This window comes from Ceratotherium simum, chromosome X (genome assembly GCF_057802395.1).
Source record: "Ceratotherium simum simum isolate JZ-2026a chromosome X, ASM5780239v1, whole genome shotgun sequence".
Taxonomy (NCBI): domain Eukaryota; kingdom Metazoa; phylum Chordata; class Mammalia; order Perissodactyla; family Rhinocerotidae; genus Ceratotherium; species Ceratotherium simum.
Genome location: NC_141940.1, coordinates 107,532,745 through 107,821,102, shown reverse-complemented (window position 1 = coordinate 107,821,102; position 288,358 = coordinate 107,532,745).

Sequence of the window (288,358 nt, the reverse complement as noted above, 5' to 3'; positions counted from 1 at the left end):
TCTTTTTCTGCTAATTCCATTTCTGCATCTCTTTGTATTGATTATTTTTTGCCTAATTATAGGTCACAAATTTCTTTTTCTTTTCCTGACCTAGAATATTCTAAGCTACACATGTACAGCTTAGTATTCAGCAAAAGATTCAAGCAGATTCCTATGCAGATTTTTGGAGTTCATTCTCTTTGCAAAGTTTTCTTTTTTGATACCCTGCCCCACAAATCCCAGCTGCTTCATTAGCTCTGAAGTATAATCTCAGTCTCCCCAACTCGACAAGAGATCTTTATGCCCTATTTGGGCTCCAGCCCTGTGCCATGATCTGGAAAGTGTTTCCAGACGTAAACCCACTCACTTTGTTTGCCTTCTCTCAGGTATATCAATCCTGCCCTGTTTATCATCCAATGTCTGTAAACAGCTGTTTCATATACTTTGTCCAGTTGTATAGTTTTTTATGTTGGAAGGGCTATTCCTGTACCAATTATTCCACCAGGCCTGGATGCAGAATCTGTTATCTTTTGTTCAGTTTTTAAATCAATCCATTAGTTCATTATCTCCCCGAACAGATATTTATAAACAGTAGATGCTAACAGTAGTCCACACTGATTAATGAGATACTGTCCCTGCCTTGAAGGAGCTTTCAGTTTATTGGAGCAGAGACAAATAAAATAATTTCAATGCAATATGGTAAGTATAGATAGGGAAGATTTAAAAGTACGTGCTATGGAATAAAAGCTAATGTGTTTATTATGCATTTTATCAGGCCAAAGTCAAGTTTCGTCGTGCTAAGATCAGGGATCTCAACTGTGAATGCAACATTGGAAGCCGCTGGGAAGCTCTAAAAAGTACCGATGCCTGGGCCCTACCCTAAATGTATTGATTTAGTTGGTCTAGGCTGTGGCCTAAGCTTTGGACTTTTTAAGATCTCCTCTTAATATTTGCTTTGAAGCCAAAGTTGGGAATGTTAAACTATGGTATTTTTTATCAGATAGATCTTATGAATAAATATGTGGATTGGTAAAAACTATAAATACTGTTCTACTAGCAAAAATGTTTAGTCTGTATTTTCTGTTGCCAAAGTCTCAAAACAGTTGTTTTGTATATTTTTCCAGTATTTCCAGTATTTCACCGTTTTGATTAAATAAGTTGGCAATGTATCCATTCATCTAACAAATATTTATTATGTCATCTGTTTATATTCACTGTGCTAAGTGCCATAGCTTTAACATTGTGGTAAGTTGAACATAGCACAGGGTGATATGCTACTTGACTTTAGCTTGGCAGTGAAGTTTTCTCATAAGACTGATGTTTCAGAAGTCTGCTGGTCCACGTACATGCGCATTCTTGTAGGTGCAAATACTTATTTGAATGTACAACAATATTTATGACCAGATTGCCCATTCTGAAAATCACAAGGATTAACCTTGTTTTCTAGTTTTTGAGGACATCTCTCCCAGAGAAAAAACAGCACAAATATACTTAATTCATAAATTGTAAAAGGTCATCAGGGAGGGAATTTGGGAAAGTTGTAAATAAAGTAATCTAAACCTATAATATCTGCTTAAATTTTTAAAGAGCTATGCTGATAACATCACGGAAATAACACAAGATTTGAAAAATTAATCCATACATTTATATTATAAACATTATAAATATTCATTCTTAAAGTGGGGGATATGTGTGTGGCAGGGTCAAATTTGATAGCTAAGTGCATGTTTTGCCATATTAAAAGAGAGCATGTAATCTAATTAAATTTGGAACTCTCTCAGCATCTAAAATGCAGTGACAAGAACAATGATGAGTCTTTTTCCACCCAAAGGAGAACAAACTAATAGAACATAAGAGAACAAACACAAATAACATGCAATTAAGAATGCTAAATATCTTATCTCATCCAGCTAGTTGGTCACTTCTACACTGTCCAGGTAGAAGAAAACCTGCCTCTGAACACAGTCAATTTTGGAAAGTGGAACAGATCACATCTAATTTGAATTGTCACACAGAGTTAGAGATTTTCAGTCTGCTTAGTTTTTCTACAGCAGGTTTCAACCTTCTGCATCTTCCTTGTTATTTTCATGGCATAGCCATCCACTATCAGCAACCAGATTGTTATCTTGATAATTATTTTATATTGAGGTGTCTATATGACATTTGGCATCTTGAGATTGAAATTCTTAACTGTGTACTTTACTGCCAACAATTCCTTGGCATGTCACACTTTCTAAAGCAAATTCTGATTCTCAACATGTGTTAACTATTGACCACTGAGCTATTCAGTATGTCAGTGGTAAATCTTTCTAATCTTGAGGCTCTTAGACCTTTCAGTATGATGACTGGAGAAAATCTGTGAGATAATATCGTTCTCTATTTCTCTACAGGCCTAAAATCACTTTCTCAAGAATACTTGTAAAAGAAAACAGAGAGTAAAACATCAATTAGCTCTATCTTTTTCCTATGTTGAATGTCCATCTTCTGACATGCTTAAGTAATTTAAACTGAAAAAATTATATCTGTTGAGTTTAACACTTAAATCACTTAGCAGGCTTTTATTCAATCTTAGTAAAAATATAATGATGCTGAAAGGCTTAATTTTTATACCAATGTATCTGAATCCAAAGTCCAACCCTGACAAATGTCACGTATTAGATTGAGAACAATTTAAAATTAATGTATGTTCTCAATTTCATATTTAGAGATCTAACAACCAGATTTTCTCAAGGAGCACTTTAATACCATTAAAGTAATGAAAACCAAGTCATTTTTTATGGCATTTGAAATTAAAACTACTTTTTAAAATTGAGATATAATTGAAAATAACATATTATTTTCAGGTGTACAACACAATGATTCAATATATGTATCTATTGCAAAATGATCACCACAACAGGCCTAGTTAACATCCATCCAATTTTTTGATGATAAAAAGGAGAAGAGATAGAACTGGAAAAAAAATGGGTCATTTTACATGGATTCTTTTGAAAGATAACACAAAGATGACCCCACCAGAAAAATATCTTACTCAGAGTCACTGGCAATTAGTAGGTTTCAGAGGATGATATTTACCACAATATCTTACTTCAAGGTTTGACTTACCCTCCCCAATCAGAGTGTAAGATGACAGTTAGTGTGTTTCATAGAAAAACATAACACTGTTTTACCCCAAGAACTATCTTGTTCTCTTCAACTAGACTCTAAGCTTCGTGAGGACAAAGTCTATGTCTGCTATGCTTGCTAGTGTATCTCCAGAGCTGGGGGCTGGCAGAACTGAGTTTGCATGAATTATAAAGTATGGGAAAAAGGATTCTTACTGGAGAGTCAAGATATTCCACTGTCTAAACCTAGAGTAGTCCCCTAACAACATCGGACTTCAGTATGAGAAGAAAATGAGAGTTCAATTAGATATTTTTTAAAAGTTCTCAGCTCTAACATCTATAACCCTAAACCAAAGAATGCCACAAAATCCTAACTTGTAAATTGTGATTCTACTAGTGAGCTTCATCAACAAACTGCTGCAGGTAATGTAGTGTAGTGGGAATAGCAGGGCATTTGGAGTTAACATCTTCTTAGCAGTATGGTCTTAGGGATGGCATCAACCTTCTCTGTCCTGCAGTTTCTGTTCTCATACAATAAAACTAAAAACAACCTCCAATTTATTATGATTAAATTAATGATATCCTACACAGAAACATAGTAGTTACTCAATAAACTGTAGCTATTATAACTTTAAAGTATTTTTTTTAATAGTAATATAGGCTTCATGGAGACTGGGGCCATGTCTACCCCATTTCCCAAATATCCCCAGTGCTTGGCCCACTGCATTACATATAATGGTCATTAATTAAATATACATTGAAAAAAAATTAATGCTACTATTAATTATAGAGGAATTGGACTGAAGCCCAAACTCTTATCTTGACATTATAATTCCCTAGCAATCTAGATTTCAATCAACATTATATCCAGCTATTTTCCCTATAGTCTACATATTTTCGAATCATCATGTTTAAATTGTTTTACCTAGATTATTTTCTCCTCTTCCATCTCTTCTTTCACCTGAATGAAGGAGCCAAGGCTTCTTTCTGAGTTTCATTGCAGCTTCCCCTTTCTCTGTCCTGGCATTTGCATGGAACACTTAATGCCTGACTTCTGGGGTAGACTTTGTCCTTTACATTTTTGAAACCCAGTGCCTATTTCTGCCACATGGTAAAACCTCAATATAGATTTTTTATATTGAGTTAGATTTTGAGTGAATGAAGTGTGCAGACTGAATGAGATACATATTAATTACATTTTAAGGTGCAAGTTTAGGACAAGAAATACAACTATTTGCTCTTTTGTCTTTATAAATGGAAACAAGAGGGTGAATTACTCATTGAAAATCCATTTGTCATGTAATAAAATAGACTGCAAAATGTTTTTCCCCCCACCAGCCCCGCTCACTCCCAGAGGTCCGTTTTCAGAGGGATCACACTGCTCATTATTGTCTTATCTAAAAATAATTAAAACAACATTTTATGATTTTTCTGCTTAATTGACATAATTATAAAAGAAGGCCAAGCGGAGGTTGGTAGAGGTTGGTTTAGAGGATCAGAATAGAGTTAATATATCTTTATCAAACAATGGGGTCAAAATTTAAATTATCTAGAGACCTGGACTTAAGTTTTGCACCAAACCATGCAGTTATGCTTTCTTTGGAATTGGTTTTTGAAGTCACTATTTATTGCTCCAATTTCGCGTGAATGTAACAACATGTGAAGGACAGGAAAGTGGAAAAATCTTTCTACTTTTCACATTCGTTTGGCTTCCAATGCTGTAGAAAAGAAGGCAAATACTAATTATCTTGTTTACAATCATCTAATTATTGGCAGGAGAGGGATTAAGAACCTCCCCCAGCAATGTCTCTCTAGATGCAAAATAAACACCGCAATTAAGAAAAAAGGTAGCGTCTAGATGGAAAAAAGTTTTCCTAATTTGACCATTCCAGATGCTTAAAATTGTCTTCCAGAATGCACTAGTACTTTAATTAATAGTCCAAATCAAACAAGAAAATTTACTGAGAATGCCATCTAATTCCTAATATCTAGAGGGAGCAGATAATGCAAGCTCTCTTGTCATTTACTAAGCCTTACATTAAAAAAATGCTGCTAGTAGAGGCTATTTAACAATTTTAGTCTCTTTTTCGCCTTCAGCAACAAATAGTTCATGTAACATAAGTATATATGAAGCAGAAGTCTTTTAGACATATTAATGCAACATTGAAATAATGTTATAGAGAGATGTCAATAATAATGGCTGACAGCTATTCCACACTTGCCATATGCCAAGCACTGTTTGAAGTGTTGTACATACATTATCTCAGTTAATTCTTGGAAATTCAAAACAAAACATGAGGCGAGTGCTATTATTTTCCCCTTTTATAGATAATAGTAATTAAGTTTGAGGCTTTGTGAGTTTATGAACCGAACCTTGACCAGTGTCACATAACATTTACTTCAACACAAGCCCAAGCAATCTAACTCTAGAACCCACGTTTTTTAACCATTGATCTCACCACTACAGTCACTGGGGGAATAGAGAAACCCTGTCACAAGAAGAGATGGTGAGAGAAAGCAAAACACCATATCACTTAATTGAAATAAGAAGAAAAAGTGTTTCTACTTTTTTTTCAACTCAAGCATGAAAGTAAGTAAAGTGTCCCACTTCCTCCATTGCCTCATAGAAATGACACCTGCATAATTGTTTAATTTTCTAACTTCAAATGCTGTCTCTCAAGTGGCTAATTTAGTATTCCAAAAATGTGGTTTATTTCCTCAAGTAATGGAATTTAGTTGTCAATATATTGTGTGAAAAAACACCATGCAGATTTCTCCTTTAGCCAGCTTCTACTTCCCTAACCAAAATGTGAATAAGATTTTGCTTGTATTGTTTTGGCTGACTTGTTTTGTCTTGAGTTTTTTGTTTGTTTTTTTAATTTTGTTTTATTTTTCACAGGAGAACATAGATCTTGCACTATGTGACCCAAGAACCACAGATACACACATACACACATATTCACTCTTTGGGGGCTCCTATATACCTTTTTAGCACAAGGTAGGGGATGTTCATTGTAGAATCCTATTAAGAATTTATCTAAAAAAAAGAAAAAAAAACTAATCTGGAGGGGCTCTAAAGAAGACTAGCAATAATGGTTACTTCTTGGTGTCGTGAACGATTTCCTTGGCTCCATTTTACACACATGCAACAAAAGTTTTCCTATTACCAAGAGAAAGAAGAGAATTTGGGTTGTGTCCAGAGCAAGTAAATCTGTTTTGTTCTACATATAGCAGTTAAAAATGGGGTAAAATAGAATAGTCACCAAACTGTTAAAAGTCTGAAACAAAACAAAATAAAACTCTTGCCCAAAATGAGACTTGCCCCAAATAATGCCTTTTCACCTATCTTTTGGGCCCAATTGCCTTATGGTTAACAAATCTACTTGGAATCTACTCTCACAGTCCAAAATTGGAGTATATTGTATTTTAAAGGTAGAATTGAACAAGATGTATGTTATAATAATAGAAGAAATCAATTCTGGCATAAAACATTCGTATAGCTCAGATGTCATTACTAACCATATCCTACTCACAGTAATGTACAAATGTAGAGCCTTTTGAAGAACAGCTGAAGGCAAAATTAAAATAATTAAGACTGTGCTACACACAGTGATCCCTAGCAGGTTTAACAGTGACAGTATTGTTATATAGCATGCTGTGCCATACTTCCTTTGAACCCTGAGTCAATATTGGATCTCCCTCATGGGATGGAGATAACTCCTGGTCTCCTTGACAAATGGATATTAAAATGGAAAAACAGGGGCCAGCCCACTGGCGTAGTGGTTAAGTTCACGCACGTGCTCTGCTTCAGTGGCCCGGGGTTCGCGGGTTTGAATCCCGGGTACGGACCGACTCACCACTTATGAAGCCATGCTGTGGTGGCATCCCATATAAAGTAGAGGAAGATGGGCACAGATGTTAGCACAGGGCTAATCTTCCTCACAAAAAATAAAAAAATAAATAAAAGGAAAAAACAGTGGAATGTATTATGTATGCAATTAGAAAAATATTTTTAAAAGAAAATTGAAACTGGATTAGACAGAAGGACAATATTCAAGGAATCAAATGAAAGTTTAAGATACATATTGTTAAAGAAAAGGAATGACTTCTTTGTTTATTCATTCAAGTGAAAAAAAATACTAAGCAATCTATATACACACAAAAAAATTTTAAGTTGATTGTGTATATTCTTTCTAATTAGAGAAGTAAAATAAATTTGGGGCCACTTAAATATGAATTTGAAAGTTTTACCTAAGTTTTAATGCTCATCTGAATAATATTTTTAAAACAATTAAAAATAAAAGTGTGCCTTGAGAGTAAGAATAAATGTCTCTCATCTGTGCAAAATTAGTTTTCAAAATACATTTCAAGAAGATGGTAGAATCTTATATTGTGAAAGTCAGCCGTCGTTTCCTCTACATGGGACAAAAATATACATATCTTCTTGTCGTCCAAATTTTGCAGATGTTCTCAATCCTAAGTAATTTATTTACAGTGCTCTGTTCTTGTTTTGTTCCTCTTTAAACTTCAGCACACAAAAAGAAGCCCAGAACACAGAATCTGGAGAAGACATTAACTACTTTATTTTCTGATGAACAACAACAGAAAGCTAATCCTGGCACCTGTGAAGAGAAAATGAAAGTTTCTTTAAAACAAATCTTGGGTTTTATTTTTTCCCCCAGATGTCAGACCCATGATACAAACTCACAGATTGGAATCTGCTACTTGAAAGAAGCAGTTGGCTGTGGAGAGAGCCAAAGATGCAATTTTATAACCAGCAAAGGTTTGAATTATTCACAAGGGAAATACTTTTTTTTTATTTTTAGAGATAAATCAGTCACCAAACTGCTGAAGAGAATTAAACTAAACTGGTCAACAAAAATAAGGACAATAAAGACTCCAAAGAATAAACATAGCAAAATACCCTGGACTCAGCACTTTGTTGGAGTGGGAAGGGAAGGTGAAGAATCTTGTATAAAATCTTTATTTTAAAAAGATGATATGAATGTTTGGGTTTGAAGTTTCTTTGCAGCAGTATTACTTGTGAATATTACCTTTTAATGTGTGCTCCCTAAATATTGCCAAGTGAGATTTCCCATTCCTAAAACAAATGCTAACAAAACATCATCTTCAGTGGGTGAGCCCATTTATGTTTTGAATGCAGTGTGGGAGATCAAAATTTGGCCACCTCAAAATATATCTCTTTACCTTGATTATTTTCTCTGACAGACATTTGACCTCCCCCACTAACTGCCTAAAGGAATTTAACTCTGGGTATAGACAGACTGGCAGGGTCCTCGCTAAGCCCATTCTTTTCAGAGTTCCGTTTACCAAATATTTACATTTGTAAGGATATCTCCCTCTCTGTATTGGGAAGGGGGGGATGGCCTTATCTGTGAAAACTCTTATCAGGACAGAAGAAGAAGACTTAAATCTACATACTCTTGATTACTGTGATTTCTGTCTCTCTGGCCACATTCTCTATAGGTGACCCTGCAAAGAATTGTCTGACAAACATTAACATTTCCCTCTCCGTGTGAATTGTGTTCTTCCCCTCTGAAGCCTCAACCCCCCCCCACCCCCAACATCCTCCTTTGTCTTTAGCAGAAGATGGTATTTAAGATTAGAATCTCTACCATTCTGTTGAGAAACTCAGTTTCCCTGGTTTCTCCCATGTATACATGTTATTAAACTTGGTATTCTTTTCCCCTGCTAACCTGTCTTTTAATTATTTGGCCAGCCATAAGAACTTTAAGGGAAAGGGCAGAGGGGGATTCTCCCTCTTCCCCGACAGCAGCAATATCTCACATCATTCGGATGTGTTGATAAAACCCTAGCTACTTGTCTGTGAAGGTTAGAAGAAGTACAATAAATATTTATGATTCCCTGACAACTTGGCTTTGGAACAACATTTTGATAGAATGTCTGATAATTGGGAAGGTTTTCAAAGTCTATTTTCACAAATCTTTTAATGCCTTCATTTTTTAAACCAGAGCAATCAGATACCCATCTGTAAACATGAAATAATCTCTAAGATCTCATTGGTATTATTTGTTATACAAAAGACCTATAAACGTCTCAAAATACGTAACAATACATGTGGGTATACATGCATAAATTTTGAATAACAGTTCATCTCAACATTTCCTTCCTCATATATCTGTCTAAAATACACAAGCATATAAACTCCTTGTTTGTGAAAAAACAGTGGAAATACTTTACCTGGTTCATTGCTCCTCTATGAATATTTATATTAATCTGAAATGCTCTCAACAAATGTTGCATTTTCAACTAAGTCTGCTCTATTGAGTAATCTTAGTCTGGAAAGAGCAAGGCCAGTAAAGAGAATAAATATTGATGAGGAAGATGATAAAATAGACTTGTGGGGAAGGCAGTCTAGACTGAAGATTGAGGCTTTGGCAAAAGACCTAGAGTAATGGAATGTTAGGGAAAAATGAAATGTGACCAATATTATTGCCAAATAAAGGGACAAGGAAAGAGCACTTCTGGAGTTGTGCCTATATGTGAGTCTATCTGAAGCTGATAATTAGAAGGTTGTAAGGGTTGTGTGATTGATTAATATGGAGCAGTGAAATGCCAATCTCTTTTTCAGAACATTAAACTGATGTAGGGGTTAAAGTTCAATGGTATTATTGGTGGCTCAACCAATCAGTAAGATTTGCAGGGACTCTGTTATCTACTTAATACAATAATTATTGTTTTACCTAGGGTTGCTGTCAGAAAGTAACTCAACACTTCCCACAGAAATAAACAAACAAGCATGATTGATATGACCCTATTCTCCATTAGAGTAAATCTCGTGAAGACAGATGAGTGGCCAGGTTAATTTCTTTGGACTTGATCCTGGATGCCTGATGGGTGGGAGGAAGTGATACTTTGTAAATAGAGCTCGCCTCTGCTCCTGGTAAGCTGAATAAGAGTTCAAGTGAATCTATGTTGGTATTCTTCTGTCTCTACTTTTTCGTACAATTTGGGTGGTTCCTTCTCAGGACCTTTAAGGTACAGTCAGAAGAGATGGCCAGGCTGAACCAGCTAGCTGCAAATTAACTTAGAGAGTGCCCGACAATTGGAATTCTATGCAGTATTAATCCCACCACAACCCCAGCTCAGCTTTGTACCTTCTTGCTACACATTGGGGTGGCAGACAGGCCTTTTGGTCTTTATTTGGCACAGTGTGAACTTTCCAGGTGGCTTTCCAACAAACACTTGAAGGACACTACAGTAGATTTCAGCATTTCCTCTTGAAAGTGTCTGAACTTAGATAGCTAGGGAACTTGGCTCCACCATACATGCATTTCTATAATATATCTCCTCACAGAGTTCAGAGTACATACACCAACCAGATTTCCAAAGCAGCTAATTTATGACTCTTAGGCAAATATGCTCTAATGACGAGAAGACTAGATTTGAATAAAGAAGTGCTGACCCCTAGTAAGTTATATATTTGGATATGCCCATCCAATAAAGCCTATCCAGTCTCTGGTTGTGGAAAGCTCTAAGGATATAGATAATCTGAACCTGGACCTTATTTTCTAGAAATTATAGTCTCGTGGTTTTGTCTGGCACCTGGTAGGCTTGAAGCTATTATTGTTGCATAAACCAATTTAAATGAAAATCTTCTCACCTGACATCATAACCTGTATTTGCCCTTTTAAAGTATGCCTCTTGGTCAATACTTAGCCATTTAAACCATTGCCATATAATTCTTAAGTCTGACTACAAAGAAACCAAGTTAGATATAAGTAATTGTCTGCTCACCTCCTCACTCAATTAATTCATCAAATATTTATTAAGCACTAGCCATATATCAGGCACTATTGTGGGCGTTTGTAACACATAAGTAAACAAAGGAGAGCCATTTCTCTCACAATATTCTATATATTTTTCAAATAGTCTGAAAGTAAATGCGTCATCAGCAAATGGCTCCAATTCACATTTCACAGCTGATCCTATTTTAACCATGTTTTAACTAGGTAAAATTCCATACCTCACGGTAGCTAAGTTGTTTTGTATATTTCTATGTGAATAATAAAAGTAGAACCACAGGATAAGTACATAATGTATTTGCATTAGGTAGGTTACATTAAAGTTTACAGCCAGAGCTTGACTTTGACAAGTTAGAAGTCACTTGAATTGCCTCAAGAAGAGAAAAATTATTAAGTGAAGCAGAATTGTTACACTGATTTTATTTCAACTTTCTATTTGATAAGTGCTCTGAATACAGATTAATAAGTATACTTTGTTCACTGTTTACTGTTCCGCCTGACTTGATGAGGGAACTACATTGTTAAATGTATTAAAATTTGAAAGTAATGTAAAAATAATTTTATTTTTGGGTGCTCTAAGTACTGCTATGTCGCTTTTCTGAACCCTGAAAAATAGCTGATTTAGTACAATTTAATGATTTCCAAACATATTTTTCCACGATTTTCTATACATGTGTCTTATAAACATGACCTTGTTTTTATAGATGCAAACTTTTTAGTAATAACTTTCATTAATCCTGGCTTTTTACCCCCATTTTTTGAAACATCACATATTGAATTGATCTCTGGCTGTGTTTTGCAGATAAAAATAAGCACGTTAACACACATAACGAGACTTCCGAAATAAAATTTTTTAAATGGCATTTGCAGAAGATGCCTTTTTATATTTTATATAAAAATATAATATTTTTATATTTCAATACTTTATTGACTAGATTTTAATTAGTGTTCTGAGAGCTCATAAGAAATGTCTACTAATAATTTTTTCTGGCTAGATGAACTTATATTGCTCGTGTCTGCTGAAAGCCAGTATAATATTATTTGCCTATTTGAAAAACCACTTTGATTCATTCAACACTTTAGTTCACGTATTTAAGAGAAGCAATGTGTTAATAAATGGTCTACTGAGTCAAAGTTTTAAGTAGTTTGGTATCTTTAAATGTCAGATCTGTGAATGTTTCAATATCTTGACTGAAATAAACTGCCATTTTTTTAGTTAATCTAAGATATGTAGTTTGGCAGCTCATTTGTTTATCTTAATTGATTTTGGAAACAACTTTTCTTTTTCTAAAAAAACTTTTTTTCACATTAGTGTAATTGTCCATTTTCTTAAAATTTCTTTTCATAAGTTAACTTTTCTCGATCAAGTTAAGTTTTATTGTTCATCATTGTTGCAATGCTCTTTTCCATGTCATCTACATGAGAAGACTAAATATTTTAAATCAATAATATGCTGTAAATGAAAGAAATTCGAATTCTGGCCAATGTTCCCTTTTTCAAGCTTATAAATTGATTGCCAAGAATTAGCTGTGAAGCTTCATAAAAAACTCTGCCAAAATCAAAACAACTAAGTTCCTCAGGAATGATCAAATATAGTGAACTAATGAGAACTTCCAAACTATAGTAATATTATAGAGGAAACAAATAAAATTGTAATATGATTGTAAATTTGTATATAATCTTGGCCAATGAAAATTAGAACCCAGGGGTTAATGTGACCAAAATCAAGGTCTCTGTTCAACAAAGTCCAAAACACATAAATAATTATTCTCTTTCTTGTGGAGACATAGAATCTTGAACCAGAAAAGGTAATTCAAGGATGTAGGTTACATGTCTCAGAGGAAATTGGGGGCATATATGAATTTCTTCAGTACAACTTTTTGCCAGAAATGATTTATGCAAATATTCAACTATTCAGCAACTATTTATTGATATCTATTAAGTGTTCGGTGTGGCCCTAAAGAACTTCACAGTCTAATGGAGGAAGTAAGGGATAGAAAGACACAAAAAATTATTTTAATCTATAATAATTACTGTTGTAGGGAATATACTCAATGTATAATGGTAGCTTAGAGGACACCTGGTTGGGGAAATCCAGATAGGCTGTGGAGTGAAGATGATACTTGCGCCATGAAGTGCTCCAGGTAGAATAAGCTCAAGTGAATATTTCAAATAGAAAGAAGACCATATGCAAAAGAATGAAGACAATATATTGCACGTGTGTATGCGTGTGCACGTGTGTATGTGTGTGTGTGGAGCATAAGTTGTATGCAGGTGAAACAGGACAAATATGCAGAAGGAGATCATTAAAAACTTCATGAAGACTAAGAGTTTTGATTTTAATTTGCTAGACCAATAATGTTCATTGAAGGGTTTTAACATGGAAGCAACGTGACTGAATTTGTGTTTTCAAAAGATTATTCTCTTGGTTTAGTGGTCTCCAGAGAGTTACTGCATAATGAATCACCCCAAAATATAGCAACTTGGTGAACCAATAGGGGTTTATCATCTCTCATAGTTTCTGTAGTTTGAGAATCCCAGAGCAGCTTGACCCAGTGGTTCTGACTCAGGGTCCCCATATGGTTGCAGTCAGGATTTTAGTTGGTGCTGAATTTATCTGAAGGCTTGACTGGGGCTACAAGATACACTTTCAAGGGGCTCTCACATGACTGGCAAGTTCTTTCTGGCTGTTGGCCAGGGGCCTCAGTTTCTTTCTAGGTACCTCTCTCTGTGGGGCTGTGTGGGTGTCCTCCCAGCCTGATGGCTACAGACCAAGTGACCAAGGAGGAAGCTGCAGTGCCTATCAGAAGTCACACACTATCATTTCCACCATATTCTAACAGTCAGAAAAAAAACCCAAAACTGATTCAGTGTCTTAGTAGCCTCCACAATAGCATGCATATAAGAGATGACGATCATCAAGGGTAATCTTAGATACTAGCTACTAAAGAAAAAGTCCAAGTATCAAGGCGACTAAACCAGATATACGGTAATTGTGAGATTCAAAACAAAAAATAATGACCACCTAGAGTTACGATCATAACAGAGGGGATAAAGAGGGCCCTATTTAAGACATTTAGAAAACAGAATTCACAAACATGGTGATTGATTGAATACGGAAGGTATGGACGCAGAAAGAGCCCCAGATGACTTCCAAGTTTTAGGTTTGGGTGATTAAAAAAGAGGTGGGGCCAGAAACCATGATAACTGAGAAGGAACAGGTTTAAGTAAGATGGGAAAGGTGATACTTTATTTTCTAAGTTGGCATTCAATTTCTTGTGGGACATCCATGTGGATATAAAATCATAATCATAGATGGATTCATTGAGCAATTTTTATGGGCAGGTACTCTTCTAAGTTCTTTACCTATTTGTGTATTAACTCTTTTAATCTTCATAACATATGTTTGTGGTAGGAAATATTGTTATTCCCATATTACCAGTGAAGCAAAGAGAGATCAAGTAATTAGTCCAAAATTGCACACCAAGTGTGTTTATTCACATTAGAGCTAAGGATCAAACCCACCTTTAGTTCTGCCTCACTCTCCTAATTTCTATGACCCTTCATCCCCATGCTAACCATAAATATGATCTCTTCTGTCTGAACAATCTGATAAAATCACTCTTATTAATTTATTTAAGCCCTAACATGCTATATTTATTGGAAATTTAGCAATATGAATTAGGGAGAAAGCTTAATTTCAATAAATCAGTCTGCATGGTAGAATTTCAGTTACTGGGGAGAAAAAGCATTGGACTGAGTGTGTTACAGGATACTGTATCAAATTATACTGTAATATATCTAGTTCACCTATACTTAAGGTAAGATTATAAACATAGATTAAGAAAGAATAATTGTAAATTTGTGAAAGGAAATTTTATTAGCATTTCTACTGTCATGTTTTCTCATATATTTATATTATACAAGGTATGATATCTTTTGGAAAGGCCATTCGATTTCATAAGCGAATGAAGTGTGTCTGAATTCCCAAAGCACATAATGTCAGGCATGCCACATATTAGAGCAGTCAAAACATTATCAATAATTCAGGCAAAGGATAAGATTCACTTATATTCAAAAATGCTTACCCTTTTCATAATGATTTGAAAATTCATAGTAGATTTGTGTAACAATCATTCTTTTTTTCTTTGTGAGATTTTATTATGATATTTATAATTTAATCTTTATCTTGACTATATCTACCTTTGGTTCTCCCCTAAAGAGTTATAAAGTAGGAATTATGATTCCTGCTTTACAGGTGCAGAATTTACAGCTCAACAGAAATGAGCAAGTTGTCCAAAGTTACATATTCGAATCAGTGGAACAAAAGTTTAAAAGCAGGTCTACTAGAATCTGAAATTCTGTGATGCTTCTCTGAATTAACACGGGACTACTACTTTTGTTTTATTGTCATGGAACCTCAAGAATGGAAGAAGCAAGGAATGTCAAAACATTTTTGGCTTCACTGAAGAAATAAACATTGGTCAAGTTATGTAAAAGATAAAATAATTTAATTTTCTTAGGCTCAAGTGTTTCAAATTAGAATATAAGGAATGTGTGAATTCATTTAACAAGCTATGTGTAACAAAGTCCCAAGGAAAAACTTGGAAGGCATCTTGATAACCAGTAATCATCATGGGTGAGAGTTTAAGCTAACAGAAACTCTCTCTGTTAACCATCTACGTTATAGGTCTACTTATCCCAGCCTATAAACATGATGCCCTGTTCTTCACCTCCTCAGACAGATTTATTCCTTTCTTCGCTTTGTTTACTATTTGCTGTATTTGATTTTTTGAAGTATGTCAGTAGTCCTAGTTGTAATTCTTCCTCTAGCATTCATTCTTTTAACTGCAACCTGACCCCAATTAATCCTCCATATCGGCTCAGCAAAAAGGACCTGAGCATGTTTTTTTCTCTTGAGAAGATATGTAATAGTCACCAAACTTGAAGCAAAAGAAAGATGGAAGATGTAGCATTAATCTTTTATTGGCCCAAGCCTTTACAGATGATGACTAATAGTTGTTGCTAAAAAGAAAATAAAGATGTCATGTACCTAATATTTAATATTCTGCTCATGGGAGACTTGTTATGATAGAGTTCATTTACAAACAAAAATGAGAGGTGGAAAAGAAAAAAAGGTGATGAAATAATGAGGAATCCAGGGCTGCCATGAACAGTTATGCAAGATGTGCCCTGACCAAAAGTATTTGGCATTGGGTCAAGCGAGGCTGAAATCCAGTTAGAACTCGTCTTTAGAGCCTATGCTTCCCCCTGAGAAGATGCGCATTTTTCTAAATCTCACGAAGATGCCATAACGGTTAAGTCTTCGTCTGTAGAGGGAGATTGTTTTTTCAGAGCAATAAATGCACTAAACCATTTTAACACTCCCTCCCATTATTTAGAATGTTTTTTCCTCCTTTCCCTTACCTCTCTCTTTTCTCTTTTTTTTTTTTCTTTTTTAATCTCTTTGACTCTTAACTTCTTATGAGTTACTGAGAGTTGCAAGTTAATGAACAAACAAACAATGACTTGTGGGCCAAGTTCAGCTCTCATCCTTGTTTGTATGCCCTGCAAGCTAAAAAAGTTTTTTACATTTATAAATGATTTAAAAATTAAATATTTTATGACATGTGGCAATTACATGAAATTCATATTTCAGCGTGTGTAAACACAGTTTTATGTAGCACAGCCAAGCCTACACACTCACGTTTTGTCTATGGATCCATTTAAGTTAGTGTTGAGTAGTTGCGATGAAGACAGTATGGCCCATTAAACTGAAAATATTCGGTAGCTGGACTTTTACATGAAAATTTTGCCTGCCCATGAGCTAGTAGGTTCACATTAATTCACGTGTCATAACATTTTATTGTGTATATACATACTTCCACTGAGAACTTAACCCAGAAGTACAAAACTCTGAACTCATCACATGAGCAATTAGAGAACTCTTCAGAATCTGGTTCCAGACAGTCCTCCAGGTCTCCATTCAGCCCTAAGCACTATCTTCAAAGATCCCACACTCCAATCGCTCTTAACATCCTAAGCTTTGTGGCCATATATTCTTCTGCACCTCAAAGAATTTGCAGGTGTTCTGCATTCAGGCCAGAGCTCAAGTCCCTCCTCTGCCACTTGGAAGTTGAATGGCTTTAGACAATTACTTATCCATTTCGATTCATGGATTTTTTTTAATTTTTAAAAGAGGATTGCTAATAATTTCCTCAGAGGGTGGTTGTGATAAATAAATTACAGAATACAAATTACCTAGAAATTGCCTGATACATAGTTACTTTTCCTTTTTTTTTGCTTTTCTTCAACTTGTTTTTACTCTGGAAATTCAATTCAAATTATGAGGCAATTCAGATATCACCTCCTCTAGGCAACCACCTTGGATTCTTTCAGGCAGAGCTAGGCACTTTTCCAACAAATCTGGTTGCTGCCATATGCTCCCACTGCCCTCTCAAAAGGGGATTTGGAACATTACAATAGAAACACTTGACTTAGGTTGTCATAGAGACTAAATGGTCTTAGTTATGAAAATGTCGTGTCAAAGAGTAAGCTCTTCATAAATGGTCGCAGTTGATACATTAGTCCTAATAATAAATATCTGCTCCAGTTACTCACCTAGCACATAACATGAGGTAAGAAGTTAGAAATATTTGGTGGGGGCCAGCCCGTGGCTTAGCGGTTAAGTGCGTGTGCTCCACTGCTGGTGGCCCAGGTTCGGATCCCGGGCACGCACCGATGCACCGCTTCTCAGGCCATGCTGAGGCCACGTCCCATGTACAGCAACTAGAAGGATGTGCAGCTATGACATACAACTATCTACTGGGGCTTTGGGGGAAAAATAAATAAATAAAATATTAAAAAAAAAAGAAATATTTGATGGATGAATGAATAAATGAATGAATTAATGGGTTAGTACAGTGATTCTCAAACTTTAGCTTACATCAGAATTACCCAGAGGGCTTGTGAAAACTCAGGTTACTGAGCCCCAATCCCAGAGTTTTTGATTAGGTAGGTCTAGGATGTGGCTCAATAATTTGCATTCCTAACAAACTCCTGAATGATAGCAACAATGCTGGTCTGGAGACTGCAATTTGAGAACCAGTAGGTTAGATAATAAACCAAAGTAGCTCTCAATACAAACTTTCTGTCACTTACCCGACTATCTGGCTTTCTCTTTTGGTTTTGTTTTGTACATTTAGCTGCCCCATATCTGAAGCCTATCCTTTTAACTCCAGAATGTTCTACACTCTTATTTATCTACCTTTTTACTGAAATGATAGCTGGAAGATACAGTCAAGCTTACATGGTTAAATTAGAAAATATTTTATGAAGTGGGGATTCCAATCTTATCTGTAAATAGTACTTTGTCACTTAAAGAAAAACAGACATCAGTAAGAGGTAAAATGAAACCCACAATACAATATCATTAGTTGATATTTCAACTGTAGGGGAGGAAGAACTATTCCTCTACCCTCTAGGTTCTTCTGGCTGGTCTAAAAATTAATTAACATGATACAGAATAACAGGAGAAAATCAAACAAAGTTTAATAACATGTATACATAGGAGAAACCCAGGAAAACTGAGTAACTCACCAAAATGGCCAAAGCCACTGCCTTAAATACCATCTTCAGCTAAAGACAAAGGAGGATGTTGGAGGTAGTGGTTTGGGACTTCAAAAGGGAAGAAGGCAATTCACATGGAGATAGAAAAGCAAATATTTGATAAACGAATGTTTGCCATACCTTGCAAAAACAATGGGACATGGGGAGGACTCTGATTAAATAGGCCTTGCTAGGTTCTTCTCTGTATACTGCACCTAGTTTATATTACACTATAGTAATTTTATTGTATTAGCTCCTTCCTGGAACAGGTCTTCTATGTTAAATTCTTTTAGGCAGTTAGGGGGAAAGTCAAAGGTTCTTTTTGAGTCTTTTGTTCTTAAAAATAATCAAGCCAAAGAAACACATTTTGGGGTGGCAAATTCTGATCCCCTACACAATAAATGAAATGTTTTAATAAAATGAAATGTTTAGGGCCAGCCCCGTGGCTTGGTGGTTAAGTGAGCGCGCTCCACTGCTGGCGACCCGGGTTCGGATCCCGGGCTCGCACCGACGCGCTGCTTCTCCGGCCATGCTGAGGCCGCGTCCCACATGCAGCAACTAGAAGGATGTGCAGCTATGACACACAACTATCTACTGGGGCTTTGGGGGGAAAAAATAAATAAATAAAATCTTAAAAAAAAAAAAATGAAATGTTTAGAACATAACAGATATAAAACTAGAAAATAAAAAATCACTGATAAAGGTGACTTTTTAAAAAGAGATTATTATAAGTTAAGAGGTGGGATTTTACTGGCACTAGTGCATTTTTTCCATTGAAACTTAGAAAGACCTACAATTCAATGCTATTTTTAAATTCATTGTGCTTGTTTCTTTATGTTACTCTCTACAAAGATTATGTTTTTACTATGAAAAATGATTATCAACAATATTCTATAATGGTTTATTTCATATGTTTTTATTGGTGAATGAATTTTACAAAAATATCTGCCAATAAAATTTTTATAGATTGAGAAACATTTAGGGCCTTAAATTGACTATAAAGTATTCATTACACATTGGAGATTGACACTTCATTATGATAGGATAATTCAGATCTCAAGTCGCTGTGATTTTACTTTGCTTGATGATGAAGGGGAGGAAAAATAATTTTCCCTCTACTCTTCTAGGTTCTTGGCTGAGACCCCCCATAATAAAAGACAGATTAACAGGAGAAAAACAAACAGAAGTTTAATAACATGTATACCTCTTATACATATGGGAGAGACCCAGGAAAACTGAGTAACTCCCCAAAATGGCCCAAGCTACCACCTTAAATACCATCTCCAGCTAAAGACAAAGAATGCTGGGTGGGTGGGTGGGTAGCGGGCAGTTATGGCAGGTGACCAGGAGAAGCACAGTAAACAAGGATATGGTTGTTATGCAGATTTAAGTCAAGTCCCGTCTTTTCCATTGGTAAGAGTTTCTAAAGGTTTACTCATCTCCCTCTTCCTGGTACAGAGAGGGAGACATCCTTACAAATGGAGATTTCCCTTATAAATATAAATCTCCTACAAAAGGGTAACTTCTACTCAGTTTTCAGAGCTTCTCCTGTGCCTCCTGTTTCTTAAAAATAACCAGCTCAAAATAATCTTAACGCCAAAGAGACATATTTTGGGGTGGCAAATTCTGCTCCCCTTCAATGAATATGTTGCTTATGGCAGCAAGTGAAATACCTTTTTTCCATTTCATTTTTCCTTCTAAACTGCACGTTAGAGGTCAAAGTGGATGCAAATTCATATCATGGGCTGATTCCACTGTATAATCAGGAGTACAGTAAGCTATCTAAAACCACTTTTCTGTTTTAATGAAGAAACTGAATAAATCTAGTGCAAAGATAATCTATGCACAGTGATGTGGACAATTCACTGCAAGTGAGAAATTCTGAGTTGCACCTCCAACCCTTTGAAGTGGACAGATGATAAGAAATGTCTTGCATCTTATGAATGTTTGATTCCTTTAAATCTCAAAACCTGGCATGTTTTATTTTCTTCTGAAGTGTCTAACAGTCCTTTATGCTATTCTGGACTAGTCGATGTTTATTTTTGGCGTAAGAATATTTAGCATCAAAGGACAAAAATGAAAACGATGTTCTCCTTTTTGATTCCAAACTGTGCATGTTTGTGGATTTCTAACCTCATCTGGCCTTTACAAGGCTGCTTCTGTTATCAGCAATAACCAGACATGGGGCAGTTAGTTATGTAATCTCCCTGAGCAGCCTTAGAGGAAACATTCTGAGGAAGAAAAGTTACATGTCATTCCTCTTGCAGGGAATTTTTGTTTTGCACCCAAATCAATAGCAGCACAAAAATACCAGTAGGATGAATGGCAGAGAAACAGATGGGTACTCGCATATCTCTAGTTTATCTCAAAGTAATGACCCGGTATTTCTCCTGGAGAGATACTTTCACAGATTGGTCAAGTGCATGGGCTCTGCAATCAGATCTGCCCTTAATTCTCAACTCAACCACTTCTTATTCATATGAACTTGAGCAAGTTTCTTCAACTTTCTGGAACTTTGTACTCTAATCTGCTTAGTGGGCACAATAACACAGACTTAGGTTTTTTAGGGGAGACTAGAGCTAATGTGTAACTGTTACCACACCAGGTCCGTTTTTGCCCACTGCCCAGAATGCCAATCACGGAGACCATGAGATTGCAGAGAGAGAGAGGGTTTATTAATCACTAGGCAGCCAAATGTGGAAATGGGAGAATGAATCGCAAATCCACTTTCCTGAAAATAGAGACTCAGGGGTATTTATGGGGTAGGGGGCAAGGTGGTCTGAAATGATTGGAGGTGAGGAGAGATGATGTAATTGATGATCTGCGCAAGCGTAGTCAGCCTTCATGCCTCTTTGTAGGACACACACTCACAGAATGGCAGCATTAGCATGCTCTGGGGGTGGAGTTCTAACCTCTTGACGTCAGAAGGTTGCTTATTGGACATATGTTTGTGTGGGCCCCGTTGATGGGTTGGTGGTCTCAACTGGCCTGAAGTGGACAAGGAGTTCAATTCCTGAAAAAACTAGCTCAAATGCCCATTACCATGGTGACCCCAGCTCCAGAGGGATGTTACCTATAGGAACATAGTGGGAGTCAGAGGGCATATTGCCCAAACAGCACAGTTATCAATGAGTAAGTTTATCATGCAGATTAAGTCCTCACCTTCCATTCTGATAAGTTTCTAGGTAAGGCCATCCCCCCTTCTTCCTGGTACAGGGAAGAAGATACCTTTACAAATGGAGATTTTCTTTACAAATGTAAATGTCTCCTATAAAGGGTAACCAGAACTAAGAATGGGTTTAGCATGACCAACCCAGGTACCTGGAGCTGTCTATGGTGATGGCCTTTTCTGGGGGCAGGCCTCCCATCCCAAATTCCTTTGGTCAGTTAGTGGGAGTGGGGGTCAAAATGTCCTTCAAGCAGAGACATATTTTGAGTTGGCAAATTCCAATCCCCCATAGTTACTAGCTGCTTAATCATAAACGGCTGTTTGCTGGTTTCAGTAGATTTATTAATTATTCTAAATTCCATACAGGTATAATGATGGGAAATAAGGGTATGCATTATTTGCACAAGCTGATCAGGAAATCTTAACTGAGACAATGTGAGGCAAGGGAGAATTCCCCCTCCCCCACCACTTTCTGGTTCTTATGGCAGTCGAATAATTAAAATGACATAAGGCATGTTAGCAAGAAAAATTTAAACAAAGTTTAATACGTGTGCATGAGGAATTCACATAAGCATGAAGAATTCCAAAGACAGTCAGGTAAAATGAGGTATACATGTCTTTGTTGGGGGAAGAGGGAGAATCTCCCTCTGCCCTTTTCCTTAAGGTTCTTATGGCTGGCCAAATAATTAACAAGACAGGTTAGCAGGAGAAAAATAATACCAAGTTTAATAACATGTATACATGGGAGAAACTCAGAAATGAGCAACTCGTCCCTCTGTCTAAGCTGCTTGCTTAAGTATTGCAGCTAAAGGCGAGGAGTGTGTTGGGGGCGGGTAGTGGCCTGGGACTTCAGAGGGCAGGAAGATAATTCTTTTCAGGGTCATCTATAGATAACGTGGTCAGGGAGACACAGAGTTTTTGATAAAAGGGGCTTGGTGCCTGTCCTATTGTAACCTCTATCCTACGTTATCTTTACAGCCATCATGATAGAAGATCTGTTCCAGGAAGGAGCCACCATGTCAAATTCTTTAGGCAGTTAGTGGGGGAGGTCAAATGTCCCTCAGAGAAAACAATCAAGGTAAAGAGATATATTTCAGGGTGGCCAAATCTTGATCTCCCACATCTTTCTGGACCAGAGAAAGAGATAGAGGTCTGAGACTTCAAAGTAGGATAAGGTAATTTACAGGAAGAGGAAAATAGCTAATATTTGGTAAACAAATGTTTGCTGGGCCATCTATAGACAATGGAACCTGAAAAAGAACTTTTGGTAAAATGGGCCTTGCTAGGTGCCTTCCTGTCTATCACACCTAGAGTTATCTATGGTGATAGCTCCTTCCAGGGACAAGCCTTCTATCTTAAATTCTTGTGGGCAGTTTGGGGGAAGGGCACATGTTCTTCTTGACTCTTCTGAGCCTTGTCTTCAGCTTGAAATAATCTGCATACCAGAGTGGCACATCCTAGGGCAGCCTGCCCTGAACTGCATCAGCAGTTAAGCTGAGACAGAGACAGCCACACAACAAGGGAGAGGAAGAATGTTCAAGGCAGAAGAAACAACATGAAGAAAGGCCCTGACAGTGGACGATAACATGACAGAGTTCATTATTAGCCATATTATTAGGATAAATTGAGTAGATTTCACCACACATGCCTCTATTCCATTATTTAGACATGTGCTTTTGGGGAAAAAGTAGACACAATTCTGATTTGATTTGAGAAAACACCAGGGGGAGTCTGAAATTTTTATGCACACTGGCCATTTGTTCAACACTGTTAAAGAAACAATTATTCTGACACTCATTAAAACAATAAGGAAGACTATTCAGGACTATTGTGATAGGTGTCAAGACTATGGCAATAGGGGAAAGAGATGGGGCTCAACTTTGAATACAGTAAAGATAGCTGGGGATATATAGCCAAGGAGCTTGTATGTAGGGGGAGGGGATCAGTGGATGGAAAATTACTAGGAGGAGACATCAAAGGTAGGGGGATTCGTGCTAAATCTACTTACTAGGATCCTTGCTGAAGGCAGGCCAGAGTGATAAGATATCAAGGGTGGGGAGATTCTCACTAAACTAACCTAGCAGGATTCTTGCTACAACTCAAAAGAGGGTTCAGAGAAGCCTGTCTAAAGTTTGGTCAAGAGAGAGGCTTTTGTCAACACAATGACCCTGTCACTAATTCTTGTGTTAGTCTTATCAGATTTGCCATATTTGACTAGACTTCTATTTAAAACATTTTGATTTATAAATCAAATAAAAGAGCCCACAGAACTGCCAATCACAATCTTTTATTGCCACACATCCACTGACATCTTCCTTCCTTTTGATGCTAATGTAGGGAAAAAAGATGATGAATCATGAAAATGACGTTATGTTCCTGCTTTACAAAGCAATCGCAAATAAAGGCTGAGAGAAAGAAAACTTTTTCCATCTGTCTCACTGTCTTTTTAAGCCTGCATTATAAACATCTACAAAATGAGGCAAAGAGAGAGAAGACTATGGAATACTAAACCATTGTGGCTCCTTGGAGCTAAATTTTAGGTTTTCATCAGATTCAGAGGATGTGGGTCCCAGAGATAGGGAATGTTGTAGAGGGATTCAGCAGGACTAATTGGAGGAAATTAGGACCATAATTACCCAGAATGAAGCCTAGAGCTAATACCAGGTAAATCTGCTTTATCATGGTATTTCAGACTAGATCTTCCTTTGTAAGGTCATATGAACTCAATGGGGAGGCATTTGCAGTTACTACATGTACTGATCTGGTGAGAAACTAAATTTCCAAAAAGTAAAAGGCCATCAGACTGCAAGTTCCTTAAGGGCAGACATCACATCTTATTCTGTAGGATCCTTGGAGTTAGGGACATTGTTTTCTTTCATTAATTCACATTCACTTACATAACGTTATTGCAAATGAACACAAATTTCAGGCTTTGGGTCATGGATACAGACATGAAGTACACAAATGTTTGTCTCTGAGGAGTTCACAGGCTACTTGAAGTGAAAGATAATAGAATATCTACAATACAATGCCGCACAGTTTTATGTTAAGGACATATAAAGTAAATTACTAGAAAACAAGCAAGGACTATATGGAGATCAAGAAAGAGAGAGAAGGGTGTTGGAAGAAGTCACCTGATCTGACAGTAGGAGTTAACTAGAAAATAAAGTACATTTTCAGCAGTTGCTGCTAAGGGGTGGAGGTTCATTTTTAAAAGAAGATTCGAATGTGCACAGTCATAGACTGTGTATCACCTGGCAAATTCAGGAAACAGAAAGTATCATGACATGGATGAACCATAAACTGAATGTGGGATGGAGGGGAAAAAAAGTGAGCACTGATTCTGGGAAGATGAGCAAGGAGGCCATGGTTAAAGAGACTGAATTTTATTCTGAGAACATTTAAAAGATTTTAAACAGGGTAAAACTAAAAGGAAGACCAATGAAGAGATTCCATCAATAATTTATATAAGTAATTATGGTGAGAGCCTAAACTAGAGCATTGGCAGGAAAAGTCAAGACGAGGGGAAAGGCATAAGAGATAAGATTCATAAGTATGAAGGGGTAAGGAATAAGAATAGGGAATAGGAATAAGATTCATAAGTATGAAGATCATTTGATATGGGGACAGAAGGAGAGGACAGTATACAGGATGGAGGCCAGGTTTCTGGCTTTGTCAACTTACATCTTCCCAATACCTTGCCAAGGATTAGTACACAATAGGTGCCAAGGAAATGTTTGTTTAGAATATGCGTAAACTAATTATAAAACACTGTTGATTTGCTGAGACATTTTTCCTAGTACCTCTTTTGAGTTCAACTCAAGCCACTGTAGACAGTTTCTATACAAATGATCAGATTCTCATCTCTAGTGTTTATCTCTTTGCTTCCCTGAGGGCTTTCTCTGGGGGTAGCTGACTCACCCAGCCCACATTCAGGGGAGCTAAAAAATGCCAGGGATTAAGCACCACTATGGATATCCCTCGACCAGTGATGATCAGGAGTGGTAAATAAATGTGGCAGCTTCCCCATTCCTCAGTGGGACACTTTTGAGTTCTGTTCTGCACAGTACCTGAGAGTTTCCCCAGTGGGATTAACCTCCAGTTGCCCACAGCAGTAATCCCTTCCTAACTCACCCTTGACTTTCTCCCTTTCCTTTCTCAGTTTCCCCACCTCCTTTCTTGTACTTCCTGGGTTCACGTCTCAAATAATCCATCTGCACCACAATGTCTTGCCAGAGTTCTGCCTCTAGGGAATCAAATCTAATACAGGAGGGATGTGATTAAGTAGATTTTTGAAAGAAAATCGGAATCCTCCTTTCATAAGAAAAAAAATACTAACACAATAAAATCAATTCCAACAGATCCTTAAAAGGATGGGTTTGCATTTTTCAGAAAGGCTAAGGCAAAGAAAAATCAATCCACTTGAGAGTTGCCACATGACATAGAATAATCTTTCTCAAATAATAAACAGAGAACAGAAATTATATTTTTACCGTCCACTGAAGGACTATTGAAAATAATTTCACTCTCCTAATCCATTACCCTCAACTATCTCAGGCCTGTCTCTCCTGTGATCCAAGTGATCTCCTGGCAGCCTTGCTCCAGGTGGAGTGCTTAAGCCCAAAGTCAGGGCACAAAGGAGAAATCCAGAGTCTGTTGCTTTTGCTTAGCAGCTCAGGGATTTTCTCTCCTAGTCCAGTTTTCATCTTTCTGAAGAGCAAGTGAATTTCACTTTTGACCAATTGGTAGCCAGATAATAAATTTGACTTCAATAAAATCTTAGGTATTTTCAACAAAAAGCAGATTCACAGCTCTCTTCAAGGTCAAAGAAATCAGGCCCTCAGAAAATTAATCACAATGATTAAACACATACTATATTTCTCAACTGTTGTACTCGGTTTTTTGTTAGAAACCATAAGGAGTGATAGATGAAGAAGATGCAAATCTAATATACAGCATGGTGATTATAGTTAATAATACTGTATTGTATATTTGATATTTGCTAAGAGAGTGGATCTTAAGTGTTCTCATCACACAAAAAAATGGTAACTATGTGAGGTGATGGGTGTGTTAATTAGTTTGATTGTGGTAATCATTTCACAGTGTATATGTAAGTTAAATTGTCACATTGTACACCTTAAAAAATTCACATTGCACAGTCTAATTATATACAATTTTTATTTGTCAATCATACCTCAATAAAACTGGAAAAATATTTTAAATTAAAAAAATAAAATAATTAGAGGACCTGGCCCCAATCAAGACTTCAACACTGATCTAGAATCTCTAAGACATAGTTTCCTAATTTTTCACACACAACTCAAAGTTGGTGTAAAGATAAATGATTAAAATACATAGAAGCTCTTTATAAATTATATATCACAATATAGATGAAAAAAATTGTACTGTCTGGAGGTTCTTGAATTCCAGACTTAGGTTTTTGGATGAATTCTATTTGCAGTGAAGTTCTAGTAAGATGTTTAAGCATGGTAGAAACAAGATTAAATCAGCATTTTTTAGGGAGATAAAGCAGGCAGCAGGGGCTCATAAAATGAACAGATCTTCAAACAGAGAGATTAGAGATAGCAGCAAATGATGTTTGGCAGTCCTTCAGGTGTTAGGTAAGAAAGCCCTCAACTAAGATCCTAGCAGTAGGCATGAGAGAGAAGAGAAATATCTAAAGGCTCTTTGAGAGGAAAGAATGAAATGACTTCAGGATTATTTAGCTGAAGAAGATGAAGGAAAAGGGAAATTGAAAACAGCTCTGTGCTTGGAAAGTGGCTGAATAATGCCTTTGATAGAAATAGGGAGTTGGGATAGGAAAGATTTTGGAGGAGAAATTATTAATTTAGCTTTACAAATCCTGAATTATTTGAATTAAATGGTCACATTTATCTTTTTTTTTTATGGCCTCCATTGTTTTATTTATTTATTTATTTATTTTTATTTTTTTTTAATTTTTTGTTTATTGCAGTAACATTATAAGACCTGAAACTGTGAAACTTCTAGAAGAAAACATAGGCAGTACGCTCTTCGACATCGGTCTTAGCAACATCTTTTCAAACACCACATCTGACCGGGCAAGAGAAACAATAGAAAAAATAAACAAATGGGACTACATCAAACTAAAAAGCTTCTGCACAGCAAAGGAAACCATCAACAAAACGAAAAGACAACCTAACAATTGGGAGAAGATATTTGCAAACCATACATCTGATAAGGGCTTAATCTCCAAAATATATAAAGAACTCATGCATCTCAACAACAAAAAAACTACCAATCCAATTGAAAAATGGGCAAAAGACCTGAACAGACATTTCTCCAAAGAAGATATACAGATGGCCAACAGACACATGAAAAGATGTTCAAAATCATTAACTATCAGGGAAATGCAAATCAAAACTACAATGAGAAATCACATTTATCTTATTTATTTATTTTTTTTGTGAGGAAGATCAGCCCTGAGCTAACATCCATGCTAATCTTCCTCTTTTTGCTGAGGAAGACCAGCTCTGAGCTAACAACTATCACAAATCCTCACCCATTTTTTCCCCCCCAAAGCCCCAGTAGATAGTTGTACGTCATAGTTGCACATCCTTCTAGTGACTGTATGTGGGACGCGGCCTCAGCATGGCCAGAGAAGCGGTGGATCGTTGTGCGCCTGGGATCTGAACCCGGGCTGCCGGTAGCAGAGCACGCGCGCTTAACCGCTAAGCCACGGGGCCGGCCCTAAATGGTCACATTTATTTTTTTTATTTTTTATTTATTTATTTATTTATTTATTTTTTTTTTGTTTATTGCAGTAACATTGGTTTATAACATTGTAAAAGTTTCAGGTGTACATCATTGTACTTCTATTTCTGCATAGATTACATCATGTTCACCACCAAAATACTAATTACAACCCATCACCACACACACCTACCGAATTATCCCTTTCACCCTCCTCCCTCTCCCTTCCCTCTGGTAACCACCAATCCAATCTCTGTCCCTATGTGTTTGTTTATTGTTGTTATTATCTACTACTTAATGAAGGAAATCATACGGTATTTGACCTTCTCCCTCTGACTTATTTCACTTTGCATTATACCCTCAATGTCCATCCATGTTGTCACAAATCGCTGGATTTCATCGTTTCTTATGGCTGAGTAGTATTCCATTGTGTATATATACCACAGCTTCTTTATCCATTCATCCCTTGATGGGCACTTAGGTTGCTTCCACGTCTTGGCTATTGTGAATAACGCTGCAATGAACACAGGGGTGCATGTACCTTTGCAAATTGGTGTTTTCAAGTTCTTTGGATAAACACCCAACAGTGGAATAGCTGGATCATATGGTAGTTCTATCGTTGATTTTTTGAGGAATCTCCATACTATTTTCCATAGTGGCTGAACCAGTTTGCACTCCCACCAGCAGTGTATGAGAGTTCCCTTCTCTCCACATCCTCTCCAACACATGTTGTTTCCTGTCTTGTTAATTATAGCCATTCTGACGGGTGTCAGGTGATATCTCATTGTAGTTTTGATTTGCATTTCCCTGATAGTTAGTGATTTTGAACATCTTTTCATGTGTCTGTTGGCCATCTGTATATCTTCTTTGGAGAAATGTCTGTTCAGGTCTTTTGCCCATTTTTTAATTGGGTTGGTAGTTTTTTTGTTGTTGAGATGCATGAGTTCTTTATATATTTTGGAGATTAAGCCCTTATCAGATGTATGGTTTGCAAATATCTTCTCCCAATTGTTAGGTTGTCTTTTCGTTTTGTTGATGGTTTCCTTTGCTGTGCAGGAGCTTTTTAGTTTGATGTAGTCCCATTTGTTTATTTTTTCTATTGTTTCTCTTGCCCGGTCAGATGTGGTGTTTGAAAAGATGTTGCTAAGACTGATGTCGAAGAGCGTACTGCCTATGTTTTCTTCTAGAAGTTTCATAGTTTCAGGTCTTACATTCAAGTCTTTAATCCATTTGGAGTTAATTTTTGTGTATGGTGTAAGGTAAGGGTCTACTTTCATTTTTTTGCATGTGGCTATCCAGTTTTCCCAACACCATTTGTTGAAGAGACTTTCTTTTCCCCATTGTATGTTCTTGGCTTTTTTGTCAAAGATTAGCTGTCCATAGACGTGTGGGTTTATTTCTGGGCTTTCGATTCTATTCCATTGATCTGTGTGTCTGTTTTTGTGCCAGTACCATGCTGTTTTGGTTACTATAGCTTTGTAGTATATTTTGAAATCAGGAGTGTGATACCTCCAGCTTTGTTCTTTTTCTCAGGATTCCTTTAGCTATTCGGGTCTTTTGTTGTTCCATATAAATTTTAGGATTCTTTGTTCTATTTCTGTGAAAAATGTTGTTGGAACTTTGATAGGGATTGCACTGAATCTATAGATGGCTTTAGGAAGTATGGACATCTTAACTATGTTAATTCTTCCAATCCAAGAGCACGGAATATCTTTCCATTTCATTGTGTCTTCTTCAATTTCTTTCAGAAATGTTTTATAGTTTTCAGTGTACAGATCTTTCACCTCTTTGGTTAAGTTTATTCCTAGGTATTTTATTCTTTTTGTTGCAATTGTAAATGGGATGGTATTCTTAATTTCTCTTTCTGCTACTTCTTTGTTAGTGTACAGAAATGCAACTGATTTTTGTATGTTGATTTTGTATCCTGCAACTTTACCATATTCGTTTATTACTTCTAAAAGTTTTCTGGTGGATTCTTTAGGGTTTTCTATATATAAAATCATGTCATCTGCAAATAGTGACAGTTTCACTTCTTCCTTTCCAATTTGGATCCCTTTTATTTCTTTCTCTTGCCTGATTGCTCTGGCTAGGACTTCCAATACTATGTTAAATAGGAGTGGTGACAGTGGGCATCCTTGTCTGGTTCCTGTTCTTAGAGGGATAGCTTTCAGTTTTTCACCATTGAGGATGATATTAGCTGTGGGTTTCTCATATATGGTCTTTATTATGTTGAGGTACTTTCCTTCTATACCCATTTTATTCAGAGTTTTTATCATAAATGGATGCTGTATCTTGTCAAACGCTTTCTCTGCATCTATTGAGATGATCATGTGATTTTTGTTCTTCATTTTATTAATATGGTGTATTACGTTGATTGATTTGCGAATGTTAAACCATCCCTGCATACCTGGAATAAATCCCACTTGATCATGGTGTATAATCTTTTTAACGTATTGTTGTATGCGATTTGCTAGTATTTTGTTGAGGATTTTCGCATCGATGTTCATCAGTGATATTGGCCTGTAATTTTCTTTTTTGTGTTGTCTTTGTCTGGTTTTGGTATCAGGGTAATGTCAGCTTCGTAGAATGAGTTAGGGAGCTTCCCCCCCTCCTCAATTTTTTGGAAGAGTTTGAGAAGGATAGGTATTAAGTCTTCTTTGAATGTTTGGTAGAATTCCCCAGGGAAGCCGTCTGGTCCTGGACTTTTATTTTTGGGGAGGTTTGTGATTACTGTTTCGATCTCCTTACTGGTGATTGGTCTATTCAAATTCTCCACTTCTTCTTGATCCAGTTTTGGAAGGTTGTATGATTCTAAGAATTTATCCATTTCTTCCAGATTGTCGAATTTGTTGGCATATAGCTTTTCATAGTATTCTCTTATAATCTTTTGTATTTCTGAGGTGTCTGTTGTAACCTCTCCTCTTTCATTTCTGATTTTACTTATTTGTGCCTTCTCTCTTTTTTTCTTGGTGAGTCTAGCTAAAGGTTTGTCAATTTTGTTGATCTTTTCAAAGAACCAGCTCTTGGCTTTATTAATTTTTTCTATTGTTTTTTTGGTCTCTATTTCATTTATTTGTGCTCTGATTTATATTATTTCCCTTCTTCTACTGATTTTGGGCTTTGTTTGTTCTTCTTTTTCCAGTTCCTTTAGGTGCATTGTTAGATTGTTTATTTGAGATTTTTCTTGTTTGTTGAGATAGGCCTGTATCGCTATAAACTTCCCTCTTAGAACCGCTTTTGCTGTATCCCATAAATTCTGGCATGTCGTATTTTCATTTTCATTTGTCTCCAGGTATTTTTTGATTTCTTCTTTGATTTCTTCGTTAACCCAGTCGTTGTTCAGTAGCGTTTTGTTTAATCTCCACGTATTTGTGGCTTTTCTGATTTTCTTCCTATAGTTGATTTCTAGTTTCATACCGTTGTGGCCAGAAAAGATGCTTGGTATTATTTCAATCTTCTTAAATTTATGGAGACTTGTTTTGTGGCCTAATATGTGATCAATCCTGGAGAATGTTCCATGTGCATTTGAAAAGAACGTGTATTCTTCGGTTTTTGCATGGAATGCTCTGTATATATCTACTAGGTCCATCTGTTCTAGTGTGTCGTTTAAGGCCAATGTTTCCTTATTGATCTTCTGTTTGGATGATCTATCCGTTGGTGTAAGTGGAGTGTTAAAGTCCCCTACTATTATTGTGTTACTGTCTATTTCTCTTTTTATGTCTGTTAATAATTGCTTTATATATTTGGGTGCACCTACATTGGGTGCGTAGATATTCACAAGTGTTACATCCTCTTGTTGGATTGTTCCCTTGATCATTATGTAATGCCCTTCTTTGTCTCTTTTTACAGTTTTTGTTTTAAAGTCTATTTTGTCTGATATGAGTACTGCTACCCCAGCTTTCTTTTCATTGCCATTGGCGTGGAGTATCTTTTTCCATCCCTTCACTTTCAGTTTGTGAGTGTCTTTAGGTCTGAAGTGTGTCTCTTGTATGCAGCATATATATGGGTCTTGTTTTTTTATCCAGTCAGCCACCCTATGCCTTTTAATTGGAGCATTTAGTCCATTGACGTTTAAAGTAGCTATTGATAAGTATGTACTTACTGTAAATGGTCACATTTAAATACGATGTCCTAAAATAATTTGTACTTAAAGAAAAGGAAATTAGGTATAAAGTTTTAGATTTATAAATGGGCCATTAGAGGAGTGAAAGCAGTAATGCATTTTTCTATGAACAAAGTAAGAGGAAAGTTTACATAAATATGTCATTATATACTAGGACAACAACCATAGCAAACAAGTAGAAGAAAGAAGAGGAACAAGAGGATCTTATAGAAAGACAGAAGGAGGAGGAAAAGATAAAAGAACAGAGATCTTCAAGAAGGATAGAGAGCTCACAAATGTTAAATTCGGCAAAAATATCAGAAAAATATCATTGGGCTGATCTTCACAAAATGAGAAATTGAGAGGGAGAGGGCCAAAAATTAACCTTGAAATTGAGCTCTTATTTCTTTGTTTTGGTTAGCTGATTCCACTACATATGAACCAAATTGTGATTCCAAACTCTGCAGTATGTCAGCTGAAATGCAACCAAGGATTTAGTATTATGACCCTATTTTAAGTTTCTTTTCAACTCACTTCCCTTTGTAAGCTACTAATGTAAGCTACTAGATTCTTTTCTGTATTTTGAAATAGTTTGTATATTTCTTCAATGTTATTCAATAACAAAAATAGTCAAAAATTTATTATTAATATATATGAAATAAATAATTAGTATTATCAACTCAATATGAAGCTCTTGTCAATATGTTCCATACAAAACATATGTGAGGTGTTTGACATTAAGATTTTTAAGGCTCTTTAGTCTTGATCTTATTTATTTATGATTATCGCACCTCACATTCTGTTTTGCCATCAGAATATTAGAACATTTAATTTTAAACAGCTGGGGAAGAAATTAGTGGTTTTAATTGAAATTTACTAATTGATTCCCAGTGATCATGATTGAGGACTATAGCTTATCCATCTAGTACCTTTATCTCAGTGGTTCTCAAATTTTAGTGTGCATCAGAATCCCTGGAGGACTTGCTGGGGCCTACCCCCAGAGGGTCTGGTCCAATAGATCTGGAGTAGGGCTAGAATTTGCATTTATAACAAGTTCCCAAGTGATGCCGATGCTGCTAGTCAAGGGACCACACTTCCAGAACCATTGCTTTTAGTTAGGGCAAGCAGGATTCATCTTCTAAACAAATATTTACTAAGTGATGGTTTTAAATGCTAGCAATCAAAGCTCAAAAATACTAAGTCCCAAGTAGAGTGAGACAAATTTGTATTGTGTTATAATGGGATTTATATCGTATGTTGGAAGCACAAAAGATATGATGCTTAGTTCTACCTGAGGGGGGAAGTTGACCATTTAAGATAATTTGCTAACAGACTTTTTAATTTTTTTTTTCGGTGAGGAAGATTAGCCCTGAGCTAACATCTGTTGCCAATCCACCTCTTTTTCCTGAGGAAGATTGGCCCTGAGCTAATATCTGTGCCCATCTTCCTCTACTTTATATGTGGGAGGCCTGCCACAGCATGGCTTGATAAGCAGCACGTGGGTCTGTGCCCAGGATCTGAACCTGCAAACCCCAGGTCGCCAAAGCTGAGCCTGAGAACTTAACCACTATGCCACTGGGCTGGCCCCCAGAGTTTTATTTTTTCTAAGCAATTATTTCAAAGTAGGTCAAGTCAACTTTGTTATGTTATAATAGATCCAAAAATCATCTGGAATCATGTTTGCCAACCACCTAATCATACTAGGTTTATTTCAGCAGACTGCACGGGTTAGTTTTTTTTAAAATAACTTAAAAATGGTTGAAAACAAAGACAGAAATAACAAGGAAAAGAATGGAATATCCGACTATATATTTTTTTAGAAAAGAAAAGATAACCTTTAGAATAGCAAAATAATATAATGAACAAAAAAAAAAGACTAATGGCTAAGTAGAGAAAATATTTAAAATGTATATGGGAGATAAAAGCTAATCCGTGTAGTATTAGAGAAACAGTTCTAAAAGTTATTTTTTTAAGTCTAGCATCACAATAGAAAAATGAATCAATGTTATAAATAATTTACAGATATACAACTGTCCAATAAACATAAACATAAAAAATATGTTAAATCTCTAAAATATTCAACTCATTTCAAGTTGGAAGTCTTTGTGGGTTCCTAAAACTAGTACCCCTCTTCCCACTAGCCTCAGCTCTGAACCAATTGATAAAAAAGACTAGTAGATCATGTGTATTACAAACTATCTTTTTTATTACAAATGAAACCAATAGTCAGATCACAGCTTATAACTACATACTACTTACTACTGACTTAAATCTGAACCCTTGACTTAGGCTGAATTCCCCACTCAGTCAGGCAGGTGGGAAACTGAAGAGGCCTTACCCACAAGGTTAGAATGTACCCCTGGGCGGAGAAAGAGAAGAACTGGGCTCCCTGACCCATGAGCAAGTTCTCCTTCCACATTCACCAATCAGAAAAGGCACTTCATCTTCACCAGGGCAGCGTGAATGAGAGGCAGGGAGAAGCCTGGAGAATTGGGCTAAAGGAGTTCCTTCCACAAGGAAAGAAACATTAACAATAGGCAAGAATTTCCACCTTCTAAGGACAAAACGTTTTCCTCCTAATATTGCATATTGAAACATCCATGTGCCACCGTTTTTTCTCATAAATTTGGAAAAGGTAGAAGCAATAACATTGCAACATGGATAATGCCTAGTGTTGGCTAAGTATAGGTAAATAGTCCTCAGTTATGCTGGGAGTGGTCACAATCAAGATCATTAAAATTTTCCTGAAATTCAATTTGGCAGTATTCTTAGACTATTCCTTTACCTTCTAGGTCCTTCTGGCTGGTCTAAGAATTAAATTGATACAAGAGAATAACAGGAGAAAGTCAAAGTTTAACAACATGTATACATGGGAGAAACCCAGGAAAACTGAGTAACTCGCCAAAATGGTGGAAGCCACTATGTTAAATACCATCCATCTTCAGCTACGGAAAGAGGGGGATGTTAGGAGTAGTGGTTTAGGACTTCAAAGGGGAGGAAGGCAATTCACATGGAGATGGGACAGCAAATATTTGGTAAACAAAGAAAGAGAGAGAGAGACTGAGAGAGAACTTGATAAAAACCGGCCTAGCAAGGTGTCCATGTCCCGTGTCGTGTCGTGTCGTGTCATGTCGTGTCGTCCACTCCCCTCCCCGGCCGTCTACCACACCTAGAGTTATCTTATGGTACTAGCTCCTTTCTGGGACAGGCTTTCTATCTTAAATTCTTTTGGGCAGTTAGAGGAAAGGACAGAGTTTATTTATTTATTTATTTTTTTGTGAGTAAGATCAGCCCTGAGCTAACATCCATGCCAATCCTCCTCTTTTTGCCGAGGAAGACCAGCCCTGAGCTAACATCTATTGCCAATCCTCCTCCTTTTTCTTTTTTTTTTTACCCTTTTTCTCCCCAAGGCCCCAGTAGATAGTTGTATGTCATAGTTACACATTCTGCTAGTTGCTATATGTGGGACGCCGCCTCAGCATGGCTGGACAAGCGGTGCGTCAGTGCATCCCCAGGCCACCAGTAGCAGAGCTCGTGCACTTAACCGCTAAGCCACGGGACCAGCCCCCAAAGTTTCTTTTTGAGTCTTTTGTTTTTTTAAAATAGTCAAGGTCCGGCCCCGTGGCTTAGCGGTTAAGTGCGTGCGCTCCGCTACTTGCGGCCCGGGGTCAGATCCTGGGGGTGCACCGACGCACCGCTTCTCCAGCCACGCTGAGGCTGCATCCCACATACAGCAACTAGAAGGATGTGCAACTATGACGTACGACTATCTACTGGGGCTTTAGGGAAAAAAAAAGGAGCAGGATTAGCATGGATGTTAGCTCAGGGCATATCCCCCACAAAAAAATAAATAAATAAAATAAAATAAAATAATCAAGCCAAAGAGACACATTTTAGGGTGGAAAATTCTGACCCCCCACAGGATATTCAAAGTAGCACTGTTGCACTGTTTAAAACAAAGACAAAAACAAAACCAAGAAAGGGATGTAATATATGGAAATGTTTAAAACACTTCTGCAACATTTATACAATATAATACCATGCATATATTAAAAAATATATATGTGAATATAGTTAATGGCACCAAAAGATATTTGTGATATGATGTTAAGCTAAAAAAAAAAGTAGATTTAAGAAAAGTATATATAGTGTTATTGTACAGCTAGATATCTTTACTATGCAGATTTAGCCAAAAAAAAGAAAAGATTGGGAAGATTAAAAAATTTTAACAGTGGTTATGACTGAGGTGTTAATTTTTAATTTATACTATGTGCTTACTTTTATTTGGGCTCATACTTATTTTATTCATTTTCTATCATGAACATACTTATCTTTAATAACAATTTTAAAAGTGTTAAACTGGCAAAGCAATTACATTCCTCTAACATTAGTTTTGTATTTAAAGACGTATTTCAGGTAGAGGGATGCATTCGTCTCTTTTAAGCTTTTTTCCTCCTGGTAAAGTTTTTCTTTTCTCTGTGGTTCCGAGTGTTAAAGTTTTTAGCTTTGGTAGACAGAAAATAGCTGATTATCCTATAAAATTACATGATTTACAGATTCTTTCTTTATTCAGGAAATCATATATATAATCCCTCCAAAATTAAAACCTCTTCATGGTCACTATTTCTAATACAGTAACTGGTGATGCATTATATATACATATATATATATACCTGTTATGAAGAACTTTTTGCAATTTCAGATTTACAAACATCATTTTTCTATATAATATCCCTATGAAATAAATAGATTTGTAAAAAAAACTTTTGTTGAAGTCAGAGTCATAATTCCAACCGAAAAAAAAAAAAAAGCCTATGCATTGATACTACATATTATATATTTAAAAATGTATTTGGAAACTAAACTTTTTTTCTATCATTACATTGACCATGTTCTTTTTCATTATCTTGAATACATAAGCCAGTTTTCTAATTCTGATAGAGACAATAGTATAGTTGTATTAATACTTTAAAATTTGGAACAAAATATTAAAGATTAGTTTTCACTATCCTTCATCAATTCAGTGAAGCATGAAACTTGCCAATTATTCCATCTCATTTCCCTAATACAAAAATTTCACAATTCTATCCCTGGGAATATATAAGTAGGCCTTACTAAAATTAAATCACTCAGCAATTGATAGAATTTGATTTAAGGGGCCAGCCCTGTGGCGTAGCAGTTAAGTGGGCGTGCTCCATTGCTGGCGGCCCGAGTTAGGATCCTGGGCACGCACCAAGGCACTGCTCGTCAGGCCATGCTGTGGAGGCATCCCATATAAAGTGGAGGAAGATGGGCACGGATGTTAGCCCAGGGCCAGTCTTCCTCAGCAAAAAAAAAAAAGAGGAGGATTGGCAGATGTTAGCTCAGGGCTGATCTTCCTCACAAAAAAAAACAAACAGAAAAAGAATTTGATTTAAAAAAAAGTTCATTTAATGTTCCTTTGAAATATTTGACTTCTTAGGACATTAAAAACTATCCATGTATAGTTAATCCAAAAATAACAAATTAATAATTTTATTGAATTTTTGATGATTGAATATACATATATGCATATGTAATGGTATTGGATCATCTCCACTATTACAAACATTGAAGAGAGGTCAAAATTTTGAACCGAATCTTCTTAATGGAATTTTATTTATATGGGTAATAAATTATAACTAAAATATTCAGTTAAATACAGCTATTGCTATCTTTTTAGTAACATCTAATTAATTGGCAACAACTCTGTAAATGACTATATTTCCCAGCGCTCCTCATCATGTTCAGCATTGAAGAGACAAGTCATATATCTATTAGATTTATTTCGTTACATACCAGTTCAAGGAAGGTTGGGAAGCATAATGTAAACAATTAGAAAACATGCAAGAGTAAGTTTGATATTTCATGAAAGTAGCAGATTCCTCCAGAAGTTTTCACTTAGCACCTTGATTCAAAATGATATACTAATAGTATACACCACTGTAAAATAATACAAGGAGACCTTTCATAAGAAATTCTTAAGTGAATTAAATATGTTTTATATAGTGCCACAGTTTCTAAGCCCAATAATTTGTTGTTTTAAAAAAAGCATCTATTTAAAAACTAACACTCTTGTCTTTGATCCACTACCAAGTGTAAATAGCCTGAATGTTAAGTGCCAATGTACCAGAGGAATGAGAGAGAAAGAACTGACTGTAGAAAAATAGATTAATAATGGAATTATCGGGCCGGCCCTGTGGCTTAGCGGTTAAGTGCGCGCGCTCCGCTACTGGCGGCCCGGGTTCAGATCCCGGGCGCGCACCGATGCACCGCTTCTCCGGCCATGCTGAGGCCGCGTCCCACATACAGCAACTAGAAGGATGTGCAGCTATGACATACAACTATCTACTGGAGCTTTGGGGGGAAAAAATAAAAATAAATAAAATCTTTAAATAAAAAAATGGAATTATCAGGTAAAAATAAATGGTCTCTACCGATGTCATCACACAAGTGTAAACTGTGGGTGATCATCACAAACTAAACTGCGATGAGTCATTCAAATATGTTGAAAAATTTAGGCCTGCTGTTAAATTCTATATAGTAATTTCAAACACAACAGAAAGAGTACATTGGTTTAGAAGCTACTTCCTAGATCATTTTTTAGATTGTTCTTCCAAAATAGTTTCATTAAAATTATTTACTGATTAAATTATTTGATGATGCAAACAGGGCAAGAATTTGTTAGTTCTACTTCAACATTTAGCTCAAGTGAAATAAGCCCAGTTTAAGAGTTGCCTTCAATTCTCAACCTCATAAACAATATATCCATTACTAAAAGTAGCACTACCATTACATGTTCAAAATCATTCAAGATCCTTGGAATTGCATCTATTCAAAATTAAGCTTCTATTTTTAATGGTCTATGATTATTTTTGTCCTAAAATTAGCAAAGACAGTATATTATCCAAAAATGGACCATAGATCTGAGATTATTTTGACTTTGTTTTATGTCTCCTAATTTGATCTCCAATCTGTATTATGTTTAATCATTAAGGCATTTTTACTTGAACCCAGAAAAATCAATGGGAAATTTAATATTTGCTGTAGTTTGCTCTGAAGAGTGAAGGTAATTCATTATTTTTTCCATTGTATAATGATATATTCCTTCTATAACATTTCTTATTTTAGGTGTGAATTCACAAGTAATGTTCCCTGGGCAATAATGTAGAAACAAATAAATATATTCAACAAAGATTATAATGATGAAACCAACTGTAGTGAGTTAAATAGTGTCCCTCCAAAATTCTTGTCCACCCAGAAACTCAGAATGTGACCTTTTTGAGCAATAGGATCTTAGCAGATGTAATTAATTAAGGATCTCAAGATGAAATCATTCTGGATTTAGAGTGGGCCCTAAATCCACCGACTGCTGGTATCATAAGAAAAAGAATAGGGAGACTTGGACATAGAAAGACACACAGACCCAGAGGGAACAGACACACAGAGAGAAGGCAGCAATGTGAAGTTGGAAGCAGAGATTGGAGTTATGCTTCCATAAAGCCAAGGAACACCAAGAGCCACCATAGGTTGAAAGAGGCAAGGAAGGATTCTTCCCTAGAGCCTTTGAAGTGAATGTGGCCCTGCTGACATATGGATTTCAGACTTCTAGACTCCATAATGTGAGAGAATAAATTTCTGTTGTTTTAAGCCACATGGTTTGGTACTTTGTTACAGCAGCCCTAGGAAACTAATACAAGTGTAATGGTAATTTGCAGTTATAAGAAATCTAGTTGCCAGTGAATAGACTTAATCAGCTAAACTATTTGCTTCCAAATTGTTTCTTGATTATACATTTTTTAAAAATTTCTTTTGTTATTAATAATAAAATGATTGACAATAGTTGCCAGTTAGATTGTCAGAATTAATGTCAAAATATAAAGTTGGGAATGTTTTAATACCGCTTTACTGGTTATGAGAATCTTTGTTTAAGAGTCAGATTTAAAGATCATTTATTCTATGAATTTTCCAAAGACACATGATATCTTTTCTTTTTTTCTTTAAAGTCTATAGGTAAATCAACTCTTTGATTATAACTCCCCAATAATGAGACTTGAAAAACACAATAAATAAATATATCAATGCCATGGTCAGATGTGTCTACATTCTAAGCTAGTTCCTAGTAAGACAAACATACTTGAGATAGAAATTAAAGAATAGGGTATAAGTGAGGATAGAAGAAAATGTAGTTAAAGCTTATGTCAGTCATAAAAACGGAGAGATCAGAAATCTTAATTTCTGGTCCTTTTATTATTTTTGCAGGAAATCCATTTAACCTCTTTGGGTCTTATTTTCTTGCCTATTAAAAGAAGATCTCGAATAAACAATCTAACTTTATACCTTAAGGAACTATAAAAGAAGAACAAACTAAGCTCAAAGTCAGCAGAGAAAGAAAATAATAAAGTTTAGAGCAGAAATAAACAAAATAGAAAATAGAAAAACGGTAGAAAAAAATCAACAGAAGAGCTGCCTTTTGCAAAGATAAACAAAATTGATAAACTGTTAGCTGACTAGCTAAGAAAAAAAGAAGACTCAGATAAATAAAATCAGAAATGAAAGAGGAGATATTACAACTGAGCACAGAAACACAAATGATCATGAGACTACTATCAACAATTATACATCAACATTTGGATAACCTAGAAGAAATGGATTAGTTCCTAGAAGCATACAATTTACCAAGACAGAATTATGAAGAAATTGAAAATCTGAACAGACCAATGATGTTTAAGGAGATTTAATCAGTAATCAAAGACCTCCCAACAGAGAAAATTCCAGGACCAGATGTCTTCACAGGTAAATTACACCAAACATTTAAAGAAGAATTAATACCAATCCTTAAACTCTTCTAAAAAAATTGAAGAAGGAATATTTCCAAACTCATTTTATTAGGCTAGCATATTACCTTGATACCAAAGCCAGATAAAAACACTACAAGAAAAGAAAACTACAAGCCAATATCCCTGTTGAACATAGATGCAAAAATCCTCTACAAAATACTAGCAAGACAAATTCGACAGCACATAAAAAGAAAATACACCATGACCAAATGGAATTTAGCCCTAGGATGCAAGGAGAGTTCAAGGTATACAAATCAATAAATGTGTTCCCCACGTTAACAGAATAAAGGGAAAAATCGCATAATCATCTCAATAGATACCAAAAAAGCATTTAACAAAATTCAACACCGTTTCATGATAAAAAGTCTCAACAAAGTAGGTGTAGAGGGTATTTACCTCAACATAGTAAAGGCCTTACATGACAAGGCCACAGCTAACATCATACTCAATGGGGAAAAACTGAAAACTTTCCTCTAAGATCAAGAATAAGACTAGGATGCCCACTCTAGCCATAGGAATTCAGCATAGTACTGGAAGTCCCAGCCAGAGCAATTAGGCAAGAAAAAGATATAAAAGGCCCCCAAATTGGAAAAAAAAAAAAGAAGTAAATTATCTCCGTTTGAAGATGACTTGATTTTATATGTAGAAAAGCTTAAAGACTCCAGAAAAAAAAAAAAAAAACGCACACACGCACACACACAAGTTAGAACTAATAAATGAATCCAGTAAAGTGGCAGGATACAAAATCAATTTACAAAAATCAGTTGTGTTTCTATACACTGACAACAAGCTATCCCCAAAGGAAGTTATTAAAAATTCCCATTTACTATAGCATGAAAAAGAATAAAATACTCAGCAGTAAACTTAACCAAGGAGGTGAAAGACTTGTATACTGAAAACTACAAAACATTGCTGAAAGAAATTAAAGACACAAATAAATGGGAAGACATCTGAGTTCGTGAATTGGAAGATGTAATATTCTTAAAATGTCTATACTACCCAAAGTGACCTATAGATTCAATGCACTCCCTATCAAAATCCCACGGTATTTTTTTGCTGAAAAAGAAAAAGCAATCCCAAATCTCATATGGAATCACAGAAGACCCAAATAACCAAAGAAATCTTGAGAAAGAACAAAACTGGAGGCATCACACTTCCTGATTTCGAAATATACTATAAAGCATCAGTAATTAAAACAGTATGTTACTGCTATAAAAACAGACATATAGACCAATGTAATAGAACAGAGAGTTCAGAAAAAAACTCCACACACATATGGTAAACTGATCTTTGACAAGGACACCAAGAATGCACAATGAAGAAAGGATAATATCTTCAACAAATGGTGCTGGAAAAACTAGTATCTACATGCTAAAGAATGAAATCGGACCCTTATCTTTCACTTTTCACAAAAATCAACTAAAAATGGAGTAATGATTTAAATGTAAGACTTCAAACTATAAACTCCTAAAAGAATACTTAGGAGAAAAGATTTATGACATTGGTCTTGTCAACGATTTTTTGGATCTGACACCAAAAGCAAAAGCAACAAAAGCAAAAATAGACGTGTGTGATTACATCAAACTAAAAAGCTTTTGCATAGCAAAGGAAATAATCAAAGTAAAAAGGCAACCTATGGAATGGGAGAATATATTTGCAAACCATATCTTCAATAAGAGGTTAATATCCAAAATATATGAGTAACTTCTACAACTCAACAGCAAATAATAATAATAATAATAATAATAATAACCCAGTTAAAAAATGGCTAAAGTGCTTGAACAGATATTTCTCCAAAGAAGACATACAAATGGCTATCAGGTATATGAAAAAATGTTCAACATCACTAATCATCGGGGAAACGCAAATCAAAATCAGAATGAGATATCACTTCACACACCTGTTAGGATGGCTTTTATCAGAAAAACAAAAGATAATGGTTGGTGATGATGTGGAGAAATTGGAATCCTTTTGTAATCCTTTTATCCTTATAATCCTTTATAACAACATAAATGTTGTAGCCACTATGAAAAACAGTGTGGAGTTTCCTTAAAAAATTAAAAGTTGAACTACCATATGATCTAGCAATTCCATTTCTGGGTATATATCCGAAAGTATTGAAATCTGGATCTCAAAGAGATATCTGCACTCCCAGGTACATAGCAGCGTTATTCACAATAGCCAAGAGGTAGAAACAACCTAAATGTCCATTGATGGATGAGTAGATAAAGAAAATGTGGTATGTACGTAAATGGAATATTATTCACCCTTAAAAAAAAGGAAATTCCACCACGTGCAGCAACATAGATGAACTTGGAAAACATTACGCTAAATGAAATAAATCAGTCACAGAAGGACAAATACTGAGTGATTCCACTTATATGAGTTATCTAAAAATAGTCAAATTCATAGAAACAGAGAGTAGGATGGTGGTTGCCAGGGGTTGGAGGGAGGGGGAATTGGGAGTTGCTGTTCAGTGGATATAAAGTTTGTTATACAAGATGAATAAACTCTAGAGATCTACTGTACAACATTGTGCATATAGTTAACAATACTCTATTATGCACTTAAAATTTATTATGAGGGTAGTTCTCTTTTTAGTGTTCTTACCGCAATAAAAACAACTAAAAATTAAAAGGCTTGAAAAAAATCACACATCAATATTGGTTCATTTGTTGTGACAAATATAACACAGTAATATATCAACAAAGAGAGAAACTTGGTTAGGGATATTTGGGAACTCTGTACCATCTTTGGAACTTTTCTGTAAATAAAAAAGCATTATAAAATTAAAAGTTTGTTTAAAAAAACAAAACTCCCCAAGTATAAATAATTGTAATGTTATGATTGAAGGATTTTTTATAATATTTTAACATTCCACTATATAAAAATTGAAAACATTTTTAAAAATCCCAAATACAAGATTTTGGCTAACAAAATGACTATTTTATTTTTAACATAGAGAATAGGTATGTCTTTTCTCAATCAAAACAAAGTCAAGCAGAATACCTAAGAGACTTCTGTCTTTAAGTACTGAGGTCAATGGAAGTTTAATTATAATATCCCAAAAAGTGCATAATAGGATATTGCTGCTCTTATATAAGGAGTATGTGGATACATTTTAGTAAAATAAACAAATAAGCGAAGAATTGTATTTCTATGTAATTGAAAACTAAATGGAAATTTTTAAAAAATAGAAATGGAGAAAAATCCCAAAACTCAGTCACCTAAACCAACAGTGCCATCTAATATCCACTTTTGAAATCTAAGACATGTTCAGTTCTTAGCAAAGAAGCTAATCTACTGATTAACGGTTAGGTGACTCTGGATCTACATTATCCATCTTATTTAAACAAGAAAGCCACAGGACTTACTTCACTTTGTCCTGTAGAATCAATATACTTAAAACTTAACATTTTAATATAGGATTTAAAAGTCTTGAACAACCTCAGTATACAAAAGTGACATATGACTGAAGAATGGGGGCATGCTGAAGTTCTAAATAACTTAACTCTAAATATTAACAGCTATATTTTAAATGTCTCTCATTTTCAGCATCGACATCACAGCAGTCTTAGGAGGCTGAATTAGCTGGTCCTACCCTCTACTGCCAGCTCTGCCACTCGCTAGCTGGGAGCTGGGAGACTGAATCACCTGTCCAAAATTCCCCAGCTACCGGCGGCTGAGTTAGTTAATTAAGGGTCACATCCTCTAGGTCTTAATCCAGAGGATTTTTCACTGTAACATTTACTTTGGTCGTGGGGGACGACCCTCTGAAAAATCTATGGAAAAAATTTGCTCTAGCTGATATAAAAGAGCCTAATAATATTTTTGAGCATAAATTAAGATTTTGATTGTATTTAGGTGGGCTTAAAAATATGTTTCAATTGAAAATATGTTTTGTTGTTTTAGCACAGAAGACGAAGAAACCAACAAAATAATAACAGCTTTCAAAAATCAAGACAAAACATGTTTTATGACACCTTTTATGAACTAAAATTGATGTTTCCATTTGCTCCCATGACCCTCAATTACTGATGTAAAAAGTGTATATTAGTAATACCAGTAACCACTCATACGTACTGAGCATTTATATATTTTCAAGAATTTAAGTTTCATCATAACTCTTTGTAGAAGGCTCAAATAGTTTCCCATCATACAGATGAGGAAACTGAAGAAGGCACAGATCATTCAAATAACTTTCCTAAGATTACAGCTGACAAATGTCACTCTCTATATTCAAATACAGTGTGACTGTAGATGTCTCCTGGGCTTTGGTGCTATATGAAACCCCAAAACTCTGACATAGGGTGTATAATTTATAGTGAAAGACTTGCACAATTCTTTCATTCATTAATACACTCATTGATTCCATTTTTATATAATACTAGGGAGAAAAAGATGAATAAGGAAAAGTTTATCATTGCAAAGTAGTCTGTAAGGGTAAAATCACAACTTTTAATATTTATTTAATAGAACAGGCAATTTTTCCAGTCATTTTTAAGGAAGAAAACATTTTAGATGTGTTTCTTTGTAACTATTGTAGCAAATCACTATAGTTACTACAATTAATTGTGATTCTACAATTAATTGTGATTATTTTGAATATTACCTCATTAAAATAAGAATAAATGATGGAACTACCATATCATAAATAAAAATGAAATAAAATAAAGATCCAATTTTGAAAAATATATATGACTTTTGACTTTGAGAAGACACTTCATTCATATTTATGGAACACTCCTAAGGGTTTGTCAAAGAGCTGTAAACTTCTGGGAAATAATACAGAAACATTTATGTGCAGGAATACAGCTGTGGAATTTGTACATAGTTAGCATAAATAATTTTTACATGAACCTTAATGAAGTCTTAAGCGCATATTCTGGAAGCCTCTCCAATTTTCAAAAAGCTCTATTTGGCTTCCTTTGTTTGATTTAGGTCTGCAGGATGGCTGTGCTCCAAGTCAGTAACATAACAACACAAAGGAGCTCAGTCATGTATTGTGCAAACCAGGTGCGTAATTAAGTCTGTGCCTTGGTTCAGTTGTTTTGATCTTTCCTCACTGTCTTGTATGGACCCTGCAAGACTCTGTGCACCAATATCTGCCAATTAGGCCATGAAATCTGTCCTGCCATTGGATGAACCTTCTCATCTTCTTAGTGTTGCCTCTGTATTTGACTAAAACATTCCTGATACCTAAGTAAACATCATCTTATTCTGAACAACCACTATCCCTTCCACTCACAAATACGCTGACACCCACATATAATGGAACTAAAAAATGTTTGAGGGTTTTTTCAGGCCAAAAGTTCTAACAATCTCCTCCTAATTTGGTGTATGAGGAAATTTTGCAAAAAGAAAAGTTTCTTTGAAAGTACCCCATATAAGCCCATCCAAAAACCAACTGGCATTCACAAACGAAGAAGCTCACTATCAATTTCTCAGGAATAATGGTTGCAGCTGATTATGTTGATTATACTTAAAGGATAATTGAAACAGAGTTTGATATGCGTGGAAGTTGATTTAGAGAAGACCTGCTCTTTGTCCTTGTGTTCAGAAGGAGAAAAGAGTTGCAGTTTAATTAAAATGAACAGGTCTTCAGCTAGAGATAAGTAACAGAGAGGCTCACATTAAAATGAATTGAAGGTATCAAATCTATATCAAGCAAAAAAGTATTAAAATGTTCATCCCAATGACCATAGCATGCTACTAACACATCCAAACTATATATCTTGAACAAACTCTTTCATTGTTGTACTGTATTTTGGCAAGAGCTGCATTTAGACTCAAGATAGTAATGCTTTATTAATTTATCAAAATGTATGAAATATACAGTACATTGTGTCCCTGTTTCCATCACTGTATTTGATGTGCATAGTCAAAATACTTTAATGACTTAAATTTATTTTAATTTTAAAGTAGTCTACCTAATATCATACAGCCAAGTAATGAATCATCAATAAATATTGACTGACTAAAGAGGTCAATTGTTATGAAAGATGGGTGTCCTCTGTTCACAGACTCACAGCCACTATTACACACACAAACACACACACAATATGATACAATTAAAAAGAAAAATAAAGCAGCACAAAAAATGCTAAAGCGCATCTTCAAGATCACCAACAACAATAAAACCAGACTTGTTTTTGCTTTCCTGTAAGGAGAAGATTGAGGCAAAGAGTAGAAAGAAAAAAAAAGAACCTACGGTAGCCAAGACTCAATTCATAAGGGTTTTATAAACCAAAGCCAACAACATGAATTGTTCCTGGAAGCAAATGTACAATCATAGCCAGTCTTGGAGCATGGATATCACATTCAACATATGGCAGATTTGTTCAAGCATATGGTACACCAATTTACACTTGTGGAAACGTCTTCCTTTCCCCTCCATCCTTTCCTATGGGAGAGTGTGTTTCTGGGGTTAACAGAGCAATGGAAATCTGTCATAGACTATAAGAGACTTGTATGTTCAAACCAAACTAGCAAGTATAGGCTCAGACATGGTTCTTACAGGAAAGATCAAGTGGCTATAGTGTTTGGATGCTAAAGCATTATAGATTCAAGAAAATCCTAATATTTCACCTTTAGTAAATAGCATTCATTATGTTCCTATTGGATTTTCAGGATCCTAGGAGTAGCTTCCCTTTAAACCAGTAATTCATCTGGGATCTATAGAAGTACAAGGAGTCTGCAGATACAATTCAGGGGATCCCTAAACTTGGATGGAAAAAAATATGTTCACTAGGTTTAACTGAAATTGATCTTTTTCTTTTAGTAGTAGTACTAGCAGTAACTATGATTTTGTAACCAATAAAGTCACAGATATTATTATATCCCATTATACTTGTCAAGGATCTCTTAAAATATCTTTTATGATTATAACGAATTCAAAATTGCTATAATTATTAGACCTGCCAATAGATATTGTTATTAAAAGCATTAGGAAAAAAATGTACATACCCTTACATCACAAATTTAATATTTTGATGACTGTATTTTAAATGGTTCCATTGTAATCCTATGCATTTAATAATGTTATTCTGAGATACCATACACACATACCACCAGGGGTCCAAAGAGGTTGTGACTTTTAAAAGGTTAAGGACCCCAACTTTAAATACCTCAAAAAACTCTAAGGGTTCCAAAAGGGTTGTGGACAATCATATCTGACAACAGGCTAGATATGGCCCTTAATGCAAGATTTTGCTTAGTTTGAAATGCAAAATTTGACATTGATTTTAAATAATAATACTGTTGATGTATCAGAGATCCAAGCTTTAGTTACTTTGTCACTATCTTTGGATTTATATGTTTCCAGGCATGTCCCAGAATTGGAAAGTGTTCCCAAGCAGCAGTCTAATTGTGTAAGGGACTAGAGAAAGGGGTAAAGTTACAGGTGGTGCTCTAAAAATTGAAACTGGGAACATTTTTATAAAAGTGTCAGCACACACCTAATGGATCTATGAAAACTTACAAGAACACCTATGCACATTCACGTCCAAGAATTTTAATCCTCTATCCATCCTAATGTGAATATCTGGCCACTTTCATAGGAATCATTTCTGGGTCAATCCCTAAAGCAACGCTTCCCCTGCATCTAATTTTCACATATCCTTGACAGTTTAAACTATAAAATTGACATTCTAATCTTAAACTTTTATATATAAAATTGACTCTTGAATCTTATTAAAATTGAATTCTATTCTGCTGAACTGGCAGTTTAAGTTGTCATGAAAATGTCAATTGCCTTCAAGTTTGTTTTTCGTGTGTGTGTGCATAGGTCATTTGAGGAAGTTTTTCTTACCAAAGAGTTTTGGCAAATTATTTTTCCATAAATCTGTTTGTTTTAGTCTCAGTGACCAGTGGCTATGACTGTGCTCAGAGGGAATGATAGCTGTGCTCTGCATGGGCAATAGTGCCCAGAAGAATTTTCCAAAGTTTCAGAACAAAGCCAAAGAGAAACTGGCTAAACATGATTATCATTGTCTTAGCCTAGGTTCACTGGAGAACAGAGCCTGTGGTGAAAACTTATTGGGGAGTTTGAAAAGCAGGAGTACCAGAAAAGTTAGAGAAGAAGGAGAGCAAATACTGAGGGTACCAAATGCCAATTCTAAAGAAAGCAAAGGCTGAGAGACCAAGCAGAAAAGCTACGGCTCAGAGATTTCAGGTGGCAACAACGTTGCAGAAATGAAAATCCGAGTAAAGACTATCAAGGCAGCCAGGACACGAGGGGCCAAGGTCCAGAGATGAGAGAACCTAGAAAAGTAAGTACAGCACAGCCTCAACAAATTCTAAAACCCAAAGAATAATAAATATAAATAAAATCTTAAATAAGTATATCATAGCTTGATGAAAATCAAATATAAAGAGGAAATCTTTTTTATTTTATTTTATTTATTTATTTATTTATTTACTTTTGTGAGGAAGATCAGCCCTGAGCTAACATCCATGCCGATCCTCCTCTTTTTGCTGAGGAAGACTGGCTCTGAGCTAACATCTATTGCCAATCCTCCTCCTTTTTTCCCCCTTTTTCTCCCCAAGGCCCCAGTAGATAGTTGCATGTCATAGTTGCACATCCTTCTAGTTGCTGTATGTGGGACACCACCTCAGCATGGCTGGAGAAGCAGTGCGTCAGTGCACGCCCAGGATCCGAACCCAGGCCGCCAGCAGCGGAGCGCACGCACTTAAATGCTAAGCCACAGGGCCGGCCCCTAAAGGGGAAATCTTGAAGAAGGCAGATGAAAAGACATATTATCTTCTAATAAACAATAAGATTGAGAGTTGATTTTTCAACAGAAAATATGAAAGTCATGAAACAATGGAATGCCATTTTTAAAAGAGACAAAACTGCTAATCTAAAATTCTATATCCATTTAAAAATTCTTCCAAAGTGAAGATAAAATTTAGATCGTTTTAGATAAATAAAAGAAATGGGAGAGCTCATGACCAGCAGAACTTCACTATAATATATCCAAATGGACTTCTTCCAGCAGAAGGAAAATCATCCCAGGTAGAAGCCTTTGTTCCTGGAAATGCAGGAACAAATGAAGAAAATTGCAAAGGATTGACAGATATTTTTATATAAATTAATATAGGATATTATAAACAATGCTCATTATGTCTTATGGCATTAAATATGTGTAAAATTAAAATATACGACAATACTGCAAAAAGTGAGAAGGAATAAACATAGATCTAATGTACAAACTTTCTAATATTATCTGGAAAGTTAAAAAGTACTAAATTATAGTCAACTGTAATATGCCACCAAAATATCAATAGTAATAGAGGGATAACTAACAAGCTAAAAGGAAGGGGCAATTGAATAAAAAACAAACAAAAAACTCGATCATTCCAAATGTGGGCAAAAATGAGAAAAAAATGGACTAAATAATATCACTAATGAAAAAAATTGAAAAAATAACTTTTAAGTCAAAATCCAACCATATCAGGAGAATGAGAAGACAAGCAACAGACTGGGAGAAAACATTAGCAAAAGACACATCTGTTATCCAAAATATACAAAGAACTCTTAAAACTCAACATTAAGAAAACATACAATAAGATTAATAAAGAGGCCAAAGACCTTAACAGACACCTTATCAAAGAAGATATACAGACGCCATATAAGCCTAGGAAAAGATGCTCCATGTCATATGTCATCAGGGAAATGTAAATTAAAACAACAATGAAACACCACTACACACCTATTAGAATGGCCAAAATCTGAACACAGACAACACCAAATGCTGGGGAGGATGTGGAGCAATAGGAACTCTCATTCATTGATGGTGGGAACATAAAATGCTACAGCCACTTTGGAAGACAGTTTGGCAGTTTCTTACAAAACTAAATTTACTCTGACCATGTGATCCAGCAATCACACTCCTTGGTATTTACCCAAAGGAGCTGAAAGCTTATGTCCCCACAAAAACCTGCACATGGATACTTATAGCAGCTTTATTCATAATTGCCAAAACTTGGAAGCAATCAAGATGTCCTTCAGTAGGTGAATGGATAAACTGTAGTACATCCAGACAACGGAATATTACTCGATGCTAAAAAGAAACAAAATAGCAACCATGAAAAGACAAGGAGGTTTGATGTATATTAGTAAGTGAAAGGAGCCAATCTGAGGAGGCTACAGAGTTTATAATTCCAACTATATGGCATTCTGGAAAAGACAAAACTATAGAGACAGTAAAAAGATTAGTAGTTGCCAGGGGTAGTTGGGGAGGGATGAATAGATGGAGCACAGAGTATTTTTAGGGCAGTGAAAATACTCTGTATGACACTATAAGGATGGATACATGTCATTATACATTTGTCCAAACCCATAGAAAGTACAACACCAAGAGTGAACTATAATATAAACTACAGACTTTAGATGATTTTGATGTGTCAATATAGGATCATCCTCAGTAAAAACTGTACCATTCTGGTGAGTGATGTTAATGATGAAGGAGGCTATGTATGTGTTGGGGCAGGGATTATAAGGAAAATCTCTGCACCTTCCCCTCATTTTTTCTGTGCATCTAAAACTGCTGTAAAAAATAAAATCTTAATTAAAAAAGCAATTATACAAAAAATTGGAAGTAAAAGGGTACAAGAAGATTAATTACTTAAACACTATTCAAAAGAAAGTTGATGTAACGATATTTAGGTCAAACAAAGCAGACTTCAAGGCAAGACTCACTACTAGAGGCAAAGAGGGACTTATCCTAATGATAAAAGAGCCATTCTATCAGGAGATATGGTTATAAATTTATATGAATCTAATAACATAGTTTCAAAACAGGTAAAGCAAAAACTGACAGGAGAAATAAACCAATCAACAAGCATAGTGAGAGATTTCAATACATTTTTTGCAGTAACTGATAAAGTAGACAAAAAAATTAGTAAGGATGCAGAACAAGATTAATAGTTCTGACTTAGTAGACATATATAAAATGCTGTAACCAACAACTTCTAGAATATATATTGTTTGAAGCACTCTTGGAACATATACTCAGATTGACCATATTCTGGGTCATAAAGCAAACCTCAAAAATTTTGAAAGGATTGACATAGTTTGAGTATTCGCTCTGACCACAGTAGAATGAAAGCAACAACAAAAGCAATGATAAAGCAAGGGTATCCCTAAATGTTTGTAAATTAGGCAATATACTCCTAAACAACCCGTGAGTGAAAAAGAATCATAATCATACTTAGAAAATATTTTAACTGAATGACAATAAAAACATGATATAGAAAGTCATGAGGAATGTAGCTAAAGCTGTGCTCAGAGAGTAGCTACAGTCTTAAATTCATGTATTTGAAATGAAAAAATGTGGAAATTGATTGATTTAATCTTCTACTCACAAATGAACCCCAATAAACCACAAACTAAACCCATAGAGTTAAGAAAACAGATAATATACATAAGAAATTAATAAAATAGAAACCAACATACAATAGAATCAACAAAGTCAAAATTTGGATCTTTAGAAATACTTAGAAATTTGTAAACGCCAAAAAAGTATGATGATAACAAAAAAGACAAAAGCACAGATTAGCCTTATTAGGAATCACTGGCACATCACTATATACCCTATAGAGACACTTAAAAATAAGATAATATTGTGAACAACTGTATGTCATTAAATTTGAAATTTTAGATGAAATGGAATGTATAAATTCAGTGAAAAACACAAATTACCCAACTTGGCACAGGAAAAAAAAACCCAACATTCTGAAAAAAAATAATAGTTGTATACACATATGTAATCTATTTCTATTAAAAATGAATCTGTAATTTTGGAGCTGGCCCAGTGGCATAGTGGTTAAGTTCACACACTCCACTTTGGCAGCCTGGGGTTCGCGGGTTGGGATCCCAGGTGCAGACCTACACACTGCTCATCAAGCCATGCTGTGGCGGCATCCCACATACAAAATAGAGGAAGACTGGCACAGATGTTAGCTCAGCAACAATCTTCCTCAAGCAAAAAAAGAGGAAGATTGGCAACAGATGTTGGCTCAGGGCCAATCTTCCTCACCCCCCCCCCCAAAAAAAAATAATCCATAATTTAAAACAATCTCTCTAAGAAAATTTCAGGATGAGATAGCCCCATCACCGCCTTCTTCTAAACAAGAATTACAAACAAGTTGGCTTTATTTCAAGAATGCAAGATTGTCTTAACATTAGAAGATCAGTCAATATAATTCACATTAACAGAACATAGGAGAAAACTCATGATTTTTTCAGATATAGAAAAGAAATTTTATAAAATTCAACACCTGATAATAATAAAATCTCTTAGCAAACTAAGAATAGAAGGGAACTTGTTTAATCTGATAGAGTATTTATTGTAATAACAATATCTGTAGTCCCATGCTTGCTTAATATTAAAATGGAGAGTCTGAAAGAACTGTCCCATTATTGAAACCAGTAACTCGTGCCCTGGATGGAGGATAAGGCAGGTAATTGGGCCAATCACCTTGGACCACCTTGGGTCCTAGAGAATAGAAACCTAAACCTGTGCTGTGCATAGGAGTGGGTTTGCATTTGCACCAATCTCTGAGGGTAGGAAATCACAGTCAAGGAGTTAACATGATAATTGGTCTAACATTGTTGACATATACAGAGATAACCAAAAAAAGCTGCACTGGAATGCCCTCACAGTCAAGGGTAAGGAGAAATTTCAGAAAAAATTAAAAATCCAACGGAAGTGTGCAGTAAAAAATTGTAAAGTGTTCAGGGAAACTAAGCCATTATAAAAGTTGGAAGACTGAATTAATACTCTGAAGAAATAGAGATAATAGATCAATCTGAGTGGCACTTTAAGATAAGTGTGTTTAAATTCAAAGAACCTAATTGTATATTGATAAGTGACTGGAGATATAAATTATGGTACATTTGTTCAATGGGATTATATGCTGTGTTTAAATGAAGCAGCTCTATATCTTGTGAAATGAAATATGTTTTGAGATAATGTTCTGGGACAAAAAGAAAGGTGCAGAGGAATGTTTATAGTATGCCATCTTTTCTCAGAAAAGAATATGACTATATACATATATATTGGAAAAGTCAATCGTATCTTTGGAAGAAAACATAAGACACTGTGAACACTGTTTGCCTCTATAGAAAGGAAGTGAGTGGCCAGGTCATAGGAGTGGGAGGGAAATCATTTGTACAGCTATTGTATTTTTTGAATTTTGTTTCTTGTTTATGTATTAAGCATGAAAAAATTTAAAAATCATTAAAAATTAAATAAAATGTAAAATATTGAGAGAAAGGATGGTTATAAAACCAAGCAATGGCAGAGAAGCATGATAAAACATATGTACTCCAATGGGTTTCCCAGAATCATCCTTTAATAGTTGATCTGAAAGGCTCTGAGGGGTGGTGTTTTGAGCTAGTTACTACTCAAGTCTCCTGGGAACTCTGAAATCAAAGATAAGTACTCTCTCATACAAAACCGTAGCTAACCTTAGAAACAACGTGTATGGAATGTAGCCTAACTCTCCCATTCCTCCAGGGGCCTTGGAACATTCTAAAAATTAGTATTCACAGTTTGCATTATTGCAGAAATAACTTCCAACCTCCTGGTAGTTTATACTAAGATGGCGTACTGAGAGATGGAGGGATTTTGCGTAACATTTCTCTGTGAAAAATAGAACTACCATATGATCCAGCAATCCCACATCTGGGTATATATTCAAAAGAACTTAAATCTAGAGATCAAAAAGATATCTGCACTCCTAGGTTCACTGCCACATTATTCAGAATAGCCAAGAGGTGGAAACAATGTAAATGCCCATCAGTGGATAAATGAATAAAGAAAATGTGGTATATACATACAATGGAATATTATTCAGTATTTAAAAAAGAAGGAAATCCTACCATTTGCAGTAACATGGACAGACCTGGAAGACATTATGCTAAGTGAAATAAGACAGTCACAGAAGGACAAATACTGCATGATATCACTTATATGAGGTATGTAAAATAGTCAAACTCATAGAAACAGAGAGTAGAATGATGGTTGCCAGGGGCTGGGAGGAGCGGTAAATGGGAAGTTGCTGTTTAGCAGGTGTAAAGTTTCGGTTTTACAAGAGGAATAAGTTCTAGAGGTCTGCTGTACAACACAGTGCATATAGTTAATAATGCTGTATTATGCACTTAAATATTTGTTAAGAGGGTAGATCTCATGTTTGGTGTTCATAAGAACACTATAGAGCCAACGGCTGTCAGATGAAACAAGTGACTAAAAAGTCACTATAGATATCAGAAACCACATTTCAAATTGCTAAAATAAGGGACAATATCTCCCCATCCAAATTGGTACATTTTCAAATAAGAAAGTCCGTCATGTTTGCCCGTGGGCAGTTTCTTTTTTTTTTTTTTTTAATTTTTTGTTTATTGCAGTAACATTGGTTTATAACATTGTAAAAATTTCAGGTGTACATCATTGTACTTCTATTTCTGCATAGATTACATCATGTTCACCACCAAAATACTAATTACAACCCATCACCACACACATTTACCGAATTATCCCTTTCACCCTCCTCCCTCCCCCCTTCCCCTCTGGTAACCACCAATCCAATCTCTGTCCCTATGTGTTTGTTTATTGTTGTTATTATCTACTACTTAATGAAGGAAATCATACGGTATTTGACCTTCTCCCTCTGACTTATTTCACTTTGCATTATACCCTCAATGTCCATCCATGTTGTCACAAATGGCTGGATTTCATCGTTTCTTATGGCTGAGTAGTATTCCATTTATGATAAAAACTCTGAATAAAATGGGTATAGAAGGAAAGTACCTCAACATAATAAAGACCATATATGAGAAACCCACAGCTAATATCATCCTCAATGGTGAGAAACTGAAAGCCATCCCTCTAAGAACAGGAACCAGACAAGGATGCCCACTGTCACCACTCCTATTTAACATAGTATTGGAAGTCCTAGCCAGAGCAATCAGGCAAGAGAAAGAAATAAAAGGGATCCAAATTGGAAAGGAAGAAGTGAAACTGTCACTATTTGCAGATGACATGATTTTATATATAGAAAACCCTAAAGAATCCACCAGAAAACTTTTAGAAGTAATAAACGAATATGGTAAAGTTGCAGGATACAAAATCAACATACAAAAATCAGTTGCATTTCTGTACACTAACAACGAAGTAGCAGAAAGAGAAATTAAAAATACCATCCCATTTACAATTGCAACAAAAAGAATAAAATACCTAGGAATAAACTTAACCAAAGAGGTGAAAGATCTGTACACCGAAAACTATAAAACATTTCTGAAAGAAATTGAAGAAGACACAAAGAAATGGAAAGATATTCCGTGCTCTTGGATTGGAAGAATTAACATAGTTAAGATGTCCATACTTCCTAAAGCCATCTATAGATTCAATGCAATCCCTATCAAAGTTCCAACAACATTTTTCACAGAAATAGAACAAAGAATCCTAAAATTTATATGGAACAACAAAAGACCCCGAATAGCTAAAGGAATCCTGAGAAAAAAGAACCAAGCTGGAGGCATCACACTCCCTGATTTCAAAATATACTACAAAGCTATAGTAACCAAAACAGCATGGTACTGGCCCGTGGGCAGTTTCAAAGTCAAAGCAAAAGTTGGTGTGTTGCTGCACTATAAACCAGAATTGCCTTGAGCAGATTTTTGGTAGGATTATTCCTTCACATTGCAATTCAAGTGTTAGCAGGGTGTTGACTCCTGTCAGAAGCAAGAGAGAGCTTGAGCAGAGTCCACACGTTGTCATTGCAATCTGTGCTAGTTGACGTCAGCTTAACAGTGCCACTGCAGTCGCTGAAGACAACAAGTTTTGACCTCAAATTATTCCTAAATATAATTATTACAATGGGAGAAAAATGTTTTGCTAGTTATTTAATATCAAACAATTCTTGTGAAGGTTTTTTGAAGCAAGGATGTTTTATTTCTTGTTAATTTAAACCACAACAAAAAAATCTAAATTTTACGAAGTGCTTGCTCTGTGGCAGACACTTTTCTGAATATTCTCTATGTGCATTACTTCATTAACTCTTAATAATAACACACAAGAAGTACTACTATTAGCATCACCTTACAGGTGACAAAACTGATCATAGGAGAAATTAAGGAACTTGCCCAGTTACAGAGTTAGTAGCAAACCAGGAACACCAGACAACATAATACTCAAATTATAATTTTTCTAGACCAGCACACCACTTTGCCAGACAAATACTTTTTCACCACTGTATATTGTCAATTTCATTTATTTAGGTGAATTTCATTCCACAGCGGGATGAAAATAAGATTAGAAGGATCAAGAAACACTATTTAAAATACTGAGAATATTTTATGACACATATCCTAATCTTTATATATATTGGCATCAGCTTTATTTGTTCGTATATTTATTTGTTGATCTGCTATCTTCTTCACAAATACATAAGCCCCATGAAGAGAAAGAACTCTGTCTGTTCTCCAGAGTATCTCTATGGCTTAGAACAGGCACTAGCACATGGTAAATGTGAAATAAATAATTGATAAATGAATGACTTAATGAATGACAACATATTTCCTATTATTTCCTTAATTTGTGTTTTAATTCATGTTGTATATAACATTTAATACTTTTTTCCTGTTTCTACCACAGACATTACTATGCTATGAAAGTGCTTTAAGTTTCATAAGCATTTCCTGAATCATAATAAAACGTTCAAAAATGGCACATGTTCCTCAAAATTGTGGACTCTGCCTTCATCCGTTTCTTCCTGCCCCATTTGCTCTTCCTTCAGCTCGACTCTGCAATGTTCAGAGTGAACATCTGGAAACGGAGACGTTAATGAAATGTAAGAGAGAACAAAAGACACTTGCACACTTGCCGTCATACTTGTTCTTAAACTGTGAGAAACATGCAGTAAAAGAACAGAGTAGAAGCCTGTAGCAGGAGGTGGAGAAGTTTTTAGTGAGAGTCAAGTTTAGGCTGTCCAGGAAACTATGAACAGATTGCCAGGAGACCACCAGAAGTGCTCTCTAAAAATGGGCTTCCCGTCCATGGCTACACATCTTGGTCAGCTCAAGCAGACAGGCATTGCTATTGTAGCAGAAGTCTAGGTCCATCTGATACTCAGCAGCTATTGTAAGAAAAGGGGGATTCTTGCCTTGTGACCTCTGAGGTTTTCCAATAGATGTATTTGTCATTATTTTTCTGTTATCAAACAGCTAGGAGGTTGGGAGGGTAAATGAATGGATCGTCCAGGCATTCAGCTGAAAGGCACAAGGGAATTTCTCCCAGGCTGCCAGCCCCTGGTAACACGGGTGTTAAGAATTAATTTCTGGCGTCTGTAAAGCCTACATTCTGGGAAAAAAACACTTGTCAAGTGTCAGTAATTAGAGAAAGCCATTTCTGCAGAGTTCGTGGTGGCCATCTGGAGTTTCTTTGACCTTTCTCTTCAAGATGAGTTAGAGAGGCATAGCCATTAGGCACTTAAAAAACACATTTTCACCATACATTGTTGACCACATACCTGCACTATTAGGCTGTTAAAAAAATCATAAGGAGTGCAAAATGTTCTCCTACCTTGCCTAGCAGGAACAGAATTGTAAACAGAAATGCCTCATGAGTTTCAAGGTGACATGTGGTTTTCTGATCATCTCTTTCATGGCGCACTATTGGCACTTAGGTAGTGACCAAAGCAATGTAATTAAAGCATTAAAGTGTCATTTCATTACTTCACCTTTTAGGATCCAATTTACCTAGCAGGGTTTTTTTTTTTAAACCAGTAATTTGAAGCTCAAATCTTTCGCAACTCTCAGATAGAACAGATGGCAGAGCCATATTAGCAGTGACACTATATATACACACCAAGTGAACTAGTGCTATTATCTGGTTAAGTGGCTGTCAGCATTTCCACTACAAACCCCAGCTTTCAAGGGTCTATAATTCAGATGCTTTAAATAACATCTGGCTGAAACTTGCTGTATAGAAATGATGAGCGTTGAGTAAAAATTAGTATAATTTTGTGAATGCATGAATACTTCTGGAAGACTCAGCTTGATCAATCGGCCTTTTTTTTAGCGATGACTTCCAATTATCAGTATATTTTGGGATTCTCAGCACGTGCCATTCATTTATTCAGTCAGTCATTCATTCATCAAATATTTATTTCACATTTACCATATGCCAGGCCCTGTCCTACGTGGTGGAGATATTCCGGAGAACAAGTGGACAGAGTTTCCTCTCCTTCCTTTCCTGGCTTATATATTTGTGAAGAAAATAAAAACTCAGCAAATAAAAATACAAACACATAAATAAATCTCAAGCCAGTATGTACAGTTAGGGATTAGAGTATGCTTCATAAAGTATTTTCACTATTTTAAATAGTATATCTTGATCCTTCTAATCTTATTTTCATTCCACTGTCAAAAAAGTAGCAATATCTGCTTTAAATATTTATATTGTCTCAATCAATCGTGGTTAACAGGGGTAAATGCAAAACACAACCCCAAAATAATTTTAGCTGCCATAGTAGAGCAGAATTTTTCTCATCTGACATCACAAATTTTAAATGACAAAAAGTTACTGCAATAAACAAAAAATTAAAAAAAAAATTCAAAGAAAAAAAGATACAAAAAACATGGAAACTGGGCTTTCAAAATAAATCGTGTCAGTTTTAAGATAACTGCTGTTCTATTGCTAGAAGAGGAAAGGGTACTCAGGTTTTATAGGGCTTGAGGCTTATACAATTTGGGGAGTTCTCTTTTACGGAAATATATTTCCAGTAACAAACACAAACTTAAGTATAAAAGTTAATATTTAGAAAGAGAAAGGAAATAATAAGTTACAGATTTATAAAATCTCCTGCATATCGCAATATCAAAAAACTCAGGTCCCAGAGAGAAGCTCATGTAAGTGACAGTTTCTGAAACTTTATCTTTATGACCTTCACGATAAATTTGTCTCTAAGTAGAGGAATCTCCCTGAGCCAATTTGGTGAGTTGACACTAATCTTAAAACCAAGGAATCTCAAAGAAGTTAGATGCAAATTTGAAAGAAAATAGAAGACATACCAAATACTGACTGTATTATAATAAACGAGAAGCAAACATTTAACTGATATAAAAGAAACTGGAAGAAATTACACTTGCAAGCTTCTATCTGGTGCCTAAGATTTTTTTTTTCCTTTAAAAACCACATATCATTAGGGGCTGGCCCGGTAGCATAGTGGTTAAATTCACGCGCTCTGCTTTGGCGGCCTGGAGTTCACAGGTTCGGATCCCAGACGTGGACCTACACAGCGCTTATCAAGCCATGCTGTGGCAGGCATCCTGTATATAAAGTAGAGGAAGATGGGCACGGATGTTAGCCCAGGGCCAATCTTCCTCAACAAAAAGAGGAGGCTTGGCAACAGATGTTAGCTCAGGGCTACTCTTCCTCACCAAAAGAAAAAAAAAACACATATCGTTGTCTGAAAACTTCTATTTCCAAGGCTAGAGCATTGCTTTCTCTCTACTTAACAAATGAATTTCATGTAGCAAAAATTGTCAATTCCAGCTGTGGTGACTGTTGGGCACACTCAAAGAGAGGGATCCTAAGGCCATGCTTCATCTTGCTGAAAAAGAGCATTATGATGAGGTAAGGGTCATGTGCATTTGAGTGATGAGAGATCATGGGTGGCCCACAAATTTTACTTGTTAAAGATAAGGGTGTAGAGGAAAGAGGGTAGGCTTGGGAGATAGATAGTTTTGAGTCAAATCCATGTTTTCACACTTACTAGATGAGAGTCCTGAGGTAAATTAATTTCTCTCTCTAAATCTCTGTTGTTTTATCTACAAAATTGCAAGAATAATATCTCCACTGTAAGTATGTTTTCAGGCTTAAACGAGATTCCTATGTCTAGAGAACTGTGCACAAAGTAGACAGTCAACAAATACTAGCTTCCCCCACCATCCACATTTATAAGTAGTGGTGAACTTTGAACATGTGTAGTAAAGCAAAATATGTTGTGTATAACCCAGTCTTCTTTGTGGTAACCCACAAGCTTCTTTCTGTTCACAATCTGCTTTCTGGTAGCGTACAATCGCCAAAAGGTGATGTCTACTAGGACACTACCTCTCAGCACTGAATGGTAATGTCTTCTACTATAAGAGCTTCTAGGGACTTACTCCATTCTCCTCTTCTTAAAAAAAGGAACAGGCATCTTTGTGCATTACAAGATTATTTGTTTATCATGCATAATATCCTGTAGGTATAATGATCACGGTTCCTTTGTTCAAAGATATCCCATTAGCCAGCCAATTATGTTGGTGATCTGTTAGTCTCCTTTACAGCCCAAATGTTCCCTCTCTCCAATTCACATGAACCTTTAAGAACGCCATATGTTCAAATTGCTTCCCTCCTCACTCAGTCCCTCTCCTACTATTATCCCCATCTGTGTAACTGCATGCTTTGGGGAATGGATGCTTGACTTTCCGTTGGTTTTAAAATCCAAGTTACTGCCCGGTTTATTTACATGTGCTTTCTTTAATTGCTTTCTTCGAGTATTTAATTTGTTTCATGTTTACTTGACTAAAAATCATCATTAAAACAGTCTGTTCTGAGAAAATGTGGAAAGTTTCCAAGTTGCCCATCTTACTGTTAGTTTGCAGTTCTAAGGATATGACCGTTTATGTCTCAATACGGTTGATGAAACACATCTTGTCTTTCTTCCTGCCTCATGGCAGAATGATTCTCAGAGTCTACATTTCCTACAATTATCTCTTTTTTCTTTTATTTATGCCATTTAGCTTAGGTGAGGAAAAGATCCAAAGTCTTTTAATTAATTAAATTAATTTTAATTAATTAAATACAATTAATAATGACATCATTTAAAGTCAAATAATGGCTATATGGCTGGTGGTGGGTTGTTACCAAAATGATGCAATCATCATTGTTATCACTGAAAGGTTACAATAAACCTTGAGAATATCTCATTGACTTGATGTTTTCATTAATATCAGCACTGTTTCAGTATTTGCTTTAAGATTGATTTTGACTGTCTCTTCAAACCGAAACATCCACATTGTATTTATATACCCCTGAAGAACTGGTTTGTGTACATGGTAAAGACAGACTTATTTAAATGGTCACATTACTTTGGACCAAAACTTTATTTTTAGTCAAGCGTTTTTGAAGAGGTCTGTCAGGAGAACCCTTTGTCATTGTTCTGCAATGGAGGCAATTTAACAGAATACTTTTGTTCCCTGTCCCTACTTTATGAAAGGAGTAAATGATTTCATGAATGATAGTGGATTATTCTTCTGCAGTATATAGCAAGTGATAAGGAAATATGGAAGCATATTGTAATGTAATTTGGGCCAAGCTTCTTATTTAGAGGCAAAGGTTTTGCTATGTATTTCAGAATACAAAATTTCTAAGAGCAGAGTATGGAGGACTTCAGAAAGTCTTTCTCAAAGTAGAATACAAACTTTAACCTAATTTATGAGTCCGCTTATCAGTGGGTAGATGTGAAGTACATAGAAGAGGTATTATTTTGCCCATACTTCTCAAATTGGAGCTCCACAGACACATCTCAGGGAGGGCCAAATGAACACAAAGCTCAAGATAAGTATGAGGCATCCACTGTGAATGTTCATTCTACTGGAAATCTTGGGGGGAAGAAAATCAAATAATTTAATAATAAATAATTATTTAAAATGAATACATATAGATATATTATTGAATAGAATGTAAAGTCTTTTTGATTAGACACGAGACTTCAAAAATATTCCAGTGTGGTGGTGAGCTCCTATGTGGACTGACCTGTTGCTGCAAGGGGAACATGGCCATTCTCTGCTGTTCCTAGTGTTGCCTTGGCAGAAATGTTTGATAAAGTATAGCCTTATATAATTTGAAGTATTATTCCACTGTCTCTCTTAGCAAAGCCTATCCAGAAGGGTTTTCCAGAAGCTAACACGTTTGACCATAAGGAAATATTTGTTAATCCATATCCACACACATATACACAATTAAGAGGAGAACTTGGAAAAACAACCGTAGATACTACACACCTGCCTTTTCATATCTTATCACTGCTATGGATGTTTGCAAATAAAGGGCAGACAGTGATCATGACCCAGATGTATCAAAGAAATTTGACATCAATTCATGAATACATGATTTTTATACCTACTTTATTTGAACCACATACTCAAATTGAGGTGGGACTAACTCTTCATCACTTTACTCGTTAGGATAATGAAAGAGTGAGTAATTGGTACCTAAATTGAGGTAATTCTGAAATGATATCATGCATAAGTAGTCAAAAGACATTTGAACTAGGTTAGGAGGCTGGGTACATAATTCAGGTTACTAGTACTTTTTTATAAAATATTTTGTTTTTCCGATAAAGCAAAATTGAGGAACACAACATAACATTATTACACAACAATCCTCATTCACTAGAACCTCAGTCATTGGAAACTAATGATGATTTGAACTATGCTGTATGGAACTGAGCCGGGCTTTTACACTACTTACCAAGACACTGAAATTATCATGCAAGATTTCAGGATGACTGACTCGTACGAGAGAAGAAATGTCATTGATATTTTATTGCCATCATGTCAAATAAGAAACACGTACTAACTATATGATTAATCTTGTCCAATAAAATTATTAGTTGGCAGTAATTTCAAAATTTTCATCTCGTGTGTATAAGCTAGAAATCTAACATTGCATTTCCAAAGTGGGTTATTTTTGTTAATTTAAACTTTACTCTAATTCACAATTTCATTTTCTTTTTTTTTTTTACTATAACTTTGTATGAGGTATTTTTTATTTATTTTATTTTTTATTTTTATTTTTATTTATTTATTTTTTTTAATTTTTTGTTTATTGCAGTAACATTGGTTTATAACATTGCAAAAATTTCAGGTGTACATCATTGTACTTCTATTTCTGCATGGACTACATCATGTTCACCACCAAAATACTAATTACAACCCATCACCACACACATGTACCGAATTATCCCTTTCACCCTCCTCCCTCCCCCCTTCCCCTCTGGTAACCACCAATCCAATCTCTGTCCCTATGTGTTTGTTTATTGTTGTTATTATCTACTACTTAATGAAGGAAATCATACGGTATTTGGCCTTCTCCCTCTGACTTATTTCACTTTGCATTATACCCTCAATGTCCATCCATGTTGTCACAAATGGCTGGATTTCGTCAAGTTTCTTATGGCTGAGTAGTATTCCATTGTGTATATATACCACAGCTTCTTTATCCATTCGTCCTTGATGGGCACTTAGGTTGCTTTCAAGTCTTGGCTATCGTGGAATAAGGCTGCAATGAACACAGGGGTGCATGTACCTTTGCAAATTGGTGTTTTCAAGTTCTTTGGATAAATACCCAACAGTGGAATAGCTGGATCATATGGTAGTTCTATCGTTGATTTTTTGAGGAATCTCCATACTGTTTTCCATAGTGGCTGCACCAGTTTGCACTCCCACCAGCAGTGTATGAGAGTTCCCTTCTCTCCACATCCTCTCCAACACATGTTGTTTCCTGTCTTGTTAATTATGGCCATTCTGACGGGCGTGAGGTGATATCTCATTGTAGTTTTGATTTGCATTTCCCTGATAGCTAGTGATTTTGAACATCTTTTCATGTTCAATTTCATTTTCTAATTGGTCTAAGATATATGTTACAATTACCAAAAATACTCTGACATCTAAGTTCATTCATAAGAGATTTGCAGTAATCAGTATCTAGCATTACTATATTTATAGTCTCTTGGACCGAACATGTATGTACGTTCTCCATGTACACTTACATATAATTTTGACTAATAAAAGAAATTAGACAAAAAACAGGTAAAAAAGAACATATTTCATAGATATTACTTTTTATTTAGATTTCTCTTGTTGTGGACTACAGGTATGAAATTATTTCTTAAAAGCTTTTGGCATCAGGCCACTCACACTATTCTCATCCTCTCTCTCTCTTCCTCCTCCTCCCTCCCTCTCTCCTTCCTCCACTGTAAAAGGTAAATAAATTTAAAGAGATATATTGCTACAAAATCAATCAATGAATAACTGAATAAAATGACCAAACACTTAAGGTGCTTAGGGGAAAAAAACTGCTTTGCCTTTTCTGAATTAGCTGATCAACATATAGTTCCAAATCTCCCATAGGGGGAGCTGCCGCACTATTGAACACTGAAGACCCGGCCTTCGGTTAGATGTCTACAATTTTAAGCCTACTTTACATAAATAGAAAAGAAATACTAAGGGCTTATTAACATGTAATTGTGGAACCCAAGTTTTTTTCTTTCTTCACAATGTCACAGATGTCAACTGAATGTGTCTAAGGAAGTTGAGACTACAATCTGTTGGTAAAACACAGTATTTTTTGTTTTGTTTTGTTTTTGGAAGAACAGGGACCAGGTGTCAAGGCAATGTATTAAATTTGGGCTGTGTAATAAGCAAAAAGATAGATAACTTTACAAAAGAATAAAAGGATACAATTTCAGAGGAGTGAGAACAAGGGAGTGACCATTCCTCCCTCCTCTCACAATTCTTCTGTATCAATAGCAAGGGAAAATATCACAACACAATACAAATTTTAATAAATTTATGTCAAAACATAATGACTGATACTTAGAGACGTGGCTTTGTAACAAATCATCAAATCATCATGGAGGGGAGACAGGAAGTAATTCAGGTGAGATTTGTCAACTCTTTTTTATATGCTGAGAAGCACCAAGCTATAACTCGTTAAATTTAATTAAATTCTGATGGAAACTTCAGTGTCTTTATTTATTTCCTGACTCTTAGCTAAGGGTTATGAATACTAATTATTTTCAGTTATTGTTTTCAAGAGAATCTAACAACTTAGGTATAAATCAGTTATTGGTAAAGAAATACTTCAAAATATTAGATGACTATAATAATGTTATTGATGAACTAAAATAAAATAGTTTGAAGATTTGAGGCAAAGTTCCTAGGGTTATAAAAGTATTAGTCAATAAATACATTTATAATCCAGCAAACTGGTTCTTAAGCAATAAAAGTATATCTTTTGTAAAATTAACCATCTAAATGAAAAATATGGTGAAATTTTACTGGTGAAATTTATGGAAATTGTTTTGTCATTTGTTTTCTCAATTTACCTAAAGAATTGTAAATGTCTTAGTAGATTTCTTATTTGAATTCAAGGAAACTATTCAATTTTATGATCATGTTTTTAGATAATAGAGCTGGTTATATTACAAAAGTTTAAATATTTATAATGCTTTATACCTGGCTGATTTATACAGACTACGAACAGACGATTTACAATATTTCTCTGAAGCTTTATTTTCCTTTTTATAGTCACTAAATTTAATACCTGAATCAAGCTCATAAATTATATAAATTATTGGTTAGTACAGTTAGTATAGCTCTTTCCACATGCTAAAATCTTAATCATAACCTTCATAATGTATAAATTGACAGAGTGAAAGGGCTAACAGTTTTTTTAACTTCAACCAATTTTTAGTAATTAATTATTCTGAAATTTACTAAATTAATAAAGAATAATAAATTTGAAAGCTTTAAGTAATGGCACAGCGTGATTCCTATTGAGGATCTGAAAGAATATAATATGTACCCAAAGAAAACTGAGTTTGTGGCAAAAATATTTTTATAGAAATAGAAAAAAATATTTTTATGTCCTTCACAGGCTCAGAGTTGTACTGATATCAAAAAAGCTCACTGATATTATTTCCCTGAAACTGGGAGATATCAAAAGAACTAGTGAAAGTTTGTAGGATAAATGATTATTTTCATCTCCATGGCTGTTTTATACTACCTTTCATCCTAGGAATTTCAAAATCTTGAACATGTGAACTGACTTACTGAATAAATCATGTTTGCTCTCAACCTGATTTGAAACAAAAGAAGAAAGTGAAATCTGGGGTTAATCTATTAGTTAATTTGAAAGTAATATCATTAATTAATTTAACAAACATTTGCTGAGCCTTATGCCTGGCACTGTAATAATCCATGGAAATAATACCATGAGATACCATGCTTTTCCTCCAGTGGGTAGGTCTAAATACATATAGAACCTAAGGATCTGGATGGGGAGAGAAGAGAGATGTAAAACTCAGGGATCTGCATTTACACACATATTTACACTCACAGATCCCAGTAAAGAGACAAGGAAAAAGAAGAAAGAAGTTCAGAGAGAACTTCCCAAAGGCAGTGAATACTGAAGTACACTGTATAAATGCAAATATAAGTTAATCCTGTTATTCCAATCTCTCTCTCACACACACACACACACACACACACACACACACATACGCATACATTCATATATAAATATTTTAGTCAATTTAAATATAAAGTCTCAGGGAGAGATGGAGGGAGAGGTCAAATATCTATTTATAATCTCTGATTTTATTAATTCAGTTACATATATTTAAATCTCATATATAAATAATATAATATTTTCCAATATTTCTTTATTCCACTCATATTTAATGAAATCGTCTTATTAAAATGCTTCAAAGCCAACTCCAGCATCAATGTACTCCCATCCCCTTGATCCCTTTCCCGCGTCCTCTAACACAGCGTTCTAGAGCACACACTCACCACTTCAGTCTAAGTTATTTGAGACACAGCCCATTTTTGAATCTGTAGTTGGTATTCTTACTGAAAATGTTAACTGAAGCCATGAGTACCTATTTGCATATTATAGAAACTTTAAAAAAGTTATCCTGTTGGCATACATTTGTGATCTTCACAAAATAACTCTTGATAATTCTTTTAAAAGTAATCTTGAAAAGATTTTTCAGTGCCATTTGACAATTTAAATACTAAGGTATGAGATAATTTTCTCTTTTGGGGACAGGGAGCACTGCTAAATCAGCATTTCCCAGAGTTAAGGAGTACTTAAAAATGTTCATAGCCTGAAAGTTTTGAGTAATGTTAATTTAAGCTTTTTGGAAACGTTAAAGGCAGTGTGAATTTACAGACACAAAATATAACAAGTGATATTTCTCTTTTTTAAAACTACATAACCTTTTTTGTCTTTCGTGGGATTTTTTGTGGAGCATTTTATAAGAGTGAGGCTCTGTGGCATATGTTGCAAAAAAGAAAGCTGTGCTTTACCACTGGTGATACGAATAAGGGACAGCAACACTGTAAAGTGTGTAGCGACAGGACATAACTCTGGAAAGGTCCTTGGGGCTCTCGTCCACCACGCTGATTTGGAACTGTGTGGAGTTGGCACTTAGGTATAAGGGGCACTGGGAGTGGGACTGGGAAGAGGTATATGATACATTCTAAAAATCACTGCACATGATCATATTCAAGCAATATTTAAGAGTCACACTAAATAGGATTAGGTCGAATAATCCATTAGAAACATATGTCTAAATCCAACAAGTTTGAGTCCATTCAACATTCTATCCCCAAATGCTTTATATATTTTGGCATGAGCCAGCAGAATGCCTTACTTTTAAATATTCACACAATGCAATTGCCATTCTGGAATCACAGATGAAGCCATTAGCTACACAGTGGCATTCTGTGATTTTTTTTTTACAAGTATATATACATTCTAATATAGATTGCTGGCTTTTAAAAAACATTTTTTCCTTGAATTTTGGAAGGACTAACATGAATTTCAAAGGAGTTCTCCCAGCTCAATTTGCTTAAGAAGATGAAGTAAATGCTCTGCCTGTGAATGCCGAGTTGCAGTCTGGAATATTTAAGTGCTGGAGTAGGGAGAAAGAGGAAGCAGGAGAGTGGTTTTTCACCTGCTCAGGTTCTGAGAACGTGTAAACTGTTACCAGTCCCTTTCCCTTTCTCTTTTACTCCCCTGTTTTCCTCTCACATATTCTTAATTTCTTCTCTTACTCATTTTTCAAATCCAAAGTGGAGGTCAGCAGCAAAGGAGTCACACTAAAGAAAGATATTTCTACATTTCTCATCTAACTACCCCAGAACTCAAAGGGATTTCTTTGTTAGATTGTCTACATTACAGTTTCCAATTTTGTGTCATTAATTCCATGGTTAATGAAATGATTAATTCCACAGTCCTATCATTCTTGAAACTGTTTCTGTATAGGTGAAGTTGACAAAATCCAATGGATACTTCTATGATCTCAATATCAAAGCAGTATTAAGTTGATCACATTTACTGGCATCTATGACATTGCCTCATTGCGCTTTTCCTTGAATCTATTTAGCCACTCCATCTCAATTTCTTTGGCTGGTTCCACCTTTAGGAACAACCCTCAAAAGCTTTATAAGTTCTAGTAGCTTTACCTTGCAAGATTTACAGTTATGACTCTCCTTTGACTTATCTTTATCTTGGATGGGTCCTTAACACTCCTGAGCTGCCACTGGGCTTTGAGTCCCTTACCTGAGTGGCCTCCTGCCTACTGACATATTCCTATTTTGATATTTAGTACAGTTATCTACCCAGTTCCTGCATTTATATTTTTAGGGGAGAAAAAACAACCCTCTCATTATTTGCTTTTATCCATTTTGGTTTACATATATAGACTGAAACAATTTTTTTCACATAATATGGAAAATATTTGGGATACAATTTGAGTGGAGAGTAGTGAAAAATGGTTTGTAAGAAGACAAACTCCAGTTCCTTTGTCTTCACTGTCCTGTAAGTTTCCCACATAATGGGCTGAGAAGTCTTCTGTCAGAATCTCACGAGGGTCATGGCTTTACACAGAGGTCTCATGGCTGCTTCTTTGAGATATAAAAAATAAATGAACGTATCTGAAGTTCAACAGTTTTTTTCCAGTCATCTGTTGGTGTGTAATCAACCACTCCAAAATGTGGTGGTTTAAAACAACATTTCGTTTGCTCACAGATCTGCAGTGTAGACAGGGGTTGGCAGGGACAACTTGTCTCTGTTCCACGCAGCATCAGCCGGGGCAGTTCAAAGGCTGGGGCCTGGAATCATATGAAGGCGTATTCCCTCACATGCCTGGTGCCTGGGCTGAACAGCTGTGGGCTGGAACAGAGGAGGCTCCTTTGGCTTCTCTCTCTATCCCTATATGGCCTCTCCACAAGGTTTCTCAAGCATGGTAGCTTCAAGGTAGCTTCTTATATGTTAATTCAGGGTTCCCAAGACTTGTGCCCCAAGGAAAAGAGAGTCTGGCAGAAGCCATATTTATTTTTAGGGCCTAGCTTCAGAAGACACACAGCAGGGAGGGAGGACAGCGAAAGGGATAATTAGGAATATGTGTGTGGTGATGGATTGTAATTAGTCTTTGGGTGGTAAACATAATGTAATCTGTACAGAAATCGAAACATAATCATATACACCTGAAATTTATATAATGTTATAAACCAATGTCACCGCAATAAAAAAAAATAAAAAAAAAACAAAAACAAAGAACATGCACAGCATCACTTTTACTTCATTCTATTCATGGAGGCAGACACAAAGCCTCTCCCTGCCCACTGTCTCAGGTTCAAGGGGAGTGGGAATAGACTCCGTCTCTTAATGGAGATGGATCAAGATTCGGTCATTTTAGCAACATACAATCTGCCATGTATGTGTAGCTGAATACATTTTATCTCTTGGTCCAGATAAAGTCCTTGCCACATACAGTCACATTATATTGAACACAGTAAGGGAACGTTTACTGTGTTAACGGGTATTTCGCTTGGGAAAACTGACTAGATAAACATTTCAATGTAGTCTGGATCAACACAAAATAATATCTAGGACCCCCAAATAAATACCTTGGAAGTAAAGTCATCTAAAGCAATCCGAGAGATATAAAATGGATATTAACTTAACTTGAGAAAAATACATTTGAAAAGGCAGCCTACCCTTTTAAAGCTCTAAATGGACATATCCTTTTCAGCAATTACAGAAGTAGCCAGAACACTAAAAGCTCTCTTCAAATATAAAGTATAGGACCTAGAAAATGCATCACTTTTATGTCATTTATATTTCATTTTTAATTTAAACCTCAATCAGTCTTCCTTTCCTAATTTGATCCATCCATTTCCCCCTCTCTACATTACAGTCCTAATTTAAAATATAATCCCTTTTTATAATAGATGGTTTTTCTAAGAGTAAAATAACTTCAATTATAAGACTGAAAGAGGGAAGGTTGAAGTTAAACGCTTCAAATAATTTCATATTAAGTAGCTAAGAACAGGAAATCAAGGGTACACACATGGCAGAGTAGAGGAGAAATTATCAAAGGAGAACTTTCTTTAAAAATTACTGCCCTCCTGATGATTTCTGCATTAAGTCGTAACTTATTGGCTCCGACTCTACACTATCAAAACAACCAACTGAAAGATGAGTCATTTTATCATGTGCCTCAATCATCTTAGGAGAATCATTCCTAAAAAGTTTGCAAAAGAGCTGCCTTAAATTACCTTCTTCAAATAATTGACTCAAAAGTGGCAGCCCTTTCCCTTTCTCTTCACTGATTATACATGCATATTTCTCACTGCTCACTGGCTTGCTTCCTCTACTACTCACATGGCTAAAAGCATTGGGGCTTCTTTCTCTATATCGCCTGATTTAATCCTGAGAGAGCCCCTGTAGGTGTCCAGTAAATCACAGAATGGAGTGTATCTGGTATCATGACACCTTAAAATCATATTCTCTTAGAGGCTTATCTTTGCTGAGAAGCACAAAGGAGAGAAATGTTAAAAAAGAGAGAGACATATGAAAAGACATACAATTATTCCCTTTTATAACTCGACTCATAAAATCAGACCACGGTCTCTAATGTATTAGAACGAACATTTTCCCATTCTCTCCATCGCAGCCACTCACTTCTCTTGAAGTGAGGAGGGTGACTAATGTTGTGAAAATATATCCTCTACTGGCTACAGTTAATGCATCAGAGGCCTCTATCTTTAAAGCTGTCTGTACTAACTCAAGTTGGAGGCAGACTCTGCTCCCCCAGAAAACAAGTTAGTTAAGTGTCTACTCAGAAGACTCATTTTATCTCCTTCTGTCGATTCCCAGGAGGAATGGTAGACTTTTAGGAGGAGAGAGTATGAGGACGTCTACTTTGGCCTCAGAGTTTTTGACAACTTAGTTCTAGTGGATATAAAATATTATCATGTGATATCTTAATTTTAGTTTCCCTAATGCACTTGAGCACAATATTCCTGTATTCATCTCTGTTAAAATAACTTTTTTATAGATCTTATAGATTTTAGTTAAAATACTTATTACAGATTTATGAATAATATATTCTGATAAAAAGTTCTTAGTATCAATATGTTGGAATTTACCTGTCTCATCTTTTATAATTAATTTTTTTTACATATGGTTTGAAAAACTCCTTATCCTTGAATCATAAAGATAATTCTCCTATATTTTCTTCTAAATATTTTAAGTTTTCCTTTAACATTTAAGAAATTAATCCATCTAAATACAGTTTTGTGAGTGTGTATAATGTAAGGTAGAGAATGTTGTTGTTTGGAGCATCAATTGCCCCATTAATTTAAAAGACCATCTGTTCTCCATAGATCTTCCTTGGTACTTATCCTATTCATTAACACACACACACACACACACACACACACTTGCTAGTATCTTTGGCTTCTACATTCTGTTTCAAACAATTTGTCTATAACTTTGCAAATACCACACTGTCTTTATTGCTAAAAGCATATACTGGTGAGTCTTGTTTGTTTTCAAGAACATGTTGCCAATTCTTTAGTCTTTGCTCCTGCTTATAAATTTGTTAAGTTCCTTCATGAAACACATTAAAAATTTTATAAGCTTCACTTTGAATATATAGAATGATTTGGAGGAGAATTGGCATCTGTATGATACATGGATTATATTCATTCACTTGTCATCATTTTTGTTTTTTGAAGCTAAAAAAAAATCCTCATAAAATTCAGCCATCTTTTGGGGCCAGCCCGGTGGCAGAGTGGTTCAGTTCGCACACTCCACTTTGGTGGCCCAGGGTTCACAGGTTCGGATCCTGGGCATGGACCTATGCACCACTTATCAAGCCATGCTGTGGCGGCGTCTCATATAAGGTAGAGGAAGATGGGCACAGATGTTAGCCCAGGGCCAATCTTCCTCAGCAAAAAAGAGAAGGATTGGCAACGGATGTTAGCTCAGGGCTAATCTTCCTCAAAAAAAAAAAATTCAGCCATCTTTTGATAGACTTATTACTAGGTAACATATTTGGGAATGTTAATAGTATCTTTTAAAATCATATTTTTGAGCTGCTTGTCACATTTGACTTTTTGTTTGTTAATCGTATACCATCATATATCTAGTCAGCTTACTATATTCTGTTTTTAATTCTAAAAAATACATTCTCTGATTTTTGAGGTGTTTTACGTAGACAATCAGATCTCTTGCTACAATTGATAGTATTCATTCTTCATTTCTAAACCACAAAACTTTAATTCATTTTACTAGTGTTACTGTACTACTGAGGCCCTACTTAAAATTTTGGGTTAAAGCAGTTATTGTGAGCATCTGTATCTTTTTTTTTTCTAAATGGAAGTAAGTGCTTCTACTATTTTATCATTAAGAATAGTGTTGTCTGGTTAATTGGCCCAGATATTCTTTGTGGCAGAAAATGGTTTGATGCTCCCTAATCTTATTTCTTATTCTGTGGCACAAGGAAAAGTACACTTCTCAACTTTCCTTATGGTTATGATGGGACTGTATTATGGAGTTTTGACTACTGGCATTTGGACAAAAATGAAGTACACAACTTCCAAGAACAAATCATGACTTCCAGCCATAAATCACCATGCAATATCATCCACAGTGCTTCTCTCTAAGGCTTGAAGCAGAGGACACCAGGATGTTAAAGCCACAAAATAGAAGGGGGGCACAGAACCTTGTGTCACTGTGTTTCAGGCTAGGTTCACCATTAAGCAGTCTCTGAGATTGAGATTAACATGTAGGAGGTTTATTAGAGTATTCTTGGGAAAACACCTGTAGCAGAGAAGAAGGAGGAGGATTGGGCAGAAGGAGAAGTTGAGAACAATGCAGTCTCAATGGTGGCTTCAAGTGACCCTGTAAAAAGTACTATAAGTGGGATGACTCTTCAGAACTTTCAAAGCCCTTATATCCACATGTCAATCAGTCTTTGGATACAGGCTGCCCTGGGAATGGGGTGGGATCTTGGGCAAGACATTGCTCTTCAGCTGAGGCAATCTCAAAAGAGGCTGACAACTTATGGCTTTGTAGCAGTAACACTCACAACACCTGGGGGAATATGTTCCTTATTCTTCAAGGTGGTTCTAAGAGGTGGATCACACCATCTACTTGCTTCAAGGAGAGCTGTCCAATGCATAGTCAACTATGACTTGAGTGAATACCAAAAACCTAAACAATCACATTAAACTGCTGAGATGTAGGAGTTTATCCATGCCATGGCTAGTGTTAATTACCCTGTCTAATATATCAAGGAAGTTCCCTTCTATTCCCAGTTGGCTAAGAATTTTTAAAATCATGAATGGTATTGAATTGTATAGAAAGTGTGTTGAGCTAATATGTGGTCTTTTTGTTCTTTATATTAGCATGAGGAATTTATATATGTTCCAGTGTTAAACAACTCTTGCGTTACATGTTTAAACTCAAATTGACTACTGAGTAAGTAGGGGAGGAAAAACTTTTCCTCTACTCTTCTAGGTTCTTTTGGCTGGTCTAATAATTAAATTGACATAAGACAGATTAACAAGAGAAAAACAAATTTAATTACATACATACGGGAGCCCCAAAGATGTGGGACTCAAGGGCAAGTTGGGTAGCTGAGGCTTATACAACATTGTAAGCTAAGGAATGGGATAGGGGCCTGGGGCTTCAAAAGGGAAGAGGGTAATTCACAGGGCAATAAAAAGAGCAGATGTTTGGTAATTGGATGTTTGCCCTGCCATACAGATAGGTCATTCAGATAACGTTATCTCTGGTAATAGCTCTCTTTCTGGGCCAGGCCCCCCATCTAAATTCTTTTAGGTAGTTAAGGAAGAGGTAAAAGTTTTTCTTGAATCTGCTGAGTCTTGATTGCCTTCAGCTCAAAATACTCTTCATGCCAAAGTGGCATATTTTGGGGTGACAAATTCTGATCCCCGTTAGGTATTATTTGTATACATAACTAGATTTGATATATTTATATTTTATTTATGTGATATTAGCCTTACAGAATGAGTTCATTAGTGGTTCTTATTTATCTATACTCTGGATACTTTATAGAAGATTGCAAATATCTTTTAGTTAAAAGTTGAAGAAATTGCCCATAATTCGGGGGTTGATGCTTTTTTATTAAAAAAAAAAAGACTATTCAATTTCTCTAATGACTATAAGATATTTTGGTTATTTAATGTCTCCTTGAGGGGATAATGTAATAATTAAAAAAATTTACAGCAACTTACATTTTATTCTTTTAAAAAATTTTGGTATTTTTTGACAGTCTCTTATCACTTCCTCATTTTTTCTTCCAATGTTTGATTTTAAAAATATTTAATACAAAGATATTTTATATTCTTCATCTGATGATTCTGATGTTTGACTTCCTTGGGGATCTAAGTCTGTTATGCATTGTTTCTGCTGATTCTATCTCATTGCAGCTTGTTTCCATGTGTTTTTGGTGATATTTGGTTATGAGGTTATACATGGTTGATTGTAATGATAGAAATCTCAAGGACCAAAATATAGATTCAGAAGCTAAAACCAAATTAGGAGATTTTCTCCTCCTTTGAGGACTTCTGCCTACCATGGAGTCTCAGGTTCTACTTCTCCATCTGTGGAGGATCCAAGGGTCCAACTCCTACTCCCAGCACTGTGTAATCATACATTCATAGTTGACATTCAGCTCGCTGTCCTCTCCCTTTTACTCTCCTCCCATTGGAAACACCTTGCTTTTTTCAAGTCAGCAACACATTAAATAATATATTTGTTGCAAAATATTATAGATGATTATAAAAGGGAAGAAAATCTATGAATTCATTATAAATTCATTAAAGACCATTTTGCCCATTTATGTATTAAAAGCAAATAACAGAGAAGGAGGAGCAGAAATAATATAATTTACATAATGGGCTACCATGAGATCCTGATCACTGCTGCTACCATGGCCACTCTAATTTCTACCTCTTTAGTTATACAGGTCCTGCTATCATTCAAGCATTTGCTGTAGCCTCACAGATCCAATTACATAACGAAAATGAATGAAGAACTTTCCCCTTCTCCTTCCCCTTATCACCCACTTCTCCTTTCCCTCCCCCTTACTTTCCTGATCAATTCAGTTCTAAAACTATTAGGTGGTTTTTGAGAAAGCTAGGTTAGTGAGGAGGTGTGCACTGGCATGAGGAGTCAGAGTCCAAGCAGACTGATAAAGGTATCCATGTGAGGGGAAGTGGCCTGGTATGGGATGCCAGGTCCTGAGCAGAGTGAGAATGGCATCTGTGTATGTGAGCAGTCTGGAGCAGGATGTCAGAGCCCCTGTGGGGTGAGAAGTGCTTCCATGTGGGGAAAGGTGCTCCAGTGTGGGGTTTCAGAACCCGATTAGGGTAAAGAGGACCTCCATGTGTGGATGCAGCCCTGCACAAGTGTCAGAGCCCAAGCAGGGTGAGGAGGCAATCCGCATAGGGGATAGCCCCGTGAGGGGTTTGGGAACGAGAGAAAAAAGGGGAGGGGATCTATGTGGAAGTAAGGTTTGGCATGGAGTGTCAGACTCCAAGTGGAGTGAAGAGGACATTCATGTGTATGGGCGACCAGCATGGGAAGTCAGAGAATGAGTAGGGTGAGGAAGGGGTCAGTACATCAAGAAAGCCAGTGTGTCAGAGCCTGACTATAGTGAAGAGGACATATAAGTCAGTAAGGCCCAGCAAGGCGAGCCAGAGCAAGAGTAGAGTGAGGAGGGCAACCACATAAGAGGCGGACAATGGCAGTGGTAGCAGACTTGTTATGTACAGCGGATTTTATCAAATAATAAATATATTTAGGAAAATGGGAGCCAAGATTCTCACTGGCTCACTGGTGAAGAAGGAATTGACAAATATGGAAAGGGATAAAACTAGAAAGAGTCCTATGATTATACATATATGCCTTAGAGTGTATATGTGTATATATATGTGTGTGTAGTATATGCCTTGGAGCAGCAATCCACAAAATAGCCTCAAGGTATTGGCACCCACATTTTGGCTTCTAAATATCAATCTCCACTAGAAGAAACCAAGGCTTTTGAAGATGGATAATTCTAGGGCTGGGACAGAGAAAATAGAAGATGTCCCTGGAATATCCTCTTGTGTCAGGAAACAAGGAAGTGCTCAAAGAATGATGGGGACAAGTCAAAAGGACACAAGTTGAAAAGGCTGCTATTGGTCAAATCTGAGATCAAGATAAATAATGATAATAGCGGATTGTAGTCCATTTAATAAAAGAGGAAACCTGACCCTATATTGATAGAAATAAATAAATAAATATGGAGTTTGGTGCCAACCAATGGGTTTACATAGTTTCAAAGTACCTTCCCTACAAAGTACTTATTAATTAAAAAGAGGAATGAGTAATTTTACAGTACGTGAAAAATGATAATTTACTCAAGAGAACAAAGTGAATATCATCAGTAATGAGTCAAATCAAAACCATTCACCTTTTCTAGGAAGCATGGAGAATAACATAGCATCACTTGATAACTTGAATATAACTGTAAGGAAATGCCAGACAAACCCAAATTGAGGCAAATACTACAAAGCAACTGGCCTGCAATCTTCAAAATTGTCAAGGTCATAAAAGTAAAAGATTTAAGAACTAATTTAGACTGATGGAGTCTAAGGAGGTGTGATAAATTAATGTAATATCTGATTCTGAGCTGCACTCTTTCATTACAAAGAATATCATTGGGACAATTATTATATGAATGGAATTTGAAATTAGATAGTGGCCACTCAAGCCATTTTCTGACTCGAAGGCTTCAAACAAGGGCATTCCCCTACATCACTAATGTGGAAATAGGAACTAAACTTTTTGGAGGTGCTAGGGCATTATGTTAGCAACCTATTCTCTCATAGTTCAGGATAAAAAAATTATTTTTTCTTGTAACTTTTCTATAAGTTTGAAATTATTTAAAAATATTTATACAAAAAGATCAAAATATCATTGGCAGATGTGATATGTGCCTGAAATGTAGTATGCAATCAAGATATGTTTATGAAGTGATTTGATGAACAAATTGAAAAAGAATAAAAAATAAAGGTTTTTTTCTTTTGTTAAAATGAATGTGTATGCCTGGAAAACAAATAAATTGGAAGATATGCATTGCACTTTTAAAAAGAATGAAAATAACTTATTCAATATATAACAATTAGATTATAGTAAACTTTTTAAGAATGCATGTATTGGGTATATTCAACACTATTTATACATGTAACCTATATTTTTGAGATTATAAAAGCCCTGAAAAGAAAAATATGATCAAAATAACAGGCATGATTCAGTGTTTATCAGCCTCTATCCTCACTCATTTGTGGAAAATCCATAATATCTAAAAGTGTTTCAAAATGGTTCCAGGAGTACCCAGAGAGTGACTCATGTGTCTCTTTGGCCAAAAGGTGACAGCAGCGATTATCTTACTATGACACTTTAGTTCCCTATAATGAGGTTTCCTCTTTCTGTTGACGCTAATAGGCAGCAACTATTTTGTCATTTCCCCCCGAATTTATTGTTGTGGTTCATGCCTGCCAAAGGCAGTGTTTCAGCGGCTGGTGCCTGCTGATGCTTCCATCGTGTTGGTTAATGCCTGGTATTGAAAGTGATTGTGTCTGAGATGAGAATATTATCTCCTGTCATTGGCAAAGCCACTAACTTGCCAATATCATCCTTCAGAAGACATCACTCACTTCATGTCTTCAGGAGGACCAAAAACTGCTATAACGAACCATCTTCTTTTTGTGTTAATTCAATTTTAGCTTTTCATACGTTCTCTGATCACTAGGACTAGGGCTAGGGCTTAGTCAAGAGCTCAAGAGGTTGGAAAGGAACACAATCTAAGTGGCCTATTAACTCCTCCTTGTAATATCTCTCCTTGCCTTGAGCTCACTATGCATGCCTTTTTTCTCTTCTCATTGTGTTGTCTCTCCAAAAAGCTAATTGATAAGCCCACCTCTACCTATCCTTATATATGCACAGACATGAGTAAACCTAAGTGTCATTAAAGCTTTGACGCAATATCAGCCTGTATTTGCACATGAACTAGAAGGACATTCATGTGTACTGTTAGAGGCATCAGTGGCTTTAAATAACACCTGTACTGAATTCCAAGGACATCTTGGAAATTCCATGAAATACATGGCCTGTTATCTCAAACATTCTTCTAAAATCTCATTTCTGTTTTTTAAAGTTACCATGAACATACATACAGAAAGAATCATACCATGTGCTATTTTATCATATAATTATGATGTGTACTTGTATATATATAGTCCATAAAGTTGCAGCAAAACCAAATTATCTATATTAAAAATTATGAACAATTGAGAAATTTAAACCTTTTTTATTAAAGCAATTTAATAGCTCTTTAAAACTATTTCATTTGTTGAGAAAAATAAATTTAGCTCCTTTATTTTAATGAAAATAAGTATCACAAAATAATTTAAAATTGAGATATTGAAATACACAAATTTTAGTATCCTTCAACATATTGCGTTAACGTTGATTTGACAAATAAAGAATGGTTTTTACTGCTTCAGTAAACAGCACGATCATGGAAGAAGTTTTATCTTTTAAGGAAGCAAGTTGGTAGTAATTAAAAATGTACGTTAGATGAATAATACAGTTCTTTTTAAGAGAGGGTCTTCATTTGTAACACTTGCTTTGATGCTAATGTATAATTTAAATTACTTCGGGATTTTCAAATAAGGCAGGATAAATAGTACACACATATACATTCTCACCCTAAAATAAAAAGCAAAACTCATACAGCTTCATGAAGGGAAACCATTCCAAAGCAAAAGATTAACATTAAATATGGGGAAAGACAAATGATAACTTCAAGGTTTCCAATAGAATGTATACAATAGCAGCTACTCAACAAGACGACAAAGGCATTAAAACAGTAATTATTTCTGTGACATCATCTTTTTAAAATGAAATTTCATTTTGTTAATTTTAGGGTTTTTTAAATGTCCTTACCCACTTTGGTTTACATTCTTATTAGATGCTTTTTCCTTATTTTAATATAGTAGATGGATTATAAATAATAATCTGAATGCATATATATGTTATCTTTAAAAAATAATAATGTTAATTTAAGGAGGAAAACCCAAAGATAATAAAAATATATTAAAATCAGGAGAATTAAGATTTTTTTTAAATGAGCTTTTTAATTTTCTTCTGTGTTATATGACACCAGGCTATGGGCTGCTCCTTGGGATAGAGGGTAGATGAACTTCCAGTAAGCTCTTATCTATTTCTTAGGCATTTCCACTTTGTCCGTTAAGTCGTTTATATCCTCACCCATTTTTTTTTCCCAAATTGGTTTTATGCTCCATTGAATTATATATCAATAATCATGCACTTGGGACCTGCTCATATGTAGAATATTTTCTTTCTCCCTTTAAAGGTTAATATTTGAGTCAAGTAGATTTTGAATATTCAGACATCTGCTTAAGAGTTATTATTTTTTTCCTCTCATTCCCAGCTAATTGAATTAACATCTTTGTATTAAGATCTGAGGGGATTTGCTAAGAACTCTCTACACGCCTACTTGTAAATACAATAAATCTTGGAGGGTCTGTGGAATGTATTTTTGGTTGTTAAAGCTGTGCCTGGGACACCAGTTAGTCTGATTATAGCCTATAAAGAGTTGCAAAGAATGAGACAAATACATTGGATGAGTTACTATCACAAATTTCTCTTGGGCGACAGTTAAAGGATTGTAACAATGAGATCTTTTTTCCTGTCTGTTCAGACATAATGCTTCATAAACCCAACCACATCTCCTGCAACTAGGAATATTGGCGTGGAAGGGAAAATGAATTGGTGGAAGAGAAAGGGTCAGGTTCAGCTTTAAAAAATCATTTTGAAAGCTTTCTCTGAGATTTACTTGATCTAGGAACTAGCCTCTTCTATGTATAATGGAGGCTACTTGTCAATAAGATAGTCTAATAGCCTGTTTACCAAATAGTCTCCATTTTTAAAATACCTTATTTCTGGAGTCTGGGATTTATGACTAGAGGTGGGGGCGCAATGGGGGTGCAGCAGGAGGGGTCTCAGTTTCTAATCACAAAGCTCTTCCCTGGCCATTTTTCTACACTATTTTTACTGGGGCTAATAGGTGGTGAGAGGAAGCTCTTAATATGTTATTATGATAACTCTGTGGTGAGAGGGCTTGTTCTCTGTGCCTAACAGTTATTCTCAGATGTGTCGGGAATGGGAGAATATGCCAATCTGAAAAATGTTTCCTGAAAATTATCCCCTGGCTTTATTAAAGGAGTCACATGAGGACGCACATTCGTCCCTGTGCACATAGGTTTTTCCCCCAGCCTAATTTTTTTCATCATGACAAAATATACATAAAATTTACCATTTCAACCATTTTGAAGTGTACAATTCAGTGGCATTAAGTCCATTCACAATCTTGTGCAACCGTTACCAATATCCATCTCGAAAACGTTTTTATCATCCTGAACATTAATCTGACGATGGACATTTGGGTTGTTTCCACCTTTTGGCTATTGTGTATCATGCTGCTATGAACATTGGTGTACAAACATCTGTTTGAGTCATTGCTTTCGACTATTCTGAGCATATACCTAGAAGCATATACCAGCAATTGCTGGATCATATGGTAATTCTATGTTTGACTTTTTGAGCAACTACCATACTGTTTTTCCTAGTGGCTGCACCATTTTACATTACCATCAGCAATGCACAGGGGTTCCAATTTCTCCACATCCTTAGTAACACTTGTTAATTTTCATTTTTTTGATAATAGCCATCTTAACGTATATGAAATGATATGCACGCAGTTTTTGACCTTTCTTGCAGTTTATAGGCTTTATAGTGTTCTAATGCTGAGGTATGCATTATTTTTTTCTATTTTCTTCCTCAAATTGCCTCATGAAACATCTACTATTTCTTGAATACCCACTTTACTAATACTAATATTTGATGATTGAACGTTACCTAATTTTGGGTCACGTTTGCTTCATATTACCTTGAGGATAGCAAAGCAACTCAAGATAGTTATCAAACATTTATTTGAATAGGAAAACATGTTCTACCGCAACAGGCAGGTAAGAGAGAATTTTGAAACCTATGAGGAAAATCATGGAGAGACAGCTAAATAAGAAGCCTAGGAAAAATATCCAACTAATACTATGCCTTTACGCTTAATATTTTAATAAGTCAGAACTACTAAAAGAATAAATGTGATTTTAACTTTATGCTTGGTACTATAATAATAAAAATACTGTAGGTTTTTCCTTTTCCACTAGATTAATGCAACAATCTTTATTTTACTTGTATATGGGTCCCTATTCATTGTGTTGAGGACTCAGCTGAAGCTAAAATAGATGTTTCAGAACCAGGCTAAAGAGGAAGTTCAAAGATCAGGAGGAATGCAATCCACATTGCCCCACGGTGGCAGGAAATGCAAGAGGGTAACATCAATGGAAAACTTCAGATTTAGCAGCTCTCTCGTTCTAAGTAGATTATCTCAAAGGCAATTATTCCTACTTGATGCTTCCCAGTGGCTCTCCTCCTAGAGTGGATAAACAGAAAAGGGAACCAGACAAGATGTGGGGCATTTATTGATACACAAAAGTCAGATAATAGAATATAATCATGGAATGCAACCAGTAGAGAGTAGTCTCCCTAACTCTCCCTCAAACCTGGGTTCTTTCTAAGAGCCACGATACTAGCAACTGTGATTAAGAGCCTTCTTCTTATATGTAAAAATAAAGATGAGGTATTTAAAAGCACATGGTAAATGTTAAAGTTCTGTGCAAATATAAGGTATTATTAGTATATTTTAGAAGATAATATTTTTATGTCAGGTATTCTTGGAAAAAATATAAAGCTTTTTAAGTGTTACAGAAGTATAAGTTATTATAAGAAGAAGGTGAAGGGGAGGAAGACTATCCTCTACCCACACTGGGTCCCTTCTGGCTGGGCTATAAATTAAATTGACATGAGACGGAATAGCAGGAGAAAATTAAACAAAATTTAATAACATGAATACATGGGAGAAACCAGGGAAACTGAGTTTTCTCAACAAATGGTGGAGGTTTTCACTTTAAATAGCATATTCAGATAGACAAAGGAGGATGTTGGGGTTTGGAGGGTGAGACAACTATGGGAGATTACCAGAAATAATAGTAAAAAGTATGCAGATTTAAGAGTTTCTAGAGAGAAGGTCATCCCCCTTTCTTCCCGGTACAGAGAGGGAGATACTTTTACAAATGGAGATTTCCCTTATAAATGTAAGTGTTTGGCAAACAGAACTTTGATAAGAATGGGCTTAGCAAGAACCCTCCCAGTCTAGCCATACCCAGAGTTAAATTTGTTTAGGCAGTTAGTGGGGGAGGTCAAATGTCCGTCAGAGAAAATAATCAATGTAAAGTGACATATTTTGAGGTGGCCAATTTTGATCTCCCACAAAGGAATGATCATATTTGTGAGGAAATTGAGCAATCTGCTTCAGGATAAGTCCTCCATCTTCAAAACAAGGGAGTATATAGTTGAGAAAATAGATATATAGCGCTAATTGATTTAATGAGATTATCTATCTTTAGAAATGAATTTATATGAATATACATTAGCTATGATCATATATTCAAATAATATATTAATTTATACTGTTGGATTTTAACATATTAGCTAAGATCATATATTCAAATGATATATTAATTTCTACTGTTAAAATGATGTTTTACCTAATATTTAAATCACTTTTTTATTTATGTATACAGTAATATCTATTCTGCTAAAAGTGAAACAAAGCCTACTAGACTGATTAGGCATCTTCTCCCAAACCTTCCTTACTTTAATTTTCCAGGGAACTTAAACTAAAGTCAGTTTGGAAATAGTATGTTGCTATAAAATGCTGACTGCAATTGTATACTGGAGATTGTTTCTCAAATTGTCTTTCTCTGTAGGATAGGAAAAGGAAGCAATTGATTTTCTGATGGTTTTGCTGCTTGATAACAATTGGAAAATAGGTGAGGAGCTAATGTAGTTACAGATGCTTTAAGCTTGTCATTCTGGGGGCTGGCCCGGTAGCATAGTGGTAGCACTCTCCACTTCAGCAGCTCCAGTTCCAGTGTTCAGATCCCAGGCATGGACTTACACCACTCGTTGGCAGCCATGCTGTGGTGGCAACCCACATACAAAATAGAGGAGGACTGGCACAGATGTTAACTCAGGGTGAATCTTCCTCAAGCAAAAAGAGGAAGTTTGGCAACAGATGTTAGCTCCAGCCGAATCTTCCTTAGCAAAAAAAAGAAAACAGCTTGTCATTCTGAGCATTGACCAAGGAGACAGAATAGCTCAAGAGTGAATCTTGCATTTATAATGACTAGTCTCTTGAAAAGTATATACATAAACACTTGATTAGTTAAGAGCCACCAATTGACCTTTCTTTGTACTACTTGAACTATAGGAACATTAATTATAAAACTTCTGGAAAAAATCCATTTTGTGTGTTTCATCTTTTCATCATACCTCAAGGAACTATGCTAATTGAGTGTGATAAAATATCTAGAAAAGTAAGCATATAATATTAGCAGGAGAATGGAAAACAGACCAATGGAACAAATTTGAGAGGTAAGACAAAGTTGAACATTTGATAAAGTTGCCATTTTAAACCAGCAGGGGAGAAACAGAAGTTTGCTTAAAAGGTGAGTCAATTTGATATCCACTTGCAGAAAACAAAAGTAAATTAAATAAAGGTGGATATACACTATACATAAAAATAAAATTCAGGATGAATTAAAGACTTCATGCAAAGAAAAAATAAAACAAACTATTGAAGTGTTAGAAGAAAAAGACAATGTTTAGGATCTTGAGCTAGGAATGGCTTCCTTAATAGGAAAGAAAAAATTTGAGAAAAGGAAATCATATAAATTTGACTATACTAAATTTGTTTATTTATGTGGCAAATGACAGCAAAAAGTTATGTCAAGTGTAAGATTATAGGATAATATTTGCAAAATATATCACAGAGGAGTAGTATCAATAATATGCATATTATTACTATAAATCATAAAAAATAAAACAACCAAATTGAAAAGTGGGCAAAACTCACAAGAAGCAATTCACAGAAAGCACTTCATAGAATAGGCAGTACAAATGATCTGTAACAGATTAAAATATGCACAAGCAATAACAGAAATTGAAATTTAAAAAATGATAATATACACCGTTGCTTTTAGACCATCAGAGTAGTAGAAAGTTACAAAATCTGAAAATAGCATTGTTGATATGGTTAGAAAGGAATAGGATCTCTCCTACACTACTGTTGACAGTGTAATTGGCACTTTGGTAAAATAATAACCATAAAAACATATATAGTCCAGGGCTGGCCCCTTGGCTTAGCGGTTAAGTGCACGCACTCCGCTACTGGCTGCCTGGGTTTGGATCCCCAGCCCGCACCAACGCACTGCTTCTCCGGCCATGCTGAGGCCATGTCCCACTTACAGCAAGTAGAAGGATGTGCAACTATGACATACAACTATCTACTGGGGCTTTGGGGAAAAAAAAGGAGGAGGATTGGCAATAGATGTTAGCTCAGAGCCGGTCTTCCTCAGCAAAAAGAGGAGGATTAGCATGGACGTTAGCTCAGGGCTGATTTTCCTCACACACACACACACACACTATATATATATATATATATATATATATATAGTCCATGACTTTGAAATTTCATTTCTCATTATTTGTAAGAATAATAAGGACAAACTCAAACATACATGCACAGGAGTTTTAATTCACCTTTGTAATAACAAAATGGAAACAATGTAAATCTCCATCAGTAGTGGAAGAACTCAAAATCTTTGGTGTATCCACTCTATGGAATACTATGTAGCAGTTAAAAAGAATGAGACATAACCTGATAAATTTGTATATATAGCTCCTCAGGACACATTGCTTAGTTCAAAAAAGCATGTTGTATGAACCATGTATGGGAAACACACAATAAAAAAAACAAATAAAACACAACAAACACTAGTATCACTTCAACATATTTTATATGTTTTAATTTCATGTAAGAAGAATGTTTTATTTCTGTATATTTATAAGAATATGCAAAATAATGACCTATGAAATAATAAAATCACAGCCATCATTGATATTTAATTCTAGTGGGACAGATGGATAATAAACAAGACAAATAGAAAAACATACAGTATGTTAGATAATGATAAATGTTAAGGAGAAATGATAATGCAGAGGAGAGTGATAGAAATGTGAGGGACAAAAAAAAAATTAAATTGGGTTGCCAGAAAAAGTATCACTGAGAAGGTAATATTTGTGCAGAAATTTCTAGAAAATGAGGGAGTGAGCCATAAAGCTATCTAGGAGAAGAGCATTCTAGGCAGAGGGTGCAAGGCCCTGAGATGGGAGCATACCTGACAAGTTCAAGAAAGAACAAAGAAGCTACTCTGGTTGAGAGTGAAATGAGTGTGGGGTATATGAGGTCACAGAATAACATAGCAGGGAAGGGGCACACATCGTGTAGGACCTTGATTACCATAGAAAGGACTTTGGCTTTTACTCTGAGGGAGATGAGAAACCATTACAGGATGTTGAGCTCAAGAGTGACATCATCTAACCTAATTTTTAACATGATCATCTAGACTGTTCTCTTAAGAATAGATTAAAGGAGAGAAAGATAAACACTGGAGTGGCGGTTAGATTATTGCAGAATGCTGGCCTACGGATGATCATGGTTAATCATGAGAGTGGACAGAGTGAAACATCTATAATTTGAAGGCTGAGTCTACAGGATTTGCTAACAGAGGGGATGTGGGATGTGAAACAAAGTAAAATGTCAAGGATGGCACCAAGATTTTTGACCTGAGCAAATAAAAGCATGGAATTACCATTAACTGAAATGAAAAAGACTGGAAAACGAGCAGCTTTGTATAGGAGTTACAAGGTCAATGTTATACATGTTAAGTTTGAAATGCCACTTTAAGTATCACATATAAACGTTAAGAGTCCAGGGGAGAGATATACATTCAGGAATCATCAGGATAAAAATGACATTTCAAGCTGTGCTCCTGGATGAGGATTCAGGTTTTGGTCACAAACAGGTGAGTGTAGATAGAACAGAGGTCCAAGGACTGAGTCTGAGGGCAATCCAACATGTAGAGGCCAGGTTGATGACCTAGGAAAAGATAACCTAGGAAAAGATGATGAGCTGAGTAGTCAGAAAGGAAGAAGGAAAAAACAGATGTAGGTGATGTCCTGGGAAGTAAGTGGGGAAAAAAAATCATTTCAGGAATGAGAGTGACTCACTCTGTCAAGAACTACTGATAGAGCAAATAATATGAATGTTAAGAACTTGCCATTGGATTTACCAATGGAGGCTTTTGGTGACCTTGATACAAGAAGTTTGCACAGGTTGAAACATGGGGTGTTTTGGAGAAACTAAAAGAAGAAAAGTTGGAGATAGCAGTGTTAAAAAGAAAAAAAACCAAGAATTTTGCTATAGTGGGAAGGAAGAAAACGTGGTGGTAACTGAAGATAGAAGTGAGGTCAATTTAGGGAGGAATGATAGCCTGTTTTTATGCAGATGGAATTGATCCAGCAGATGGAAAAGCTTCAGAGAAAAGATTCAGGAGAGAAAGAGGAGTCTTGCTGGGACAAGGTGCTTGATTCAGTGGATAAGGGATATGGTTCATTAGTGGAGGATTTGGCCTTATCTAGGCATATCAACAGTTCATAGAGATTCTAGAGCATATAGACACAGAAAAAGATAAGTGGGTAGATATGGTGGTGGAAACTTTTGTTTTCTTCTGATTGCTTTATTTTTTTTTCAGTAAAATGGAATACAATATCATCAGTTGAGGGTGATAATGGAAAAGGAGGTGCTGGGAATGTGAAGAGCAAGAAAGAATTATAAACTAGTCCCCTAGGAGAGAATGGACTAGGAAAATATAGTTTGATTGCTGGACAACATTAGGATAACATAAAGTAAGTGATGATGAGTTTAAGTGGGCCTAAATACTGTGGTATGTGGTTTGCTCCAGCTATGTTTAACTATGTGGGTGCCATCAAGGACTAGGCAGAAAAGTGGTTTTAATCAGTTGTAATGTGTCCAAGAAGGTATGTCTTAATGAGAGAAGGGCAAGAGATTTGAGGATCTATGTAAGGAAGGAATAACGATGATTGAACATGGAATTTAAGTTGAGTTAAAAAAGAAAGTGTAGACAATAGCGACATGAGAGACAGAAAAAAGATGATAGAATCAGTGGATTGAAGGTACACTGGTGGTTGAGTTGAGGGAGTAAGTTGGAAGATGGCAGGTGGTAGTTGATGGGCAAGAGGCTTGAACTGGGATTCTGAAGAGGTTATACTTAACAAATTCTATGGCCGCTATCTTATGACTAAGGTATGACGGAAGACAAAATCATTGGACAAAAGAAAAGTAAGAAACGGATAGTTGAATATTTGAACAGGCATCAAAATGGATATTGGAATCAGCTATCGGCTATAATTATAACAGGAGTAGCATACCAGAAAATGTCAATGAACCAGGAGCTAACACATTAGTAAAATAATAGGTATGAGCTTAAGGAGCTATGGATGTCTGCAGTAAGGAGTAGTGGGTATTATATCCTACTGGCATGAGATTCAAATATTGGGGTACTTTAAGAAAGAAGGAGAATGTTCCGGAAGCAACAATGAAGAGGAACCCCACTTGTAGATAAGAGGAGTATAGGAATATAGGAAGAAAACAGCCACTGCTTATAAGGGTGTCAGGGGAAGCAGTATTTTGGGGAAGAATTCCATGTTTGAGTTTGAGCAAGAAGAAGGAAATTTTTTGAGCAAACTTTGAGAATATAGGAACTTTTGCTGATAACTGACCTTGAGGTGCACTGGATAAGATGAAATAATTTCAGTAGGTAAGAAAAAGCATATGTTTTGCTACCAACCCCCCCAAATTAATTCTCTACTCTTCTTTTCTCTGCTGTATACCCCAGGAATCTGACTCCTATGGACCACATCACCTGGCTTCCTTATTGGTCAACATTTGTCTGACTTTGGACAAGAGGCAGCTCTGTTAGGAGACTGGATGGTGGGAGGAAATAGGACAGGGATATCCATTTTTTTCTTCCTCACTTTCTCCTTGCTTCAAGCCATTGTTCTCACAATGTCTGCTCCTCTTCATCACTATAGCTCCCGATTATCCTCCTTCACTGCTCCAGCTTTCACTAAGCTCCTTAAACACTCTTTCTCCCATTGTCCTTATGATAATGATTTCTTCTTGTTGTTTGTCTCCAGGTACATCAAATTCCTGTCAGTTGCCTTAACTCTAACTCAGACCTCTGTAAGTTGCCCCTTCATCAAATCTCTTTAGTTGAACCATCTGAGTGGCATTTTGTTTTGTGGTGAGATCCTGACTAATTCAGGAAGTGATATAGGGTCAGAACAGAGCTGTGTATAGATTCCAATTACCAGGTGACCAGAGATTCCTATGGTGCCTTCCAAGAAAGAGATAAAGGGCATGGAGAGGTCATTGTTGACTTTCCCAAGGCAGAAAAATCTCTGATTTGTTAAGGGGAATAAGAAGTGGGGGATTCTTGCCAGGAGCATGCAGAATTTTAGGTCTCTAATTGACTCCTGCAGATGGAGACATAAAATCTTGTAGGGGATGATCTTAATACAACTATGTGGGTTCTTTATTGACTTGCTGATTGACATTCAGAAGATGAAAAATTTAAATAGTACACAGGCTAGGAGTGGAAAAATAGAATGCATGAAAACAGAAGGCAAATATTAAGCCATTGAATGAGTGGACTTGAAGGGGCTTAATGTGTATTATACACGTATGAATGGGGACAAATGTTTTTGAGTCTGGAGATAAATATAGAGCTTCATTGGAGAAAAGGTGTAGTTATGTAACATATTGTGGTGCAATAGCACTTTCTAAATAGCTTTTCTAAGTATTATGAAATGTGAAGTCCTAATCTGAACCTCTATTTTCAAGCAATATTTGAAATAGTAAACTTCTGAATGCAAAGATACTCAAAGATTAATTTAAACCCTGCCTAGTGGTATTTGAGTTAGAGATCAAGGAGCATAGAAATAAAAGTTACAAATGCAAACTAGAGAAGATGAAGGTAGGATCCTGACTCTAGCCTGCCTACCTGTTTCAACTCACGGGCTAGGGGTAATATATTCTTTGGGACCCGTTCTGAGTCTGGAAAGGAATTCTACTATAATAAGACTAATTTCCACTTGAAACTTATGAAAATTAATCTTTTTCTTTAATAATTACAAATTCAAATGTATTTCTGGCAGTTTGTGTGTAAAGATTGTTACTGAGGTCTAATTTCTAGATTCTGCCCATTCAGCCAGAGTTTCCATTTTTACCTTTGCTACAAGACAATATGCCTGAGTTCCAGCTCATTGGTCTTTATTCTCTTACCCTAATGGCTTTAGGTTCTGCTACTCCATCTCTTAGATCCTGGATTTAATGACCCTAGACTGTTTCTTCATGACTCTAGTAACATTTTTTATTTGTCCTGTGATCCTCTTAGTATACAGTACGTCTCAGAAACACTACATCTGTCTCCTCTTTTCTCTTTCCACATATTTAACCCAACTCATAGCCTAGCTCTCCTGGTGAGTGGTGAGCTCTGCTATCTTACTAGTCAAGTCTCCAAATAATATGAAGCAATAAAATTTTCTATGGTTTTCATAGATATATTGATATCTCCCAACTGGGCACATACAGAATTTAGTTTTCCTAAATAAGGTTATTTAGTCTAATAAATTTAAATTGATTATGGATATATCAACCACCATAAAGAACAAAGGAGAGTTCCATATGGATAATTGCTGGAGTGGAATTAGCTATAGGAACAATGCACCTGATATTGACATTGATTATTTGTATAATTGAATAAAATCTTATTCCATCCTTCCTTTATGCTTCTAGGAATACAATATATATGTTTCAGAGCAGAAGTATAGGCCAGAGGTTCATTTCTAAAGGTATTTCACATCGTGTTTCAAGTTATGCCTAGTAGAGTCTCATATAATTTTGATTGGAGATCATATTGAGTTCCCTTGAAGTGGGTAAACAGTGAGTACAAGGGGAAAATGCAATGCTATGTAAAGAATAGGTAAAGTTGATATAAGACAAATCAAAACTTTTGGAGGAGAAAATCACTCTCCCTAAATTGAATGTGGAAAAAATAACTCCTGAATTGTATTTCCACCATACATATCAATCTGAATTGAAGTGAACCTATTTCTACCCTGTGACTTTGATTTGTTTTCCCTTTCACTCATCTTTTCCTACCTCTTTTCAAACGTCCCCCACATATCTGAGGATTTTTGCAGAACTAATCAAAAACAATAATTCTGGAAAATAAATTCAATTCCTCTCTACAAAGAAGAAGAGGTATATACATAAATGCCCACATGCATATCTACCCATAAATTTTCTTCAGCAGCCTTTCTCAGAAGGCAAACATTTATCAGTAAGCATATCCATTGTTATTGACTAGCCTAGATCTACTGCTGACTCTAAGATATTCCCCTTCACCATGTTCACTGTGCATAAATAGCTGCCCGTATTCAGAACAGCACTCTGACTTCTTTAGTCTTCATCATTCCATTGGTTTAATTCTTTCCTGGGGCATTCATAATTTCTAATTACTATGGGATCCATAAGATTGCCCCCAACTCCATTGTATTTCAATACCTATCCATTCTTGTTTGATTAAGATAATATCACGTGTTCCATCCCTGGTAGGATGGCTATCTCACTCAAAGCCCATAGACAGAGAGTGGAAGAGCATGTTGCTTCACAGAGTATAGGTGAAAAACATGTTTAGTGGTAGAAATGTCAGATGAACACTCCTCTTTCTGACCTTGTACCAGATAAATTGCAGATGAGTTAAAAAATAAAATGTTCTGGAAAATTTCAGGCAGGATTTACCTGTAGAGAATAGAAGCCATTCAAGATAAAGTGAGAAAGGAATTTTTTATAGGAAATCCCTTGGGAATTTTTAGAAACAAAACATAATCCGAGTATGGTAGATTGGATTACTGTTGCCAACCCTTTGCTCCCTCCATGTTACAGGGTTGTACATCCAAGCTCTCTGTCATGTGACATTGAAGTGTCTCCCAATAGAACAGAGTATGTGTCCCCACCTTAACCACTTTGACCAAGTGAATGTGACACTATGCTAGTTCTGAGTAGATGCTTTAAGAATCTTGCATTTCCACTCACTCTCTTGTGCTCCCGTTGTCCATCATGAGAAGAACATGGCCTAGGGAGCTGCTGCTACTTCAGCCTACATCTCAGGATGATAGATCTATGAAGCATAATTGAACCTGATCTGCAGCCTGAAATAGAACTGCCACAGCCAACTCACAAACCCATGAGAAAGAAAGACCTGTTGCAAACAAATGAAATTTTGAGCAAAAGTTGACTAATAGAGCCAGCCCTGATGGCCTAGTGATTCAAGTTCAGTGTGCTCCATTTCTGTGGCCCCAGGTTCAGTTCCCGGGCGCAGAACCACACCACTCATCTGTCAGTTGCCATGCTGTGTCAGCAGCTCACATAGAAGAACTAGAAGGATTTACAACTAAAATATACATCTATGTACTGGGGCTAGGGGAGGAAGAAAAAAAAGAGAGAGAGAGGAAGATTGGCAACAGATGTTAGCTCAGGGCCAATCTTTCTCAGCAAAAACAAAAGAAAAAGAAAAAGGAAAGTTAACTAATAAATTGTAGTTTTGAGAATGGATCCAAAAGTCACACCACAGAACTGAGTCACCAAGGGAAAACTCCCAGAATCTACCACATAACATTTTCCCTACACTCTACCAACCAGAAGTTATTTACATGTCCATGATCAGCTGCATGGGACATGTTTTCTTTGTTCTAGGAGGTCATTTGCACTGTTAATTTCGTAGTGCTGTAAAAGAAAGGAATGATCCTAAACATCAATTAATTATAATTCGATATGAGTTTATTTTAAAAATCAGTTAAGAAAAGACAAATGTATTATTTTTTAAAAAGGCAAAGCATGCAAAAGAGAAATTGAACTATAGTCAATAAATTTTAATAGTGATAAAAGAAATATAAATAACAGGATATAATTTGTTTGCAAATACTGGGGAAATATATATCTATACCTAGATCTATATATAATTATATCACCCCAGAATTGGGGATAATGAAATTATGAACAATCATCTGTATAAATATAGATCGCCTTAAAAATGATGAAAAGGACATTTGTAAAGAAATCTTCAAAATAAAACATTGGCAGTGGAACGGAATTTAGTTGGAAAAAAAACATTCTTAGTGCAGTTTTGCAATATATATCACAAGTTTTAAAACTATTCAGAGCCTTAACCTAGTAGTTACATTTCTAGAAATTTGTTTTAGAGAAATTACCACAATTTTGAATATGAGTCCTTATAAAAGAATGCTCAGTACAAGGTAAATTACAATATTGAATATTTTGAAACACCACTGAATATCCAACCAGACAGAACTGGTAGAATAAATTATTCTTCATCCATTCAATTGAATATTATTAGAAGGCTACAAAATAAAGTAATAAAAAATGCATGTTTCATAAACCAGAATATCAGTATTCGAATCAGTGCTCTACTACATATTATTAGTATGGCCAAGAGCAAGTTACTTATTCTTTTAAAGATTTAGTTTTCTTATCTCTAAAATGAAGGAAATATTACCCACCTCAAATTGTTACTATGCAGATTATTGAAATGCGCCTGTAGGGCTGGCCCCGTGGCTTAGCGGTTAAGCGCGCGCGCTCCGCTACTGGCGGTCCGGGTTCGGATCCCGGGCGCGCACCGACGCACCGCTTCTCCGGCCATGCTGAGGCCATGTCCCACATACAGCAACTAGAAGGATGTGCAACTATGACATACAACTATCTACTGGGGCTTTGGGGAAAAAAATAAATAAATAAAATTATAAAAAAAAAAAAAAAAAAGAACTCCACCTGTAAATTACTTAGTTTAGAACCTGGCACTTAGTATATTGTGGCTATTATTATCACTATGAAACTATTACCATCATAATATTAGAAAAATATTTTGTGACATATAAAGTGTGCAAACTCCATGTCATGAATCAGTACATGTAGCATCATTCTAATTTTGCGAGAAAATATACAGAAAAAAATGCATAGAAGAAAAATGAGAAGAAGGAAATGAAATGATTTATTTTTATACTTTATTCTCTTTACAAATATAAATATGATTTTGTTAGTTTTCCAAAATGACTATTTGTTTCTTTCATTGTCAGAAAAAATTATAATCTGTGTCAGCAAACAGGTTATACAGGCAGTGACCCAGGCAATAATTTTACTATTTTATTTATAGAAATATACTTCATCATCAAACAGATCAAAATAATGTATGTTTAAGAATCTTTAAAACAATAAACATCATATTCATTAAGAGGAGATTCAAGGATCAAGGACTTTTATGTCTGTTTACAAAGATTCTATATTTACAACTCCACATATCCTGTTAATATATTGAAAAAGGAATAGACAAAGCAAAAACTAATATTCCCAAGGGACTGGAGAAAGACAAGGCAAAATTTGCAGAAGGGAAATTAAAATCAGAAAAGCTTGGAGGAAAATGTACCTGGGTACATCGTGATGCCAAGCTTATTTGGAGAGAGCTAGCTGATCATTGTGGTTAATCTACTGAAACTGAGCAAGGAGAAAAATGCTACAATCACGTTGAGGCTGTCCTGAGACGTGAGGCAAACTCTGCTTAATATTCATGGCAATGAATCAGCTCACGTAGCTGGCCAGCTCATGAAGTCAGTGGCAACTCCCTCTCACCCCCCACAGACACAGGTGCACACACACATGCACACACATACATACTCAAATTCTTATTCTTTGACTCACTGTTTTAAACCAGGCTTATAGAAACCTATCAAATATGAACCTTACACCTTTTCCATTTTTATCCCCCTCACGAGTGGAATGGTCATTCTCTCTTCACGTGTAAGACACTTAACACATCCTCAGTGCTTCTGCTATTTCTTGGAACTTCTCGTTCCAGGAAAACTAGGTAAAGGTCAGAACAATTCACTGCTTTATTCTTTTAGGGAACTCCAAATCTATAGAATGGGAGATAGAATTAGTGAGTTATTATATAATTCATCATGTTTCTTCCTCTAAAAATAGCCAGCATGAAATTGCTTTCCAATATTTACTGTTATATTCACTTTTATTTTTCTCTAATACCATTTTTACTTCTTCTTTTCTCTTCTTTCCCCTGGAACCCACTTAACTGGCAGAACTAGTCCCTTTTTATTTTCTGGCTTTCAGGTCATATTCCGTGAGCAAGTTGAACACATATAATCACTAGGCTAGCATTGTGAATGTAGTGAAATATTTATTCCAGAAGGCAGATTTTAATTATGATTCTATTAAAAGGATATCAGTAACATGGTAAAATTTACATTCACCATTCTTCTCTAAAATAATAGGGACTTCATGACTTTTTTTTGCTTAAATCTGTTTTATTATTTCCTTTGAAAGATGTGTTAAAAATATTCAAATGCTACTGATAACCCCTACCAAAAATAATTACATTACTTTGTTGAAAATTACTATTAATATTTAATCCACAGTAGATGAGTTACTATGATTATGAGAAAATCTCATTTTTTAGAATTCATAACTTTCACTCACCAGGCACACATGAACAAGCAGTGCCATATGCATTCTCCAAGATGGGCTTATCAAGCACTGAATCAAAGCCTTGCCTCCTCCTCCTAAATTAACTGAATTTAGTATTACCAGATATCTGAAATAATAGATTTCAACTAAAGCTAAAATGTCACAGTTTCTCTTTGAATGATCATTTGCATGCCATATTATTGAAACCAGTACCATAGTATTAAAAGCATTCTCATCTTCAAATTTATCCATTCTTTATTAATACAGAGACTTTTTACCACAAAGTAATAGCAATTTTTATAATATAGTTGATATAGAACCAAGAACTCTTCTAAGCACACCTCAATTCATTTAATTTCCCCCACAACCATGTCTGTAGGTAATACCATTATCTCCATTATACAGACAAGGAAACAGACTCTAAGTTTAACTAAATTGCCCAAGATCACCCAGGTGATGATAAAGGGGGTATATCAAATGCTTCCTCCTCTAAATATCTATATACAAGCTTCTACGTACTTTACATGCAACAGACAAGACTGAAGTCATAAGGAAACAGACAGAGGGTATATACTTAGCTATGGAGTGACCAACTGTACTGGTTTGCCCAGGACCAAGGCATTTCCTGGGATGTGCAACTTTCAGTGCTAAAACCAGGCAGGTCCTGACCACACTGGGATAAAGTGGTCACCGTAAAATAAGCTAATAAATGTGAAGTTGTCAAAACAATGCTTAACTCATAGTAAGTACTATGTTTTATTGATTAATAATCAATCTAGGAAAACAAATCTCAAAACTTTAAAGCAACCAGTTTTGTGGATCAGTAATTTAGGAGAGGCTCTGCTGGACAGTTCTGCTGGTCTAATCAGGGCTCACTCGTGTGACTGAGGTTACCTGGCCTTACATGTCTGGTGGTGGGTGCTGGCTGTTCGTTTGTGCTGGCTATTGCCTGCAATGATAGGGGTGACAGGAAATACGTATCCAGTAAGCTAGCTTGAGCCAATTCATATGTCAACAGTCACAGGATTCCCCAAAGTAGTAACAGAGTACTCTCAATACCGTCTCACAGTTCTCTCATAACCCCTTAGTCAATTCATTCTCTCACTAAAGACCTTTTCATCACCTCTTATTCTCATTAAATATCACTCCTTGTTCTATCTCTCAGGTGATGACCTTGTTACTAATCTAGCTGAGAAAAACAAAAGCAATCAGAATAAAGCCTTCTCATTCTTCTATCAAACTGTTCACTGTAATTGGCCTTGATATTGATAGAATGGATAGACTGTCTATGCATCTAATGCCAACCCCTTCTCTTGTTATATTGAATGCATGCACTCTTCCCTACTAAAAAAGTTTGCTTTAGCCATGGATTGGAAAACTCAGTATTATTACAATGGTGATTCTCCCCCAAATATATCTCAAGATTCAACACAATCCTTATCAAAATCCAAGTAGAATTTTTTTTGGTAGAAATTGACAAGCTGGTCCTAAAATTTATAAAAATGCAGAGATCCAGAATAAGCAAAACAATCTTTAAAAAGAACAAAGTTGGAAGACTTACACTTCCTTATTTCAAACTTATTATAAAGCCAGTAATCAAGGCAATGTGGTACTGGTTTAAGGACAGGCATATAGAGCCATGGCCAGATCCATGGCCAATTGGTTATTGACAAAAGTACCAAGGTAATTCAATTGAGAACAGATTGTCTTTTCAACAATCTTATTATAAGACAATTGGGTATCCATATTATGAGACATTATAAGACAACTGGACATCCATATGCAAAAGATAAATTAGACTCGTACTTTACACCATACACAAAATTAACTCAAAATGGATCATAGGTCTAAATATAAGAGCCAAAACTATAAAACTTCTGGAGAAGAACATAGGAAAAAATATTTATGAACTTGAGTTAGGCAAATAGTTCTTACATATGACACCAAAAGCCAAATCCATAAAATAAAATAAAAAATGATAAACTGGACTTTTGTGCTTCAAGTCATACCACTAAGAAACCTCAAAGTTTTGGCAAGGATGTAGAGAAGGTAGAACCCTAATACATTGCTGTTGAGAATGTAAAATGGTGCAGCCACTTTGGAAAACAGTTTGGTACTTCTCAAAAAGTGTATCATAAATTTACCATACAACCCAATAATTCCACTCCTAGGTATCTACCAAAGAGAAATGAAAACACATCGACTTCACAAAGATTTGCACACAAACGATCATAACAGAATTATTCATAAGGGCTTCAAACTGGAAACAATCCAAATGTTCATCAATTGGTGAATGGATAAACAAAATATGGTGCTCCATATAATTGAACACTATCAGTCAAAAGGAACAGACCATTTATGCATGCTACAACATGGAAGAATCTTAAAAACTTTATGCTAAGTGAAAGAAGCCAGATTCAAAAGATTGTATGTCATGTGAATCCGTTTTAAGGGATGTCCACAAAAAGGCAAATGTATACAGAGAGAAAGCAGATGATGGAAGTTAGAATGGAGATTGACTACAAATGGACATGAGGGATCTTTCTGGGATGATGAAAAGGTCCAAAACTAGATTATGGTGATGGTTGCACAAGTCCATAAATTTATTAAAAATCAATGAATTGTACACTTACAATGGGTGAATTTTATATTGTGTAAATTACATCTCAATGAAACTGTTAGCCAAAAGGAGAAGGAGGAGAAATTTTGGCTCTGATTAGTCAGCCATAGAGAAGTCAAGAACAGCCAAGGGGAAAAATGAGGAGATAGAAAGACAACGAAGAGGGAAGGATCTTTGGATGATAGCTGGATTCTGAGGCCAAAGGATAAACTATGGCCAGTGAAAATATCCCAGGGGCAAATATGGCCAAGAAATTTTAAGAATGTTTAAGTGATTCAATTTCCAAATTTGCTACTGTGGTATGAAAATATAGATAACACAGCATAAACTATTCTCTTTCTTACATCAATACATCCTTTATTTCTGTAACTAGCCACATCTTTCCCTTTTCTCTTGAGTAATGACTATCTCACCCATTCTCTATTTGTAACTGGGCACTGGAATTAATGCCACTGTGATATCCTTTGGCAAAAAAAAAAAAAAAAAAAAACATAAATTTACTCAAATCTCTCCTCCTTAGGGGGTAAGAATTTTGTACTCTGGCTTTGTGAAATTCAGATGATGGTTCAATTTACCAACTGCAGTTTGGAAGAATCTCCATCCTATGGCTTACTACTTACTATGGGGAATTAATTTCTGACTTTTCTATCATGTTCCTGAAATACATGGGAACTGATACAAATGTGACCGACATGCTGGCTAGAGGGGTCGTGAGATGCTTTGGCAGGTGAACCCATGGATTTGCTCTTAATCCATTACTGCTAGTCCGGTTTCTATCTTTACTTGCTCAGATTCATGTTATTACTGATCATGCTTGCAGACTGGACTGGAAGTGTACTGTGCTTTGCCTAGCACAACATCAGTAGAATAATTCAAGGTGATTCTCCCAAAAGAGATGAATTTCTTGACTCATAAAATTGTGCAGACCCCATGGTGTAGTACCACATACTTAAAGTTCGTATAGATCTGTGTTTAAATCTCAGCTCTATTATTCGTTTGCTGTATATCTTTGCAAACATACCTTAATTTTGTTGAAACTCATTTTACCCATATGCAAAAATGGGGATCATTACATTTAATTCATAAGGAGCCACTATGAGGCTCAAATTAAAAGATGTATGTCACAGTGCATTGCATATAGTGGACAAATGAATTTATAGACATAATTTTATCCATTCACCTATTTTCCCTATTGGCATAGTCAACCTGTGTGCTTTAAAATTTAGCTCACCTCCTTAGGTATTTTCTGTGGAGCAGCCCTTTATTCCAGTGAGAAATTTTATCTATCTATCTATCTATCTATCTATCTATCTATCTATCTATCTACCTACCTACCTACCTACCTACCTAGCCCTATCTATTTCCCTATATCTACTCTCTAGCTAAAAATAATTTAAAAAGTGATTTTGATATATTTAAAATAGTAATATTTCCACTGAATGTCGCATTGTATATAGAGATTCCTCATATGAGGTGTTACTATCAAGTAATAAGATAGATTTCAAATAATAAAACAAATTTCCACATGTAGTTGGGGAATTGATCTTATCATTTTAGGGACGTGGTTTCTATAACATGTAGAGATAATTCTGCTATGCTAAGTCCTACTGGGGAACTATAAAGTAATTCTAATGTTTTTTTATAGTCTAAATATATAAAATTCTACATTCATAGATGTCTCAATTTTGAATTCTCTCATTTATACAAGGGATTTGTGTGATAAAATTATATCAAGCTATATTTCATAAACCAAAGCATTATAGGTTTGGAATTGTTTAAACAATTATCTAGTCCATACCAAGGAATCTTTGGGGAATGAGTCTGTTTAAAAGTTTTACCCATTGTGAAAGTAAGTTGGCAAATTTGTTTGCTGCCTTAAGACTCATTGATAAGCTCTATTTTTCAAGTAGTGAACTGTTCACATGCTTTCTCCCCAGCTTTCTCTATCCCAAAGTCCTCTGTTCTGGGATTTCCAAAAAAGTTTAGAGGCCACCCAATAGCCCACTCTCTTGTATTAGGCTGTGTATTCTAGATGCAGACCCTGAGGCAAGGACTCACGTAAAAGTGATTTTCTAGCAAGTATTTCTGATAAGTGTTACTGGGGTGGGAAAGAAGGGCTGGGCTGGGGAGGGGCCTAAGCAAGGGTACACTATCAAGCAAAGCCCCATGGAAGGTAAATTTGCCTAAATCCCACTGAGGAGCTTTAGAGACAATATTGATCACACTTGACAGTTGTCTCCATGATGGTACAAGGGAGCTGGAGCATTTCTACTCCCCATTCCAGTCAGTTATTGGTTAAATGCCTCCTGGCAGGGAAGGGGGGGGCATAGTAAATTCCAGGCACTTCTGGCTCTCCATGCACCCAAGCAAAGCAAGTGTGGCGGTTTGAGGATAGTCCTCAAAACAAAGAGATATAGGTGCTGGTTGTTGGGAGTGAAAGCATGTAAGCACTTGGTATACATAAAAAAGGAAAAAAGGCACAAAAATGATAAAATAATCCTAGGAGATATGTGCAAAGCACTGGCAACATCTGCTATTACACCTCAATTCTCTGCTAAAAAAAATTCTGATTTTTTTGGAGAGTGCCAACGTACATAGTCCCAGTCAATTCGGGGCTACATCACAATTGGTCTATTATGTTTATGAAAATTTTGTTTTCTTTGCCCTTGATTACTCTAAGTGTGAGCATGTGCCCGTATCTGGTAAGTGGAAAATCTACTTAAGGTCTCTGGAAACCTTGTTTCTCCCTGAAAAAGTATAATCTTTCCTCTCTTTTTTTCTGCTTTTGATGTTGCCGCTTGAGACTATATTGCTTGGAGCTACTGTAGCCATCAAATTTGTATCAGTGAAGGAATGAAAGAGTGTGGGTACCCGAAGACGCTGTGGGACCACAGAATCAACCCAGAGACTGCCAACCTCTGGACTTCCGGTCAAATAAACAATAAGTGCCATTTTGACATGAGTCAGAGGTGTTCAATCTAGAGTGTGTGCACCTCTGGCTCAGGCACAGACTTCCCTGGAAGAGAAAGCATGGATTGTACAAAGCTATTGATTTCCAGGTTCAACTTCCTAAAATGGATCCTCAAATCGATCTGCCTAAGAAGGGCACACACGTGATGGAGGTGCTGCTGCTTTCCCTCCTCCCCTTTCACAATCTCTTTCGGTCCTTGTAAGAGAACGAAAACCTCCACTCTATCTCTAAACATTGTCCCAGGTGGTAAAAACCTCTAGGACACCAAAGGGAGAATTTGCTAGAATATAATCATACTGGTTTTGGGAAAGTGAATGACTCTAATTACTGGATAACAAATCATTTTGCGAGGCAAGTGGTTCCCACTTCGTTGATTTCCAATGAACTGAAGGAGAATCTAATCAAGTTCTGAGCTAATAGATCATTAAAACATTATTTGATGGTGGATCATTCGGTTATTTTTGCATATAACTTAGGAGTTCAAAAGACTGAATTGCAAAACTTCTATTTCTCTACTTCTTGTGAACAAGGTTTGTCAACACTCTCTATTACAAAATTTAAAAATGAGGATAAAGTCTACATTTAACCTTGGCTCATTCTAGCAATAAGTAATATCCATTCAGGAATACATAAATTATAAAAAAGAAAAGAAAATCTCCATCCATCTCATTGAGAAATAAACTTCAATAAATTATTTTCATCTTTAATAATTGTTTCGCAAAATTCTGCCATGTTTATATTCTTTTGATCGATTGTGTATTAATTAATATCATGATGATAACTCTATCCAAAAAATAAATTAGAGCTTTACATCATAGCAAATTAAAAACCATAATACGTCAAAAATATACATGTGTTAGTCATTGGAACATAATAGGGTGATAAACGAAGAAATTATAAGCAAAAGTGTATAAAATTAGGATAAATTTACTGGGCGAAATAGAATGAAAATGCTAATTCGGATAAAAAAGGAATGAGGCAACATTTCCAACTATTAAGAAAGAACTATTTGTTTGTTTTTAAGCAGATGATAATGGATATCAAGAAAATACATTATTTGTATTTCATTGGAAATGCCTGAAATGTGATATAGCAATTTCATTTTAAAATGCTACTATTTATAATTCACTATAAATTGTTTCCTTTGAAATTATTTTAATATTGCAACTTGGACATGATAACTTAAAAAGAAATGTGAGTGAGGATACGTAATTTTGCGAAATACTTTTCTGGGGTATGAGAGCAAAGATATTTGAAAACCAACAGTTTGAGACAAAGACAAACACTGTATGTTCTCATTTCTATACAGAATCTAAAAAAGCCGAACTCATAGAAATAGAGAGTAGAATGGTGGTTGCCAGGTGCTGGGGAGATGTTAGTAAAGGGTACAAACTCCCAGCTATAAGATAAATAAGTTCTGGAGATCTAATACACAGCATAGTGACTATAATTAACAATACTTTACTAAATACTTGAAAGTTGTTAAGAGAATAAATGTTAAATGTTCTCACCACACACACACAAATCCTAATTATGTGAGGGGCTGGGGTGTTAACTAATCTTATTGTGGTAGTCACTTTGCAATATATACACATATTTAATCATCACATTGTGCACCTTAAAATTACATATGTTATATCTCCATAAAGCTGGTAAAAAGAAAGACATTGTTATTCAGGAATTTTCATATTTGTCAATGGAATATTCTGTCACTGATTCAGAAAGCTTTACTCTTAGTGCCTCTTAACTGGACCTCAAGCATTTAATCTAGAAAATATTTCATCTTGTTTGATATAATTCAGTTGTAAAAGATGCCACTGTTCAATTTTGGTACAGTTGTGGGGTAATCTACACTGCCAAAAATTACTGGTGAAATTTTAAATTGATACCATGTCTTGTTTTATTGTTTCAGTAAATTTAAAATCTGGGCAAAAACAAATGTTTGAGGCTGTTTTACCTTTCAGGGTATGTATATTTTTTATTACAGTTATCTGATTTTATCATTTTATTATTACCATTCATTAAATGATCTTATATTTTACTTAAACTGTGTTTTTCTTTCTATATGATTTTAAAACTGGAAAATATGTATTTTTAGTCCCTAATACCCTTCATTTAAAAATCTGGATTATGCAAGTAGCTTAATTCTTGGGAAAAATAAAAACAACCTTAAGACATAAATTAGTATAAGAACAAAAAAAGAGAGAGATGTACTTTAAAAGGAAATTTGGCATGTATTAAAAGCATTTATAAATAGAATTAAGTTTAAATAAATGTTGAAAATGTACTTGCTAAATATAATGAAAATGCCATAACTTCTCAAAAGAAAATATGTATAATGTACAAAAGTAAAATTCAGCACTAACAAACTAAATTAAGGCATCAGATAATGTGAAGAAAAATAGGCTAAAAGAAGTAACCAAATAATTCTTTGAGAAATGAGGATAAATATAAAATTTTAGATTCTTTTGTAAGTAAGGACCATGGCAGCCCTACATGTCCGAAGTAATGTCATAGAGCCAAATGTATAATAAACTTTAAACAGCTTTCCATGTCTCTAAATGCTCTCATTATTAAACAGGAAAGAATGACAACAATTTAACAATGCATTCAAGCCCAGAATTTTTATCAATTGCAGATATACAAATGAATCTCAGAGAGAGAATTAACAAAGAGAAAAGCAGAAATCAATAAGATGGATTTTTCAAACTAGTAGAATTCATTCCTTGCGAGTGTGTTTAAGGGTAAAATGAGATAAACCAAATGTGTACAAAATTATGATAAAAATATAGAATTATATAATTTACACATGAGGAGAACATTTTCTTATTGCAAGACCTTTCTATTGAAGATGGTAGATCAAGCACATGCATTTGTTTCACCTCCCAGTCAAAAAACAAAAAGAAAGCAACAAAACTTGAAGTAATATGTTGCAAAAATGATGGAGAATACATATGGATGGAAGATACATAAAAGTTACAGATTCATAAAACTGTGACAAGTGGAAAGGAAAGCAAGGATTTGATAAATTTCTGGAGGGGAGGAAGCAGATGGGACCATATTAACTGATAGACATTTCTGGAGGGAACTATAGCTCAGAGCACACAGAAGTTGCCAACCGTGGAGGGGGATACATACAGTAGGGCTTGGAAGAAGGGTATAAATCAGGAATTTACCGGAAGAACCTTCTGTAAAGGTTACACAGTTCTGCCTCCCATGACCTTGTACCAAGCAGGGGTGCCTCCTTCCCATTTGAAGACAAAATATACTCTATAAATAAATTGAAATTTATACCCTACAGATTTTCTAGAAGAGCGGCTGGCACCATAAATCTGGGTCCCTTTTATATCTGGGAGGTGGAAATGGGATATCGGCCCTAGAGAACTCCTTAGTGAGGACTAAATAAACTGCCTGGGATCCCCTGTGGAAATCAATCACTGGATTAGAGATGACCTAGAATGATTTTATTGCCACCTTTTCTCATCCCCCAGAAGAGAGCTACAATCCTTATCTTATGGAGATTACCTACTAGCGGGGGAAAGACAAACAATATGTAAATGAACACACAATAGCCAAGTCCTGATTAGAGCCCTGAAGATAAGATAAAGCCTGGGAAGGAAACTAAGGGGGAGTACATTTCAAATCAGGAGGCCAAGAAAAGCCTCCTTCTCACGCCTGTGAGGAGTGACCTGCATTAACAAAAGAGGGAATCATGGACTCCATGGAATTAGATCATCCAGAAAGAAAGAAAAGCAAAAGAAAACATATCCATTTACTTTCAAACGTTTTAAAACTGTATGTCCGAAGATTTCAATTATTATTATTTTATCAAATGTGAACATTTGACTTTTAATCCATTATCAACTCTGGTTTACCTATACATTCCACGTTATTTCTGCCATACTATTTATTCACTTATTCATAATCAGGAACACAATCATGGCTTCTTTCCTCTTTCTTACCTTTAATTGGATCATTTTAGTTTTCTATATCCCTTATTTCTACCAATTTTTTTCATTTCTTCATTAGTTTTGAAGTCAGTCATTCTATTTCTATTCTTCCATAAGTTACTTGTACCTTTTGTAAACAAATACCTTTAAATATATTAAAATATATATAACATAATATTTATATAAATATATAAAGAATTTATGTGTATATTTGTGTGTGTGTAGATACACACATACATATAATACGTATTCCTGCCATGGATACATTCCTCTTCATTCTCCCATCCAATACCTCCAACACCCATACTGAAATCAGCTTTTATTTTTAGCCACAGATTGTAAAAGAAACAGATAAAATGATAGCATTATGAAACATCAAAGACCTTAAAGCAAGGACAACTTTGTCTTTGCAAGTATACTATAGTCTTGAGTGAAATGACTGATAGGTAATTTTAATATTGTCACTTTTACAGGGTTCCTGCTCTTTCTGCATCCAGTTTCCACCTGACCTGCCATTCCCCACGAACTGGAAAAGAGTCGGAATCATTTTGATAGCATTAACCACTGGACTTCGGCTTTCTCTGTTTACAACCTCAATATCTGGAAAAAGTTTCCAAGTGATTTCTATGAGAAAATAAAAATACTGATACTCAACAGTGATAACTGAAGGTGAATTGGAACAGGGAGCTCACGTAATATCCAATTTATGTTTGTGAATGTTTCCCTCCTCTCTCCTCCCTCTTTTTCCTCTTTTCTGTTTCTGTTTCTCCTCCATACAGTTCACATTATTGCTGGTTTTGTTGTTTGAAGGGCCAGCAGACCATAAGCTTTCCTTCTGAAAGTTTCAGATTTTTATTTATCTTATAGACCTTTCTGGTAGATATGAGAGCTACTGAGTGTCAGGAGGCACAAGGAATCAGGGGTTTTGAGCACAAGCTACAAGACATAAGACCCTTCCTACCCAATGTCTCATGCTTTTGCCTTTAAGCCAGGGCCTCAGTAAGGGCATTGTGGTTGAAAGGGACATAAAAGGAAGCAAAATGGTATAATAATGCCATTAGTCTGAAGCTCAATATAATATTAGGACTCCTCTTACAGGTAGAAAAATGGAACTAAATTTTAGGGCTGGTTTGACATAGATACTTAAGTCCTTATGCTTGTTTATATATGAAACCCACACATTTAGTTAGCCAAAAAAATCCACAAACATCTGTTTTTTTCTGGTTGATACCGAAAAGTCATTTTATCCTATTTTCCACTAGGCTTTCTGTCAAACACTGGAAGAAACTAAGATATCCTTCAGTAGGTGAGTGTATAAACAAACTAAGGTACATCCATACAATAGAATTGTATTTAGAGATAAAAAGAAATGAGCTATCAAGCCATGAAAAAACATGGAGGAACCTCAAATGCATGTTGCTAAGGGAAGAAGCCAGTCTGAAAAGGCTACATACTGAATGATTCCAACCATATGACATTCTGGAATTGTCAAAACTATAAAAAGTAGTGAGAGAGGGATGAAGAGGTGGAACACAGGAGATTTATGGTCAGTGAAAGTATTTTATATAATACTTTAATGGTGGATACATGAAGATATACATTTGTTAAACTTTATAATACAGAGAACAGAGAACTTTATAATACAGAGTGAACCCTAATGTAAACTATGGACTTTAGTTAGTAATAATTCATCAGTACTGGCTCATCACTTGCAACAGATGTACCACACTAATGCAAGATGTTAATAACAGAGGAAACTGAGGGGAGGATGGGGGGAAAAGAGAAGATATGGGAGCTCTCTGTACTTTCTGCTCAATTTCTCTGTAAATCTAAAACTGCTCTAAAAATAAAACCTATTAATTAAAATGCAGTTGATGGGTTTGCAATTATTAAACAATGTTTACAAAGAGTCTATAATAATAAAATATTTATTTTGTAAGAGTTTTTAAAAAACAAGATAAATTTGTATCTATGTTATGTTACCAGCTATGTAAATGCATTGAAACAAAGATCAACAACCTACTGAAATGTGAGTAGTTCGCCTCTTGGCTATAGGTGATTTTAATTTTCTTCCTTATATTATTTCTGTATTTTCTAAATTAATTAGGATCATGTAAGGGATTGTTTTATTATTTTATGGTATTTTAATAGCATTTATGTCACATTTATGGCAATAGAGCATGAATAAGGTATAAAAGACAAAAAATCAAAAGAAAGATTTGTATGTATCCCTCTACCTTCTTGCTCCCACAATCTCCTCAAGAGGGAATCATTTTCAAAAGTTTGATATTTTGCATCCATATTTTTCTCCATGCACATAGATGTTAAATATAAATGGGATCACACATACTTCCTCTTCAGGGACATGCTTGAAGATATTTTTCTCTGTCAACATAATTTTTCCACATTTACCTCATTCTTTATAATAGCTGCATATCAACTACATAGTGTGTGATTGCATCAAAATGAACCTAGAAACTTCCTTAGCGATGCACATTTACTTCATTTCAAAGTTTAAAGCAATGCATATTATGATGTAAAGAATATTCTTATATTTTTACATAAATATCCCTATAGGATAGATTATTACATATACGATTGCAGAGTCAGTCCATCACTATTTCAAAATCTTGGTGGGTCTTGCCAACTGACTTCTCAAAATATTTTAGCAGTGTTCACTTCAATCGCTGTGGTATGAGAGAGATGGAGTCTATTTCTTTATATCATTTGAAATGATTAAACTTTTAAATCTATGGTGGTCTGAGAGTCAAAATAATATCGTTTTTGCAATAATTTGCATTTTACTGGTAGTAGTGAGGGTGAGCACTAGGGATATATTTATTGGTTATTTGCATTTGTCATTTCACAATTTGCATTGGATCAGCATTTTTCTATATATGTATTGCCTTGTCCTTATTGATTTAAGGAAGTTTTGAGGCTTTTGTGGATAGTGACCATGCGTCTCTTGTATATGTTACAAGTATTTTCTTCCAGTTATTTTCTTGCCCTTTAATTTCATTAATTTTATATTTTTTGTGCAAACATTGTTATTTATATTATTTTCATAAAGTTAAATCTGTTCTTTCTTTCCTTCTTTCTTTCTTTCCTCTTTCTCTCTTTCTCATTTGTTTGTTTCTGGGTTTAAAGAGACCAGCTATTTATACAAAGTTATAATACATGTTTTCTATAACTTCTATATTACCTATTGATTTTTTGAATAATTCAGTTAAATGTTTTTTCTTCAAATATCTTTTAATATTTTTTTAGTATAAAATTTCTCTATTTATTTGAAATGCATCTTTGTCATAAGTTGAATTCTTATCTATACATGAGTCTTTTCTCTGGATTCTCTCTTCTGCTTTATCAACTTTTGCTTCTTCCTCCGCTAATTCTACCCTGTTTCAATTACTTTAGTTTTATTTCATATTTTGGTTTAAAATAAGGCTAGTTCCCTTTACTGTTCTTTTCCAAGTATTTCTTGACACGTCTCACATTTTTTCCCTATTGCCATACGAACTTTAGATTCAGCTTGTTGGATTATTTCTGTAATCGAATCATCTGGATATTTTGTATTGAGATTACATTAAAATCATAGATGAATTTAGAGAACATGCATATCTTTATAAAATTGTAACTTTGATCAGAATAATTATAAATTTCAAAAATATGAACAAGATGGAAAAATATAGGACCAAAGGGTTCATCTTTCATATTTTCTCCAATTATGTACATTCTAATTTCTCCTTCCTGTCATGGCCTTTGCAGCATGAAGCAGCATGGATAGTTTAAAATAAGCTTATATTAGGACTGAGCTTATGTCAGTGTAACTAAGAAGAAACAAAAACAAATACAAGAGACCCATAGGAACATTTCTGAAAGTATAAGGATGTAAGCTATTGGCTCCAACCAGGGTAACTTCATGCCAGAGTAAAACAAAATTTTGCAGGATCTTCTAAACTGTCCACTTTGAGTGTCTACAGCACTCTTGGCTCTTGAGTGCAGTCCCAGCACATCAGTGATTTTAAGTCCTCCTATTTTGATTCTTCTCAACTCGCATTTCCCAAAGTGCTCTCTCTCTCATCTGTCAAATACAAAGTAAATATTTACTTGCATATTTTAAGTAACTTTTTATTTTGAGATAATTGTAGAGTCACATGCACTTGGAAGAAACAATATAGAAAGGACCTGTGCATCCTTCACCTAGTTTCCCCAAATGGTACCATCTTGCAAAACGATAGCACGATATCACAACCAGGAAATTGACAGGGATACAATCCACTGATCTTGTTCAGATTTCCCAAGTTTTACTTGCACTCGTGTGTGTGTCTGTGTGTGTATCCGGTGTCTTCTTTTTCTTCTTCAGATTTAATTAACTATTGTACATCAAGCATATGAGTGTTTTATCTTAATTACAGAATCACAATTTGTTTAACAGTTTTGCTGTGGATGTGATGTACTGCATGGCCCAGGATGATTTGTAACAGAGTTTAAATGTATTTAATATATGTTAATAATATTAATGCATCATGGAACTTAAACCATAGACCATGAATTTGTGACATGGGCACTCAAATGGATCAAGAAAGATATTTCTATTTGTGAGAAAGAAGTTGTTTTCTCATCTGTTGATTTTAATTTATTGGTATGCAGTCTAGATGATCGGCTTTCCAAATGAGTTTTTGCTTTCACATTTTTCCAGTGAGACATTTATAATTAATGCTACAGAAAAATTACACTGGGGTAATATTTAGTCAATCTTTGTCAATAGGAAACAAAAGCATAAATCTAACACTAGATGGAAAAGACAGAATACAAGATTGCTTTAGAATAAATAGGGTAAACGTTGATTCATTTACTTACAACTACATTTTTCTTTGATGAAATTCTATTTGGGTGGCATGCCTATTTTTGTTTAAATTCATTGTTCCATCTTGTCATAACTATTATTCATTTATACACTGCCATTTGTGCTTAAAAATAGAGTCATTGCTTAAAAGGACAAGCTCCAGTGTTTATTTCTTGTTTTAAAATCATTCTGTGGGTTTTACTTTTCCTAATTATGCTTGGCTCATTATGATAGGGAAGGAGGTTCAGTCACAAAAATATTCAGATGGAATTCAAAGAGGATCCTCTTCAAACCAAATAGAAATGGGAAAGATGAAAACTTCATAACTAGGGAAAACATGTTTTTCCTTTCCTTCGTTATCTTTTATCATTTCTCATTGTTGTTGCTGTTATCATTATCTAGAATGATTGTCAGTTTTCTTTTATTTGGAATATTTCCCCCTCAGTTCTGGGCTAGATGAAATTCTTGGATTCTCTTAAATTGTGGCATATTTCTGGGCACAATTTATTCTGATTTTTAGCAGCTGTTTGACAAAGTAGGACAAAGTTCAAAGAAAAATGTAGGCAGACGTGTTAGCGTGATCGCTAAGCTGAAGCGAAGCAGAGGAGCCCAGGCTGCCCGGAGCTCAGAGCATCATCTCTGTATGACACTTGCGAAGCCTGAAGAGCTGGTTATATTTTGCTGTTGTAAAATCTGGAAGATAACCAGTAGAGAAATAGTCACCAGCATCCTCATCATTCTTATTATTTTGTTCGCCACAAAGTTTAATGTAGAGCAAAGTCAAGTGAAAGAAGAAGCCATAAATAAATTATGAATCACATTTTTATTTATTTATTTATTTATTTATTTATTTATTTATTTATTTATTTATTTATTTATTTATTATGCTTGGTGAGGAAGATCAACCCTGAGCTAACATCCGATGCCAATCCTCCTCTTTTTGCTGAGGGAGATTGGCCCTGGGTTAACATCCGTGCCCATCTTCCTCTACTTTGTATGAGACGTCGCCACAGCATGGCTTGACAAGCGGAGCGTCGGTGCGCGCCCGGGATCTGAACCTGTGAACCCCGGGCGGCGGCAGCGGAGCGCGCGCACTTAACCGCTGTGCCTCCAGGCCGGCCCTGGTGAATAACATTTTCTTGAACATAACTTCTCTATCCAGAAATACGTTGCCAAACATTTTATTTTATGCCATTGTAGACTTAGTGTTAATTGCTTAAATTGGTGTGAAAACATTTCAACTTTATTAACTTTGGTTTCCACCTCTATAAAGAAGAGCATAATAATAATATATACTTCATATAAGCTGAAAATAAGAAGATGATTTTACTAGATTGAGAAAGGAGATAGAGAAAAGAATTCCAGGTAGAGGAAAAAATATTAGCAAATGCACTTAAGTATAAATATGCATATTAAGTGTGATCCAAAGCACATCCAGAGCAAAGCGTACAATGTTATGAAATTAGCATGAAAAATAAGTTGATGTTAGATAATGAAGGGCTTTGGATGCTCTGAAAAAATGATTTAAGATATTAACATCTTCAAGGACATTTTGAAGATTTCCTTTTTCTACTTAGTGCTCTTTTTTGTGCCTTTGAATTTTTCTTTTTCCTAGCTTTTGAAACGCAATCTTGGGCCCACTTTCCCCTGATGTTCCCTTCTATCAAGGCCCCTAATGCTCCCTATGCAATGAGAATTTTAGATATGTTTCTTTAGAATTTTCATATTAGGAAGTTGAATTCACGAAGGCAAATGTGGTTAGTTGTGAAATTAAAGTAGAGCAAATGCCTGGCTAAGAGTTACCCTAAATGAGGCAGAGTTGGAAATCAGAAGAGCTCTCCTTTGATTCTCCTGTAGGGTAAAAGTAAGGGTTTGGAGTCTAGAAGCACTTCCACACCCTACCTCTGAGTACTGAACTTCCGGAGAGGGTTTTTCTCCTTGTTATAATGAAATATCTCCCTTGAAATATATCTCTGTAGCTCACATCCAGGGATCATACCTACTATTGCTGACTAATATGACCAAGTTGCTAGGATAAATTGACTGCTAGTGAGAAATAACAGGACCATAGCAGATACCCAATAATGAATAGGTTGAGGGCTATATAATAGTGGAAGTACATTTAATTCTATACATACTTTTCAGCAGGATAGACAGCGGAAGAAACGGAAATGCCATCTTCATTGGGCCTAAAGAGATGACTGAAATTAATCAAGGAATAAGTCATCTGTTGATCCAAGTAAATGCTGAGTGTTGTAGAGTGAATATCCACTGTCCCCTTGTCCTCATATATACACAGAAGAGCAAAAATGATAATGGAGAATAATGGAGAAGAGAAGCCAAAACTGGTATATTCCAGTTCACATACAATATTAAAGTTTGAGGTTGAGAAAATAGAGCAAAAGATAAGACTCTCAGAATAAAGATAGAGACTTGAATTACTAGAGCAAAGATCTCACTTTATCACCAGTGCGTCCTCCATCCTCACAAGGGTGCCTCAAATAAGCTTCATTTCTTTTTAGCATGCGGAGAGCATTGTTCTCTGCTTCAGAAGAATGGGTGGAGTGAATAATAGGATGGATTCTATATGCTCCTAAGCCCACATAATCATGCAAGTTCCAGCATTCCATTCAACAATAAATGTTTCTTAAGCATCTACTCTGAGCCAGGCTACTTTTTCTGGTGTTGGTGACAGAGCTGTAAACAAGACAAAGTCCTTGCCCTCATGGAATTTATATTCTAGTGGAGGATAAGACCAATGATTAAGTGAATAGATGAACTTACAGTGTTTAAATGTAATTAATCACGTCAGGTAGTGACCAGTACTGTGAAGTAGTTGCAGGAAGTAAGATGCAATAGCTGTGAATAGATACTGCTCCTAAATTAAAGTGAACCCTTATTCAGGAAACCACTTGCAAGATTTAGGTCAGGAAGAAACACACTTGATGTGAGTTGCCAATTTCTTGAACAGAAACATGGCAGCTACCTAGAATAAGAAGAGCAAGTATTTCTGTGTAGCATAGTTTTCTCCTCTCCTTTCCTACAGGGCCGTGTGGGACACCTTCTGAACAAGTGGGGTTCTATTAGAGTTGAGTAACGAGCCTAATTCTCTTAAGTTGTTTTAATTTTTTTTTTTTGGTGAGGAAGATTAACCCTGAGCTAACATCTGTTACCAATCCTCCTCTTTTTGCTGAGGAAGATTGGCCCTGGGATAACATCCATGTCCACCTTCCTCTGCTTTATATGTGGGATGCTTGCCACAGCATGGCTTGATAAGTGGTGCATAGGTCTGCACCCGGGATCCGAACCTGTGAACCCTGGACCGCTGAAGCGGAGTGCGCAAACTTAACCGCTACGTCACTGGGCCAGCCCCTAAAATATTTTTATATAAGGGATCTACACATTATTTTGGAAGAATTCACATTAATAATCCAAGTGCTTTTGTTCATGAGAATGATTATTAATTTTAGGCTTTCTGGATTTCTAGACCAAACTCAGAGTCAGCAAAGATGCATCTTCAGCCAAGGAGAGAAAACGGAATCAGTTCAGAAGTGTTCCTGAAAAATGGCTTTCACTTCAGAGCTTCAACATTTCATAAAGGCTATTTCCCCACAGTCAACCTCCCCCAACTCTGAATTGAGCTCCTTAATCTATTTGATTATACTCTTAGTTAGGAGCTGCTTGCAATGATGAGTTCTTTCTCACTTAGCATGTTTCCTTTTCACCTTGGGTGAGGTTCTTGTCTGACTTTTCCACGTCTCCCACCCTATCTGCTGGATTGCCTATGTTAGCTTAGCTAGGACCGGGCTTTGCAACAAAGGGATGAGGGATTGAGGTCTGGCTACAAGACAAGAAGGTCAGCCAAGAACATAAGGTGCATCTTTATTAGACACCATCACACTCTGTTGCATGTTTCTCTCTTTCTTAAATTTTTCTTCTATTTCCTTATAGAAATATTTATTGAATGTCTATGAGTGCCACACACAGTGCAAGAACTGTGAAGGTCATTTACTTCCCTGTGCAAGTCATAATCAGATGGCAACATAATTTCATGTGGCTAAGCCCAAAGGGTACACATTCATTGTAAATAGTTATACAAAATACAGAAAACAAACACTCAAAATGACAAGCATTTACTCTCTATACAAAAATGGTAAAATAGCAAACTTCAGTAGTCACAAAAAACCAAAGTTTAAATATATACATATAAGAAGTATGCAGCAGCAATTTTAAAATAAGCTTTCCACCTGATCTATGGCATGGCCTGTTTCTCAGCTATAGATGATGTGGCCAATTAAAAATTAAGATACTTTATATCAATGATAACAAATTGTCAAGACTTTACTGAGAATTGCTTTATCAGCAACTCTGTAGAGTGATAAATCATCATTACCCATCACCCAATACTACTCAAGAACACTAGGAAGCTTCCTGAGAGCTCTGTGAAATTTTTCCCCTTTATAATTAACCCTCATTAAAAGGTTGCAGTTTTTTTTCCAGAATGATCAGCAATGACACAAATGCAGTTGAGAACAGCTGTGATACAGGTGTTTTATGTTTGTTTTTTTGGAAATAGTTCATCACTCACGAAGTGATTCAATAATTTTTTTTCACTCATTCTGTTGCATAAAATGGAGAAATATGCTTAGAATCATAATTTCTAAGTTATCAGAGGAAATATCAAGGGAAAAAACAATTTTTTCCAGTGGAATACTAAAATATATGTTTTAGTGTTTTAAGAAATAAAGTTTTACATTAACATTTAAAATACTCCATTTAGGTCACAGCAGAGGGGAACAAGAGTTGTCTCGACAGGGCTCCTACTGGTCAAACTGGGACAATTGGAAGATCAAAAAGAATAGTAATGGTAATGGTTTATATTATGTTCAATATTATATTGAATAGTAAAAGAAATCATTGAGTCCATAATAATAATAAACAAAAGAAGATAAGGGAAAGCTCTGTTACAGAAAAATGCTAGCTAATAAATATATACATGTAATAATACAATTACAAATCAACGATGACCTTTGCAACCACTACTACAATTATTGATTTAGGCAAGAATCATCAACAGATGCTAAAACCATTAGGTGAAATGGTTGTAGGAGGACAGGATATTAATATAGTCTCATAGTATAAAGCCACAAGTTGCTTATTAACTACGATGGATAAAAATACCTCTACAATGAAGAGAGCTAGAAAACACTATTTTAATTCAATCTTCAAACCAGCGTAACCATAATGAGAGAAACTGACATTACGTGTTTTCTGATACACTATATTGAGAAGTACACAGCATTACATTTATAGAATTCTTGTAGAACAATGTTTAACATGAATCTAATCATGAGGAAACATTTAGATAAATCAAAATGTGGGATATTCCATAAGACAATTGGCCTGGACTCTTCAAAATATCACTGTCACGAAAGACAAAAAGAGTGGTGGGAATCTTCCAGATGTAAAGAAGTTAAAGAGATATGACAACCAAATGCAGTAAGTGATTCTTGATTGGATCCTGGGACAGAAACAAAAATCTGTAAAAGAACATTTGGGGAAATTTGAATATGAACTCTATGTTGACTAAAATTATGGTATCATTGTTAAACTCACTGGGAGTGATAAATAGTATAGGGGTTATGCAAGAGAATGTCCTTATTTTTAGGAGATAGAGGATGAAGTATTTGTGATGTAATGTCATCGTATCTACAATTTAATTTCAAATGGCTCAGTAAAGATGATGATAAAGATATAGGTATAGTTACAGCAAACGTGGGAAAATGTTTTTAAATAGTCACTTCTTGATGAAAGATTTTAATATTATGTTGCAGCTCTCCAGATTTTCTTAGCTGCATGGTTACAAAATGCAGTCTTAAAATAGATCAGCCATTTTCCATACCATAAGTAGATTATAAAGTGAAAAAGATGAGAGTTTCATTTTATCTTTAAAGGTTAATAAAAAAATTGACCATGCACAACATTCCATACTAATAAAAAATAGAAAAGGTTTTGAGAAATAAAAGGAGAGATAAAACAGCAGATTTTTGGAAATGAAAGGAACACTATCTGGAAAAAAGGAAAGGAAAGAAATTTGCCCTCATAATCCTCATTGTTTTTATGTTCCGTGAAGACAGGCATTTTTGTATTTATTATTCACTACTTTATCCCAACTCTCTAGAATAGTGCTTCCACAAGATAGGTGTTAAATAATAGATATTTAAAAGAATGTGGGGTTGTACTAAATGCCTTTATACACACTATCTCATTTAAAGTTATACAACAAATCCGAGAGAGAGAGAGAGAAAGATTGAGAGAGAGAACGAGAACCCCTATTTTGCATAGGATGGAACGGAGAGTCAACTACTTGCTGGGAATATACTGGAGCAATGGCACAAGCCTAGCTGTATTCAACCCCACAGCCCATACATCAAGTCCAAAGCCCCTCTAAACATCATCTAGTCCTTTCCCTTCAGTTTATAAGAAAGGAAGCACTATAAGAAGTAGGAATCTGTCTTTATTAAGGTAGTATAGCTTGTCAATTGCAGAACCAAGCCGATACTCTATATTCTTTACCCTAGTCTACGTAGGAAATACAATTCCACTAGTCTTTGCTAATAAGGGAAAATACATATCACAAAGAAAACTGCTCTGGCTTTAGAGTTAGATGTTCCTGGGTTCAAATCTTAGTTCTGCTTCTACTGCCACATAGTTGTCAATAAGTATTTGTTAAGTGATTACTTTACACATTTTGCATTATTACTCAAAGACTCAAGCAAAAGGAGAATCCTTCTGAAGTGTTTTCATGTTCACCAAGGAAGAGGTTGGGGTGAGCTGAAGTGTCTCATACTGATACACACCACAATGGCCCACTCTCATGAAGCAGAACTAGTCATATGCTTGTTAATCTTCAAAGAGATGGGGAAGGATAATTTTCACATGGTCCTCAGAAGACAGGGAACCAGATACCAGCAATTATTTGCAATATGTGACACAAGGGTCATCTGATATGAATTTAAAGAAGATTTAAGTGGAAAATCTAATAGGGAAAATTCAGAGGAATTTTACTTTATAGTAAGAATATTTTGTACTTAGTAAATTTCTAAAGTGCTTTTATTCAGATATTCTCAAGAACAAGAGTAGACAAGCGTTGGCTGGTTTTTCCTTTACCTCAAGGGGTTTACTCCAACAGTAGTAGACCTTATTGCAAAATAAGCAATCATTTAAGAAACAAGAAGTGGTATGACAGTCATGAGCCTTTCAATCCTCACAACAAAGCAATCAAGTCAGTAAACCCATCTAAATAAAAGAGCTGGATTAACGCAAACACCTTCTGTTATCTGCTTCTGTGTCATGACTATAGTCTACTACCCACACAATAGAGAAAGATCTTCTACAAATGTCAGTCAGATCATGTCACTCCTCTGCTCAATTCACTCCACAGGCTGCCCAACTCAGAATAAAAACCAAGGATATAGCACGGTCTACAAGTCACAACAGTCTGCTTCCCTAAGCCCCATACGAATCTCTACTTTCATCTCCTAATTTTGTTGCTTCAGCCACATTTGCTTCAGCCACCTTTGGTCTCCTTGCTGTTCCTCAAAAATATAAGCGTACTCCATTCTTGGTGCCCTTGCACTTGGTATTATTTCCACATGTAAATGATCTTCCCTTACACCAATGGTTCTCAAACTTTAGCTGCATTAGAAGTACATGGAGGGCTTGTTAAGATACATATTGCTGGGTCCCACTACCAGAATTTTTGATTCATTTATATAAGGTGGGATGCAATGGTTTGCTTTCCTACCAAGTTGCCAAGTCATGTTGAGGTTGCTGGTTCAGGGATTTTGATTAGCTACTGTCCTACACAGCCACATGTCTCACTATCTTATTGATATCAAGTATATTCCTTAATTTATACTTATCAGGATACATTCTCTGACATCCTATATTAAAAGAACACACACTCCGTATCAGTCTTGTTCTCTTTTGTTTTTCTCTGTAGAACTTATCATCATCTGATATCATATAATTTATTAATTTTCTGGTACTTTCCCTCTTTCTCCTTCACATCCATCAGAATTCAAGCTCCATGAAAGGAGGGACTTTGTCTATTTTGTACATTACTGTGTCCCAAAGCCAAAGTCAACATCTGGCATATAGTAGATGCTCAGTAAATATTGGTTGAGTCAATGACTTAGCAGAAAAGTTGGGAGACAATTCCCAATGAATATTAAAAGTAACATTTGCTTCAGAAAGAAAATATAAAGACAGGGGAAAGCTAGTGAAGATGAGGGGAAAAATGAAAGATTATTATCATCCATGAAAATTTGAAAAAGCCTTTGAGTAGAATCAACTATTTTGAGGGAACAGACAAGATAAATTGTGATCTCCATTGTTTTCAGATTTTGGAGAGGGTTATACAGGGGGCCCGTTTAATTGTGGGGGTCAAGAAAGTGATCAAAATTGTTAAAGAGATGGAATGAAAGAAGCTCCTACATTTCTAAATAACCTAAAAGTGTCAACAGTGTTCACTGAGTTGGGGCAGGGATTGCAGGAGGGGAGGGGGATAAAGCATTTTCCACTGTCCTCATCAGCCACTGAGTTGTTTAAATTTATATTTTGATCATAAAACTTGTTAATATAATGTCATGCCTGTCATACTTGCAAAATATGCGCCAGAGCTATTTTCACCACCTTGATATGTATCAAATTTCCCAAATATAACCCATTCCAAACAAGCTAAGAATGATCACATAATTTTTAATACATTCCATCTATTCCAACTACATGAAAGATTCACATATTTTTTAATAAGACTTTTTAGTTTAGAATAATTTTAGATTTACACAAAAGTTGCAAAAACACTACAGAGAGTTTTCATATACTCCACATTTAATTTCCCCTATTATTAGCTTCTTACATTAGAATGGTACACTTATTACCATTAGTATCGATGCATTGTTATTAACTAAAGTCCATACTTTATTCAGATTTCCTTAGTTTTTACTTGATGTCCTTTTTATGTTCCAGAATCCCATTCAAGTCACCACATTATATTTAGTCATTATGTCTCCTTAGGCCTTGTAAGTTTTGGAGAGCACTGATCACGTATTTTGCAGAATATTCCTCAATTTGGCTTCGTCTAATGTGTTTCTCATAATTAGACTGGAGTTATGGGCTTTGGGAGGAAGAACGTAGAGGTAAAGTACCATTCTAATCACATTATATCAAGGGTTCGTGCCACCATTATGCCTTATCATCGTTGATGGTGACCTTGAATACCTGGCCAAGCTGGTGTTTGTCAGGTGTCTCCATTATACTCTTTTTTTCTCCCTATGCATACTGTATTCCTTGGAAGGAAGTTACTATACACAGCCCATACTCAAGGGGTTGGAAGTTGTGTGTCATCTCTTTGAGAGGAAAAAATTCTATAAAAATTATTTGGAATTTTTCTGCGTGCGATATTTGTCTATTGTCTCCCATTAATTTGTTCATTCAATCATTTACTTCAGTATGGTCTCGTGGTTTTTTTAATACTTTGAGTTATAATCCAATACTGCATTGTTTATTTTGTTGTTCAAATTGTTCCTACTTTGGCCAATGGGAGCTCTTTCAGTTGGCTCCTATATGACTTTAACATAACCCCATTGTTGTAGATGTTTTTTTTTTAGCATTTTCTTGTTTTATGGCACTACGGGATGCTCCAGGTTCATCTTTTATTTTCCTGGCCCTAGTCCTAGAATCAGCCATTTCTCCAAGGAGCCCTGGTTTCCTTTCTCAGGGGACGACATTGGAAATCAAGATGTGGGCATTGTGTGGCTTATTGCTCCAGGGGTGGTGCTATTTCTTGGTCCTCCTCAGCTGACAGAGCAATAAAATATATGTGTGTGTGCTAAAATGTGTATATATACATATCTATAACTATTTCTATATGTATCCATTTGTATCTATAGTAAATTAAACATGAGTTCATACTAACGCTTCCAACTCTAATCCAGTATCAAATGGATTATTCTAGCCTTTCTATCTTGCTTATCTGTTAACCTCTCTCCAATAGTGAAAAATTAGTGTACCCCCATCCACCGTCCATTTACTTAATTATTCAATTCCACTATACCTGTATAGTGGCTTCAGAATTGCTAACCCTTACCCTAGGGGAAACAACTTCATCAACTAGAGGGACGTGCTTATGCACAGTTCCTTTTGCCTTTAGCCTGACAATCTCCACTCATTTCCAAAGCTACTTAGGTCAGCAACTTCCACCCCCTCTACTTCTTCAAAGGTTCTCTCATATATTTGTAATACAGATTCTTTTGTCACAGTATGCATTTCTTTCTGAATTTCCCCGACCTCTTAAATAATTTTTTTAAAATTTTCATGCATTGTTTCACTCTTTGTGCTATAAAATTCTATGGGATTCGTCAAATGCACAGTTTTATGTATCCACCGCTACAGTATCATACAGAATAGTTTCACCACCCTAAAACATCCCCTGGGCTTCACCAATTCAACACTGTTCCCTCCCCAAACCTCTGGTGGCAAGTACTGTACTGTTTACCATCTCTATAGCTTTGCCTTTTCCAGAATGTAATATAAATAGAATCCTACAGTATGTAGCTTTTCCAACTGTTTTTTTTTCTTACTTAGTAATATGCCTTTAAGAATCATCCATGTCTTTTTTTGCATTGCTAGCTCATGCCTTTTTATCGCTGAGTAGTATTCTGCTATATGGATGTACCACATTTTATTTGTCCATTCTCTTTTTGAAGGACATCTTGGTTGCTTCCATTTTTTGGTGACTATGAATAAAGCTGCTATACCCAGTCATGTGCAGGTGTTTGCAGGTGTTTGTATGCTATACCCAGTCATGTGCAGGTGTTTGCAGGTGTTTGTATGCTATACCCAGTCATGTGCAGGTGTTTGCAGGTGTTTGTATGCTATACCCAGTCATGTGCAGGTGTTTGTATGTGCAGGTGTTTGTATGTTCAAGTCAGTTAGGTGAATACCTAGGAACCTGATTGCTGGATCATATGGCAGACTATTTTTAGCTTTATAAGTAATAACCAAATTGCCTTCCAAAACCGCGGTATCCACATTACATTTTATTAAAAAGAAAAAAAAAGCTGATCTGGATGTTTAGCATTTGCAGGTGGATATCATAATCATGGAAATGGATTCATTAATAACAGTGGGTTGAATAAGGCATATTTCAGACTCACCCTATGGGACATTCATCACAGAGCAGTGCCAACACACTCAACCTTAATGTGTCCACCCAAGAATCCACTTTTGATGTTGAGGCAATTTGGCCTGCAGCCAGATGGTGTGAAATGGCTTTGTGCCTTAGTACAGTAAAAAATTCTAGAGCCCAGTGCTCATTATTTGCCAGCTTCTATGGAAGCTGCATGTTTTAAGTGAGGGACTTGAAACCCCCCATTCTGCATTTCAGCAATGATAACAGAAGTCTTTTTCACATAGAATTAGCTCTGCCAGCATTCAGCTCACTCAGGGGAGAAATGAAAATTGGTATTTCTCAGATGTGATTGAAATCTAAGGGATGTTAAGCCTATTCTATTCTATGAATTAGAAAACCTCAGATAATTCAGAAAGATTAGCTAGATCCATGTCTTTCCTATCCTTTGCCCATCATTTGGATACTTATGGATTAAAGCCTCCCTATTGAAACTTTAGAATGCATCCGAATCACCTGGAAGGCCAATTAAAACACAAATTGCTGAGATTCAACCTCAGAGTTTCTGATTCAGTAGGTCTGGGGTAAAGCCTGAGAATGTTCTTTTCTATAATCTTCCCAGGTGATGCTGATGCACTGGTCCAGGGTTAATACATTGAATGGTACTGGATTAAAGTACTACGTTCCTAAATTTTCAAAGCCTTTTGATATTTTAATAAAAATAGTTTCCCTTACGTAGTTTGAATTGGCACATTTTGAAATTTGTAAATGTAATGCTACTTTAACTAAACAACTCAATAGCCATGTTTTGCTATGCAAGTAAAAAAGAAAGTCTCTGAATATGCTGGATTGCAATTAAATGAAGGTAGGGAAAGAGAGAAATTATCTCATCATTCCTTTTTCATATAACCAATATTATTAAATAATACCTTTATCTACTATGGATGATACTTATTAGAGTGAATTAGCTCCTTGTGGTAGCTACAATGTTAATTATAATTTCTTTTTCTTTCTTTCTTTATTTATTCTTTTCCATCCAAAGCCCCAGTGGATAGTTGTGTGTCATAGCTGCACATCCTTCTAGTTGCTGTATGTGGGACGCGGCCTCAGCATGGCCAGAGAAGCGGTGCGTCGGTGCGCACCCGGGATCCAAACCCGGCCACCAGTAGCAGCGGAGCTCCAGCACTTAACCACTAAGCCACGGAGCCGGCCCTAATTATGATTTCTGATGGTTTCCCAATTCATGAGAACAAAGCCACAGCCCAGGTGCCAGGTTAAACTTAGAGAAGAAAGTTGATTTCTGTAATTCTACCCCTCTTTTTCTAAGTTCCTCTCTCCTGGCGTTAACAAGCATCTCCAACCCGCACATTTCCTGGAGACCTTAGACACCGTGGTCTCTTCTTTGTGCATATCTCAACATGTGTACTCAGATTTTTTTCATATACTCCTATGTCAATTTAATAATGTTACCTTTTCTTTCTGTGAATGCATGATTTATTTCCTTTCTTTACCCCCTAAGATTTCCATTTTACCCCTTCTGTCCAAAGCCAAATACTTCTTCTTTCCTTGAAATTTTATTTTGTATCTTTTCCTTTTCAAAGATGAACATATATTTTACAAAACTGAGGTCATACTATTTAAATTACTCTTTGTCTAGATTTTTTTTTAAAAAATCAACATTTCTTGGAAATCTTTACACATCAGTAAGATTAGGCAGATTTTGTTCATTGTGATGGACGCACGATTTCATTTTCTTTACAAAAAAGTTAAACATGTTCAAAGTTAGTAGTTTTATCAGTTCAGAGTCATGCAAAATAGAAAATAAAAATTCTCCTGACCTCTGTTCCAAATTTTCCCAAAGGTAATTTCTGTTCCTTTCTTGTGTTTTTTTTGTTTCGTTACATATTCAATATGTAAAGTATATGTCTATAGTTTTTAATTAAAAATTAAAAATTTTAAATTAAAATTGAATTACACTATACATGTTATTTCACCATTTCTATTTTTTACCTAAGATATGTTGCAGGTCTTTACATTTTAGCACATGGAAATGTACTTAATTCTTCTTAATCTGTATCTAATATTCTATTGAATGCAAGTGATATGATTTATTTAGTCATTTCCTATTAATGGACATTAGTTTGCTTTCTGTTATTTTATAAGGAATGAATATATTTCTGTTAGAACCTGTGTGAACTTTTCCATAGAATAAATTCCTTCCAATAGGAATAAAATATTACATGCTTATTACATTTTAATATATGTTGCCAAATTGCCCTGCAAAAAGGTCACACCAAATTACTAGTAACCAAAAAGTGTATGAGAGGGTCTGTCACTGACCCTGCCATGCACGTGTGCATGTGTGTGTATACACAATAACATTACGATTAAGATTTTGAACACATTTTAGTAAATAGCTGAATATTTTCCATCCATTTTCCTTCCTTCTTTACTTCTTTGCTTTGGACTCCCCCTTGACACTCCTGCTTATTTTTGTTTTTATTTTCAGAATATTTTATAAATTCTCAAATAATTGAGAGAATGGTATATTTACAGATAAATCTAGAGAAAACACATCTTTTATAATACTGAATTTTCCTATTCAGGAACATGACTTTTTCATTCATTCTTGGTTTGTTTCAAGTTTCTCTTTAGAGTTTTTTGGGAAAAATCTGTCTTTTGCTATTAATGAAGACCAAAAGAAAGATATCAAAAAGAATTCTAGGCTTATGAGGAAAGTGGCAGGTGCATACTAAGACCCACAAAGGGAGGGTGTCTGCATCCTAATTCCTGGAACCTGTGAGTATGTTAGGTTACATGGCAAAAAGGGAATTAAGGTTGCATACGAAATTAAGATTATTAATGAGATGACTTAAAAATAAAGAAATTATTCTGGATTATCCAAGTGGGCCAAACTTAATCACAAGAGTTCTTGCAAGTAGAAGAGGAAGGCAGGAGAGGAGGTCAGAGCAAGATGTGACTATGGAAGAAAGGCACAGAGAGATGCAATGTTGCATCTTGGAGGAACGGTCCAAGAACCAGGGAATGTGAGTGGCCTCTAGTTGCAGGAAAGAGCACAGAAATGATTTTCCCCTAGATCCCCCAGAAAGGAATGTAGCATTGCTGACAACTTGATTTTAGCCCAGTGAGACCCATGGACTTCTGACCTACAGAATTGTAAGATAATAAATTTGTGTTATCTTAAACCACTAAGTGTGTGGTAATTTGTTATAGCAAGAATAGAAAACTTATATTGGGAATTAACACATCATTAATCTAAGCATATAGGGAATAAAACACATTGTTAGTTTCTAATGTTAAAAATGTTGCCAAACATGATAAAGTAAAATTACAATGGATAATTAGATTAGCATCTTTAAAATAATCAGCATTACTAATAAATAACTTAAGTGGTCATTGTACTTATTACACTGGATTTGCCACCAGAGAAAGTCTATGGTGTAAGAAGATGATTTGTCTTTTATTCTAGAATTTTAATTAAACAGATTTAAATATATAAAATACAGACACAAATAATAAACATAAAAGACAGATGTCAAGTTTTCTATGAGAAAAATAAGAACAATGAAGCTGTGGGAGTTACATACCTAAAAACTCTTGTGTAAATAAGCTCATGACTTACAACCTCAAGATTTAAGGTAGAAATGAAGGAGTAGAGTGGGTTGGGATGGATGATTGAGCTTGGGTATGAATCTATGTAATTCATAATTAACATATTCACATTCGCTAAAGTGAGTTACTAAAGAGAATACAGTAAACAGACCATCGATGACATTTTACACACTGAACTAGAGGCAGTAGGATACAATTAATTTTAAATTACTCATCCCTAATTGCTAGAAAATTGTTAGTATATCCTTCCCTCACATTTGAGAATAAAAAATGCTTGAAAATATATTTTTCCTTTGTCTGAGTCTATGCTTAAGAGACATTTCCCCCCCCTTCATTCAATACCCCACGTCAATTTCTATTACACTTCTAATTTTATTGTTCGGAATTCTTGATCCTCAGCTGCTGAGTCCCTCATTAGTCCCAGAGATTTAAAAAATGACTCAAATGCTTGAGGAAGATAAATCTTTGGATGACTTTTACTCAACCTTCTCCAAAATTCCTTCCCAAGACATAGGATAGGATTATACTGAAGTTAATGCAGATATTTATTACAATCTCATATGACAAGAAGCCTGGAAACCAGATGATGTAGCATTGGGTTAGCTGTTATGAATTCAGAAATACAGTCTTGAATCATCATTTGGGCTACCTTACTTGACATGTTGGCTATCTGCTTCTGTCTTTTCTTATGCTCACAAGATAGCTGCCACAGTTTGAAGCATCTGTCCCAAAGAACAGTTTCGCCTCACAAATCACCTTTTAATGGGGAGTGTTTTTCCTCTCAAGAATGCCTCCAGCAGCCTTTCCCTCAAGTCTCTTTGGTCAGGATTGCTAGGCATGCCCATTTATAACTGCAAGAAAGACTGAGGAAACAAGTATCCAGCATAGTTAGCCTCTATTTTCGGCTGAGGCATCTATCATTAGGAAAACCTGTGGTAGGGACTGGGCATGCATGTATGATTAGAGGCAATCAGTGGCTGTCATGGGTGTGAAACAGAAGTACCACAGTTTATTCAGTGATAATTTATATCAATTTTCTCTGACATTTTCCATTTTCCTATCTTTTCTGAATAGTCTCCTGGCTCTCACCATGAACTTCAGGCCTTCAGTTACTTCCTATTACCTTCTGTTTTCACTGTGTTTTCTATTGGCTTAAAGTCCATGATCAGCCCTTATGACATTTCCATCTTCTGCACCCAAAATTCTTGCTCATTCTTGAAGTTTCAGAACTGCCTGAATATGGAGGTAATTGAGTTAGATGAACTCCAAGAACATGTCTAAGTTTATATATTTAAGATAAGATAACAGTTATTACAAATGATAATTAAAATGTTTCATTTTGGGGTGAGGCATTAAGCCAATTATTCTTACTAATATTTCAGAGGTGTCCTATAACACTTTGTGTTAAAACATCAAGAGTGATATTTATAATTATAATATAAAAACCAGATATATATAGGGTATTCCATTGGAATAAATTATACATACCTAAGACCAAAACTAAAAGATGAGACAATGAGTTAATGATAATTTATCTAATATTATATAGTTCACTCTTGTTAAAAAGTTAAAATATTAAGACTAAAGAGTAAAAATGATTAGAAAATGAAAACAGTACTTTTTTAAAATACACAAATTTTGGTTGAAAGGAAGGGTCAGTTATGATCCTAATAGTATATTCACATTTTATTTTATTAACAATACCTCAGACATAGTTACCTGTTACCTTTACCCTTTCTCTATTAGTGAGTGGAATATTGGGAATAATCTCTAACATTAAGGTCTTATGACAGGCAAGTAAAAAACATTTAATATACACATAATAATTAGAACTCATTTAGAATTAGCAGGATTTTAGGAGTGCATGTTCTCTGTGTTTCTGAAATTATCACCTTGCACTCTCTTTCAGTTGAAATTGTGTGTACAAAATACGCTCATGTTTACACAGGGACTGTATCTGTTGTTTGCATACAAGTGTGTATGTTTACTTTAGGCTTAATTTTAATTACGTTTAAATGTAGACATTTGAAATTGTAGCTTAACTGAGCTGAAGGATCCGGAAATTTTATTTAACCGCAAAGCCTAGATGATGATCCTGACCTCTAAGTGTGGTGGTGCTGATCACATTGAATATTTTTCACTACACGCTGCTCTCTCACCTGCTGTTCTTTCTTCTGGTCCAATCGGTTTCTTAAGTTGGGGCTTCAAAATAATTGAATTATGATCAAGTAATGATTCTTCCCACTCTCATAGAGAGGGCTTTAATTATTTAACTCTATTGTAAATTTTATATTTTTCATAAAACCTGAGCATTGTTAATCTTACTTCAAATTAGTCCATATTTTATTCTAAAAGTTGAGGCTGAGCTCCAATGCACACATATATTACAAATAATATTCTCATATAATAAATAGATTACCTTTTGATGGTTTTGCTTACTCTTAAATATAAAGATTTAAATTTTTGTATAGATAAACACATATTCTTAGGGCAATTCCTCTATATTCCAATTTATTATCATACTGTCACAACTGACTGTGTGGTGGTAACTATGGAGTTTAAAACTATGCTTTTAATCTCTGTTGTGTTCAATAAGCATTTATTGAGCAATTATTATGTTCAGAGTGTTACAGATCATCTTTGCTTTAATGGCTTACAATATATTTGAGTAATATTACACTTGTAAGGACAGAGAAAAATAAAGTGAAATACAGGGACGCAGGTGCCAAAAGCCAAATGAATACATCAGGCCACATGTTCTAATGAAACTCAGGGAGAAGGGAGATAACTGAGCTTCACAGAGGAAGAAAGGAGCTTTATATTTTGCCTTTTATATATAGTTAACTTTACCAGTGCTTTCTACGTAGTAGGCATTGCTCAAAGCTCTTCACCATTTCTCATTATCTTGAAAGAAAGGTAGAGAGCAGAAAAACAGAGATTGGACATGGCTCTGACAGCCAAATGTGAAGTTAAAGGAGCAAACCAGAAAACTAGCCTATTGAGAGCAGTGCTTTCAAGTAATGGCTCAGTGAAAGTAAAGATCATACATCTGATAAGGGCTTAATCTCCAAAATATATAAAGAACTCACGCATCTCAACAACAAAAAAACTAACAACCGAATTAAAAAATGAGCAAAAGACCTGAACAGACATTTCTCCAAAGAAGATATACAGATGGCCAACAGACACATGAAAAGATGTTCAAAATCATTAACTATCAGGGAAATACAAATTAAAACTACAATGAGATATCACCTCATGCCCATCAGAATGGCTATAATTAACAAGACAGGAAACAACATGTGTTGGAGAGGATGTGGAGAGAAGGGAACTCTCATACACTGCTGGTGGGAGTGCAAACTGGTGCAGCCACTATGGAAAACAGTATGGAGATTCCTCAAAAAATCAACGATAGAACTACCATATGATCCAGCCATCCCACTGCTGGGTATTTACCCAAAGAACTTGAAAACACCAATGCATAAAGATACATGCACCTCCGTGTTCATTGCAGCGTTATTCACAACAGCCAAGACTTGGAAGCAACCTAAGTGCCCATCAAGGGATGAATGGATAAAGAAGATGTGGTATATATACACAATGGAATACTACTCAGCCATAAGAAATGATGAAATCCAGCCATTTGTGACAACATGGATGGACATTGAGGGCATTATGCAAAGTGAAATAAGTCAGAGGGAGAAGGTCAAATACCGTATGACCTCACTCATTAAGTAGTAGACAATAACAACAATAAACAAACACATAGAGACAGAGATTGGATTGGTGGTTATCAGAGGGGAAGGGGGGAGGGAGGAGGGCGAAAGGGATAATTCGGCACATGTGTGTGGTGATGGGTTGTAATTTAGTATTTGGGTGGTGAACATGATGTAATCTATGCAGAAATAGAAGTATAATGATGTACACCTGAAATTTATACAATGTTATAAACCAATGTTACTGCAATAAACAAAAAATTAAAAAAAAAAAAGTAAAGATCAAAGAAAATTGTATTCCAGAAAGCTCGGTGTGGTAGAAAAACACTGATCTAGTTGTCAGGGGTTCAATCTGTACATCGATTGTTCAGGTATATCACATAGGCAAACTATTTCACCTTACCTTTCTCATTGCCCTCTTGTGTAAGACACGGTTAGTGGACTTGATGGCACTTGATGCTTTCAGCTCTAAAATACCATGGTTCAATGGGAAAACACTGAAGGTTTTGATTGGGGAGATTGATGTGAAAAAGAAATGGCAAACATATAGTTTGTATGTTGGAGGAGAGTGAGTCTGGAGGCAAAGAGAACAATTAGTAGAACACTGTAATATGTCATGCTTGAAGAACTGTTTTTTCAGCTTAGTATATATAATGATATTGTGCTTTATTTAATATCATGTTGATATATGTTTTCTTCAATGGATATTTCCTTTTTTGATGCTATTTGTGATTTGAGAAACCAAAGTTCATATTTTAGTTTGTCTTTTCAGTTTCACAACTTTGTATTTTTAAACAAGTTGACCTTAATTTTAATTGTGAAATGTCTTTGTTCTCCTTTTTAATAGCCTAGCCTACTTTCCATGCAACTGATACTGCCATTTGAATTTTAGATCATTTTTATTTTATTATTTTGCCTAGTTAACTTCTTTGAAGCCAACCTATACTTTTAAATACAATCCCATTTTTTTCCATTTCTTAATTTCCCTAATGAATTCTATTTCTTTGAACTGATTTCTTTGTTTTGTTAACTTTATTCATTGTAGATAATAAAATACCATATGTTTCTTATAATTTTTATTAAAGGTGCTTTGTATTGAAAATCACCAATCAATCCTTCCCTGTTTATCATGATTCTGTGCAGAAAAAAAATTATTCTGGTCATTCTCAAGAAGAAGGTTGAGTTTTTTGTGAATGCATAACCCAGAAAACATACAGAAATTTAAACCCCACATAAGTTGCCTATCTAATGTTTAGGCTAAGTTGACAAATAACGTGTCCTCTATTTCTACAACAGGGATAAGCAGCACTTTTTTTCTGTAAAGAACTAAATAGGAAGTATTTTAGATTTTGTGGGCTATGTGGTCACTGTTGCAATCACTCAACTTTGCCATTGTAGCATTAAAACAGCCATAGACAATACACAGAATGTGTGTGGCTGTAGGTCTAATAAAACTTTATTTACAAAAATGCAGCAGGCTGAATTTGGTCCACAGGTCATAGTTTGCCGACTCCTGTTCTACAATATCAAATATTTGATAAACTTTTCTATAAATGTTATTTCCTGTTTTGAAATAAAATGAGAAAGTTTTTACTCATTAAATTATCTTTATATTATAAACCTGAAAATAGTATTATTGGTGTCCACAATTTAGCACTCATATATCAAATACTCTTGCAAAACATGAATTCATTACATTACTTGTAGAACATTCATTTGTAGTTAAACTTTTATATGATGACAATTTTACTCTCTACATGACCAAAAATATAAATATCACTCCTTAGTTTTAGGAGTCAACAAGAAAAAATAAATTTGTTCAGGACTTGTAAGACTGAAACTCCACAACTGATTTTGATTGCTTTTCCCTCTAGCATAAATGAGAATGGAGAAGCCTCTAGATCACTTACATGTGTATTACACAAGGCTGGGTAAAGTGATAGAAATAAACAGAGGCAGTGTCTGTCTGTATTAGAGATCATTTTGAGGAAAATGCAGAAGTACACTCAGGCAAGTTCAACTAAACAAAGAGTTTATTATAAAAATATAGGAGAATCTCACTGAACAGAAAATTGGAGAAAATATAACTGAGCCTCATGGGAATAGAAAATCATCAAGATGTATTCTCTCAATTTCTCTGTTGCTCTTTCTGACCGTAGAGTTTTTCATCCATGTTTCTTTATTACATCTGTTCCATCGTCCTCTCTGAAGGCTGCTCGTGTCTGAAAAGCTTTTAATGTTTGCTCCTTCATAATTTTGACATGTACACATTTTTTGGCTTGCCGTATACTGATTCTGGATCTTACTTTACCAGATCTTTCAGTTCGCGTGTTCAATGTCTTCCAGCTACAATGACTGTCCCTTAACCAGAGATTCTGATTGTCTGCTGGCTGGCAATGGATTGCTTGGCTTTGACTTAATTTCTCCCCATTCAAAAGATCGATAGTCAGGAAGGGTAGTGTCATGTGACCTGATGCCAAAATTGAAGACATTCTAGGCTGAAATAAATTTTCTGAGTAGGAGCTGAGGACAATGAAGGAAAATAGACTGATATCTCTGCTACGGCCTGAGAAATAAGATTCCCCGAGTTGGGGGAGTTATTATACTTGAAGTTAAAAGTGAGAGCTCTTTTCATAGTAGGTTTCATAGGAAAGAAAGGTTCTTGACATTCATCAATATCTGAGAGGCCAGTGTGCAGGATGCATAAGCACATGATCTTTAAACTTTCCCAGAATGACCACAAACCTAGAAGATGAGAGGGGGGTTGTGATCCAGGGGATCTTGATGTGAGGAGAAGGTGAGGTGGTTAGTAGCTGTTAACTAGGAGCAGGATTTGTTCTGAGGAGATGGCATAATAATGGTGGGGACTCGAGTGACATTTCTAGCATGCAAATCTGATCTTTATACTTCTCTGTTTTATATATTTATCCATGGCTTATAGGATAAAGTCAAACCTCCTTTTCATGTCTCCCACAATCCTCTATGTTCCTGTCACTTCCTAGTCCTTCTTCCTCATCATTTGTTAAGCCCTGACTCACGTTCCCATTGAATTTACTGACCTTCAAATTAGTGACGTCATATCTCTGTGCAGTTCCTCAAATAATCTTGTTGTTCCCTTTCTCCAGGAGCTTTTATCTCCTTCCTTTTGTCTTCTGAAAGAACTTCTATTTATTATACTGAATTTATATACTGAATTTTTTTTTTAAAGATTTTATTTATTTACTTCCCCCCCCCCCCACCCCCCCAGTAGATAGTTGTATGTCATAGCTGCACATCCTTCTAGTTGCTGTATGTGGGACGCGGCCTCAGCATGGCCGGAGAAACAGTGCCTCGGTGTGCGCCCGGGATCCGAACCAGGGCCGCCAGCAGCGGAGCGCGCGCACCCAACTGCCAAGCCACGGGGCCGGCCCTAACCTACTGAATTTTAAAATGTATATTCTGTGAAGCTATAAACTCCGTCTGTACTCCCAAGCCAAACACAATTGTTCACTCTGTTTCTCCACAGTACCTTGATCATTGTTGAAAAAGACCACTTATAATAATATACAAAAATATTTTTTTGCATTTTTCTCTTGATTAGGCATTGAAACCCTTGAGGGCTGAGAGAGTGCCTTATTCATCCTTGTACCTCCAGGGTACACAATAGAAGATCAGTAAGTCCATGCAGAATAAAGAAAAGAAAAAATTAAGCACCTTCCACTGAGGAATACCTCACCAATCATGAAATCATAGTATGAATTCACGCAAGTAGCCTGCTATACACCAGTCTCTCAATTTCTATATTGCATAGGGCTTCCACCTTTGCAGGGCACAATTCACACCACAGACTTATTCTCAATTAATGAGTATGAAGATGTGGAGATTCACGGTCTCCCACCAGAATTCTGGCGCAGCAGAAAGAGTGAGCCTACTCCTACATAAACTCTCATCTGCATGGGGTACTACATACACTCCAGAAAACACACACACACGCGCACACACACAGTTAACAATTAACGTATACACATGTACACACAGATACCTTCCATCGAGACTCAGCTCTAGACATTCCCTGACATACTTTCTCTTGCCTGCCAGCAGCTATTGAAGACATAAAGCCTACCACCACCTGTCTCAGAATTGACATAGTCATCTTAACTGGGATTGGGGAGGGCAGTGTGGGTGAGTGTAGAGTATGAATGCCATTTGTGGTATATGTAGCTCATCTTTCCAGGGATGTGTGAGCCGGCAAGAGTGAAGGCTCCAGTGCAATATTCATCCAGTGATGTATACACGTTTTTAAAATTCATACCAAGCCCCTATAAAGACTAGTTGTCTTGACTGCAGATGTAGACTTCAGGATGCAGGAACTCTGCTGAGCATGATTCATATTGTCTTCATACAAACTGTATCCATTGCTACAATAATACTGTATAACAAACAGGCATAAAACTTCAATGTCAAACAAAAAATAAACTTGAGTTTAGCTCATGAGTCTGTAGCAATAAGTTGGTCTGGACTGGACTCAACATATCTTGATGAAACATGTCCATTTGTCTGTGGTAAGCTGCAAGTTGGCTAGATAACTCTGTTGATCTTGGTTGGGATCATCCACATTTCTGGAGGTTGGCTGGCTGTTGAATCATCTTAGGATAGCCTTGGCTAGGACAATTGGGGCAACTCAGTTTTGTTCCATGTGTCTCATCCTGCAGCAAGCTAGCCCAGGCAAGGCTTTCTCATGGTGATGACAGAGGACAAAAACAGCAAACACAAAAGCACAAATGCCTTTCAAACCTCTTCTTGCATCATATTTGTAATCATGGCTTTTAATCAAAGCAAAACATGTTGCTAAGCCCAGTGCCAGGGTTGGAGAGCACTACAGAGCATGGATAGAAGGAGTAAATGAATGCAGCCATTAATGCAACAATTCCACCACACAGGAGAGTATATATAACCAAGTCAACTTAATGGTTAGAAGACAGTTTATCAAAAGGGTACCTTAATGGTTCATTTATTTTTTGCGGAATATATATTTTTATTTTGAGTGTTTAAATCTAAAAAAGTGTTAGTCCTTCAAGGGGTAATATGGTTCTGTTTTGAGTTATATCAGCAAAGCCAAGCCAGAGAGAACAGTCTTGTAAACCTTGCAATACAGAGAAAATTTAGGCCCAGGCACCAAGGTGGAGAGGCCGTGGCAGAGGTATGTTGATGCAGCCTTACTTGTGAGTTTATGTGAGTTTAACGGAGGCTAAACTGTGAGGTCAATTGTGCGATGTCCCACTCAATCGTGACTGCCTACTCTTATGCCTCTCAACTCTACTTTAGGAAACTCTGGACTCTTTCTTTTTACTGCTCTGAAAAACCCTAGTCATTCCTGAGATGAGGAAACACTTGTATTTCCTGGATTTTGATGTGTCAATGGAATATGCATCTGCTGAACAAAAACATAACACAAATAACATTTTTATAATTTTCAGAGTAGTATACCAGGAGAAAACACATCCAGACTCTATAGGAATTCATCTTGAACTTGACTTTGCATGTTTTGCTTTGTAACAGTGCACATTCTGTGTCTGAACATTGAGCTAAGTTTCACTGATAGCATTCTAACTGGAAATGGGAAAAGAGATGACTTTGTGGGTTTTTTTCTCCTTATGGTTATCAGCAGGCAAACACTCTTGTGGTCTCATTGACTGCTATATTGGTGGAGATGCTAATGATCTAAATCCAACAGATGCTTGGAAGCACAATGCAAGTTAAAATATGCAACCAACAGAAATTAAAAAAAAAAAAAAACCAACGTGGGCTGTTTCACACACAGAGAGAACTCTTCCTATAATTAGAGATAATTACCAATGTTAGGAGATCAAAAGCATCTTTTTTTGGTCCTTGAAAAGCTGAATATAAATTGCAAACAGACACCAGCAGGTACACTAAATTTACAAGATGCATAATTTCTTGCAAGAGGGGGCTAAGTCATTTTATAGCTATTTGCCTTCTTAGTATTTCATACACACTTTTCAAAGTATACCTTAAATAAATCATTTGCTACATATAGTTTCTAGCAGCATAATTTATTTTTCGTGGGTACACACTCATTCCCTGTAGTCAAAAAAAGAAAAGAAAGAACCATGGTGTACTTCTACAAAACGAAAACAAGTTTTCTCTGTAAATGTGTTCCCATTGGATTGCTTTACATGAGATTCTAAGTTTTAAAACAAAATTTACATTTCAGCATTATAGTAGAAACATTAAAATACCAAACGGGGTACAGTATTTCTTACTCCTATTTCTTACTCCTGTTTAAACCCTTTCTTATTTAACTAGGTTATTTAATTTCCACAGACATTTTAACTGTTTTAACCCCACTTTCCAATTTTATATCTAGTACATAGAGCTCATATAGTCCTTATACTAACAAAAAATTAATAACTTAGGCTTTAGGTTTCCTAGAAACTGTCTGCAAATGGAAATCTTTGCCCACTAAATGTATATCCTCGTTTTCCTTTCTCATGGAACACAGCATATTTTTTATTTGTTTTGTACCATAGCAAGGCAGATGGAATTATTCTTAGAACAGTCAGGATTACTCTTGGAACTGTTCTCTTCAAAGTGCATGGCCTGCATGGGAAGAGATTCATACATAAAAGAGAATCTGAGTACTCAATGAAAGGGAGAACTCATGCTAGGCAGGAAATCAACAGTATCTCACAGGTAATTTGTTGTTTGTTTGTTTTTTTGTAGTGAGACTATGTGGAGATTTGTAGAGTAACCACGTATATATTCTCCTCAAATATAATTTATGATGTCCTCATTTCCTATAGGATAATTGCTAAACTTCCTAGTGTAACATTCAAAGTCCATTTCCAATATGGCCCTGGCCTATGTTTTTAAATTCATCGTTAGTCTCTCCACACATCCTCTGGTGACACTGGGTTATTCACTACCCAGCAAGCATATTATTTAGTTTTCTGCCTCCAAAAATTTTCCTGTGAATCTGTCCTTTTCTCCTTTCTCTCTGTCTTTCTCTCTCTCTTCGTTCTCCACTCCCTCTTACCTATTTAGAGATTTCCTTAAGGGCCAACTTAGAGGTCAACTATTTGGGGCAAACCCACATGGTCACCACAGACATATTTAAGGGCAGCCTTATCTGTTTTCTCAGAGCACTTTAAATAGAACTTTATTATATAAATTTTTACCTTGTTTTGTGTTTGTATTCCATTATCTGCATACCCACTCTTCCCCCTAGATGTTAAGATGTTTATGCTACTTCCACCTTGTCTAGACTCCAACACAGGGTCTTATATACATCTTGTTGACAAGTGTTCAGAAAATGTTCCATGATCCATAATGATATTGAGAATTTAAATGCTAGTTTAGGGTAGGGGTCAGTATATTGTAGCCCAAGGGCAGACCACCTGTTTCTGTAAATACAGTTTTATTGGAACACAGACATGCCTGTTCATTTATGTACTTTTGTTTTGACAGAAACCATATGGTCTGCAAGCCTAAAATATTTACTTTTGGGTCCTTTATTGGAAAAATTGCTGACCCCTGGTTCGGAGCAGTCTAGACTAGTATAATCATGGGAATAAAAAATATATACTTGGGAATACAATCTGTCAACTTAGTCTAAGCACTATTTATTGCACCAAGTGGCAATTTAATGAGTAATACATGATGATGGTCAGTTTTGTGTGTCAACTTGCTAGGATATAGTAGCTAGTTATTCAATCAATAAAACATTAACATACGCGTTTCTGTGAAATTGTTTTGTAGCGGTGATTAAAGTCTACAATCAGTTGATGTTAAGTAAAGGAGATTATCCTAGATAATCTAGGTGGGCTTGCTTCAATCTGGTGAAAAGCCTTATGAGAAAAGCCGAGGTTTATAAGAAGAAGAAGAAATTTCCAGCCTGTCTTTCCTTGTGGCCTGTCCTACAGATTTCAGACTTAACTAGCCAGTCCTCATAATTGTGTAAGTCAGTTGTTTGCAATCAATCTCTATATATCTCCTATTGGTTATTTTTCTTTGGTTGAATCCTGAGTGACACATGTATCTTTGTGACCCAAAGAAGTTAAAGCTTACTTCAATAAAGGAGTTTATTTTCCATCACAGGAAAGATGTATTAAAACATATTAAAACCTTTTTATAGGAGGCTTGAGAAGTATTATTATTATTATTATTATTATCATTATTATACTGCCTTGACCTGATAGGAGTAGAAAGACCTTAAGGTATTTTTTAACCACGTCACCTACTTCAATCCATTATGCAAATCTCATTTCTTTTATTTATATATGGGCAAAGTTAACTTATTATTAACCAAAAATTATTTACTTCTTTAAATCCCATATATTTCCCCTAACTTAACTCTGTGACATCCAAAAGATATACTACTTTTCATCAGTGGTTAAGGCTACTTCCTAACTTATTAGTACTGCCTGAATGTTCAGTTGGAGGAAAAAAAATCAAGCCAAATCAAAAGAGGAAGAAAAATACAAAAATAAAAACTCATTTTTGTTTGTGTAATCTTTTGTTTGGGTACATCAGTATTGTATTTCCTTTTATGTGAAAGGAAAGACTGCCCCTTTGACTTCTTATCAAATAAGCTTCCTTTGTCGTTGAGGGCAAAGACCTGAAATATTGTTCTTTCAGGACTTCTGGTTGGAAATAAGTTCCTCTCATCCTCTGACCCTCCCCGGAATTCAATATTCACAGTCCTCATAAGGCATTGTTCCCTCTTGCCAGAATCCAAAATACAACATGGCAGGGATATTGGGCTATGGTATTAGACCAAAGATCTATTTGACTAGCGAAGTGACACTTTCTAAATAGAAAAATTTAGTATTTATTTTTAATGGGCAAAATAAATTTGCGTCTATGGTTATCTCTTAAAAGAAATATATCCAGTGTATCTAAAACCAATTGCATCATTCTCAATCTTATATGCAAGATCATTGAACTAGATGTCAGATTTCCTGGAGTCTCAGCTTGATTTCTAAAATTATTACTTGTATGATTGGGCCAGTTACTTAACATTCATGAGTTTCCTTTTCCTATGTGTAAATAAGAATGATGATAATTTTTGTTTCTCTCCACAGTGTTATTTTCAGAATCAAAAGAAATAATCAGGGTAAAGTTGCTTTGAGAACTCTAAAGCAAAGGTGAAATTATTTTGAGGGGCAGAGTCACAGAATATGATGAAACCTATGGGTATTTTCCTTAGAAAAATGCGCATATTACAATATACATGAAATTTTGCTCATAAGCACAGTACATTCACAGTTCACTGGAACCCTGTCTATGAGCCAGTCCATGGAACTTTATTTAGAACTCCTCCTTTAGAGTGCTATGCTGATTTAATATAGTATTATTTTATACAGATGTACAATATTATAAGCAACCTGAAACAAAGAAATGTTGTGTGTTTGTGTTTTTCCCATTATTTTTAATTATATTTTTGACAGATGTGTTTACCATGCTATTCCATTGCTAATTGTCCATTTCTTTCCCACCACTTAGCCTTTGAGTAGATCATAAGTGTACTGCCCTCTACAGTGTAATAAGCAACTAGAGAGTAAAAGACTATTCCAAGATGAAGATGCCAAGTGAGAGCTCTCCTTTAAGCTTTAGAAACTAAAGGGGAGGAAAAGAAACACACATTACCTGGGACATAGATTCATAGTAGCTTTTAACAGGCTTTTGCTTGGGGATAAAAACCATTCTTATTTGGAAGTAGCCAATCTACCTTTGGTTTCAAGTCAAGAGCCTCTTTTAGTCTAAATGCATACCATTAAGCCTAAACTATCTTGGTTTATTTGAACTTTTATTGAGAGACAATTGGGAAACCTTTCAAAATACGGACAAAGTAGATTGATAATGAAAAACAACACTTTATATTATAGTCCTATTATCTGCAGTTATATTTCTTTCTTTTTTCAGCAGAGCCTCCCAAAATTACTAATATGAGCAGAATACCTTCCTTGGTGATAGTCAGCTCAACTATCTGTGTTTTACACCACTGAAACTGAGAGAATTTCCATTTAAACACAATCCTGCAGTCAACATACACACTTATCTAGAACTTTGATGCAAAATATTCAAAAGGAGAAAAATGTGATCAAATATATCCCGTCTCTTTTGGGTCTTTGCTATGATTAATATCCACTAGCTAAGTTTTGCACTTCTATTAATAGTGATGGTCTTTTCAAGATCACTTGTTCTTCTGACCAAGAAGAGTAAGACTCTCTTATTGCTCAAGACAAATATATATAAAAAGTTTTCAGGGGCCGGCCCGGTGGCATAGTGGTTAAATTCGGCACGCTCCGCTTCCCCGGCCCAGGGTTCACGGATCCGGATCCAAGACTCAGACCTACACCACTCATCAATCCATGCTGTGGTGGCAACCCACATACAAAATGGAGGAAGATGGGCACAGATGTTAGCTCAGGGCCACTCTTCCTCAAGGAAAAAAGAGGATAGTTGGTAACAGATGTTAGCCCAGGGCCAATCAAAAAAAAAAGTTTTCAGTTCTCTAAAACTTTAAGATTTTGATAATAGCCAAATTTATTATCACTTTTCCCTGACTTGTTTTCTCATTTTTATTACCTAGAATGGAAAAACAAAATAGAAAGAAGAGAGTATTAGAAAAATATTTTTTTAATCACAAATAATGGTTTAGAAAAGACAATGATGGTTCAGTTTTATTATTTTCTTACAACTTATCTGAAGTGGCCTCCATTCTATTGTTGTATATAATACAATCTGAATATCTTGATATGGTGGTAGGTTTATGCTACCAAGAAATAGATCTGGTACTCCAACAGATGCTGACAAAGTGAGGGAAGTGCAATTTAGATTGTGGTATCGAAACACAAATTGTTAGGAAATATTACTAAGTGAAACCACTCATTTCCCTCCCCCACCCTATTTGGACACTTTTGAGAAAAGTACAGATACGTTTTAAAGAAATGAAGTTTTTAAGTATTTATAGAATGTCACGCATGGGGACATAATTTCTGATTCTTCCCTTCTAGGTCTATAGAAAGCACAAATGCAAGGCGTAATGTTGAGAAATGATTTTTTTTTGGTCTGATTATCCAGCTTTTTTCTTAAATTCCTCTGTTATTAGTGACTGCTAATCACTTCTGGAAGATGCTTGGGAATTTTTCAGAATATATAGCACAGCAGCAGCAGGCACAGTTCACAATCCCAACAGGGCTAGTCGAAGTCTCACATCAAATGTATAGGGGTCATGTTCAGTTGTGATGTTGTTGTATTAAGAAGGATGGAAAAAGGTATTTCTGTCTTGCACTGTAAAGTAGACATTAAACAATTTCAGTGAATACTAAGCAGATTTAGAGAAGAATGCATTTCATGCAACATCAAAGTTGAAGTCATCTTAAAATTCTTTTAAGAATGTGACCTGAATATAAGAAGTAATAATAAAGGGAAACTTTCCCAGAGTTAAGCTTTATAAAAGCCTTATTATGATGTAAATTACCCTAATTTTGTTTCTTAAAATAAACACATTTAATTATCATTTACCCACAATTTCCTCAAATCATAGTTAAAATTTTCATAGCTATTCCCTGTAGATCATATATTCCTTAATTGATTCAATTTTTCTGTATCCTTCACTTAAAAACGGATAACTTTTTCTTGGCTTTCAAGTTTCTTAAGCAATTTAACAACAGTACAATTATTAGTACAATCTATAAATATAAAGGCAATATGTAATAAAGTGTTGATTGATTCAATTTCATGCAATTTGAGCAAAATGCCTGAATTTTTTGACTTGACTGCTCGTGCAGTCTAATACATGTAATTCTCCTTTATCATGGTTCTGAAGATGTTGCCTTTATAGATAAGATCAAAATTCTCTTTAAATTGTTTATAAATAACACAAAGATATAAACATAATGACTTCACACTCTGTATCTATGTTATTTTATTCCATTTAATACATATTCCTTCCACAGTATGTGTAAGGAACCACCCACATGATAAGTTTTAAGTAGCCCTTCTACCCTTCAAAAGATCTCATTGACCAGTCCTCCAATCTTGAAATTTCATTATTAGAATCATGCACCACTGATTCTTCTTGTTTAATGTACAGTTAATCCACAAGCATTATGACTAGAATATAGAATAATTGATATTTTGTATATATTTGTATAGAATGATTTGGTGTATAGATATTTTGTTACAGTAGATTTTGTTAGAGGTAAAACAGAGAGAACATTGTAGCTGCAGAGATCAGAGAAATCAAGAAAAATATCAAAGGGGAAAGAAAGTCACTGAAACACACTTCACCAGGTTCACAAACTTGCCAGCAGCTAGTTTTGATACTTTTAAAAATATATATTGACAGTGAGTGGTCTAGGTAAGGGGGATAAAGCTAGGAAATTGAAGACCATTTGTCAAACAACAACAACAAAAATAAAGGTTGGTCAGATGTTTTTTGTAGCTATTGCAGGAAAGATATTTTCCATTAAATATGAATGATAAAGAGAAAAAATTAAGGCATCAATAGAGAAATAGCATTTTTGATGGTCCATATATGGCCACATTTGACTTTTTTGTAGAAATTAATTGCAGTAGCCAAGGATTCACATATATTCAATTGTGATAAAATGCAGTTAATTTGCTAATTCACTTGGACACACATGTCTCAAAAATGAAGGTTACCCTCGATTTAGCTGCTTGTCAGCGCTATCCATAAATAGATTCTGCAAATTTCCACAACTTCAATTGAATTAAAGGAGTAAATAAATAAATACTAAAATGAGTTCAGAGCAGAAATACTAACCTTGACTCTTTTCTTTAATGTCATTTATGTGAAAAGTAAAAAAAAAATGCAATATAAAATTTATTAACTATATGCTTGAACAATTTTTTCCAGTTTTCTTGTCTTGTCTTTAATTTACAAAATGTTTTTCATTAAATATATTTATTTTTTCTTGAATGGAGTCGGCATTTTAGTAAAGACATCATTACCTCTGTATGCTCTCTGACTCCTACAGAGACAGAAAATGTTAAGTGTAGAATAAATTCTATGGCTATGAAACAAGTAGCTTAATTGAAGTACATTTATTTTGGTCTGCCTCCACAAGTAAAAGTTATTTCAGTTAACAGATGGGGAAAAGTCTGGAGGTCTTAAACCTAATACTACTCTAATAAACTCAACATAAGGTTCTTATTTCTCTAACATAAAGCAACTTAATGCAAATGAGGATACACAGTAAATATTACTTAGCGCTCATTATGAAGTGTTAAATCCATCATCACAGCATGTGGTTCAGGACCTTCGAGTTTAATCTACCCAGTAACATAACATGGGTGTATAAATATGTGCTCCCTCAGAATCTAAAGTGTATTTCATTTGTTGAAACCTGTAATTTTTAAGTAATTTCTAACTGGCATCCTGTAAACAGAATGATTAAGATTAATTACAATTCTCTGTCTTTTAAAGAAGGATATTTTGTCGTGTCTTGGTACCAGGACTGAAAGACCAGATTAAATTAATGTTCATCATTAGCAAGGACAATAAGAAACTTTATGCAATATGTTTATAATTTTATTTATCTTCACTCTTCATAACTGCCAACGTATAAACCTCTTGTATGTTTTTGTTCCAACTTTCAAAATGTAAACTTATTTATAAATTCCAAGCAGATTTATTAATCAATGATTGAAATCAATAAATATGATACATAAACTAATATTTTGAAAAACTTTCACATAATAAATGTTATTAAAATAAACTTTCAAATAATAAATGTTAGTTATTAATTGGTAATTGCATATGTATGGCGTGTGTGTATGTGCATACACACACACACACAGAGAGAGAGAGAGAGAGAGGGAGAGAGGGGGTGAAAGAGACACGTATATATAATTGGAACAAACCTGTTTTAGATATTCCAGTGACTGTAAAATAACAGAACTAAACATCGTATATCTTTTTTCTTCCTACTAACTGTCCATTGAAATGGAAAATATTTCAAATGAATTTTTATATATCAATTTCAGAATGACTTCTATCTTGGTCAAGTTACCTGCAGAGAGTGGGTTTCAGTTCTCCTTTTCTTATATCATTGAAACGAGCCATGTTTTAACAAGAGGTCTGAAAAGAAAAATAAGTGTTTTGTAGCTGTGGACATAAAGGAAAGGAAAATGTACTAACAGTAAAAGATGAAAACCACATTTCTGTTATCTCTGGACTAAATTTAGAAGATATTCATGATCTAGATATCACTTGGGGTTGGTAGACATTTATGTCATCCTGACCACTTTGGGCCAAGGACTTGGCCTCTCCTATGGTCCCATTTTTGATTGATGATCCTACTCTTATGGGGAGTGTCATTAGTTATTGATCCACGTTGCAACTCCTCATATGAAAAATAAGGATGTACCTGGACACATTTTCTTTCTCTTTTTTTAATTGAGGTAACATTGGTTTATAACATTACATAAATTTCAGGTGTACATCATTATATTTCAATTTCTGTGTAGATTACATCATGTTCACCACCTAAAGACTAATTACCATCCCTTACCATACACATGTGCCTAATCACCCCTTCACTCTCCTCACTTCCCCTCTGGTAACCACCAACACAATCTCTGTCTGTATGTGATTGTTCGTTGCTGTTTTTATCTTCTATTTATGAGTGAGATCATACGCTATTTCACTTTCTTCCTCTTACTTATTTTGCTTAGCATAATACGCTTGAGGTCCACCCATGTTGTCACAAATGGCCAGATTTCATGCTTTTTATGGCTGAGTAGTATTCCATTGCATGTACATACAACATCTTCTTTATCCATTCATCCCTTGATGGGTACCTAGGTTGCTTCCAAGTCTTGGCTATTGTGAATAACGCTGCAATGAAAATAGGGGTGCATGTATCTTTGTGCATTCGTGTTTACACATTCTTTGGATAAATACCCAGCAGGGGAATACCTGGATCATATGGTAGTTCTATTCTTAATCTCCCGAGGAATCTCTATACTGTTTTCCATAGTGGTTGCACCAGTTTGCCCTCCCACCAGCAGTGGATGAGAGTACCCTTTTCTCTACATCCTCTCCAATACTTTTTATTTCCTGTCTTGTTAACTATAGCCATTCTGAAGGGCATGAGGTGATACCTCATTGTAGTTTTAATTTGCATTTCCCTGATAATTAGTGATGCTAAACATCTTTTCATGAGCCTATTGGCCATCAGTATATCTTCTTTGGAGAAATATCTGTTCAGATCTTTTGCCCATTTTTTAATTGGGTTGTTAGTTTTTTTGTTGTTGAGATGCATGTGTTCTTTATATATTTTGGATATTAACCCCTTATCAGATATATGGCTGCAAATATCTTCTCCCAATTGTTAGGTTGTCTTTTCGTCGTTGATAGTTTCCTTTGCTGTGCAGAAGCTCTTTAGTTTGATGTAGTCCCATTTGTTTATTTTTTATATTGTTTCACTTGCCTGAACACAGACATGGTACTTGAAAATATGCTTCTAAGACTGATGTCAAAGTGCATACTGCCTATGTTTTCTTCTGGAAGTTTCATGGTTTCAGGTCTTACATTCAAATCTTTAATCCATTTTGATTTAGTTTTCGTGTATAGCATAAGATAACAGTCTACCTTCATTCTTTTGCGTGTGGCTGTCCAGTTTTCCCGCCACCATTTATTGAAGAGAACTTCCTTTCTCCACTGTATGTTCTTGGCTCCCTTGTTGAAAATTAGCTGTCCGTAGATGTGTGGGTTTATTTCTGGGCTCTCCATTCCATTCCATTGATCTGTGTGTCTGTTTCTGTGCCAGTAGCATGCTGTTTTGATTACTATAGCTTTGTAGTATATTTTGAAGTCAGGGAGTGTGATACCTCCAGCTATGTTCTTTTTTCTCAGGATTCCTTTGGCCATTTTGGGTCTTTTGTTGTTCCATATAACTTTTAGGATTCTTTGTTCTATTTCTGTGAAAAATGTCATTGGAATTTTGAAAGGGATTGCGCTGAATATGTAGATTGCTTTAGGAAGTATGGACATTTTAACTACATTAATTCTTCCAATCCAAGATCATGGAATATCTTTCTATTTCTTTGTGTCTTCTGTTTCTTTCAACAATCTTTTATACTTTCCAGTGTATAAATCTTTCACTCTTTGGTTAAATTTATTCCTAGGTCTTTTATTCTTTTTAGTGCAATAGTAAATGGGATTGTATTCTTAATTTCTCTTTCTGCTACTTCATTGTTAGCGTATAGAAATACAACAGATTTTTGTATTTTGAATTTGTATCCTGCAACTTTACTGTATTCTTTTACTATTTCTGAAAGTTTTTTGGTGGATTATTTAGGGTTTTCTGTATATAAAATCATGTCATCTGCAAATACTGACAGTTTCACTTCTTCCAATCCAATTTGGATCCATTTTATTTCCTTTTCTTGCCTGATTGCAGTGGCTAGCACTTCTAATGCTATGTTAAATAAGAGTGGTGAAAGTGGGCATCCTTGTCTGGTTCCTGTTCTTAGAGGGATAGCTTTCAGTTTTTCTCCACTGAGAATGATATTAGCTGTGAGTTTGTCATATATGGCCTTTATTATGTTGACATACTTTCCTTCTATCCCCATTTTATTCAGAGTTTTTATCATAAATGGATGCTGTATCTTGTCAAATGCTTTCTCTGCATCTATTGAGATGATCATGTGATTTTTAATCTTCCTTTTGTTAATGTGGCATATCACATTGATTGATTTGCTGATGTTGAGCCATCCTTTCCCTGTAATAAATCGCACTTGATCATGGTATATGATCTTTTTAATGTATTGTTGCATTCGATTTGCTAGTATTTTCTTGAGGATTTTTGCATCGATGTTCATCACTGATATTGGCCTGTAATTTTCTTTTTTTGGTATTGTCCTTGTGTGGTTTTGGTATCAGGGTAATGTTGGCTCATAGAATGAGTTAGGAAGCTTCCCCTCCTCTTTAATGTTTTTGAAGAGTTTGAGAAGGATAGGTATCAAGTCTTCTTTGAATGTTTGGTAGAATTCACCAGGGAAGCCGTCTGGTCCCAGACTTTTATTTGGGGGGGAGGTCTTTGATTACTGTTTTGTTCTCCTTACTGGTGATTGGTCTACTCAAAGCCTCTATTTCTTCTTGATTCAGTTTTGGAAGGTTGTATGGTTATAAGAATTTATCCATTTCTTCTCAATTATCTAATTTGTTGGCATATAGATTTTTGTAGTATTCTCTTATAATCTTTTGTATTTCTGAGGTGTCTGTTATAATTTCTCCCCTTTTGATTCTGATTTTATTTATTTGAGCCTTTTCTCCTTTTTTCTTGGTGAGTCTAGCTAAAGGTTTGCCAATTTGGTTTATCTTTTCAAAGAACCAGCTCTTGGATTCATTGATTTTTTCTATTTTTTTTTTAGTCTCTATTTCATTTATTTCTGCTCTCATTTTTATTATTTCTTTCCTTCTCCTGATTTGGGGCTTTGTTTGTTCTTCTTTCTCCAGTTCCTTCAGGTGAACTGTTATATTGCTTATCTGAGATTTTTCTTGTTTGTTGAGGTAGGCCTATATTGCTATAAACTTCCCTCTTAGAACCGCTTTTGCTGTATCCCATAAATTTTGGCATGTCGTATTTCCATCTTCATTTACTTTCAGGTATTTTTTAAATTTCTCCTTTGATTTCTTCATTGACCCAATCATTGTTCAGTAGCATTTTGTTTAATCTCCACTATTTGTGGTTTTTCCGATTTTCTTCCTGTAGTTGATTTCTAGTTTCATACTGTTGTGGTCAGAAAAGATGCTTGGTATTATTTCAATCTTCTTAAATTTGTTGAGACTTGTTTTGTGGCCTAATATGTGATCTATCCTGGAGAATGTTCCATGTGCATTTGAAAAGAATGTGTATTTTGCAATTTCTGGATGGAATGTTCTTTATATATCTAAGTCCAACAGGTCTAATATGTCGTTTAAGACCAATGTTTCCTTATTGATTATCTGTTTGGTGATCTGTCCATTGGTGTAAGTGGAGTGTTAAAGTCCCCTACTATTATTGTGTTGCTGTCTATTTCTCCTTTTATGTCTGTTAATAATTGCTTTATATATTTAGGTGCTCCTACGTTGGGTACATAGATATTTACAAGTGTTATATCCTCTTGTTAGATTGTTCTCTTTATCATTATGTAGTGCCCTTCTTTGTCTCTTGATATAGTTTTTGTTTTAAAGTCTATTTTGTTTGATATAAATATTGCTACCCCAGCTTTCTTTTCATTACCATTTGCATGGAGTATCTTTTTTCCATCCCTTCACTTTCCATTTGTGAGTGTCTTTAGGTCTGAAGTGTGTCTCTTGTATGCAGCATATATATGGGTCTTAATTTTTTATATAATCGGCCACCCTATATCTTTTGATTGGAGCATTTTGTCCGTTGTCATTTAAAGTAGCTATTGATATGAATGTACTTATTGGCATTGTGTTATTTTTTTCTGGGTGTTTTAGTAGTTCTTCTCTGTTCCTTTCTTCTTCTCTTCCTCTCTTCCCTTGTGGTTTGATGGTTTTCTTTAGTATTATCTTTGGGTTCCTTTCTCTTAATTTTTTTTGTGTGTATGTGAAGAAGATCAGCCCTGAGCTAACATCCGATGCCAATCCTCCTCTTTTTGCTGAGGAAGATTGGCCCTGGTCTAACATCCATGCCCATCTTTGTCTACATGATATGGGATGCCCCCATAGCACAGCTTGACAAGTGGTGCATCAGTGCTCACCCGGGATCCAACACTGCGAACCCCAGGAAACCGAAGTGGAGCGCATGCACTTAACTGGGCCGGCCCTAACTTTCTCTTGATTTTTTGTGTATTTATTATAGGTTTCTCGTTTGTGATTACCATGAGGTTCATATATAATAACCTACATATATAGTAATCTATGCTAAGTTGATGGTCTCTTTAGTTTGACCTCTTGTTAAAAGCTCTACTCTTTTACTCACCTCCTCCCACATTTTATGTTTTTGATATCATACCTAATCTCTTTTTTTGTGCATGTGTATTCATAACTCTTGTCATGGAAATAGATAATTTTAGTACTTTTGTGTCTTTTGACCTTCATATTAGCTTCATAGGTGGTTGATCTGCTACCTGTATTGTATATTTGCCTTTTCCAGTAATTTTATTGCTTTTTTTTTTTGATAATTTTCTTATTCCTGTTTGTGGTCTTCTGTTTTCCACTTAAATAAGTCCCTTTAGCATTTCTTGTAAAGCTGGTTTCTTGGTGATAAACTCCTTTAATTTTTGCTTGTCTGGGAAACTCTTTATCTCTCCTTCCATTCTGAAAGATAACCTTGCCAGGTAGAGTATTCTTAGCTGTAGGTTTTTTTCCTTTCAGCACTTTAAATATATTGTGCCACTCCCTTCTAGCCTATAAGATTTCTGCTGAGAATCAGGTGATAGCCTTATGGGGTTTCCTTTGTATGTAACTTGTTGCCTTTCTCTTGCAGCTTTTAGGATTCTCTCTTTATCTTTAATTCTGGACATTTTAATTATAATGTGTCTTAGTGTGGGCCTCTTTGAGTTTATCTTGTTTGGTGCTCTCTGTGCTTCCTGTACCTGGATATCCATTTCCTTCCTTAGGTTAGGAAAGTTTTCAGCTATTATTTCTTCAAATATATTCTCTGCCCCTTTATCTCTCTCTTCTCCTTCCGGGACACCTATAATACAGATGTTGGTGGGCTTGATGTTGTCCCAGAATTCCCCTATGTTGTCCTCACTCTTTCACTTCTGTTTTCTTTTAGCTGTCCAGCTTGGGTGATTTCCTCTAGTCTTTGATCCAGCTCACTTATCTGTTCTTCTGTATCATCTACTGTGCTATTGAGACCCTCTAGTGGATTTTTCATTTCCAGTATTGTATTCTTCATTTCTGATTGGTTCTTTTTTATATTTTCTAATTCCTTCTTGAAGTTTTCACAGAGTTCATCCATTCTTCTCCAAAGATCAGTGAGCATCCTTATGACTCTGTGGTTGAACTCTTTGTCAGGTAGATATTTTATTTCTGTTTCATTCAGTTCTTTTTCTGAAGTTTTGTCCTGTTCCCTTACTAGGAACATATTCCTTTGTCTCCTCATTTTGCCTCTTTCTCTGTACTTACATCTATGTATTGGGTAGGTCAGCTACATCTCCCCATCTTGGAGAGGTGGCCTTATGTAAGAGACGCCTTATGAGGCCCAGCAGTGTGCTTCCCTCTCATCACAGGGTCCAAATATTCCAGGAGTGTCCCCTGTGTGGGCTATGTGTGTCCGTGTGTCCTTCTGTTATGGCAGGGGTGCTCTTGCTTTAGGTGGCCAGGGAGGATATGCTGTCCCTCTGGCCAGTTCGTTGTAATGCTCAGGTGCATGTGGTTGCTATGGTCATTTCAGTCACTTTATTGAGTGTGGGGAGCCCCAGCACAGTTGGCTGTAAGGTCTAATAGCACATTTCCATTGCAGTTTTTCTGTTAAGTGAGTAGGCCCCCAGTGTGGCTCGTTGTTAGGCTCAGGGTCTTACAATTGTTGTAGGCCTCTGGCCTCCAAGGCTGTTGTCAGTGCTCAGGGTTGTTGTGGAGTGGGGCTAGCCCCAGCTTGGGAGTACTCCATTGTTTCAGTCTTTGGAAAGTGAGGCTGATCCCTTATGTTGCTGTTTGAGAAGCACAAGTCTGCTGCAGCTGACAGGCCCCCCACCCACTGGGTCACACACTCCATCAACACAGTCCTTCCCTGTGCATGGACTCTGACCCACTGAAGTGGACTCAGCTACCCCACTGCAGAGTTTCCCCGCACTCCACCAATGCAGGCCTGCCCCTGACACACATCCTGCCCGGCAGAGGCGCCCAGCCTATGTGGGCCCACAAGTTGCCCTAGGGCTTGCTGTTGGGTTGGGCCAGTCACTAGAGCAGGCTCCTTGCCCTGGCTGAGCTGGATTAAATCAGTGCCCTAGTGGGTGGGGCAGATCCCTGGGCTAACACGCCAGGGGAAGAACTTCAATGGTGTCTGCCTGCGTCTGTGTCAGCACGCCTGTACTATGTCACAATAATGGCTGCCTCAAATGCCTCAGTCCCTGGGGAGGTCTCACCTCTCACTAATATGAACCCAGAGCCTATCCAGTGAGTCTCTTTTCACCAAAGGACTGTGCACCTTTCTTTCTGGTCATTTTAGGTTGCTTTCCAAAATGGGTGAATTTGTGTGTGGGCCCTTTAAGAGTAGGCTTTTTTTTTCCCGTTATGTCTGATAGCTTTTCTTGGGCTATTTCTCATTGTAGTTAATAGCCAGCAAAGCCAGATATTATGACACTTGTCTCAGTTGTGCTGAGTCCAAAACCTGCTTATTGTGGTAAAGTTCCTCCGCTCAGGTCCCCCACTCCACCAGAGAATGCTTCATACTTTAGGACTGCTCCCAGCTGGCTGTAAAGCATTGCATCTAGAAGGTGGCTTTTTTCTCTCCAGAAAATAATTTCTGCCTCTTCCACCTCAGTTCTGTCCCTTTTTGTGGGGATTCTTTTTATCCAGTTTTAGGTTCTCTCTTTGGGGTAATTGTTCCAAAAGTAGTTGTAAATTCGTTGTGTCCATGGGAGGAGGTGAGTTCAGAATCTTCCTACGCCACCAGCTTGACGCCATCTCTGGACACATTTTCAAAACCTAAGAGGGGAAATCAACCTTCTCATGCTTCCCTTATCCTCACTCACCATCACTTTCTGTGCAAAGATGTTCTTTCTTCCCCAAGTCTGTTACATCAGAAGTGGTAGCTTGTCTCTCATTAGTTAGTTTATGCTCCTCACACCAAAATCATAATCATATTTTGTAGGACAATTCTGAAATGGAGCTTGCCTCCTGCTTTGCCTTAATTCACCTCAATTTAGGTTAGATAATCATAAACATAACTTTAAAACATTCCTATAAATGGCTAATACCAATAGAATGCAACTGGAATTATGTAATTTTAAAATATATTTGAACCTAGGAGTTTGTGTAATATAACATCACAATTTTCTACATAAACAAAATGAGGCTCTGAGAGTCTAAATGACTCGCCAGACTGGTGCTCATTCCAAGCATCCAGTTACCTCTCAACAATATTGTACCATATTAATAATTAATTTAGTCACCATTAGTTGGATATTCTGTTACATGTGTCCAAAAATATGCTAATTGATACAACTACTATTTGAGTATGAAGTATATAGGGCTTGCCAGGGCTACACTAAATATGAAGTCAATTATCCTATCAAGCCTCAACCAAATATCTGAATATTAAAGATTTTAATTTTCACTTCCATTTTATCATCAGGATGCTATGTATTTATGCAAAAGCTGTCCTATCAAACTTACTGATTTCTATTTACCTGATAGACAATATATGATGTATTGGCTCCTAGAAATTGGTATGCTTTCCAACATAAAGCATCTTTTATCGGCAATGTTACTTTCATTTGCATGAATATTCTTAAGTTCTAAGAGATAGAAAAGTTGAATACAATGCAAGTATATTTAACAACGTATATTTCATTTATTGGCACTATGAAATGAAAGAGGGCAGCATGGAAAGTAAAACTTAAAACATTGGGGCTGGCCCAGTGGTGTAGCAGTTAAGTGTGCACGCTCCTCTTCAGTGGCCCAGGGTTCGCAGTTTCGGATCCTGGGCACAGACCTACGCACCGCTTGTCAAGCCATGCTGTAGCAGGCGTCCCATATAAAATAGAGGAAGATGGGCACAGGTGTTAGTCCAGGGCCAATCTTCCTCAGCAAAAAAGAGGAGGATTCCCATTGTACGTTAGCTTAGGGCTAATCTTCCTCACACACACACAAAAAAAACTTTAAAACATTAGTGATATAATTAATCACACCATAAAAATATTGAAAACACATCTTTGGAATAGAACCAGATATTTTCACTGAAGGATATTTAGCAACCGTTCTAAATTTTTAGGAAGTTAAATTATCTAGGTCCTGTAGAATTTCTTATAAGATTTTTATAGCATAATGTTGGTCAAAGGGTACAAATTTTCAGTTATAAGATGAATAATTACCAGGGATATAATGTACAGACAGCATGATGACTATAATTAATAATACTGTATCATATACATGAAAGTTGCTGTGAGAGTAGATCTTAAATGTTCTCACCGTAACAACAACAACAAGGGTAAAACGGCAACTATGTGAGGTGAATGATGTGTTAAATAACATTATTGTGCTAAACATTTCTCAATATATATGTGTATCAAATCACCACATTGTACACCTTAAATTTACATGTTATATGTCAATTATATCTCAATAAAGCTGGAAAAAGTTTCCTATAAAATAATTTTTCAAAATGTGACAACATTACAATGATTGGACTTTTTTCTATTTATAAATTGTGTAAGATTGTTTTTATCTCTCATATTTGCGATCACCTCTTAAAAGAAATAACTCCATTATATTAAAGGATATCAAGAAGAATTTTTTGTGTGTTATTTACTTTTGGACTTCAGGTGCAGAGAATTTACTTAATGCTATTTATCAGATTAGCAGGCTGTGCAAGGCACTATTCTTGTTATATTCCATTTTTTTAACATTATGTAGTGTTTGTCCATTTATCCAATATCCTCTCTCACTTCCTCTTCTCCACATATCACCACCATGGTACTCACTGTAAAGTGTTATATCCTAACATATGTATGTATCCTTGAATAATATATTATTGTTTATGTGTTTTAACAATCACATATGATATTATGTTATATTTCTTGTAGTGCTTATCACATTTTTTCCAATAAGCCCAATTTTATGATTTATTCTTGTGCTCTGAGCATAGCTAATTAATTGTTCCTTAATGCTGCATAGTATTCATAGAGTTTATTAGAATGCCTACTATTTTCTCACTTATTGCATATACATATTTTCTAATAGAGTAATTTTTGGTCTTCGCTAGTCATTTTCAAGAAGACTTTATAAGAAAACCATTAGGAAACAAAAGCCAGCAATGTAATACGTTGAAAACAGAGTCTTGACAGTGATTCTTCAATGTGCCTTTTCAGCATCTCTGGTCCAAATAGCATAGGACTGAGTGTTAGCATGTGTGGATTTAATCCGAAACTGCTGTCACATAAGCTGTGATCTTTCATTAGCCACTTAATGTCTCTAGACTTTTTTTTAACCGATAAAATTTGTAGATGGAATACATAATATTAGGACCTCTTAGGTTATAAAATTCTAAGCTACTCTAAATTGTTTATAACAGTTAGAAAATTTGTCTAATGGTGTTTTAAACATGAAGGACATGGGAATGGCATTGTGCTCCAACTGTTGGCATAAATGGCATTCTTCTGGGTAGAAATATGTAAAACATAACCCTCTTGGAGTTCAGGGATAATAAAACCTGTATCTATGCACTTCATTGTATTAATCTTGTTGAAAATGTTAAATGGTAATATAAATAGAGGTAATCTTAGAAGAAAAACATCTGCTAGCAACTGATAAGTCTTTAAAACAATTATTTCTGAGAAAAATATAGGTCATCTGCTATTGCTGAAAGCACGCCTTGGAGTAAGGAAAGTTTAAGTTCAAATCTCAATGTTGTCACTTAAAAAGTATTTGACTTTTGACAGGTTATTAAATCTGTGAGTATTCTGTCACCTCTGAAGTGAGGATAATGGAATTGCTTTGTATAAGGAGTTATTTGTTTGTTGTTAAACAATATACCGTGAATCATTGAAAGGCAAGGACTGTGATCTACTTTTCATTTTTTCACCTGAGAATAATATCTACTAAGGTACTTAATCCATGTTCTCTGAAAAACGAGTAAATTAATGAATCTTAATGAGTCTATTTCATGTCTTTATAAACGTGTTTTTTTAGATGCTATGAATCTTACTGTATTGAGAGTAAGAGTTGTTTGGTAGCTAGGCACTCATTATTTCCACTTTCCCATAGCATACAGAACTGAATCATAAACAATGATCAAACTGTAAGTATTCTATATCCCTAACAAAGACTGTGACTAAAGAGTGGCATTACTTGTTCGGTCACTTGAACCTTTATTAGAAGAACACTTTGCTTCAGATACTGTGCCAGTCAATGATCTAGTGGTTTGTTTGGACATTTGGAAATTTCTATGATTGTCTTCATATAGACAAAGCATCTTGGTGGTTAATTATTTTTTTCACTTGGGCATTTTAAAAACCGGTGGAAAAGATCTACAGCTTTGGTCCAGAAATAATTAAAATGCATTAAGGATTAATAAAATAAATCAATTTGACCTAAAGATTGGTATTGTTAATTCTTAATTTTATTTTATCGAGTAACACACGTAGTCTAACAAATTAAATGTGATTGCAAAGTTTAAAATAAAAATACAACAGCACTGCCCCACCCCTCTCCAACCTCCCATTTCCCCTGTCCTAAGGCAAATACTTTTGCATCTTTCAGCTCCTTAATTTGGCATTTTTATATCTCCATATTTCAACATGATATGTATATGGCTACTTTTATTTATAAATATTATCAAACTTCAAGTTTTAGCAGAAACATAGTTGTCACTTAGTTCTAAGTCTTTCCATCTCTCCTGAAAACCATAGAGATAAATTCAGAGAAAATGCACACATGCACATAACAATACATGAGGGATGCTTACGTTTATTGCATTTATTATCTTCATCTTTGTGTAGGTGATAGATCAACTCTTCACACCGTCATTCCTATGTTTTCCTTCTTTCAAACACTGTTATTCTTGTAGCACAAAGTTTAGTTAAATCAGGATTTAAAGTAAATATTATCATGCTTTAAAATCTGAACTGGTGCTTTTACACCTGCTGCACACTTGGTACCCTGTAAGCTCCCTTCATGGTCAACCCGGATATGCCCTTTGAATATTTCCTGCGTCAGAGCTCCTGTCTTCTGAATATCGTTTCTTCCACTTTTCTCACTTACAGGCTCGTGTTGCTGGAGGACATCCTTTGGTAAATTATTTTAAAAAGGTATATGGGAATAACATTTTTGAGACTTTTGATTGCCAGAAAAAAATCTTTATTTTCCTCTCATGTGCTCGATAGATTAGTTATGTTACATTTTTAACCTATTGCTCCGATGTCTCTTTTTGTTCCTGTGTCACTGTTGAGGTGTCCAAAGCCATTCTGATTACAGATCCTTTGTATGTGACATCTGTTTTTCCTCTTGGGAATCATAGGAACTTCTTTTTGTCTCCAGTGTTCTGAAATTTCGTAGTGATGTTATTTGGAGGGGGTCTGTTTTCATCTATTGTGCTGGGCACTCAGTGGATGCTTTTAATCTGGAAATTCATTTACTTGAGTTCTGGGAAATTTTCTTGAAATATTTGCTTATTTCCTCTCACGCACATTCCCTATTTTCTCTTTCAAAGATGCTTATTATTCAGCCATTAGGCTTCCTGGAACAATCTGCTAATTTCCCACTTTTTCTTTGTCTTTTGCTCTACTCCTAGAGATTTGCTTAATTTTATCTTCCAACCTGTCCACTGAGATTTTCATTTTTCCTGTTATGTAGTGTCAGGCATAGCCCTTCGAGAAGACAGAAATTACACCCTTTTTTGAATAGAGAGAATTTAGCAGAAAAAAAAATTAGCTATAAGTTTTTTGACTAGGTAACTGAAAGGGTAAAATGATAACTCACAAAGCTAGCGACTGCAGAAAGTGGCTGCCACCCCAGAGCTAAAGGAACAATGGTAAGAGGTTGAAATAATTAAAACCTAGAAGTATACAGGAGAGGTCTTGTGGTACTATTACTCTGATCTCTGAGAAGGAGACACTACACATTGGTGCCGGTGCCTCTGAGTTCAGAGGAGGGGTCTTCTGGCTTGTGACCTAGACCTTGGAGGAGGGGCTCTACTGGACTAGTACTGATATCTCTGATGGGGGAGGGCATGATGAAGCTAGTTTTGCCAGTGCTGGAAAAAACTGCCAACTGTATTTTGCTGTTGCTATTAGAAGATAATGATGCTGCAGGGATGAAGCAGCGTTGTTGGGAAGCAAATGGGAATAATAATAAGTCCTTTGTCCTTGCTCCAGCCTTACAGTCTCCCTCTCATACTCCCTAGTGACAGAGCCTAACACAGAGCAGCTGGCAAAGCAGAAATAGGGTTTACAGATCTTGTTCCAGCATCACAAAGCAGAGGCTAGAAGGATGGGTTTGGAGCCGAGAAATAGTAACTTAAAAACTCTTTTATTGTTTTCTGAAGCTTTCTTTTCTTATAACATTCTGATTTAATATCATGGATGTGATATTTTCTCATCCTCTCTGTAGACATTGAAATTTTCTTCTCCCTTTATAGTGACTGTTCTTCCAAGTTATATTTTTTCTGTTTTATTCTTTGTTATTGTTTTTGTTTTTATTTTTTATCTTCCTCCTCTTCCTCTTTTTTCTTCTCAGTTATCATATTCTATTTTTTCAGAACATACTTGGGCATCTGCCTTTAACTATAATTGGGTGACTAAAACTCCAAGTTTGTGGAAGGAGCTTGACAAATCTAAGCTTTATCTTAGGTCCATATTAATACAAATTTCTTAGGGAAATCTTGGTGACGGTGTCTTTAGGTCTTTCCTTTTGAGCTGGTCAGTTCCCCAAAGGACTCTCCTGGTCTCCTGCCTGAATGTTAAAATTCTGCCATTGAGCCCAGGAAAGAAAGAGTTCTGTGATCTAATCATTCTGGTAAATCAATTACTACCTATCCACCTGCTTAACAGATTTCTTTATCTTTTTTTCTGTTTTCCTCCCATTTTTTTCAATCTATTGCCATGGATGTGTATATCATGAAAATATCTTCAATGTATTAATATTGTAATAATCATAATAGTCCAGTGAAATTCTCCATCTTAACACAGATGTTGTGTTGTTATATTTGACCTGTTTATTAACAATATATACAAAAATGATTTTAGATGAATTGCTAATTATTTGAGGCTAGAAAATTTAGGCTAATAGAATCATTCCCCAAAAGTTTTTATTACTACCCTTCTTCTGATACCTTGCACTCCTCAATGGCCGTTAAAAATGTTTTCAGAGTTTATTTTGTAGACTTTTAGGATAACAAAGTATATAATCCCATTTAATTCTCTTCAACTTTAAGCACAGTTTGCCTAAAATAGATATTTCTTATGAATAAGAATTTTTAAATCAATCAGCATGGAATCCTGAAATGTGTAATGCTAAAGGATTTACTCTATCTAAAATTTGATTTAAAGAGAAAGAAAAAAAGAATAACACTCTCTAGAATTACTTAATTCTCCAATTCTGTGGTGCTGTGAAGAGTAAGTTTTACCTGAGTTTCTGAGCGTACTGAAGGAATCTCTGTGCATCACACAAGTTAGGAAAATAGATGGTCAGATTTTATCTCAAGGAAATTGTCATTAACCAAGATTGATACCTTAATAACGCTATAGATGTGATTATAGTTTAATATGGAATTGAATTTCAATTAATTTTCTGTAAAGAGTAAGTTATTATTATCAAGCAATATTAGAACCTCAAAAATCTTATTTATATTTGTTTTCAAATCAATAAAATGTGGTTTCAGTTTATCAACACTTTAATTCTAGATATCTGTTTTGAGATTAGATAGAGACAAATGTAATTGGAAAGGAATATTGGTAGTGTTAAATGAGTATGCATTCAGAGTTGATCCTATGATGATTCAGATTAATGTATATTCAGTGTATAAATATTATGAGCTTCATTTTTTGGCCTTTATGCTCTTCATATACAGCCAGAAATTCCCCTGCCGGAAACAGTATTCAATATAATATCAAAGAACAACCTAATTATTGTAAGTAGACATAATGCCTAATCTATAGCTATATAAGAAGACACTAATATGTTAGTATAATAATAAATATAACAGATATTATTTATTAGTCAATGCATATCAGACACTTGCTAAGATCTTTATGTATACAATTGCTTTTAATCCTAACAAAAAATAATGATGTAGATTATATCATTATCCCCAATTATACAGATGAGAAATTAAAGCTTAGAAAGCTTTGATATCTTGCCCAAAATGTATGCAGCTTGAAAACAGATGAGGCAATACTAGGAAGTCTATTGTAGATTATGTGATGTGACTCAATGTGCTGTACTGCAATGTATGTGCATGTGTGCGTGTGTGTATAAAGAAATATCTTGTTCTAATATCACTATTAGCACAATCAACTTTCAAAGATATCATCTGTTGTAGGCAGAATAATGAACCCCCAAGGATGTCCACATCCTAATCTACAGAATATGTGAATATGTTAGGTTATATGATAAAGGGCAATTAAGTTTGAAAATGGAATTAAGATTGCTCACCAGGTGACCTTGAGATGGGAGATTATCCTGAATTATTCCAGTGAGCTCAGTGTAATCACATGGATCCTTGTAAGTGGAAGAGAAAGGTGGAATAGGAAGAACCAGACAGATGGCAGTGGGAGATAGACTTGGCCCAACATTTCTGGCTTTAAAAGTGGAGTAAGAGGGCCATGAGCCAGGAAATGTGGGTGACCTCCAGAAGCTAAAAAGGGCAAGGAAATGGATTTGCCCTAGAACCACCAGAAAGGAATGCAGCCCTGCTGACACCTTGATTTTAGCCCAGTAAGACAGATTTAAGACTTCTAAGCTACCTAATGATAAGATAATAAATTTGTGTTGCTTTAAGCCAGAAAGTTTGTGGGAACTTGTTACAGCAGCAATAAGAAACCAATACACCATCTAAAAAAGGGAACGATAAAGCACTAAAAAGAACTCAAGGAAAAGCTTTCCAATTTAGTTTCAGGGCTATCTTTTAGAGAAGTAAGGCACTTTATACTAATAAAACTGTGTCTTGCTTTTTTACACAGTTGGCACAATATTTACATATATAGGAGAATCTAAAAGACTTTGCCAAAGCTGTAACTGAGAAATAAGACACACAAACAAATGTTCTGCTTTTTGCTTATCATCTAGCAATTGAGACACTATTCATGTAAATTGGGTAAAAATGTTCTTTTAAAAATCTTCTTCAAAGTTAAGAAATATTTAATATATTTTTACTCAATCTATAGAATTTCCTTAAACCATTCTGAATTGTAAGGAACAATTATAAATTGTTTTTTTCCCCTATTGTCTTAGCCAGAAATTTCTATAATGCTCCATAACAAAATACCCTCAAACTCAGTGGCTTACCACAACACTTTGTTTCTCATTTTACTAAGTATTGGTGTATGCAGTTCTATTTCAAGCTGTAGGTCTGTGGTTCATGTGGAGGACTCTGCTTCAGGCTCCAAGTGGAATTCAGGTTTTCTCTATGGGTCTCATTCTGAGACCAGGGTGAAGGGGCAGTGGCTACCTGGGGACTATTTTTCTCATGCTTGTAGTCATAAGCTCCCAGATGGGTAAGCAGAAATTTGTGAGGCCTCTTTAGTCTTTGATTGGGAATTCACACACTGTTACTTCTGCCTAATTTCCATTGTTCAAAGCAACTCAATTTTTCATGCCCAAAATCAACGGGCAGGGAAGTATACTCCTTCCTTGGTGGTAGAGGCAGGGTAGGTAATGAACATTAGCTGAACAATGATATAATGTATAAGATTCAACATTAATAAAAACGAATCTGGGCTAAAGTATAAGTTATTTTTATGCATTCCCAAGTATTGATATTAATTATAGCATCACCTAATTATTCAGTGGCAAATATCTATTCAACCATAAAGACCTTGAATATTATAGTTAATTAAACCAAATTTTCATTTCCTGTGAATTTTATTCAAAATTATACTTAGGACTCTCAAAAAAGCACTCCATGTACTTTATTAGCTTGGGGAAGAGCTATTACAAGTGAAAATGAAAATGGCCATTTATATTTGTATGTTAAGGTAGTTATGTCTCTCTGTTAAAGGGCAAATAAAAAACAACCACAATTGCAATTAGAAATATGAAAATGAGAAACTAGTCTTGGAAATGAAAGGTATTTTTTCAAGAAATTGCTCTTTAAAACAAAGTCCTGAGTATTTAGTGTAATGGCCAATTATAGTCTTTGATAGAGAGGAAGGTCTAATTGTATCTTTGAATTGTAGGGAGTTTTGTTGGAATGCAAGAAATAGTTTCTTTTCTATCTAGGTACCAAATAGATTTATTTTAGGAAGTTATATTTAGTGCTTTTGAATATACGTTAGATTGGTCAGAAATTTTCTTTGTAGTGTAAAATTAGCCACTCTGTTAACTGTTTCATAATGCTTTCCAGTTAATAGGAAAAAATAATAGTGTTACTCATCAGTAATAATAAGCATTAAATATCACTCTCTGGGATCTAGTCCAATAGCACTCAATATACAATAATACTTGTGTTTGAATTTTCATTATACCTAGGTAAAGAGACCATAACAACAGCATTTTATTATTTATTTTAATTGTCTTTCATCAAATAAGTTCAAAGCTAATTTCCTTAGAAAGTGTGCCTATTTTAAGTTCACCTCTGTAATATCATTTTTAAACATGGTACTTCCATTTAATTGATATAATATTAAATATTATATAACAAGACATATGCTCTCATAAGTTAGTAGGGAAACTGTAGTTTAAAATCTAGCTCATCTGCTTGTTCTACTCTTTATTTTGTAAGAAGGAAAACGAAGTCAAGAGAATATATAATGTCCACTATATAAATGTTTAAAGAATTTACCAAATTATCTTCATATTATACAGCTTTTCTTATTTATTGAATTTTATGTGGATATCATTCTCTTACAAGTCCTGACCTCAGCCTATGCCTTTGAGCTTTGGTACCCTTCCTTGGTTTTCTCACCCTTATTATGATAAGACCCCTTGTCAGTCTGTCATGCTTGGCCCCTGCATTCACCTCCCTGGTTAGTCTAAACTTTCCACCTCAGTATTAGAGTATGAGGATCAAAGAGCATGCAAATTCCAATAGGTGTTTGTATTAGATGCCTGTGCATTATTTTAACTGATTCTATTTACTATAGACATTTCTACATTTTTCTAGAATTAGAAGAAAAGTGAAACATCAATTCAATAATTCTGTCCTCCCTTCTTTTTTGCAATACTATTTTATCCTCTTTATTTATTTATTTATTTAAAATTATCCAATTAAACAATGATTTTTAGTGGATCCCCTTCTTAATTTGCCTCATATGAATTAGTGCAACCTAGTTTTCCTGCCTTGGTTCTCCACATATTTGTGACTTTTGTTTCATACCCTTGTGGTCAGAAAAGATGCTTGATGTGATTTCAATCTTCTTAAATTTATTGAGGTTTGTTTTGTTTCCCAACAGATAGTCTATCTTTGAGGATGTTCCATGTGCATTTGAGAAGAATGTGTATTCTACTGCTTTTGGATGGAATGTTCCATCCAATATGCAATATGTTGAATGGTGCTTTTTATCATTAGCTCACTTCAATACCTGGCTCCACCACAATGTTGGATATCTTCTGTTTCCCACTCTCCTCCAGGATCACCCCTGCCGTCTCTACTTTGCTCTGTGCCCTGTGAGATGGATCTTTATGGACTATATCCACAGGCTTCACTGCCTTCTAACTTCTGGTTGGGTTCCTCCAATGGGAAGTTCAGGAAGGAGACTGGAGCTGTGTGGAGAGTCATCTCTGGGGTATTTATTAGCTCATTTCTTTCCTTACTGAGTCTCCATAGATTGGCTTCATGTCTCTACCAAAGGTCACAGCTCTTGCCAGGTAATCTTTTACACACAGTTACTTCTATGTGTAACACTCTGCTTGCCCCTTCAGGCCTTTCGGTGGTTACAGCTGGTGGCTGGTGCTATTCCTGGATTAATGAACTGACCCTGTTGGTTTCCCTAAACTGTGTCAACACCTCTGTAAATAGTCCCTGTATTTACTCACATCATTCTATCTGAATCTACCACCTTCTCCTTGCTGGGACTTGACTTATACACCCTCTTACTAGCCATGTGTTTTTGGGCAAATTACTTAATTTCAATAAGCCTTAGTTTTCTCACTGTAAACATATGAGCAATAATCTCTTCATATGGTTTTCATGAATATTAAATGAAATTGTATATTCAAGTTCTCAGTGTAATATCTAATATATTGGTTGAACCACACGAAATTGCCATTTTGGTAAGTCACTTGTATATTAGCAATTGTATATGCGGTTTGAACTAAGTATGTGCTCAAGAAATGTTAGTTTTTATTATCAATATCCTCATTACTCTTTCTCACCTGAATTACTATAACCCCCCACACACACTTATTCCTAACTCTGCTCCTAGCTTCTGTATCTTCCTTAAATATACCAAATTATTTCCTTCATTAGAAGTTCATGAAGCTCTCTTTGCCTGTCATGTGGAGTCACCAGAGACCAGTTTCCTCTCATCTTTCATGTATCAATTTTTATGCAATTTCCAGAGAGGCCTTCATTGATAAAATCTCCTAAGTAGCTCCCATCTGGTATTTTTATTCTCAGAGATCCCTAGCTGCCCTTGTCACAAACATCACATTTTATAATGGTGAATATTTGTTACTTTTTAACTGTTTCTTCTTATCCACTTATCTATAGAATCAAAGAAAGAAGAGACTTTGTCCCATTCACTCATACGTGTAAAATCAGCTTTTATAACACTGCTTGGCTCTCAATAAATATTTGTTGAAAGTATAAATGAATAGTCGAATAGAAAATAATAAAAGAATAAATGAAAACATAGGTATGATATGTCTCTTCCCAACTTAAAATTTTTCATTTGTTGCCCCTAGATTCAAAAATGAAAATAAAAACCTTAGATCCAGGCTTTACCTCCTTCATTGGATTCCTCTTCTATCACACTCTCACAAACTCTCTGCTCTCATCTTAACAAGCTATTTATACCATAAATCACTTGGTTTATTCACATATTGTTTCCATTACCCTGTTTTCTGAGTCTGGAGTGACTATTTTCTCTTCTCTTCTTAGCCAAGTCATTATTATCTTTCAAGACTCATTTTCAAGTACTCTCTCTTCAAGGTAATGTTATGAACTTCTTAGTCTCATTTAGAGATCCCTCATCTTTGTTATCTTAATAACTTGGCGTACATTTTAGCACTCATCACAAACGTATTATATTGTTTATGTATATATTGTTTCCACTAGACTATGAGTTCTGTAAAGATAAGGGGCCATCCTTTAGCTGTCAGTGAGCCTCTGTTTATGACACAATGCATAATAAAGAGTTTTCACTGTTTATATAACATTGTCATCAATCCCATATAATATTGTTATCTTCTAGGCTTTATGTTAGGTGCTTAGGCACTTAGCGCTAACCATAGACCTTACAGTCTAGTCCCTTCCTAGCTGGACAAGAGGAGATGGGTGATGAATGACCTCTACCAGCTTGTCTTATAGGCATGTTTGTGATCTCTATTGCTTACTGTAAAGAAACAACTAGCATGGTTGGCTGGAGAGTAGGGGTTAAAGTGAGCATTTTCCTATTTGCGGAATTAGCACTGTATAAAGTGGAGGAGTTCCAAAACTCTCAAAAATCCATCTGTGAATCCAAAAGCAAAATTTGTCACAATTCACTAGAAAATGGACACTTTGGGCTCCTCCAAAGAAAGAATATTCCATCTCTTCCTGATGCTTACCTGTATCCTTTGAATCATTAGTATAGTTTTGTGCTAGGTAAGATCTATTACTAGTGTGAGCCTCATTTAATAATTAAACCCTCTGTAGTAATATAAATGCTACATCTGAGAAGCGAAACCATAGATGGAAATATTACTGAGTCATATTAAACAAAGTGTCTACTTTAAGGGCCTAATTATATAATAAGATAAATGTTGAGTGGGATTGAAGGGCTTTCAGAGCATATAGGTGGCAGACAGGAAGAATAAAGGATATTAGTGCTTGAAAAGGAAAATAGCCTGGGTCTACGGAGCTGGGATATTAAAAGGAGACATTCAGGTTAATAGGTTTTGTGGGTTTTGAAGAGAGAAATAGGCATGTACGTATTGTGGCAGGTGTCAGGGAGTGATTTAGTATAACCTTGAAAATCACTCAGAATAATAAAACATCATTGATGTCTAACCTCAGTGTAAATTACAAATCTCTGAGTTGTAAATTACTCATTTAACTCACATGTGGCTCTTGAAATGGTCAATTATTTTATTCCTCTTTATTCCATTCTGAAAGATCTAGTATAATGCTTACAGTAAAGATGAGTGGATGGAATAAGGAAGGAGTAAAAGAATCAGGAAAAATAATTTAATTTTTATATTAATTAGAATTAAAAGTATAGCCTCATCCATTTTTCCTCACACATATATTTTTTCTTCTTAATAACCTTATTATATGGAAATAACCTTTTCTTTTTTTTTAATTTTTGGTTTATTGCAGTAACATTGGTTTATAACACTGTAAAAATTTCAGGTGTACATCATTGTACTTCTATTTCTGCATAGATTACATCATGTTCACCACCAAAATACTAATTACAACCCATCACCACACACATGTACCCAATTATCCCTTTCACCCTCCTCCCTCCCCCCTTCCCCTCTGGTAACCACCAATCCAATCTCTGTCCCTATGTGTTTGTTTATTGTTGTTATTATCTACTACTTAATGAAGGAAATCATACGGTATTTGACCTTCTCCCTCTGACTTATTTCACTTTGCATCATGCCCTCAATGTCCATCCATGTTGTCACAAATGGCTGGATTTCATCGTTTCTTATGGCTGAGTAGTATTCCATTGTGTATATATACCACAGCTTTTTTATCCATTCATCCCTTGATGGGCACTTAGGTTGCTTCCAAGTCTTGGCTATCGTGAATAAGGCTGCAATGAACACAGGGGTGCATGTACCTTTGCAAATTGGTGTTTTCAAGTTCTTTGGATAAATACCCAACAGTGGAATAGCTGGATCATATGGTAGTTCTATCGTTGATTTTTTGAGGAATCTCCATACTGTTTTCCATAGTGGCTGCACCAGTTTGCACTCCCACCAGCAGTGTATGAGAGTTCCCTTCTCTCCACAACCTCTCCAACACATGATGTTTCCTGTCTTGTTAATTATAGCCATTCTGACGGGCGTGAGGTGATATCTCATTGTAGTTTTGATTTGCATTTCCCTGATAGTTAGTGATTTTGAACATCTTTTCATGTGTCTGTTGGCCATCTGTATATCTTCTTTGGAGAAATGTCTGTTCAGGTCTTTTGCCCATTTTTTAATTGGGTTGTTAGTTTTTTTGTTGTTGAGATGCATGAGTTCTTTATATATTTTGGAGATTAAGCCCTTATCAGATGTATGGTTTGCAAATATCTTCTCCCAATTGTTAGGTTGTCTTTTCGTTTTGTTGATGGTTTGCTTTGCTGTGCAGAAGCTTTTAGTTTGATGTAGTCCCATTTGTTTATTTTTCTATTGTTTCTCTTGCCCGGTCAGATGTGGTGTTTGAAAAGATGTTGCTAAGACTGATGTCGAAGAGCGTACTGCCTATGTTTTCTTCTAGAACTTTCACAGTTTCAGGTCTTACGTTCAAGTCTTTAATCCATTTGGAGTTAATTTTTGTGTATGGTGTAAGGTAAGAGTCTACTTTCATTTTTGCATATGGCTATCCAGTTTTCCCAACACCATTTGTTGAAGAGACTTTCTTTTCCCCATTGTATGTTCTTGGCTCCTTTGTCAAAGATTAGCTGTCCATAGACGTGTGGGTTTATTTCTGGGCTTTCGATTCTATTCCATTGATCTGTGTGTCTGTTTTTGTGCCAGTACCATGCTGTTTTGGTTACTATAGCTTTGTAGTATATTTTGAAATCAGAGTCGGTGATAGGTCCAGCTTTGTTCTTTTTTCTCAGGATTCCTTTAGCTATTCGGGGTCTTTTTGTTGTTCCATATAAATTTTAGGATTCTTTGTTCTATTTCTGTGAAAAATGTTGTTGGAACTTTGATAGGGATTGCATTGAATCTATAGATGGCTTTAGGAAGTATGGACATCTTAACTATGTTAATTCTTCCAATCCAAGAGCACGGAATATCTTTCCATTTCTTTGTGTCTTCTTCAATTTCTTTCAGAAATGTTTTATAGTTTTCGGTGTACAGATCATTCACCTCTTTGGTTAAGTTTATTCCTAGGTATTTAATTCTTTTTGTTGCAATTGTAAATGGGATGGTATTCTTAATTTCTCTTTCTGCTACTTCGTTGTTAGTGTACAGAAATGCAACTGATTTTTTGTATGTTGATTTTGTATCCTGCAACTTTACCATATTCGTTTATTACTTCTAAAAGTTTTCTGGTGGATTCTTTAGGGTTTTCTATATATAAAATCATGTCATCTGCAAATAGTGACAGTTTCACTTCTTCCTTTCCAATTTGGATCCCTTTTATTTCTTTCTCTTGCCTGATTGCTCTGGCTAGGACTTCCAATACTATGTTAAATAGGAGTGGTGACAGTGGGCATCCTTGTCTGGTTCCTGTTCTTAGAGGGATAGCTTTCAGTTTTTCACCATTGAGGATGATATTAGCTGTGGGTTTCTCATATATGGTCTTTATTATGTTGAGGTACTTTCCTTCTATACCCATTTTATTCAGAGTTTTTATCATAAATGGATGCTGGATCTTGTCAAATGCTTTCTCTGCATCTATTGAGATGATCATGTGATTTTTGTTCTTCATTTTATTAATGTGGTGTATTACGTTGATTGATTTGCGAATGTTAAACCATCCCTGCATACCTGGAATAAATCCCACTTGATCATGGTGTATAATCTTTTTAACGTATTGTTGTATGTGATTTGCTAGTATTTTGTTGAGGATTTTCGCATCGATGTTCATCAGTGATATTGGCCTGTAATTTTCTTTTTTTGTGTTGTCCTTGTCTGGTTTTGGTATCAGGGTAATGTCAGCTTCATAGAATGAGTTAGGAGCTTCCCCCTCCTCAATTTTTTGGAAGAGTTTGAGAAGGATAGGTATTAAGTCTTCTTTGAATGTTTGGTAGAATTCACCAGGGAAGCCGTCTGGTCCTGGACTTTTATTTTTGGGGAGGTTTGTGATTACTGTTTCGATCTCCTTACTGGTGATTGGTCTATTCAAATTCTCTACTTCTTCTTGATCCAGTTTTGGAAGGTTGTATGATTCTAAGAATTTATCCATTTCTTCCAGATTGTCGAATCGGTTGGCATATAGTTTTTCATAGTATTCTCTTATAATCTTTTGTATTTCTGAGGTGTCTGTTGTAACCTCTCCTCTTTCATTTCTGATTTTACTTATTTGTGCCTTCTCTCTTTTTTTCTTGGTGAGTCTAGCTAAAGGTTTGTCAATTTTGTTGATCTTTTCAAAGAACCAGCTCTTGGTTTTATTAATTTTTCTATTGTTTTTTTGGTCTCTATTTCATTTATTTCTGCTCTGATTTTTATTATTTCCCTTCTACTGATTTTGGGCTTTGTTTGTTCTTCTTTTTCCAGTTCCTTTAGGTGCATTGTTAGATTGTTTATTTGAGATTTTTCTTGTTTGTTGAGATAGGCCTGTATTGCTATAAACTTCCCTCTTAGAATCGCTTTTGCTGTATCCCATAAATTCTGGCATGTCGTATTTTCATTTTCATTTGTCTCCAGGTATTTTTTGATTTCTTCTTTGATTTCTTCATTAACCCAGTCGTTGTTCAGTAGCATTTTGTTTAATCTCCATGTATTTGTGTCTTTTCTGATTTTCTTCCTATAGTTGATTTCTAGTTTCATACCGTTGTGGTCAGAAAAGATGCTTGGTATTATTTCAATCTTCTTAAATTTATGGAGACTTGTTTTGTGGCCTAATATGTGATCAATCCTGGAGAACGTTCCATGTGCATTTGAAAAGAACGTGTATTCTTCGGTTTTTGGATGGAATGCTCTGTATATATCTACTAGGTCCATCTGTTCTAGTGTGTCGTTTAAGGCCAATGTTTCCTTATTGATCTTCTGTTTGGATGATCTATCCGTTGGTGTAAGTGGAGTGTTAAAGTCCCCTACTATTATTGTGTTACTGTCTATTTCTGTTTTTATGTCTGTTAATAATTGCTTTATATATTTAGGTGCACCTACATTGGGTGCGTAGATCTTTACAAGTGTTATATCCTCTTGTTGGATTGTTCCCTTGATCATTATGTAATGCCCTTCTTTGTCTCGTTTTACAGTTTTTGTTTTAAAGTCTATTTTGTCTGATATGAGTACTGCTACCCCAGCTTTCTTTTCATTGCCATTTGCGTGGAGTCTCTTTTTCCATCCCTTCACTTTCAGTTTGTGAGTGTCTTTAGGTCTGAAGTGTGTCTCTTGTATGCAGCATATATATGGGTCTTGTTTTTATCCAGTCAGCCACCCTATGCCTTTTAATTGGAGCATTTAGTCCATTGACGTTTAAAGTAGCTATTGATAAGTATGTACTTACTGCCATTTTTAACTTTTTTTTTTTTTCCTCAGTGTTTTAGTAGTCCTTCTCTGTTCCTTACTTCTTCTATACAGAATTGATGGTCACTTTAGTTTGACCTCTGTCTAAAGCTGGACTCTTTAACTACCCTCCTCCCTCCTTTTATGTTTTTGATATCATATCCAACCTCTTTTTGTGCATTTGTATCCATTACGTTCTAATCGTGGAAATAGATAATTTTTCCTATTTGTGGTCTTCTCTTTTCCCCTTAAATCAGTCCCTTTAACATTTCTTGTAACACTGGTTTCTTGGTGACAAACTCCTTTAATTTTTGCTTATCTGGGAAAATTTTGATCTCTCCTTCCATTTTGAACGATAACCTTGCTGGGTAGAGTATTCTTGGCTGTAAGTTTTTTCCTTTTAGCACTTTAAATATATCATGCCATTCTCTTCTAGCCTGTAAGGTTTCTGCTGAGAAGTCAGCTGATAGCCTTATGGGGTTTCCTTTGTATGTAACTTGACATTCTCTTGCGGTTTTTAGGATTCTCTCTTTATCTTTAATTCTGGACATTTTGATTATGATGTGTCTTGGTGTGGGCCTCTTTGGGTTTATCTTGTTTGGGGCTCTCTGTGCCTCCTGTACCTGGATGTCTGTTTCCTTCCTTAGGTTAGGGAAGTTTTCATCTATTATTTCTTGAAATAGATTCTCTGCCCCCTTGTCTCGCTCTTCTCCTTCTGGGACACCTATAACACGGATGTTAGTGCGCTTGATGTTGTCCCAGAGGTCCCTTAGACTGTCCTCACTCTTTTTAATGCTTTTCTCTTTTACCTGTTCACCTTGGGTAATTTCTTCTAGTCTTTCTTCCAGCTCACAGATCTGTTCTTCTGTATCCTCTACTCTGCTTTTGAGTCCCTCTAATGAGTTTTTCATTTCCAGTATTGTATTCTTCATTTCTGATTGGTTCTTTTTTATATCTTCCATTTCTTTGTTGACATTCTCACTGAGTCCATCTACTCTTCTCCCCAGATCAGTGAGCATCCTTAACACTCTTAGTTTGAACTCTCTGTCGGGTAGGTTGCTCATTTCTGTTTCACTAAGTTCCTTTTCTGGGGTTTTGTCCTGTTCCCTTACTTGGAATGTATTCTTTTGCCTCTTCATTTTGCCTCTTTCCCTGTGCTTGTGTCTACATATTAGGTAGGTCAGCTACGTCTCCTGCTCTTGGATAGGTGACTTTATGTAACTGATGGCTTAGGAGGCTTCCAGTGTGCTTCCCTCAGTTCTCAATGTTCCAGGGGTGACCCCTATGTGGGCTATGTGTATCCTTCTGCTGTGGCCTGTTTGCTCTCCCTGTAGGCGCCCAGGGAGGCCGAGTTATGCTCCTGGCCAGCTGTTGTAATGCTCAGCTGCTTGTAGTTGTTGTGGGCCCTTCAGTCTCTTTATCAGCTGTGGGGAGCCCCAGCACAGTTGGCTGCAAGTTCTAATACCACATTTGTGTTGCAGTATTTCTTTTAAGTGAGTAGGCCCCCACCGTGGCAGGTTGTTAGGCTCAGGGCCTTACAATTGCTGTAAGCCTCTAGCCTATTAGGTCTCTTGTCAGCTCTCTGAGGATTGCAGCTGGGTGGGGCTGGCCTCAGGCACAGGAGCACCCAATTGTTTCAGGTTTTGGAAGGTGGAGCAAACCTCCTATGTGGGTCTTTGAGAAGTACAAGTCTTCTGTGGCTGAGAAGCCCTGCCGCCCACAGGTCCACACACACAGTCAACACAGTCCTGCCCCGTGTGAGCGCCCCGACCTCCCCAAGTGGACCCAGTCTCTCCCCGGCGGGAGCCCCACACACTCTGCCACCGCCCCACACTCTCCACCCGCTCCTTGTGCACACCCTGCCCCGCTCAAGTCAGCTCAGTTGCCAGGCTGCAGAGAATCCAGTCACCAATCTATGCAGGCCCACACGCTGCCTGAGGGCTTGTTGTTGGGTGGGGCTAGTCTCTAGGGTGGGCTGCCTGCCCTGGCTGAGCTGGATTAAATCGGTGCTCTAGCGGGTGGAGCAGACCCTGGGCTAGCAGGCCTCAGGGAGAACTCCAATGGCGTCTGTGTCAGCACGCTCACACCAGGCCACAACAATGGCCGCCGCCAATGTCCCAGTCCCTGGAGAGGTCTCACCCCTCACCGAGATGCACTCAGGGCCTATTAGGTGAGTCTCTTGTCACCGAAGCACTGTGCACCTTTCTTTCTGGTGATTTTAGGATGCTTTCTGGAACGGGTGAGTTTGTGCGCGGGCCCTTTAAGAGCCAGTTTTAGTTTCTTTGTGAACCGGGTTTTCTGGGGCTGCTCCCCAATGCTTTAGTAGCAGGCACAGTCAGATATTATGCCGCTGGTCTCGATTGTGCTGGGTCCACAAAATGCCCACAGCGGGGGCGCTCCCCGGCTCAGGGCCCCGCGCCTCCAGGGAGGCTGCGTACCTGTGAGCTGCTCCCAGCGGCCGTGACGCTGGCGGCTTGTGAAGGCGGCGTTTTTCCTCTCCAGAAGGGAGTCTCTGCCTCTTCTACCCCAGTTAGGATTGTCCGTTGTTGCAGGAGTTCCTCTTATCCAGTTTTCAGGGGTAATTTTTCCACGAGTAGTTGTAAATTGGCTGTGTCCACGGGAGGAAGTGAGTTCAGAGTCTGCCTACGCCGCCATCTTGACTCCACCCCGGAAATAACCTTAATTATCAATTAAAAATAGTATATTTCTGCCTTCTAGCCTCCATCTATATAGATGAAAAACAGCCTCTCTATATTTTTAATTCAAAAAGAAAAATACGGGATATCAGAAAAACCTGTATTTTTAACCCAGATGTAGTTTCTACGTCTTTCATTTTATTTATATTTAGTATACAACACCTAGAAAATTGAGGTAGAATGATTCCTAAAATGAATTTTGAAATTCTGTGGTTTTATCACTGACCACGATCCTTAAAGAGTAAAACTGTGGAGTCAGATCTTAAATTTGAATAATGGTATCAGAGAAATACAAATAGAGATGACATCAAATAGGTATAGTTATAGTTTACCCTTTCAGAATTGTATATTTTAAAACAGTGGGTTTGGTTCCATCCTTGAAATAACATTGGCACATTAGGTTTCTGGTTATTTGAGGACTGGCTATCTTATCTTTTGTTGAAGTGCCAGTTTAATTAGTGTTTCAAGTGAATGCCTTTAAGATATTTCAAAAGGCAATGTTACATTTTTTTCCTTTTATGGACTAAGTGCATGGATGAAAGATACCAGAATTATAGACAAATTGATTAAAATACCATTTATATTACAAATAAAAGTGAAAAAGCCATGTGCAAGTCTATATAGCAAGAGTGTGAAAGATAACATGTTAATTGAACATAGAGGGGAGAAAACATCTTCTAAACATTGAGTATTATTATTATTATTGTTACTGAGTTCTAAGACCTTTTCCTCTGCTTAAATCAATGAACTATACATTAATTTTGTTAGCTGTGACACTTGAATTTGCAAATGACAAAGATCCAATTCAAACAATTTTAAGCAATAAAGAAAATCATTGGCTTATGTGACTAGAAAGTCTAATTCCATTAATTTAAGTTTCTTTCTTTTACTGCTTTCAGCCCTTTTCAACCTTCTTACAGTGGTGGCCTAATTCTAAGGCTTCTGCAAATGGCAGCAGAAGAACCATCAACTGCTCTAGGCTTCTCTCATTCTTGTCATTTGCAATAGAATTTCCATCAAAAGTCTCACAGTGGGCTCTGACTGGCCAGCTTTGGGTCCTGAGTCTACTTCCAAATCAATCACTTTGCTTGGGAGTTGGGTTGTTCTAATTGGCTAGGACCAAATTACATGATCTCCCCTGGATCTTGGGGGTCAAGTGAGACACTATAGAATCATCTGGACCTAGAGTAGGGAATTCATGGTCCTCCCAAGAAATTTTGAACAGATAGAGGTCTCTTTCAGCTAATCTGCTAAGTCTAGACATCTCTATGGTTTTTAAAGTTATCGTATAGAAGAAATATTTCAGGAACAGAGAGGTGAAGCCCAGTATTTACATGTGTAACTTGAGTGCAGGGCAATAGTTTTTTCTCTTCCTCCTTTACTTTTATCCTTTAAAAGTTATAAAGTTGGGAGAACTGTGTACTTTTCTTTCTCCCTTCCCTTCGCTTCCCTTGCTTTCCTCAAGAAATATCTTGTTTGAGAAGATTTAATGTGAATTTCAAAGACTCCTATGCTATACCTATGTGAAATAAAACAAAACAGGTGAGAAAAAAATTAGGTCAAGAGAAATTAAGATGGGGAAATAAGATAAAGGCAAATAATAATATTCTTTTTTTAAAAATAGCTTAATATTCTAAACGTTTCTTAATGGATGATAGTATATTCTGGATTCTAAGCATTCCATCAGACCAAATAGGCAAACTAATAGTTACATGATTCAGAATGTACATAAGAGGAAGTCAAACAGTTCCTCTGAAGAAACACAGCTATTTCTGACTCTGAGATCAGAGACAGATTTCCTTCAAGAATCCTCATAGAAAAAGAATACCATGTAATGTAAAGTACAATATCATCAACATTCTTTTAGTAAATACAGCTGTTGGATTCATAGAAATATTTGGGTTCAACATTCCTACAATAAATGCAGCTATTGGGTTTAAAGAAATATTTCTTTAAAGTCTGTCAACGTAAGTTAATGTCATTAAATGAAATTTCAAGTCTACACAAGGGGTTAATAAAACATGAGTCAAAATCATAACAGGACTTATAAAGATAACATTTTTTCCTAATGTCTGAGAGCTATTGCAAATTTGTAACCATGATAGTGATATTATCATATTTGATTTTTTAAAATTATTCCATTAGATTTTGGAAGAATGGATTGGGGTTTGACATTAGAGGTAAAGTCATAATTGTATTAATCCCCTAAGAAATGGAAAGGGAAGACTTCTTGTCAAAGATGTCTTTGCACACTCAATTTTATTCCCTCTGGAATACTAATCTAGTTCTTTCTCACTCCCTTTGGTTCTTCATGCCCTCATCTGTGTCAACTCATTTAGGATTCATTCTCTAATTCATCTACTTTCTCCCAAGGTTAGGTCCTGCTCCTCTGTGACCCCTCCTCACCTTGTACACACACTTATTATATATGGATATGTTTGGGTTTATATATCTTTCCTCCCACAGAGATTGTGTCTATGATCTCTGTGTAAGTTAGCCCAGGGATATAATACGCAATTATAAATAAATGGATGAACACGCAAATGAATAAGGATAGAATGTGTTAGCCATGTGGACACCTACCAAGCCTGTCAACTTCATATAGTAACGAATAAAAAACAGTAGCAAATCCTTTAAATGTTGTATATGGGTATCTAACTTGAATAAATATAAAAACATAGCAATAGTTTTAATAAACCATACCTTCTAATCTTGTGTCTTTTAAACATACCTTATTGAAAATATTATAGATTCAAAAATTTGCTAGAAGGGCAAATAACTTCATTGCACTTTAAGAAACCAGGCTATTTTTTCAAAAGAATATCTACCAAACAATATCAGAGAAAGCAAAATGTTTCACAGCAATGGAAAAAATCAAAACAATGTAGCTATTCCCCATCCCCAAATCAAGCTTGAGGCTTTTTTCCCCTACCACCTCAACTAATAACCCCTCTGAACCGAGAGGACTTTTTCCTATTATTCTATGTATCTAAAAGCATAAACCTTCATCTGGCAGGCTCATTCTTACAATTGAGTGAATCAAAGTTTAATAGAAAAAAGAAGCAGTGTTTATTGCAAACTTGTTTGTGTTTTCTAATGTTTCCTTCACCTTTCCTTTCTTTAGGTTTTGCTGGTGATGGTGGTGGCATCTAAGGACATTTTGAAATGGATATATAATAGTCCAAATAAATTATATCGCTGGATTGGCTCATTTGTACCTGCTCAAGTGTCTATGGTTGCATCACTTACAAAGACTATTGATTATAATTGTGAATGGAAGTTTCTTACACTTCAGAAGTAAAAAAAAAAAAAAAATGACTTTCAGCAAGATAGTCATCTACTTCTTAGAGACCACATTGATTAATCCCTGTCAGCATCTATAGATTTCACCTTAAACTCTGCCGGTTTTCCAAGGCTATTAAACGCTAGGTCTTAAGCAGATAGAGCAGAGTGGGGAGACTTTGACATTGTCTTAAATTACGGTGACTCAGTTTGGATCTGAACAATTGTGTAGGAAACCAAAAAAAGGTGGATAAAAATAAATGTCAGGAGACATGGAGGAAAATACATCTTATTAAAATTTCATCACTGTATTACATATCTCAAGATGTTTGCAAACTTGAGAATTGTATGAAATGGTGTATAAAATAGTGCTATTGATATTTTAACCTATAAATTAGGAGGTGAGCGATAAGGATTTCCTGCAAAAATGTATTAGTCATCTCTGTTTGTAGAAATAGACTTTTATATTTTATATGTTACATAAGAAAGTTACTTTCTGCAAAACTAAATGTGTGCTTTATTTTTTGTTTGTTAATTTAATTATCGCTATCTTTTCAATTTTAAAAATTAGATATTTGGTTCCAGTTATTTAATTTTTTTTCCTCAGTAAACAAAAGCAACTGTTGAAAAACTTTGTTAAAACGATTGTTTACTTCATACTATTAGAGCCACAAACGTCGCTAGGAAAAATCTTGTCCCTCTCTGTATGTTAAATCCTTTCTAGGTGAAATTCTGGGAGCAGATAAAATGACTTTCCATTCAGGGGTATGTTCTTGTTAGGTGCTTTGATTCTCACCAGAGCATGTCAAAAGCCTACCTCCAGCTATGTGGATTCTTAACGGGCGTAGTTCTGCCCTTCAATGGCAACACAAAGTAACTGTGCTTCCATAGCTCATCTCTGAGTAACTTCAAACTCCCTGCCTTTTGTTATAACTATATAAAGCCAGGGTGAGGCACACAATGTTATGTAAGTTTATCTAAAGCAGCCTCTCCTAAATATATTTGACCCTGAAGACTTTTCTTTGGTGAGAAATATAGTTGGGAACACTTTATGTACAGGAATGGGCACAGGAAAGATGAACCAGCAGAGGAGGATGAAAAAAAGACACGGAACTGGAAAGAATTCCTGAAAAGAGCGAGGTAATGGAAAAACAGGGAGAAGAAATTTCAAAGGAGGACATTTTGGGGGGCCAAAGTTTTATCCTTACTTTTTCTTCACCTCTGAAATGTTGACACCGTTCCTTCCTGCCACATGGATGGGAGGATGAGAACAGGGACCCTATCCACGAGTGCTGTGAGCTACAACTTTAATTAAAAATTCCAATTGGAAAAATATAGTCTAATTTGTGTTCACCAATTGTAGCAATTCTTCTGAGAAGTGGAGTGATTTGAATTTAAGTCTGACTCATTCTCGAAGGGAGAAACAGAAGTATCGGCAGCAAAAGAAATTGAGTTCTCTTCAACAGCCAACGATCAAAATAACTTCATTGATGTATTATATACTATTTATTGCTAAGTCTGATTCCAGATATTTTACTAGCCATTTTACACATGTTGTCTCATTTAATCCTCAAAACGAGTACATGAGTTAGGTATTATAACTATTTTATAATGCAGGAAACTACTTAGAGTAAGAAAGCTGGTAATAAAATAATAAACAGGGAAAGATGCCATTCACATGCAGCCTATCTGATTCCATAATGTATGTCATCTGGTTGTCTTCTTTCTACCATATTAAGTCTGGCTGCACCAAAACTTTCAGAATTTTTTTTTTTTTTTTTTTTGCTGGGAAAGATTCACCCTGAGCTAACATCTGTTGCAAATCTTCCTCTTTTTTTGTTTTCCTCCCCAGAGCCCCAGTGCATGGTTGTATATCCTAGTTGTCAGTCCTTCTAGTTCTCCTATGTGAGCCACTGCCACAGCATGGCTACTGACAGATGAGTGGTGTGATTCTGCGACTGGGAAATGAACCTGGGCCACTGAAGCAGAGCACGCTGAACTTTAACCACCAGGCCATCAGGGCTGGCTCAGAAAGTTTTTGATTGTATACCAAATAGAGTTGATAAGAAAGTCCCCTTGTGTGTGTGTGTGTGTGTGTGTGTGTGTGTGTATGTGTATGTGTGTATACCTACCCACAAAAACTTTTGTCTGAAAGAAGAGCCAGAGGTCACAGTTCATCAATTACACTATGCCACATGCTCTCCAGCCCTAGGATGGCCCCTTTTCAGTATTTCAAGTCAGACATGTGCCGCTCTTTGCACCCCACTATCTCCTTGTCTTTGAATGTCTTTTGAACTAGCTTGAGTAATTTACCAAAAATCCTTTTTGATGTTATTCAGAGGCCCTCACCCCATGATTAAATTAAATTAAATATTCAACAACAGGCACTTTTTTAAAAAGTGCTCTTTTAACTCAAAGTATTGTGGATGCAGACAAAAGAAAAAAATCCAGAAAGAGGTGTAATAACATATGCTCATCTTTCTTATTCCCTTGTTGCAATCATTTCTGAAAATATTAACAATAACAGCAGTAATGGCAACAATAACAACAACAGTACAATAACAGATTTTGAGTATTTCCTGTAGTCCAGTCCTCATTCCACGCTCAAGATCCCAAGGAAGACCATTCTTCCATCCTGACATTCTTTCTCAGGTTGAACATGACTGGTAATGCGTATGATGTAACAATTACCCTTTGGCCAGCTCAAGATTTCACTTTTTCTGCATCCTCCCACCTCTGTTTTGTTTATTTGGCTTTTGCCTTGCTTTATTCTCAGAGGCTATGCCATCTGATCAGAAATTCTTCATCTGAATGAAAATACACTTTCAGTCCTCATCTTGCAGTAAAATGTTTTGTTTTTAGAACCCATCAATGGTTCTTCTTCCTCATCTATGTTGTTTTACCAATACTAATGTTATTGAGTCAGATGGGTCTGAGTTTGAATCTTGGCTCTGTCAATTACTTGACTGTGACCTGGAAGAAGTGACTTTATATCTCTGCGTCTCTGTTTTTGTATCTGTAAAATTGAGTGGATGATGCCCTCTTAGAATTCTTGGGAGGGTTAAGAAGATGATTCTAATGTGTGGTAGTCAACAGACACTAAACAAACAATAGAAGTTGTTATTTATATAAGCCACTCCCTTCTTTTAATCTATTAAATTCACAAATGACACTTGACTTGATAAGAGGAATAACTCATTTCTTTACTGGAGATTTACAATTATATTTTAAGTAACTTTATCAAAACTTCATAATAGTTTATATAATGACTTCAGAAATACAGTTATAACCTAAGTGCTAAATTAACCTCTAAACAAAACCTCAAGTAAATTGCATCATTTTTCTTATTTCACATTTCTCTCAATGTTGTTAAATATGTTTGTAATGAATTAGAGAACGCGAAGTGAAATATATGTGTAACACTTAGGTATCCATGTAAATATCTTCTATTTACAAACTAATTGTGATGCAAAGTGGATTTTTCTATTCTTTTCTGATTTTTTTGCTCTTTTGTCATTTTACTTCTGTTGTTTAAAATTTCTATCTTTTTATTATTTTAGTTTGTTATGATATTCAGAACTCTTGATCCTATGGAAAAGAAAAGCCATAAATAATGGATAAATTTATTCTCAAAATTGTCTCTATGAGGAATCTTGGGATCCAGTTTTTCTCAGGCACGGCACATGTCCTCTCCTTGGTTCCCCAACCTCTTAAGACTCTAGGTTGAAACTTGAATTGTGGCAGAGCCTTGTCTTCCACATGACCACAGTTATTTGGGCACCAGGGAGGCTGGCAGAAGCCAGAAGCTTGGCTTCAGGCACAAAGAACTTGGTAACTTTCCACAGTAGCAATGCAAATGGCAGGTATCCTGAGTCGGTTACCGGTTAGTATTCCCAAGTGGGAAACAAAAGCTCTCTTGGATGACTAAGTCTCCAGACAGAGAAGCTTCCTGCCGTATCTTGCTGTGGTTTGTTAAGTTTTGGATTGAGTTCTTGAGGCTTTCTCTCTTCATTAAAACCCAATGCCATGATTTACAGACTATCATATTTTCAAAGTGATAATCACTGATAAACTGAGTAATAGCAGATTCTACTTGTCTAAGTGAGGGGGAATTAAGGGTTCAGTGGAATAGCAATTATTAAGGAATATACCCAGAGATATTACAGTCATGCTGCATGCACAACCACCTGGGCTAACTCTAAAGTCCATAACTCTCCATCAACCAGATTAGTGCCTCTAGACAAATATCATAGCTTACATATTAAGAACATGAAGTCAAACGCATAAATCAAAAGTCAAGCTTCACGCCAATAATCTGTGTGTCCTGTAAAAGCTATTTAACCTCTTTGTGTTTCAATTTTCTAATCTGTAAAATTGAAATGACAATAATAACTATTTTGCAGGGTTGTTTGGAGTATTAAAAATGAAAACACATATACAGCACTTGGAAAAGCACCAGGCCTAGGATAAGCATGCAATAAATGTTTGTGGTTGTTGCTGCTGCTGCTGGTATGCTAAACCAACTGAACAATCTAAGACAGTATCAGATAAGACTCGGCACTTTTCGTGGACATCTACATTTAATGGTTAATAACGTGATCAAAATAGTTCACACCATTCTACTATTTTAGGTGAGTTTTGCAATATTTAAGACTTCATATTTTATTTATTTATATTCTCTCCATATTGCTTAGTGGAAAACACTTGCCACTTGGAATCCCTTTCACTTTTCTCTCCATTGTTTCTCTTTATTGGTTGTTGAGTGACTGTCCCTTTGAGTCACCATCTCCTTCTGACCCTACTAACCCACCATACAGAAATATCCACATGGTAACTAGATTAAAGTTTCTCTTAGTTTTCAGTCTTATAGGAGAGAGCATACCAATTAGGTATTAAACATTGCGGGATTCATGGCACTAGGAGGTGAAGAATATGTGATCTTTGTGTTGCCAAATCTTTGGGATCATGAACAAGCTCCACATGTGCATATGGACTTTAATACTTTGTGTTACCTTAAAGCACAAGTATTACATGGAAATATATTTTGAAAACATTTTAAGAATTATGGCAAAAAAAGCATCAATATGTATTGGAGATAACATTTTTACAAAAATACATGCACTTGCATTTATCTTTTACATTCCTGCGCTTATTACTTCCCCCATTCAGTCAGAGGCATTCATTTGACTTGGGAAAGATTCAGACTGTTGGAACAGGAATACAAAGAGAAATGAGAGATGAATAGTCAGCTTTTGGAATCCAAAATTGACTTTCTTTGAGTTAAAAACATGATAAAAATCTTAAAAGCCAAGTTTTATCAAGAGAGAAAGGATTTTATAAATTCTTTTAGGTTCCATTAACATACTGAGAAATGGACTTGGAAGACTAGATCATAGCAAAATCTCATATTTTAGAGAAGATAATTCTTTTACCTGAGCTGTGACTTTTAGTTTCTACAGAGAGGAAGAAAGATATAATAAAGATAGGGAAATTCATAATATAAAAGAAGTGGTAAGTCTGCCCTTCTTCCTCAATGGTTTGTGAAAAGTAGAAGAGAGAGGTAGTGGGAAAAGGTGTCTTCAATCTACTCACAACGGAGCTGAAACCAGGGAAGGGAGTACTTTAGAAACACCAAGTATGGGAGACCTTGAGATAATCAGGGGCACAAGAGGTATCATTCCCCCGGTAAAGCTTGTAGGAATCTGAAAGCCTGAGCATATCTGATAAGTCTTTCTCTAGACCAAATCCAACAATCTTTGGAGTGACAGACCAGTAGTAGTAAAGGGAGATGGCTAGATAGATGAGTCTGAGGCAATCTTGGTTTCCCATGGCCTGGGCCTGTAAGCGCCCTAGTGAGGAGACTCGGAGGTGCTAAGAGAACCAGTGGACTCGAAGCTAGACAAAGGGGCTGCAATGTAGAGAACAAATAGCTGTTATCATAGATTCTGAATGTCAGATCTGGGACCCTTTTATTTAACTTAATCACCAGTCCAAAAACTAGAGCAGCCCAGCCATTGTGCATCTGAGATGAGAGAGAATCCACAGGACAAAAATTGAAACTGAATCCCTCCTCTCTCCTGCTGCCAGGAAAACAAATCATCCACCCTCTCACACACTTTGTGAATGCAAGGTTCTCTTCTTCCCCTAAGAGTTAGTAAAGCCCAACTAAACCCCCAGGCTCCTTATTGCAGTGAATCAAGTGAATGAGAGAGAAATGAGAAAATGGAAACTTTACTTGAATTAGGCTGACTTATAACAAAGATAAAATCTAAACGGAAAAAATGACATTTTTATTTTTATTGCCAATTTTAAATTTGTTCTTGACCGTGTGTGTGCGTGCAGGCTTGTTCCTGAGTGAGAGGGTTGGGTGGATGGGATGAGGATGGCTTGCGTGGAAGATAGTAGCAATCATAGTATGGAAAGAAGAGGCCACGACCCAGTATCTGAAACAGAGAAGTTGAATTTATTGCCTGTTAGGCAAGGCAGAGTGTTTGTACCACACAGTCTCTGACCAAAGCAAAGTGCTGATCTTTTATAGAGTTTAGAGAAGCAAGGAGTTCAGAGATAGGCAGACCTCAGAAATGGAGTATTTGGGCGCTGGTTGATCTTTAGCCATGGACGCATGATTACAGGAGTGTGACTGTTACTGACAGGTAGCCCTTCAGAAGGATGAGGCTATTGCACATTGGCTGGTTTTCAAAAGCTTGTTTACTGGTCATTGATTCACTGGGACATGTTTAATACAGGTGATTGTGGTTAATTGTTATTACGGCCAGAAAACAAGCCATGCCCTAGGAAGAAAGTTGTTTTGTTTTTTGTTTCCTGAATTCTCAATAGGAAACAAAGGAGCTACATTTGTGTGTCACATCTGAGTATACAGTATAAAATTGCAACTCTGCTTACAAGTAAATATTATCTCAATATAAATTACATTAGGGGTTTGTTTGCATGCTGCTTTCGTTTATAAGCTTCTGTTCCCTAAAAACTCTGAAAAGTCAAGCATCAAACAAGTATCAACCTTAAGCAATTCTGAAGAGGCCAGTTAGCTACATGTAATTATTTCACCATATGACAAATCAGGTATTTTAAAACAATGGAGAAGTGAATGAGGAAGGTTTTACCAGAAAAGTAAAAATTAAAGTATATTAAATGGCCTATATACAATTTGAAGAGGTTTATAAAACATAACTTATCTGAATATTTTAAATTAAAACAATTAACTGGGAAAACAACCTCAATATTGACAGAAACAATATCTTAATCATATAAAGAGTTCATATAAAATGATAAGCTAAATACCAAGTTCTTGAAAAAAAAAGAGGAATATCACTTGATTCATATAATATGTATACTTTAAAACATTGGAATAATTTCTCCTCTGAAAGAAGACTATTAGCCACGTGAAGTATAATAGTTGTCACTGGAGGAAATATACTTATTACTAAGCTGCAGTTTCTTCCAATGTCAATCCCATGAAACAGAAAACTAGAAAAATAATAATTGTTTTGTTGAGTAAGAAGAAATATATAACTGGCAAAATAAGGCTGTTGCTTTGCTTCCAGAAATTGCTCTCTGATCCTGTTTGTGCTATGTTTCTCTTTGTATTAGTCTTCAATCGCCACCATAACAATTTTACCACAGGCACAGTGGCTTAAAGCAACACAAATTTATTATCTCCCATTCTGTAGATCATATGCCCACACAGGTCTCACTGGGCTAAAATCAAAGTGTCAGCAGGACTCTGTTCCTTTTGGAGGCTCTATAATAGAATTCATTTCCTTGCCATTTCCGTCTTCTAGAGGCCACTCTCATACTTGGCTCATGATTCTCTTGCTCGATCTTCAAAGCCAGTAGCATAGGATTTCTCTGGCCCTTCTTCCATTGTCACTTCTCTTTCTCTGATTCTCCTCTGTCTCGTTCCTCCACTTTTAAGGATCCTTGTGAATACATTGGGCATACCTGGATAATCCAGAATAATCTCCCTATTTTATGATCACCTGATTAATTCCATCTGCCAGCTTAATGCCTCTTTGCCATGTAACCAAATATATTCACAGGTTTTGGGGATTAGGTAGTGGATATCTTTGGGGGGCCATTATTCTACCTACTACACCCTTTTTTGCTAACAAATGCCATCCTGATCCCTATCAGAGAGGCGAGCAAGAGGGCAATTGCATGAATTTACGTCAATCATCAGAATTTCCTTACTTAGTCAAGTGAACCATTCATACAGTAGGGAGACATGTGACCCAAGTAAGAACCCACAGAGGGGCAGTTAAAATCTTCCTTGGGATTTTCATATTGGAGACTCATCACAAAGCTATTAGAATGTGATATAGGGAGATATTGTCCTTCTAATAAACTCTTTTGTTCTTTAATCTAGTTCAAATTGGGTTTCCTTCCTTGCAGTCATGGAGTCTTCCATATCATTTGACTAAAAGTGACTGTACAGAATTTTGATACAGAGGAAGAGAAAATTTTTTTCAACCTGAATGTCCACTCCTTAGATTGGTACTAAGTGATATGAACAATGATTTATTGTCTAATTAACTTTATTTTCTGAGAAAATCGCATGTGAAAACCTCAAGAAAGGAGTCATAATCTTATTTCTTAACTGGATCCGCATCAGCAGCTAAAAGGCTGTGACACTAGAGGGTAATAAATCAGCTTAATATGATATTGACTAATGGTTTTGTAATTTTCAAAGTGCCTGTATTGTTCTAAATCTTGTTAGGATTTTACACTGCATTGATATGATTTCTTTTTGTAAAAAAGAATATGCTCAGAACTTATTGGTGACCTTCCAATTTCATTTTTTTGCTAAACTGAAACCATGGCAACCTGTGGATGGAGCATTTCTCTTGTTTTCTCTGTTAAAGGGATCTCAATCTTCTTGGACTAATCTTTCAGATAAAAATCACTTTACTACAGATGTACAACACGCGCATATTTTCTTAAACCTTGAAATAGATCCAAATATATTATTTTGCATCCTTAATACCATCTAAATTTAAGTTGTTAAAAATGTATATTGGGCCGGCCCCGTGGCTTGGTGGTTAAGTGAGCGCGCTCCACTGCTGGCGGCCCGGGTTCGGATCCCGGGCGCGCACCGACGCACCACTTCTCCGGTCATGCTGAGGCCGTGTCCCACATACAGCAACTAGAAGGATGTGCAGCTATGACACACAACTATCTACTGGGGCTTTGGGGAAAAAATAAATAAATAAAATCTTTAAAAAAAAATGTATAAAAAAGTGATTTTTTTCAAGTTTTCAGAATATGTTTTACAAAACAAAATTGCAATTTCTTTATCATGGCATGTTTTCTCTGTCCCTGGTAAACTATGAGAAGTAAAAATAGGACTAAGGGACTAAATTCTCTAGCGTGGGTCATGATCCAGTTTAACTACAATCTGAACTGGAGAATCTTTTACAGATGAGCGTGCAGCAACTTCTCAGTTGTGCTAAAGCAGAGAAGACATTTTATTTAGTTCAAGTTTAAAACCAATCTATAGGAACTACTTTCAGAATAATATGTGCAATAAAATGATAATATAATCGAAAAAGTGGCATTATGATGTAGTAGATAGAGCCTCTGGCTGGGAATCAGGATATCTGAGATCTGGATATATTTTGGTGGTCCATTCAAGAACTGTTGATAGAGTGCTTGCTGTATGCCGGCTGCTGCACCACACACTGGGGTATAAAATGGTGAACACCAGAAAGTCCCCAACCCTCATGGAGTCTAACGTGAGAGAGAGACTGCTATGAGGGATGACATTTGGGTACAATGAGAGAATAAGAGGGGTAGAGAGGTGTTGGAGGATGTATAATGCTCCCTCTCTCCCCCCAAAGATGCTCACAACCTACTTGCTGGAATCGGTGACTATGTTACCTCGTATGGCAAAAGGGACTTTGCAGATGTGATTAAGTTGAGGATCTTGACATGAGGAGGTTATCCTGGATTATCCAGATGGGCCCAATGTAATCACAAGTGTCCTTATAAGAGTGACAAAGGAGGGTCAGAGTCACAGAAAGATGTGATGATAAGAGGAGAGGTCAGAGAGGAAAAAAATTGCTACAAAAATGGCTTCGAAGATGGTGAGGGAGCCATGAACCCAGGAATCTAAGTGTTCTCTAGGAACTGGAAAAGGCAAGGAAACAGATGCTCCCCTAGATCCTCCAGAAGGAACACTGGCCTGCTGACATCTTCATTCTAGCCCAGTGAGACCCCTGTTGGACTTCTGACCTACAGAACTGGAAGAAAACACACTATGTTGTTTTAAGCCGCTAAGTTTGTGGTAATTTGTTATAGCAGCAAATAGGGAACTACTACCACTAGCAAGCTCTTTGGTATAAATTAATCTTCGATATGATCCTATGAATGATTCTAAATGTAGACAATAAATTTTAAGTCAATATTTTCTCTATATACAATGTTATCAAAGACACAAAGAGTGAAAGTACATATACATAATAATGTTCTAAATATTTCCTTCCTTCTTCTCAGTGATTCACTTTGATATGTTCCTTTGGCTCTTCATTTCTCTTCCGCATATGACCATCTTGTTATCTTTGTTCACATTCAGTGTAACTTCCAATATTCATAGTTCTTGAAATCACATATTAATCTGATTTATCTTTCACCCTCTCTTGCCCCCATCCCAAGCCTCTGTAAATATATATGCATGAATACACACACACACACCCCTAAACACATATAATAAGGCTTTTCCATCCAGAAAAATTATAGCAAGAGTCCCCAGCATTGTATCGGTAAGGACTTGTATTTTGTTTTGGAATTTAAACAGATATTTTTTTCTTTTCTCATTTCAATGTTTAATGATTTTCATTCAGTGAAGCCAACAAATACCTTGCTGAGTAGAATGAGATCCAACTATGTAAAAAGAGAAATGGAAATATCGTAGATAGTGCTTAAGTAGTGTGTATCTGGGGACACTCAATGTACTTTCAAAATTATATTCTATAAAGACTGCACGTTAAATGCCAGAGTTCAGAATTGAAATCTTTGGTAAATTGCCTTGACTGTTATCTATTTTTAACATTTTTATTCCACATACTGATGAATCTCTTGGTCTGACAAGTTTTTAATCACATGCTCAGGGTCTCAATCTGAAAATCTTAAAAATGATTCCATCTAATGTGGCCAATTCACAAACAAAACTAGTGACACCATCTATCAGACAAAACCATGCATAGAGTTGCTCATGTGTGTGAAACAGAATGTTAAAACAACCATTTCCAAAAAAAAGCAACTTTACAATGTATTATGTATGAAACCCACATGCCTTAGAGAAATCTCCTACATAGAGATCACTCCGAAGCATCTCATCCAAGCAAAGAGTTTCTTTCATACACAAGGATTTAAAAGAATTCATGTCGGAAGTAAAATAAATGAGTGTGTGATTTTTAGCTTTTTACTGGTACCAACCAACCTGAGTAATGTTTTTCTTTCAATTTACTAAAATGGTAACAAAATGTTCAATGATCCCTTACAAGTAGGAGAGAAAAGTTTGGCAAATTAAGAAAACAATACTTTTGAGGGCTCTGTGAATCTTTCCAAAATAACTGTCCTTTCTTTCTTTTTTTTTTCTACCCTCTTTGCCCTTTTATTGTTGTCCCATTCTCTTGAGTCATTCTGCAAACCAGAACAAAATATTACCCGACATCTTAAAGTTTTGGGAAGCATGTTTGGTGTCCACAATACAAACTTAACTCCTCAACTCTGGTGAAACCTTCTGTTAATTTGCAACATAGAGATAATTCAAGAGTTTATTATGCCCATATTGCAAATATCTGGATGAAAGGTAAAATCACCAGCAAAACAAAAATTGTTTTTGGTATTTGAGGTGATTAGGGATTTGTTGTCACTTAAATTACTTTGATTTATCCAGATGTGATGTTGTAAACAATTGAAGTTTAGTCTTTCCTTCTTCTTTAGGAAACTATACAGGTTTAAAAAACCCAGATCATTAGTAAAATCTGTGACTTGTTGAAAGTGCTCCTGTATACAAAGAGAAAGTAAAATGACACAGTTTTGGCTAATCATGTTTTAAAAGTAAATCAAATGTTAAAAGATATTTTGAAAAGGCTGCTGTACCTAAATATGATAAATTGTAAAGTATTACTTTGAAAAATACGCCATGCTCTATTTTCTTTTTCTAAAGAGAATTTTCAAATATGAAATTAATAGACATTGAAAGGCCCTGTGACTTACTGCTGATATTTTCTAAGAGTAGCTGATACATCACTGCAAGATGTTAAGGAGATGCTAGTCATCCTTAAAAACTAATTATTTCTTCAAATGTTGATTTGTGGCAGTTTTCAACAGACTGATTCTTAATTTGAATCCTACTTTCCATTTTTTTAAATAATAAAAATATTTTGCATTGCATCTGTCTTCTATTGGCAACATGCGAGTTTGTACTGATTTTTGGCATATTTTCCCTCTTAATTACCTTTCCCTATTATACAGCATTACTATGCACTGATTTCAAATAAAAGTAAATGGTGATTAAACACTTTATCCTCTAAAGAAAGGGAATTTGAAATCCTCTCTAAAATGGAAGCAATCCTTGCAAAATCTATTAAAATATGAAAAAAATAATTTACTATTGGGCATTTTAAGAATAAACTTTATTTCCAGCATCTGTGGTGGCAGTTTTCCTTAACTAAAAGCAACTCTTGATTCATTTCTATAAATGTTTGCCTTTGTGACACCAATTCTACATAATACCCGTCATATTTCATTTCAAAAAAAATAGATTCGTGAAGTGAAGGTAGTATGGCTCTTGGGTATTGAATATTTATTTTATAACCACTAATATGTAAATTTTATACAATTGTTTCAAAAAGTTATAATTTTTTTCAGATTGCCTATATGAAATCTTAGTCTTCCCTTGTTCATAAAAAGTAAAATAATTATCCTTAGCTGATTATCAAAGTTCCCATGAAACTCTGATATTACAGAACCTAGACTCAGTGAATACAACGATTTATGTTCAGGAAGCAAGCAGCCTTTTTATTTTGCTTAAAGAAGAAAGAGCGAAGAAAGAAATGGTTTTCCAGCCTAGTTCTTATTTGATGTCATAGATTCAAATTAACTGCTAGTTCTGAACTCATTGCCATGTATTTAAATCAATTAGGGAAGAATCAGAGGGTCAATGCAAATGTACTAAAGATTAGAAGATAGGTTCAAAGATTCATTACCAGGATATAAGTTTTCTATTAATTCAAGGATATTATAATCAGAAAGGAACTGTATTATCTCAGCAGCCTGGTGCCCTAATGGCACCATGGAACAGCAGGTTTCTGATCCTAAAACTCTAGTGTCCACAGGCATGCCGTCGTAGTGCATTTGTCTTAATATGGATTTAGCAACATATGAACATGTCCTGTTAGATCTACAAAATTCATTTTTGTCTTTTTCTTTCCACACTTCTAATACCATAAAGTTTTGTTATTCAGTCTGACAAATCTTCAGTCCATTTCTCAAGGCCAAGTTTTACCTTGAGAAATGTTTAACATATATCTCTCTGGCTTTGGCAACTAAAGTAGTCAAATAGAGTAGTTAAATAGATATACTTCTAAATGTATTCCTTCAGGGACTTCAAAATCTTGTCAAATATTCTTAGAATACCCCTAAAATGACATCATAGGCCATAAGGAAAACCCTAATACATTTCCAAAAGTGGATTTTGTACAGGTATCATTGTTGGAGCATAGTTCAATAAAACTAGAAATTAAAAGCCAAAACTTTAAATTTAAAAATCAAAATATTTTGGGGAAAAACAAGAATTAAATAATAAATTTTTATTTTAAATCAATAACCAATAAAAAACATTTTTCCCCAAAATATTTTAGAACAAATAAGAAATTAAAATTTTAGACAGCTTTGTATAAATCATAATGAAAAGTAAAAAAAAATTAACTCCAAGAAGTTAGAAAAGCAATGATCAAATAAAACAAGAAGATTAGAAGAGATAATATAAAGATATAGTTAGATATGAATTCATTAGGAAACAGAGAAACATTACATTTTTGAAAAATACAGGAAAAATTTTTTGAGTAAATCGATATATCCATGGTTGGCAAACTTTTTCTGTAAAGGGCTGTAGAGTAAATATTCTAAGCTTTGCAGGCCATACGTCTCTGTCACAATTACTCAAATCTGTCATTGTAGCGTGAAATCAGTCATAGACAATATGTAAATGAATGGGTGTGGCTGTGTTCCAATAAAACTTTATTTACAAAAACAAGCAGCAGGCAGGATTTGGCCTATTTGCCTTAGTTGGCTGACCTCTGACTTAGACCAAGAATTATCCTTTTCTCACTAAGCATGACCATTAGTTTTCTAGGGTGACAGCATTCAGGACTTGAACAACTATCAATATTCCTTGAGTAGTCAGAGGAAACAAAGCAAAAGAAAACAACAAATATAATTATTTTAATATTAAAAGAACCAAGTGTATATCATAGAATATTTTACAAAATTTGTATGGATTTGTAGACAAAATATGAATCTAAAGAAAAACTTTATGCTTTTTGCAGAAACGTAAGAATTTGAATTCACTGAATGTATTAGGAATAAGCACTGGAAAAGTTCAAGAAGCACTGATAACGGTCTTTGGCAAAACTGAACCCCCAAAACAGAAAATGCAGATATACAGTATTAGAAAAGAAGAAGGATGCAACAACTTGCACATAAAACTGGCATAGAAGTTAATATTTTTATAAAAGAAGAAATATATATATAATTTTTGTATGTAAACAAGCACTACGATCAAGTAGGGTTTATCCTATTTATGCAAGAATTATTTAATATTTGAATATGTCTTTACTTGCAAATTATATGATTATCTGAAAAATTCAAGATAAATAACAAAAAATTATGTAAATAAGAATAGAATTTATGAAACTTCCCTTTTATAAACCAGAATTAAATAATAACTTTTTATTTTAAATCAATAACCAATAAAAAACATTTTATAAGAGGACCAAAATAATAAAAGAGGAATAAACCAAATGAGAAAAGTATATAGTCAATATGAATAAAAATTTAAAACTATTGAGAGACAAAAGAAGATTTGGTTAAATGGAGCCAGGTCATGATCTTGATTAGAGAGATTCAATATTGCTAAAAAAAATTTTATCTCCAATCAATATTTAAATTCTAATTGTGATTAAATTACGTTAGTATTTAGAGCTTGGAAAACTAATTCTAAATTTAGTCTGAAAGAATAAAAATGACATTAGCCTAGATTTATGAAAGAATTCGCTGATCAGCAGCAGGGACTGTGGTTGGCAGGCAGTCTCCAGCTGTTAGTTCCTTTAAGGTCCACCTCAGCTTCTGAATTGAGCTCACACTCTTCTTCTATTACCCCCAGAAAATAAGCAAGAAACTCAGACTCCTATGTCACTCACCACTGCTGCCACCTTGGTCTTTTTTCAGTTCACATCTATCTCTGTATATGAGGTCTTGAAACAACTAGCTGAAAGAAGAAAAACTTGGGCTTGCTCTACTGATGCCAGCTCAGAATATGGGACAATTCTGGAAAGGGATAATGGCTATATGATAGGCGCTCTCAGGAATGACCTTAAAAGAGTGGGGAGGGAAAACCTTCGCAGTGGTAGAACTGGGAGCAATACATCTAGTCATTCACTTTATGTAAAATAAGAAATGACCACAAGTTAGAATATATATGTATTCACAGGTGGTGGCAAATGGCCTGATCAGCTTGTCAAGGTCCTGGAAGGAGAAAGATTGGGAGATTGGAGACAAGAAGGTCTGGAATAAAGGCATGTGGATAGACGTGAAAGTGGGAACTAAACGAGAATATCTTTGTATCACATGTTAACACGCTCCAGAAAGCATCCTCCATAGAAGAGGCACTAAACATCCAAATAGACAAAATGATTTAGCCAGTTGATATTAGCCAATCTTCAACATTCGCCACCCCAGAACTGTCATGATGGGTACACGAATGGAGTGGTCATTGTGGCAGAGACAGAGGGTAACACGGGCTCAGCAACATGGCCTCCCTACTTAGAAGGCTAATCTAGCTATTGCTGCCTCTGAATGCCAGCAAGAGAAACCAACGCCAAGCCCCTGGTAGGACAGTAATCCTTGTGGAGACCCCTGAAAGAACCAGTGGTATATTCATTCAGATATAAACACCTATTTTGGGTATGGAATTTTATTTCTTGCCCACAGCGTCTCAGGCAGCATCACTATTGGTAGCCAATAAAAAGATTCTTTAGATACATATTTGGTAATATAACAATGTTTGTGATATGTGACAAAAGAGTATGAGATTCCATAATCATTCAACTGTATATGCATGTGTATATGTATAGAAAAAATTGCCCCAAATAGATTACAGTGATGATCTGAGTGGTTGTTATTTTGTATGAATTTTTCCTTCATTTTTTTCCTTATGCAACAGGCTAATTTTCCTGTAAGTAACATGAAATACTCTATAATGAATATTGTAAATTTAAAAAAATAATATTATCAAACATCATTAATTCTCAGTTGAATAGAGAATCAGTGAATGTCATAGCGGTTTTCTTATGTTTCATCTCTTGCAACTGAACATCTTGTTCTCCAAATAAAGTTGTGATTTTTGTAGAGAATCTCTGTTGACAAGACTTAACTCTACTAGAGCATGTTGGATGTCATTTTCACACTTGCATCCAAAACTATTGCAGCCAATAGGGCTGGAGAGTATGATGCTCGAGTCCTTGGTTCATTTGAAGGATTACAGCTAAATAAACAGGCAAGGGCCGAAGTTTATAGCTCCTTCTCAAGTCTTCTTTGGCAGAATAGCTATACTCTTAAATGAAAATTCACTTTGCTTAAAAAACCATATATATATATATATATTTTACCTTCTGTCTTTTTCACAAAAGGAAGGGCTGGTGAAAAACACTGAAGAATTTTATCAGTTGTATATAAAGCAAGCAATACTCCTGGATGTGCCAACAAGCATATGTCCCTGGGGATCCATAGACTGCCTAACAGCTGTGAGTCTCTGTGACTGTTATCTAAAAACAACATTCGAAAGGCTCCTTGGAGACAAAAGAATATAGGGTATGAATTGCTTGTGATTTGTTTTTGTTGTAAGGAGTATGGTAAACCTAATAAGAATTTCTTAATTAGCAGCTAATCAACTAATCAAATATGTTTGCTAATCAATGTCCAATAATATTAGTATTTATTCTTCATTCTTACATTATTGCAAAGAAAGAGATTAATAGGCGTGATGTTTATACTTACAAGTGTGCAGCTATGACTCATAGCTAAAACTGAATGCCTTCCATGAAGATTCATCATTTTAATTTATCATTCTAATATCTTTTTCTCTTCCCTTATGAAGTTCATTTTAGAAAGAGATAACTAAAATAACCACACAGTAATCTTATTTTTATCTTAAATTCTGAAGGATTATAGTTTAGAATAAAGATGTAGATGGTTTTTATAAATAGAAAAATAGACAAACTCTCCATTTTCAGGTCTCAGGAATAATATGATAAATGCTTCTTCATTAAAATGAATATATTTAATTCAGATTTCAACATTAATGTAACATATACCACCCAAATTATTTCATCATGATGCAAAATAAGTATTTCTTTTTAACATTGATCTACCTTTTTTCAGACTAATATCACAGATATAATAAAGGAAAATTATACACATAAGAATATGAAATTGATAATTATTAAATCTCTTTAGTTCAAAGGGCACAAAAATATCTCCTTATTTTCATAACAGTTGAAGTCTCGATCAGTGGAAGTATGTTTTCTAAGAAGGTAACTTGTTTAAGTGTTACATCATTATAACTTAAGATCTCCATAGATTATTACAAAATTCAATTGAGTATTATTTTGCTTACACAAAATTTTTAACTATCCTGTTTTTTTCACTTCTATCAATTAATATCAAAGTGGTACTTCATAAATTAATAGTGCCGGATGTGTATAAAGCCTTGTAAAAAGCACTCTCTTAAACTATAGCTGTTTTTACCCACTACTCTTGAGACTTATTTTGTGAGCTGGAAGAAAAGTTATATCAGCAAATTACAAAATTCTATTTGCTCTGTTACTCTGTTCAGACAGGATCTGTCTAACCTTGTTTCCAGAGGAGCTGCAGTTGAGTTATGAAGAGGTAAAAATAACAGCAGTAACAGCTAATAGAAAGACCAAGCTCAAGCTATTGTGGAATCAGACAAATAAATTTCCAGAGTTTCTACAGAGAGTAGTCAATGCTGCTTCCTATCTCCTTTCAGCAAAATAAAAAAAATGGTACAGGTAATCCAAAAAGTCACTCTATCAGGTAAACTTAGGCTTGGCTGTGGATGATGAAGACTCCAAAATAACAGTGGGTTAAACAAGATAGATGTTTATTTTTATTTAAAAAAAATTTTCATTTCTAGACAATTGTCCCAAAGATTATATATAGTAGTTGCAGAAGACTATTTTGATGTGTTGCCACCTTTACATGTGGCTTTCTCATTGTGGTCAGGTGGCTGCTCTAACAGCAAACATCGTGTCTGCCTTCCAGCTAACTGTAAAGAAAAAAAAAAGGAAAGAGGATTCTTTCCTTTAGAGGATTTCTCCTCTAAGGAAGCATCCTCCCTTTAAGGAAATTTTCCAGAATTTTTTCATACCACTCTAATATACATCCCCTTGTCCAGAATTTGGTCTCGTGGCCACACAGAAGATGCAAACTATGGTTGGTGCACTCGATAACCAGCTAAAAATCAAGAGTTTTACTGCTGTAGGTAAAGGACAAATAGCAGTCCTTTATACAGCCAGAAACATTTGCAAAATTGCTGTCATGTCTCTTTTTGAGACCAAGGCAATATTAACGCAGATGTATATGGAATTTCATAGGCAAGAATGTGAATACAGAGAATAAACATGGAATATCTCAAGGGGAGCATCATTTTTCTTTGATATTAAGCAATTTACAATTTTTTTGTATTAAACTAAATGCAATTAGTTTTCCTTTCAAATAGCTTCAATTTTTTCATTCACTTTTAACTACATAGGCAATTGTATCTTTTGCTTCATTTTATGCATATAAACCTAATCACATTATATAATATGTTTTGAGAACCATGTAAAGTATTTCAAATAAAAAAAGGAGGGAAAGATGCTAAAACTCAAAGAGGTTATGACTTCGAGGGAGTAGCAGATCTGGAGAATTAAGCCCTGTTTGTGTGACAAAAAAAAAAAGTTGGTATTCTTTCCTAACTCCAAATTACTTCCCTCTTTACTGCTTTTTTCATATATGCACATATAAACTTTCAAACACATTTGTTGAGTCCTTTTCCTATTGTAATAAGTCTGAAAATATATAATTTATTACTTTTGATAATATATACAATGTAAATTATCAAAGGTAATATATAGTTATATATAATATATAGTTATATTATTATATAGATAATATATAGTTTATTATTACTTTTTTATTGAGGTAACATTCATTTATAACACTAAATTTCATGTGCACGTCATTATATTTTGACTTCTGTGTGTAGACTACTATAGTTTATTAGTACTTTTGATTGCTAAAATCAAAATAATCTCAAAAAGCTTAAAAGAGGAAATAAAAATCATCCATAATCTAACTCCCAGAATATATATGTTGCATATATTGACATTTACTCTTAATATCTAAAACTTGGAACATATTATTTTGTTTCAAATTTTGTTCCTTCTTTGTAAATTTCTATAAAAATATTTGCAATATAATTTCACATTTTTTTTTTACAAAATCCAGTTTAACGGCTCCATTAAGTCTGTGCCCATAAAAATGTATTATAATTTATTTGATGAATGTCCATATTTTTGCTATTAAAGTTGATTATTAAACATTGACTTTTGCTAATTACCCTCAAGGCCATCTTTTTGTAAACAACCATGATTATTTATTTAGTATAAATTTCTATAAATAGACTTGATTAGGCAAAAGACATGCTGTTTTTTTAAGGAGTTCTATGCTTGATGAAAAAAATCAACCCTCCATAAATTTTTAATAATCGGTTTTCCCAACAATGCAGGGCAGTGCCTGTTATATAGCACCCTCACCAACTAAGTATGGAAAAAACTAACTAATAAAGTTTCAATGTGTTATTTTACAGAGTATTTTGCCACTTTTCCTTTAATTGGTATTTATTTGATTACTAATGTTTTTCATATGCTTGATTTTTTCCTTTCTGAATTCTCCAACTCTTTTCCCAGTTCATTATTGAATTTATAATTTTCTTTCTGACTTATATGACAAGACGATATCACATTTCTCAGTTACATTAACTAATTAAGCACTCAGAAGTGGCAGTCTTTATGAGGTTTCATAAAGGTTTCATAAGGGTTTCATATAACCCTTAGTTTATAGAATATGGGAGAAAAAAAATCTGCTTTTTTCTTTAGTATAAACTACTAAATGGTAAACTTGCTTCCGCAAAAGACGTGTCCAATTTAAGCCTTTTGATACCATATGGAAAAATGACCTTCCAGAAAGTTTGTATTAATTTATAATCCCCAAAACCTTGGGATTAATTGAATTGTCATCAACCAATCATTTCCATAAGGCGAGTCTGGGGCCTTGGTCAATAAAGAGTAGTTCCACATTTCATGATGCAACCATAGAAAAAGTCTGCATATTGTACAAGTATGAGCACTGAACTGGTCGTCGGAATGTTGACTCTCTGACTTCAAGCAAGTTGTTTAATGTCTCTATTGATAAAATGAATGAGATAGATCATATGACTTCTAAGGTCCCTTTGCATAACTCAAATACTATGTCTGTATCTGAAAATAAAAGGTGTTTTTATTTTCCATAGGGTCTACATAATTTTATGATGAATTTGACAAAAATATAAAAACAGTTTACTTCGCACACATACCGTTGGATTGACAAAGTTGAAAAGACGTGGCTTTTTAAGGACCCTTTAAAAAATAAGGTGTTACTACTTAATCACCAAGTATTTTAAGTGCACATTATTTGCCTACTGTACTGTGCTTTGACACGGTCTTGGCAGAGGTCTCTGGGCCATGACCTACACAAGGGTCTAGATCAATGCTTCTCCAGCTTTCACTCACATACAAATCACCTGGTGATCTTGTGAAAATGCAGATTCTGATTCCCGGTTCTGGGGTGGAACCTGAGATTCTGCATTCCTAACAAGGTCCTGGATGGTGTCCAGGTGCTGCTTTTCTGAACACAATTTGAGTAGTAAGGTTGTAGGATACTTGGAACAAATACAACTTAGTAACAAGACTTTACTTTTGGAGTCACCAGATCATTCACTAATGCAGCTCAAGTCTAGTTTACAGATATAAAATGGACTAACGCAACTTGATTATAATGTAGCTTTCTAATTTAGACGCCAATATTATGTTTGAAATGAAAGAATGCTTTTAGTTATAGTTTTAAAAGGATTGGTAATCTTTTTTTTTTTTGCCTGGGAAAACCCAATCTCTAAATACCCAGCCATCCTTTGTTAGCCCCATCCATACACTCGGGCCAGCTTCCATGTGACTAAAGTGTTTGTGTCCTGCTTGCACTGCCCCCACCCATTTAGCCTTATAAAGAGGGCAGGAGAGACAAGCACATGTCCTCTGCCACTGCTGTGATATCTGCTGGGATCCACGAAAACAGCGTGAGCTTTGTTCCAGCCAGACTGGGAAGGAGCAATTCATATTCTGACGAGATATCTCTATCAACAGTTTTCTGCTGTCGGTTGGGCCAACTCCTACATGACGGAGTAGTTACAAATTGCAACCCTTAGTCCCTTCTTTAGCTAGAGAACATTTTATTTCTTTTCTACCTGCCCTTAGGCAGGCAGGAGGATGCCATTAAGTTTTGTGAGTGGTTCTTAATATAATAGCTGTTTATTACTGTAACCTTGGGAGCTTTTAAAAATACAAATCTGGACCTCATTCCAGATCTAGGTGGTTCCTGGTCATGCACATTATTTTGGAGCTCTTCACGTGGTTCGAAGACATAGCCATGGTTTTAAATCTCTGGGCTAGAAGGAAAGGAATCTGCTCCAGCTTCTCCTCTGGAACTAGAAAATAAACATTAACCAGCCTAACAGAGGTATGAAGGGAATAAAAAGTCTCAACTCACAATTGAGACTGCTGGATTCAGCAAATTGAAAAAGGAGACACTCAGTTAAATTTAAATTTCAGATAAACAATGCATATTTTTAGTATAATTGTATCCCATGAAATGTTTAAGATTTACTTTATACTAAAAAAGTATCCATTGTTTATCTGAGACTTAAATTTACCTGGGCCTCCTATATTTTAACCGGCAAGCCTACTCACAGGGGTTGCCTCAGGTTGCTTGGGAAGAAAATGTAGCTAAGAAATATTTAGAACAAGGTATACATCATTATGGACAATTAGAAGGATAATTTATTACACTAACTGAGATTTAAAACCAATGCACTAAGGGGGAGAAAAACCATTGATTCTTCAAGTTAGGATTTTGGCAATAGCTTGACTATTGGTACTAGTTTTAATGTGGTGAGTTTTCATATTTTTACTCTTGTGGTTTGGTTTTCTCCTGATACCATAGTTCTATCAGTGTGTGGTTGGGAGGAGTTGCAGTCTTGGGTGGCTGGCCAGATATCAAGGTAAAGTTGGAACCCTACTTGCACCTTTTAACAGTAGCCTGAATGTGCCTTGTCAGAACATATAGTTGTAAAATGTTCTCCCTGACTTCTCACTAATCACCTTCCCAGTCATTCTCTTCAGGCAGCAGGACCCTCTTTGAAGAGACATCAAAGCACAGAATGTGACTTGGATAACTGTGGCTCAGAACCCATAACTCTGTTCTCATCTGCTTTATTACTATCTTTAGCGAGTCACAGGGACCAAATAGACATTGTTCGATTGTGAATATTGGCGAGACCATGACTGCTGGCTGGAGAGAGAATGGTATTATTCAATAAGGAATACATACTCATTGTTCAAAGAGGTGATGAAATACCATTGCTCTCTCGCTGATGGGTGTAGCAATCTAGTACATGATGGAATGTGTACATGTGCATAAATCAATTACTATAATAAGAGGTATAATAACTTCCAGGGATTTGTGATTTCTTTTTATGTTTCTTTAAATGTCCAACTTATAGTTCCAGAGGCACATATGAATTAAGGTGGGATTCTCCCAAGTTGCACACGGCAGCTAAGGAATATTTTGCAATATTATAAAATTTATATTACTCTTAAATTTGTACATGTGTAGACCTAGACACAACATGGTTTACACTGGCAAGTGGATGGACACTAAACACTAGAAGTGCAAAAAGCTGATTTTGTGTAAAATACTTAGTAGAGTTAATAATAATTTTTAAAATTAAGTTAAAAACCGAGCTTTAAATAATTTTGATTTAAAATTTTTATACCATCACTTACAAATTGTATTTTGTCTTCTGATTTTTAATAAATACCATTATGTTGCAGAAGAAAAACCTTTTATAAAAACATGCATAAAAAGTAATTTTAATATTTTGAGTTTTTCTATTTAATTTAATTACAATTTTTAATGACTATATATTCAAATTATGTAAACTTTGAATATAATTATGTTTAATTTCTTAATCTTTTAGATCAATGTTTTCTAATAGAATTTTCTGCCATGATGAAAATAGTTTCTACCTGTCCCACCCCATTAGTACCTACCAGCAACATGTAGCTATTAAGCCATTAAAATGTGACTGTTTTGACTGGAAACTACATTTTTTTTTTTTGGTAAGGAAGACTGGCCCTGAGCTAACACCTGTTGTCAATCTTCCTCTTTTTGCTTGAGGAAGAGTGGCCCTGAGCTAACATCTGTGCCCATCTTCCTCTATTTTGTTTGTGGGTCTCCACCACAGCATGGCTTGAGGAGTGGTATAGGTCAGTGCCTGGGATCTGAACCCAGAAATCCAGGCCGCCGAAGTAGAGAACGCTGAACTTAACCACTAGGCCACCGGACTGGCCCCTGGAAACTACATTTTAATTAATTTTAATTTGAACAATCATGTGTAGTTAGTGGCTACTATATCAGACAACACAACTCGAGAGTATTCCTTTCTAGTCATACAAGTTATGAAAGATATTTTATGGTACATTAAGTAATTAATAATTTGCTGAAATAAGGGCAAAAAAAGTAAACTGTTAAATAACTATGTAATAATTATGGCTTCAGAACCCCCCATCCCATTATGAGAACACCCAGAAATGTGTAAAATAATACTCGGTCATCCTTAATATTTTGCTAATTGTAAGTCTTACAAAAACATAGCTTTGCACATATTTTTCAATTTCATTAATATAAAAACATATCAAAGTAGAAAAATAAAGTCTATATTATTTACCAGATGGCTTGATTTACATCTTTTAAATATTTAGATATATGGCATGTGGCCTGCCTTTTTCTCTTTTGCCGGGCCTGGAATAAAGGGGTTATAGAGGATAAGGCTGAAGGCATTAACCATATTGTGGATGAGTAGAATTCTAGGCCATTCCAGATTTGAATATTATTTAAAAAAATATGTTGACTTAATAAAAAATTGGAGCCATGGGATATCATATTTTATAAATAACGATCTGGTGGAGAGTATGAGGGAGAGATCTGAGAAGACAGGACTTGAGAAAGAGCACAGGCAAGACTCTATGTGTGAGATGATGAAGGCTCAAAGTGGTGACAATGTAAATGTGAATTTTCAAAAAAGAAGAAAATGTATCGAAGGAAGAATTTACATGTTGTCCTTTGGAAATATGTTATAGAAATTGGACAGTTAGGGCTGAAGATAGTGGTGTTAAATGAGAAACAAGTAGAATTTTTTAAATCATCACCTTGTGGTAAAGGCATGGCATTTGCAAAGAAAATCCTTGAATCAAGTTCTAGTCTCACTTTTCAGCTCTCTGTGAAATTTTAAGCGTTATCACTTGAATTCTTCGATCAAAGTTTTGTGATATGTAATATGAAAACAATAACACATGCCTCAGTAGATGACCATGAGAATCAATAGAGATAGGGTGGGTGAAAGTACTTAATATAATCCTAAGCACTGTGCAAAGTATAACGATAAGAAATCATGATATATTTTCATGCTAATAATAATAATTTTCAATCATGACTCTACGGTTCATCTTATGTTTAGGCTGCTAATACTCATAAAAATCACCCACAAGATGATTTTATTTTCTTTTGTTAAAAGAGCCAAGACCTTCTTGGATCCTAAGTCCCTAATTTCTAAGGATTCCAAAACTAGGCAACCATGGCTAGAAATATGACAAACATGATAAATTGCTGTGGAAAGAAAAACAAAAAGATTTGGAAACTTTTTCATGCATTTATAAAGGTTATTATTTCAAGAAAACACGGCAATCCAATCGTTTCTATTCATACTCAGTTTAGGCAACTATTTGTCATGGCCTAAAGGCTTAGTGCCAAATGAATAGGCAGACCAAAGACAGAGAGAGGGGGAGATTTCTGAAGGACATGTTGTTTAGAGCATATCATTACATATTTCGAGGTTTATAAATTAATATATTTCATTTCCCACCTTTGAAAAGTTTCATTTCTTGGATCAGAATGAGTAAAATGGAAAAATTCATGTCTATCATTCCACATAGGTCAAAGCAAACCCATAAAGTCAATATAATCAAACATGCAGAAGAAAACTGAATAACCAAAGACTGGGGTTTAAAGACTGTGCTGTTGCCACAAATGGCTTCTAGATATTATAGGACTTGCTTATGTTCATCTTGTTGATTCACTCGAGTTAGCTGTAGTGGTATCTAGAATTATAAATAACATTATAAGCCCTATTACAGTTACATCAAAAACATGCTTTTTGAACAGCTTAAAAAAGGCACCCTGACAAGCAGATAGGTCAATAAATCTATAAATATATATATATTTTTAATGCTGCATACATCACCAGAAACTACATCTATTTGCTTTTCTAGAACATGCTATTTTAGGCATATTTGTACATTATAATAACTGAAAAAGCTCACTAAATATCAAGCCCTTAAAATCATTCTCAGCAATTGCAATAATACCAAAAGCCACTAGTTACTGAACATCTACTCTGTGGCAGATTATATGTTAAACACTTTATCTGAAAAAAAAAAAAAAAAGAAAAAACATTACTTAATGCCAGTAGCAACCCTACATTTTTTTTTCACCAAAAATGAAAACTGAGACTTAGGTTTCAAGTCTCTCTAGAGACACCCACAGCTAAAAGTAATAGAAACACGCCCCACACTCCTCATAACACCACTCAACAGCCTTGTTCTGACCCCACCCGTCTCAGGAAAGAAGTGGGCGTGGAAAACTAACACCTTTTTGGAAAATAAACTTCACCACCAAAACTACCAGAAAGGCCATCAAAACTAACCTAGGCATTCTCAAAATCCTTGTTTATGTCAGTAACTACAAGAAACCCCAAACCTTTAATTTATTTCCCATCACCAGGAACCCATCCCATACGTTCTGGACATCCTCTAATAATACACCATTATCACCCCTCTCCAACTTTCAACACCCTTTTACTTCGTTCCCTGGAAAATCCCATCTTTCCTGAATGTTCTCGCTCTAACTGAAAGCACACATTCTATGGAGGACACTGCTCCCCCCAGTAAGTCTTCTCAAGTGTTTGTTCTCTTGCCATTGTGCCTAGAAGTAAGATCAATGTCTTCCTTGTTTCTTATTGCCACTTCCAGGCAATTGTACCAGTACTCCCTATCTCTGCAAATTTCAACTTGAAAGGTAAATACCATTGACATCTCACTTGCTATTCCTCCTTGGTGCGGACATCCGTGCACTCCCAGTCCCCCCCCCTCACTATTTAGCACATTTAACTGCTAGCTCACTCTCATTCTCTCAAAACTACTTCTTTCATGATTCCTGATGATCTCTATTCCAAATACATTCCCATGTACTTGGCTTTCTCTCTTGTTAGTATGGATGAATTTCCCGTGGTCCTGGTTAAGGCTAACACTTCCCCTAGTGCATACAATCATCTCCTCTTATTTACTCAGGCTCATCGTTTCTGCAGTTCTCTTAACTCCATATTATTCCTTTCCCCCACTCTATGAGCCCATTCCAATCGCAGCAGACGATGCTATAATTTCACCTAACTAGTGGCTTAATTTTTCTGCTTTTTTATTTTTTTACAACATACATCCTCAAAAAATTGTCTATACTTGCTGCTTATACTCCCTTTCCTCCAATTCTTTCTTGGTTTTGTGCCAAACAGAATTTTTGGTTTCTATAACAAAAACTTATTTTTGACAGTGTCACAAATAACCTCAGTATTAGCAAATTTATCGGCCAATTCTCAGTTCTTAAATTACTAGACTTAGCAGCAGCATTTGACACTATTTTTGACACCCCCTTTTCTCAAACACATTCACTTCAAGGACATCTCTCACTCTGGGTTCTCCCCCTACCCTCTGCCTACTTTTAGTTGCCTTTGCCAGTTCTCTCTTATCTTCCCATCCTGTAGTGATGGAGTGTCTTAGCGTTTCAGTCTTTTGGTTACTTCTGTCTCTGTGCTAGGTGATCTCAAACAGACACAGGCTGATAACTTTCAAATGCATATATCCCCTGAATGTCAGACTTGTTTATTTAACTGCCCACTTGACATCTGAATTTGAATGTCTAATAGGTATTTCAAACTTAATAGGTTAAAAACTGAATTCCCAGTCTCCCTCTACTTGGCAAACCTGTTCTTCCAATAGTCTTGTCATTTCTCTCAGAATAGAAACAAAACTGTTACCCCGACCTACAAGGTTCTACATGATTTGGTCCTCTGAGACTCCCCTGACATTATAATCTACTACTCTCCCTTCACTCACTCTACTCCAGCCAACTGGCCTTCTTGCTAATTGCAAAAATATAAGATAGAAAAAATCAGCTCCTGACATCCAGGCACTGGGCTGATGCTCACCACGAAGCCTCAACGCTATTACAAGCTGTCCAGATGCCAACAATTAGGCCTCAGTATTGTGATAACTGGTCTGATGCTCACAGCTAGGCCATGTCATTTCCCTGATGATTTCAGTGACACTATACAAAGTGCCAGGAATGTGGTCAACTCTCAATAAATATTAGTTGAATAAAGGGATTAAATGAATTAATAAATTAAATATATTTATAACAAAGTCACATAATATGGATTTTTTTCACTCGAATTATAGCATAGTCGAGGTATATGGATTATACAAATTGGGATAAGCCAAACTAGACATACCTGAGCATGTTTAAATTTCTACTAATAATCATTACCTACTTCATTTGGCTTACATTAACTTCTTCGAACTTAATCCTTTCTGGTTATTTCACCTTTTAGAAGTACCTAGCTAACCACGCATTTGATTCTGTTTTTATGACAATAAGAGGACTTTATTTTGCTCTTAGCATATGTTTTTTGTGTGAGTTTTTTTCCCGCTTTTACTTAGCATCTGTCTAAAAGAACAAAAGAGTTAAGTGTGGTTTGCGCAAGCAGAGGTAATTTTTCTCTCCATATGGTTCCTTCATTCATCCAAATTTAAATTGTTCACTGCTATTAGTTGCCTAGTTGTAGCAGTAGCTATGGATAAAGACTGACTATAGGGCTGCACAGTGATTTTGTTGATAGGTTGAATTTAATTAATTTTTCTTTCCCCCAGGGCTGTCACATTAGCCTCGTCCCCTGTGTATTTAATGTGACTTTCCAAACTTCTTATTTAGGGATATATGTAGGGAAACAATGAAAGATTTGACACTTATTATTTCCTGTGTTATTAATTACAGCCATTCTGACACACTTGAGGTGATATCTCATTGTAGTTCTGATTTGCTCTTCCCTGATATTTAGTGATGCTGAACATCTTTTCATGTGTCTGTTGGCCATTTGTATATCTTCTTTGGAGAAATATCTGTTCAGATCTTTTGCCCATTTTTTAATTGGGTTGTTAGTTTTTTTGTTCTTGAGATGTATGAGTTCTTTATATATTTTGGAGATTAACCACTTATCAAATATATGGTTTGCAAATATCTTCTCCCAATTGTTAGGTTGTCTTTTTGTTATGTTGATGGTTTCCTTTGCTGTGCAGAAGCTTTTTAGTTTTTATTTATTTATTTTGTGAGGAAGACCAGCCCTGAGCTAACATCCATTGCCAATCCTCCTCTTTTTGCTAAGGAAGACTGGCTCTTCCTCTACTTTATATGGGACGCCGCCACAGCATGGCTTGACAAGTGGTGCATCGGTGCGCGCCTGGGATCCGAACCTGCGAAGCCTGAGCCAGCGAAGCAGAGTGCACTCACTTAACCGCTCTGCTGCCGGGCTGGCCCCAAGCGGCAGAAGCTTTTTAGTTTGGTGTAGTTCCATCTGTTTACATTTTCTGTTGTTTCCCTTGCACTGTCAAACGTGGCACTTAAAAATATGTTGCTAAGACCGATGTCAAACAGCATACTGCCTAGGTTTTCTTCTGGAAGTTTCATGGTTTCAGGTCTTACATTCAAGTATTTAATCCATTTTGAGTTAATTTTTGTGTGTGGTGTAAGATAATGGTCTACCTTCATTGTTTTGCATGTGGCTATCCAGTTTTCCCACCACCATTTATTGAAGAGACTTTCCTTTCTCCATTGTATGTTTTTGGCTCCCTTGTTGAAAATTAGCTGTCCATAGATGTGTGGGTTTATTTCTGGGTTCTCCATTCTGTCCCATTGATCTGTGTGTCTGTTTTTGTGCCAGTAGCATGTTGTTTTGATTACTATAGCTTTGTAGTATATTTTGAAGTCAGGGAGTCTGATACCTCCAGCTTTATTCTTTTTTCTCAGGATTCTTTTGGCTATTTGAGGTCTTTTGTTGTTTCACATAAATTTTAGGATTCTTTGTTCTATTTCTGTGAAAAATGTTGCTGGAACTTTGATAGGGATTGCATTGAATCTGTAGATTGCTTTAGGAAGTATGGACATTTTAACTACGTTAATTCTTCCAATCGAAGGGCATGGAATATCTTTCCATTTCTTTGTGTCTTCTATTTCTTTCAACAATGTTTTATACTTTCCAGTGTATAAATCTTTCACTCTTTGGTTAAGTTTATTCCTAGGTATTTTATTCTTTTTGTTGCAATAGTAAATGGGATTGTATTCTTAATTTCTCTTTCTGCTACTTTGTTATTAGAGTATAGAAATGCAACCGATTTTTGTATGTTGATTTTGTATCCTACAACTTTACCATATTCATTTATTATTTCTAAAAGTTTTTTGGCAGATTATTTAGGGTTTTATATATATAATATCATGTCATCTGCAAATAGTGACAGTTTCACTTCTTCCAATCCAATTTGGATCCCTTTGATTTCTTTTTCTTGCCTCATTGCTCTGGCTAGGACTTCCAATACTATGTTAAATAAGAGTGGTGACAGTGGGCATCCTTGTCTGGCTCCTGTTCTTAGAGGGATAGCTTTCAGTTTTTCTCCAATGAGAATATTAGCTGTGGGTTTGCCATATATGGCCTTTATTATGTTGAGATACTTTCCTTCTATACCAGTTTTATTCCGGGTTTTTATCAGAAAGGAATGCTGTATTTCGTCAAATGCTTTCTCTGCATTTATTGAGGTGATCATGTGATTTTCATTCTTCATTTTATTAATGTGGTGTTATCACATTGATTGGTTTGCGGATGTTGAACCATCCCTGTATCACTGGAATAAATCCCACTTAATCATGGTGTATGATCTTTTTAATGTATTGTTGTATTTGATTTGCTAGTATTCCGTTGAGGATTTTTTTTTTTTTTAAAGATTTTATTTATTTATTTTTCCCCCCAAAGCCCCAGTAGATAGTTGTATGTCATAGCTGCACATCCTTCCTGTTGCTGTATGTGGGACGCGGCCTCAGCATGGCCCGAGAAGCGGTGCATCATTGCGCGCCCAGGATCCGAACCCGGGCCGCCAGTAGCGGAGCGCACGCACTTAACCGCTAAGCCACGGGGCCGGCCCATCCGTTGAGGATTTTTGCATTGATATTCGTCAGTGATATTGACCTGTAATTTTCCTTTTTTGTGTTGTCTTTGTCTGGTTTTGGTATCAGGGTAATGTTGGTTTTGTAGAATGACTTAGGAAGCTTCCCCTCCTCTTCAATTTTTTGGAAGAGTTTGAGAAAGATAGGTATTAACTCTTCTTTGAATGTTTGGTAGAATTCACCAGGGAAGCCATCTGGTCCTGGACATTTATTTTGGGGAAGGTTTTTGATTACTGTTTCAATCTCCTTACTGGTGATTGGTCGATTCAAATCCTCTATTTCTTCTTGATTCAGTTTTGGAAGCTTGTATGATTCTAAGAATTTATCCATTTCTTCTCAATTATCCAATTTGTTGGCGTATATGTAGTATATGCTTTTCCTAGCATTATCTTATAATCTTTTGTATTTCTGAGGTGTCTTGTAATTTCTCCTCTTTCTTTTCTGATTTTATTTATTTGAGCCTTCTCTCCTTTTTTCTTGGAGAGCCTAGCTAAACGTTTCTCAGTTTTGTTTATCATTTCAAAGAACCAGCTCTTGGTTTCATTGATGTTTCTGTAGTATTTTAGTCTCTATTTCATTTATTTCTGCTCTGATTTTTATTATTTCCTTCCTTCTACTGATTTTGGGCTTTGTTTGTTCTTCTTTTTCCAGTCCCTTTAGGTGCACTGTTAGATCACTTACCTGAGATTTTTCTTGTTTGTTGAGGTAGGCCTGTATTGCTATAAACTTCCCTCTTAGAATCACTTCCACTGTATCCCATAAACTTTGGCATGTCGTATTTTCATTTGTCTCCAGGTATTTTTTTGATTTCTCCTTTGATTTCTTCACTGAACCCATCATTGTTCAGTGGCATTTTGTTTAATCTCCACATATTTGTGGCTTTTCTGATTTTCTTCCTGTAGTTGATTTCTAGTTTCATACCGTTGTGGTCAGAAAAGGAGCTTTGTATTATCTCAATCTTTTGAAATTAATGGAGACTTCTTTGTGGCCTAATGTGTGGTCTATCCTGGAGAATGTTCCATGTGCATTTGAAAAAAATGTGTATTTTGCAGTTTTTGGATGGAATGTTCTGTATATATCTATTAAGTTCAACTGGTATAATATGTCCTTTAAGGCCAATGCTTCCTAATTGATCTTCTGTTTTGATGATCTATCCATTGGTGTAAGTGGAGTGTTAAAGTCCCCTACTAATATTGTGCTGCTGTCTATTTTTCCTTTTACATCTGTTAATAATTGCTTTATATGTTTAGGTGCTCCTATGTTGGGTGCATAGATATTTACGAGTGTTATATCCTCTTGTTGGATTGCTCCCTTTATCACTTTGTAATGTCCTTCTTAGTCTCTTGTTACAGATTTTGTTTTAAAGTCTATTTTGTCTGATATGAGTATTGCTACCCCAGCTTTCTTTTCGTTGCCATTTGCATGGAGTATCATTTTCCATCCCTTCACTTTCCGTTTGTGAGTGTCTTTAAGTCTGAAGTGTGTCTCTTGTATGCAGAATATATATGGGTCTTGTTTTTTTTTTATCCAATTAGCCACCCTGTGCCTTTTGATTGGAGCATTTAGTCCATTGACATTTAAAGTAGCTATTGATAAGAAAGTACTTGGTGCCATTTTGTTACTTTTCTTCTGAATGTTTTAGTTGTTCTTCTCTGTTCCTTCCTTCCTCTCTTGCTCTCTTCCCTTGTGGTTTGATGGCTTTCTTTAGTATTATATTTGGGTTCCTTTCTCTTAATATTTTGTATATTTATTATAGGTCTCTGGTTTGTGATTACCATGAGGTTCATATATAATAACCTACATATACAGCAACTATGATAAGTTGATGGTCTCTTTATTTTGACCTCTTGCTAAAAGCTCTACCCTTTTACTCCCCTCCTGTCACATTTTATGTTTTTGCTATCGTATCTAACCTCTTTTTTTTGTGCATCTGTATCTATTACACTCTTATCATGGAAATAGATGATTCTAGTACTTTTGTCTTTTGATCTTCATATTAGCTTCATAGGTGGTTGATCTGCTACCGTTACTGTATTTTTGCCTTTACCCGTCATTTTATTTATTTATTTTTTTTTGATAATTTCCTTATTCCCATTTGTGGTCTTCTCTTTTCCACTTAAATAAGTCCCTTTAGCATTTCTTGCAAAGCTGGTTTCTTGGTGATAAACTCCTATAGTTTTTGCCTGTCTGGGAAACTCTTTATCTCTCCTTCCATTCTGAATGATAACTTTGCTGGGTAGAGTCTTCTTCGCTGTAGATTTTTTCATTTCAGCACTTTGAATATATCGTGCCACTCTCTTCTAGCCTGTAAGGTTTCTGCTGAGAAGTCAGCTGATAGCCTTATGGGGTTTCCTTTGTATGTAACTTGTCGCCTGTCTCTTGCAGCTTTTAGGATTCTCTCTTTATCTTTAATTCTGGACATTTTAATTATAATTTGTCTTGGTGTGGGTCTCTTTGAGTTTATCTTGTTTGGTGCTTCCCATACCTGGATGTCTGTTTCCTTCCTTAGGTTAGGAAAGTTTTCAGCTCTTATTTCTTCCAATAGGTTGTCTGCCCCTTTGTCTCTCTCTTCTCCTTCTGGGACACCTGTAATATGGATGTTAGTGTGCTTGATGTTGTCCCAGAGGTCCCTTAGACTGTCCTCATTCTTTTTAATTCTTTTTTCTTTTAGTTATTCAGCTTGAGTGACTTCATCTTGTCTTTTGTCCAGCTCGCTGATGCTTTCTTCTGTATCATCTACTCTGCTATTGAGTCCCTCTAATGAATTTTCATTTCCAGTGTTGTATTCTTCATTTCTGATTGGTTCTTTTTTATATTTTCCAATTCTTTCTTGAAGTGCTCAGTGAGTTCATCCATTCTTCTCCCTAGAGCAGTGAGCATTCTTATGACTCTTTATTTGAACTCTCTGTCAGGTAGATAGTTTATTTCTGTTTCGGTTAGTTATTTTCTGGGGTTTTGTCCTGTTCCCTTACTTGGAATGTATTCCTTTGTCTCCTCATTTTGCCTCATCTCCTGTGCTTATGTCTATGTATTAGGTAGGTCAGCTACATCTCCCAATCTTGAAGAGGTGGCCTTATGTAAGAGATGCCTTATGAGGTCCAGCAGTGTGCTCCCCTCTTGTCACTGGTTCCAAATGTTCCAGGAGTCTCCCCTGTGTGGGCTACACATGTCCTTCTCTTGCTGCAGGTCCCCGGGGAGTCTAGGCTGTGCCCCTGCCTGGCTGGTTGTAATGTTCAGCCTCGTGTGGCTGCTATGGTCCTGTCAGTCACTTTATCGGGTGCAGGGAGACCCAGTACAGTTTCCTCAAGGTCTAATAGCACATTCCTATTTCAGTTTTTCTGTTAAATGAGTAGGCCCCCAGCATGGTCTGTTGCTAGGCTCAGGGGTTTACAATTGCTGTAGGCCTCCAGCCTGTATGGCTGTTGTCAGCTCTCTCAGGGTTTCAGCTGAGTGGGTCTGGCCCCAGGCTTGGGAGCACCCAATTGTTTCAGGCTTTGGAAGGTGAGGTTGATCCCCTATGTGGCTGTTTGAGAAGCACAACTCTGCTACAGCCGACATGCCCCACCACCCACATGGCCACACACCCAGTCAACACAGTCCTGCCCTGTGTGTGAGCCCCAATCCACTGAAGTAGACTCAGTCAGCCCACTGCAGAAGCCCCACACACTCCACCAATCCAGGCCTGGCCCTGGCACATGCCCTATCCCACAGTGGTGGACCCACTAACCCAGTTGCAGAGATTCCATGCACCCCACCTATGTGAGCCCACAAGTTGCCTGAGGGCTTGCTGTTGGGTGGGTCCAGGGCAGGCTGCCCATCCTGGCTGAGCTAGGTTAAATCTGTGCTCTAGTTGGTAGGGCAGACCCCTGCACTAAAAGGCCAGGGGTAGAACTCCAATGGCCTCAGCCAGTGTCTGTGTCAGCATGCCTGTACTAGGTCACAGTAATGGCTGCCACCAATGTATCAGTCCCTGGAGAGGTCTCACTTCTCACCAAGATGCGCCCAGAGCCTATCAGCTAAATCTCTTCAGCAAAGGACTGTGCACCTTTCTTTCTGGTTATTTTAGGTTGCTGTCTGAAATGGGTGAATTTGTACATGGTCCCTTTAAGAGCAGGCACTTTTTTTTCACTTGTGTCTGATAGCTTTTCTGGGGGTGTTCCCCGTTGTGGTTCATAGCCAGCTAAGCCAGGTATTATGACACTTGTATTGGTTGTGCTGGGTCCAAAAGCTGCTTATCGTGGTAACACTTCCCCGCTCAGATCCCCCACTCCTCCAGGGAAGACTTTGTACCTCAAGGTTGCTCCTGGCCAGCCATGAAGCATCACTACTTGAAGGTGGCTTTTTTCTCTCCAGAAAGGAATTTCTGCCTCTTCCACCTCAGTTGGCACTGTTCCTTTTTGTGGGAGTTCTTTTAGCCAGGTTTCAGTTCTCTCTTAGGAGTAATTGTTCCGAGAGTAATTGCAAATTCATTGTGTCTGTGGGAAGAGGTGAGTTCAGAGTCTGCCTCCACTGCCATCTTGACACCGCCCTCTATAACTACTTGTTTAAAACATCACATTCAGGAGAAAAATGTGCATTTATTTGTCTGTATCTAAATGTGGCTACATTGTGAGTTTGCTTACAGAACATATACTGTGAAGTACAGAATTTCTTGCTAGTATTTTTTATTAAAGAGATGTAGTGAAAAAATATACATCTTGGACTTATCAATTGATGGTACTGCAGCTAAGTTTTCCATCCCTGTTGGATTCTCTAAAATATCCTATAGAGTCCCCTTTGCAATCCTCAGGAATAACTATTTTTTTATTCCTAGGAGAAGAGGAACAGCATGATTCTTAAAAAAATTTTAAGTATCTCAGTCTGATAAAGAGCATATATGAGATATTTACAGCTAACATCACACAATGATGCTGTAATGAATGCTATCTTATTAATTTCAGGAAAAGAACAAGAATATCTGCTCTTACTGCTTTTAGTAAACATTGTATTGGAAGTCATAGAAAGTGCAAAAAGGCAAGAAAATGAAATAAAAGGCATAACGTTTGTCAAACAATAAGCAAAACTATCTTTATTCATAAACATCATTATTGTCTACATATAGCATCCTAAGAAATCTAAAAAATTCTGCTAGAGTCAATAAGAAGATATTTACCCACCTAATGATTAGGATACCAAATTCATATGCAAACATCAACTGTATTTCGATATGAAAGAAAAAACTTGGAAAATAAAAGTAAAGAACCATTCTATTTAAAATGGTATAAAAATTTAAATATTGAGAATAAATTTAACAAAAGACATATCATTACTTTACACTGTTGAGATAAATTAAAGAAATGCTAAATAAATGGAGAGCTATACCCAGATCATATATTTGAACACTCAATATTGCTAAGATGTCCTTTCTCTCTAAATTGATCTATAGATGTAGCACAATCCCCATCAATATCTCTGTGGGCTTTATTGAAATATTGAGATGCAAAGAACCTAGCATAGTCAAAACAATTTTGAAAAGAAAAAGTAAAAGTTGCAGGACTTGCTTCAGTAGTTAAGACAGTGTGGTATTTAAATGAGGTTATACAATTACATCAATGGAACAAAATCAAGAGTCCAGAAATAGACCCACACATATATGACGAATTGATTTTGATAAATTGTTGAAGCAATTCAATGGGGAAAGAAAAATCTCTTCAACAAATGGTGATGCAATGATTGAATATCCGTCAGAGAAAACATGAGCCTCAACCTCTACTCACACATGAAAATTAATTAGAGATGAATCATAGACATAGAGGTAAAAGCTAAAACTATAAAGTTTCTAAAATAAATCCCCCCAAAACAATCTCTGCAATCTTGATAAAGGCAAGTATAGACAGACAGCAAATGCACTAAACATAAAAGTAAAACTCGCAAATTGGACTTCGTCATAAGTAAAATCTTCTGCTCATCAAAAGACCTTTAAGAAGATAGAAAGGCAAGAGACAAATTAGAAGAAAATATTTGCAATACATATATGTCACAAAGACCTTGTATCCAAAATATATTAAGAACTCTTACAACTCAAAAGTCTGTTTTGTGAACACTCTTCACAAAATATATAAAAAATTTTTCTTTAAGTAATAAGGCAATTTCCTTAACTGAATCATTGCAGAAACATTGTGAAAATGAAGCATGCTAACTGCCTAAACCCATTCAGAAATACCTGGGAATAAATACATGAAAGTAAAACATACTAAAAAATAACCAACCAAAAGACAACAATAAAACAATAAAAATAACACTAGTTCCTTAAAACAAAAAGCATTATTTTATCATTAAGTATTATTTTGTATGAACTACTAAGACATTCCTCTTATTTCCTTCCAAAGAACATTTGGGACAGGAGAAGTTTTGGTTCCAATACAATTATAAAGTCATCAAGAACTATTCTCTTGTCACCCTCCTTTCCTCTGGTCCCTCCACACTCGCTTTACCAGCCCTCCAACCAGAAAAATGATCTGGCTATTTACTTTTATCTTTAAACATCAGTTTTCAGACTTGACATTTTGGGGTTGGAACTTTTGGAGAGAGATTCCTTAGGAGATAATATCAAAGTGTACATAAGATAATTTTATTTAACTTCACTCCACTTGATGTTGACTCTGAAATATAGACTATCAGAATTTAATTATCAAAATCTGTGATCCTTAACACATATGATTGAAAAAAGGGCCATATAGCTATTTAATGAAAATATTTCAGACCTTTTTAAAAATTATAAATTTCAAATATTAAATAATATTTGGATGCCTACATTCAATATGCAAGGTGTTGAAACAGTTATTAATAAGGCAGTATTTAAAACATTTTCACATTATTGATACAGTAATAAAAGATTGCATATAATGAAAGGGAAAAAGATTATATGTGTTAAGCATTTATTCATATTTCCACATCTATAAATTTATGACTGAATGTAAAAGGACAAAAGTAAGAAATGACGGTGTCACAGTGTTGTGGGCACCGTCAACTGCTTGAATAAACAAACTTTCCTTCAGAACAAAGCCCATCACCGAGGAGAAATTGCTGGTAGTCTAACCCAAATTAAGGAGGACAGGAACAATAGGGGCAAAGAAAAGAGAAGGTTCAAATAAAATTTAAGGAGTGGAACAGAGAGGCAGAGCTCAGAATGTATGAAGTAGGATTTATTATTAATTCATGAAAACACTAGAAGAGAAAACTCAGGAATGATGAAGTTAGAAAAGCTATCCCAGCCAGTTTACTCTCTTAAAAACACAGGAAAACAAATTTGATTTCAAAATATCAAACAAAAAAACGGATACTGGTCAAAACTCAATACAAAAGTATCATATGAAAAAAAGATAATGAGGAACAAAATAATGTTGTATAGACACTTAAGGAACAATAAAAATGTATGCCCACAAACTAGATTTTTAAAAAGCAATTATATTTCAATCTAAAATTATGTTTCCAGCTTTATTGATATACAGCTGACATATAACATTGTGTAAGTTTAAGGTGTATAATGTGATATGATATACATACATGTTGTGAAATGTTTACCATAATAAGCTTAGTTAACACATCCATCATCATACATGATCACCAGTTTTTTTGTGTGTGTGTGATGAGAACATTTAAGATTTACTTTCTTATCAACAGTCAAGGATTGTTAACTTTAGTCACCATACTGGACACCAGATCCCCAGAACTAACAGGAAGGTACAAACTAACAGGACTCTAACGGGAAGTTTGTACCTTTTGACCAACATCTCCTCATTTTCCATACCCCTTAGACCCTGGCATCCACCATTCTATACTCTGTTTCTATGAGTTCAGCCTTTTTTCGATTCCACATATAAATGAGATCATACAGTATTTCATCTTTCTCTGACTTGCCTCACTTAGCATAATGTCTTCAAAGTCCACCCATTTTATTGCAAATAACCGGATTTTCTTCTTTTGTGTGGCTGAATAATATTCCGTTGTATATGTACACAACATTTTCTTTATTCATTCATCTGTCCAGCGACATTTACATTGTTTCCATATCTCGGCTATTGTGAATAAGGCTACAATAAACACAGGGGTGCAGATATCTCTGAGATAGTGATTTCATTTCCTTTACGTTTATACACTCAGAAACGGGATTGCTGCATCATATAGTAGTTCTATTTTCAATTTTTTGAGGAACCTCCATACTGTTCTCCATAGTGGCTGCACCAATTTACATTCCCTCCAACAGTGCACAAGGGTTCCCGTTTCTCCACATCCTCACCAACACTTGTTATCTTTTGTCTTTTTGATGATAGTCATTCTAACAGGTGTGAGTTGATATCTCATTGTGGTTTTGATGTGCATTTCCCTGATAATTAGTGATGCTGAGCATCTTTTCACGTGTCCGTTAGACATTTGTATGTCTTCTTTGGAAAAATGTCTATTCAGGCCCTCTGCCCGTTTTTTAAATTGGATTATTTGGTTTTTTGTTCTTAATTTGTATGAGTTCCTTATATATTTTGAATATTAACTCCTTATCAGATAGATGGTTTGCAAATATTTTTGCCCGTCCCATAGGTTGCCTTTTCATTTTGTTGATTACTTCTTTTGCTGTGTAGCAGCTTTTAGCTTGATGTAGTCCCACTTGCTTCTTTTTCTTTTTTTTTTTTTTTTTTGCTTCTTTTGGTGTCATATCCAAAACATTGTCGCCAAGACCAATGTCAAGGAGCTTTTATTCTATGTTTTCTTCTAGGAGTTTTACGGTTTGCCTTTGGATACGCCTGCTCCACACTTCTTGTTCCCTCTTGGCAGGAGTGGGAGGATTCTTATGATTGTATGCCTCTTCTCCATCTCGCAAAGCCAGAATGGCTGCTGACAGCTTTGCTTTTGCTTTCCATTGGGTGGTGCTGAATGCCGAAGTTTGTGCGGTTTCTCCCAATCCCACCAAGTCAGACTAGCTTTATGTGTGTGTTCACTAGCCATCTGCAAAGGCTCACTCTCACCGCCTTCAGGGCCACACAAAAGGAGCTAGCCATGAAGCAGGGCTGTGTGTGGGCGAGGCGTGTGGAGCCACGGGGGTGCCCGTGAGCCACTGGGGTGATCCGAAGGCTAGGCATCCCCAGTGGCTTGTGGACAAGCTTCTTGACGGAGTCTGTGAAGCAGTTAGTAGGATCTGTATCCCTTTGATGCTCTCTGAGAGCCCTGGCTGCTATTCTCCCAGCTGCTCCCCACTCCCTAGTGTTCTGGATGGGGTGAGAAAGAAATGGGCCTCTTTGGCCGCATTCTACAGAGCTGGGGAAGCCAGGCGCTCGCTCACACACTCTTCCTTTCCTCCACAAGAGAAGTCAAGGGCTGAGGCTGGATTCTCTTGGCATTGAGCTGCGGGCCCTGGGGGTAGGATTGACATAGATGAAGTGCAACTGTCCCTCTTACCCTCTTCAATGCATCCAATTTCAGATTTTCTTGTCCAGTGGTATGCTAGAACTTCTATACTGGATTCCTGGACTTCCACAAAGGCACCCTCAGGTGTGGGTAATTGTAAAAATTGGTGTCCTTTGAGGTGAAGACAACCAAAAACTCCTATTCTGCCATTTTAATGTTCTTACTCTCCTAAAATTATTTAAGGTAGTGGTAGGAGTTATGAAAGAACAACATGAATTAGAATTAGAGGAACTTAGTAACGAGGTGACTGGAGAAAAGGAAGATTTGACAAAAGAAGCAGCAAGACTCAGAAAAGAATTATAAATAAAGCAAAAATATTTCAGATATGCAAACTAAACTAGAAGGAAAAGCAAATGAACACAAGGAATATTGCCTTATGGGAAAGAGTAGATAAAAAGAAGGAACGTTTTTATCACAAGGAATTGAGGAAAGGATAAAAAAAAAATTTAAAATGATAGACATGGAGGCTGTGTGATGAAGAATTGATACATGTATAAGCTTCCCTTCCCCCCAAGTAAAACAATTAAACAGAATAAGTTGTTAAATCCATTATGAAAGAAAATTTTCCTGAAATATAAACAAAGAAAAACTATATTGACAATACATACCACATACGTGGAAAAATCAACCAAAGCTATCAACACTGACATAAATTTTAGTAGAGCTAAGGGAGTGTTCAGGCAAAAATTCTAAGTCACATATAAGGGAAAGATAATCAAATTGTTATCAGATTTTCCAACAGTAATATTTTATGCCAGAAGGCAACGGAAATGTCTATTTATCATACTTGGTAAAGAAAATGTTAGCCAAGAATTTTATATCCAGCCAATAAATAAATAAATAAAGTGTTAAGGCCAGAGATAATCTTTCTTTTGAACATGGAAGAACTCAGCAAATACTTTTACCATGAGACTTTATCTAGTAATGTTCCAGAGAATAAACTTTAGACATTCCAAATGACTGGAGAGATAGTGACTTAAAGAGCAGTAGTGAGAAGTAAGCATTATTACCTATACTTAAGACCATAGGTTAGTTATAAGGGTGACAATATAATATGTAACAGCTATATGTTCTGAAAATACAGATGGTCTCAACTGAGAAAAATGGAGAGAATGGGGAGAGTACATAAAAAGTAAAATAAACTTGCAGATTGCTTTATAAGCATTCTAGGGCAAACCTTTCATTATAATCACAGCATCCATTCACGCTCAGAACACCAGTTAGTAATTGCTGAACTGTCATTGGGATAGAGTTAGAAAAGAGACAACTAGAAATTAGAAATATTATAGGAAGTAATAATGCAATATTTCAGAAGCTTAAAGACTTTCTTTGAAAATGAATTTGCCTGTCTGATATGCCCTTAACAAACTGCAAACACATCAGTAAAATGCAAGTATTGTTGAAAAATAATAATTAATGTTTTTTTCTTAATCTTGATGTCTTAACAATGCCATCTATCCCCAATCTTGATTCAGAATATTTTTGAGGAGGCTTAAGAGTAATAAGAACCTATTCTCGTCAACCTAATTCTTAATTAAATCATACCATTTCCTCAAATCTCCTTCGATTAACCAGAATGTTTCACTTGCAATATAATTATTATTTCAATAAGAGTATTTTGAAATTTGCAACATGCTGCTCTGTTTTAACTTATATTATAGCAAGGCTTTTGTTTTATAAATTTCCTCATCAATGTTCTGATTTTGCTGTACCCTGAAGTTTTCTCTTCCTCTAGGTTTAGCCTTGGTTTAACTTCACCTCCTCTGGCATCTTTTTTTTTCAATCTTTAGCCCTTACGTATCCAATCAAAATGAGTCCTCTGAAAACTTTTCTGTGACTCACTAGTCCTTTTCAGCAGATGGCACTGTTATTTAGGCTAAACAATTTGTCAACAGGGCAAAGCAATTATTCTCACAAGTTTTTTCTGGAACAATAGGGTGTCTGTCTGTGTAAAATTAACATTGACTCGTGCTAAAAAAGGAAAATGAGCTGAAGAAACTCCCCATGAAGCATGGCTATACTAAAATCATGAAAATATTTTAAAACATCACAAAATACCCACGTGAACTCAAACGTTCAATAGCGATTTTTGTGTTTTTACTTTTGGCTAAAATCAAGCCTAATTTGATGCAAGAGCTAAAAACCAAATGCTCTTTTGTTCCTACTAAGCTTGGATGATAAATAAATTGGCCTTATGTAACATATATAGGCAAATATTTTCAAATATCTGATTTTCTATAAATGGATAACAGAGGCCAGGATTCTATTAGAGTTGGGGATGGAGAGGGGTCCAGGGTGAAGAGTTCTAATAGCAAGCTGATCACTTATTAGCCAAGGGAAATGAGGCCTTTATGGGTCTCAGTTTTATCCATAAAATAGAAATGATAATACTGAAAATACAAGGTATAAAGATAAAAGATAATGTGCATAATTATTCTTTACCCACTAGCTCAATTAAATGTGCAAAAAAGGCAAAAACACCTGAAAGAACAAGATCAAAAGAAATATTTTTTCTTCTAACAAAAGAAGTGATTTCTACACACATTTCAACGTATGCATCACCACATTACATCTCAGAACTCCAACAGTGGCCTTCTGGATTTCACTTTTGTATCTGGTAGCTGATTCCAGCTAAGCCAGAAGGTCACACCACTTTTTGCACTTGGCACGGGGAGGATATTTATAAGCATAAAATCCAACTTTGTACGTATACAGCGATCATCATGGAGTAGTCTCAAGGACTTTGAACACTAGTCTTACAGCTTTGTTTTTGTAAACAAAGGTATCTCAGGTCTCTCCTACCACCTCATTGTCCAGATCCTGACTACATGGGCAATTTACCTGTTTGCTTCAGCTACCAATAGATAGAAACTAGCACTTATTGATTTCGACCTCCCAAATTAAAACGCACATGCACACACAACTGCCAAATAAGATCCTTAGTGATCAAATACAGTATTTACTGATTTTTTTTTCCAGGGAGAATATTGAAAGGGGCCTTACAATGTCACTCACAGCACTGCATTCCAACTTACTCCCCCATCATCACCTCCTCCAATTACAGGTCTTGGTAAATGGGAGCATCCTGATTACAGGTGGGGTTCCTCTAGAGGGCATTCTTATATCAATTGTGTTAAAAATATCTCCCTCTCTTTCAAATGCCTGAAAAATGGTTTTCAGATTTCTTAAAGATGATCAGTGTAACATTACACTATAGCAAACAGGAAATATACCCTGGAATTGCAGGTATTCCCATAGAAAAGGGTGGAGTTGGTTGGAAAGAAATGACTTCCCGAAGAAATGAGAAGTGATGCCCTGTCTGGTGAGAATTAAATAAGCCTTTCCCCTAGAGATGGTGGTAAGTATTTGGTAGTTCCTAAGCAGTGGATTTCAGAGACAAAGCATGTCAACACACGATTGAGGAGGCCTATAATTCCCTACATGTCTTGTGGATTACAGAAAATGTGGGTGTAAAATAGATGAGGAGGTTGTCTATAGCGGGAACATCAGGGAAGCTTGTCTGACTCAAGAGTTTTGAGGTTTTGAAAAATAGGGACTGTGATCCAACAGTTTAGGAATAGGACCCAAGCAGGTGTGTTTTAAAAATGATCCTTAGGTGATTCTGACGTAAACGTTAGCTGGGAGCTTGCAAGAGGATGCAAAATGCAAATCCAAACCATAAACATGGCTGCCATCATCTAGGTCGGGGAAGCATAATGTCAGGCATTTTGCTACTTATGGGTATAAATATGTGTAAACTGTATAGATCAATCACTAAAATTACTTTTACATTAGTTTAATTTATAGGAATCTGTAGTAAGAGTAACTGTCATTATTTCAGATATTACCAGGAATGTTGGAATAAGAGAGTGTAACAAACAAGCAATACTCTACGAAAAAAAAAATTACCAATGGTATGATTGCCAACTATATAAAACCTAAACAAATGAATGGACTCAATCCTTCAATACACAAGTGGCAGTCCATGATTTTTAGCTTTATTTCACTTGGCCCTCAGGGTCATCTTTGGGCACTACTGCTGTTCTTCACAGAGGAGTAGACGAAAAGAATATTTCTAAAAAATAAAATATAAACAGTGGTGCTTTTCTTTTTTGATCTTTGATGGAATTCGATTTGTTTTGTGGTTCAGCAGCCTTTAGTGTCTTATAAAGAAAAAATATCTCCACCACCCTACCATACTCATCAATGGCAGGATTGGCCCAAATATATAAGAAGGCTTTCTGCAGAAGGTGAAATACAAACATCAAATAAAAAAGTAATAAAATTTGGTCTCAAAAACCTACATTTCTGATGCTATCTCCAAACAAAGGGAACATTTTATTAGTTTAAAATAGAAAAATAAAACATATACACTTTCTATGGAATACAAATTTCAGTCTAAACCATGGATTCTAAAACTGTGGTCCAGGGACCCCTGGTGATCCCAGGGATCTGCAAGCAAAACCATTTTCATAATAATAAGATGTCATTTGCCTTTTTTGCTCTCTTTCTCTCACAAGTATTACAGTCAAGTGGTCCAGTGGTTCTATGCCATATGATATTACAAAAGATATAGAAATATACATAAGAAATCAACTGCCTTCTATTAAGCCAGGCAATTCAAGATGGTACCTTAGGAAGATCCCGAACTCACCTCTTCCCATGGACACACCAAATCTACAGCTACATATGGCACAATTTCCTCTGAAAAAGACCTGAAAACTAGCTGAGCAGCTCCTTCACATTGGGTAAATGAGAAAAAGACCACATTGAAGCAGGTAGGGTGAGGCTGAGACCCAATCTTTCCATACACCCCACCCCTAAGAGGTAACCCACAATAAGGAGTGAACTCACAAACCTGGAGCTTCTCCCTGAGGAGCAAAGTGTTTGTATCCCACATGTGGCACCCCAACATTTAGACCCGCACCTGAGAGATGAGCTTTGAAAACGATTGGGGCTTGCCTCCACAAGACCCAAAGGGCTGTAGGGATGTGATAAATGGCCTTTAAAGGGCCCACAGGTAGACTCACTCACCCCAGGGCCCAATGTAGAAGCAACTGTTTGAAAAACGCCCAGACTTTTTGTGAAAGAGACTCATTTCCTAATCTGCAAGTGGAAGGAAGTCTGCATGGAAGGAAGCTGGTGGGCTCCATTTTCACGCTCTCCCTCTGCTAAATCCAGTGGGTGCCTTTTTTTAAAAAATGATTTTTCTAATTAAAACAATCTGAGATATTTAAAAGATTTACAGAAGTGCACAAGAATGCCACACTTCTCACTAATTTTTTATTATGGAAAATGTGTTTTTCAAATAAAATTATGTTAGTTATATCTACATGTAATGGATTTATTATTGTTATTTTAAAAATAATCAAGATATGTTTTACATTCTTTTCAGTTTTAATTTCTAATATGGTAAACATCAGTAGGTTTAATCCATATAAACAACTTTTGGGGATCTTCCATAATTTTTAAGAGTTTAAATGGTTCCCCTGAGACCAAAGAGTTTGAGGACTGCTGATCTAAAGACATTTTTCTATCTGTTCTTTATTTATCTCAAAAACTTTGACCTCACAAATGATATAACACTTCAAGGCTTTTGACCTTCTTTTAAAGAAAACAAATATGTAATTCTATTATTATTTTCGGATGTGCCTTAGAAGATCTGATCCGAGTGGAGGTAGATATTGCAGTAAGTTCAATTAGCAGTAACACTTTTGGCAATTTGCAATGATGGGTGAAATCCTGAGAAATAATACCAAGACAAAAAGAAGAGAAGCATTTCTGTCAGAGAAAAAGTGTCACATATGTTTACTTATTAGCCTCAACCATTTCTTTCTTTTTTTTTTTTGTGAGGAAGATCAGCCCTGAGCTAACATCCATGCTAATCCTCCTCTTTTTGCTGAGGAAGACTGGCTCTGAGCTAACATCTATTGCCAATCCTCCTCCTTTTTTTCCCCAAGACCCAGTAGATAGTTGTATGTTATAGTTGCACATCCGTCTAGTTGCTGTATGTGGGACGCCGCCTCAGCATGGCTGGAGAAGCAGTGCATCGGTGTGCGCCCAGGATCCAAACCCAGTCCGCCCATAGCGGAGCTCGCGCACTTAACTGCTAAGCCATGGGGCTGGCCCCCCTCAACCATTTCTTATAGCATATCACAATAACTTAATATATATTAAATATTTTTAAATCTTATTTTTTTAACGTTAATAATTTTAATCTTAATATTTTTTAAAATATATAATTAAAAAATAATCTCAACTGAAAAATATTTTCCCCGTATGGGTTTTTTACTTTAGAATTATGATGGAGCCACCAAATGACAACTACAAAGCATTATTATTCATAGGATAGTCAAAGAAAAATTCAAATATTCAAAAATCCTCAAAATTATATTATAGGATAGTCAAAGAAAACATATCTGGTGTTAAAGAATTGTGATATACGTCTCTTTCTTTTAAAAAGGATTCTTTGGGAGAGCTCAGAATAAAGCTAATTTTTACCTCTAAGCTCTGACAAGACATCTAAATCTTGTGCTGAAATTGCTGGTTCAGGTTTGGACTAGTTCTGAGAAAAATCTGCCAATCAAGCTAGATTGTGTGGTGGCTTGTCAATCCTTGTCCACAAGCAATTAGAAGAAAATGACCTACCGCATTTCCATTTGTACAGAGAGAATTTAAAGCCTTATCTCGAAAGGTGAAAGGCTATTTCATTAAGCCATTGCTGACAGAGAAAGAAGACCCTCTTGATGGGAGTTCAACCCATAAATAACATTGCCCTGGCAATAAACAGTAGTAATTGAGCTGTGGAACTAAAAAGGAATTAGGGCAGACATACTAAATATAAAGCGACAGGCCTACATTACAATAATTTACTTTACATTGTTTTTGTGTTCTTTCTCTTAAAATAACATTTTGTTAGGCTTCCCAGATTGTATAAACTTTTGACACGTGTATGAGTTTGGGTACTTCAGAGGTATGGTAAAATAAAGCTAGTAATAACAAAATCTGTCTTTCTTGTATATTCTTAATACCAAATATGATGCTTAGATTTTTTTTCAATTTTTTTTGTGGTAAAATACACGTAACATAAAATTTACTATCTTAACCATTTTTAAGTGTACAGTTTGGCAGTATTAAGTACATTCATATTACTGTGCAACCATCACCACTATCTCCAGAACTCTTTTTATCTCACAAACCAAAACTTTGTACCCATTAACAGTAACTCCCTATGACCCCTTACTTCCAGCCCCTGGCAACCACCATTCTACTTTTTTATCTCCCCTTTTCCCCTACCTCCCAGCCTCTAGCAACCTCCATTCTACTCCCTGTTAGTATGAGTTCGTTTTATTTTTTTTCAGATTCCACATATAAAGGATATCATGCAATATTTGTCTTTCTGTGTCTGACTTATTTCACTTAGCATAATACCCTGTAGGCCCATCACATTGTCATCAACGGCAGAATTTCCTGTTTCTTTATGGCCGAATAATATTTCATTGTGTGTGTATGTGTCTGTGTATATATACATACATATATACACAGACACATACCACATTTTCTTTATCCACTCATCCATCAGTGGTCACTTAGGATGTTTCCATATTTTGGCTATTGTAAATAATGCTGCGATGAACAGGGGGATATGTCTTTGAGATAGTGATTTCATTTCCTTCAGATATATATGCAGAAGTTGGATTGCTGGATCATATGGTAGTTCTATTTTTAATATTTTAAGGAACCTCCATACTGTTTTACATAGTGGCTGCACCAATTTACAATCCCACCAACAGTGTACAAGTGTTCTCTTTTCTCCACATTCATGCCAACATTTGTCATCTCTTATCTTTTTGATAATAGACATCCTAACAAGTGTGAGGTGATATCTCATTGTAGTTTTGATTTACATTTCCTTGATGATTAGGGATGTTGAGCATCTTTTCGAGTACCTGTTGGCCATTTGTATGTCTTCTTTGGAAAAATGTTTATTCAGGTCTTTGCCCATTTTTTAATTGGGTTATTTGGGCTTTTTGCTATTGAATTTAGTTTTTTCTACCTAGCTACTGTAATATAGTCGGAAGAATAAAGTTCCAAGATTCTGAAGACCTGGTTTGTTAATACATCTCTGTCATAACCTTGAGTATAATTAGATCGTCTTTTACTCTCTATAAAAGGAGAAAAATAACCATTGACTTTACTACCTTAAAGGGTGGTGAATATTCAGTGAACTAAGTTGTATAATTAGTGCAAACTCAGGCACACCATGGGACCTCTCAAGGAACTGGATGGGAGTGTGGAAAGGAAAGAATGCCCAAATTACCTATTGCAGTGGTTTGCAGTGGTTTTCTTGTCATATTATGCCCCTCTTGTGAATAGGAGCAGAAAAAATGGTTGAAAACAACTGAACTATGTAAATATAAGACAATATTATTGTTGGCAGTGGTAGAATAGAATAAGGAAAATATCAGGAGGTTTTAAGCAAAGATGACCTGGGTTCATATCCCATCTCCTATTTTTCCTTGCTTTACTTTATGATCAAGTTACTTAAGCTTTGTGAACTTCAGTGTCTTCATCTGACAAATATGAGTGATGATTTGACTTTCTTGACTTTATAATGACTTTATTACCTTCAAGCAGTGGATCTCAATTCGCCCTTGAAGGGACACTTGGGAATGTCTGGAGACGTTTTGGGTTGTCACAACTGGAAGGATAGCTACCGGCATCTAGTGAGTAGGAAACAGGGTTGCTGCTAAACATCCTACAATGCACAGGACATCTTCCCACAAAAATCAAAGAATTATGTTACCCAAAATGTCAGTAGTTCTGAGGTTAAGAAATCCTGCCTTAGAGGGCTGTTATGAGGCTCAAAAGAGATTCCCTATATAAACACAACTAGCAAGGTACCTAGGGCATGATGAATGCTCAAAATACCATTAACTCCTTTGTTAGATTCACCCTCCTGTAAGTACAAATGTACTATCTACAGCAGTGTCCTAAATTTGGACATGCTGAGTTCCCTACCTATTTTATTAGTTAGATGTCCAATCTTCAATGAATTCCTCTGCTAAAATTATCCAATGAAGCCCCCAAGAAGGCTTTCATGTGTTACATAAATATCTCTAGAATCTCTTGTATGAGCCCCAGGAAAGATGGTTTTTCTTCTAGAGTCTACTGAGGTGGGGGTGGGGGTATGCAAGGCTCTTTCTTCCATATAGAAAGAGCCACTGCCTGCAACTCTGCCCATTCTTTACCCTATTATTTTCAAATACAGTGCAATTCTATTACAAAGCAAAATTTCAGTGACTGCAAAAATCAGAAAGTTGAATCATTCCAAATTTGGTAGATATGGGATTTAGGATGCTTCATTCATTACTGCTGTGAGCATAGAATGGTGCCATCTAACCTAGTAAAATTAAGTATAAAGATACTCTAAAATGCAGCAATTCCACTCTAAGGTGAACAGGTGTAATGACCTTCATTGAATTATTATTTGTGGTCTCTGGAAATTGATGGAAGTTGGAGATAATGAGGTAGTCTGATTGTCCATACCCGGAAGAGTAGATAGATAAAAATTAGTCATTGTATACCACTGCGTGCTTTTCAATAGTCAGAAGCAATGAATTATGTGTCATAAGTACATGGCTGGAACCTAAAACATAGTAAAGAAAGCAAAGCAAAAAAAAAAAAAACATAATGAGATATAATATCACTTACACAAATTAAAATTATTTGCTCATATCCAAGACCTATTTTGAAAATATAAAAGATACAATCAAATATATTAGAATACATATTCAGTTGTAGAAAGAAATAGAAATGGAATAAAGGGGAAAAGAGGAAGAATGAAAGACAAGGAGGAAGGTAGACAGACAGGAAGGAAGAAAGGTGTCTTATACAGACTAATGATGATAGTATATTATGAACTGAGAAGCATAAAACTTAAATTTGCATTTAAGGTAAAAAAAGGTGAAATTATTAGATCTTGCAAATGATGCAGGAAATAGGAATTCTGGGAGGGTGTTGGTGAAGAATTGCGTGAACCATACTCTAAAACATTTGACAGAGTGAGATCACTTAAAAATTGAGGAAAAGAAAAAGCGACAAGGATGAACAAAAATGATAGGCACTTCAAAAGAGAATTATGTGAATTTCAAGGAATCAAGAACTATCTACGAAAAAAATCAATAAAGCCCTGAAATTCCTTTCCCCATATAGCCCCATGATCAAGCTGTGGATGTCAGAGGGGTCGGCGGAATCACCACTTGATTTACCCAGGTTTATTCTAAGATTTGGTGTAATTTAATATTTTTAAGTATAAGATTAACTTAATTTTGAGTTCCTTTTTAGGATAATAATATAATTTAAAATTTTTTGAAATCATTTAATATACAGTTTTTAGTCTAGATTTCAATAGGATTCATTTTTTGTAGACTTTTCCCACTTCTGATTATCCTATAATACTAATGAACACCTGCAAAGGTGTGGGGTAAAAAAAACTTAAAAGTCAATTATTGGATGAATGGTTAAATTAACTATGGTAACCCACTCAAAGGAATAACTATGCAGCTGTATAAAGGAATGAAGAATATCTTTCTACACATTTATGGAATTATATCCAGTATATATTTGTAACAAAAGAAAAGTAACTTTAAGAAAGGTATGCACAGTATGGTTCCATTCAACACAAAAATATGAAAAAAACTTGCCTAATCCAAAAGTTTACAAAGAAGTGACAAGGATAGAAACTAGTTATCTTGCTATACCTTGATTTTTATATTTATCTTTGGAAGCATGTACATATTTTATATAATTATAAAATACAATTAAATAAAAAGCCAAATCTAAATATCAAAAGCTATGTGAAATAAAACAGCCAAATTCTATAGTGAGTTGGTGCATTAACCACACCAAGAGAAACTATTTCAAGTTACTCCAAACTACAATAATTTGACTGTACAACCTAGTCACAGGTACTCTAAGGACAAAAGGAACTGAGAAAAAAAACCCTCAATCTATTTCAGTAATTAGTAGTTGTTTTTTATAACATTGGTATTGTTATTCAAACATAGTAGTATGTGTATTGTGTGATAAAGAAAATGAAAAATTATGTTGGTGCCATTGGTAACTGGGATTTTTTTTTTTTTGATGTGAGAGAAAAAGAAATGTAAACTTTCTGAGGATAAGTCAAAATCTTCCTGTAGTTATGAATTTGAATTGAAAGATTTGGTGTAAAATTCATTAAAAAAATGCATTTCATAGTTCTGTTCACTGAAAAGGCTTAGGAACAAGGACCAACCCAGTAGCAATTTGCACCACTAGTACCCTGACTGTCGTCTCTAAATACCATTTCCTTTTAATGAGAATAGGAGTCTCTAAAGAAATGGCTGATTCTACCAGGTCCAATGTAGGAAATATATGAGTAGCCTGGATCACCTTGTCATACTGGAAAGCAAGGTGGGTTTCAAAAATTATTGAGGGCATAAGAAAGTGTTTCAGGAGCCAACCTGAGTCGTCTCCCACTAGCCAGAGTTGGCACAGTTTAAGCAACAATAAAATAAAGACTGCAGTGGCTTGGAACGTTTAAAGTGTGCTTACATTCAAAAATTTATAATGGCATTTAAGAAAGATAAAGTCCATCAGTCACCTTTGGAGAATGCTAAGTAATCAAGTCACTATTTTGAAAGTGGTAAAGGGAAAGACTCAAACATTTTTCATGCTTTCTTTACAAGCTATTGCTTAGTGTAACAAAACGTTGATGAAAGGAAGATTATCTGCATAGATCTTGCATAATAGTGGCAGTTAAACAGAGTTAAATTGCCTAAAGAAGACTTACAGGACTCAAAATGGCACTGCTTATAAATCCACAATTTACTACGGGAATAGGATACAATATAGCAAAATCATTAAAGTCAGTGTATGCATCACAACTAAAACCTGTCTCAAAGCAAGCGGGTCCAAAGAAGTCAGGTGCTTAATCACTTCTCAAGTGGTCTTGCAAAAAAGTCAAATCTGAAGCTGAGCTAACTTGTCTCAATCTGACCCCAGCTGTCACTAAATACAGAAGACAAAGGGACATATTAAACAACATTGTGTGGATACAGTCAGCCAATTACATCTTGTAGAAAACTGTAAAAAAGATTCATTTTTTTCTATATAAAATTTGAAAGGAAAAAAAGGTGCGGTTATAGAGTAAAGAGATACCAATTGCAACTTGTGAATGTTATTTTGATTCTGATTCAAACAAATTAACTGTTAGAATTGTATGCAGAAATTGGGGAAATTCAGACCCTGAACGGATACTCAATTACTGGAAGGAATTAGGGTTTTATTTACATTTTAGATGGGATAATGATACAGCAGTTATATTTTTAAAAGATTTTATCTTTTAGAGGTACTACCTTGGAGTGTTAAGATTAAATGAGATAATGCACATTTTCTAGCATACATCAGCACTCAATAGATGATAATTATTAGTAGTATTTAAATTAAAGTCAGAATTAAAGTAGTACTTAAATTAAAGTCAGAACCTTCAGGAGTCCTCTCTACTTTATCAGGATTCCATAAATCATGCTACTTAAATAAAAATAAAAGAAAGCCAAGTTTTAAAAAATATGCTAGACTGATGTTCAGAACTCTATCTAGGTAGCAGTAACAACAGTTCCACTTCCTCCCATCTTCCATATAGCTCACTCAATCCGATTTAAATTGGCAAAAGCAACCAATTTTTACTTGTTCAACAATAATTTAACAAATCAGTTTTTTTCTTTCTGTATTCAGGGAGAACAATTACGTAAAATCTTAAACTTGTGATGACACTGACATGTTATTTTAAAAGTGATAATGATCATTTTGTATAATTTGAAAAATTACACTTAATAATTTATTTTTGTTCCATTTTTAAAGTAGAGAGAAAATATCTTTGCCTGAAGCAGAACATTCAGCGTGGACAGTTACCATAACTCTTATAAAAAACTATAGGATAAGCTCTGCCCTCGTGCAAAATAATCATTTTTATATGAAGGAAGTATTTCTTAAAAAGAGAAAATATTCATATACATCTTTTATTTAAGGCAAAATTGTAGACACACTATTGCGATTTTATGCATAGTGTGTAAACAAAAGACATAGATTCAGTATAATGAAAAAAATTCAATATATATTCTTTACTTCTGGCTTAGGTTTAACCATCTGGCCTTCCTTAAGGCAAATGAATGGAGAAACATGTTTAATGAAATACTGGCATTTATAATTTGCCTTTTGAAAGAACACTATCAAGAGCTTCAATCAGATTTCAAAATTTCATTTGCATACCTTGTAAAAAGGATCCTAATCTGATGTCCAGCTGGATTTTTATCTGTTAAAGACAAGAAAAGAGGTTGCAATAATAATCCAGGTTCCAGGCCTTAAGATAACCCTCAAGATCTCAGCTCTCTGGTGTACACAGCATGTGTAATCCCTGGGACTGGGAATATGGATTTTCCTCCGTGATTAGGTTGTGTTACAGGGCATAGTTGACTTTAAGAAAGGGAGATTATCCAGATGGGCCTGATCTAATCACATGAGCCCTTTAAACCCGGATCTAGAGGTCAGAGTCAGGGTAACTCTGAGATTTAAGCAATGAGGGAAGATTCTCCATTGCTAGCTTTGAGGATGGAGATATAGCTGCATTGCAAGGAGAGTAAGCAGCCTCTAGGAACTGAGAGTGGACACCAAGAGTGACCCTTGGCCAGCAAGGCACTAAATTCTTTTTTTCTCCTGGTTTATTGAGGTATAATTAACAAAAAATATATATAATATGTTTAAAGTGTACAGTGTGATTATTTGATATATGTATACATTGTTAAATGACTATCACAATCAAGTTAACTAAATAGCATCCATCACCTCATATAGTTAACTTTTTAATTTTTTTTTGGTATGAATGCTTAAGATATACTCTCTTAGCAAATTACTAGTATACGATACAGTATTATTAACTATAGTCACCACGCTGTACATTAGAGCCTCAGAACTTCTTCTTATAACTGAAAGTTTGTACCCTTTGATCAACATCTACCCATTTCCCCCATCCCCCGGTCCCCAGCCCAGCAACCACCACTGCACTCTTTGTTTCTATAAGTTTGGCCATTTTCTTTTTAATTTTTTTTGTTTATTGCAGTAACATTGATTTATAACATTGTAAAAATTTCAGGTGTACATCATTGTACTTCTATTTCTGCATAGATTACATCATGTTCACCACCAAAATACTAATTACAACCCATCACCACACACATGTACCGAATTATCCCTTTCACCTTCCTCCCTCCCCCCTTCCCCTCTGGTAACCAACAATCCAATCTCTGTCCCTATGTGTTTGTTTACTGTTGTTATTATCTACTACTTAATGAAGGAAATCATACGGTATTTGACCTTCTCCCTCTGACTTATTTCACTTTGCATTATACCCTCAATGTCCATCCATGTTGTCACAAATGGCTGGATTTCATCGTTTCTTATGGCTGAGTAGTATTCCATTGTGTATATATACCACATCTTCTTTATCCATTCGTCCCTTATTGGGCACTTAGGTTGCTTCCAAGTCTTGGCTATTGTGAATAATGCTGCAATGAACACAAGGGTGCATGTACCTTTACAAATTGGTGTTTATGATCCAGCTATTCCACTGTTGGGTATTTATCCGAAGAACTTGGCCATTTTTTTTTTTAAGATTCCACATAATTTATACTACACAGTATTTGTCTTTCTCTGTCTGACTTATTTCACTTAGCATAATGCCCTCAAGATCCATCCACGTTGTCACATACATATACACAAAGTGTATACACAATACAAAATATATGTATGAAATTTTCTTTATCCATTCAGCTTAGGTTGTTTCCATATTCAGCTATCGTGAATAATGCTGCAATGAACACGGGGGTACAGATATCTCTTTGAGATAGTGATTTCGTTTCCTTCAGATATATGCCCAGAAATGGGATTACTGGATCATATAGTAGTTCTATTTTTAATTTTTTGAGGAACCTCAGTACTGTTTTCCATAACAGCTGTACCAATTTACATTCTCACCAACAGTGTACCAGGATTCCCTTTTCTCCACATCCTTGTCAACATTTGTCATCTCTTGTCTTTTTGATAATAGCCATCCTAATAGGTGTGAAGTGATATCTCACTGTTGTTTTTGATTTGCATTTCCCTGTTGATTAGTGATGTTGAATATCTTTTCATGTACCTGTTGGCCATCTGTATGTCTTCTTTGGAAAAATTTCTATTCAAGTTCTTTGCCCATTTTTTAACTGATTTATGTTTTTTTGTTACTGAGGTTTAAGAGTTCCTTTTATATATATAGTTTTTTTTGGTGAGGAAGATTGGCCCTGAGCTAACATCTATTGCCAATCTTCCTCTTTTTGCTTGAGGAAGATTGTCCCTGAACTAACAGTTGTGCCAATCTTCCTCTATTTAGTATATGAGATGCCTCCACAGCATGGCTTGATAAGTGGTGTGTAGGTCCATGCCCGGAATGTAAACCCATGAACCCCAGGCTGCTGAAGCAGAATGCGAAAACTTAACCACTGCGCCATCAGGCCTGTCCATCCTTATATTTTTTATAGTAACCCTTTATTGGATATATAGTTTGCAAATATTCTCTCCCATTCCATAGGTTGCCCTTTCACTTTGTTGATCATTTCCTTTGCTGTGAAGAAGCTTTTTTTAGTTTGATGTAGTCCCACTCATTTAGTTTTGCTTTTAGTTGCCTCAGCTTTTGGTGTCATATCCAAAAAATCATTGCCAAGACCAATGTCCCCTATGTTTTCTTCTAGGAGCTTGATGGTTTCAGGTCTTACGTTTAAGTCTAAATTCCACCAACCTGAATGAGGTTAGAAGAGACCTCAAGCTCCAGAAAGTAGCTACTGACACCCTGATTTCAGCCTGTGATACTCTAAGCAGAGAACCCAGCCACACTGTGCCCAGACCTCTGACTTACAGTACTATGAGCTAATACGTAGGTGTCATTTAAAACACTAAGTTTGTAATAATTTGTTACATCCAATTAGAAAATAATGCACCAGGTAAGTGACAAATACAAAGTTCCCCGAAAATTCTTTAAAAAAGAATTTTTTACAAAAAGCATTGTGTCTTAAAAAAGTAAATTACCTATACTGTAGCCTACTCTGAAATATATTTGTTTTTCAAAATTATAACCATATTTTTCCGTGTACAAAACGGTGAGGATGAATATTTGGCAAAGCAACAATTACATCAATTATGACATTATTATCTTTGAAGGGCAGTGGTGATTTCAGAGGCTTTTGAGGGAGGTCAGTCCTGTACATAGCTACTGATTACATTCTGTAATAATTTTGCTGAATGGCTTCCTGGGAATCCCAAAGTTGGGCCTTTCTTCCTTAAGGTTTAATTTGCCTTGGAGACATATGTAGTCACTAGTTAGGATCAAAGGGTGAACTGCTTCGGTGTGCTGTGTGCTAGAGGAGATTTATGGCGAGTTGAATGCTTCTCCTGGGGCTCCAGGGTTGTTTCTAGGAGCAAGCTATTACTTTGTTATTAGCTGCATTTTCCAAAAGCCAAGTGGATGGGCCAGGACTCTAGTGAATAAAGTTCCGAGGGGCCTATCTCTTAAGAAGTTTCAGTGCAAAGGTAAAGTTTTGCCTAAGGAATACATCATCAAGAAAAAGTTTAGATGGCAAAATATTCTTTAAAAAGCTTTCAAGACTATTCATGCAACTAAGGAATTGTTTCTGACAAGTGTATAAAATACACACAAGCGTTCTGTGAGGACATGAACTCACTTTGCTCAGCATTTTATTGCTCAGGTATTGGCAATCAAGATATAAAGAGGTTTACGTGGTACTGATGATTAATTTATTTTTAAGTACAGTTAATCTCCAAGTGCAGAGATATTTCCATTTCTGTTTTGGACTATATCAGTGGTGATACACAGACATGATATGAGTTTTCCTCAAAAGATAATAAAACTTCAGTTAGGAAAGTTTGTTTGTTTGTTTGTTTTTTTCGGTGAGGAAGACTGGCTCTGAGCTAACATCCATTGCCAATCCTCCTCTTTTTGCTGAGGAAGATTGGCCCTGAGCTAACATCCATGCCCATCTTCCTCTACTTTGTATGTGGGATGCTGCCACAGCATGGCTTGATGAGCAGTGCGTATGTCCCTGCCTGGGATCCGAACCCACGAACCCCAGGCTGCTGAAGCAGAGCGCACGAACTTAACCACTACACCACTGGGCTGGCCCCAGTAAAGTTTTTTTTTTGTATGTGAGGGTACAGAGAGATCTTAATTCATACGTTCATTTTTACACGCCCATCTTACCTTCTTCCAGTTCTTCCTTGAGTTTGTGTTCTTGTGTCCATATGTTTTACCATGTTCCTCTTGATTTAAATCAGAATATGTTTAGAATGTGTGTATAACCCAAAATGCCCCTCCTCCCCCTCTCTCTTCCCCTGCCGCCACCCCTACCTCCCTCCTTCCATCCTTACCATTTCTTGTCCCTCCCTTTTTATCTGCAACATCATATATATAATTCTTATATATAACTATATATATATATAAATAACTATATATATATGCAAAGTGGGTGCCATTATATTGTAGACACCAATTAAATCTTTACTTGATATTTTCATAATTGTTTGACTGCCAACAAATGTTGTACCATAAGTCTTGTTATGTTTTTCTTTTTTGAAATTTATCTGCATCTACATTTTCTGCCTTAGATTTGAGTCCATGGTATGAATTGTGTTCATTAAATGTGTTCAGTTCCCAGCACTGTACCATGGACACTTGGCTGCTTATTAAGACATATTTTTATATGTGATGATGAGAACTCTAACCAGTGACCTGAAAAGAGGAATAAGGAAAATATTTTTTGGCCTTTACATCCATCTCTGAAGCCTCCTAGTGTTATAGCCTTTAACGACTGAATCCAAAATCTCCGTTTCCTAATCTATAACTTTTCTACCTTAGAGGCATTTTTGTGGAATTAATAATGTGTGCAATACTTTGAGATCCACAGCTGAAAAGTCCTCTGTAAATGCTAAGGATTGGTTTAATTATACCATAGGGGACATTTGGGTTTATATTGTAAAACATGCATATTTATAGCTCTTTTATTTTAATGCTGGTTATTTTAGCTGAAGAAGCTATTTTTACTACTGATGATGCCTGGTATTTTCTTGTTAATAATTTTTAGATATAAATAGTATACTATAGCAGTTAAAACCAAAGGTCAAACATGCTTCACATGTACAAGGGATGTATATATTATCAATCCCATTTAATCAGACAGTTTATGTCGTTAGTCTCCTACAGCCTATTTAACCCATAAATGGAGAGATTCATTTTAGTAAAGAGCCTAACATGGACCCATTTGTCTACAATGCCCTATATGTAGCCTTGCATGGTCATTAAGTGGTGTTGAATGAATAGTATTTTTTCCTATTTTCTTCAACAGCGTTTTATAGTTTTTGTGAAAAATATGGTTTCAACCATCTGTTTTTCATCTAATCTAAATGTAATAATATACCCATTACACGGAAGCTGTTAATGCACTAGGCATATAAAAATAAATTACAGTTCTTTCCTACAGGATCTCAATCTACCAGGGCAGTCAGAAAACAAACGGATCATCTCAACACAACTTGTCCTATAATAGTGGCTTGACCACAATACTGTAAGGTCTCACAGAAGGGAGAAACTTTCTTCTTTTGGTGTCTAGAAAAGTTTCAAAGGGGAAATAATATTTGACCAGGAACTTGAAAGATAATTTATTTAAGTGTTTAAGGAAAACAGGCATCAACATAGCAGAATTTCAGAAAAATAATCTGTCCAGGATTGTGCTTAAACAGAGAGGAAGGTCATCTACTTAGTTGGATCTGAGGGATTTTCTACTATTCTACCATCCCCTATAAATTTCCTTTACACCCGACATGGGACTCTAGGGACTCACACACGTGTACTAAACTGTAACAGTAATTGGTATTTGCACACCATGGGTACTTCCTTTCCCTCATCCTACTTGACAGCAAAGCCTGCCATCCATGATGGAGGCTGAAATGTATGACTTCCTGGTCCCAGCCACTGGTGCTGCTAGGCATGTCCAAGTAACTAAGTTCAGCCCAAAGGCAAGGATGTGTGGGAGGAGGGGAGGGTCTCTGAGGATTTTCCTCCTTGATTAAAAGAGCCGGAGACATGAGTGAAAACAAAGCAAAACAAAAACACTTATCTACTTGGCATTGGTTTTGTGTAGATGTGATACCTATATGGCTTGACCATCACCACAAGGTAATAATCCTGAGGATGAAATATCAGTACTCTAAGTGTGGAGGAAGATCATTTCAGCAAGAGCCTGAATACTTAATGACATCAGTGAATGTCTAAACTTATCCTGGAGAGTCTTCTCTCCAGACTTTTTAGTAAGCAAGATAACTACTATACTTGCTGTCAAAACTATACTAATGGATAGATACAGTAGTAATATACACCTCTCTATAACAGTTTACTAGATGATTTTATGATGTTAACAACAAATAGTTTGATATATTTTAGAGTATATACTTCAACATACACTATCCAGAAATCTTAACAAATAGCTAATATGTTAAAAGAACATTTTATTAGTAAATTTATTTATAGATTCTAAAGAAGTAACGCATGGTTATTGTTATTCTTAGTAAATTGATTGCTTGATGTACTAACGTACAACCAGAAGGGCTTTGACTGCTAAAGAAGACTCACAGGACCAATATGTCATGGCTTACGAATCTACAATTTATTGCAAGAAAAGGAGATGATATAGAAATAGCATTAAAGCCGGGCTATGCATCACAGCCAAAGACTGCCTCATGGTAAGGGTCTGAAGACACCAGGTTCAAGCACCAATTATCCTCCCGCTTTAAGGGCCATAACAAGACACAGTTTCTCTCAGGAATCACTGAGGTGTACACAGGACACTTTGACACCAGGGAACCCAAAATGGAGTCTCTGCTTGGGCTTCTTACACAATTCCGTTCTCTTAGGCATATTCCTTCTATGTAACCAGCTCCAATGTCAGAACCCTTTGGGAGTGCTCTAGGGGATGGGGTGGGGGTTGTGTTTCCCCTAAACCAGGTGTAAACCATCAATCTCTAGTAATCAGTAAATGATGCTAATGAGTTGGTATAAACTGCCCCAAATTTCCCCTTGAACCATGGTTACAAAACAACACTATTAATCATTATGTTTCATGCTTTGATTATTGGTCAATGTTGGGCAGGTACATTTCTTACTTCAGCAAAACAGATCACGCCGATTGCAGGTCTGCTAGAATTAATGCTCATAGCATAGGAGACATGACAAACTCCACAATTAATACTTTTAAATGAATTATTTGTGCCACAGTATACATATCTGTAAACAAAAGTAGGCTATCTTAAGTTATCTTCAAGTTTTCTGTGACAATTTTTTGAAAAGAAGACATTTTAGACAGGAAGAACTATACAAATGTAAAATCTATTTTTTGTGCTACTGCTTGGTATATTATAGCTGGTCATCAAACATTTTGGTCTCAGGACCTCTTTGTACTCTTAAATATTATTGAAGACCCCCAAAGAGCTTTTGGGTTTGGTATATTTATTAATATTTACCCTATTATATATTAAAACAGAAATTTAAAAATACTTTTTAAAGAACTGTATTTAGTGGATGGGGGGGTTGGAGAAATGGATGAAGTTTTTTTTTTTTAGTTTAAATAAACTGAATAAAAAAAAGAACTATGTTTAACAAAATATAATAAAAAATTTACTGAAAAGAGTAACATTGTTTTATATTTTTGCAAATCTTTTAAATGCCTAGCTTAATAGAAGACAGATGGATTCTCATAGATTCTTCTACATTCAATCCATTGTTATATGTTGCTTTGATAGAAGTACATATATGAACAAAGTATGGCCTCTCATAGAGAAGTAGTTGGAAAAGGGAGGAATATTTTAATAGCCATTTAAGGTAATTTTGGATACTCTTCTTTAATACTACACCCAAACTTCACAAGTGATAGTTTCATAAAAGTTGCAATGTGGAATCTGAAACTATATCAATGAACTTTTTGTACTCTGTTACATTAAAATCCATTGATATAGCTTGCACTTTTAATGTAGCTTTTTACACATGTGTAATTTTGTAACATCAAGCGTTGGTCATTGGAGAATTTTGGTTTACTGACATTTCTTTATGTGATATAAAAATTATATTCATTAATATCACCACTATTTTCAACAGGAAAGTCTTTTAAGTATTGAGAAGCTGTCAAGCTTATGGAAGCATTGACAAGTTTTCCAAAATTCTAATTTTTGCATGCAATCTCAAAACTTTTCATTGGCAACAAATATTGTCAGTTGCTTTCCTTGAAGTGGCAGGCTCACTTTAATCATTTTGAGACCATGTCTTCCAAATACCCAAGTCTGAATAATCATTACTTGTCTGTCAGTTGTTCTTTCAAGTAAAAAATAACATTTCATGAAAAAAACAAAAAATATCTACTTCAGCTCAAAACTCAAACGACTGCATAAATGTTTTTCCTTGAGACAAACATTTACTCTGGTATACAGCAGAAATGCTTCCTGCATACTTCCCATTTCAGCACGCAAAATGTTAAAAGATGTGTAATCAAGATTTGGGAAAATTAATATTTTTTCCTACTTTTCCCAGGACATTCTCAAGTGAAATTGGCATTTTTTTAAAATAGTGTGTATACGTTTTGGTGCCACTGCCTTATTTGTCCTAAGGTGCCAGCTCTTTTATCCACTCTTGCTTTTGTAACTCCGGTGCAAATATTAACACAGTGAAAAAGAGAAATAATTTCTTTGTATTATTATTGATTTTTTAAAACTCACAGACCACCTGCAAAGGTCCCATTGATGCACAGGATTCAGTGAACCATATTTTGAGGACCATAGGCCCAAAGAGAAAAGTCTGAACATAGACTAAAAATATGGATTCAAGTTCTGGGTCTGCATTTTTCCAGCTATAACGCTGAGCAAATCAATGAGCCATTCTTGGGTTCTTTCTTTTTCCCTAAGTTAATAGCTTATATTTGTAATGACAAAATGAGATAATGTAAAGGAATATTTTATGTAAAGTAATAAATGTGATGAAAATATATTTTAGTTATCACAACCACTACTACCACTGGTTTTTCAGGAACACATCAAGCAGATAATAGCATCCCTTTAACATTTAGATATGCCAGTGCTGTGTGTTGGCAATACAATGTTACACAATTTTTTTATGTAAATACTGTTACTGCACAAAGATGGGGTTCTCTTACCCGATGGGCATTAAAAAAGCCAATTATTATGGCATCAGCTTTTGGGAAAAGAAAACAGCTTTATTGCTAGATTGATCTGCAAGAAGACAGGAGGCATATGCTCTCAGACCTGTTCAGGATCCTCAATTCAGGATTTGGGGTGAAATTTTAAGAGGTTAGGGAGAACAGGCTGGCACACGGAAATGCTAGTGGGACAGGTTTTGATTGGTGCACTTTAAGCATTTATGGTAAGGTTCTAAATATTTATGGTAAGGTTCTAAACATTTCTGATGAGGTTTTAAACATTTATGGTAAGGTGAGGAAGGAGTCTTTAACACTGGATCTTCCTGGATGATGGACTCCTTGCCTCTAATGAGAGTTCAACTTGCAAGTTCCAGTCATGTCCTGGTCCTTTGGTTCTGTGGGGAGAAAACTCTTTTGTTCTGTGCTCATTTCAGGTCAAGATTTCCTCTTCTGCACATGCTCTAGCTATGTGACTTTGCAAATTTTCTGAAAAACAATTCTTAATCATTCTGTTGATACGAGATGAGGTCAGTTTGAACTGGCTCTAGTGGGCCCGTGGTTACAATACTTTTCTCTTAAGCAATCAAGGTTGAAAGGATCATGCAACTCCATATATCTCAACTCTGTTGACACATTAGTAACTGCAATGCCTATGGCATCCCTCTAGCATTTGAAATATCAGGAAGACACAGAGAGTTCATTACCAGAAATAAAACATTACTCTCAGAACATCACTGCACACAAAACTAGTAACACCACACACCAGACCATAAGAGCCTACCTTAGAGAAGAACCACGGAACTCCTCCTATCTGGTTTTCCTTTCTCCTTCTGGCTCCTCACAATGCTCTGGCCTATTTGCCCATCTACTTTCCACCAGGAGCCTTGCCTCTTAATCAGCTCATTTCATTTGGTTTTATACTTGATGGAGAAGCATTCATGTCTTCAGAGTCCTTTCTCAAAGGAAAATGGCTGCTAGACCAAGGCTTCTTAAACTTTAGGTACATAAGAGACACTTGGAGAGATTTTTAAAACAATTACTCCTGAGAGCCCCATCCTCAGAGATTCCGACTCCTCTCGTGGGGCCGATGAATTTGTATCTGTAAAACATTCCAGGTGATATTGATGTTGCCAGTGTTAGGACCATGCTTTTAGTAGACAAACTTTTCTCCTCCTAATACAGACCATCTTAGAAATATACTTCAGATGTGTTATCATGCTAAAAGAGTCATGATGTAACCGTAGGCCCTCTAGGATCAGTCCAAACTGACCCCATCTTATCAACAGAGTAATTAAGAGTGGTTTTTCAGGAACTGAGAAATGACCCCTTGTCCAGTTCAGGCCAGTTGAGACCACCAACCCATCAACTGGGCCTGTGAAAATGCCCGATATGTGACCCTTTTGACATCAAGGGCTGAAAACTCCACCATCACATCATACTAACACCACCATTTTGTGAGCATGTGTCCTATGAAGAGCCATGAAGCTTGACTACGCTTGTGCAGATCATCAATTACCTCACTTCAACTTACCTCCAATCATCTGTCTCCATACTTCAGATCGCCCTGATCTTCATCCCATAAATTTTTCCCGAAGCCCTGGATCAGGGAGACAGATCTGAGAGCTTATGCCTCTTGTCTCCTTGCAGATCGATCTCGCAATAAAGTCTTTCTTCCTTCAAAAGCTAGTGTGCCACAGTGTCAGCTTCTGTGCACATCGGGTGGCGAGCTCTTGCTCAGTAACAACAGTCTCATTTTCTATTTTACCAAGATCTCCTGGCATGTAGGTCAGGGAAGCAGAGAAAATCTGCATTCCAGATACTCCAAAAAACCAAGAGAAAAATACATCTAAAAGTTGAAAACAAAAGAAAGTACACAGTTCCTTAATGATGACGTTGAATTGGCAGTTTAAATTTAGCAGTAAGTGAATTAAGGTGATAGCGTGCTTATCAAAATAAACAGCTGATCATAATTAATTTAATTTTCCCTTCATCTTCTTCTAAAGGTTCATGAATTCACCCAATTAATTTGTAGATAAAGGCAGTTTGTGTTGACTAGTTTTTTGTCTTGGAATTTTTGTTCCTTTCTATTTGTTTTCTAGGTTGCATACTTCAGGGCTTGAATTTTCCTGTAGAAATTTTCCTTTTGACTTCATGTTAGTGAATTAGTACTTTTTTAGTGATAAACCATTTGCAGAAATGTGTTAGTCTAGAAGAAAACTAAAGTTTCTAAATATATTAAAGGGCAGAAATCAAAGATCTTGAGGAGATCTTTGTCAGGGGAGAACTTGAGTGGATCAGCTCTTCTAATAGCTATTTAATTTGGAATGAAGTATTAGGGGAGCTAGGTATGGATGTTCACAGGATAGCCTGTTAAATCATATTGGAGGAAAAAAACCCAAATGGTTATTTTATGATTATTTTTGAAAATTTAAAGTCCAAACTGGTAGTTGAAAGTAACTTTCCAGTAGAAAAACTATTCCAAAGACCTAGCCCATCTTGCTGAGAATTTTTATATGAGAATACAGCAGAATTGCTAATGACATCCATGAATGATATGCAAACATGGAAGCGGGTTGGTGGGAGAGAGGGGTAGAGAAACAGTAGTTTACTCTGTAACTATGTTTTAATGATGAGGCTTATACTAAGTGATGTTACTTGACATTGCTTTAAAGTCAATGATATTTTGAATATTAGAAAATTACCTCTACACTCAATATTGTGCAAATAGTAAAGACAATGTTTAAGGTTGATGCACTGGATCAAGCATTCTTCTCTCATATTTGAGAAAACTTATCTGATACAAGCTAATTACTAAAGCCTTTAGGGCTTTAGTAGCCAAAATTATTTCATGTAATCCAATCACTATAGCATTTAGAAGTGTCTAGATCTCACTTTGTATGTCAAGGTACTGTAGACACATGTGCTTCCACTTTAAATGCCCCAACGTTGTACCTTTGTTATATCTTCTCCATGCAGGGGAGATCAGCAAGTGCTTTTAGGAAACGAGATACATGAGCTAAGCCTCCTTGGATTAATTGGAGTAACTCAGATGAGCAAGGGAATAGGATATCCCAAAGCAGAGAGATCATGGAGAATATGTTATAATCTTTAGCTCACTCTTAACACAGTATAGGGATCCATGGGGTCTTATTAAAATCTATGTTAAATCATGTGCCTTCTCAAACATGCTAATAGCTTCCCGTATTAATAAGGGCAAAGTACTTATAGTTCCTTTAAGGCACTATATTATCCAGCCCCTCTTACCTCACTTTTCCTTTGTTCCTTTTGCTCCAGTCACAGGCCTTATTATTCCTCAAACAGGCCACTGAAACCACCTCCTCAGTACCCTTGCATTTGCTAGTTTGGAGGAGGAAAGATAATTTTCCCTCTACCCTTCTAGATTCCTGGCTGAGACACCCCTCCTCCATAATAAAAGACAGATTAACAGGAGAAAAACAAACAGAAGTTTAATAACATGTATATCTCCTGTACACATGGGAGAGACCCAAGACAACTGAGTAACTCCCTGAAATGGCCTGAGCTACCACCTTAAATATCATCTCCCACTAAGAACAAAAGGAGAGGTTGGAGGTGGGGAGCCAGTTATGGGAGGTGACAAGGAAAAGCATGGTAAACAAGGGTAAGGTTGTTATGCAGGTTTAAGTCTCTGCCTTCTCCACTGATAATTGTTTCTGGAGATTTATTCATCTTTCTCTCCCTAGTACAGAGATGGAGACACCCTTATGAATGGAGATTTCCCCTGTAAGTGTAAATATCTCTTACAAAAAGTGAACTTCTAGTTGGTTTTCAGAGCTTCTCCTGTGTCTGCTGTTTCTTAACAATAATCAGCCTAAAATAATCCTTATGCCAAAGAGGCGCATTTTGGAGTGACACATTCTTCTCCCCTTCACTGATCTTGCTGTCTGAAACACCCTTCCTCCATATATATACATGGATTGTTCCCCCGTTCCCTTACTCCCTTGGTCTTTTTTCAAGTACTATCTCAGCGATCTCAGTGAGGCTTTGCCAGGCCAACATATATCAAATTTCAACCCCCCCTCCATCACTTGTATTGCCATCCTTTACTTCATTTTTCCCTTTAGTAAATGTAACTTTTTAATTTATTGTCTGCCTTCCCTCTACAACGCAAACCCCAAAAGGGCAGGAATTTTTGTCTCTGCTTCACTCGTGTGTTGCCTAGAAGAATGATTAGAAAATAGTAGGTACTCAATAAATATTTGATGAATGAATTGAATAATAAATGAATGAACATATTTATGAAGAAAGTATTACATCTTATTACATAAGCTGAAGTCCACATTTGGCTTTTAAAATGTTGGTATTCATTTCTAAACCAGAGTATATTTTTCTACCCTTTGTTTATTATGTTATCACCAGGAAGGTTTCAGCACTATTAACCTGCATTTTGTGACATGCTGTAAAATCTGCTTGAGTCCAAATACAACAGCCTGACAAGAGATTTTCACATGTTGGGGTATATGGGGTAGCTATTCTGGTTCAAAACGGATTCAGCTTGAACTAAAGAAGCCTGACTTATGGCCTATCAAACATACATTGTACATCAGCTTTAACCAATAAAGTAAAGAATGCACTCTCTTAAGATAAGAATGCATACTTCCCCTCCTACACCAGTATTGGTAAGGCTTGTATTAGTCTCTTTCTTGACATCAGAGTCATGTTGACCTGCTAATTTGCAACTGAAGACCTCTTTGAAACTTTGGTGAATATGTATCCTGGGCATGTTTAATGTATGTTCTTTGTTCTAAAAAGGTATAAAACTGTACTGAAAACCACGCTTCTCTAGACACTTTCTTCCTTGTGGAAACTGCCTTCCTGGGTTATGATCCTCACCCTGGCTCAATTAAAACTCACCTTCTCTCTCTTATCTATAGGATGATTATTGGTTACTTTGCATCCACAAGCCTTTACAATCTCTTTATTACTTTTCTCCTAGGTATCGAAGAATGGGACTACTTCTTAGGTTGGAAATTGCAGGATTGTGATGGGGAACAAAATTTGCCACCCCAAAATGTGTCTCTTTAACATGAGGATTATTTTAGGTGATTATTTTTAAGAAGCAAAAGACTCAGAAACTTTTTCTTGATACCTCGCCCTTAACTGCCTTAAAGACTTTAGATAAATGGCCTGTAATAGAAACAGAGCTATCACCAGAGATATCTACAAAGAATATGGGCTAAGTGAGGTGGGGCAGACTCAGCAAGGCCTGGAGATCAGAGTCCTCTCCTTGTCTCCTTGTCTCTGGAAGGCGTGGCAAACATGTCTCCCAAACGTTTGCTTTTCCACCTCCATGTGAATTGCCTTCCTCCCCTTTGAAGTCCCAAACCACTACCCCCAACATCCTCCTTTGTCTTTAGCTTGAGATGGTATTTAAGGTGGTGGCTTAGGCCGTTTTGGTGAGTTACTCAGTTTTTCTGGGTCTCTCCCACATATACAAGAGGTGTACTTGTTATTAAACTTTGATTTTCTCCTGTTAATCTGTCTCATATCAGTTTAATTCTTAGACCAGCCAGAAGAACTTAGAAGGGTAAAGGGAAATTTCTTCCTCTCTGACAATTGTTTTAATAGAACTAAGCATATACTCAACTAAAATTAACCCACATAATTGGTCTCAGGGTGTTTTTTTAAGTTTTATGTATGTATGCTTTTATGTATCTATTTATTACCATTCTTATTTTACCATATGGCACAAAGCACCTGTATTCAAAAGACAATTTAGGCCAAATCTTCAATCTCAATAGATCAAATATATCTTAACATTGGTCAATTAAAGTTAATTAAACTCAGGATTCCTTTAAAACAATAAACTGAACCTGGATACCTCACCTCCTTTCCAGAGGCATGAACAAAGGTTGACATGAGCCTGGCACTGTGCCAAACAATCAGCATACTTACCATTTTCAAGGCTATATTTATACATTATGAGGGAGGCTTCCAGTGCTTTCTTCTTACCAGACATTCCCTGAATCAATCAAAATTTACAGTTGACATTGATTTTAAGAAAAAGTTTTAAATTGAAAAATGAATTTTCATAGAACTCTGAGAAACAACATGAAATACTATGGTTGGTCCATATACTCTTTCTTCTTAGTGCTAGCTATATTTACTATTTTAGAATTAAATCTCTCAAGTAAAATACCAACTGTTTATGTAATTCTCTATGTTCTTCCATCTTTATAATTTGTATATATTATATATATAATACAAATTTATATGAAGTAAAAAATGTAGGGTTTTTTTGCTTTTTTAACTTAGAAACTTACATTTTCATGCATTTAACATTTTTAATAGTGACCCAGGGACTGATTGATTCAATATAACATTGTTTAGTCATTCCTAAATTTTGTTTAGGAATATAAAAATTTATAAGCTAATGAAAAATGAAGTCACCACCATTTAAGAGAGGTGATATAATTTTTTCTATCATTCTCGACCACATTTTTCTGGTCTCCTTTGCTGGCTGCTACTCCTCTCCTAGACCTCCTCCAAACACTAGAGTACCCCAAAATTCAGTTCTGTGACCTCTTATATTTTCACTCTGCTTTTATTATTTTGATGATCTTATGTATTCATACAGTCTTAAATGTATCTATAAGCTAATTACTACTAAATGTATAACTCCAGCCCACATCTCTCTTCTGACCTCTGGACTTGTATATCTAACAGACTACTCGATATTCACTTTTTTGTCTAATAAGTGTATCTAGCATAATATGTCCCAAACTGAGATTCTCTTTTTTTCCCCATATCTGCACCCCTTTCAGTCTTAACTATGTTAGTTAATGACAGCAAACTTACTATTTTTCAATCCAAAATATTTGATGTCATTTTTGACACCTCTCATTCTCTCACAACCCACATCCAATCTGTCATATTTTATCATCTCTACTTTCAAAGTATCCACAGAATGTGACTGCTTCTCAGGGATCTTGTGTAGTACAACTCCAGGATGCATGTTACCATGTATGCCATGTGAATTCCCCCCACCACGTACCCCCCCCTAGAATGGTGCAGTGCAGAACTATTCACATAGATTGCGAAGTTAATATATTCTTGCTATTTTGCAATGTGGTGGTGCCTGTGTTCACCAGTTCCACTGATATGACCCTGGGCTAAGCAACCATAAGTTTTTGCCTAGAATACTATAATAACATCCTAAAAGATCCACCTGAATCCATCCATGCTCCACTGATAAAATACACAACTCATCATGTCATTCATATGCCCAGAACATTCTAGATTCCCATCTCAATCACAGTAAGAGCCATATGTTTATATAAGGTCTAGACATCCTCCCATTACCCCTTTTAACTCATCTTCTACTGCTCTCCCATTTGCTCACTCTGTCCTAGTCATAGGTTGTTTCTTGTTTCCTGAATAAGTCTGTCATGATCTTCTGCTGTCGTTCATTCTGAAAAAAATCTCATCGAGATATCTGTATCGTTTCCTGTCCCAGTTTCTTTAGGTCTTATATGTGACATGTCACTTTCTCAGTGGGGCCTTGTTTCCCATCCTATCTAAAATCTCACCCTCTTTTTCTTCTTACAGGTCTTATACCCTATTTAGTTGTTGTTAGTAATTAACACCTTCTAACATACTATAGATTCTATTTTTTTTTATTTTCTCTCTTACTTCCTAAGATGTAATTTCCATGAGGGAAAATATTTTTGCCTGTTTTGGTCACTCACATTTCCACAATATCTAGAAGAGTGTCTGGCAAATAGATGGTGTTCAAAAACCATATGTTGAGTTAATGTTTAAAGCTTTGTAAACATAATTGAGTTTCTACTATATGCAGCCAAAAGGAACCCAAAATGACATAACCATCAATTTAGTAACCTGTGATAAAGTGATTTTAGTATACAAAAAGAATAAAATGGGTGTCCATCTTCTCTTGACTCTTGGGAAGAACATAGTCAGAGTAGCTTGAAAAACAGTACCTATAAAAAAAAAGTACACAAATATATTAGAATGACCATTCTACCATCTTATAGGTTCTTCTCTATCTTCACTCATTCATTAATTTTATTATTCCACAAATGTTTTTGGTGTTTACTAGAGGGACAAAGAAGAAATATCAGATGTGTACCATAAAAAGGGCACAGATTCATACTTATCATATCATATAGTGTAAATATAAAATAAATTTTATTGGGAAAAGTTACAGGCAGAAAAGCTATAGTAAATATAATTTCCTGTTCCCTCCTTGTTCTGGATCTGGCATAGCTGGATGTACATGAAAAGTGGCCCAACAGAAAGAATCCCCACCCACAATGTTGCTTCATATATTTATAGGAAAAGTACATGAGAGGGAGATTAGCTAGTCAATTATAAAATAATGGTAGGTTCTTGTTTGAAGAAGCTTGTTATATAGCAAGTCTTGGAGGAGACCTACCCTCCCCTGAACCAGCAGTTTGGGTAAAGCAAAAGATAGAGCCATATATATTTTAAAAAATGAGCACCCACCAGTTTGAGAAGTTGGAGAAATGTGAGCCTTAGTTGAAGTTATATTTCCATTTCACAATGAAACTTTCTGGAACTTATCTCAACTTATGAGATTTTAATTGACAACCTGTGGCCAGTTGGAAATGTTGGGTTGGTTAGTCAAAATTTTTCTTTCAGTGAGATGATCTGTTTCTACTGGACCTATTGAGATGCAAGCCATTTCACCTCAAAGATCTTATACCAAGACAGTTTATTAAACATGTATATGCAAGTGCATATTAGAATGACTGGTTGATGGTGAACACTCAGTAATTATTCATTGATTCTGAATGTGAAACAAAGAAGTGGGGTTGTTGATGAGAATGCATCAAGGACTATTTCACATTCTTAGTACATCTTATTTAGTTTATTTCTCACACCAACTCTGTGACGCATCTCTTATTATTCTCATCCTCATTTCACATATGATGAATCTGAGGCTCAGAAAATTGTCCCAAATCACACAGTTGTTTTTTTTTTTAATTTTTTGTTTATTGCAGTAACATTGGTTTATAACATTGTAAAAATTTCAGGTGTACATCATTGTACTTCTATTTCTGCATAGATTACATCATGTTCACCACCAAAATACTAATTACAACCCATCACCACACACATGTACCGAATTATCCCTTTCACCTTCCTCCCTCCCCCCTTCCCCTCTGGTAACCACCAATCCAATCTCTGTCTCTATGTGTTTGTTTATTGTTGTTATCATCTACTACTTAATGAAGGAAATCATACGGTATTTGACCTTCTCCCTCTGACTTATTTCACTTTGCCAAATCACACAATTTTTAAGTAAAAAAGTTATAAATCAAATCCTGGTATGTTTCTTCCAGAATCTACACTCTTAACCACTGGGCATGTTGCCTCCCAATTTCCTTCCATAAATTTTGCACCAAGATAATATTAAGAGGGGCCAAGAAATTTTTTTTCTTTCTTTCCACGATAAAAAAAATCTACATTAATATTGGGTTTGTGTGCAAAATGGGAAGTAGTTTCTTGTGAGTTTCATGTTTGTGTGATCTTATGCTATTAGTATGATGAAAATAGCAAAGAAATAAGTGTCTGCTTCTGTGACTGTAGCAACTTAATTAAAAGCAAAGTCATTTGAATTCTCTTTTACCCTTTCTAGCAAATTGGGGTAAATTGACCACTTAACTTCTCAGGGGTATTCATATTAATGAGCGGCTGGCTATAATAGGATTTGAAAGTTTAGAGGAAAAGCAGTATGCAAGAATGAATCATAAATTGCTATAGTTAAGAATTTCCATTCTCAGACAGATTTAAAACTTTTTAACAAGGTGAACAAGCACTGATAAAAAGAGCATAGAACAGGAAAATGTTATGTCTGGAGAGGAGCAGAACAGTACAGGCTTAGAAATGGAAGTTGTCATTGTCTTGGGAAACACGTAATTGCGTTTGGGAAGATTTTAAAGGTTAGGAAAAAGTTTATTTCTCTTCTACTTTTACCTTTTATGGAACAAATTTAGATTACTGACATGATAGTTATAGACTATATCATGGTGTCTGATGGGGTCATTAATTCAATATTTTCCATATCTATATTAATAGAGAGAATTATTATTATAATTCTACTTGGGTTTATAGATTTGCTATGAGAGAAACTGATTTGGATGGGAGTTATTCATATTATTTGTATGTTTCTCTCCAATTATACTTTAATTTTTCTAGGCCTGCTTAGTAACTTTGAACATCTTCATCATATACCAGGTATTTGATTATTGTTTAGCAGTAGTCATAAAGTACACATGAATTCCTATCAAGAGTCCTTGGAACATTTTTTAGATTGCCCTTCTAATTAAGTTTATTCTCTGTGTCTCCGTACTGTCTTTGGAATTCAAAGATAAAATTAGCAGCTCAAATGCATTTTGAAAAGCAAATAAAAAATAAAAGTTTAGCTGTCTAGAGTTTCCAATTCACCAATGTCATTGTGGCAGGCAGGATAATGTCCCCCAAAGATTTCTATATGCTAATCCCTGGAACCTGTGGATATGTTACGTTATATGGCAAAGGAGAATTAAGGTTGCAGGTGGAATTAAGGTCACTAATCGGCTGACCTTGACATGGGAAGATTATCCTAGATTATCTGGGTGGGTTCAATGCAATCACAATGGTCCTTATAAGTAGAAAGGGAGGCAGGAGAAGAACAGAGACATAGAAAAAGATGTGACAGTATAAGAGGTTAGAGTGATGTGATTGTTGATTTTGAAGATGGAAGATAGAAGAGGCTTATGGGAATTTGCATTTCCCATGAGCCAAGAAATGCAAGCAGCCTCTAGAAGTTGGAAAAATCATGAAAACGGATTTCCCCCTAAAGTTTCCAAAAAAAGAATTCAATCTTGCCAACTTCATGATTTTAGCCCAATAAGACCCATTTTGGAATTCTGACTTTCCAAAATGTAAGGTAATAAATCTACGTTATTTTCATCCCCAAAGTTTGCATTAATTTGTTAGAATAGCAATAGTAAACTAATACGGTAGTTTAAATTTTTTGGTATGCTAAAAACAAATAAAAATAAGATGTTTTACTTGCATCGAAAAATGTAATAATTGCTAACTCTGGACGTTATCACTGGTTAATAATTAGTCATTTTAAAGACACTGGTAGTTTAAGTAAATTTTATTCTTTTAGTATTCTTTTTAAAAGTCATCTATGTATATATTTATTCATGAAGTGAAGGAGCTGCCTGCCATTATCCAAAAATATTAGCATTAAAATGGATATAAAGTAATCACAGAATAAAAGAAAGGAAAAAATATAGTTTATACTAGAAGAGTATATTTAAATATTCAGTGATGGAAGACATAGTGATGATGTAAACTGAGAAGATATGTTTTCACAGGCTTATAGAATTATGGAAAATTACAGTTTTAAATTTTGGCATTTTCTCAATTGTTACAAAGAAAATAATCATTGGTTTTATGACAGTAAAGAGGTAAATTGTTTTTTTTAAACTTTTTATTTATTTTGTTTTTAATTGTAGTGAAATATACATAAGATAAAATTTACCATTTTAACCATCTTTAAGTGTATAGTTCAATGGCATTAAGTACACTTACCTTATTATACAACCATCACCACTATCCATCACCATAACTTTTTTCATCTTAACAAAACTGAAAGTCTGTACCTGTTAAACAACAACTTCCCATTCCTCGTTCCACCCAATCCCTAGAAACCACCATTCTACTTTCTATTCTCTATTAATTTAACTACTCTAGACACCTCGTATAAGTGGAATCACACAGTATTTTTCCTTTTGTGACTGTCTTATTTCACTTAGCACAATGTCTTCAAGGTTCACCCATGTTGTAGCATGTGTCAAAATTTCTTTCCTTTTTAAGGCATAAAAATATTCTATTATGTGTATATATCACATTTTGTTTATCTGTTTACTTATTGATGAACACTTGGGTTGCTTCTACCTTTTAGCTATTGTGAATAATGCTGCCATTAACATGGTTATACAAATATCTATTCAAGTCTCTGCTTTCAATTCTTGTGGCTATATGCTCAGAAGTGGAATTGGTGAATCATATGGTAATTCTATTTTTAATAGTTTGAGGAACCACCATACTGATTTTCATAGTGGCTGCACCATTTTACATTCCCACCAGCAGTGCACAAGGGTTCCAATTTCTCCAAGTCCTCACCAACACTTGTTATTTTCTGTTGTTTAAATAATAGCCAATATAATGAATGTGAAGTGGTATCTCATTTTGGTTTTGATTTGTATTTCCCAAATGATTAAAAATTTTGAGCATTTTTTCATTTCTTTTTGGCCCTTTGAAAATCTTTGGAGATATGTCTACTCAATTCCTTTGCTGATTTTTAATCAGGCCGCTTGTTTTTTGTTGTAAATTGTAGGAGTTCTTTATATATTCTGGTTTTCATACTTGGACTGAAACTACACATTGGCTCTCCTGGGTAAAGAGATTGAATCAGTGACCAAAAACCTCCCCACATAGAAAAGCCCAGGACCAGATGGCTTCACTGGTGAATCCTACCAAATATTTAAAGAAGAGTTAATCCCATTCTTCCTCAAACTCTTTCAGTCTATGAGGCCAGCATTACCCTGATACCAAAGCCAGACAGGGACGCTGCAAGGAAAGAAAACTATGGGGCCAATATCCCTGATGAATATAGATGCAAAAATTCTGAAAAAATAGCAGCAAACCAAATTCAATAGCACATTAAAAGGGTCATACACCACTAGCAAATGAGATTCATCCCTAGGATGCAAGAATGGTTCAACATATGCAAGTCAATAAATGTGATAAATCACATTTATAGAATGAAATATAAAAATCATACTATCATCTCAATAGAAGTAGAAAAAGCATTTTACAAAATTCAACATCCATTTATGATAAAAACTCTCAAAAAATTGGGTGTAGAAGAAATGTACCTCAACATAATAATGTGTATAAGATAATAAAATAATATAGTACATATTCTACAAGCCCACAGCTAACATAATACTCAACAGCGAAAGTTGAAAACATTTCCTCTAAGATCAGGAACAAGACAAGAGTGCCCACTCTCACCATTCCTACTCAACATAGTACTGGAAATCCTAGCCAAAACAATCAAGCAAGAAAAAGAAGTAAAAGGCATTCGAATCATAAAAGAAGAAGTAAAATTTTCTTTGTTTGCAGATGACATGATTTTATATATAAAAAATCCTAAAGACTCCACCAAAAAACTATAGATCTAATCAACAAGTTCAGTAAAGTTGCAGGATACAAAATCAACATATAAAAATTAGTAGTGTTTCTATACACTAACAATGAATTATCTAAAAAAGAAATTTAAGAAAATCTCACTTACAATAACATTAAAAACAATAAAATACTTAGGAATAAATTTAACCAAAGAAGAGAAAGATCTGTACAATGAAAATATGATATTGATGAAGGAAATTGAAGACACAAATGAATGGAAAGATATCCTATATTCATGGATTGGAAGAATTAATATTGCTAAAATGTCCATACTACTCAAAGCCATCTATAGATTCAGTGCAATCCCTCTCAAGATTCCAATGGCATTTTTTACAAAAATAGAAAAAACAATCCTAAAATTTATGTGGAACCACAAAAGACCATGAATAGATAAAGCAACCCTGATAAAGAAGAACAAAGCTGGAGGCATCACACTTCCTGATTTCAAACTAAATTACAAATCTATAGTAATCAAAACTGTATGGTATTGCCATAAAAACAGATACATAGACCGATGGAACAGAATTGGTCCAGACCAACAGAACAGACCAAAAAACAGAATACATAGACCAGAAAAAAACTCATGCATATACAGTCAACTAATATTTGACAAGGGGGCCAAGAACACTCAATGGAAAAAAGACGGTCTCTTCAATAAATGGTGCTGGGAAAGTTGGATACTCCCACGCAAAAGAATGAAAATAGACCCCTTTCTTACACCACTCACAAATATTAACTCAAAATAGATTAAAGACTTAAATATAAGACCTGAAGCCATAAAACTTGTAGAAGGAAACATAGGGAGAAAGCTCCTTGATATTGGTCCTGGCAATGATTTTTTAGATATAACACCTAAAGCATAAGTAACAAAATAAAAAATCTGGTGTGACTACATCAAACTAAAAAGCTTCTGCACAGCCAAAGAAATGATCAACAAACAAACAAACACATAGATAAGAAGAACAGATTAGTGGTTACCAGAGGAGAAGGGGGTAGGGGGAGGGCAAAAGGGATAAAGGGACACATATGTACAGTGACAGATAAAAACTAGACCATTGGTGGGGATACAATGCAGTCTATACAGAAACTGAAATATAATGTACACCTGAAATTTAGACAATGTTATAAGCCAATATGACGTTAATAAAATAAAAAAAGAAATGATCAATAAAATGAAAAGGCAACCTACAGAATGGGAGAAAATATTTGCAAACCACATATCTGATAAGAGTTAATATCCAAAATATATAAGGAATTCATAGAACTCAATAGCAAAGAACAAATAATCTCATTAAAAAATGAGCAAAGGACCCGAATAGACATTTTTCAAAGAAGGTATTCAAACGGCCAACAGATACATGAAAATGTTCTCAATATCACTAATCATGAGGGAAATGCAAATCAAAACCACAATGAGATATCACCTCAAACCTGTTAGAATGGCTATCGCCAAAAAGACGAGAAATAAGTGTTGGCAAGGATGTGGAGAAAAGGGAACCCTTGTGCACTGTTGGTGGGAAGGTAAATTGGTGTAGCCACTATGGAAAACAGTATGGAGGTTCCTCAAAAAATTAAAAATAGAACTACCATATGATCCAGCAATTCCACTTCTGGGTATATACCCAAATGAAATGAAATGCCCCTCTGGAAGAAATATCTGCATCTCCATGTTCACTGCAGCATTATTTATAATAGCTAAGTCATAGAAACAACCTAAGTGTCCATTAATGGATGAATGGATAAAGAAAATGTGGCATATACAACGATATTCTTCAGCCATAATAAAAGGAAATCCTGACATTTGTGACAACGTGGATGAAACTTGAGGACTTGTATGCTAAGTGAAATTAGACAGAAAAAAACAAATACTTCATGATCTCACTTATATGTGGAATCTAAAAAAAACTGAACTCATAGAAACAGAGAACAGATTGGTAGTTGCCAGAGGCAGAGGGTGGAGAGTGGGGGGAATGGATGAAGGTGATCAAAAGGTGCAAACCTCCAGTTATAAGATAAGTAAGTTTTGGGGATGTACTGTATAGCGTAGTGACTATAGTTTACGATACTGCATTGTATATTTGAAAGTTGCTAAGAGAGTAGGTTTTAAAAGTTCTCATTACAAGAAAAAAAATTACAACTATGTGAGGTGATGAATGTGTTAACTAAATTTATTGTGGTGATCATTTCTAAATATATTCATATATCAAATCATCATGATGTACACCTTAAACTTATACAATGTTATATGTCAATTATATCTCAATAAAGCTGGAAAAAATAAAAGAACCAGAAGAAAATAATTTACACTTAATATAAGTTTGATCTTCTATATCTTTGGCAAAAACTTTATATTCATGGATGTTCCTTTTACTGCCTGCCTATGTATAATTTTGGCAGAAAAAATATGTTAAAATCCCAGGAAAGTCAATGTATTCCTTATTTAAAGATTAATACAATGAAACTCTGAATGAAAATTATTTTCTTACAAGAACAAATTTTTTTGATGTTAAGACTATTCCAAGATACTTTTAGAAATTTGGAACATGTGTACCTTTCTCCTTCCATCTCTCCTTCTCTTCTTTCTTTCCTTCCTGCCTGCCTTCCTTCCGTCTTTCCTTCTGTCTTTCCTTCCTTTCTTCCTAGCTTAAACTAAAATAGTGAACCTCTTTCTTTTCACAGTCCAGGCTCTACATACCCTCATTTTGGGAGCGAGACCTCTTTTATTCAAACAATCCACATTATATAACACCGTAATATTGTTTTCTAGTTGCATGCTAAACTGGGATGGTAGTGAAATAAATAATAGATCTAAAACATATTAAATGCCTAGTATGTACATGAAATGTTAATAGACTTGACTAGAAACCTAAGAGAGAAACACTATGTCCACATTAAAAAAAAAAGAGAGAGACCAAGTCAGGATTTCTTTACAATGCTCACACAGAACATTGGTAATAACAGTATATGATGCAGAGAAGTTATCACATTGCATCTCATCTAAGGATAATTGGGTAGTAGGTCAGTGTTAATCCTTTAATTAATGACTTATTCAGTGATACAGGAAAATTCCTCGACTAAAATGTTGTGTGGAGATAGTGGGATAATCCTAGCTATGAGACAATTACTGATAGGACACTTGCATACTATATATTTCAACTTTCTAACTAAAGGCCTGTATTAGTAGGAAATAGGCAAATAACACATCCCAAGTGTCCATATACAATAGAAACACAAAATGATGAAGCAACTTCTTGGTAAATTGTTGGCCAGAAATTGATGTAGTTGCTTTCACTTGCTTGTACTCACTATTAAAATCTTGACTTTTTTGCCATTGATTTGTTTTAAGGTTAACTATTCCATACACAGCAGGTATTCAATAAATAATGTTGACTGACAGATGGTTAAATGTTAGAATGTGCTTCATCCTTACAGGCAAATAGACACCTGGTGATTGATTATGACCAAACATTCTTTAAAATACATTTTGTGCATGTTTCAGAGTAATTACTTGCTAAATTTAATTCTGAATTGAAAATGGTTTATAAGGATCATAAATTAGTGTGCTTTAGTTTTTATTATGAGGTTGCCAAATCCAACCTGGTTAAAACATTTTAGTGCCACACTATTTGCTATTTAAAGTTATATTTTTAATACTTATGAAGATATACAAGGAGTTTTTCTTCTGCTATTGCTGTGGTAAATTCCAGGAGAGTAACTCTAAAAGATTGCTGCTTAATTATTAAAGAGAAAAATCAGGGGCGGCCCCGTGGCTTAGTGGTTAAGTGTGCGCACTCTGCTACTGGCAGCCCAGGTTCAGATCCCAGGCACGCACCGACGCACCACTTCTCTGGCCATGCTGAGGCCACGTCCCACATACAGCAACTAGAAGGATGTGCAACTATAACATACAACTATCTACTGGGGCTTTGGGGAGAAAAAGGAGGAGGATTGGCAATAGATGTTAGCTCAGAGCCGGTCTTCCTCAGCAAAAAGAGGAGGATTAGCATGGATGTTAGCTCAGGGCTGATCTTCCTCACACACCCACAAAAAAATCAGCAACTTCTCTTGTTCATTTCTTTTAACTCATGAAGCTGAGATAAGTTATATGAAGTCCACTTTTCTCACAAGGTAAGTTACTATTTGATAACTCTAACCATGATTTTTTCCCAACATGGTTTTAAAGCACTAGGAACTTATTAATTCCATATTGTGAAGATAATTCATGTGCATGTTGATGTCCTCATTTAAATGTTTCACTTCATTTCTTCCAGTATGTAGAATTCAGAAAAAATAGGTTCTTTGGAAATAATTTCATGCCAGAAACCCACGTATAGTTATCCAAATGAACAAATACATTGGACAAAAAAAGTTAAAATAGGTGAGTTAAACCACTCTATAACACATCTTAAGCACTTATTTTTTATAATGCTCAACGGCATCGTTTATTCAGACATTTTCACAATTTACAACTGGGTGCTTGGAGTTAAAAACTACATTGAGATAATATCTTACTTTAATCCATTAATTTAATGATATTTTATTTGAATAAAAACATCTCCAAACTAAATGGTCAGGTCAGATCAGTTCCCAAACTGATGTTAAGATAATAATATTAAAACAAAACATAGAAAATTAGGTAAAATAATCAAAAGGCTACACTTGTGATGTGGAAAATGGTAACATGTAATATGTCAGTCATGCTTATATTGTAGTGTTTCGAATATCATTGAATGAATATTTGTTAAGATAATATGTGACACATTCTGATACATTCTTTCTTTCCATAAACTAACGACACACGTTGTTGCAAAGACAACTAAAACTTTCCCTGAAATTCCCTTTCATGACACCAGATGGTGCTTCCAATTACGAATTGGTTCTAAATAAAGAATTCTTTGGAAATGCTATAGAATAATAGCACTAAAATAAATTTTTAGATTACCAAACCATTACTCTCATCCCACCCCTACATTTAACAAATGAAGAAGTTCTAAAAAGTTAAATGGCAAGTGACATTACCAATATCCCTCAGGTTTTTAATGACAAATCTGGGAAGGACCCCAAGATCCTAATACTCAGTTGTTTGAACTACTTTTCATTATTTTGTACTAAAAATCCTGTTTCTGCATTCGTAGTCACAAGGAACTGTTTCCACAATACGCAATAGAGAACTGCTCTATATAGGGGTGTGTGTGTCTAATTATAAAAAAAAAAAAAATCTCGGGTCAGTTCCTTCTATTGTTATATCAACCTCATGTTAACCATTCAACAATATTTAAATACAAAGCCTATATCTTCTCAAAGGATTTCTTTACTAAGTTGTGGCACATGAACAGCTATATTTCCAGGTAACACTATTTTGTAGAAGTCTATTTACCAAAAGTATTTAGTTAGAATGTATAAGTCATTTATTCCATGTTTACTGATAAATATATCATACTTCTAAAAATACTTTCATTAAGAACTTAGGAATTGTCATGCAAGGTTTGGATTATTCTGTACACTACCCAAACTCTATGCTGTCTCAATGGACGCATCCAATAGGGATCTTACAGGAAATATTATGAAAGAAGGCATGATTCTTCCCCTGACGTCATTTTTGTTTGTTTGTTTTTTGTTTTCATTTATTTATTTTTTTAATTGAGGTAACTTTGGTTTATAACATTATATAGATTTCAGGTGTACATCATTATAATTTGACTTCTCTATACACAACATCATGTTCACCACCAAATGTCTAGTTTCCATCTGTCACCTTACAAATGACCCCATTACCTCTTTTGCCCTCCTCCCATCCCCTCCCCTCTGATAACCACTAACCTATTCTCTGTGTTTACGTATTTGTTGTTGTTTTTAATCTTCCACATATGAGTGAAATCATACGGTATTTATCTTTCACCATCTGACTTATTTCACTTAGCATAATACACTCAAGGTCCATCCATGTTGTGGCAAATGGTACTATTCCATCTTTTTTATGGCTGAGTAGTATTCCACTGTGTGTGTGTGTGTGTGTGTGTGTGTGTGTGTGTATACACACATCTTCTTTATCCATTCATCTGTTGATGGGCACTTAGGTTGTTTACATGTCTTGGCTATTGTAAATAATGCTGCAATGAACATAGGGGTGCATATATCTTTTTGAATTAGTGTTTTCATATACCTAGGTAAATACCCAGATGTGGAATAGCTGGATCATATGGTAGTTCTATTCTTAATTGTTTGGAGGAATCTCCATACTGTTTTCCATACTGGCTGAACCCAATTTACATTCCTACCAGCAGTGTATGAGGTTTCCCTTTTTTCTATATCCTCTCCAACATTTGTTATAGCCATTCTGATGGGTGTGAGGTGATACATAATTGTGGTTTTGATTTGCATTTCCCTAATAATTAGTGGTGTTGCAAATCTTTTCATGTGCCCATTAGCCATCTGTATATCTTCTTTGGAAAAATGTCTGTTCAGATCCTCTGCCCATTTTTTAATCAGTTGTTTTTTTCTTGTTGACTTGCATGAGTTCTTTGTATATTTTGCATATTCATCCCTTATTGGATGTATGAATTGCAAATATCTTCTCCCAATTGGTAGGTTGTCTTTTCACTTTATTGATGGTTTTCTTTGCTGTGCAGAAGCTTTTTACCTTGATGTAATCCCACCTGTTTATTTTTTCTTTTGTCTCCTTTGCCCGAGGAGACATATTCAAAAAGATACTGCTAAGACCGATGTCAAAGGGCATACTGCCTATGTTTTCTTCTAGAAATTTTATAGTTTCAGGTCTTACATTCAAGTCTTTAATCCATTTTGAGTTAATTTTTGTGTATGGTGTAAGATAGTGGTCTAGTTTCATTCATTTGCATGTGGCTGCCCTGATATAATTTTTAAAGGTAAGAGACGTAGCCTTAACACACTAGCTCACCATTCTCCAATAATGGGGCTGTCTTACATGAATTTATCAATGCTTTTTTTATTTTCCATCTTCACTGCCTCTTGTAATATTGGAGAAAGTTCTCACTGCCATTTTTCAAAAAGATGATGGATCAGTCTGTTTTCTTCAGTCACAAGCCTTAGGAAGTGTCTGGCTAGCATAAGCAAAACTTTGAAAGGGTATGGGGGAGGGTAACAAGATCAATGAATAAAACCTCATGACATTATAAAGTACAGGTAGGGAGAGCCAGTTCCAAGGAGGGTGGTGAGAAGGAAATGGAAGATCTGGGTCTAGAAGGCAGCCAAAAACAGTGCAGTCCCTAATATAATCATAGGTTTGCAGTCTGGTACTTTGAAGTGTAAGAGCATGAGTGAATTGAATTAAATTAGGAAGCATTGATACATATCCTTAATTAAAATCATGATATTCTTTGTTTATCTACTATTTATCAAGGCATTGTGAACTCCTTGTAGATGTTTAATGATTTTCTGCAATTTACAAGATATTGTGTCTCTTTTTACTCATTTTATGGATGGATCCCTAAAATTTATTGCATATTGAACATTTAAGAAAATCAGTACACGTGCATCGACATCTTTTCAAGGCAGGACACACATGTACTGCAATAACTCTTATGGATTGCCTATGACTGTGAGGTTAAATCGAAACACTTTTTTTGAAAATAACTCATTTGGCATCACATTAATAGTCATATTATAAAAAGGAAGACGTCCAAATAATTTTCAGAAAAGGGCATTCTTGTGTCATTAGGGAAGTGCTCTTTATAAGTGTCAAACCATTATATTTAGCAACTGTCACTAAGAAGGTAGCCATCTGTCACTATTTATTGTCAAAAGGAACATTCATTGACATTGCTTAAGTGAACTCTGTTAGCATTTTGTACTCTTCTTTCTTTATTATGTCTACAATTTTCCATTTGCATATAAGCCCACTGGCAAAGTGTAACATAGAATTTCAGAGTTAGGTTTTATGTCAAGCACTATTTGGATTTCTTTTAAGGAAAAAAAGAAGCAAGAGCTCCAAAAAGTAATTTTTTCTCATCAGGAATATTGCCTAATTTACGACCATAGAATACCAGTAGATGACAAGTCAGTAAGTTTTACCATTTGCAGCTTCTAAATTCCATCACCAAATCTGAGAAAAGTCTGTGTGTATTACTTCAGTAAATAGTGCCAGCAAGAAATATTCTATTTTAGAAATAATATTAGCAAGTAAAGAAAAAGGGGGAAGTATCATGTGGTTAGAAATACAATCTTTAATATAAAAGAATTATTAAGATGGGTGAAATATTCAATTATTTCCTTTTAATTATAGGACTCAAAATAGTTCATTTCTTTACCTTGAGTACCTCTGTATTTTTTCATTTGGAAGTCATTTGCCTTTCATTCTATTCATCTTTTCCCAATTTTATACCCTTAAGATAAATTTTAGACATATAACAAATCGCCCGTTAAATAGTCGGCCTTGTCAAACTGATAGGCAGGAAGGGAAAAATTGCTCTCTTCTAAAGGTCCATTTACTTATTAATGACAGAGTAGGTTACTATATTTTCTGTGTATGAATTACTTCATCCAACATAGAGAGCCTGGCAGAGATAAGACCGATGAAAGCTGGGCTTTTGAAATGCCACTTTAAAAACCCTCTATGACTTAGATTCCATTTGTTATAGAAATGGTTTTGAAATATATAACTTCTATTTTACAAAGAGCTTGAAGGGAGGCAAAACAGCAGATCCAGTAAGCACACTTCCTGCGATTATACATGGAACATTACTGGAAAACCTGTTCCATTATTTATTACCTGTGAGATTTTCGGCAAGACACTTCATCTTCCTGAACTTTAGTTTTCTTGTCTAAAAAAGGGGTTAAAAATAACTACTCCATAGTGTTATTTTGAGGATAAGCTACATAAAGTACTCAGAGTAGCTAGCACAAGTGGCATTACATAACTGGTAGCTAATAATGTTATTATGATGATGATGATGATTATTATTATCACTAATGATACAAACATTGGGTGATGTTTATAAATTGCAGTCATCTAATGAACAATATTGTATAAGCCAAGAATTAGTATATAGGCGTGTTCTCTTTGTTATGAAGCTTATCATTTTATGAATTACAAGAATTTTTGTATATTTGTCTTCATGCTTTGTAATTGATTTTATATTTGCACAACCATTTTTGCTAATGGATCCATTATCAAATATTTAGGGATCACTCACTATGTTTTTAACACTGCCCTCCTTGAGCACAGGGCACATAACTTAACAAACCAACAATCACTGGTATGTCTTTTCCTGTTCAGTATATCAACATGATAAATGTCTTATACACACAAAAAAAAGACAATCAAGTGAAAAAAAAAAACTAGCTAGATTATAAGTAGTCTCCCAGCGTGCACTACGAATCCTGACTAATCACTATATTCCAATGCAGACAAGATTACCTGACTTTGTCATCTACCTGTTTATACCCCTTCAGTGTTTGTCACTGATTTTAAAAACAAGAGAAAAACCTTGAAGGCCACGACTCAACTTGTCTTCTCATTGACAAAATGCCAGCCACATTGCCTTTCTTCCCATTCCTCAAAAATCGTCATGCTCCCTCCTGCCACAAGGATTTTCATGTACTGTTCCCTCTAACTGAAATGCTCTTCCAAGTTTCTCTTCATCTAGCTCACTCATATTCATCTTCTGATATTGACTTAGACATTACTTCCCCAGCAAAGCCATCACAGATAACCTATCATCTTCAACTCCAGAAACTTTCTCTCTCATAGCATCATGTTCTTTTCCTTCAGCAAAAAAAAAAGACATATAACAATTAGATTTCCATTAAATAATATATGTGTGTGAACGTGTGTGTGTGTGTGTATATATATATAAGTTTAAAAATTTCTAGATATCTAAATTTTTAGATAGGAGCTCTATATCTGGGACAGTATATGAATTTGAATTGTTTAAGTATAATTAGCGTCTGTCCTGCTTTTGAAAACAAAATCTCTCTTTAAGGATACCTCTTACCACACCACCCAGTAATTCTACTCCTTGGTATCTACTTAGGGTAAATGAAAGTATATGTCCACACAAAAATTTCTACAATAATATTCACAGCAGCTTTATTCATAATGGTCCCAAATTGGGAACAACATAAATGTCCATCAGCTGATGAATGGAAACAAAGGTGGTATATCCATATGACAGAACACTACTCAGCAATAAAAGGGAATGAAGTATTGATACAGGCAACAATATGGATGAACCTCAAAAACATTATGTTAAGTGAAAAAAATCCAAACACAAGAGAAAACATATTGTAAGATTCCAATTATATGAAATGTCCAGAAAGGCAATTTTACAGAAACAGAAAGTAGATTAGCGGTTGCCTGGGGCTAGGGGTGATAATGAGGTTTAACTGTAAATGGGCATGAGGGATCTTATTGGAGAGATTAGAATGTTCTAAAACCAGTTTATGGTGATGGTTGCATCATTTTGTAACGTTACTAAAAATCACTGAATAGTTATAAAAATGAAAAGTTAAAGTTAGGGAAAAATAATGAGAGTAATGCAATGCATGCAAAGCATTTTGTACATCAGGCACAGAGTAAAAAGGTCAATAAACCTTAGCTAATGGTATTTTTTAAAAACAATTCCACTGTTCATATGTGCATACCAGCTTTGCTACTAAATGTCAAGATCTGATGAAAATAAATGTTACCTCTTCAAAGCTGACTCTCTCCATTTAATTTCTCATTACAATTGTGTTTCTTACATACCATAGCTGTGGGAGATATAGAGAAGAATTAGCCATTATGATTGTCTTGAAGGAGAAAAGGTAAGACACGTACCCGTTTAACCATAATACAAAACAGTATATGATAGGGACCAGGAGAGTGGTTATGCTTTTAAATTTTTAAAAATTCTTAAGTGTACCAGTTAAGACTAAATTGGAGCAACATTGTATTTGAACTAAGCCCTCTAATACATACATACATATGTACATATGTTCATTCATTCATACATACACAACTCTGTTCACTCATTAACCATATGCTTGCCACTCAATAAAATCTCTCATAATTATTAGTGGCTTAAATATCAATGTAGATAATTCTTTAATGACCATGGCTTCTCAGTTTCTGGACCTCCTTTCCTTCCAGGAGCTTCTCCTCAGCCAACCATTGCATGATCACACACTAACTTAGTCCTTAGCAATATGTGTTCGCTCACCCTTCAATAATATGAGTTTCAAGCATTTCACTCTCTGAAGATTACCCCCTTTAGTACCTTAACTTCAACAATTCTTTGACCTTACAAGGACCAACAATCTACCAATGCTACCAGGTTTGATCCTACATGCTTCCCATTCCTCTAAATCCACTATAATATCCTTACTTTCCACCTTAGATTAGATTCCACAATACAACATTATGATAACTCTCTTACAAGCACTCTCAATTAAATCCTCTGTGACTTTTTTTTTCAAATACACTTGCCTGAAATCTTGAGTTGTAACAGTTTCAGGTAGGACCTGAACTATGATGATGTTGGTAGGAGTTTGGAATAGACTGGAAGTAGTCACTAAAATAAGTAGAATTATGACAACACAATACCAGAAATATATCTAACTCAATTGCTATAGTGATTGAGACATAGTATACAAACTGTGTCAGAAAACTCAAACAAGTGGAGAAGACCCAAATTTGCAAACTATTTTTGAATTTTCCATCTTGGTCAGTCTAAAAACTTTAATAGTCTAGTATTTTAACAAATTAGAGCCAACTAAAAATTAAATTTGCCTTTATTTCTTTTAAGAAATAGCTTAGAAGTTATTTCTTTTAATGTTTCCTAACTTGAGAAATATGAACACGTTCTGAAGAGACACCAAATCAAGGATAGGAATCCAAGGTTTAGTCTTAAATGTACACTGTTAAAGGACATAGTATTATAACATGATCATTTTGATTTCTACTTGCTTCCCCCAGGGGTAAGAAAATACTGGTTTCAAGCTCTGATGTGTATTACTTAAAAGACTATCAGTACAGTTACCATATAAGTATTTTGCTAAAATCTGAGAAGCTAGCTAAATACATTTGTTTCTTGACATCTAATATACAGCCAACAATGAGTTAGTTCCATCTGCTTTAGGCTTGTGTCACATAATAAATGTCATTCAGTGACAGCTTAATTCTGTTGTGCTGATTATCTCAAAGCTGAATTTTACGGCAATGCAGACTCACTCTCTCGTTTACCTTTATATGCCTGATAGAATGTATAATTACAGTTGGGATTAGCCTAATCCATTCTCTACCTAATGAGCTGAACTAATATTAAACCCAAAGTGCAAAGAAATTCAGCATATTTTAACTCTTCTTCGTTCTGGCATGATTTTATTTTTGCAGCTTCACTTAGCTTGATCCATTACCACCCTCCCTTTCATTCTGGCACACAGACTCTAAATTAATTCATTTCATAATCTCATGAGTTGAAGTCAATGGCATTTGACCTGGAAATAAAAATGTTATGATTACTAAACCATAAGAAGGCAACTGGTAATTTGAATTTCAGTATTTGCATTATAATGCACATGTAGAGAGAACATTTTGATAATAATAATTTATCTTTGGATGAAGTAGTTTCTCTAAAGGAGATTGAATAAAAAAGTCTGAGATGGTTGAAACAGATTACCTTTATTTTGATATAAAAACTAATAACATGTTAATCTATGAATTCCACAGTAAAATTCATATAATAAAGAATAAATAAATAATATACTTTAAGATGTATCTTTTTTTTTTCTGTTCCATCCATCTCTTATGGTAAATGATTCTGATAGGTAAAAAGAAAATCAGAAATTGGTCACATAGAAAGCATTCAGGTTCTGGAAGTGAACCAAAGAATGTCTATTTAATGAACATATATAACGTGTAAAGTGATGATCTAAGCATGGCATGAATTACACTAATACCTATAATATTTATTTCCAGTTTCAAATAAGTTTCGAGCTAGTTGTTCAGGTAAGATAATACAGAAAATTCAGGGTAATATAATGGAAGGTGCAGAGAACTCAAGCAGACAAAATAAAGAAAAACATATAATAAATGAATAATCAATACGTTAGGTTAGATTTAAAGAAAAATTTAACTATATAGAAATAAATATCACTGTAGTTTCACTTCACGTAGTGATTGAGTAGCTTCTTTCACAATCACCTTTCTGCAGAAAATCATTATAAACTCTGGTGGAAAAACTACTTGAACACACTAAAGAATGGCCAAAATTAAACAAAAACTGGAGGAAAGAGAACGGTTTTGGGTAAAATTCCTGGGTAATAAAGCTTCTTGCTTGAGGGCACTCCCCAATTTTTGTGAGGCTGCTAGAACTAAAGGAGAACACTGCAGTGTTACTAGCTTTAGGAGTCAGAAGACAGAGGTTGAGCGCACCAGAACAGCTAGAAAGTGTTGGGGAAATCTGAAAGGAGGGAGACACAAAAGAGGGAGTCCCCAAATAGACATATAAATTCTGCCTATATTCTTGGATAGTCCCTGAATGTGGCATGAGGTAGGGAGCATACAATAGCTGAAGGGCTGAAAGAACTGAATAGTTTCAGCTGCTACCCATCATGGGGGTGGGGGTTAAGGGGTGTGGTATAGGCAAGTATAGAGTTGGGATTCAAGTGACTCAAATTAACTTCCAGCTTAGAACAATAATAAGAGAGAGATATCAGAATCCAGAATCTCTACAACATCTCATCCACAATGTGCACTATATAATTAAATTTTGCTAATTATGTGTGGAAACCGAGAAATATGACTCAAGAGAAAAAGTCCTAAATGTACCAAAAACCTACAGCTAACATTATACTTAATTAGGAAATATTGAATGTTTTTCCCCTAAGATTGAGAAGAAGGCCGAGTCTGCTCTTTATTCCATTTGTACTGAAGTAACTAGTTAGTGGAGGGAAAAAAAAAAAAAGAAATGGAAAGCATAAAGACCAGAAAAGAAGTAAAACGGTATTTATTCACAGATGACATCATTATTTATGGAGAAAACCCTAAGGAATTCATTTAAAAACTACTGCAAAAAATAAGTGATTTTAACAAAGTCACAGGATACAGGATTGATATACAAATATTCTGTGTACTTTTATACACTAACAATGAAAAATGAAAAAAATACATTTACAATAACATGAAAACACTTAAAATACTGGTAAATGAATTTAATAAGAGACATTCGACATCTCAGTCATGAAAACAACAAAATATTGAGGAGAAAAATTAATGAAGACTTGAATAAATGAAGAGAGATATCATGTCTATGGGATTAAAAGACAATGTTGTCAAGTTGTCAATTCTTCTCAAATTGATATATAAATTAAATTCAATCTGAATAATAATCCAAGCAGAGTATTTTCATATCAATTAATATGCTGAATCTAAAATGCATATGAAGATACAAAGGACTTAAACTTAGAAAACTATAACTACATTGGAGGACATATACTACCTGACTTCAAGACCCAATATAAAGTTATGGTAATCATTGCATAATGATAGACAATAGTTTAATGCTATAGAACAGGGAGCGCAAAAGTAGACCTTCCCTTACAGATAATTGATAACTGACCAAGGTATGCACATGCGCACGGGTGTGTGTGTGCATGTGCACACGTATTAATGGGAAAAGGAAAGTCTTTCCAACAAATGGTACTGGAATAACTAGGAAATAGGAAAAAAATAAACCTTGACCCTTATCTCACAACCTCCACAAAATCAATATAAGATGGATCATAGGTCTAACTATAGAAAAACATACAAAACTTCATGAAGAAAACAGAAGAGAATATCTTAACTAACTTGGAGTAGGCAAAGCTTTCTTAGTCAAAACACAGAAAAAAAAATAACCATAATAAATTAAAAAATTATACTTTAGACTTCATCAAAATGAAAACTTTTGCTCATCAAAAGACACAGTTAACAAAATTAATTGGTAAACCAGAGATCTGGAGAAATTATTTGCAAATTACATGTGAGAAAATATTGGTGTCAAGAACATATAAAGAATTCCTTAAACTCAACAATAAAAAGAAAATAATTGAGTAAAAATAGGCAAAAAATATTAAACAGGCACATCACAACGAGATATACATGAATAATGGCTAAAATGAAAAAGACTGACATCACCAAATATTGGAGAGAACGTGGAGTAACTGAAGAAAATAAAATGCATTGCTTTTTGGTTTGTAAAATAGCACAACCATTTTAAAAACTATGAGGAAGTTTCTAATAAAGTTAATCATACCTATATACTATGATGAAATAATTCAAAATCTAAATACTTCTCCAAAATAAATTTTTAAAAATGTCCACTAAAAGATTTGTGCAAGAATGTTAGTAGCAGCTTTATTCATAATAGCCCAAAACTGGATGCAGCCCAAATGTCCATAAAACAGGAGAATGGATAAACAAACTGTGGTGTATCGTATAAAGGTACACAGCAATAAAAAGGAATGAACTACCTACACACTCAACATCGTGAACACTACACTGAGCAAAAGAATCTGGACACAAAAAGTTATAGACCATGCGATTTTATTATATGAGGTTCTAGAACAGAAAAAACTAATCCATTGGGGAAAAAAATCAGAAAAGTGGTTGCTAGGGTTCTGAGGAGTTGACAGGGAAGGAGTAAGAAGAAAATTTGTGGGATGATGGAAATGTTGTACATCTTGATGGAAGTGTGTGTTTCGTGAGTGTATGCAATTATATGCATTTGTCAAAATTTATCAAAACTCACAGTGAAGATTTTTTACATTTCAGAGTAGTAAATTTCAACACATACACATACAAAAAGAATGATAAAAATATTGAACTAAATTTGGGAATTGTGCTTTTCACAGTGGTGTGGGTTAGTAATTCTTTAACTAGATACGTATCTAGGCTTGAGAAAATGGGTTAATTTCTGCATGTCACTCCATGAGATGGATCTACCACAGTTAACTGAGCTATACTGTTTTTGATGGTCCAGTAAGTGGTTTTTATTATGAACAGTGCTGAAATGAACACCCATGTATAGAATCCTCTTCATGTTCACGTGCAATTTTTTCCAAAATATAGACAGAGATGGAATTTCTGTATCATTTCATTTTTAATATATTATGTCAAATTACATTTCAAATTGTTTGGACTTAACGTACATGCACGACAGGATTATAGGAGCACACCCTTTCCCCAGAGCCCTAATCAATATACATATATTCCAATTTCTGAATGATTGCCAATCTAATGGTTGAGAATTGCTACTCATCGTTACATTTAATTTGCCCTTTTGTGATGACTAATAGGATTGACCATCACTTCACTTGTTTATTTGTAACTAAAGTTTCCCTTTCTTCGATTCTCTTGTTCTTATTTTTTGTCTATATCTCCATTCACTTGTTTCTCTTTTCCCTTTTGATTTCTAATAATTCCTGAAATAATACAGAATCTAAATATATATATTTCCTCTCTTCCTATTGAATTATTCAATATCATTTAGATTTTTCTCTTTGCATATATATGGTTAATTTTAATGAACTCACATTTATCAATCTTTTTCTTCAACTTTTTTGCTGTTTGTATCTGCTTAAAAATACATTTTTATAACTTAAGATCATAAATATATTCACGTTTTTTATTAACCTCTGTGCTTCATTTTGCATTTATTTTTCTGAAGGGAAAAGTATCAAACATTTTTTTTTCACAACAGTCAAATGGCCTACACTCTGTGCAATAGCCTGTGCTTTCTCTCATAATTTGAAATGTCACTTTTTCTCATATAATAAATTTATTGTGTACATGGGTCTATTTCTGGACTCTATTTTGCTCCATTTATTACTTTGTCTAGTCCTATACCAGTACCACGCCAGAGCCTTCAGTTTTACTTTCTTCTTACTGCTTTAACAAATTACCACAAATTTAGTAGCTTAACACAATACAAATGTATTATCTCACAGTTCTGTAGGTCGCAAGTCTGACATGAGTCCTACTGGGCTAAAATCAAGGTAATGGCAGGTCTGCATTCCTTCCTGGAGGCTCCAGGGGAGAATCTTTTTCCTTCTCTTTCTAGTTGCTGGCAGAATTCAATTCCTTGCATGTGTAGGACGGAAGTCTTGTTTCCTTGCTGGCTGGCAGCTGAGGGCTGTTCCGTTTCTAGAGGCTGCAGCTTTCCTTGGCTCATGGTCCTGTTCCCCCATTTTCAAAGCCAGCAATGGCAGGTCAAGTCCCTGTCACGCTTCAAATCTCTCCTCCCTATTCTTCCGTCTCATATTCCTGACCCCCTGGGAAAGGTTCTCCCCTCTTAAGGCCTTATGTTAGTTTGACACACGCAGATAACCAGGATAATCTCCTCATCTAGTCAAGATCCCTAACTTAATCACATCTGCAAAGTCCCTTTTGCCAGGTAAGGAAATAGATTCACAAAGGGTCCTGTCTTTGTTTATCTTTAAAAATCATTTTGCCTAATCATTCACATTTACTCAACTACAAGAAATCGATTCAGCTTATCCAGTTCTGTGAACAATCTTGCTGTGATTTTGACTTGTACTATTTTAAATTTAATGATTACTTTGAGAAAACCTGGCATCTTTACGATATTTAATTCCTCCAGCAATGAAAGGAGTGTAGGTTTTCACTTTTCAGGTCTTCCTTTAGGTTCTTCAGTAATCTTTCACTGCTTTCTCCACAAAGATCTTGCATTGTTATTAATTATGATCTTTTATTATATATTTTTTGTAATTTTTAATAAGCTCTTTTTTTGCCATAACTTCTTAAAATGGTTCTTACCAGTCTATAGGAAAACTGTTAATTTTGTTAGTTCTTGCTTAAATAAAGTAAACTTAATCCACTGGTGATATATAAAAGCTTATCAATTGATTATTTTGTATTTTACTCAGGATACAAACACTCTCTGCAAATTATAAATACCCATACTTCTTTTTTATAATTACTTAAGCCTATTTGTTATCACGTCTTATTGAAATTATAATAACTACCAATTTGTTGGAAAATAACAGATGAGGTATGCTTGCCGTATTTGTGACAAACAAAAATGCACCTTACATTTCACTACGATTCATGACTTTCACTGCAGTCATCTGGTTGATATCCCTCATCATGCTGTGGACAAAGGAGGGCATGGATGTTCGGTACCAAGAGGAAAAGACTGCACAGATCCTTTTGGCTTTATCCCAACAGTCATTCTTTCCTTCTTGTTGACAGAATCCTAGTTTTTTGCTCGTGTTTGTTTTTAAAGGAACAGGCAACTACAGTTTTAGGGAAGGTGGGACTGGCTTCAGATCCCGGGGATTCCCTCTAGAAAGTAAACTACTGTACTGTAGTCTCTTTTCTTTCATAACTTATGATTTAGATTTGAGTTTATGACCCAGTTCTGGCATATGGAACCAGCTGAGTGGCTTTAGGATAAAATTTGCTGGTCTTTTATTAGCACTGTGTTAACCAGGGTCCACTTACAAAAAGTGCAAGCCTCTCAAAGCTTTGTTGTTCTCCAAAGCCTTCAAATGTCAGCTTTTGTTTTTTATCCAAATTTGTACTTATCCTCAGTGGAAGATTTGGTCTGTTAGAAATTACTCAATTATGTCTGGAGGCCAATGTTTGTGTATAAGAATTTAACACCTCTATTCACTAAAAATCAAAAGCAACTTTCATTTTAGTTCTATTATTTAAATGTAATTTATGTAATTTTATTTGTTTTAAAAGCAAACAAAAATAATTTATAAACAATGTGAAAAATTATGTCCCTGAAACAAAGTGTTGAAAAATATATTAACACCTGGAGAAAATGTGTTAAAAGTGATAAAATTGCAATTCCTCAAAGAAAAAAATATATATGTCTAGTAAGGGAACACAATTCAAGTTTATTAGAAATCATAAGAATATAAAATTAAATGTATTACCTTTTTACATGTGTGGATTACGAGATCATAAGAAAGAATAATATTATGGGTTGGTGTGGGTAGAGTCACAGAAGTATTCCTCTTTATTGTCACTGGCTCTAGAGCTACATAGAATGTATCTTAAAACTATTTTTTAATGCATCAAGAGCTTTAATTAAATTAACTCCCCATTGATAACACTGTTTCTCTTCTTAGATTGTATCCTAGATAAATAATAGGCATTGCAGGCCATGTACAATACATATACACAAACACACACTTAAATTTGCTTCAAAAGGAAAACAGTTCAATATGGATAGATTTATATGACAGAATATTAATTAATTATAATATTTACAATATGTATAATATTTTTCATTTTCTTCACTATGAGAACTTTGACCTTGAGCAAGTTATTTAACCTCTTTTCTCAATTTCCTCCTACGTAAATGAGACTATTAATAACATACCTCAGAGATTTGTTGTACAGATTACAAAAGCTTATACTCATGCTTGTCACACAACAGGTACCTTAAAAGTATATCTGGAATTATTCTTATACATCGAATTAGCGCAAGTACTTGGAGGGGGCAGTTAATAATTCCTTAATCCTTGTACTAGAAAACCGCTTTCATTCTTAGAACTTTTGATGCTTAAGTGAGTGTACACCAGCAAACATAAGTAATCTAAATAATCTACAGTATGGACCAGTCCTTCTCAAACTTTAACAAGTATAGGAATCACCCGGGGATCTTGTTGAACTGCAGATTCTGATTCACTAGCTCTGGTTTGGAACCTCCCTTTCTAATAAACTCCCGGTCATGATGATTCAACTAGTCCGTGGAACACACTTTGAGCAGTGAGAGCATAGACCAGTGGTCAGCAAACAAAGCTCCCAGGCCAACTCCGTCTGCCATCTATTTTTGTTGACAAAGTTTTATTGGAACATATTCTGCACTCATTCAGTTCCGTATTGTCTGTGGATGCTTTCATGAGATACAAAGGCAGAGTTGAGTAGTTGTGACAGAGATCACATGGTCCACAAAACCTGAAATATTTACACTCTGGCCCTTAACAGAGAGTTTGCTGATCCCTGGTATAGACAACATGCTGTGTCAGCATAATAGAATAATAAAATCATATTATACAACAATTTTAAAATACGAAAGCAAGAATTAATGAATCTTAAACATAAAACACTAGAGCCAGCCCTGATGGCCTAGCAGTTAAAGTTCAGTGTGCTCCCTTCGGCAGCCTGGGTTTGCTTCCCTGGCACGGAACTACATCACACTCTTCTGTCGATAGCCGTGCTGTGGCAGCGGCTCACATAGAAGAACCAGAAGAACTCACAACTATACACAACTATGTCCTGGGGCTTTGGGGGGCAAAAAGGAAGAAAAAAGGAGGATGATTGGCAACAGATGTTAGCTTAGGGCAAATTTTCCCCTACAAAAAACAAAAAAACAAACACTAACAGAAATTTGGAACTTTTCACTCTATCTCAAGATGATCAGTCCTCTAGCCTTATTAGTGTAATTGCATATACAAATAACCCATGGATTCAAGTAGAAGAAAATGCATTGTTTCTGCAGAGTCCACAAAGTCCATCTTAAGGAAGACGGGGGCTGGAGGGAACCATAAAGTAACATGTTCATGAGACGTAACTTCTCAATAATAGATCTCTTTAAATACTGATTGGGTCTGTAGCTCAGATGTAGTCGATCAAATTAATGAAGGATTAATAGCTTTGAAAGTGTTTCCATGTGACAGAACAATATTCAGAAAGGCCCTGCTACCCCATCTCTATAAAAGGTGCTTGCACCTCTAGAGAATATTATCTGCCCACATGACTACATAAATTAAGTAACATTTTTGATTTTGGATCAGACTTCTACAAAAATGCATGCCTTTTCAGGAGAGATACTAGCTTGAAGACATAAACTTCAAGCTTATAATTAAAGTAGATTAAGGGAGGAAGGAATGAGTTACTATATGAATACGGGACTTCAACAATGATCTCTGCAAGTTTCCAAAGACCAGAATAGGTATTCTCTTCTTGTATGCATGCATTTTTTAAAATTTATACATATAGTATTAGATTATATTTCTCATACTTCTTCTTACCGTTTTCCACTCAGCACTCACTATGTTTTAAGGTCCATACATCTTTCTTTGTGTGTATCTCATTTGTTGCTTCAAACTGCTGCATATCCAGGATGTGCTATCATTATATTTCCTACCCATTACCTCAATTATGGATACCCAGATTGCTTTTAGTTCTCTGTCCCCACAGAAAATACTATAATAAAAATCCTCATGTGGGTACTCTCATGGTCCTTCGAATATAGTAGGTGTTCAGTAAACATCCATTGAATTCAACATGTTTGGAGAGTATTTAATTATTTTTAAAAATGACATATTGTTAAGTGATAAATGTGTTTACCCTAACAGCATGTAAAGTATAATCATACTTTCTTTACATGCACATATGGGTGTACATATATATGTGTCTATGTATGCATATATGTAATAGAATGGATAAATATATTATTGATTTTTTTCTTCTTTTTGATTGCCTACATATCCTGATATTTCCACAGCGAATGTTCTATTTGTAAATAAATAAAAGAAATAATCACGGCTTTAGAGAAAAATGGCAGGTTCTATGTGTATGATTCCTGGTAAATGTAAGAACAATACTTTAAGTATACTTATGCACAGCCTAAAACTGGAATTAATCAATATATGTATGTATTCATTTTTTCATTACTATATCTATCTTTTATATATAAATATATGAACACATGTGTATGTATATGTATATACATGTATATAAGCCTGTATATGTGTGTGTTAATGTGTGTGTGTGTGCATACATATACTTATTTTAAGGACTGACAATATCCTTTTTGTCACAGTTAAGGACAATTGAGCCAAATCTAGAAACCTGGGTTGAAAAAAAGTCGTTGTGAATTTTGAAGGAAATTGTTTCACAGGATGACTACTGATCAATCCAGTAGTTCCTTTGCATAATTTGCATGCTACCCACCCTCACTGAGAGATGTTCTTCTTCATATTTATGCCATTGTGACTTACATGATAGACATGATGTAGGGATGCCATTCATTACTACACTCATTGTCTTGGGCACTAAATGGGCTCTTTCATATGAAAATTGATGTTGTTCATTCTGAAAAATTTTCTTGTTACATCTCATTTCCTCCATTTTCCTCCTCTCCATTGCTAAAACTCCTCTTATTTGGTTGTTGGATCTTATGAACTCACCCTCCAATCTTCATTTCTATTATCTGCTAATTTTCAACCCTTTTTCTTTTTGTTCCACTTTTGGGGAAATGTTCTCAACTTTATTTTTTAGTCCTACTAAAAATTATTAAAATTATTAAAAATTATTTCTAATGTCAGTTAACCTACACTTAATTTCCAAAAGCTCTTTCTTATCCTAAGATTATTTCATTAAAATGCTTTATTCTTCTTTCATTTATAATATTACAATGAGACTACTAATTATAAAAAATTTGAATTTATTCTATGCTCTCTGTATTGTTTCTGTTTTCACTAATTTTACTTGTTTTTTTTTTTTTTTTGCTTTCTTTTGGTTTTTTAGGTGCTTGTCTTTCACTTTAGAGGCTTTTCTCAAATGTCTAATCATCTTTTGTTGAAAAGATAAGTGTGTGTGTATGAAGAGGCTCATTTAATGATAGAATTCACTATGCAGTGATCGGGTGATGAGTTTTAAATTGGGGGATCCTCAAAGTTTCAGAAGTTGGAAGTCTTATCTCCAGGGTTATCGAGTATCTCTAGAACGTAATTCCTCAGACTCTTGCTTGGAGGTCCTAGTTTAAAATGTTTACAAAGCTGGACAGGAGGAAGGTGATGGAGATCTTGGCATTCATTGTATAGATTGCCACTGATTGCCTCTATGTTCAGCCTCACATCTTTCCCTACCCAATTCTGCCAGACAAGAATGCCTCCTAACCCTGAATCAGGAGACTCTTCCCATCAGTTGCTCCAGAAAATAACCCTCAGAATGGTAGCCACATGCAGAGGGTTAGAGGGAGAGGATTAATGCCAAGTTAATTCACTCAGGAGAAAATTTTTAATTATGTAACTTACTTCAAATGGAAGGAAATTACCATCTTATTTTTAATTTTTTTTTAATTTTTTTGTGTGTATGTGAGGAAGATTAGCCCTGAGATAACATCTGTCGCCAATCTTCCTCTTTTTTCTGAGGAAGATTGGTCCTGGGCTAACATCCATGCCCATCTTCTTCTACTTTATATGTGATACCGCCCCAGCAGTGCGTCTGTACACGCCGGGGATCCGAACCTGCAAACCCTGGGCCAGGGAGCGGAGCGTGCGCACTTAACTGCTACGCCACTGGGCCGGCCCTGGAAATTACCATTTTAAACCCTTAACTTTGTTGGACATTATATTTTAAATGTCTTTTGCACTTATTTTTAAAATTAATTTAAATGATTTTTAGTTTTCTTTGTTATATTATTACAATTATTTTCTGTATTATATTTTTTATTATACAAAGCATGCTTAGAAAATTATGGAGCAACTTATAGCATCATCTCTTTACTGTGTGATCCTTGAAAACTTCCTTTGGCATTTACAGAAAGGTGATATTATATTCTGTGTTTTCATTTACAATGACAATTAAATCATTAGATTTTATAGTCACTTTTTGTTTCAGATATAGATATATTCAGTTATAGCTGCCACGTTCTTTTGAAGGTCTTATAAAGTAACGGAAACCAGAAGGTTTCTAAAAGTCAAGTCTGATACTCTATTGCCCCTAACCCTGTTCTGTTAGTCACCAGGGATTCAGTAATCTGGATCTTAAGTGAAGTTTTGAATAATAATAATATCCTAAAGTATCATACCAAACTAAATAACATTCATGAAAGGAGATAAAAAAATGATAAAGACAACGATCCTGTTACAAAGAACCCCATGAGTATTCAAATACTGTTTTGAAAGAGTTGATAAGGCAGTAAAATGAAGAAGACATTTCAGAAGCTGCAGTCGTCTTCATATTGGAGGTGAGCATGGAGTGCAACAGGATATAATCATCTCTGCTGGGGCAATGGTATGGAGAAATGGGTGGGAAATACAGGAGGCCCAAAAGTAGATGAAACATAATTCCTCATACTAATGTTGAGCAAAACATGAAAGAATTAGGACTGGGATTTGTGCTGGCTGTTCCAGTGTGAAGCAATCCTTGAAGTTCATATCCTTCTTTTATTATCTTTCTTGTCTTTTATTGTTGGTTTCCCTTCTGAGCTGCCTCAGACCTCACTTCACCATCTAACAATCTCTTTATAATTTGTAACATTCAATCAAAATTCTGTAGACAATTCAATCTTCAAATGAGAAAAAATTAAGTATTTTGAAGTTTAATGTAACAACTAGAGTTTAAAAAAGAATTGCATTGGATTCAATAAAGGTTTAGCATAGAGTGGCCCAGAACTGTCCTGGTTTTAAAAATGAAAGTCCCAAGTCCCAGGGAACCCCTCAGTCCTGGGAAAAACCAAGATAGTTGGTCACTCTTGTTTGGAATAGAAGTTGACAAAAAAAAAAAAAAGAATGTTACAACAAAGTGTGTAGCAAAGCTGATAAATATTATATAGATAACAAGTATCATGGAAGTCATCAGGTTAGAATTAAATACCAATAGCTTACTTTATCTTGTATTTTACTTTAATTCCCAAACAATCTTGGAAGAGAATCATTTTACTTATTTTGTAGATGAAGAAATTAAGTGACCAATATCACATAGGTAGCCATCATCAGAGCTACTGGCATTCCTAATGTCATTCTCATTTCTTCACTGGTCTATCTGTGGTTCCCAAACTTTGCTGCAAGTTTGAATCACCTTTGGATCATACAAAATTTCTTATTCTTGACTCCTATACCAAAACATTCCAATCTAATCAATCTTGGGTAAGACCAGGGCATCAGAATTTTTAAAAGCTTTCCAGATGATTCTAATATGAGCAAATTTGGGGAACCACTGCTCTAATATAATAGTGCACGACTAGCTGCACATTAGAATCACCTGGAAAAATTTAAAACCTAACAAAACCTTGACTCTGTCCCTGACTAATTCTATCAGTTCTTGGGGTTGGTGTCTAGGTATCCATATTTTTAAAAAGTTCCCTTGATGATTACAATGTGTACCAAGGGTTGAAAACCACTGCACTATAGGTTTGTGGATGACTTATTTCTCTCAAAACAAGAAGCAACCCTTTCTTTGTCCTGTCCATATACCTTGCCCACAACATCCCCAATTCCACAAAGTGAGCACTTTTGTGCCTGATTCCACAGGAGGGCTCAGAGTCTCAGAAATTTATCATTCAATTCCCTTTTCACATGGACTCAATAATGGTTTTTAATTCTTAATTATTTCTGCTTTTGAGTATTCCACCTGGTCAAAAACGTCAAAAGTTTCTACCATCAAGATCTGAATTGATAAATGTCACTTGGTTCAAGCAGTTAGAGCTTCCAGATTCAAGTCAGTGATTTTATAAAGATATATATTTAGATTAAACTCTTAACAGCAAACGGAGTTTACCTCCCAGAAGCTTTGATTGCTTATCTTGGAATAGGTTGGAAGTAGCACCAAATGTTAAAAAAAAAAAAATCTACATAGACTTTGATAATTGTGTGTGGATAAGAGTTATGAATTATCGACTTTTAGACCCTTATTCAGCGGTGAGGGGAAACATAATTGGCAGAAAATAACTGTCTCAATCGCAGGGCTTATTACTTTGAACACTTTATGCTCTTGCGTGTTTGTGTGTGTGTTCCTACCACCAAACTCCTAAGTAGGACTTCACTGTAACTTAGTTTTTGAAAGTCTCAATTGACTTCAAAATGAAGGAAGAAGAATTTAATTCAATTTACTTAACATCATTCCCCTGTTCCCACTTCTGAGTTTGGATAGCTATATTATTTTTAGTTCTATAATTGGTTGTTATTATAATTTTGTTTCTTTTCTTGAATATCCTTCCAGACATGTTTTTACATATATAGACAAATAACCCTAATATTAATTTTTACAAAAAATTATAATGATAACTCACTGTTCTGCACTTTCCTTTTGTCCATGTAACAATATATTGTGGCGATCATTCCATATGCATAGATAAAGAGCCTTCTCTACCTTTTATGGTATTCTCTTGTATGGACAGGAATACCATTGTTTATTAGCCAGACCCTTACTGATGCACATTTAGACTTTTTCCAATTTTTACTATTATAAAAAAATGTAGCAATGATTAAATAAATATTTAGTCCTGACTCCTCATTTTCTTGAACCCAAACCAGATATGAAACACTCCTATCACAAGCGCATCCTCAGTCACTGCTCTTGCTGAAGTTTCATACCTCAGAGTAGACTTCTCACAGTCTTGGTTCTTGCTGAGATCCAGAGCTAAGATGCTTCTCACTGTTGTCTATGCCTGAACTCCACTGCCTTTGACATGCCTTCCATTTATTTTATGGATTAGGGTGTAGTTGTCTCATAGACCCAATAAAAATAAAAATGGAGTTTGCATTTTCATTTCTAGTTTCCCTTACTGCTATTAGATAATTTAAAAGGACAAGAAGAAGGAATCCTAGTTTTATACCACTACCTTCAAACTAAAATTTCAAATCACTATAATCTTCAATAAGATACTAAAATCTCATTTGCTTGTTACATAAATTTTAGGCGATAACTGTTGATGCTCCATTACATAAGTGGAAGTAATAACTGTCCCTGTAGAATCTCCATCTCTCCCATCCCCACCTCCATCTTTAATAAAAAAATACTTTGGTTACAGGACAATATAAATATGACAATTGATATATACCCTGATATTTGAAAAATAATTGAATGAGTGAGAACATATTTAAGATGTAGGTGGAGAATGGGAGAGTAGACCTGTTTCTTTTTTCTCTGAGCATGGAGTGAGTTAAGGAAGGAAGGAAGGAGGAAAGAAGTGAGGGTAGAAAGAAGAATCTTACACGTAGATTGTAGGTAATAGATAATCTTCATTCCGTGTCCCTGGTTGCTGACACACGTCCTCAGTGACTCCCAAGGGAGCTGTGGGAATTGAGATAGCAAGTGTCTCTTGTAGACAACAGTCTGAGCAGAGGCTGCAGCTCCAACCTGTCATGGCCTCTGCCAGAGTTCTGCCACCTCAAATCTGTCCTCTTTGGCTACTAGCTGCTCAGTTTCCTACATCCTTGGGAAGTGGTGACAAGTTTACATTGGTTGCAGGGGTCCAAAACGACCTCGCAAGTCTCATATGTCTAGTTCCAGCTGCCATATTTCTCATCAATTTTCAGTTATAGCTTTCCAATTTCAGGTTTTAAAGATATATAAAGAGTCCTTTGTGATACTAATTGTTTATTTTAACAGTTGAGCACTTATCATGTACAAGGAACTGAGTTAGATGGTCAAAAGGAAAAAATAAAATAAGGGCAAGCATATGTCTTGCCTTCGAAAAGGCTATAGTTTCATATTATTTAATAGGCCTAATTGTGTCTAATTAAAGGTTAAAATAAATACTATGATTAAATTCCACTGTAAGTGCCTAATTAGGCAAATTGGTACACAAAGATACTTGCTACTTGCTCCCTCCCCAAATAATCTTTATATCATTGAGCCCGTGGTTATTATTATAGTAAGAACACACAAAAAAGTCAATAAATCACTACTTTATGTCTATATTCTGAGCTGAGTTTTAGTATAATATTCCTTACGACTTATCCACTACAAATGTCAACTCTATCATTTAAATTTAGAGAGGAGTACCTATCATTCAGTATGCAATTTGAAAATGCATGCTAATCTTTTACATTCATCTTATAGAACAGGGCACATATCTAGCACACTAAATCTCATTGGGTTTAAATTTTTTTAATGTTTTTTAGAGGTAATACAGTTATAATCTCACCATCATTGAACTGCAATGTTTGAGAAAATGTGATGATTTTTACTGATGAGGTTTGCAAACATAACATACTAGCTCTTTCAGAATGGCAAAAGAATGTGACATAGCGCAGTTTTATCTACGTTATACTTTTATTCAATCATTCATCATTTGATTCATTCATACTTTTATAAACCTATAGCCAAGAATATTAACTGTCATTTTTCAGTACTTCCTGAACTCTAGACATTCTACAGGAGACTTGTATTCAGTATATCATTTTGAGCTTTTAATAATGATGTGATGCTAGTTTTACTATCATTCTTACCTTACAAATGAGGAAGATAAGACTCAGATTAAGTAATGTATCCTTGGTGTCACAGCTATTAAGATTCCATACTAGGTCCTTTTTTCTTTTTATAATTATGCCTACCATGTTGTCGTGGCCTTGTTAGGTAATTGGAATGTTAAATAAATAAATAAGCCTAATCCTTGAATTTCTGATTTGTATTATAAATATACATTATTTTTCAGTTTAAGACAGAAAACAAGATTATAAAGTTTTCAGAGAAATAATGAAGGGCTGGAAAAAAAATGTATTCACATGATTTTTGAGGCAATACCAGGCTATGATAGGATGTTTTTCATTAGAGAAAAAGAAAGACAAAGAGAGAGAGAGAGAAGCCAAAATTGAGCAAGCAAAGCAGTATACATGTAGTTGAGAAAATTTCGTTTATACATATACACACACATACATATATACAGATATATGTATGTATATTTACATATTAACATTTCATGTATTTTCTGCAGAAAGCAGAAATTAGTTTTATGCAGAGTCTGCTTTTCATCCTTGATAAAAGTAAAGAAAGCATTATAAAAGAGGTGAGAGATTGTGATGATAATAAAAGAACTTCCCATTTTTCATAGGAAACTGGCAGAATTCAGGAGAGGATATGAAACCCATGTTAAAATATGTAATATGCACTTTTGTGAAGACAACAATGAATAGACACACTCTGGATAACTTTTGAAGACTTAAGGATAAAACCTCCAATTGTCTAATCAAGGAAAATTATACAAAAGAAGATTAAAAATCCGTCTAATGAATAAGTTACCTATAGGCTAGCTACTAAGTTCTCTGCTGTTACATAAAAGTTCAGACATCAATGCAGCAAGCTTTATGGAAATTTGTGGGGAAAAAATTAGTTATCCAAGAAATCAGTACTCAAATTATCATCATAGTGATTGCAATAGTTTGGCATTCTCAGATATACAGTAACTCAGGAGGTATATTAAGTAAACTCTATTAAAAGGTCAAAATAAATTAATCTTAAGCAATTTATTCTTTAACATCAAAAAAATCTAAACATGACTTTCCATTTAAGCAATAGTTGTAAAGATGCTTAAATACCTGGATGAAAAGATCATACAATTTGTGAAAGATATAGAATATTGAAAAATTGTAATGAAATGGTGAATAGAAGACAGAATTTCAGATCCACCATTAAAATACGGGCAGTAGAATAAAAGGATGTGAGAATAAATAAAATATTGTCTGTAATAAACTTAATGTTAAGGTAACACATTTAATAATAAAAGAAAAATGTAAGTTCAATAATTTTTTTCAAAACCTAAAAAACAACACATAAAAGTTGTGTTGGAAAATTAAAATGAAGTTCAATGAAGCTTTTATTTCTAAATAAAATAGCATTATTATTATTTTTTTTTAATTTTTTATTTATTGCAGTCACATTGGTTTGTAACATTGGTTTATAACATTGTATAAATTTCAGGTGTACATCATTATACTTCTATTTCTGCATAGATTACATCATGTTCACCACCCAAATACTAATTACAACCCATCATCACACACATGTGCCGAATTATCCCTTTCGCCCTCCCCCCTCCCCCTTTCCCCTCTGGTAACCACCAATCCAATTTCTGTCTCTATGTGTTTGTTTATTGTTGTTATTATCTACTACTTAATGAGGGAAATCATACGGTATTTGACCTTCTCCCTCTGACTTATTTCGCTTTGCATAAACCTGAAATGTCCATCCATGTTGTCACAAATGGCTGGATTTCATAGTTTCTTGAGATATCACCTCACACCCGTCAGAATGGCTATAATTAACAAGACAGGAAACAACATGTGTTGGAGAGGATGTGGAGAGAAGGGAACTCTCATACACTGCTGGTGGGAGTGCAAACTGGTGCAGCCACTATGGAAAACAGTATGGAGATTCCTCAAAAAATCAAGGATAGAACTACCATATGATCCAGCTATTCCGCTGCTCGGTATTTGTCCAAAGAACTTGAAAACACCAATTTGTAAAGGTACATGCACCCCTGTGTTCATTGCAGCGTTATTCACAATAGCCAAGACGTGGAAGCAACCTAAGTACCCAACAAGGGACGAATGGATAAAGAAGATGTGGCATAAAATAGCATTATTTTATATAAAGGAAAAACTCTTGGAATGAGAAAAGGAAATTGAAAAAAGAACACAATATGGGCCAGCCCCATGGCTTAGCAGTTAAGTGCGCGCGCTCCACTGCTGGCAGCCCGGGTTCGGATCCCGGCCGCGCACCGATGCACCGCTTCTCCTGCCATGCTGAGGCCGTGTCCCACATACAGCAACTAGAAGGATGTGCAGCTATGACATACAACTATCTACTGGGGCTTTGAGGGGAAAAATAAATAAATAAAATCTTAAAAAAAAAAAAGAAAAAAGAACACAATAATATTGGCAGATATCAATTTACTTCTTTTTCCTTAATGAAACAAAGTTAAAACAATTATGTTGGCTCATAAACATTCTAAAATAATATATAACCAGTAATACATTTGAGATACATATACTATTTTCATGTTATCAATATCATCTATTACATGGTGACATGATTTAACATGCTTTCTTTTAAGGCATTTGATTAGGAAAGCATTCATAAAAATTACTCATATATTATGCCACAAGGTAAAAGTGAAAAAAAACCTCTCTTAATTAGAAATTGTATAGGCCACATTTTCTGACAACAATGCAATAATAAAACTATAAACGCTTAACAAATGTGTAAAGAAACAAAATAATTTTTAATTTAAAAATATTCTACAAATTCACTAGCATCAAACACGAATTCAGAATTACAATATATGTGGAATATAAGATGTATTTAGAATATAAAGTATTCAATATATGTCAAAATTTGTGAAATGAGACCATAACGACACACATTTTTGAATAATTTTTTTGCTAATAGGGAAAAATATCAAAATATGAGAAGTAAATATTAAACTAAAGAGAATTTCTTTAATGTTTAAAGGACCTAGTTATACTATATTCTATATAAACTCTTTTCAGAAATTTAAAAATGATTGATCCCCTCCAACTTTGTCTTACAGAGCATACAAAATCCTCATAACAAATCCTATAAAAGATAATTCAGAATAGTAAAATGTGAACCAATATCATTCAGAATTAATAATGCAAAAATTCTCAAAGTACTAATATATGAAAAATAGTAGTATATTTTAAAGGTCATTATCATCAAGTATAGGTCATTTCTTGAATTCCAAAGAATTTTTCAGCCTCTTTTGAGAGAATCTTATTTCTCTTCTAGCGTAATGATGTAATAAATTACTTAATACAGCTATGATGTCTAATATCTTAATTCATAAAAATATTATTTAATTACATAATTTATATAATTCAAATATTATGATTGTACTAAAATTTTTATAACATTATGTTAGAAGAGAAAATATGTTTTTCTCAAAATATGCTGAAAAATTATTTGCTAAAGTCAAACATACATATCTCAAACTTACTTTTTCCTTTTTATGTTAAAAATTATCCATTACCAAGTTACTATTCAAATTTAATTAGTATAGATATACTACAGTAATTCTCATTATATAGGGAAAAACATTCTTAATATTAGTAAGTAACTCAAAGCTACAGATAGAATAAGTGGCCTTGATCAGAAGGAGAGATACCTCATCCCTTGAGATTCAATTAAATGTAGTAAGAAAAGGTGGATGCAGATTTTCTTTTTAGGTTTAGGAGCAAAATGTTGAATGGGAGCAATTTTCTCAATGGTATAAGTGTAAACTAGGTCATCGCTTGAGAATTAGATGCCCAACAAGGGGCTACAAAAGAGGGGTGATTAGGAACAGTCACTGAAGGAACAGGGATGAGATCAGGAACTGAATGCAGACAAGCACACAGATTTGGGAAAGTTCTAGGGACTGAGATGAAGTTGGAAGCTTTGGATTTGTCATGATACTAATCTATATGTATACATGATTTTTTTTTTCTGAGGAAGATTCGCCCTGAGCTAACATCTGTGGCCAATCGTCCCCTTTTTGCTTGAGGAAGATTAGCCCTGAGCTAACATGTGTGCCAATATTCCTCCATTTTGCATGTGAGTTGCTGCCACAGCATGGCTGACCAGTAGGTCCGTGCCTGGGATCCCAACCTAGGCCACCGAAGTGAAGCATGTTAACTCAACCACTACCCGATGGGGCTGGCCCCATACATGATTTTTATTAAAGTCACTTAGCCACCCACCTGATGTGAAGAAAAAAGCCAACTGTGATAGGTCCAGAGTATGAAAGGACACAGGATCAGTAACAGGAATTACTGTCTATTTCAGGTGGGAAATAGTTCTGGGTAAGCAGTGTTGTGGCCCTGAGATTGAGTGACCTGCATAGGATTATGCTAATAGAGGCAGGTCCCCTGCCCTAGAACTAAGATATAAGATGCAATGTCTCCATAAGTATTTAAGTGTTCTTGAATTTTACCAGCAAGTTGTTTTGGAAAGGAAATCTACCAGCCAGAACTCAGATCATCTGGGAAGTAAATGATGAAGTAATGAGGATATCAGCCTAAAAGAAATATGAGCTTTCATACAAGAGTGCAAATAATGTTCCAGAAATAGCTTGGAAATCTAAACTTCTGCTGTTCTCAGACGGTTTGGTGATATGAACAATGGGATAAGAAAATACAATCAGGGATCAAATGCTTTTATCTTGCTAAGACATTTAAAATAAGTTCACTTGTACACACGCACACAGACACCATAGTATCAGAAAACTGTTTTTACTAAATATTATGAACATTAGTTTCAGCTTAAATAAATGTATTGATTTTAAAAGTAGATTTCTTACCACCACTGAATCATGCATTTCATGTATTTTAAGTTATTTTTTAAATCAAATAATTTGAATTTTGAATTATTAGCCTATAAACTTTATCTGTAATAAAAATATATATAAAATAATATATGTAGTATAATACATATCATTATATAACATAATATATAATACATATAAGTAATATTATATATAATTATGTATAATCATTACTATATTAATTACTGCTCAAATATATTTATTTGTTAATGTCTGTATTAATTTTCCATTTCTTTTAAAATAAGCTCTACTTTAGATTATTTGTGATAATGTCTTTAAACTTTATATTTTAAGATCAATGCCAAGTTTTCTTGATAGCCATTTCCTCTTTAAATGTTATTTGATTAAATCAATACTCTGTTGTGTAATTTGGTTATCTGGAAGTTACATTAAAACTAATACCAATTTTTCAGCTTCCTAAAAGAAGAAAAATATATTTTGCAACATTTTCTCATTTCATCTATCCATAATTTAAGTGAGAAAGTTTAATTTATAATCTACATTTCTCTACCAAACTCAAATAATTCCAAAAGAATACAAAGTACACATTTTGGCGAATGACACCACAATGTATTTATATATTGCATTTGCTGCTGTAAATTTTCTTTGGCTTTTTAATGATGCATAGAAATGAGTCTCAGTGTTTAAGGATGCAACACACTGGAAATAGTTTTAGGGAACAAATAATTAGCCTTTTGGAAGTGTGTGTTCATTTCACGCAGCAATCTGTTCTTTCATCTCCTCCTCCTTCCTGTTTTGAAGGCAATCGTGTGTGTTACGTGCACCATCTGCAGCCTCACTGACAGGTGCAGGGTCAGTATTATCTCTCCAAGCATGGAGTTTAGTGCAAGCTGGAAATTTCACCAAGGCGATTTAGGAGATTTTGAAACCAACCAAACCCTGACAGCCTATTTTACCAGTAGACACGAGCATTTGTTAGAAATGCTTGTAATTGTGCTTCAGAGACCACATGTACATAGGTTATCTGGTTTGGGACATTATCCAACAATAGGCCTATACCAATAATGCATCTTTTTACTACATGTAGATTAGAAATAATATACAAAGAAAATTTAGCAACATGTCATAGACTTAGTAACACAAATCATGTGGTTAGATTAATATGAACAACATTTTTGTGTCTCTCTACTAAGGCCCGTTTAGTCCTCACTCCACTGGGACCCTGAGTCCTGACAAGATAGAACAGGAACAGCCCTTGTCAATCTATTTAGAGTTGTTAACAGGTGAGGAGATATATTTGGGGGTCTCAAATGAGAAATCTGTCCCTTTGGCGTCATGTCATACATAAATATTAGCTTCTATAACTCATAGTATTAATGAAATTAACATTTGTGAGTTAGTCTAGGTGATTAATCATCATTTTTAACATCAATTCAATTACCCCCAACAACATTCTTGAGATACTTTCCTGACCTGCAGGTTCAGCTCTCTCTAGTATGTTCATCCTGAAGTTCCACAGTGAAGTTGCCTTGGTAAATTTATCTTGATTCAGGATTTTTCTTCAACTTGAAAAAATCACAAGCATTAAGTAACCACCCTGAAAATAGATTCATGTTTTAGGGTAGTCACATATTAACACCTTTTTTTGAGATGGGGCATTAAAATATGTAAGACAGTCATTATTTTAAAATTAGAAACGCTGTCCATAACAAAACTTAAAATAACTCGATGCCCACCAATAGGGAGCAGGTGTGATAAATTAAGTTAGAGCCATATCATGGAATACTAGTCAGTAAATTATTAAATAATCTCTGATATATAAGGATACAGAAAAAGTCTGGAAGCATATACAAGAAAAAATTAGTGGTTATTGCTCCTGGCAAGGAGGTCTGAATTGGAAAAGAGTCGAACCACCATGGCATAACTATATACCCATGACCAGCAATGTGTTTCTATGTAGACAGATTTATGCTTGATACCATCTATTCTCAAAATGTTGCTTAGTCTGCAGGGAATAAAGAAAAAATGATTTCAAAATACTTTTTTAAATGTTTAATTTAATCATATTAAAACAATGATGTAATGAAATTAGGAGGGATAGCTTTGCCTTGGGATTCTACCACTCAAAGTGTGCTGGTCAAGACTTCTCCCCTGGATAGTGCTTTGATGAGTTCTATCAATATTTCTTGTGTTACCTCAGCTTTTCTGTGCATTCATTGCAAACCAACTCCCTTTCATTAATGCATTCTTTCTTTAGGTATGTAATGAATTTCTTTATAGCCAAAGGTCATCTTACCTGGAATGCTGCAATAGATATTCTGTTCAAGTTTGAATATTAATTCAATTTTATTTACCATATATTTTCTATTACTACTATGGTAATACATCATGTATACATTATGTATTTACATTGTATACATACATACATAGTATACATTAATGTATTTTGCTTCATTTTTTTAAAGTGGACTTTAGACTTACGTTGAATACCAATTTTCTTTTAGATGATGTTAAAACTATGTTTCTCTCCACGTGATTTCATGCCAATTAGTATCTGTTGCACTACTCCCTGTAACAATTTGTTTACTTTTTCATGTAACACAGAGTGACTTTATCGACCTTTATAATTTCATATGAAGTCAGAGTTTGTCAAATAATTCTAGGGTGAACTTGATCTCAGTGATGTGTGCTAGCAGGTAGTCCATTAAGTCTACATCACTAATAAATCATATATATATGATATAAGCAATTTTATGCTTTTTTACTCTTTCAGAAAGTCTAGTTTTGTTTCTAGGGTGAATGTATTGAAAGGCCTAGAGAAGAAAACAATCTTCATTCTCCTCCCTCTACCTCATTTTTCAGTGTTTCGTGGGGCCATGTTTTAGCATCATTTTTCCCCAGTTTCCCTCTAGGTGTAAAAAATGAAATCAAGTCAAATATTTACAGATGACTGCAAATAACCACTCCCAGGCACCTTGGTTTTTGGAAGTAGTTTGTTAAACAGCCAACTGGACTATGATTTTTTAACCAACAAATCTCATCAGAAGTCTTGCCAATAGTTTCCATACAAATTTCCATTTGTACATGAAATAACATTCCCTTACTCCACTATGTACCACAAAATGAAGATGCATAATTATCTTAAAGAATACCTCAAAATAGAAAGAAGGCATTTTGAGACACTTTTCCCTCAAATTTTAATATGACATTGCCCTTTTACTCCTATATGAAATCAGTATTTTTAGATACATGTTGAAGATTTTTTTTTGCTACATTTGTAATTTAAGGCTATCTCTACTTTGAAATTGTCTGAAGTGAAGAAACAGTCAAAAATATCACTTAATAAATAGAAAAAGAGTAGATTTGGCTATCACCTTAGGTCTGTTTTTAGTCATGCTATGTAGGCACATATCTTAAACGTGATTTTAAAATAATGCTTTCTTATTCTTAACCATGATTCTGTGAATAATAACTATAACAATAACAGCTATCTTTCAGGGCCAGCTCAGTGACATAGTGGTTAAGTATACGTGCTCTGCTTCGGCAGCCTGTGGTTCTCGGGTTCAGATTCCAGACGTGGACCTATGCACTGCTCATCAAGCCACACTGTGGCAGCATCCCACATACAAAATAGAGGAAGATTGGCACAGATGCTAGCTCAGGGCCAATCTTCCTCACCAAAAAAAAAAAAAAAAGCAATCTTCTCTTGAGCATTATGCTAAGAGTTTTCGCATTCTTTATCTTATTTCTACCTAATAACTTAGTGTGATATTATTTCTCTGTACTGATGGAAATAGAGATGGAAGGAGAGTAACTGATGGAAAAGCAAAGATTTTTTAAAGGTTCTCTTAATATAGCACTTTCGAATCTATGTTCTCAGGACTCCTTTACACACTCAAAATTATTGAGGACCCCAAAGAGCTTTTGTTTGCATGGGTTATATCTATCAATATTTACCATATTAGAAATTGAAACATAAATTTTAAATATACATATTCATTACTTCATTTAAAATGACACTAATAAGCTCTTTACATATTAACCAAAAAAACATATTTTATGAAAAATATACTTTCACAAAAAATTTAGTGAAAAGAATGGTATTTTTTATCATTTTTGCAAATCTTTTGAATTATTGGCTTAATATTGGATAGCTGGGTTCTCATATATGCTTCTATCCACTTTGTTGCAATATTTCATTTCATGTAGCCTTTGGAAAACTCCACAGTACACTCATGAAAGAATGAAGGTGAAAAGGCAAATGAGTTCTTATAATTTCTATGAACATAGCTTTGACTTCACAGACCACCTGAAAGGGTCTCATTGGCCCCCAGAGTTTCCCACAGTACACATACTTGGGGAACTGCTGACTTAACAGATTAGATCACGAATCCTTTTCAGCTTTTTGCTTTGGTTTGTAAATTAATTCATGAATTTTCCTAACCCTAAACCCTAGGTCATTCTATAATTCTGTGAAGTTTGATTACTGTCTTGAATTGGGAATGATATGAGTGGCTTGTTAATGAGGACTAGGTGTATGAGGAAAACTACGTTTGTGATTTTATATATAACGTGTATACAACTCAGGTGTCTGCAACTTGGCCTATGCCATTATTCTTATTTCACTGTGTTTATAAAATCCTTATGGAGAAGGACTCGGGCATGATGACAATAATGTTGTTTTGTTCACAATCTAATGCATATAAAATTATCTTGTATCATTCTATAGTATAAATACCAGGATAAGTTAAATTAAAATG